The 243,793-nt window shown below is 46.0% G+C and overlaps 5 protein-coding genes and 3 long non-coding RNA genes across 9 annotated transcripts in view; 3 read left to right on the top strand and 5 right to left on the bottom strand.

Moving 5' to 3' along the window:
• Positions 1 to 601: 601 nt before the first annotated feature.
• LOC142034069 (uncharacterized) lies at positions 602 to 15,868 on the bottom strand. Its single transcript, XR_012651441.1, has 6 exons — positions 15,765 to 15,868; positions 14,033 to 14,966; positions 12,634 to 12,764; positions 11,728 to 11,844; positions 2,011 to 2,116; positions 602 to 973 (listed from the first exon to the last, which is right to left on the bottom strand). It is a non-coding gene; the product is annotated as an uncharacterized LOC142034069 (long non-coding RNA).
• A 9,104-nt stretch (positions 15,869 to 24,972) lies between these two features.
• LOC142033884 (uncharacterized) lies at positions 24,973 to 28,674 on the bottom strand. Its single transcript, XR_012651377.1, has 3 exons — positions 28,209 to 28,674; positions 27,259 to 27,372; positions 24,973 to 25,565 (listed from the first exon to the last, which is right to left on the bottom strand). It is a non-coding gene; the product is annotated as an uncharacterized LOC142033884 (long non-coding RNA).
• Positions 28,675 to 34,808: 6,134 nt separating this feature from the next.
• GTF2E1 (general transcription factor IIE subunit 1) lies at positions 34,809 to 89,534 on the bottom strand. Its single transcript, XM_075034400.1, has 5 exons — positions 89,393 to 89,534; positions 80,190 to 80,667; positions 45,463 to 45,664; positions 40,425 to 40,672; positions 34,809 to 36,563 (listed from the first exon to the last, which is right to left on the bottom strand). The coding sequence occupies exons 2-5, from the start codon at positions 80,635 to 80,637 to the stop codon at positions 36,133 to 36,135; spliced, it is 1,329 nt and encodes a 442-aa protein (XP_074890501.1). The 5' UTR covers positions 80,638 to 80,667; positions 89,393 to 89,534; the 3' UTR covers positions 34,809 to 36,132.
• Positions 89,535 to 89,612: 78 nt separating this feature from the next.
• Positions 89,613 to 103,452, top strand: RABL3 (RAB, member of RAS oncogene family like 3). Its single transcript, XM_075034402.1, has 8 exons — positions 89,613 to 89,832; positions 90,254 to 90,345; positions 91,485 to 91,614; positions 94,561 to 94,675; positions 96,235 to 96,385; positions 97,064 to 97,135; positions 98,232 to 98,270; positions 100,914 to 103,452. Exons 1-8 carry the CDS (start codon positions 89,787 to 89,789, stop codon positions 100,977 to 100,979), a joined length of 711 nt encoding a protein of 236 aa, XP_074890503.1. The 5' UTR covers positions 89,613 to 89,786; the 3' UTR covers positions 100,980 to 103,452.
• A 6,671-nt stretch (positions 103,453 to 110,123) lies between these two features.
• On the top strand, positions 110,124 to 136,766 carry HGD (homogentisate 1,2-dioxygenase). 2 transcript variants are annotated; one of them, XM_075034778.1, is made up of 15 exons: positions 110,124 to 110,243; positions 112,433 to 112,734; positions 117,270 to 117,341; positions 119,690 to 119,778; positions 121,550 to 121,655; positions 125,179 to 125,238; positions 125,704 to 125,795; positions 126,454 to 126,488; positions 127,693 to 127,772; positions 127,901 to 128,000; positions 130,305 to 130,429; positions 130,868 to 130,972; positions 132,165 to 132,291; positions 135,614 to 135,795; positions 136,411 to 136,766. In XM_075034778.1, exons 2-15 carry the CDS (start codon positions 112,720 to 112,722, stop codon positions 136,540 to 136,542), a joined length of 1,320 nt encoding a protein of 439 aa, XP_074890879.1. In that variant the 5' UTR covers positions 110,124 to 110,243; positions 112,433 to 112,719; the 3' UTR covers positions 136,543 to 136,766. The 2 variants fall into 2 exon arrangements, with proteins under 2 accessions (XP_074890879.1, XP_074890880.1); XM_075034779.1 differs by lacking the exon at positions 110,124 to 110,243 and adding an exon at positions 116,223 to 116,352 and having other exon boundaries at positions 112,292 to 112,734.
• LOC142034068 (uncharacterized) lies at positions 132,366 to 135,400 on the bottom strand. Its single transcript, XR_012651440.1, has 3 exons — positions 134,944 to 135,400; positions 134,461 to 134,584; positions 132,366 to 132,443 (listed from the first exon to the last, which is right to left on the bottom strand). It is a non-coding gene; the product is annotated as an uncharacterized LOC142034068 (long non-coding RNA).
• Positions 136,767 to 140,081: 3,315 nt separating the features above from the next.
• On the bottom strand, positions 140,082 to 142,610 carry NDUFB4 (NADH:ubiquinone oxidoreductase subunit B4). The gene is made up of 3 exons (XM_075034399.1): positions 142,349 to 142,610; positions 141,964 to 142,110; positions 140,082 to 140,238 (listed from the first exon to the last, which is right to left on the bottom strand). The coding sequence occupies exons 1-3, from the start codon at positions 142,550 to 142,552 to the stop codon at positions 140,179 to 140,181; spliced, it is 411 nt and encodes a 136-aa protein (XP_074890500.1). The 5' UTR covers positions 142,553 to 142,610; the 3' UTR covers positions 140,082 to 140,178.
• Positions 142,611 to 189,782: 47,172 nt separating this feature from the next.
• Positions 189,783 to 243,793, top strand: part of FSTL1 (follistatin like 1) — a 55,823-nt gene continuing 1,812 nt past the window's right edge. The window contains exons 1-11 of the mRNA XM_075034398.1: positions 189,783 to 189,948; positions 190,070 to 190,129; positions 230,693 to 230,797; positions 232,064 to 232,193; positions 233,344 to 233,376; positions 234,967 to 235,097; positions 237,894 to 238,012; positions 238,819 to 238,931; positions 240,139 to 240,249; positions 241,958 to 242,055; positions 242,319 to 243,793. The exon at positions 242,319 to 243,793 is cut by the window's right edge and continues 1,812 nt beyond it. Coding sequence (XP_074890499.1) covers positions 189,946 to 189,948; positions 190,070 to 190,129; positions 230,693 to 230,797; positions 232,064 to 232,193; positions 233,344 to 233,376; positions 234,967 to 235,097; positions 237,894 to 238,012; positions 238,819 to 238,931; positions 240,139 to 240,249; positions 241,958 to 242,055; positions 242,319 to 242,363 — 948 coding nt within the window. The 5' untranslated portion in view covers positions 189,783 to 189,945 and the 3' untranslated portion in view covers positions 242,364 to 243,793. The remainder of the gene's footprint in view (positions 189,949 to 190,069; positions 190,130 to 230,692; positions 230,798 to 232,063; positions 232,194 to 233,343; positions 233,377 to 234,966; positions 235,098 to 237,893; positions 238,013 to 238,818; positions 238,932 to 240,138; positions 240,250 to 241,957; positions 242,056 to 242,318) is intronic.

The raw sequence follows: 243,793 nt of genomic DNA, 5'->3' as shown, positions 1-243,793 counted from the left end.
ATGAGTGGCTCTCCGTCCTTCCCAAACGGTGAGCACAGGGGAGCCCTTAGCACAGCTGTGGGCCAGCAAACTTAGCACAGGGCCATTTTAATATTATTTATGGGAGTGGCACCAGGCCAACCACCTGAGTTTTCAATCAATCCTCCCCTTACTTTATAAACAGGAAAAAAAACCCAACCAAAATCAACCAAGACTACTGCTCTGAGTGTCTTTAAGTCATGTATGACCACTCAGTTGGGTTTTGTGTTGATGATGATAGGTCAGTCCTGGCCTGACTTAATCTGACATTACACCAGCCATCTCTCCCTTGCCTTGTGCTCCATCCCTTGTATCGCTTCGTGCGAGGTCACAAGTCTAAGTCAGATCAACACGCTGAAATTATTTGCTTTTTGGCTGTGTCAGTCTGCTGACAGATCAGCTTGTTCCCTCAGCTCACGCCGCAGTTGCACGGCTGGGACAGGGGAGATAGACAGCCCCTTTCAGCAGCCACTGGGCAAAGCGCAACAAAAAGCAGCACTGGAACCAGTCTCCCTGTCGTTAGGGTAAGGTAAAAACATTCTTGTGAAGCTGAAGCAGGCTGTGCTTTAAACCCAAGTTACTAGAGCTCAAAGCTCCAGTTTTCTATTGCATTTACATGTATTAACAGTAAAACTGCTAGTTGCCTTGTCTTTGATGGGTTTTTGCTTTTTTGCACATTCCTCTTCATCTTGTACAAAGCAGACACTGTTTAGATTCCCTTCCATAGGCACAGTTCACACAGAGGTCTGCCTGGAGACATTTTTTGAATACAAAGTGTGAGCAATCGCTTTTAACCTCTGAGATTAACAGATACACTCAGCGGTGGTACTTCTCCATCTTTAGCTCAGTTTTTACAATAAATAAATCAAAAAAGCCAAGTGCTCAGAGCAGGGTACAGTTCTTGACTTTAAGACCAGTCAGTAGGTGGGAGGTGGGAAGGATCTGCCAGTGTGACCTGGGGGATAATAGATGAGAGTATTTTGACACTGCATGTTTCTCTCATGTACTGTGCCTGCCTCCTCTCACTTTGATTATAAAGTTTAAAAAAAATCCAATTCTTCACCACCTACACACATGCTATTAAAATCATGATGTGTATTAACAAAAAAATCTCTCAGCTGCATGGGAATTTGCTGATAGTATTGCTAACGACAGAAGCCAGCTCTTCATTGTGCAGCCATCCACCATGATGCCATAAAACCAAAGCCTGCCAGGTTTTACAGTTTTAGAAATTGTTACTTTCTCATCCACTCCTCCATCTTTCCTTCTGTTTTTTATTTTGTTTTGCCTCCTCCTCCTCTCCCTGGATAAATATAAACCGCTAAGATCATGGGTAGCGGTGACAAAGCACGATGGCGAGGTGACCAAATACTCTGTTGCGGGTTCTGTTATCTTTGGGGATGAGGAGGGAAGGAGCAAGGAGGACAGCGCAGGCAGACCTGCGTTCTGGGCCCTAGCTCGAGAGTGGCTGGAATTACTGATGCTCCCTCCGTGGCAAACAGGTATGGATGTGGATTATTCTTAGGGCTAAGCTATCTTTATGAGAGTAACAAACTCCATTTAACAAGAAAGAGTTCTGAAACAAGTCCTTAGGCCCACAGTAGCTTTCAAATTTCAGGAAGCTCAGACCTAAGTTCAAACTTCTGTCCCGCTCTCCCAAGGCACCACCTAACAGCTCTGGTCATGCATTTTGACTGGCTTTAGGAGGTGATATCACAGGTTAGGGCCCCTTACCAGTCTGAAGTAGCTACGCTTTATCTGTAGAAAAGATACTGGTTTAATTTACTACTTCTTATTAACTTAGCCCCTCACTAATTTCTATTATTTTTCTCTGAAATTTCAAGATTTGCAATAGAAAATATTGGACAAGCGAAACAGAATGACAAAGCTGGTCTCTAGGAGGAGAGATTTTTTCTGGGATTCAGCCAGTGACAGCTAACGCTACTTCAGTATACTTTTTTGGGTAGAATTCAAATGCTGAGTATCACATACCTGCTTGTGCTGGCATTTAACAGCTGTAGTCCTGAATGGCTCAGTCAATGCTGGAAGGATTACTCTGTTCTTAGTAGTCCTTATTTCTCCTGCCGTCTTTGAGACGCTATGAAACAAGAATGACACGTGGATTGAAGTACAGGCTCTAGGTACATTGTAGGCAATTAATTCCCACACCAAAAGGAAATGCGTCAAAAAAACCATTAAGGTATAAATAGAAACAGAACTCACAGCTGCAAACAAAAGTAATTCTATTGCCACTGTCTTCTGAGCCCAAAGGGGACTAGAGCAAGTAATTAATGAGCTATCTCCTTGTGTCTGGGTGTTGTAGGTCCTTTTCAACAGCTACTGAATATTTCCTCTGCTTTCATTTATCTTCTCCCAGCACTTTAACACCAAATAACAATTTGCACTTAGTAATTAAGACCTGTCTTGCAAGCATAACAGACTCTCTTCTTCTGCCCAGCTGTGGGACCTGTATCACACCTCCTCTCCTCAAACGAAGCTGATCTGAGACATGTGAGGTGAGTCACTATCTAGGCCAACAGAGCTGGGACTGGAGAATTAAATACCTCCACCAGCCTTTATGGCATGCACCCACTTAAAAACAGGTGGGGCTGCAGCACAGGTCTTTTGTTTTAATGCCCATTGAACTGAGAAAGAAAGAAAAACAGCAGGAAGAGTTGTGTCTCAGAGCTACAGGAACTCTGTGGGGAATTCGGAGCGTGCCCAGAGCAAGCACAGAGCACGTGGCCGTTCTCTAGAGGGAACTAGCCCTGGCCATGGGGACTGCTCCACTTCATGGCTTGGCTTGGTAATCAGGGCAAGCGTCTCTTAGGGTGGATGGCCTTTAGCAGTGTAGGTGTAGCTATGGTAATGGGGTATTTCTCCAGTAACTATCATCAGTGAAAGAGTTAACAAGTTCCCAAGAGCCAAAGTTAACCAGAGCAGAGTTAGAATTTGTTTCTGGAGTCAACTTTGCTTTGGGCTGTTGCTGTTAGGTCTGTTTCAGAATGAGAAGCCAGTGGATTGTGTTTAGCTTGCGTTCAGAAGGTTTTTCTGCAATGACTAGTGTAACAACCCAATTTTAAAATAATTAAAGATGAAAACTTCACCATCATGTTTACAGTGTCTATCCTTACCAGTAAGCTATCCTATAAGTTAAAACTCAACTTATTTGTCCCTTGGGATTTTTTCTTTCCTCTACCATCCCATTCTGTTTCTTGGCAAATGGTAGCCCATGCTCACCTCCACCCTAATCTAAAACTGTAGTGGATATCTTGACACCGTATAGCAGCTACTGCTATATAAATGGAAGAACAGAGGCAGTTGTTGCTGCTTACTCACAGTTACAGCTATCAGGGGCCCATAGACTTTTCTCTGCCTTCTCCAATTCAGATAAATCTGTGCCTTCTGGGGTGGCTCATCACTTTTGGTTTGGTCTGCCCTCCTTCTGAGTTTGGCAACTCCTGTCTAAAAAGTTGAAAGCACATCACTGGTGCTGGTTCAGTCAGGTATCACGGATGTCACCTGCGCATCTTTGCAAATGGTGTGATTTGGTCTTTGCTGTGAAGTCACCTTACCATCACCAGGCCAGCCTTGGGAGGTGCACGGATCGTCCCAGGGCCTGGTCTGAGTCTGGAGAGCGTGGGCTTCCCAACAGTGAATTGGAGGCTTGTAGGCAGAGCTCTCTTCCCTTTCTCAATACTTCTGCATCCCTGTCCCCAGTCCAGAAAGTTATTGCATGGCTGTGGTTCGCCCTCTCTAAAGCCTGTGTGTACATTCCCTGTGCCTTTCAAAGGGCACAGTGACAGCAATAACATCTTATTAGGCAGGGGTTGTTCCCTTCATAAATAAAGCAGAAGAACACGGCGTGTGGAGCCACAAGTAAACAAAACTGTAATTCCTGAAAATGTAGAAATGGCTGATTCCATTTTCCCTCATGGAGGGAATCAAGGTCCTGTTCCTCTAAGCTCTAGAGTTAGGAGACTTACTCATATCAGCATTAAGAAAACCTTACACTGAGTGTTGGGTTGTTGTTTTTTACAAACAAAATGGACCCAGATTCGCTGATTCTTGCATTCTTTCATCTCATTTCTATCCATTTGGCTTAGGTATTTTTTGAATTGTGCTGACCAAAACGTGCTTCGATATTCTCCAGCTACGTTACTTGCTTAAAGTCCTGACACCTATTAATCCCAATATCCATTTGATATAGCATTTTGTGCATTTGTGCCAGCCACATCTAGCAATTCCCCCTTGACTATGTTCTCATTAACCCTACGACTCTTTTCTGTGATCTCTCCATTTCTCTGTACTCATGTTTATTCATCCCTTTCTTTATATTTATTGGGGTTGAACTTCAATTTATTGATTTCAGCTCATTCCTCTAGCTCGCACTTTATGTATTCTCACCCTCCGGGGTTATGTACGTGCTTTCATCTTTCTATCCTGCAGGTATGGCTGGGCTCTGCACAGTGTGTTCTCCAGTTGAGAGGGGTTGCTTGGGCATGACAGGAGACCTCCTCGCTTAGTCCTCCACCACTAACGCTTATCCTGGTTGGTTGGCTGGTTTTTACCAGGCTTTGTACAAGGCAGGTGTTATCACCAGTCTGGCACCCCACTTGATGTTCCTATAGCGGACGCTCTGTTGTCATCTCACAAAGAAATAGCTTTTCTTGTTTCCTTGTCATCCAACCTAAAGATAAGAGGGGACTCGTAGAGTACAAAGTCATGTAGGGTGCAACTGAGAGCAGAGACCAGTGGGAGATCGGGAGCTCAAACACTTGCTCCACACCTTCTCAGGAGGAATGGACCAAACTGTGTTCTTGTGTGATGTCTCCTGAGAAGATGGCTTTTTGTCCTCCTCCAGTAGCAAGGCCACAGTGAGGTTCATGAATATTCTAGTACCTCTGTGTTAGCAGATCTGATCCATGTCATCCATGCCACACCTGGTTCATGTTTTTAGCTCCTAGCAGTGATACTAACAAAGTCCTCGTGCTAAGCTGTGCAATTTTTAACCACTGGATTCCATGGCGTTTATAGACCCAAAACCAGGACACGGGGAACAAATACCTTTTACTGTAGCAATGCCAATGTACTGACCATGGCTTGTGTTTCAAACAGAGCTCCGTAATCTCTTCAGAGAGCGTCTGACATGGCATGGCATTACTTAGATTTACACCATTCTACACCTCTCCTAGTCCCCTTACTAGCTGCCTGAAGGAGTATTATAGAGAAGGCCAGGGAAAGATCTTCTCCCACGCTGGCTGAAACAAGTAAGGGTGCATGAACAGTGTCACCTCCCAGCTTGAGAGATCAGGCAGGCAAACGGCCTCGTGGACAGCAGGGAGGAGGGAAGTACGCGCCTTTGGGCAACAGCCGTCTTGGTGAATTTGGAAGAGGGTATCTGTTCACAGCTCCAACAATTTTTCCACCATCTGATGGCAAAATAAACCAAGGCTATGTGTATCACCTCTACTGGCTGCTCTAATATTAAAACATCTGCATAGCTGTGGTTTTGAGCCCCTCTGGAATATTGCAGTTTAAGATTCAAATCCTTCTTATGAAAAAGGATATGGTGTAATCCACTTTTCATTTGGTGGCTCTCATAGATTTGTAGGTTGAGAAAACATCCTTAAAACAGTCGTGTAGTTTAAAATGACTGTGTGTTGGCTGCAAAACACTCCATGGCATGACACACTTCCCTGCCTTTGGCACACACTGGAAGAGCTGGAGTTTGAGAAGTACCATGCAGATTTCAGTAATCCACATATAAAGGACATCTCAGGGAACTATACAAAAAGCTACCGTGGAGTATTTTTTGTCCACTAGGCTTGTTATCCTGTCAAAGAATATAATTAAGTTGGTTTGCCAGATGCATTATAAGCCCCAGTTGCCTGCGATTTATCACCTTATTTTGCCGTAGCTGCTTATACAACAAGTACTTTATTAATTACTCTACCTATTTGTTAGCTATTGATGTGGTGTTCTTCTTGTTTGTCCTGGTTTTGGCTGGGATAAAGTTAATTTTCTTCCTAGCAGCTGGTACAGTGCTGTATTTTGGATTTAGTATGAGAATAATGTTGATAACACACTGATATTTTAGTTGTTGCTAAGTAGCACTTATCCTAAATCAAGGATTTTTCAGTTTCCCATGCTCTGCCAGCAAGGAGGTGCACAAGAAGCTGTGAGGGAGCATGGCCAGGACAGGTGACCCGAACTAGCCAAAGGGATATTCCATACCATTGAACATCACACTCAGTACATAAAATGGAGTGAGTTGGCCGGGAGGGGTGGATGGCTACTCGGGCATCAGTCAGCAGGTGGTGAGCAATTACATCGTGCATCACTTGGTTTTTTCCTTGATTTTTTTTTTAAATTATTTTTTAAAATTTTATTTTATTATATTATTTTTCATTACTAGCATTATTATTATATTTTAGTATCTTTATTGTTAATATTACATTTTATTTTACTTTGGTTATTAAATCGTTCTTTTCTCAAAAAAACCCACCCAAGTAGCCAGACACACACTTTGGGTGAAATGCTCCCCAAATTTCTCCTAGTTGTTTTTGCCACTCACAGGAAAAAAGGTGGATCGGGCAGCCTCCCCCACCTTGCGGGTGCACTCTGTAGCCTGACCTCCTTAAAATCCTTTTCCGGAGAGACTTCTGCCAGGAGATAAGAAGGAGGGGGCTCTAGAGGTAGAGAAGATATTGTCACCTGGGACAATAGAACTCTCAATCATCATATTTTTTCAGCCTGCTTTGCCTAAGCCGGGGAAAGCCAAGTTACATGGTGCTGCTGAAAGAAGAGCAGGAGTCTTTGGAACTGGTGGGGGACAGCAAGTCTTGGAGGTAGAAGTAGCCATCCCTCTCTTCTCAGCAGCAAGTAACTTGTCTCTCCAGGGGTTTCTCCTACTTCTTCCATCCAGGCCTATCCTTTTTTCTCTCTCCTTTTCCCAAGACCCTAAAACCCAGAATAGTAAAATTCAGTTTTGCCAAAGGCACTGAAGCATTGAGCCATTCCTGAGCTATAACCTCACTGGGCAGTTCATGTTTTCCATGCTCTGAGGTAAAAGCTTCCTTTCTTAAAGAAAAAGGAAGGGTCTATTAAATACATTTCCAGGCCCAGAATGTGGAGGGTGAATAAACATCCAAAATTTATATTCTTAAAGGTCATGAATTTTAAAGACAATCTTGTGTTTTGAGACCTGATGCATGCTTTTTTATCATTGGGAGTTGGCAAAAGTATAAGCGTCTGGGGAAGCCTTAAATCCTGTTTACATTCTAAACAGAGTACATTGCTCCCATCCCGCCCCGATCACCTATAGTGGGTTTTTAAGAAGTGCCCATCAGAAACATCCCTCCTTCTGCTGATGGGGTAGCAGGAACTCCTCTAAAATTCAGCTTCACAGGTGAAATCAGGCCCTGACAGCAGGGGACACTGACGTGGAGACACTGCGAGAGGGATAAACAGCTCAGAGCTGCCCTTCATCACGCAGTGATACGGGTGGTCAAGCGTGAGACATTTTGGCAATGCGACGGGAGAGGAAGCCGGCTCCCTGCCTGCACGTAGCAGCAGCCGAGGTATTAATCCCATGCTGCTGCCAGCGCCGAGTTCTCTCGAAATGAAAATAAGGCGGTCGTAAAGGGCAGTGGAGAGGCAGGGTTAACTGTGATATCCTGCAGAAGATAATATTGAAGTGTCGGCAAGTGGTTTTGCACACCCCGGTCATTTCATCTTTGTGTTCGACACAATGGCCGGCAAGGGAGCATGGCACTTAAGGCTCAGAAGGGAGAGAAAGTAGGGGCAGAGGTGGCTAAAAGGCTTGGAAGTCAGAGAAGAGAAGGAAAAAAATTTCCGTGTTTCTCACAGAAACTTGAGCAATAATCCTGGAACACGGACACAGCTGCAGCCGGCAAAAAAGATGCAAAACCAACAACAAAATCCCCCTGGGTTTAGGAAACAGTGAGGAGCTAGACTAAAAACCAGACGCATTTCAGAATAAATTCAGTGTTTCGAAAGCAATGATGTGAAAGGCACATGAGCCACAATAATAAAATGTGATATGAGCCATTACCGTAAACAAGGAGGAATAATTGACAGGGAACTAAAACAGATCCGCAGAGCACGCATAGCCCAAGGCTCTGTAAACCTATGGCTGAACGAGAGGAAGAGGAGTGGCATGGGGATAAGTCAGAGGAAGACTAACAATAAATAAATAAATAAATAAATAAGGCAAAGGCAAAAAATAGATAAATCACACAACAGCCCTTGGTCCCTGAGACCGAAAATTCAGCTTGAGTCGCTAAATAGTCCCGTGATGGATCAGCAGAAAGAACAGTCAGCATGTAGAAATAACAGAGATGGTCTTCCCCCCCAAAATAAAGAAAAATAAATGTCTTTTGGGCTGAAGGAGAGAGTCAGGGGTCATGAAATGGTTAGCCAGTTTGTTTCATCCTTTGGACACGTGTGCTATCACAAATGCGTAGCTTAATCCGCAGGAGAAACTGGCCGGTTTGGGTGTGGAGGGGAGAAAAGCCGTGGCTGGGATCTGAGACACAGCACTACAGACAAAAGCTCTTCGGGAAATAGCCTGGTGTGCCGGTGGAGCAGCCAAGGATGCGTGATAAACAGCACAGGGTGCAGAAAGCTGCAGCTGAGCAAAGGCTCTCCAGATTATTGGGCAGGTTATTGCATCCTCCTGACACATACCATAGACACATGGTAGCATACGCTCAGACACATATGTATGCAGGTACGTATATGTTTATAGACTTCAAAAAACACCTGAGAATAACTAGAGGTGGTGTTTCTAAACCTGTGAACAGTTCAGCAGTAGAAAGACGCTCCAACGGAGAAGGGAAGCACCCTCAGTGTTGGTATTTCAGAGTTCAGCACAGTGATGCTGCACAGCCTCTTTCATGGAAACCATATCCCCAAAATGCTCAGTGAGTTAAATAATACAGGCACTGCTTTAAATAATAAATAGTAGTGTACCAAATAAGGATGTTGAGACTGCAGGAAAGGAAAACCAGGGATGTTTTCAGCAGAGATTAGAAAAAGACGGAGGGGCAGATGGGCACTTGTGACTGACCCACTAGAAGAGAAGGCCCATGAAGCTGCTAGCTGATGTTAGGTAAGGAAAAAAAACTTCTAGTGGGAAGAGGGATCAAATTTTTGCTCGGTACCCCACAGCACACAGGGAGCCAGTTACAGCAAGGGGACATAGTCACGGTCCCTGGCGTGCACGCAGACGGTTAGCAGCAATCCATGCTCACAGGCGTTAGAAAACCGAGGAAGTTTTTACAGCTGCCGTCTCTACAGCCACAGACAAGCTCACACAGCTGGATGATGGTGGTACCACTTATTCCCATCCCATTCGTATCTGTGATGTTTTCTCCCTCTGCTACTGTTACAGCACCCACTGCTGCCATTTCTCAAGCAGACTCTGCAGAGGGGACTTGCAAGCGTTTCCCTGCACCTTGCCAGCCACACAGCGTACACCTTAATTGGGACACAGAATTTTCAGTGCTGCTTCTGAATAACTAAAATGTCTTTTCATACATGCGAAGAGAAGTGTGTCATCCTTTGATCATCACTACTTTGCCAGTAACCGTCCCCTACCTAATATATCAATGGCTATTGCAATGTCATTTCCTTGTATCCAGTGAATATTAGAAGAGACGGGCAGATAAAGAACAAGAATTGAAATGAAATTCTGAAGATAAAAACAAACTCCTGCCATTACAGCATATTCATGCCGTGTCATAAGCCAAGAGAAAATGTCTGGGCTTGTGTATGTCAGTCATTCTCCTTCCCTGCCTGCAACACACTGCTTAGAGAACCAGACTAAAGGAAAGCAAAACAAAGCCATTGATGTCCACAGGAAAAAGAGCAGAAAAAAAGACTTCACGCCTCACTAAACCTTGGGATTTGACACTTATGGTGCTCGATTCTCTGAATAGGTCAATGAGAGGTAAGAGCTTTCATCACCTCAAAGAGTGCTTAGAGCTTTGTAGACTCAACCCTGTATGGCTTGACAGATATTTTGATTTGTTTTGCTGAAATATGTAGGACAGGCAGGTAGATCTCTCCTGCATGCTGTCTGTCTCTCGCTCTGTGTGCCTTAATTTTGCGGACATTTTAGAAAAACCTACCTGCCGTGGTACATCTAAGCCAGTCCACTTCACATTGTGGGAAACAGCCCCGTCAGTCTGTTCAGAGCCCCATCAAAGGTAAAAGAAGTTTCCATAGACTTCAACAGGCTTTCGGTCAGATTCTGCAGAATACACCCAACAGTGATTTTGCATTAAAAGCAGACACTTCTATATGCTAAGATTCAGCATTTGCAGAGAGGGTCAGCTACGCAAGAAAGAATGTACTCGTGGCATTTATATTTCCTTCCAATGACATACAAAGAAGCCAGGTAGTACATACATGTATTTTTTTCAAGCTACCCATTTAAGTGAGGGGAAAAAAGAGAATGAGCAAAATTGTCCTTCCCATGTCATTATAAGCCATGGTGTGATTAGGAACAGAAGTTCCATTGCTTTAACAGCAGATGTGAGAGTCTGGCACCCTTACAAAGTCAGATGACCGTCTGATGACTTGGAAGGAAAAAAAACATTTCCCTGTTAAGCAACTTCCCTGTAAGAAAAAGATGTGCCAAAGGTAGCAATTTTTATCACAGTTTGATAACCCTAAATATTCAGCTCCATTAGTGTCTTGCATACTGCAGTGTGAGCATATGTAGGTGTCTCAACATCAGCATTTTAGTTTGGATTAGGCGAGCGCTTCTGATGAGACATTTCTGGTTGTCCCCTATCTCCTGCTTTTTCTTGCAACATGGAGCAGCCGTGGCGCGCATGAGCAGATTCCTTTCACGTGCAATGGAAGCCAAAGCCACGCTCCAGAAACACTCCTAGCACGATCCAGCTGCTAACGGTGATTCAGTCCATGGCTAACGGTGATTTAGTCCATGGGTCCAAACCAGAGCTAGTCTGAACCAGCCCCCACCCCAAACACCAACTCTTTCACTCCACAGGTCTGCTCTGATGCTATTTTACTACTGGCTTATGAAAAAGTGCCATTACCTCGACTATCCCAAGTTTGCCCTTTGTGCATCTTTTTGTTTTAAAAGCAGAGAGCTGCTTATCTGCTAAGCAACAACCATTGGCACTGGCATCTTTGGCAGGGCCAAGATGATCTTCCTACCAGGAAAGTGTTTATTCTCATTTGGGAGTCCTGTGGGCATTGCTGGTCAGCCAAGTCTGTCTGTTAGTTTAAACCCCTTGACCCATCATTTCATGCTTTTCAGGTTGTTCTAGAAGTGGTCTTTTACTGAGATGAGATGCTTAAGGAGCTGGTTATGCAGATTCCGCCCTTCCCAAGGTAACTTCACAAAAATTGCAGTGCCAGAAGTAATGTGATATGACCTCGACTATCTAGCCGAGTGATTCCCGCGCAACAGATCAGATAATGAAATTCAAGTGTCTATCTACAATGTTTGCAAGCAGCTGCTTGAAAATAGCCCAGGCGGCTGTTTGAAAACAGTGCACGCAGGCAACAACCCGACGATTGCTATCGCAAGAGGTATCACAAGCATATGTAGCTACATATGCCCCGGTTCAGTGGCTGCCCCGCACACCACCGAGAAGAAGAGAGAGAAACAAAGCTTAGAGGCAGTGATGGGCACTCTGAATTACTGACCTGTGGTGCGATGCTCTTGCTGGTACTCTGCGGTCCTCTGGGAATTGAAGGGCTCATCAGCTGGGGAGCTCGTAAGGACGCACGTGCTATGGGGTGAGCTGACACCGCTGCTGCGCACTGTGGAATTAAACTGTAGTAATTAAGATGGAAAGACACCCGTTGCCCCTTTCTGAAAGGCTAGTGCTGGCCACCAGCTTTCGCAGGGGCTGCCTGCACAGAGTTTGTCTGGGCAAACAGCGGTCCAAGGTTTCAAAGAGTGGTGAATCCACTGCTCGCCTAATGAGCTGGTCTAATGGCCAGCTGCTCCCTGTTCAAAATCTTTTGTTCTTCCTACCTGGAACTTGTGTAGCATTGGTCTTAGCTATGCTATTTTACAAATCTAGCTTGGCTAGATGATAGAGGTATCTACTGCCAGAAATTGTTGCCCTTGCGTGTATTTATAGATCACAACCAAAGTCAGTTCTTGATCTTCTCTGGACTGAACTTGAAGCTCATGAAAACTACTTACTGAGCTCTTTCTCTTTGACAATTACTTGGACATCTATGAATCAGTCTTTAATCTCAACAGTGTAATACAGGCTACGCTGATTTTTTTATTGCCTTTTTTTTTTTTTTTTAAATCAGAGGGACACATGAAACTGTCAAATAGACATCTCTGATTTCCAGCGATCTATAAAGATAACTTTAATCAGATAAATATGACATCTCATTTTTATAAGAGGTTTCATTGATTGCTTTTAAGAAAATAGGTTTTGGCATTGGCTGGCATTGACTGTGCTACCATTCGTTAATGCTTTATTCGCCTCCTATATCTGCTTAGCCATAATTTTGCCTGCGACTAGCATCAGACTAATTGGCCTTGGGAAATCCAGGTCATTGCAATACCATTTTTAAGTATGGACTCACAGTTTGAAGAGGCTGGCATGCTGCTGGCTAGCTTGTGATCAGCATGGCACCAGACATGCTGTATGAGCTGCATCGGTGCTCCGTCTGTCTGTGGGAGAGACCAGACAGATATACAACCAAGTCTTCTGTACCTGCAAAGAAGCAGTGCCCAGGACATCATGATTTCTGAGGACAACTCTGGTTCATGCTGTTTAATCAACAGCGTAACTTCAGCACTTTTCTGATCCTCCCTTGTCTTTCAAGATTTTTTACAAATCACTCTCAGTGATTCAGAAAGCTCCTCAGACACTTCTTTCAGTATTCTTGGTTGCAAATGTTCTGTACTGCTCCTGTGTCTTGATATAATGGTTGCTATTTGACATCCTCTGTTGCTACCAATGAGAGGGAAAGTATTCCTTCTTTCCTGTGAAATAAGCACATCCCATTTCTTTCCAAATACAGAACATAAATATTCAACGAATATTTCTTTTTGTGTATCACAATTGGCAACTCTGCCTTCTTTAACACTGGACCTACAGGGGCTAACAAAGGGAAGAGACATTACTGAACTTGCTGACTGATGTATTTGCCAGAGAAAATGGGTGTGAAATGCCAAAAAAAAAATTTAAGTATGAAATCACAAGGTGGTTATAACCAACCAAATCACCAGGTTCTAAAGTGGTTTCTACACTACCCTCCACCCCTTGGGATCTGGGGACAAAAAGAACTACTTTAAAATTAATATCGCTATTTCCATGAAGAGGATTATTTGGTATGGAACTACAGATAGCAGGAGGATTTGATGATCCAAGAGGTCCCTTTGAATCCTATTCTCCTGTATGATAGCAAGGATTTCATTAGGTCTCAGTATACTTAAATAATGCCTTCTTGCCCTTAATCCTTAAACCCAGGATTTTTTCATTAATGTTTTATCTTCCTCCATCAGCTGTCGCTTTCCTAGCTGGTGACTTGTTTGCACAGCTATCAGACTTCCTGTTATTGACATTTGTTATATATAATAAGTTTTGTAATGATCATTATTGGTTGCCACTTTCACTTCTTGTCTTTACTAAGATGGATTTGCGACCAAAAAGCCTCTCAGGGAACGACAGGTTGTGGGTGTGGGGGAATCTAATTAGGTTTTTTTCCAGAACAATATTCTTCTACTTTTATGCTAACATTTTTCCTTGTAACAACTATTTGACTGTAGCTGACCTCTGGAAATCGTCTTTGGAAAGCACCAAATGGACTATTGCAGGCTTGGAAGTGGTCTGCCTGCACACAGCGGAGTTTGTCAGCATTTCCATGGAGGGAACCACCAGTTTCCAGCTCCCCAAGTGACTTGTTTTGACCCTTTCTAAAAGAAAAATCTATCAACCCCAGCAAGTACAAGATTGCTTCACGAGCGCTGTCTCCAAACCTGTAGCACCCAGCTCCTCTTCTTGGGATGTTGTCGTCCACCCAAGCCCCAGCTATAGGGGTGGGCTGCCAGGTCCAACAGCCCCCAGTAGCCTGGGACCCAACAGCCACCTCCCAGCCTGGAAGTGCTGGTGGAGGGCTGGGAGGTGCGGCGAGCTACGCAGACGGGTCATTTCTCACTGGGGAACATCTCCCAGGGATCTCCTCAGCAGTTTTAGGTAGAGCAGCACGGGGCTCCTCGCTGTGCAGGGGGTTTGATACGTGGCTTGCAGGGCAAGGAAGCCTGGGCACCCCTGGTGAAGAATAGACAGGCTCTAATTGAATGCCTTTTGGTTTATAACCTGCTGGCAGCTTAGCTTCAGGAGTTTCAGAAAAATCCCCTGTGCACTGAAGAAATACAACAGCTCTGGACAGGCAAAGGCATTTTTCATAGGTGACCTACAGTTAATCACTACTTTATGCTCGAACTTCAATTCTTCATTAGCAGCTGGGTCGTTGGCTATTCCTCCCTATGAAAACCACACAGGCAGCACTAGGCGCTTGAGTTAAACAAACAGGAGTAAGCACTTTTCAATTAGCGCCAAACTTTATGAAACGTGAGACTGCGACATCAGTGCGAAAGCTCCCGTGAAGCACAGGCCTGCGGCAAATACAGCCCGGGTCTGCCCGTGCTTGGCTGCAGCCCCCAAGGGCAGCGGCAGGCATGGGGTTACATGGGATGAGGCTCAGCATCTTCATTTGTTCGTCAAGCTTGCTGCTCATTTACAGTCATAAATGAAACATTCGGCTGCGGTGGCATAAATAACAGGTGACGTTTTAACAACGCTGGCAGCACGGTGCGGAAAGTCTTTTAACACGAATGAGTTATGTGAGGTCCGTGTGAGTTTTGTGAGGTTTATTCATTCTCCTCTTCTGAGGCAATCACCTGTTTGCTTCTGAAAACAAAAGTTAAAGTAAAAAACACTCACATGCATTGCAAATAGCTTCTCAGGAGGATTTCTGATGTAGCAAAATGACAGAGCTATAACTCTGAGTGAGCGAATACCAGAGGACAAAAGATGGCTATGAAGAGAAGCATCCTACATGTGTGTGTTGTGAGCAATGGGATGGGAATTGCTCCCAATAATTCAGCCTCCTAGACACGGGGACTTGGCTTTAACAACAGGCTTTGTTGTTAAGACACATTTTCTATGTTGGCATCTACCTCTAGGTGACCTGGGCTTCTCACATGCCTGGAACAGTCCATTAGAATAAAATGGAATATGTGTATATATATATATACACACACACATATATACATATACATGCATAATATAGCAAAACCTTTTCTCACTGCCAACCCCTTGCTTTTTTCTAAATGGCACAATAATTAGGTTGAGTGATTTGTCACAGAAATACACGGGAAGTCTCAGCCTGATAACAGAGGGCAAAAAACCCCATTGGTCGCAAATATAAATAGTAAAAGCAGTGAAAGTCTCTACTTTAATCCCAATCACCTAGAGAATTTTAAGCCATTTAACAATATTTAACAAGCTGTTCCAAGCCACGTGAAGACATTACCCCGCTGCCTGTCAGTAGCAGCAGCACGGCAGCATGGCGGGTGGGAGGGAGGGCTCCGCAGTCCCTCGCTTTTCCTTCGGCGCTGCTTTCTGCTTCCAAGCCAGCGTGCTCAGCAGATGCTTCTTAAAACCCACTGCGTTAGCTCCGTTACTCCCTCCCCGCCACCCACCCACCTGGCACCAGAGAAAGGATCTGCTGAACTTCCATAATCGCCAATGAAATGATCAGCCCGGAGAAAAAACGGATCCCCTGCGGCTCCCGGCTCCCTGGGTGCATCCATCCTCATGCCTTCCTCCTCCACCTGCAAGAGCCGCAGAGCATCAAAGGTTGTGCACGTATAGTCTTTAAGCTTTTATTTGATGTTATTGCTCCAGGTAGCTCTACCTCGACAACCCCCTCCTGCCTTGAGGGCTGTTGCACAGCCCCGTACCCGCTTCTCCTCCCACCCCACGATCTGCTGCCACTGTGGACATCCCACAGAAAGGGAACGGGCTGTACTCCTACGCTGGCAGGACTCCTCGTAACCAGGGTGCATCCCAGCTTTGCGCTCAACTGCTGCCTTTGCTATGGTGTGCAGAAACACTCGCATTTCAAAGGATATTCAGAGCGTGGACCTGTGGCAGTTTGGACTCATGGCTGATCTGATACCTACACCTATTTTTATTTTTAATTATTTTTAATTTAATGCCCCAACTCTTTCTTTTCTTACAGGATTCCTGCGCAAAATCCCCAGTCTGGTTACGGACATGTGTTGCCAGCAAGGAAGATGGAAACTTCTTATCCCGAGACTGGGGGCCATGATGCTGACGCTAAATTTGGGATTTCCAATTGCAGAATCAGTTTGTTTCACCCATCCTAACAATGCATCTGGAGTATCGTGTCCATTTTGGGGCTCCCCAGTAAAGAAAGATATTAACACAGTGTTCAGCGGCAGGTTGCCAAGATGGTTGGGGAACTGCAGCATATGACGTACGGGGAGAGGCTGCAAGAACTGGGTTTGTTCAGCCTTACTAGGAGAAGGTATGGGGAGATCTGACTGCAGTCTGCAATGGGAAGACACAGAGAAGATGGAACCAGACTTTTCTTGGAGATGCGCTGGAGCAGGGGAAGAGGCAACGGGCACAAGGTGGAATGTGAGAAATTCAGATGTGGGATGGGAAAAGCTTCTTTATCCTAAGGGTCATCAAAGACTGAAATGGTGCCCAGAGAAGTTAGGAAGACTCCCTTCTTGGAGATATTCAGAACTCAGCTGGACAAAGCCATAAAAAAACCTGTTTTAATTGGGCCAGCTTTGAGTGGGGGTTTGGACTAGATGGCCAAACTAGCACCTTCCCGACTTCAATCAAGTTTGTGATTCTGTGAACTTCATTTGTTGAGCTATCCTTTTTCTTCCCCTGTGTGACTTCTGCTAGCCAAGCCCAGCCCCATTTCTCTTCTCTGTTATTTGGGAAGATGTGGCTTTACCAGCACAGAGCAGGGGCTGGAAATTGTTTTCTTCCCATTGTAGTTAGCAGATCTGTGCATCTCACCGAGCCTTTGTTCTGGGATGGTATAGAGCATGGTATAGAGCATGCCTCTGCTGAACAGTCACACAATTAAACTTCATTTTCACCTGGCTCGGAACAATCAGTTGTAAAAGAGATCCAGTGAGTCTTCCTAAAGCACTGAAGAACGAGAAGTTTTATCTCAGAATATCCTGAGCCTTGAAGCCTGGAGGTGAGTGACAAAACATAACTGGAGTACAGTGAGATTCTGCTTCTAATTATTTTTGATCAGGGAAAATACTCCCATTCGCTCAGTATTCCCTCCAGGAGTCTTTGACACCCGGACAAGAATTTGGGATTAATCTCAGCAAATGCAACTCCCCAAAATCTCTTCCTAAACATCCAGGGAAATAAACATCTGTCCATTTCCAAAGGTTTGTTTTGCCCAGTAGTCATCCTTGCTGTTAATTATGGCTCGCGCAGAGCTTGACTTTTCTGTGACCGTGAACTCTCTCTAAAATGAAAAAAAACCCACTTTGATATGGAGATAATATACTTGTTATAAACCCTATCCCCTAGCATCTCTCAGAACTGGACAACTAAAGTACTAAATATATGCACTACCACTCAGAGCTGGTATTATATTGCCAGGCCTTCAGAGTTAATTATTTTTGCTTTCAAAGGAAGAAAAGTAATTTTTAAATTGGTTTAATATCAGTCTCACACCAAAGGTGTTTCTTACTGCATTTCTTCCATAAACCATCAGTAGCATTAATTAAAATGTCCTTTTTTTTTCCAGCTCCTTCTTTCACTGTGAAGACTGGATCTTTAAGTGAAATGAGTAAATAGCTGTCATCTCAGTAGTGGGTCCTTCCAGAATCAGGGTTGGAATTTGTAGGATGAGACCCACATCTTGGCTCTTGAGGAGAGGGTCATGGTGGTGTCAGAGTTACAAATGCTCAGTAACCGAGGAAAAATACTTCCCTTTATGCTGGGAAAAACCAGACCTTGTTTTAAGTCATGGTCCACAATCCCAGGAGCAGTCCAGCACTCAAAGCTACTTCACCAAGGATCTTACTAGCTCCCAAGATGACAAGACTGGAGAGGACAGAGCCTTGTATCTCCTTATTTTAAACTTAAAATATTAAACTTAAAAAATGAAAAAATATTGTCTGAGAGTGAGAGACCACTGGGACCAGCTGCTGGTCTAATCACTGGAAGAAGCTTAGGAGGGAGTGAAAACCCATGGCCAGAGGGAAGGAGACATTCCTAAATAGCTAGTTGCTTTATCAGAAATTACATCTTGCCCAACACCAGACTTCATCTGCTGATTTTTTTCACGTTTCTTTGAACACGTGTATGGTTTCTGCCCTCACAACATCCCACGGCGATTAGTTCCACAGCGCACGGGGTGTGTTGTGGAGAAAGCCCTTCCTGCTGGTCGCAGAGATGCTGCCCAATAACCCAAGAACTAGAGGCACCCAGTGAAATCACATAATCAAATGAATAATGCTTCCTCTGGGGTCTTTTATTTATTTTTTTTTTCTGGGCAACAGTCTTTTAATCTATTTAGTCTCTCCTCCTAGAGGGATCGTTCCCTATCTTCCCCTGTCTAACTCTAGGACCTGGCAGTGCTGCTGATCTCCCAGGTCTGGGTTCTCCCAACTCCATCCCTGTTCCTCAGCAAGGAAGGAGGGTGACCACAGCACACACCACTCCCCTAAAATGTCATGGTTTTGGAGGCTGAAACACGCTGGGCAGGTCCATGCATGAGAATCAGGGAAACAAGACACTGAAGTGACAGTAGTCTTGTGGGTTTTGTCACTCTATAGTGCTTATATATCCCTTCAAGGATGATATAACTTGGAGGACGGCAGCCCGTATTCCAAGATATGCACATATCCAGCTATTACAGGGTCCTCCTCTACACCTTGCTCCTCTCCAGGTAATTGCCAGACTTCTGCCTCCCTTTATGATCCCTTCTGGATTTTGTTCAGTCTTCCTGGGGCAGCACCAGGGTCAGCAGTGATTTTTCCAGAGCATCCTCTCTCCAGTGGGAGAGCTGAACTTCCCACCTTTGCTTCCCACCTCATCCTTTGTTCATTTGTGAGCATTTGGTGTAGGAGACAGTTGGATAAAGTGTGGGATATCACCAGGATTTCCCATCTTTGCACACTTGGTGACTCTTTTAAGAGCACTTAGAGTGGGAAAGCGCAGCTTCTGCCCAAGAACTTCTACTGACACTGTCTGCAATGATCCCAAGAGCTCATTAATTCTATTTATTCCAGTTTCCACTATCTGATGAGCATGGAAATCACATCCTATAAAGAAATTGGACACACTTGCCTCCTGCTGCTGCTCTAGTACTCAGGCTGTGAGTCTGTCCTACGTTGCCAAGAGCATGATCGCCGGCTCACTTCTGCTCCCCACCTCCACCTTCAGACTTTGCAGGCAGAGAGCTGCACCAAACAGAAGTGCTCTGACCACCTTCTGAGGTTGCCTATTAATCAAGCAATGAGGACAAGAAATTAAAATGTGCGTATTTCAATGCAGAAGAGCTGAACCCCTTCCCCCAGCAAGTACTAGCAACACCATACATTTTAGTATCAAATCCCAGTAAAATTACTTAGACTCAAGATGGCACATAGATTCCAGTGCTATCAAGTCACAGTTACAAAGCTGTAGTATTATGCCTGACAGCTTTGTACAAGATTTAAAATCAGGTAAACCTTGAGTTAACTTAGCTGTACATTAATATGGGAGCCAAGACAACCTCACATAAGGGCACTGTATTCCACACCTCGCCTCTCATGCACAGGAGAACATCTTAGTGGCAAGCCATGCATTTCTTTCTGGTACAAGTAATTTAATAGTCTATATATATAAATGTGTGTACACACAAACACAGGCAGACATACTCACAGCCTCACCTTCAGCTTGAGAGTGTTTTTCCTGGGATTTGTCATTCACCCAGCACTAGAGAATAAACAAAATGAGACATGGTATTTTCAATTTGATCTACTCAAAGATATCCTCTATGTGGAGGATATACAGAAAGAATTACTCCTTAAGCTTTCAAGGTTGTGGTGACTGCTGTCAATATCTAGCTTTTCCCAGCAGGGACTTCCGTGTGGCAAGTTCTCTACAAAGCTTACTTAGAAGAAAAACCCATCAGAAGCAGTGACAGCCCAGGACATCCTGCAGGTCAGGTGGAGGCGAGGCAATCGGATTTAGTCTTATGTGCACCAGAAAACAGATCAGATTGCATTTTTTAGGTTGTCCGATAGTGGAGTTCCTTACGACATGGGAAGTGAAGGGACTGGGTTTGTCAGACCTGTGTCATCCTTTCTAAGCCATCCTTCAAGTGACTGGGCTCGGAGGCGTCTAACGCATGTTTTTAGCTGCTGTTATTTCTCCTGCTTGTTTAGTTGCAAGACTACTTGTTCATCTTCAAATGATGTTTGACATCTCACTGTAAATAGTCTAGGTTATAAACATCTCAAGTGTCAAAGTCTGAGCGTATCTGCCTGCCATTCTGGTTTGCATCTCTTTCTTATTCTGCCTGTTCAGCAGCTGTGTCCTTGGTGACGACTGTGCTTGAACTTGGAGTCTGATTTAGACACAGGTTGGGTATTAACCAATTAGTAGAGGTGGCTGAAAGATGAATATTCAGGAAAAGAAGGAGCAGGACACCTGGAGGCCATGAGCACACGGCTGCTGATGAGACACAGGGCTGGGAACTGGGGCTCAGTCCCACAGCAGATGAGGTCACTTGAGGAACCAGGTACATCCTTGCTCCTATCTACTTCTGGCAGGATTTCAGAACAGTCACGTTCCTGCAAAGCATTTTCTATGACTTTTGATCAGAAGTACAGCTTAATCCAGGCAGGTGAGAGCCACTCTTCACATGGGAGATCTTTACCAGTCATCTCAGTCTGATGTTGCAGAGCCAGGCAACCTGCAGCGGGCTGAACGCTGGCCAGCAGTAAGTATCTGATCCACAGCAATAATTCAGGGACCAAAATTCTCAAAAGCACATCAATTTACATCACTATTTTATAGGATTGAAATGAAAACAGTAGTTCATCAGAAATATGTAAGGAAGTGACTCTCCATCCGATAGACATTCTTCCCATATTAAAAGAGACACAGAAGCAATTATCTTCACATGCCTTTTCCTGTGCAAGTGGATTAGTATCGTGCCTCCATCTCAGAAGATACTCATATGTGACTAGGGATTAATTAAATCACAAGACACCTGGAGGGGAAGTCAGAAGCATGTACACTTTCTACTCCAGACATTTTAAAGTGAGGAAAGAGAAATATTTTACCAGCAAGACCTTTTGGTCTTGATGGGGAAGAAGAACTGAAGACCAGCTTGGGAATTTCAGGGCAGAGAGCACAGAACAGCCCGAACCCTGAAAATGAACCTGCTTGTAATTATAGCTTCCACCTCATGCAGCTAATGGGCTCTAGTGTCCAGCAGCACTTGAAGGGCTAGTGAGAGGTTCCCACGGGTGCTGCCCGTTGTGCATGTGACCATTTAAATTCAGGTTACCTATAAATCAACAGCAGAGCCCTTTTAGTGACAAGTCTGGTGATGGCAGCAATTAGAGTGACCCTGCTTTCAGTTCCTTCCAATTCCTCACAAGTATCCAGGCTGCAGCTTTCCACCCCCTGCCACCGCAGCAAGAGGTGAGGCATTGCTGGAGGGAGGAAGGCTGGGACTGAAAAAGCACAGGCACACTGACCAAAATGATGGGATGAACTCAAGAAGACATAAGGACATAGATGCTGGGCAACCAGCAAGAGGGGAATAAATACTCGGTTACGCAAGGGGGTTGGGAGCAGGTGAAAGGTGGGGAATGGAGCTCAGGATTGCAGTAGCAAGTCTGTGGATCGAAACTCCAGGAGCTGTTAGGCACAGATGTTGCTTGGGGGGTGTTACAGCCAGGCCCTGGGCTCCTTCTAGCTCCAGCTCTTTTCTTCAGGAGGCTGTACAGGAGGCATCCAGGCACATCAACGCATCCTTCCCTGCAGAGCCACCACAGCTTTTTCTCAGTGCTGGCGTGTATTCAAGCCTCCCTCCTGTGCCAGGTAAGCTGCTTCTCTTATAAGCAGCCACCACCCTTCCTCCAGCATCTCCCAGATAGCTGAGGATGGACTGGTAGCCCCAGCTTTCTCCTTGAACCCTCTCTCTGGCTGGACTGTGTCTGGCAGCTGTGGCCCCATGTGGAGCTACCCAAACCACGGCATCGCTTTAACTCTCTTTCTCACCTGGTTGCAGGAGGACGACATGACCCCCTTGCACCAGCCAGCTGGGGACCCCCCCAACACCACGTCCAGAGAAGAGAGAAGGCTGCAGAGGCACTGGAGAAGAAAGAGCAGAAAGCACTTCTCCCTGCAAGGCAAGACGGGAAATCCAGCACCGACAGCCATGGCACAAGGTGCTGGACGACAGTCAGGCCAACACAGAGTGAAAGGAGGCTTTGGTATCTCGGTGACAGGCTGACAGCATTACGGCAGACCACCACTACTTATCCTCCCTTCCTTCATGGCTCATAGCAAAGTGGGTTGGTCCCATCTATCCGTGCAGGTTTTCCAGTATATTGACCAGGACTCCCTCTGCCAACCCTGTTCCCCAGTTGTGTCACCTGGTGCCTTTGCTTCATTTCCAGTGGATCATTGCTGAATAGAGAGCTGACCCTCCCGTCTCCCCTCCTGCAGAGAGGCTCAAGGTTGCCCCACTCTCCTCCCCCACCTCGTTCCAGCCATTTGGGCAAGGAGAGCTGTGCGGTGTCCTCCACCCCCATGCAGGAAGCCCCTGCTGCTGATCTCTCCATCGTATATGAGCTCACACGTGTCAGAGTCTCGGAGAATAAATTCACCTGGGATCAAAGCGGAAACGAAGTCCCAGTGTCCCTTGTCACCTTTCTTGAGCTTCCCCACCGTACCAGTTAGTAGCTCCCCAGTAAAACATTGCTTTAATGTAATTTCCCAATTGTTAGCGACAATTTCCCGAAGGATTAGAAACTGCAGAAAGCTTTAGTGGAATGCAAAGAAGTTAAGAGGAGGAAAAGAACCAACACCATCTTCAAGGAAAAGCTCAAGGAAAAATGAGAGAGCAAACATGTTACCGTGCATCAGCCGGAGCAGAGTAGCTGTCCATCTGCCTGCCACTACCCTCCGTAGGAAAGCAGGTATCTCAGCAAAGCTGCAAGCCCCGACAGAAAAACGGTACCAGAATCTGCATTACCGTGAGTTTGTCTGGGGGAAAAAGCACAGTTACACAGAGGTGTTGGTGCTCGGTTCATGCGAGGTGTATTCCTACCCAAGGCGGGTTGTTTGTGTGCCTGAGCCTCTAGTGCTTTTAAACCGAGCTCCAGAGCCATTTCACAACCCACATCAGCTGCGGCAACTCTGGCTGCTGCCCCTGTTCTCTTTGTTAATCAGCTTGTCTCTCTGTGGGAAATACTCCTTAACACAGATCTCTCCACTCCCCATCCCTCCTCCCGCCCCTGACTCCCACTCGCTGGAGACAGGATGGGATCCAACGGTGCTCTGCCAAGTTACAGGGGCTGCCTGACAGCCACAATGAGGGAGCACTTTATATTTCAGAGCTGTGCTCGACGATTGCCTAATTAATCCCCATCCCCCACCCCTACATCCAGTACAGCGTGAGGATGTCTCGATTTTCTTGTTCTCCCAATGTGGGATCCTGCAGCACGGCAAACTTCGGCGATTCGCTCCCAGTCAGCGTGAGAAGGGACCTGGGGAGAGGCAGCTGATGCTGAGGCCCCCACCAAAGTAAAATACAAGGGAATAAAGAAGCCATCTCATGGGCACGACTCCTTCTCGCCAGCATCCCTCTCCACCTTGCTGTGCTCGGAGGACAATTAAATTACACTGCCGCTTCCCTTTCATTGTGATCCAATTTACGGGGGAATTAATGGGGGCAGAGGAAGAGGCCACCTTTTCTTTTCCCGGCCTGCATGAAGCCAAAGCCAGGGCAACTGACAACTATAAGCCTTCTTGAAAAACGCATCGCTTGCCAGGATATCTTTATTAGAGAGGAGAAGTGGGGGAGAGGGGAAAGGGCTGCTGTAGGAATGAAAGGCAGATACAGGTGTCAGCCTTGCTTACAGCAGGGATTTTGCACCAGTAGAGCTAAACCCTTTGGTTCAAATTCCCCTGTGGAACAGCCTGCAGCAGCCCTCTCCCCCGCTGACAGTGCCAGCCTGATGGGTGTTCGAGTGTGCCACGGTGCCTGTCACCCAAGCAGGACAGAAGGTTGGTGGACACTCTCTTGGGGACACCCGTACTTGAAAATATAGTAAAATCCCAGCTTCTCACGGGTCATTTGTCCAGGCTGTGGGTTTGCTGTGCTGCAGATGGGGATATGGGACCATTTCAAGTCCAAGGTTGCGTTATGGCTTGGATGCCCTACTCTGCAAGCCCAGCCATCGCTGCTATTACCAGCTGTGGTCCACAAGCACTTTGGCAAATTTTGCACAGCGTGGAACCACAGCGATTAAACCATGGGGGCAGCGAGCTCTGCGCAGGATGCACATGAGGATGCTTTGTGAAACAATTCTCTGTGTAAAGCCAGATGGATTCCAGAGGCATCTGGTCTAATGGCACCCCTGCTACTCCAGAGCAACCCGTGTCTCTCTGTGCCACGCTGCCTCATGCCCTGGGAGCAGTGCGTGGTGGCACTGGGACAGGTCTGTAACAGGGAACTGGGGAATGCAGGAGCTGGTGGGAACAAGAGGAACAGGGAAGAAATGCTCCCAGGTCCACGCTCCCCCTCTGCAGAGCCCCCGTGGCACCTTTGCTCTCTGTTATATTCCATGTTACCGAGGTTCTTCTGCTCACCCGAGTAGCCCAGCTTTTCGATGATCTCCAGGATCTTGGAGAGCAGAAAGTTGATTGCACATATCCATCTTCCAGTGTCCAGACTGAGGAAAGAGAGAGGAGACGTGATGTCCCTGGGAAGCCATCGGTCAGGTAGTTGCATTGGCTACATCCTTCAATTTACACATCCAGTGCCTCCGGTGCTGGAATGGCATGGTAATATTTTTTGTACCTAATCCTCTTTGAAAGTTCACATATATTCAAACTGTTGAGATGTGCTTGAATCCCTCGGTTCACGTTAACTCCCTTCTGTGTGTGGGGTAGTCTCTCCAGATGGCAGATCACGTAACAGATGAGCAACTTCATTGTCATTTCTCTCCAGAGCTGGGGAAGAGCAACCCAGGTCAATGGAGAGTTTCTGAAGAAACTTCCTGCATGTGGACTTCTCTCTGACACCCGGGCAGCAGAGGTGGTGGCACAGCCAAGGACCAAAGAAAAGGGCTAATTTCCCTGCTGGGGCTCTGGGGATAAAACCAGTGCAGAGCAAAAGTAGTGGGTCAAAACCATTTTTGGAATCTGGAGACTCCAGGGCAGAAAGAAGATGGTTCCAGAAGTCAAAGCAGGTAGATCACCCACCTACAAAATTGAGAGATGGTTAGAAAAGCGCAAACAGTAGCCTGGGTGAGGAGGAAGATGACACTAAGCACCTGCCTGTATTATGTACCTTTGCACATGCTGACTGTCATAGCTGTACAAAGGCAAACCTGCTGCTCAGGAGCACAAACAGAAGGAAATGACGATTCTTAATTTCAGAAATAAAATGATGAAAGGAGGCAAGTTAGTAACGAGTTAAGAGTTACTTGCATTCAAAAGAAGCCAAGAACCTGAAATTGCATAGTGAGTGCAATGGTGGGACTGTGTGTGTTACAACCTAATGAGGAGATGGCAAAGCCTGCATGTATCTGATGAATGAATTAGCTGTTAATTCTTAATTTCCATGCCTATCTCCTTCCATCCTGTTTTCACCTGGGGCTGCCTCTTGAGCAGGCATGGAACTGCTACAGCCTTGTCAGTGGGACCAGCGGGCCGAGTTAGCTCAGGGGTCTGAGAACAGACGCTCTTTTAAGGCAGGTTTATTATCCAAATAATACCCTGCTGCTTTGTTTTAATTACTGTTGCTTGAATTATGACATTAGGTCCCACTGGCAGGGTCAGCTTTGCTGTGCTGTCGCTGTCTCCCACGGTCCCACAGCAGCTACCCAGTGCGGCTCCTTGCAGACCTGATCTTGACCTTAATCTTGGCTGCACCGCATCGACCTGGCCTCTCCCCACTGCCAATACAGCGGCAGCAGCGAGCACAGAATGGTTGTGTCTAAAAGGTAAGGAGGGATCGGTACTCCTAGTAATACTCAAGCAATCTCTAATGACAATTCGGCACCTAGTGCTTATGTAACGCAACCAGAAGGTGTTAATGGTGTTTATTAATGAAGCATGACTTCTGCTGAGGTTTTATTTAGGTGGTGATGGCATGAGGATGGTGGGAGACAGACATCCTAGCCAGTGACCCTCCAAAAGCAAGGAGAAGTGTGCTAGGAAGGGGAGAAGGAGCTGAAGAAACTAATGTCACTGACTTCAAAGATGAAAGATTCTCTTTATACTCTGAAAGTGGCTGAATAAAATGACTGGCATCGTTACTTAGCTAAATAGGATTTTCTACTTGTGTCGGATTATTTTAAACGTCAATTTGATTAGCCCGATTGCTGCTGATTTGTCCCAAAGAAGTGCATTACATTAATTTAGCCTTATATTGAGAAAATACTTTGAATTATGATACCATTTATTAACATGATTTGCTTTCTTCCAACAGATGTGTTAGCTTTGCCCACAGCGCTTGAAGCTTAGTTTTTGGAGTTGAGTTCACAGTGTTAGTTTCAGCTGTGGGAAGAGCTGCCCTCTCCATGAACATTTGCAAGCAACCCGGTCGTGAAGGAACTCCAACCATCCCACCCACTTAGTAAAAGAGAAAGCAGATGATCCCTCGTACCCAGCTGTACTACAGTCACCTGAGGTGCAGGGCTAGTTCATGCATTCTGGATAAATCCCTGAAATTATGAAAAGCACTGCTTTTCCTAATGTTTTTAAGGAGAAGGAGTTCCCAGGAGGGGAAGGAGGAGGAAAGCTTACTGCATCCTTGCTGAAAGCACCACCAAAGGTGAGATCCTATGGCCCAAGAACATAGCCAGCATTAAAACCCATTGCACTAAAGTATATGATTAATAATACGTTGTTCCACCTCCACTTCCCAGTTGCAAACAGTGTTTTTACTCACCGAAACCTTCCTGCTGAGCTCCCATCCACGCTTAGCCACCCACGGCACCAGGACAGAGATCACCCCTCATCTTCAGCCGCACATTTTGGAGCCTTCCTTCTGACAAAAGGGCACCTAGAGACCCAAATAAGCATTTTAAGGACACCCTTGCAAGATTTTATGCAGGTCATATCAACATCTGATCAAAGCATCTCTTAGGATGCTGCTGTAGCTGCAGCTCTTTGCTCATATGCCTCATGCGTGGGGCCCAGCCCTGGAGATAGTCAAGCACTGCAGCAAGTACACATAATGAAATAAAAAAACAGACTGACCTCCTCAGGCTAGAAGCAACTCGAGAAGGAACACCCTGTTGAGTCCATCTGGAATTGCTGAAGGGCATACTGGGGAAATTTCAGGACTGGCATTGGCACCAACAGGGCAAACCCAGATTATTAAATCCCATGGCCAGCTACAAGCAACCGCAGCCCTCGCTCCTTTGGCTGCCTCTCACAGCCCAGACGCGCTGGGAGCGCTCCCTCGTATCGTTAGCTTCTCGGTCCTGCCAGGTGAGGGAAACGTTTCCAAGATTTCATTTAATACCTGTATTTAATCCATTAGCTCTCCCTGCAGACCTCCTGAAGGCTGGGCTGTGATTAAGGAGGAGATAAGTGCCCTGTTTATTGCTCTCCTGATACCTCTCCACTTTCCTCTCCACTTCCACGGGCAGTTTTCACCCCACAGTCGTCCAGTGCCTCAGAAATACGTATGGGAGCCCTCTACCCTGTCCCCTCGGGATGGGCTGAAGAGGAGAGACCCCCCTCCCAGCTCCAGCAATACAGCTCTCACTCTCCTGTGCCTGCACCAGAGTAAGATGCTCCACTTGTCAAAGAGAGGGAAGCTTCGCAGGCAGTGCTGCTGGGCGGAAAAGGGAGCAGAGCTGGGAGCAAACCCCTTGCTCCAAGAATCCATACCTCCGAGCGGACATCCGTATCATCAGGAGTAGCCAGCAGGGATTCACCGAAGAGAAGTCATGCTGGACCAACTTGATAACCTTCTGTGAAGGAGTGACTGGCCTGGTAGATGAGGGGACAATAGTGGATATTGTCTGCCTGGACTTCAGGAAGGGCTTTGACACTGTCTCCCATAAGATCCTCATATTGAAGCTGATGAAGTACAGGCTGGATGTGCAGACAGTGAGGTGGACTGAAAACTGGCTGAAGGGCCAGGCCCAGGGGGTGGTTTTCAGTAGCACAAAGTCTAGTAGGAGACCAGTAACTAGCAGTGTACCCCAGGGGGAAATTCTGGGTCCAGTCTTGTTTAACATCTTCATTAGTGATCTGGATGATGGGTCAGGGTGTGCCCTCAGGACGTTTGCTGATGACACCAAACTGGGAGGAGCGGGTGGTACACCACAGGGTTGTGCTGCCATCCAGAGAGACCTTGACAGCCTGGAGAAATGGGCTGACAGGAACCTCGTGCAGTTCAGCAAGCAGAAGTGAAGTCCTGCACCTGGGGAGGAACAACCCCATACACCAATATAAGCTGGGGGCCACCCAGCTGGAAAGCAGCTTGGCAGGAAAAGATCTGAGATGTCCTGGTGAACACCGAGTTGAAGATGAGCCAGCAACGTGCCCTTGCCACAAGGAAGGCTAGTGGTATCCTGGGCTGCGTTAGGTAAAGTATTGCCAAGCAGGTTAAGGGAGGTGATCTTTCCCCTTTATTCAGCACTGGTGAAGCCACACCTGGAGTCCTGCATCCAGTTCTGGGCTCCCCAGTACAAGAGAAAGATGGACATGCTGGAGAGAGTCCCACAAAGGGCTACAAAGATGATGAAGGGACTGGAGCATCTGTCCTACGAGGAGAGGCTGAAAGAGCTGGGGCTGTTCAGCATGGAGCAGAGAAGGCTCAGGGCAGGATCTTATTAATGTATATAAATACCTGAAGGGAGGGTGTGACAAGAATGGAGCCAGGCTGTTCTCCAGTGACAGGAATAGAGGCAACGGGCACAAACTGGAACACAGAAGGCTCCTCATCTCCTCTTCATTGGTTTTGACCACCCAAACAAATGTGCTTCCACACACAGTATTCATTTGGCTCATTTTTGGTATATTAATGGCTTGACTCACACCTTTCCCCAGGGTAGACTCCATTAACATGTGAATTAGCAATCCCACAAGGAGATTAGTACATTATTATGTACTTATCATTAGTACAGTGCCAAACCAGAGGTCTTTAGTTCATGCTAGCACCTGGTCCATCGGTGCACCAAAGATACTAGTACTTGCTGCATGAGGAGCAAAAAATGCAAAGAGTTAAAAAAACCCCACACCAACATTGAAAGGGCTGAACATGTGGTGTTTTGACACCTGTCCAACTGGAAGAATCCATGTCTGCTGTCTGTGGAGATAAGCTCTTTTATTCCGGACTTCAGACAGGCTGCAATGATGTCACTGTCTAGATAACAAAATCGTCAACTATTATTTGCTGCTCTTGGCAGTAGCTCCTACCTAAACCATACAAAATTCCTTATTTGTTAACATTCCCAAAGGGAGACATGTCTCAGGAGGGCTGGGCAGCCTCCTACATGACTTGAGGTGCTTGTTTCTCATACACAAGATGTAATGGCACACTCAGATGAAACGTTCAAAGAAAGAGGTACTTTTTAATGTGACACCGAACTCATTTTTGCAACTCGTTGCTGCAAGGTACTCTTGCACCAAACCTTCCAGCACGGTGAAAGCAGGAGTCAGATCATTCAAATGGACCTGCAGGCTCCTGCTGAAGTTGATTGCTAATTTGGGACCGTCATGATGCCATTGTATAACTTCCAAGATGTTGGCACACTTAGAGAATATTACCCTTCCAAATGGGCTCTGAGGCAAGGGAATACACCAGGGTAAATGCACCATGAGCCAAGTCTCTCTTCAGCATATTGTACTTTTTTTTCTTTTGGATATGGCACCCATGTGGCCTGGGAGAGTATGCAAAAGTGAAATTTCTCTCAAGCTGCGTCATTTTCTGAAGACCATGTTTCCCTCTAACCCCATTTCCCTCTACTCTTCCCTGTTGTAATAGGGATAGTTCTAATCTCCTGACATCACCATAAAGGCTGAGAGATGTTGAAAGCACTTCTTCTTGGAAGAAAGCGTTGTATGGGAAAGGAAGAATAATTGTGACAGCGCAGGGAGAGCAGATATATCTCCCTAAAAAGATTTTACAGCCTCATTTGCATTCCAAAAAAAAAAGAGGTTTGGGTTTTTTTTTGCTAGAAGCAGCAGGGAAACATGAGAAATTCAGCATCTCAGAATATTCCCAAGGGAAAAAAAGAACAAGGGTTAAAAAAAAGATCAAATCCAGTCCTACCAAATCATATCTAGTTCAAGCAACAAAGATTGCACATAAGGGAGTGACCAGCCTGGGGCTGATGCCAATTCCCTCCCCACTGTAGGAAATTAGGCATTGCCCCCAAGCCCAGCCAAAGCCTCACTTTTGGAGAAGGCATAGACCTACCATTCATTAAACCTCTCTGCCAGGACATGGTACAGCCCGAGGCAGTCATGGCCAAGACCTGCATGGTGGACTTCAGCATGACAGTGCCACATGCCCCAAGAGTGGATGGGGCACAAGCCAGAGCTACTTGGTGGTGGTGGAGAAGGGACTGAAACTTCATTTTAAATTGACACGTGTGTGATCCCAGAGGGGTTGAGTTTATGAGAGCCCATTAGCATTGAGTGGGAGAAGAACAGCCAGCATGTTTGCAAAGAGCAGGTATGGATAATCTGACAAAAATGACCCAACCTATCATTCCCCTATCATATGGCACAGGGCTGGTTCAGACACCGCAACCTAAGCGTGCCCCGGTCAGCTGGTAGCAACCATTAAATGTTGTCTGGTATACCTGTCCCCCCATAATGTATATTAAGAGGACATATGAAATGCACGGAGTCTGCTAATAGTGCCTGGCAAAATGGGCACTGGATCAGGCAGATTTCCATTGTCGCAAGTGCAGAAAAAAGATGTTTAAGACTAGGAAGATCCCTTTACCAGGTGGAACTGAGCCAGGCTTCTCAGCTCTACGCACAATTTTAGCTCACTGCAAAATTACCACTGCTCACCCTCCTTCTTCCAGCAAGTAATGGGATGGCAGAGGCTGGCGATATGGATTCCAGGTGAAAAATAAGCAGAAGCAGAATGTCAGGACTTTAATCACATCTATATGAGATGTGATTTTTCCTCCTAGCCAGACGTACCTGTTTTTGTACACAGACATTAATGCTTGTGGAACAATATTTGATCAGCCTTAATTTTCAGGCTGGATCCCTGCCTGTTTCTCCAGCTGAGCAGCCCAAGGTTTCCTCCTGCTGCTGTGGCCAGCTCTCGGCAGGATTTGCGCATTTGTCGCTGTGTGCAGCCGGGATAAAGCACATGCAGGGTCTCTAACGCACTGCAGTGGAGCCGAGTCGCTTCCGATGCGGCTGGCTCAGCCTCCTCTCTGCCATCCCTGGCTGGTTCATTAGCATCAAACTGTTCAAAGGGATGGAAATTAAATTATATTTAGGTCAGAGACATATTTTAAGCAAAAATACCTATTATATTTAAAGCATCTTGTTCAGAGACTCTCTGTCTGCTGCTTCCAGGACAGCTGCACAAATACTCACTGTCCTTAATACATTTTTTTAATGATACAGCAGGCGCTTCCAAAATCTGATTTTTGTTTAAACATAAATTAGGTTCATTCTCTCTCTCAATCTAATTAATGCTGGTGAATAAGAAACCACCTTCTGGCTGCTCATTTAGGTATCCCAAACAGAAAAAAAGCCCAGATTTCCCTGGATAACTTTGAAAGAGAGAGAAAATAGCTCTGCCACAGTGACGGGGTTGTAGTCCCGGACAGCCCGGCGCTGCCAGTGCTCTGCTCTCTGCTAGGAGGGAGCACGCAGGCAGGCAGCTTTCCAGGAGCACCAGCAGTCAGACATCGCTTCCCACACTTTAGGCTGCCATTCCTTTTAGGCAGTGGCCTCTCCATGACTCTCTACAATCAAATCTTAAACAGCTTCAAGCATCTGGCTATGCCTCCTATCAAGACTGTATGACTGATGATCTCCTTGGACTTTATAAATATTGATCATTATTCTGGAAGCAGCTCAGCAAAAGCTGCTCTTCAGCCCCAGCTCCCGTCCTCCTGAAGGAGAAGCTGTTTTGACTCATGGTCAATACACTTTAAACTGGAGTGTATCGTGATGCTTAGGGATCCTTGGCTGTCCATGCTTAGATCAATATTCCAAAGCCTCCTGTGAACAAGCCAGGGACATGGTTACCTTGCCCAGGGCTTCCAGTGGGATAAGGCAATACCAGTCCTAGAACAGCCCAGAGAAATTTCTTGCAGCATTGCATGACACCTCCCTCCTCCAAGGGACCGTGCCCACAGCTTCACTTGTTTATGCCAACACATACCAGAGCAGAGGAACGGAGCTGCTGCTGCTTCTCCTCCACAACTCACCCAGGAAAACATACTGGACAGCCTGCTGGCTTGCCCTGCTGCTGACATGTCCTTCCACCTGCTCATAAACTTTCCATTTCCATGAAGGCTTTGTCTTGCATTTGATTCCCGAGATAATTTTCTCTCTCCTGCCATGGGGGCACGGCAGGAGACAGAGACCCAAGCACAGCTGGCTGCTTCTCCCCCCCAGGCCCTGTCAAACTTCTCCGCAGCATGCCCCGGCACTGCAGGCATCACCGAGGCAGGGCTCCTTAGATGTCTCAGGGAGGAGGTGATGCTATTTTTCCGCCCTTCCTCCAGGGGATCTTCAAATCCCTCGATTCTCACAGAGCAACAGTCTTTAATCTGAGTCTGTTTGAAGGAGGCAGCAACACAGGAGAAGAAGAGTTGGATGGAGGAAGCCCATTTTTGGGAGCTTAGTAGAAAAGATTAAAACATTCTTGTTTTCCAGCATCGATAGTGATCTTCCCCTCCATCAGCAGCTTCACTGATGTGCTCTGGCCTGCTCTGTGCTGAGCCAGGGAGGACATCCCTCTCCTGCGGTTTCCCTGACCCGCAATGGGAGCAGGGACAGAGGCAGCTCTCACCCAGCTGGAATAGGCACCCGGCGCCTCTGACCTTTGAGAAGAGGAGTGTGAGCAGCTTCAGAAATGCATTTTTCTTTCCAGCCTGAGCTGCAGCGCCCTGCCCTCAAGCGCACTCATCAGATAAAGCGCACTTTAGGCTGAAAGCAGACACAGAAACTGGTTTGAATGGGGTTAGACAGAACATTCACCCAGGAAGGCTTCAGTGCTCGACCATGCTCATGGTATTATTGAGTTAGTGCTAATGCAGCACATGTGGTCCAGCAGCCAGAGGAAATGGCTGGGGCCTTCCTCAGAATTGACGGCTTTATCCCTTACATTAGCACCAACCTGCTGGCAGTGGCTGGCTTTGCTTGCAGCAGTGGCCGTTCTTCCTCTTCTGGCATGCGTGCAGAGCCCTGCTTCAATTGCAGAAGAAAAAAAAAAGACATTACCGATTGTACGCGCTCCTGTTCATTCAAGCCGTGCTTGTCATGACAGGGCAGCAGCAGCGTATCGTTGTTCTTCAACAACAGCCCTAACCAGCTGGAACAGAGCAGAGCAGCCATCCTTTCCGAGAGCCAGAAGCTGTTAGAGAGGGCAGGAAACAATGACGGCATCTGCTCGTGTATCTTGACCTCACCAGTCCTCCCGAGGGCTGCGTGTGGTGGATGAGAGACGGAAGGCATGCCCTACCAACCACCGCACCGATTCCCTCATTTGCAGGACATGCCTTACTGAATGACAAAAATTACAACCGCCATACAAACCACAATTAAATGTGTTTATTAAGTAAAACCACTACTTTATAGATGATCATGCTGGATAGAGATGCGGTATCAGTGCTCTTATAGTAAAACCCAGTATTTCTTCACTTAAGCTTTAATAAACCTACAGCTTGCTTTTGCAGACTAAAAACTCAGTATAAACTACTGGCGAGTTACAAGCATGAGTAGTTGTACTGTATTCAGGATTAGTTCTCAGTTTCTGTCTTTGGCTACTTGTAAATCTACCTGCTCTTCTCCAGTGTTAACCTTGAATTCAACCAGATTAAATCTAGACAAAGTTGGTACAGCACTTTTTTTCTGTTAGCTGATCACTGAGTCTGACTTACCGGCTCTGTGGCTTGATATCTAGAAGCTTGATACCAGATCTTGGAAGTCTGTCAACACAAGAGTACCATTTTAACTAGCAATACAGTATCTGTGAGACCTCCACCATCCGCCTACGCTTTCCTTGAGGAAGGAGGAAAGGAATGGAAGTACTGATCAAAAAGGGCCTCCCACAGCACCAGTGTAATGAAACATCCCTCCTGGAAGTGCAGGAGATTCCAGAAGGCATTCAGGGAAGCTCTGGTGAGAAGAAACAATGTGCAGTGGGATTTCAAATAGTCCTTCCCTCAAAGGAGAGCCTCAAATTGTTTTTTTTTCTTGAATCGAGTAAATCAAAATGATAAGCAAATAACACTCCCAACTATGCACATGACAAATTGGAAGATGACAAAGGGGAGAAGTTTCTGTTTATTTATTCCTCTTTAAAATGACTTAAAAGCAAATTTAAAACACTATTTAAAAAAAGAGGGGATTCAAAATATCAAGAGGCTGAAAATAAAACCACAAAGGAGGCATTACAAGGTTAGCCGAACATAGAAAGCATAGTTAGTATAAAACAGATTTACAGTCTCAGTGAACAGCAAATTCATGCTGCCCATGTAAATGGAACAGCACGTAATACTGCCCCTACTCTCTGGAACACAGAATTCTTTTATTATTTTGTTTTATTGTAGTACTGGATAGGAAAACACAACAACTTTAAAAAACAACATTTTCAATTGGAAGAGAAAAACATTAAAAATATGAAATTGCTCTGTAGGCACTGATAAATGTTTTTCTATGGTAGAAGAGTGTGCCAAAGCAGAATTCAAAATTGCATAATTCCTCTTAAAATGATACAGCCCTGGTGTGACTGCAAATAAAACCTACCTAAGCTATTTCTCTGGAACTGCCTGAATGCAGCCCTGCCCACTATGAACAGTCTGCAACACTGGTTTGGACAGGGCTAGGCGGAAGCAACAGGCAGCAATACTGGAAAATGGAGGTATCTCCTGGTAAGTCAGAGCGCTCTGAGAGCTCAGATCCATGGAGGGCTTTCATTACACTGACAAAGAGTGACTGTGTATGCTTGCCAAGGCTTTCACTCTCTGTTTCAAGTTACACCTGACCTTGAGGTGCTGAGACCTAGCAAGGAGTGAATGGGAGCAAGAAAAGGTTGCTGCCTACAGGCCCGCTTAGAAATAGCCACTCCAGTGGTCAGTGGCTGCTGGCAGGAGGTCAGCTACAAGCCCTGCCCAAGTTTGCCATCAGCAGATGAGTGCTTCCCTCTCCTCTCCCCTCACTGAGCACTGGCAGCTGTAATGTTACTTACGCCCTCCTCTGCAGAGCACTCTGATCAGACTACGGAGCCCTTACGTCCTCTGAGGGCAGGGATGTGGACTTCACTAGGATCTGCAACAAAAACCAACTCAAAGCAATCGGGGGGAGGCAGCTGCTAGGGCCCTGCAGAAAGTTAAAGCAGTGCCTGTGCAGGGCACCCTGAAGCAGATTTTTACCTTGCAAGCTTACTCACTTCTGAGACATGTCCTCCCCTACCTGTCTTGGCACATGCAGCCTTCCAGCTCCCCCCGCTCTGGTGAGCAAAATGCCTGAGATTAGCAGTCCCAATGCCCAGTGTCCCTGCGCACAGGGGAGGAAAGATGCGCTTCAGTCTTCTGTTTTACTAGGGAGTCTCTGGCTTAAAAAGTCACTTTTTAAAAAATGCCGTGGCAGGAAGCAGTTAATCAAACATGTCCTCAAACATGCGTTGCCCCATGGCTATGTAAACCTCTTTTTCCTCTGGTGTCATCTGGGCCACCAGCTCAGGGCGCTGGCTCACTTGGCTGTACGAGTGTGGACGCCCAGCCACTGTGACAGTGGGGTCTTCTGCCACCACCTCAAACTCTTCATCCTCCTCCTCGTCCTCCAGCCCGTACGTTGAGGTGGCCGTGGCGGGAGGGCGGGGAGGGGATTCCTCCTCCGATTCGCTTGTCTCACTCTCGGAGTCACTAGCGTTGGCACCGGAGAGAGGAGCGGCACCTCCGATGGTGACTGTTGAAGCAGAAGGTGTCTTCTTCTCGTGGATAAGCAGGGCACGCATCACCTCCTCATTATCATCCAGAGCTGCCCGGCCCTCCTCACGGTCCTGGAAGGTATCCAGATCCCGGCCCCCTGCAAAGAGACACAAAGGAATGATCGTTTCCTCACAAAGAGCTGGGTGACAGCCCTGAAGGCTTTCTGAACCTGTATTAATTACTGCTACTGAGCATGCTTGGCCAAGTCACACCCGTTCTCTATACCAGCTCCTCTTCTCCTTTGAAAGACAGAGATAGTTATGGGTTTTTCTCATAACAGCAGAGCAAGTATTGACATTTCCTAGGAGCTGGGAAGCCTGGAGTCACTGTGGCTCCCAGCTGGGAGCCTCAGCCAGGAGCATATTGCAAGAGAAGACAACAAACACATGATGGGCAAGCACCTGGAAAAGACCTCCCTGGGGGGTGTCCAACTCAGGCACCCCTCAGCTGGGCCAATGCACTTTCCTTACTGTGGAGCAGAAAGCAGTCCTTGGGACCTAAATCTGGGCTTCCAGATACCCAGGCTACGCAGCCAGTGATGACACTTGTCTGAGACACAGCGAGTAGCTCGGTACTGTTTCACAGGTAAACAAGCACAGGCTGTTTCCTTTTTGTCCCTTTCTTTCCAGGTTGGATGACCACAGCCTCGAGGACTTGCCGTGATGACCAAGAGCACAGGCATTGCCAGCACAGACCATAAATACAGACCCAAAACCAGGCCCTGCCCTGCCGAGCTGCCCGTATAAGGATTAAGATGGGGAAGCAGATGAATCCTGGCATACAGCGAGTATTCGGAAACCATAAAACAACATTCAAAGTAGCCGTGTCTGGTAAACTCCCTGGACCTCTTATTTGAAGGAGACTGCAGTTTTGCAGCTAACAGACACACAGTCTGTGCTCCTCTTTCAGTAAGCTTGGCTGTACAATAACTTGGAGGGTTTGACATGACTTGGGTAGGCAGGGCATCTGCAGTTCAAGGATTCAAAAGGTAAAATTCCGTTGAAATACTGGCATTCTGCAGAAAACTTCTCCTAATCCTACATTTGGCGAGAGGACTGTCACTCCACCCAGCACCAATAAACCTACAGGCAGTAGGGAAAAAAAAAAAAAGAAAAAACACGCAGAACAAAAAATGAAATACAGAGAACCTTATGTAAAAACAAGGCCTAAAAAGTAGGACAGACTCCCTGTGGCAAACTTTCTTGCACCCAAAGATGCTGCCTACGAACAACTGCTGGAGCTTAGGTGATGGCATCCTGCCTTCATACATTAAAGCCACTTGCCTGCTTCTCCCAGACCTGGAACCTCATGGTTTCAGCAGCACATCCAGGCAGTTGGGGCCCAAGCCTTTCCCCCAGGGTCAATAATACACTGGTTACTTTTTCCAACTTGAGATGAAAAAAAATGCTGAGAAACGGGTGAACTAAGGAAGTAAGTTCTGCATTTAGCACTAAAAGCCAGGGGAGTTTGTGGTCACTCCTTTCCTATGGTAAAATAAAGGCCAAAAGACCCACCCCTAACTTTATTAGACTCATGTTTTTATTGTAAATGAAGTTGTAATGGGTGATGGCTGCAACTACTATTATTAATGCACTGGCAAAATTCTTGAAAGAAAGGAAGAATGAAGGCATTGTGTTGGCAGCCTGATGCTCAGCTTGTTGCTTGTGACTGTAGAGCATAAGAGGCTACTGGAGAGCATTTCTGTGAGATAATATCATAGCTCATCACACTGAGAACTGTGAAGCGACCACAGCCTGGGGTAGCTCCACAAAGTCTGACTTTGTGGCTCAGGAGCGGGGCTGTCTCTTGCTTGTGAGAACTGCTCCTGCCAGATCCAAGCAGTGAACCTCTCCTGTCAACAGTCCCAAGTTTCCTTCCTCCCTGTTTATGTCATCCAAGAGCTATAGAAACATGTTGCAGCGGCCACTTCAGGTTATTTCCACAAGTCCCCTCTTTGATCTCCACTAGTGGTGGAGGTTAAGTTGTGATGCCATTGTGTTGTAAGCAGATATACTCCCCCGCAGCGGCATCTGAGAAACATTTATGCTGTGTACACCAAAAGTCATCTCAAGGAGCCAATTTAAAACTACAGGTGAATGGAATGTCTAGCAGAAAAATGGGGTGAGAACTCACCATGGCTGGTGAGTAACACAACATCTGCTACAGACTTGTCGTGGTTTCAGCCCAGCTGGTAACAAAGCACCATGAAGCCGCTCACTCACTCATCCCCCCCTGGCCCCAGTGGGATGAGGAGGAGAAAATATAAAGAAATGCTCATGGGTCGAGACAAGGACAGGGAGGGATTACTTACTGCTTATGGTCACGGGCAAAAGACAGACTCAACTTGGGGAAGAAACAAAATCAATTTGATTTACTACCAATCAAATCAAAACAAGGATACCGAGAAATAAAACCAAATCTTAAAACAGCTTCCCTGCACCCCTCCCTTCTTCCTGGGCACAACTTCACTCCTGAATTCTCTACCTCCTCCTCCACAACAGCATGGGGGGGGCAGGGAATGGGGGTTGAGGTCTGTTCGTCACGCATTGTCTCTGCTGCTCCTTCCTCCTCAGGGGGAGGACTCCTCACTCGTCCCCTGCACCAGTGTGGGGTCCTCCACGGGCTGCAGGTGGGTATCTGCTCCACTGCTCACCTCCACAGGTTGCAGGGGTATCCCCTCCTCTGGCGCATCTCCTCCCCCTCCTTCTTCACTGGCCTTGCTGTCTGCATAGGTGTTTCTCTCACCTCCCACTTCCCAAACTCCACTGCAGGTTTCCCTTCTTAAATACATTATCCCAGAGGTGCTACCACTATCACTGATGGGCTCAGTGTTGGCCAGAGGCAGGTCCAACTTGGAGCCGGGGAAGCTTCCAGCAGCTTCTCACAGGAGCCTCCCTGCAGCCTCTCCCCTGCTACCAAAACCCCACCACACAAACCCAAAACAAGACTGCAGGAGGAGGTTGTTTCAATCACCTCACTTTGTTTAATCTATTTGGAAAAAGTTTTGGGATCTGTATGCTCGAAAGGTGTGACACACAAATAAGATCATTAGATATCTTCCAACCACTGCTTCACACCCATTTTCCTCACTTCTGCTATACCTCCATACTCCACTCCTCTCCTGAGCATTGCACTGATTCCAGGGTCTCATGCTTACACATGCAGTTTCCTTTTGCCATCTCTTCCTAGGGCACCAACAATTTCCTTCTATAATCCTCAAATGACTTGGAAGATTGCATCTATTGATTCACTCTTGTAAAAATCATAGAAGGTCTCTATTTTTAGTGTGTAAGCTTAAATAGCACACTTACCAAAGCAGAGTGTTTCTACTAGTGGTTACAAGATCTTGACTATTGTCTATAGACAGCCCGACCCCAACATGAATGAAATAAAAGCAAAGATAATGAGAAACAAACAGAAAGCAATAAAGACTCACCTGCCATGGTGACAGGCCTTCCTACTGTACTTCTAGAAGCTTTATTTCTGACATATTCTTCATATAAAACACATTTTGAAAAACAATTGGCAAGAAGGCAGCTGGGAGCACAAAAACACTACTGGTAGATTTGGTAGGCTTCAGAGTGACTGAATGTTAACAAATGTTATTTTTCAGCAGTGACCTATTAGGTGGGCAGCTTTCTAGATGAGACTGAAAGACCTTTGTCCAAAACCAATAAACTCTCAAGGTGGAAGATGTAACAGATAATTAACATTTTAGAAACACAAACTATTTTGTGGGTAACTCAGCTTTACTGACCTGGACTTCAATCCTGGATCTAATAAACTAGGATTTTTTTACAACTACCTACACACAGGTGCTTTGCACAGCAGAGGGGAGCAGAAAAAATCTGGAGTGTAGGGAGCAACAGCTGTACACACACAGGGGAACATATTTTTGACAGCACTCTAAGAGCATCACATAAGCAGAGCAGTACTTCTGCTCTGTCAATTTTCTTACCATCTTTGATTTCATCAGGGTCATAAGCCCCCTGCACCGTGCTCTCCCGTAGCCAAATTGGTCTCTCTCTGGCTGGCTTTCCTTCACTTGCAGACCGGTTAAGATCCTCCTGGTCCTCCATGCTGATGACAACGTTCTGGGTATACAAGTCCTCATATGATGGTCCTTTTGTAGTCCATGCTTCCCGATGGTGTCCACCTGCAATGCCAGCTGCTGTCCCTGAACCAGTACCAGCTGCACGCTCCTTGCTACATAAAAGTCAAAGAGATAAAAACACAAGCAGTCAAAACAAGCCCTTCCTCAGCCAGCATTGCAACACTTAAAACTATGATTAGTTATCTCCCATGATCTGCACTGAGAACTTGCATTCTGATCTCTAACATGTGGTGCCAGGAATTTCTACACCAGCTTGATGGTTTGGGGAACTTGGGGGTCTCTAATGGGAAACCCTACCTGAGGCCATGGCAACTTCCACAACAGATGCTGAAAAGAGAAGACAGCACTAAAGCTGCTGATGCACTCACGTAAGAACAAACATAAAATCTGAGAATACCCTGAAATAAAAATCACAGCAGAAAACCATAGTTGAACAGTAATCTGGTATTTGGAAAAGTCTCTTTTTGGCCTTTTCACAGCAACACTACGCTGCATTAAAAAAAGTACTAAAGTTTAAACAAGTCAAGATGATAGGCCCAGAGACCCAGCATGCTCAGATCTGTGAACCACTGTTAATCACAGGACTTGTGAAGGAGTTAACTCACCATGAAAAACACAGTTCAAACCTTTGCTCGAATTGTGAGCGACAACGCCTGTGGTAAGTCACATCTCCTGCGTACACAGATGTGTACTATCCACAGATACAGCCTTGGGAGGACTGGGAAGTCCAGGCAGAAGAGAAGAAAAGATGAGAGGGCACCTTCAAACCAGAGATCCAGGGCTGGGCAAAGGCCTTTGTGTGGTGATGATGTGTGGGAGGAGGCAAGACAGAACTGTCTTCATCGTGGAAAAGCTGCATAAAGAAAGGCAATGACTGATGCAAAGCGTATGACAGTCAAAGCGTAGCCCTCCTTTTGTTTTCCAAGAGAAGCTGCAGCCAGCACATTTTTCTCCAGGCTCCTTTCTAACTCAGGAGACTGATGGAGAAAAGAAACATTCCTGCTTGGATCTGGTGGAAAGAGGACATCAGGTGGAGTATTTTCTGCATAGCGATAGCAATAAGCCTAAAATACCGTCTCTGGCCTGGGCTGCTACCTATGCATTGATCAGGGAAAGCAGCTGAATGGAAACTCACTGCTTTCCAGGCAGGGAAAACCAAACGTGACTGTTCCTCTACTTCAAACTCATATTTCATCTTCTCAGAGAAACAGATCCTCTGCAGACTGCACCCACCCTCAGCCATAAAATTTCACTCATCTGACTGCCAGCGGTACCTACGGCTTTTCAGAGGTAACAGACCTGCCTGGACTCCTCCTCTCGTCCAGAGCAAATCCATCATGGAGACTCACAGCGTCCCTGCTTTGGTGCCAGCTGAGCTGACAGAAGTTGTCAGTGAGCACAGTTCAGTCGCTGCTATCTACCCGAAGACCTTTCCTCTAATTGAGATGCTTAAAATAAGGTTGCAGTTGGAGAAGACCTGAGTAATATGCAATTTTTTTAATTCAGCAAGGACTTAACCACTGCTTGATGAACTAATTCTGCTGGATTTTTAGGGGTAAACAGTGAGGGGAAACTATGCAGGCAGGTGATCATCTCTTTTCCCCAAATAAAAAATATTGGTGTGTTCAGCCGCAGTTTAGATTGAGGGCTACTCACAGCCTCCCAAAAGTGAATTTGCTGGGGTCTGTTAGTAAAATACTTCACAGCATCTGTTTTAACATGTGTCCACACACTAACCGGTTCTCTCCTGCAGCCAGCCCTGCTAGGAGAACTTCACAGCAGCCTTGAATTTTGGGAAAGAAGACTCACGCACATGTATTGCTTATATAACCTAAGGAATCACACAGAGACCTTCTTTCCAGTACGTTATTTCAAGTGTTGGTACCTTTCAGCTCTCCAAGACAGGCGTGTGTTCTGTGAAAAGCACCACTCTGCTTCCCACACAATAGAAATCTCTAACTAGCGTTTCCCTGACGATTTTATGTAATCCACTTTCCTCACAAGATACACAATGCAGCTCTCCCCCAAGCTCTCCCTCCCCACGACTGCAGCGTGACAGCTAAATACTCAGTAGTGCCAGGAACTGCCTAACAATACTTTTGCACAGAGGTCCCCGTAAGTGTGCCTAAAATGGACTTTTTCCCCTATGCGGTATCATTCAGCAGCAAAACACTTATTCCACGTCAGGAACATTTCAAAAATGAAAGTAACAACTCTAAGAGACACCTACAGTACTAATTACCTTAAGCCACCTACTGCAATGTCCCACACTTAAGTGGAACCATCTAGACACTTTCTGTCTACTTTTGGACCTCAGTGAGCTTTGCAAATGTGCCTCGATTTACTTCTTTGCGGAGCTGCATCTTCAGCGACACTGTTGGTAGGAGTGAGCAACCCTTCAAGACTACATGACCAGGGGAATACTCCTTACTGCAAGAAGAGATCTTACTGTTCAGCAACCCTGTTCCAAAATACAGGATTAAACACCATGGATCTGGCAGCAGCAAAAGGCCAGGTGCGCGAGCTGCTTTACAGGCAGCACAGAGCAGATGAAGGGAGTGCACTCTTAAATCTTTCTCTCTCTCTCTCTCAGATACAAGTTCTGCTTTTTCCTTGCCTAGGTCTAGACTTTGCATGGCCACCCTGCAGTCAGGAACTGTGGCAGCTCAGTGGCCCAGATGTGGCTACATTTGCTCAGTTACCCATTGGTTGTTTTACCCTGATGGAAATCCCTTAATGAGTGGTTAGCTGCCTTTAAAGGCGACATAAATAATCCTTGACATAGCTGAGGTATGGCCCACAGAAACCACACCGTGCAATGGGAAACAACTTGACATTTTCATCTCAATCCTGCCCAGACTATTAAGAAAAGGTCTTGCATAATGGGGACCGTGCCGTGTTTGAAATAAAGCACTTTTTCACTTCGCTGCTCTTAAGAGCTTCAACTTCACAACAGACAACCCATGGTTCTTGATAGCATGACCACAGAACATTAATTCTGTGAAGATTTTTGTTATATTAAATCATGCTATTTTGACATAAGAAAATGGAAGGGTTATTAAAATCCATCCGTTTTCAAAAACCACAGAGAAGGGCTTAGGTAAAGCAGGTTTATTTCAAAACCTGTGGGGCTAATTCATGTCCTCCCAAGATTAAGAAAATTAACAGCCTCATAGAAGGATACGAATGAAGATCTGCCTGGTTTTCCATGGCAGGTAAATGGCAGTTATGCAATATCAGTGTGGTCGCTTAGAGCTGTAACTCTCCTGAAAACATATGAAGTTGCCTGCATTGGTGCGAAGAGATAATGCAGGCACTTTGTGACCTTTTCTGTTTGTTTCAGAATCACAAAATGTCAGTTTCCTCAATGATTTCAGACACTCAAGACTCCATAAAAATGGAAGGAATAAATAACCCAGGGTTTAGCACTTTAAAAAAAATATAATCTCACAGCAGCGCTTTCATGCAATTAGCTGCTTTGAATTAATAAGAGTTAATAAATAATTAAATCATTGTATGTGCTGAAGCAAGTTGTGTTCAAGTAAGCATTTAAAAAGCCGCCTATTTATTTTGTCATTCCTTGCACAAAGTAATTAATCATTTACAATGTTTTTTAAGTATTTAAGAGTCAAGTAAGTGGGTGCTGCTATTTAATCATGGGAATGCACCAGGCTTCTGCTGTGATAATTTCCTGTGCACAGAAGGGAAAGACTGAGAAATGACTCTCTTTTTGGTGCAGTTATCCCAGTTCTACTACTCAACCTACAAAAAAGGGATTTAAAGCAAAGGCTAGTGATTCAGCTTGGGCAGAAAGGCTTCAAAGACTCCCCATATCACCAAAGACATGTTGAGTGACCTTGGAAAAGTCTCTTTCCCTCTCTATATTGCTTCTGTTTTTCTATCAGAATGATGAGGAAAATTAGCTACCTTCTTGGCTAGAAAAAGACTATGAATAGGCAAAGAATTTTTAATTATATTAATTAGAAACTGTCTAGCATGAATATATGAGGAACATTCTCTCTCAAGGTTAGCCTGAGAGAAAAAAAAAGAGTATCTTGCTTGCTCTCCCATTAACTAAAGCCAAGCACCCCAAGGCACTGTGGGAATGCTTCCCTGCATGGTACATTCCCCCCCATGTGTTTAATTAATTTTTTTTTTAAACACAGAGAAGAGCATCACATTTCACCACAGCTGACAAAACTGACAGCTCCCCACATCTTTCTGCATTATTTAAACATAATCTGTTTTTGTACAGCTAGGAATGTTCTGAAAGAAAGTGTCATTTCCCATGGGCAGGAATATTTTAAAGAGTTTTTGACTATAACATGGTCTTCTCCCAGAAAGGTGTGTAACAAGTAGGAGAAAATCAGAAGAAAAAAATACCCTTATTACAAGTAATGTCTTCGAACTAGAGCACAAAGTGTGGAATGCAGATAGCTTATTTTCAGAAGCTGGGTAGAAGCAAAAGGAATAGATGAAAGATAAGGGTTTGAGAGAAAGAAGACAGTGTAGATGGCACCCTCAGTCCTTTGCCAAACAGCTGCAGTTTGCATTTCTTAAATACTGGGGCAAGGGCTTGGTATACATACCAGCTACAGCACAGCAAGCAGCAGGTAATTCGAGTACCCCACCCCACAGAAAACTACATACAGGAGGCTGACCAGAAGAATAGTCATCTGCCTTGTTTAGTAAAAAATGGTTATGGCTCTTTGCCTCCTTATAAAACACACATTCCTTGGGGAAACCAGTCAGTTGCTTGAATAGTTGGTACTGAACAAGTAAGCCCTCAATGCAGTCAAAGGCTGCACAAGGTTTAGGAAAGCCTCACAGAGCAGAAAAATGTACTACAAGGAAACAGGGAGAAGACCAGGCGCATTCCCACCTCTGCTTCAGGGCAGGAATCTCTGTGGGTTCTGGCTCGAGGATTTCATAGGCTAAGTTAACATCTTCCGTCTCACGTAGCAGCGCATAGATGGGCTCGATCTGCTCATTAAATCTTGCCACGAGTGTCCTTGCATCCTTTTTGGGCATCGCCGATTCATCTTCTTCCACTTCAGTCTCACAGAAAGTACAGCGGAAAGTTCCTAAAATGAGAAAAGTTGCTAAGCATTGGAAAGAAAGCAACAGGCCCAGCTCTTTGTACAGCCTTTGAAACAGCAATGCTTTGCTGTTTTCTTAGCTTGATGCTAAATAGCTTTTCTCCCCGACAGTCCCTTCCCACACACAGTGTACCTGGTTATTATTTAAGCAGACAACAAAGCAAGCATTTTGATGCCATCCAGTGATAGCCAGTTGGGTACAGTTTCTTGCTCTGAAAAGCCCAGATGGGCTGCAGTACCTCTACTGAGACATCTCCTAAACTCACTCCCTCTTTCTTGCTGCACATTTTAAATGTCAGCTACGACTGGGCTGTGATAAAATGCTATACGATATATTCTTAGGAGTTCACATATCTTCTGTTTCAGGTGCTTGCACTGGTATCTCCCAGGCCAACGCAAACGGGCTAATTTCAGAATGAAATAGGGTTTAGTTTCACACTGCACCAACCAGCCTGCAGTAACTGTTAGTATAACCATTTTCACTCTGCAACTAATGCAAAAAAGATGGCTTCTCCTTCTGTTTCAGGGCCAAAACATGCAAAATAGTCATTACTGCAGAGCAGCAAATGAAAAAATTAATCCCACCTAACCCCCATATCAACTTCTTGAGATGAAGAATGGCAAGATAAGAATTGTATGAATGGCAATTAAGAATAAGCTCTTTTTACAGACCTCATCAGGATCTATAAAAACAGGTCAAACAAAGGCAACTGAAATGGTTGCATGGCAATGCAGTTACAAAAAAACCCTTCTGAACTCCTGCACAGCAGGCTTTTCAGTTTCATCACTCCATCTGCGAGTAGGACCCTTGGGGCAGTACATGCACAGTAGGACCTTACCATATGGTCCACTACGAGGGGAGCAGCACAGTGTAATGACTTATCCTTGCAAGTGCTGGACTGAGAACATATCACTGCCTCCTCATAACACTTACATCCAGAGCGACGCTCACAGGCTTCTCGATTTCTCTTGTGCCTGTGTGATTTTTTTATTTATCTGTTCTGTGACACCTATATGCATCTAGCATCATCTCCAGTGAAGAAAGGAAAAGATCTTTTTACCAATAGGGAGCCTGAGGATAGGTCATATCAGGGAAATGATAAGCTTATGTCTAAAAATCAGAATTAGAACCAGTATTGAAGCCTGCTATAACACTGACGCTATGTACAAGCACAGTTGAAAAAATGGGGTTTGCCCAGGGCATATGGGCATGATGTAAGGAGACAGGCTGGCAAGCCAGGGCTTCTGGCATCTTGCTTTGCTGCTTACACAGATTTGCTAGTCTTGTCACTTCATTTTTCAGTGTACCTCCTTCTCTGCCTGTAATACAGCAATAAAACCAGACCTAACTTCTTCACTGATGGCTGTGAGGGCTAGACAATGCTTGCACGCTTCTTGGAAAACACACAGAAGCACTGTTTATGACAGGAGGTAGATCTCTTGCCTCTCTGTAGAGATCCAGTTTTCTACATCAGCACCATCTGAAGTAGCTTTTGCTCATCATTACTTATAAACTAACGTGAATGTGTTGTATATGCAGCCTGTAATATGTACACATTTCCTGCAATAAACTCTCTCTTTATAAAGTTTGTCTATCTACATGTTAAAGCTAGAGCACCCAACAACAGCAGTATGCAAAGTAAAGGATAAGTGGATAAAGTGCTCTTCTCTCCCATCCAAGCATGAAACACTCTGCCTATTTTCTCAGGCTGTAAAAATTGCCCCTACTGATTCCAAAACTGTACGTTATATAAGCTGTCAGCCTGGCAAAAACTGAAGCCAAAGTTTGGTCTCCTCATCCCACATCTGAGGCTACTGGCGTGACACATTGGCAAACAAGTTGAATCAATTTAAAATAATTAGCACATCTCAGATCCCATAATGGACTATGTGAAAAAAACCACAGGTTAATGAGGAAAACTCCCCTCTTTTTACATCCCCCCCCCCGAAGTCCTGTTACATGTTCCTGAGACAGCTCAGACTTTTCACGCTTCCATCTGTGAACCCCATGAGTATTTGCAAAAGATTAAGATCGTAGGGAGAATGGTTCCAATTCAGAGTACCAAAAAATCAGAAAGTAAATACAGCTCTAATGAAACGGAACTCCTAAAGCTATCATGGATTTGCTGCAACTTCCACCCCTCAGGGTTCTTAATAAGCAAAAAAAGAAGTTAATAGATGAATTATGTAAAGAATCTGGGAATGAGTGAAATGACAAGCTTCCTCCATTAATATGCTGATTTTTTTTCGAGGTGATGCAGCATTTCACAAGAGGCATACGTGATTAGAGAACTGGGAAGTTGCTTTGCCACGGCAGATGGCATTTATATGTTGCAAACCTCTTTCATTAGACTTCTAAGAGGTCACAAAATGTCACCAGAGCTTTTATGACATGGTACATCACATCAGCAGTGACATGTGTTCCTTACAGATATGAATTGCATGCGACAATCATGAAGTGGAAGCCATCCAAAGGCTGAGAATGGCAATGTTCCCACTCCAACGATGTATTTCTTCCCCCAGCCCTTACACAACTGATAGTTTTCCATTCAAATATACTGCACAAACCAGAACAAGTAGATATCCTGGAGCAAACAGACATGAGGCTTTCCTGCATCTTGGGAATGCTAATGAAGAGTGCGTACATCCCCTCTTTTCCACACATGCTCAGGCACCTCTCTGGCTGCACGTAAAAAACCAGCCATCTGAAAGACATCTCCTCATCTGCTCCCAGACTCTGCAGGGCAGATACGCTGGTAATCTGGCTCCCCAAGGCATGCTAAGATTAAAGCAGCTCAAGCTCTGAAGTATAGGGCCAGAATATTTAAGAGATAATTCCTAATGACTTGATTTCACTTGAGAGAAGGAAAAGGTCAACCGCCCACACACACTGCACACATGATGTCCAAACGTACATGCTGCATCTGCTATAATTAACACATTTAACTGGGTACAGCCTCCTAAGTCTGAGCCCAGGTCCTGCTCACACCCTTCTCAAAGGGTTCAAGCCTCATCTCCAGCCCAAGCAGGTGTCTTTCTTCCACTCTGTCCTTTGGGATACTGCCTCAGACTCTCACTACTCCGACACTTACAAACTACTTAATTTTCAACCTAAACGTATTCCCATTCATTTCAAACCTACTTAGTGTTGTGCCAAAAAAACGCACCTCAGCTCAACTAGCTTCCATCTTGCTGTTAATCCTTCAGGTATATTTACAAACTGCTGTCTTACTCATCCCTCCAACTTCATTTTGCAAGCCACACATTTTTCTTTGCCTTTTAAAACTGGCCACCCATTCCTCCGACCATGCTATCAGCCTCATTGGGCACTTTCTCCAGTTTGTGCTCGTCTTTCTGTTGTAAAGGTGGAAGTATATACAAGTGTCCAGATGAGTTCTCCCAAAAGCCCAACGGCATTAGTCCTTCTCCGACAGCCATTGAGACCTTTTAAGATCATAGTGTAACAGATCATGAAAGTGCTGCCTCAATTATCACAACATCTAGCAATACTCCCAGATCTTCTTCCTCCTTTGTAGTTTTCAGCTGATGAACTCCACATTTATAGGAAGCATTTGCATTAGATGCTAGGTGCACGACACTGTACTTTATACTATAATCTTTCAGCTCCTTTTGATTCCTCCAACCTTCATCCTCATCCAATTCTTTATTCTTGACTGCGTCACAAAACATTAAGCTAATTTATTTTCAAAATCTCCCACAACTTTCTTTTAGAAGTAGCATTATTACCATTACATGGAGAGTGAGCTAAGGCACAGATGGCACAATTTCAGAAGTATCTGCTGATTTGAGCAGTACTTGATTTGAGATGCCTAAGAAATACTTTTCTGCAACTTCTGTTTCAGAAAAGCGCGTGCAGTATTTTTCATAATCTTCTTCCAGGCTCTAGAATCAGGCATCTTAATTGAGTTAGGTACAACAGCTAATGATAGTCTTTGAAAAGTTTAGCTCAGAATGACTAGTCCAACACCACACAAACTCAGCTGGCCTGGAAGATCAGATCATGTTCCTGTGGCTACTACAGCCATTTTCTTCAAGTAATTCCCTGACTCTCACACTGCATGTTTTCCCTTCTTCTGCAGCAAGCCAGACAAAAAGTACATTACATGCGGACAGCTCCTCTCTCTCACTGAGCAAAGCATGTGTTTTGGGGGGGGGGGGGGGGGGGAAAGTTATGTCACAGAGAAAAAGTTACAGGATGCATAAGCAACTTTAATTTCACCACTCCCTAACCCTGAGTACTTCATTTGAATGTTAAAAAGAGAGCATTAAGGCCCTGAGGAAAGGACAGGAGTTTCCTACCAACAGGAAGACGGACAAATGCCTCCCGCCACGTGATGTTGTGCCGACAGCCATATGGTTAATCTGCAGACCTAGAGCCCTCAGTTCCGCACTGGCCTCCGCCATTTGACTCCATGAAGAGAAGGTGACAACCTGCTAGTGCTGCAGAGGGAGCAGGACGCCTTGCCAGCTTGCTTCCTGGCAAAAAACAGGAGGATGAGAAGGGAACACCTTGGGTCCTGCTCTAGCTTCTTGAAAGAGATGTGCTTTGTGGGAACTGCTATCCTACCTGCTAGACACAAGCCCGAGGTTTCCTTCCCAGCTCTTCTCATCTGCTCCCATCCTAGTTCCTGGCTTTTCCCCACTCTGATAGTCCTATTCTCTTTGCTAGCAAGTCTTGGTCTATCTAGTCCTGCTTTCTCAGACTGGGCTTCTCAGACTGCTCTGTCCATCCTTGTTTTCCTGGGCTGCTTTTTCTAATCCCAGCCTCTCCCCACTCCTGCGCCTCTCTGTCCCATGCTCTTTGATCAGCTAATTCTGTTTCTTAATTTGAGCCCTGGTCATCAGATTAATTTCCTGTTTCAAGCCAGAGAGATGGAATATCTTTTCACAGCACAACCTGTCATTCAGAACAATGTAACACAGGCAAAAGAATATACATTTCTCCGGTCTCCTCTTACATTTTCTCATCAGTCCATTCTTCAATACAGCCAAACTGGTTTTTAATTAAATTTTCCTAAGCAATTTAAACTTAGTCGGATGCACAGAATGGGAAAAACTCAGCATAAAGTAAGCATTTGACAAAGTTTTGAACAGAACAAAAAACATTGAGCAATTCCTACGCCCGCCCTCCACAAACGATCAAAGCTCATGTAATGGAAATACTTAGCAACCTAAGTAATAGGCAGTGCTGTCAGTACAAATTATAATTAACTTCCTTTCATTTCTCATTGATTTTCAAGATTTAGAGCACTGTTTACGACAGCACCTAAAGGCATTTCTCTCCTGAATCATTAAAGACACAAATAGTAGGCCGAGTGGCTACAACAGATCAGGATCATTAGTTACCATAACATACTCCACATTAGGATACAAGGATACTTACCTACTAGAAGTAGCAACCCAAGGGGTTAAATTGAAGCAAAGAGAGTTTTAGTGACCTTAATGGACTGAGCTAGTAACAGAGCTAATTGTTAAAACAGCTGACTGTTAACTGGATTAATGATAATGCAGATTAGATTGTAGGAGCTGTTGATCTTTAGTGACTCCCTGACTTACAGAGACTTCTCAGTCCTCATTAAACTGTCCTCAGCATCTCAATGAGAAAGCAATCCAGTGTGTCTGCGTGGGAAACGCACTCCTGCCCCATGGAAAGATGAGTCTCCTGTCAATTTTATTGGGTAGCCTTCCCTGGCCCCATCTCTCTTTCTTCCCCTTAGTGGAGGCCTATAGTCCCAAGTACATTTGCATTCACATTTGACTTCCAAAACTCCAGTTGTTTTAGGCAAAAAACAGAGAAACCCATCAAAAAAATCTGTCTCCTGAACACCACAGCAATACCATTCTCTCTTGCAAGTGATTTAGTGTTTCTACACATGCATTAAAAGAGTCAATTACAGAGCACAGTGTGTTACATAAAATGTAATGCCACATCTCATCTTTCTGAGACAGGTTTCATGGTCCACTGGATCTCAAGCTCTTGAGGACACCCCACAGCCCAGGGCTCACTGCAGTACTATATCTTGAAATGTGACACAGAAAGTGTATGTTTTTATATTAGTACTGTTTGGGATAGTCCAGAGCAGACGCTGTTGTCAGAGCTTCTTAGGGTACATGAACAAACACTGGATCACGTGTAGGAAACATCAGCATTTTGGGAAGATTTGCTAACCTCGCTTCTGGAATAAACATCCAGCTTTGCCATTGAAACCCAAAATGCGTCAGGCTTCATCCCAGCAGTCTGAAAAGGCTCACTTTAAAATTTCTAACTGTAGAGAAGACAAGGTATATTGCAAGTGAGATGAGTAACATTGGTCAGAGACAGTGACAGAGCAAAGCCAGAACATGCGGGTGGTATCTGAAAACAGAGAACTGAAAAGTACATGGGATGGTGCTGCCCAGCGGAGACGGTCAGTGCAGCGGCTGTAGTTTGAAGCCGAGTACGCAGCACCCCTGTGAACGGCACTGCAACCAAACTGTGACACTCACCAGATGAGGCCTGAGCAGATGTGCATGTGGACTGCTAAATACAGCATCTTGCTCCCAAAACTGACAGCTCTCTTCGTAGCAGGCTAAGAAAGTACAGCATCTCCTCTATTCCTCTCTGCCTTTCCTGAAGAGGTACTACTACCAGGTACATACAATTAGGATTATAGGCAGGAAAGATAGCAACAACCAATACTAAAGGCTGCCTGATACATCCTATTATCAGATCCTAGACTGAAATTTGCTAAAACATTTTTTATATCACAATTCTGCCTCAGATGAGTGAGGAAGCATGTGGAGTGCACGTTTATAAAATGTCAAGCACAGCAGTTCAGCTAGAAATGGGGATAGGAACAAATAATGTAACTAATACTGTTATCTGAAGTGAGATTTTAATCTCTTTATGAATTTTTCTGCAATATCTGAATTCTTAAGAAAGTTGAGTTATCTACTGTTTACAAATGGGATCACGACCCCAAAATGAAGGAAAAAAAATTCCTTTTAACTTTATATGCCCCAAATCTAGATCCAGTTTCTCCCAGATCTGTACATATTCTAGCATAAATCCTGCTGAGTCAATAGCTGTGAGATCGATACTTCTCAGTATCAGACCATAAGGTTTTAAGACAGGTTTCTGTGAATTAGAGAACGAGCAAGGATCGTTCACCTACAAACAGCTTGTTTTCACTGACCTGTTCAATATGAAATCAGTCTGTATGGTGCAGGCAGGAGGATAAAATCCAGGTCCTCGGGACAGCACTCAACTGCCTAGCCCAGATGTGTAACAGGTTTGGGAAGAAGCCTCATATATTTCTACCCTCCGAATCAGCCTTCAAAAAAGGTTTATTCTATGAATTCAGTAAGTGGAAAACCCACTATTTGACCATTCAATTCAACACCATTTTGTAACATATGCACACCAAGACATAGCTCTGACTTTGAGTACCTGATTTTGAGCCTTAATAATGCTTCTTAAACATTTTTGTTGTTTAATATAGAGTCACAGTACTGAATTGCCCACCAGGTATTAAACAGAGAGTAAACATTTCACTTGGGATTAATGTCAATCAGTTTCTTTTCAAAGCTTCTATTATTGCAATATAGATGTAGCAGACACAGCATTTAAGGGCGCTTATGGAGTAGCACTATTTCTGATTCAGATGAGGTAATTCTGCCAGAAATGTGTTCAAGAGGGTTCAAAACAGCAACTCACCAACATACGAAAAATGACCAAAACAATTTGTTTAAAAAATAAAAACAAGATGGCAACTTACAACAACAACAAAAAAGATAAAGGCATACTCTTAAATGCACAGCAGGATTAGCAAAAGATGGAAGAAATATATTTTATAATTGCCATTAACCAGTGTCTCACTATAATCAGAAGAAAATTTCACTTAGCCAGTGCATATGTTCATGTATTATTTATTCTCCCTGAGAGCAGTGTGTAAATGTATAAAAATTGAGGGACTGGCAGTCCTGGAAACAGAAGGTCTCTCTGTTAAGCTGCAGAGCGGATTTTACTCAGGCAATCACATTATCCTAGGCATAATTGGGAAAAATGGTGGTGCTGGAATGTTATTACAGATGGCCAAGAATAGTGTCCAGCACTTGTTCTGGACCCTCTCAGCACAAAATGAACCCTGCTGTTAACAATAAAAGTAGGAATTGCTGAAATAAGACACCCTTGGCAACACCTTTGAATACATAAGGACAGTGTTTTTCTTCCCTGAAAATCTCAAGCATTTGGGGACAGTGAAACAGAACACTTCAGAGGCTTGTTCCAGACCCCCCCTGTTTCAGGCAATGGCAAACATGAAATACTTCCCATGCCTGAGATCCGTTTGTTAAACCACACCAGCACTTCCTATTTTCTGGAAGAGATCTATTCTTCCATGTTCACTGTCACTACCGAATCCATTTAGTAACATACAACAGATTCCCCGAGGAGAAAGATTTACAACTCTGGCACACCTACTATGCTACTTGTAGTCAAAAAGGGCTTCAAATTCAATAGATGGTGGCTCAGAAATGCCAATAACTGAAGGCCTTTACTTTCAAATTCTCTTCAGAGCTAATGTGTAGCAAGAAAAATTCCCTACTGCATGAGCTTCCTCCACAAAGCTACTAGGGCCGCCAACAGAGAATAATACAGATTAACAAAAAAATTTAAAAATATCATTTTCTACTCATTATAATAAACTCCAGTTAAAAAGAAGAGTACCCAAGGGAACACGCCATGGATGCTAAGACTTTGCATTTTGTGCAAATCTGCTCATGTACACACAAGAAAATCTATTTAAGAACAAAGAGCAAGAATGAAATCCTTAAGCCATTGTCCCAAGGCAGTATTTGAAAGGCTAACGGGGCCAATGTCAGAAGCAGGCGTTTCCATACCAGTGCTTCAAGCAGTGGTGAGCTTTGGGATGGCAGCAGCTGGCAACGGCAGGAAAGAGGAAGCAAGGCAGCAAGCTCCACGCCAGCGCATTGTTTCCAGCCTTATTTTCAATGGCATCACACGAAGGGCCAACACCAAGAGGACAGGCTGCTCTTCAGTCTAACTTTTCCCTTTTTGTTTTCCGAGAGGTTTTAGAGGCCCTTCACAACAAACACAGCAGGTTTTTCAGATGCTGGTTACTTAAAACAAAAATAGTCTATTATCAGAACAAACATCATGTCACTCTCCTTCCTGATCAACGTCTGGAATAGCTCATGGGCAACACTTGCCAGCTATTTACTGGTGTAAGAGATCACACTCCTAGCCTGCAGCTTTTGAAAGGTTCCCCAGCACTGCAAAAATATACAATAGTATGTGATAAGAATGGGTATTGCCCTCCAATTGACTTTTTGCGATTCACTTTTTGCTGCGAATACGAAGGATGATGCAGGCTAGCATCTTCTACTCAACTAACTTGTATTCTCAGCTATACAAAGGGTAACAGATCCCCTTCTAAGACTTGTGCACATGCCCTTTGCCTGGAATTCCCACCTTTTAACTGCTGCCTTACACAGTATTTTTATAAATCTATTGAATCTTTTTATATTTCTCACATTTTATCACATGAAGCCTCACTTGTTACCAGCCATCCAGAAAACTTGAATATCCATGTATTCTTTTTCGTACGTTTAGATATTCTTCTGGATAGTCATACCACCCCCTGTTCTCTTTTCTTCTTAATGCTATGCCTTTTAAAAACTCCTTCACACATAAGTTCTTACTTCTTCACTCTCAAAGGAAATATCTTTCCCCCCTTCCTTGTGGCATGCCCAAATGAGACACTGCAAACCCATCCAAGTAATGCTGCATGAAGGGCCACCTCTCACGGCTGGGAAAAGATTACAGCCGAGCCAGATCCCACCCGCGGGACCCCCTGCACCTAACGTGGTGCTCAGCGCTGCGTCCAGAGCCGGCAAAAGGGAGCGAAGAGAAGTCAAGTGCGGTGGCAAAGCTTCCTCCAAAGACGGTGCGCTCAGTGCCTGACCACTCTCCTTCCCTCTGTCCGCACGGAGCCATTAGTGACGGGAGCGGCACTGAAAGCTTGGGCAGCACTTCGTGGCTGAGGCAGTGGCTGGCAGGAAGGGCCCCATTTTCTCATTAAGTAGAAAAGAGAGAGCAAATGGAAAGAGAGGCTCTCCGGGACTGAGCTGAGCTCCAAACTGTGGGAAGGTGCCAGAATTGCCGTGGAGAGAAAAAAGTTGGCAGTTTCTAAGTGGCAGAGTCGCACATATGCCAGGAGGTAACCTGGAACAGAAAGGGAAGCTAACACACACTAGGCCTACAAAAACATTGGACAAAGAAATTGGGGAGGGGAATAACAGGGCACCAGGCGAAACGTGCAGGAGAACCTGCTGAGGCTGCTCAAATCTCTGCCCATGATACTGGGCAGGATCTCTTGTGAAGCTGGGACTGAGGTCTGGGTAGCTCTCTCCCACACTGCCTCAGTGAAAGAAGCAACCGGGGGGGTGGTGTGTGTGTGTGTTTATTTTTTACCTTCCCAGAGAACAACCTTATCTATCCCTTTTCTTTTGATCCGTGCAGTGGGAACCACACGGGCCTATGTAGGTGAGAGGGACCAAAATGACAGCATGGCCTAAGGAGACAGTCACAAGTGCCACAGGCACATGTTAAAAAACAAGATATCTGCCTAACCACCCTTCAAAGACCAAATTCCCAGCACTCTCACCTCTACTACCTGCTTGGAAAGGAGGTGTTGTTTTCAATTACTGCTCTTTTTAAAGGAAAAATATCTTCTACAGCTAAGGGCAATTTTTGCCTTCTTCACTGCAGTCTCTCATCACAGGTTTCATTGTAAAACTGAGTAACACTCACCGATGGAGCCAGGCACCTCCGCACTGCAGGGTTTGTATATAACCCCATCTTACCAGCATCCAACCACTTAAAAAGATTTAAAGAGCAAGCCATCCCATGTGCACATAACTTTCCTTAAACTGTCTTCTCACTCCAACAACTTGCATACCAAAAGAAGCAGTTTGGAAGGGCAAGGACAAGGAGATAAACTGCTTCCCGAGATTATTTCACTTACTTAAAAAATAAGACAGGACATTTCAGGTGCTAGAGATGCAAAATACTAAGAGTCTGACCTTCCTGCAGTGGCACACAGGAGAACTGATCAGAAACAAAGCCAGCGAGACTAGTTTTCCAGTTCAGCCTGACCTATGCATAAGAAGAAATAAGCCAGTAAAGTAATTTATTTGTATTCTCATCATTTGCAATACCAGCAAGAGAAAAGGACTTGTTAGTATCAGGTATATTTTAACAATGTTCCTGACCTAAAGATTACTGCTGTTGCAGATAACCCGCTAGCGATTTGCCATCTCGCTCATGGAACTGTTAAAGAGAGATATTGATGAAGCTTACAGTAATGCCAGATAAAGCTCTAAAAAGCCTCCCTGACATCTGAAAATTTTGCGAGTCCAGAGGGACCACCTCTCTTTATGTCATTCTATCTTATTTCTGCTTTAAGTTAATTTCTTCTTACTGCTAACATCTCAAATTAGATCACCTGAAAAATAAGAGCTGAAGGAGCGTCCACTTACTGTTACATAGGGACAGAGCCCTCAGATTATTTTTGCGTAAGGAAATACCTTGTTAACAACCTAAAACAGCACTACCATTTAAAAAGAAAATATAAAAGAAAAGAAGAGTGGTTAAAAAAAGTGAAGAAATAGCAGATTTCATCCCACCTTTTGTATTTGAGAATGCATGTTTGTAGAAAATGTGCTATTTAAGGCAGACTGTATGGACCTAACAGTCTTAGATAAAAAGTATTTAATGTATCACCTGAAACGTCTTCCGAAACAAAACCCTAAGTTTTCCATAAAGTACGCCCCAACAAAATGTATCTTTGGACATCAGACTGGATGTACACTGAAAGGAGACGCCATGACAGATAGCCTGGAAAATAGAAGCTGAAGACACAAAATGAGAAATCTAGTTTAACAAATGTCACTAGGCTAACAAAATAGACTGACAGGTTATCTAAGTGGACTAAGTGATTGAAATTCACTGTTGATTTCAATTAAAACACATTAACCAAAAATGCACTTCCTATTTTATTTCTTAGATCAAACAAAACATGCTAATTCTTACATTGTTTCATTAACCTCTTTAGTCAAACAGAAAAAAACCCCAACCCAACAAACCAAAAGGTAGCACGGAAAAACAACCCTTCAGACTGCTAAAGCATCAAAACTCTGGAGCTGTACCTCTGATACTGCCTTTCAGCTCAATGGGTTGAGTCAGCTTTCGCCTAGCCTGTTTTATGAGTGTATAGAGAATTAACGTTTGTGAAGTGTTTTGAGCACAGCAAGTGTCAAGTCCTTTCCTCTGACACAGACCACAAATCCAAACCAGGCACATCCACAGATAATGTTTCATACTATCCATCTAGATAGTGCTCATAAAGGTCCTATAAACATCTTGTATGTTTTTATTTCTGATGGTCTACAATTCCACTGAGACAAAAGCAAGAAGAAAGTGACCAAGTTTTCCCAGTTGCTTTTTAGGAGGTAGGCATACCTACAGATATATAAAAGAGTGTGAATACATTAAAAAAAATCCAACCCCCTAATAAACATTCCTGTTTTTCTTTTTATATAGTCTTTTCTCCACCAGAAACTTCTCATTTCTTCAAAACCAAGCGCTTCTCCAGTAACTCATTTGACAGAGCTGCTTCCCTGCTCTTCCTTCCCTTTTCCCAGGGGGAGCAGTGGCTGCACCGATCATGTGCCACAACAGCTCCTGATTAATTCTGATAGACAACCAGCAGTTAGCTGGCACATCATCATCGTCGCCCTAGGATGAACAATAATCTGCCTCGCCATCTGCTCCCAAATTTATTTTTAACCAGTCATCGCTCTCTCCACTGCGGCGAGCATGGCAGGAACGGCACCCTTCCCCCTGAGGCGTTGTGCTGGAGGCAGTGGCAGGGGGTGAGGGGGAAACGTCCAGTCGCATGGCCGCGAGCATGACGGTGGATACGAAACAGATGGATAAATGCAGGATCAAAGGAAAGAAAAATTGCTGCTTCTCCATTGGGGCATGCCTGTTCTGCTCCAGCAGTCAGGGAGTGCCCTGCTGTTTTTCAGTTCTTCGGGCAGGTTTGGTGATGTTAAATGGTTCAAGGTGGTAGGAGAAGTAGGGGGAGGTGACGAATGTTGACCGTTTACTGATGGGAATATGCATTCCTGCACTTACTGAGGCCCGTGCAATATTTCAACATAAAAGCTTTTTTGACCACTTCGGTTCACCTCTGAAAGTTAAAACTATACAACATTCACAGACAGACACTGCCCCAACTGAGCTGTGCTGTTGCGCCAGTTAGTCTCAACCTATGACATCCCTTGTGTAGCATGGACTTGATTTATTAACTTCATTTGAAGAAGAGCACTGAGATGTTACATCAGCACGGGAAGCTAGCTGGGAGCCATGGGAAGGACATGAGCACAGCCTTGACAAAGTCATAAGGCAGCGAGGAGATTCATTTTGTAACTGCATGGCCCTGCTCGCTGCCTGGATGCTCACCTTCAGGTGCAGTAGGCGCAGCAGTACCATCCAGAAGATGACAATTCCAGCGTCTCTGTGGCTATGCCACTGCTGAGAACTGCCGCTGTCACCAGCAAACTACTGCAGGTGGACGATGCTGTATTTGGAAACTGATGTCATGCTGTAACACAGACTTAGAAACAAATCACGTGGAGCCCAAAGTTTTGTACAGCTGGTGAAATGAACTATACGTCTTTGAAATACTGTCAGCAAGATCTAATGATTGGCCCACAGAAAAGAAGGAACTTTTAAAAGCAGCCTCTGGGATATGAACACGAATTGTCAAACTCTCAAAAGAACAAACACAGAGGACAAAAAGAGAAGCTCTGAGGGATGTAAAAAAGAGTAGAAACATAAGGGGACCTTAGCAGGTCTCCAGTCCAGCCTCCTGCTCAAACCAGGGCAATCAGACCTGGCTGCTCATGACTTTATTCAGTCATGTCTTAAAACCTTCTAAGGGTGGAAACTGCACAACCTCTCTGGGCAACCCACTGCACTTGCTTGACCATCCTCATGATGAAAAGCTCTTTTATCAGATTGGAATCTCTCATTTTGATTTATACCCATCACCTCTTGTCCTCCTACCAGGCACCACTGTGAAGATCCTGGCTTTGTCTTCCTGGTGACCTCTCGTAAGTGCTAAAAGACAGCTATTAGATGCAACGCAGTCTGATGCTGGACTGTCCCACAAAACATCCTCATAAGCAAACCAGGGAGCAAGGCTAAAGGTGAATTAACAATAAGGAGGACACACAACTGAAAAATATTCTCAGTGAGTAGGTATCAATAATTTAGTATCAGCTGGGACAGTCCTATGAAGTGAGGCCCTGATGACAGTTAATATTTTCTAGTGACTGGCAGATAACTCACAGAGTTTAGAGGGCAGAAGGGGTTATAAATGCTTTGGGAGACAGGAGTACAATTCCAAATGGAGAAATGCTTGAAAAAGTATTATGAAATTCAGTAGAGACAGGTAGAAAATACTGCATTTGAGTTGCTTTGTTTTGTTTTTTTAAATAAAAAAAAAGGAGCGGGAGGGCAGAAGGGGATAATTGTTTGTGCAGCACACTGCTAAAAACTCAGGTTTATAACAGAGGACAAAACCAGGAACCAACAGTGTTGTACTGCAAAAAAAAAATTAAAAGAAATCCCAGCTGCTACATATATTAATAACTATGTCGTGCAAAACATCAGACAATAGTATGTTATCCTGCTTTATTCTGCACTATGCCTATCTCTGCTGATAAACCAGGTACAGCTTCAGATCCCATACTTGAAGATGGGGACCAACTGTAACAATTCCAAAGGACCAAAATGACACAGCTTAACATGTTTCATTAGGGAAAATTTGGAAAGACTTGTTTAGTTTCAAGAAGGTAGTGGTAAGGAACAGCAAATTTTGGATATTTAGTATGTTACAGTAATGAAAACAGTGACAAACTGTTCTTCAGTTTCACACATACACACTAAAGATTACTCACAGCTTTAATTTGGGGTAAAAAAAACCCTTTAGGTTAGGGTATTAAGAAAAACTGAGTATAAGCAGCACTGGAATATGCTAGCCACAGAGGTTAAATTTATCCTGCTTCAGAACAGGATGATGGGCTCTCTCTTCTAGCCCTGCACTGTATCTGAAAATAGCCTTCAGCATATTCTGAAATGCAGATATTTTTTATTGTATACTCTTTCCCTACTTTGTACCTACTTTTCAAAGCAGAAACAAACGTAACATTTTTAAAGCCGCAAACAAAATTGACAAATGAGTACGAAAAATTCAAACAGAACTTCCCTCCCACCACTGCGGGCTGTTTAATAAATAAGATTGCTAACAACAGCTTTCCTTGGAAAATTTGACTGTGCATCATCATTCTGGTTCACAAACAAATGCTTTATCTCTTGTTTTAGGCTTTCTTTGGTACACTTTAATCAACAGATTGCCAATTTAGGCTATCTTTTCCCCACTATGCTTATGCTGAAAGCCATCAAGCCAGGGTCACAGTAATTGAAGGGTACCAAGCTGCACGCAACCGCTGGAGCCCTGTACTCCCTACTGAAACTAACCCATCAGGGGTATGAAAAGAGTTTCCAGAAAGAACTGGTTCAATATGCAAACTCTATGCAACAGTGGGCATACAGGCAGAAAACCTCACCCTTTTAGAAGGTACAGGAATCACTGCAAAATGATCAGGTCAACTGCCTTTTTGCAAGCATAGCAGTCATTTGAGAGCTGCGAGATAGACCTTTCCCTTGCTGCAGGAACAAGGCAGGCTGCCCCATCTGAACGGTTGCGGAGTGAAGTGATCCTCACCAGGAGGCTACTGCACAGAGTCAGTAACCCACGAACAGCTCGCCCGAGTAGCTGCAGGTCTGTGCTGTGCCTCGCACTTGGCCTTCAGGCCTGTGCTGCACATATACCCTGGCTACAGGATAAACTTGGCCCATTAATTGTACCAGAGGACTCTAAGGCAGCTCTCACTCCGGCAATCACATCACCACATCTTTATCTTGAAGGGAAGCAATATGCTCTCATGCAAACTTTCTTTTGCTCGACAGCAGAAATTATTAATAACATTTTCTTCTAAAACTTCTGTAAGAACGCTGAAGACCATCATGCCAGCAAACCTCTCCATGGATGGGGTTCTGCACATTGTGCCGTGCCCCAACCGGAGGTCTGTCTGATGCTGCACAACATGGGATTCCCAGCATCGGAAGGGATGCAAGATTATCCATTCTCCCTTTCCTTCTTTTTAGTTCCAATAAATGATATTTTAATCAATATCTCATAGAGTCTGAGTGCCTTTCTTACTGGGACCACAGCAAACACTTGTACCAGCGCCTTACACATGACTTACACAGACCATCTGCTAACCTGTTTAAGTGAAAGTCACAGCAGTCTTTTTTACTTTAACACAATATTTCACGTCTGACTCAGCACTGAGCATCTCATGATGCTCTTGTCCTGTTTTCCCAAACTCCAACACATGCAGGCTGAAAGAAGAGTATAAAATTGCAGGTTGATTCCTATGAGAAATTCTTGATCCTCACATTCTTTTCTACTGCTCCTAGCAGGCTCACTTACAAGGTATGCGGTAAGGCATACATTCACCTTTTGGGAGACTCAATAGAGTGAACTTGCTGATTTGAAAGTGGGCTGGAAGAGAGTTTAATCCAGCTTGAATTCATTTAAGAGATCACCACCAAAAAACCCAAACCACTAACATTCTTGATCTTTTGCACTTTTAAGCAGTTTCAGGGATGAATACAAAAATTTACAGATGAGGAATGTTACCAAAAGCTACCTTCACACTCAAAACACTGTCCAGAACCCAAGCCAAAGATTTGCTATAGGTGGTTTTAACAAATCAAAATAAAGCACAGTAGGATAACAATGACTAGCATAAAAACTATTTTAAGATCAAGTGACAGAGTTTGTTCTTATAAATAAAAACTTTTTTTAATTAATAGTTTTCTTAATGAAAACTAAATCCTATTATTTTTGTAGGACAGTCCAATGTCTCTCCTGGATGGGACTGTTCCATAAAAAAAAAAACAAAAAAAAAACCACAGGAGTTTAACATACACCAGACAATATATGAGCTTAATTTTAACACGTGCCAGCTAATAGATCTTCCAGAGTCACAGGATGAAACTGGCATTCATATGGTGCACATAACAGCTAGAGAGAGCTCTTCCCACTGGACTTCAGACACTTAAAACCAGACATGAACATAGGGGCTAGTAGTCCGCAGGGCTCCCTCCCTTCACTGGCAGCAGAGAGAAAGAAGCTTTGTTACAGACCACTTCTGCCTCAGCTGTCCATGTCTGGTCTGTAAATGCTTGAAGTTAGGAAAGATTAATACCTTGTCTAGTATCAATGCCCATGCTTGGTAGGAACCTCTCTCTCCCTCTCTCCCATTTATCGAGTTGTATTACTGGAACATTTTCTAAGGTTCTGCAAATACATTTTTAAACAAAACCAGTGCTGAGGCTATTTTTGGCGTCCTTCCAAAGTCTTCAGAAGAGTAAAGAAGTTAGCTGCATCAGTTTCCTGAACTGCATTTTATTTTTATTTTAGCAGTATTAACGAATGAAGAGTGCCAGCCTACATTTGATATTTTCCAGAACAGGCAGATGAAAGATTTTACAGTTTCAAACTGTGACTGGAGAAAGAAAATAACAACATCCCAGCCTTTCAGGTTTTCTCTGAAGATAAGAGTTTGGAAGTCTGAACTCAGAGTCTCTTCCTAGGTTTGTCACCAAGTTATTTCCAATTAGGAACACATCATATACATATCCATGCAGCTCATGTTTACATAGAATATAACTTTGCAAGACCTCACTGTAACACTATCAGTTATTGCCATTAGAGAAGGACATTACTGACACAATTATTAGTTCTTTTTAAAAAATTAACTTTGCTGCCAATAACTGCCAGCATATTTCAGTATTACACACAAAAATACAATTTAGTGCAAGTGTACGCTGTTGGATACAGCGAACAAGGCAGTAAACTCATTTGCAGAAAAACAATACATTGCATTTCTTTTGAGAAGAAAGGGTGCTTACATATTGCGTCAGATGCATATATCTACAGAAGAAATAAAGTTGCAAATCTATCTTAACATTGCTAATTTACTGATGTTGGAGTATCAGTTGTTCACTCTTCTTCCAATCAAAGCCATAAAGCTCCAGTACTTTTCTGTTTAGATCCTTCATGTCCATCACTGCAGTAACTTCTAGAGTCCGATGTCAATAAATTTTCTTCTCTACTCTGCCTTGCCTCCTGGAATGTATACATTTTTGAAAAATCTAACAGAAACAGTATTCCAAGTACTTCTCTATTCTTGTATTAAATATACTTTTTTACAGAGCAAGTTTCCATCAAAAATTTCTCTTCCCACTCAGATCAAGTGTCTTTCCTTATTTACACAATCTAAGATCCTCTCTATCACTTTTGTATCAGCTTTCCTTTTAACAAAAACCTCTGACTTTCCTAAATATTTTCAGATTAATTTTGCCTCACTCACAACAATCTAGGGAATGAAGCAATTTGTTCTGGTTCCATTTGAACACATAGGGACCAAGGGATGTTTTGCCTTAGAGCTATGACTAAATGAGGCGAACAGAGAATAAAAACAAAAGCAAAACCCCAAACCACATAACCTCGCTCTGCTGGCACCTGCACTGATCACTCGCTGCACTAAGAAAAGCAGAGCTTTTAACGGGAAGTGGGCACAAAAGCCATCACTTGTTATCACTGCAATCCCACATCAGAACACTCTCAATTCTCCTTGGGCCCAAGATGAAGAACTACAAAGTTAGCGGCATCCTCTTCTGTGTGCTGCAAGGACTACCTTTCAGCTAGTTCATCATGTAAAAGTCACAGCCATCCCCATTTAATCTGTTCATTGTCTGCCTCACGCACATCCAAAGAGATTCACAAAAACACTTCGATACATGTCAAAAGATGCAAGAGAAATCTCTCTCCATTTCACAACAAAGTATTCAGTACTTATAAAGGATTTACTTCAGGGTCAAGGAAAGCCAGACAAAAGATTTCAGTAGAAGCAAGAAACACGCAGATTTTTGACAAAAGCGGTCAGCAAGAGATCAAGGTACTTCATTAAAATCCACACAAGTCTTCTAAAGAGCACAAACCACTGCTTTTTCAAATTTATAAACAAATCCAGAGTCTGATTTAACCCTTAAACAATAAAATGATAATGCTCTGGATTAAAAAAAAAAAAAAAAAAAAAGAAAAGAAAGAAAATTCCAAGACAAAGCTCCTGACATTGAGCAAGGGACTGGAAGTTATTTTTGGAAGGAAATTTGATGCTCCAGATCATTGTCTCCAGGCTTTTTTGATTGCACACCAAATCAGTAAAAAAATCTTTTGAGCATGCACCCTCAATATAAGGACATTTACTTATAAATTACCTACATGTACTACTGTAATAATGTTATATACATTATAAAACATACACAAAAATAGATATAGGATGAAATAAAGATTAAAAACTACTTTACAAGTGTTTTTTTTATTAATGTTACAAAAAATATTTTCTTCATACACCCCAATGGATTGTTTTGCATGCACCCCACTGTGGAGAGTGCTGCAGATGGCCTTTTCTCCTCCTTCCTACTCCCAAGGATATTATCTACTCTCTTGCAGCCCAGTAAGGAACACCAGCGTCGTGGTTTAACCAGTTGCCAAAACCAGGACAAGCAGTTACCTTGTGCTAATGCAGAGAAAAACAACTAAGACAGCAGCAAGCCCTGCAACTGGCATTCAGGATTTGGGGAAGGGTGGAGGGTGGCTGAGACTCACAGCTCATTTTGTTAGGGACTACACTTCATAACCCACTCAAGGAAAACTGGATGTTGGTGGAGGCCAAAGCACAGAAGAGAATTTACTTGTATGGAGTAAACTGAGCAGGAATATGAGTTATTACAGAAAAAAAGAAAAGTAAGTCCAATCTTAAGTTTTGGAGAAGCTCAAGAATAATGGGAAAACCAGGAAGCAATCTATTTTGATTGGGGGAAGGGAGGATGTTCAACTTTGTTTTGTATGCTCATCAGACAACTAACGAAACATAGTCCAGATAAATTAATGAGAAAATGATTGCATAACTGGTGGAGAACAACACTTTTATAAAAAAATCATGGTTCACTGTCAGCCCTAGAGGGCATTCAAGGGTCTATTCTGGTTCACTTCTATTTCATACTTTCTACTAAAGATTTTGATTGTAGAATTGTATATGCATATGCAATGTACTAATGAAACAAAATTGGAAAAGGCAGCAAACCCATGGTAGAAGACACAATTGGAATGAAAAACTGTCTTTATAAACTACAGAAATTGTCAGCAGTCTACAAGATGATGTTTACTACAGTCCAAAGCATCACACTTTTTCTATTTTTCACCCATACCAGCACTTTACCTTCTGCACTGCCTACAGAAGGCCATTGTGAGCCTTATAAAGGCACCTTTGGTTTGGCAGAATAGGCATGAAAACAGTATGTCATATCAGTGTCCATACACTGCAACATTGGCACACTTACAAGGACCTACACAGACAAGATCAGAGCGTCTATGCTTCAGACTATACCACTAGGGATATTCTGAAACAAGATAACTTCTGAGTAAGATACCAATTCCAAGCTTTAGCTGCTATAAACTGAAAAGAAAAAGCATATCACAAAATATATTAAAGGATTTTGCATCACAGCTGACAGCAGTTCCTAAATGAAGAGCCATCACAAGTTGAGGAATCAATGTTTTGACACTGAGTAATTGTATAGCATACCTGTAAGCAAACACTGCCATTACATTAAAAAAGTGACTTTATATAACTTTCAAGGAGAAGGAAAAAAAAATATCAGCAACTGCATATTTGATTTTTTTTGTTGCACAAATTCTGATACAGGCAGTGATCTGAGAAGAAAAAAACCTACGTCAATGAATTCTCAGACGCAGATTTCCAAAACCGATTTCCTGTCTCTCAGCATTCAGAAGCTTACATGGTCTTAATGCTCCTTTCAAAACTGATTATAAACAAACATACGGACATTAATTGCAAATCTCTCAGCTCTCACAGGGAGTTTCAAATAGAAGGCCCGCCGTGCTGTTTACTTGCTTTTGCTTTCCCTCTCCTTAAGTACACACTCATGCTTGGTACCACAAATGCTTCTATCAGAGCAAGCGGAATTGGCACAACTCCAAGGTAAATTGCCATCTTGCTGTTAGAAATGCATTGTGCACAGATTTAACTTGCATTTTACCAGATTTAAGTGAGCCAATAAATTAAAATTCAAATAAAAAAGGGTTAAGAGAAACAAGCTCTTACTCCTTTTCTTCCCAGGTGGAAGAGCAGCAGTGCACCAGTGAACTTGAATTTGTGATATAACTCATCACCTATACTTTGAAAAGGGAGGAGCAAGGTATAAAAGACTCATTTTTATCAAAGATAACAAAGTCTCTTTAAATCCAAGAGAAGAGAGAAAGACAGAAGAACCTCAGATATTTGTAAACACTTGTTTATAATTTGTCTTCTACTTAAATATAAAGATGAAATTTTGGAACAGAGACTCATTGGTATTTCTGAGGCATCAGTCCTACTCATGTGGGATACAGAGGCTCAGAGTTGCACAGAATGGGAGACCTGCAAAAAATACCTGGTAAGCAGTATTCTGCTTCCAAAGCCGTCAGTCTAACCAGACAAATGAAGCAATTGTGAAGAAAAGGTGTTACACATTTCCCATTTTTAAGATGGAGAACCTAAGTAGTAAGTCAAAGCCATATGAGGATGCAGTAGAAGGGGGATCTCTGGAGCTCAGGTCCAGTACATCAACCTGCAAGTTTCTGCTGTGACATCTAAATGACACAGTCACCCAAGGAACATTTAGGAGGATCCAAAAGTTGCATCCTGATGCGGGCATGGGTCAAGCTCAGGCTTAGCCACATCTTCTCCGGCTCCACAACTGAAGCTGTTTGTCCCTGCACTGGACTGTAACCACTGCAGTCTTGACAACACACAAGGCAGCAAATCCTTAACACTCCAATTCCTGAATGTGTACTACACTACAGATTCAGATTATGATTAGGATTACACTTTGGAAGCAAATATTAAACTGCTGAGGAGCACAGCAGCCTTCATTGCTTGAAAGCAGCAAGTTCCTGTCTGCTTTACAAGTTACTGCTTTTCTGGGTCATTAACTTCCAGCTCCAGGCAGACTGAGATGAAACACCAAAGCATGTACCAGTGGCAAGACCCTTGGCCGAGAGGAAGGAATACAGGTAGGACTGAGGAACTCATTCCTCAGCAAAAACATTCCAGTCTGGACACCCAATGTTCAGTTATCACATAAAAATATTTGGGTGATAAGCAGCTCAACTGTGTGTTGAGCATGTGCAGATCTCCTCGAGTTAAATACTTTAAAATCCCAAAAAGGATCAAGTCAAGCGCAGAACCAGCCCAAAGTGTTAGCTGATACCACATACAGCAGGTGAGGATTATTTTCTCTTCCTTCATCAGCTTCTCTGACATTTTTAAGATTTTACATCAATATTTTTATACACACATACACACCAGCCAATTTAATTACAACTGTTACTGACTTCTCATATGAAAAAAACCGTGGGGGTGGGTTTGATTGTTTTTCAAATTGATGTGGTCTGGTCTCAACAATAATTATATATTCCTGGGATCTTGTTTACAAAGCAGGGAGAACCACTGAGACTGCCACCCCTCCATTTCAGCTTGAGTGAAGCATCACAAATCACCTAATCCTTTGTCTTTTATGGTCATGTTGCATCCTTGTCCTCCACTCACTGCAAGATCCTACATCTGCTTCTTTTTAGGCTTGAGGGTAGACAAGCAAACCCCTTTTTAATCAGTTTCACCAGCTCAGTGCAATTATTATGGAAATTAAAAAGCAGGTCTCTCCTCTCAACTCCAGTGAGTTACATTCAGAAGTCCCTAATCTTCTCTTTGCAACTTAAAACTACAGTATTCAAGTACTCCCATAATCACAGACGTTAAAGTTTATATACTCAGGTCATGCAGTAAAACTGCTAAATGCATTTATTTACTTGTCACTAAGATTGTTTTCAGAAGCAGAGTAGTTTAACCCTTTTTCTCAGCCTGAACTCAGTAAACTCGATCATACTGTTTCAGACTAACAGCAAAGGTAATCCAGAAAAGACAGCCTGCCTCTGCTCCACCTGTAAGCACAACCAAACAACTTTTATGAGCCACAGTGAAGTCCCCACAAACAAGCAGGAGAGTAAGAATAAAACTATTAAACACCCCAGGAGGAAGAAAATTTTTTACTGCAAATAGGGAAAGTTCTTCCACGATGCAATTTTAGACTGGCATTATCAGAGCGATTTTGTATTATTGAGCTTTCTCCTGTTCTGCCAAAGCAGCTGCCTATTTCCTTCCTAAACCCAGATTTCCTTTAATCATTGAAGACAGGATGCTGTGTTCTGACGAAATGCCTTTCCTTGCCATCCCTGGTGGAGGGAATTAAAAGCCTTGCCAATCCTTTTGAAATGCAAATCTTCACCAAGTAGGTTTTATGCCTCTTGTTATTGTTGCCTCTCCCTGAAGAGCACATGTTAGGTGGAACAGTGAACAGTGGACTCTCTATTTATTTTCTAAAATGAATATTGTCTTGCTCTGCAATCCCCTAATCTCTAAATTTTCGTTTTCCTCTTTCCTCCTCCCCAAATCTCACATTTTTCAAGTAAAAAAGCTTGTCACCTCTAGATGGCAAAAAAGCTTGTTACCTCTAGATGGCAAAAAAGCTTGATCCTCCAGCAGCAAAATCATTAATTCTCTTATCTGCATAGCCAATATGGCTCAATAGAATTTCTTTCTTCAAATATTAACTATTTCTGTTACCTGTTGAGACCTTAACAGTATAAACATTCAGCCCAAATGCTTCTTTTTGTGTTATTAACAGAAAAATTCTTCCTCTGCCCCTTTTTGGAGACCATGGGCAGGGGAATAGCATTTTAATTAAAAAGGAGGAGTACTATTAGAATGAGTAAGAAGCACACAGACCAATAATCTAATACATGACAGGAAAAAAGAAGATACTGAACCTGAGCCTCCCAGGGAGCAAGGAAGTGCCAATATGAAGACTCTTAGCATAGTTTTGTTCTTTTGGTTCAATTTCAGCCCACAGTTGTGGGGGACAATACAGAAAGATAATTACTTCCAAAAATGAAAATTAAGTTTTGTGCAACAGGACAAAGTTCTTCAGAAAAAATCTTCTACACTGCAAAATATTCTCCTGAAGTCAGTGATAAGGGCTATACTGAATCACTAGAAGGGTTAAAGCAAGACTGGAAAATACAGTGAAAATACATATTTATGAGCAACTCTATAGTGATGGTAGTGGAGTTCAGAGGGTTTTTTTCCTCTATTTTAGGAGCAGAAATTAAGAATTTTACACTATTTGACAATGATACATTAGTATCTGTAAGAACTTACAGACTCTAACATCAAGCTGTCACGAAATTCAGACAGAAATTTTAATGTTCATAGCTGATAACTGATTAGCAGCATGCTTAACAATACAAATCTTACCTTATTTTTGGCTTTATTTTGTAATGGGACTCAAGAAAAAAAAGAAAAAGCAAGCAATGAATATATCACCTACATGCATTCCCAGTTGCACCTATTCATCAGAAACCATGGTTAGCAAGAAACAGAATGAGCACTATTGCCTGTGGAACATTTTTGTCCCTTCAAATATTTTAAATACAAATCTGTTCAACACTGGCATATTACTGTGGGTTCTCCATTTCAGTTGTGCAAGTTTTAGATATACACCAGGCTGTCTGCACTTCTGATTAAAGCAAGCAATGACAACCAATATACAGTCTGTGGGCAAGGAAGGACTCTTTAGAAGAATTTGAATTGGTGTTCCTCCTGCTGTCTTCTTTCAAGAGTTGCTTTGCCACAAGCATGTGTATCAGATGACGTTTAAATAGAACCACCAAAGTATAGATCCCATGAGTTGGCTACCTCGTAGGCTGTGTGTCCAGGTTCAGAAAGAGTATTTCTGACACAATATCCCAATTCGCACACCTCACCTTTTTGAAATGTGCAATAGCTTCAGACATTGTGGAAGATCAAGCTCTCTTGTAGCTCAACAGAATGCTAACGGAAGCAAAGAACATTTGCTTTGCTTCCTAACTTTGTAATCCACTCAAACCTCTTGGCCCAAATCCACCCAAATGCTGTGCCTACATTTCTCCAACTACATTACTGACATAACCTTTGTTTACAACACTGATGTGCACGCAGCTTCACAGCAGTCGGCCACTCTTTTGGAAAACCAGCTGTCAAATTTCTTGCCCCAAAATGTCACACAAGATAGAAGGAACCAACAACTTTCTATTAAAATGAACTTGAATATTGCTCTGGATTTGAGATTACTGTTGGTAATCTCAAACCCATCTACCATGTTTAAGAACCAGACTGAATCTAGCAGGGACACAAATAGTTCTTATTCTTGTAAATGAACGAAAGCAGATTTTGTGCGCTGGCTGGGCATGTGTGGATGGCAACTGCAAAAAGTGTATGTTTGGCATGTAGGGGGATGGCATTACTGCCAGCTCTCAAGCATTTCCATTAGGGCACCTGCTGCAGTTTCACTTGGCATGCTCCTGCAAGCCACTTCATCCTCACAATACTCAGCTATTGTGAAAACTGGCTAGCAGAAACCATCCTCATTGGACCCCTGCAGCACAATTGATCAGCTCACTACAGAAACCCCATGTTTTTCACTCATTCATACAATTGATATTTCTTGGTAAGCTGGGAAACCAGTCTGAACTGACATGATAACAGAAAGAACAGCTTGAATGTTGCCAGAGGGGAAGTTGTTAATTTTTCAGACAATGTAACAGATTAGTGGAAAGGATATTTGTCCAAACTCACAGATCAAGGTTCAAATGTACACCTCTTGAGTACAGAATTAAGTGGCAACAGGGACCAACTTTGACCTTTTCAACACATGACAATGCATTCACATCTCTAAAGTGTGAAAAGCTAAATGCAAAAAAAACCCCCAAAACCCCAAATTATAAAACAAAACAAATCAAAACCCCATACAACCCAAAACCAACCCACCAAAAAATACCAAAACAAAAATGCACACCCCACCCCCAAAACCAACCACCCACACCAACCTAAAAGCACTTTACCAGACTGGGAATGTGTATTACTCTGATCTCAATTTGAAAAACAAAAAGACACTAGCTTTTTCTGGCCAAGGACCCAGTGCAGCTATACAAAGACAGTCCAGGAGCCCAGTCAGCAGTTCAAAATATGTTTCTCCAGAGCACTGTATGGGATACAAGCTAATAAGCTCTGCCAGGGATCCACATCACGTTACCAGTGAAGAATAAGGCATGCAAGGTGCTCTACAGGCATAGCAGTGCTGTAACTCAGTTGTGAAATAGCAACTTGATCACAGCTTGCAATGTATAGGTGGAATTGCCTATATGTATTTATTTCTTGGGCATAGTTTAGGTAGCAAACTCCAGAAAATTCAAAAGATATCAACTGAATTTGCTTCTGCATTTCACAACATTAGTCTACATTTCATGCCATGGTTTCCGCTTCCTGTTGACCTGGGTTTGCAATTACAGAAGGGGAGCAATTTAACATTTAATGTCTTAAATAGAAGAAAAAAAAAAAAAAAAAAGAAGCACCTTCATAACCACTTTGTATTACCTAGAGGAACACTGAGTTGCTCATTCATCTCGGCGTGCAGACCATTTTTAGCCCAACTAAATTAAAAATACTGTAACAGAATTTTTGAACATTCAAAGACATTTCTCTTGAAAAGGTAAATTAAACATTCAAAAAGTGGACTGCATGAGACACACATCAAATTATTGATCGTTCAGAAGCGCCGGATGATTTAATACATATTCAATATAAAATTGTAAAAGAAGAGAGGAATCCTTTCCTCTCCTCAGTAAGAGCTATTTCTGCTCCAGCTCATATGCATGACCTCAACAGCTCTGACCTCAGCAGCTCTGAGCTGACAGAGTTCTTCCCTCTGTCCTACTGTGGATAAATTGATCCAGACAGTAAGCAGAGAAAGACGCAACTGGACAGAGGGAATATCCAAAGGAAGCTCATTAGGAATTAAAGAACTTTTTTTTTTTTTTAAACTTCAACCAAGAAGACTACGCTAAAATACCTACTGAGCCAACATACTATATCCTCAAATTGTATCCAACAGCAGAGAGACTGCAACACAAGTAACAGGATTCTCAGTGAGCTCCTGATCCAACTTACAGATACCCATACCTAAAAGGATGACACGCTTTGCAGATGGTATTACCAAGGATGCAATTTCAAAAGAACAGCAAGTTACCAGAGTAAAAGATAGGAATGCTACAGTCCAGCTTTCATCACTGCAAATGGCTTAGCAATATTCACAGATTTTAGAGAGATCTTGCTGTTATCTATTTCAATTTGCAAAGCCAAGAGAAAAGTGAAAAGTGATAACCTTTACTTGAAGGGCAATTATTTCTTGCACTTCTAATAATAAAATGTCCTTTGCAGACAAAAAAAAATTGGTATCAATACTGTAAGTCAGGGCATGTGTTTATCAGATACTGTTTTTAATCTAAGAGACACAGCACACCAGCCAGAGGTCAATGTGGAAAACAGGGAAGTGACCAGCCAGCACTCTACAGGCAACAGCTTTTCTGAATCCTCCAGTCTGATGTTCTGCATAGCACAGGCTAACACTACCTTCACCTGCTTCTCCACCAAGCTGAGAGATCTGTGGTTAGACTAGATAGTTATCTTCCAGACAGGGTGTCCAACCCGCAGGGAAAGAGTTCAAGTTAGAGATGAAACCTACACATCCCTTTCAAGTCATTCTAAAGAGTATTCTTACTTTTAGAAAAACATGCATTAACTCTGATATGTTTTTCTCAATTTTCTCTTCCCTGTGGCTCCAGGCCTTATCAAGCTGAAGCAGAGTAAAGCTGACAGATACACTCTTGGAGCTTTTGCCAGAAATTTGAATAGAAACAGAGAAACTAAGCAGAGCATGGGCAGTTTCCTTCTGTTGGTGTTTGCCAAAAGCTCTCAGTGGCAGCACAGACAAACAAAATGAACAAAATGCGCCTGTAAAGTCAAGAAAAATCACACTGATGGGTTTACATACACTTGGAAAGCTAACAACAATTAAAAAAAACAAAAACAACTTCACAGAATTTGAAGTTGTTCAAAACAGAATTGCTCTGAATCCTTCCTTTTTCAAGGGAAGTTTCTGGTATGCCAATTTACAAAAAGACTTTTAAAGTCCTGATTTTGGCTGGTAAAAAGCTGCAAATTGTTGTAGTGGTAATATCATATAGCACGTGCATGGCAGTACATGGTAGACAAAGCTATCCAGAATGCTTGTTCTGAAAATCATTGAACTCAAAGGACAAGAATCAACACCATAAAGATCAAACAGGATTGACTACATAGTGTGAATATGTAGAATAAATAGCTTTAAGTGGTTTTTTTTTCCCCCTAATGGCTGGAAGGGACAGAACACAAAAAGAGATGTACCAGAAATGGACACAAGAGCTCCACAAGAACAGGCAAAAAACAGGGAGAAGGGGAAGCATAAGAAAAAATTAACAAAATAGACAGGACAGGCTCAAAAGTAATTTGAATCAGATAAGGAAGATTTTGAAGCTAGTGTAGAACTTGCCTGAGGAAGTGGAAATTCAAAACAAGAAGAGAAGAAGACAGATGTGTTCCGAATAGCTCACTGAGGATGAAGTGAAAAGCTGAGCACTCAGAAGAAAAGGCAGTAGCTCTACAAGTCAACACATAAGACCAAAGCAAAAATCAAAGACTAGTCACATTTCTGATCTCAGTAACAGGGCCCAAACCATACAAACGCTCAGCTGCATACAGGCTGCCTGAATGTGATATAAGGTGCCTTGTGACAAGTACAGAAAACCAGTCTCTGAACATATTATGTGCAATTCTGTTATGAAGTACAAAAATGACATGAGAGGCTGACAGTTAAAACGAGTTAAAATGAAATTCAAGGTGTTGTCTTCCCTTCTATAAAACTGATATTGCCACCTTCAATCTGTTCTTCCCAAATTAAATTTCATATCAGCACACAAAATAAGAAAGGGATCCAGGTACACAGTATGTTACTATTACAGTGCATCTTCAGGAACAGTAAGATAGCTATATCCAAAATCATTCATCAAACCAAGAGCAAACTGTGGGAGGGCAAAGAGTAGACAAGTAATTAGCTGCTATGATTTCCAATAACAACAAAAGACTCCAGTGATTACAACAGCAATTAAGAACATCCCAACAGCATCATCTTCCTGATTCACGTTACCCACTTATCTTTCATCCTTTTCCTTCCACTATTATTCTTGTCTTATCTAACTGAATGTTACGGTGAGGACAATGTGTAGATGTACATAAGAGAGAGACCAACTGTAATTACAGTTTACTGTTAACATCAAGATTTTTCTTCACAGTAACAGAAGGGAAAGAAACACAAGACTGGATAAAAATTATATTGCAAAGGTAGAAGAGAACAGAGGAAAAACTACTTCATCTAGCCTTATATTTTCCTTCTAACGTCAAATTCACCTGCTATGCTGTTAAGTATCCTGATACGGTTCGACATTTAGAATACCTAAGGAAATCCAGGGCTGAATAATAGTGTGATGCACTGCGGGATCTCATTTCTGTCACTCCTTCACTTCAACTCCACTCTCCCTTTTGCAGTTTCTAGTCACATACTTCCTTTCAAATTGACCTTGAATTTGACAGTCAACTCCAACGCTACACTAGATTTACAAATATGATTAGGGTATGAGAACAGGATACATCAGAGAGACCTTCCCCAGCCAGATCCAATTAATCACGCTACAGAACACATATCCATGAACATAATTTCCAGTTTTGTGACATTCAATAAATTAATCAACCCAAACCTGTATGTATAGAGAAAAGAAGACAGCTCCCTCTACTGGGTGAGACAATGCAGCTCCTCCTCTCCTTCCCCCCAAACTCTGCAGAACCGACTTGTGCATATTTAATTCTCCAAGAATTTTTTTTTTTTTTTAAATCCAATCCACAAGATGGTATCGAGTTGTTTTGGCTGCTCTGCAATATCAGGAATTGGCCTACAGAAACCAAATTTCTGTAGTTTCTACACTGAAAAGCACAGAGAAGAAAATTCTTCCCACAGGCCCGTGTAAGAGCCTGATGAAGTAACGTTCTATCTCTAGGTGAAACACTTGAAAACCCGTTTGTCAGTGTTCACTGTCAGCCCAGGTCTGGGAATAGATGGATTTCAGCAGTGTTATTCACTGTATGCATTTAAGAGCTGGCTTTTCTTACTGCTATTCAGTTGAACTTTCTTGTACATCCCTGCCTCAAGACATAGTCCTTACCTTGTTTACGGGAATGGCTGCAGCTTTCCACCTACATGAGGCTTCATCACAACGGCAGCTGCATGCAATTGCTCACATGCAGAACAGAAAGTGATGAAAAATCAGAGCACAGGTAGACAGCAGACAATGGCACAAGTGAAAGGCAATGATCTATATTTCAAGTGCTTATATTAGGATCTTCTAGGAAAACTACAATCTTCTTCCTTTCTCAGTCATCCCATCTGAAACACAAGGCTAGAAGTAACACCTTTCATTCATATTGCATTACTGTTTTTCTTTCTGTAGATCTCGAAACACTCACAAAAGTGGGTAAGCACTGTCTGCTCAGCGTAACAACCCAGCCTTCACCAATTCCCGTCAAAGGCACTGCCAGGTCAATAGGCAAACTGCAAATCTGAGACCTCTTGAATCAAAAAGTTCTTCTTCAGTTTGCTAAAAATTTTCACAGCAAACTTTAGCAAAATAAAAAAAAAAAACCAGTGTCCAGGCTGTTTGCCTCTAAAAGCAGAAGTTACTGATACTGCTTCTTTGGAGGCAACAATAAAAACTGCCACTGAGGAGAAAATGTAATATCTGAAGATCTGTTCAAGCTCTTCGTTTAGAGCATAGGGGACTAAAACTCATGACCTGGGCACACCGTGGTTAGAGCTGGCAGGCACTCACTGGTCAACCAAGTGACTCCACCAACACAACATGTTTCTTTTCTTCTCACTTTTCAAAAGATCACTTTACGAGTTGAAGCAGCAGCAAAACCCTAGGGTTTTTTTGTCACCTTGACCTTCACCACCTGACAGTTTGTTTAACATTGCACAATTCCTGTCCTTGAACTTCCTATGAGTACCAGACAACCTTTGTTCAACCTTTGACAGCATAGTAAGTTTTTGGAGCTTTTTTGGGTTGAGATGTTTAATGGCAGAAAAAGGTATGGAGAAAAATCATACAATACTTTTAAAAACAGAGCTATCACACTCTCAAAGTAACACTTATACCATTTTAAATCTACATTTAAAATTACCTTAGTGACAAACTTGCTACTCTGTTCAAAAATATTTTTCCAAATAAATTTGATGAACAGCAACCAAAGCACATCTATACCTATGTGCCCTGAAAACATATCCTTGTTACTATCACTTATTTTCTTTCAGCAGACACATTTCCACCTTCCAAAAACATCAATAATCACATCTTTGGATGAAAAATAACCACCTCAGTTTATTTCAAAATTATTCACAAATGGAGTAGAGCACAGAGCTGAAAAAGCCCTACTTTCATTCTACAACAATTGCTCAGAGTTTGCATTTGAGTTTTAACTAGGGAAGAGGAAAGTGAAGCAGAAGTAAACATAAGACATTTAAATCATACCCAGCTCTGACTGACAAGGACAAAAAGACAAGAAGCAGATAGTGAAACAGGTTGTCTTCTAATGACAGGTCGCAGCTTGCTCTAGTCTAGCGCAGAGAATGCCTTCCATGCTCTGCTTGCTCCATGGACTAACAAACTTTGGCCCCACAGGCCTTTTAATTCAGAAAATGTTATCAACATGGTTGCAGTACAGGAGTAACTCAGGTAAACCGTGACTGAAATTCATGTGGTTTTCAGCTACTCTTCAGTTGTACTGTCATGAGTTTCAATGCATGGCAGAGGTTTATGTATAGCCCTGATATAGGCTTAAAGACATGCTTGGAAAAGGATGGCTATTCACTATCTAGTAAACCTTGTTCCTCTACATGCCTTGTCTTCATAAGCTCCCTTCTGTGAGAGACCCAAAGGTGTCTCAGTTCTTTTCTAATACGGAATTCCAAAGGAGCAGGAAACATACGCAGACAACACAATCCACTGCAATATAAAGCAGCCATTCTCACTGAAAAAAAACAAACAAAATTGCCCACTTATTTTCCTGGAATGGAAACAAGCAGCTATCTCATGGTTTGGAGACAGTATGAGCCCTTCTTAAACAGTAACTGGAGAGCCATATCCAAACTGGTTTTCATGTAAGAGCTCTTGAGAAACAACAGTATTATCACACACTACCTAGACGAAGCTATCATTGACTTAAAAGTTATATAAGAAGAAACAGAATATACATAAATTCTAAACAGGTATGTTCTTATTGAAAGTAAGTTAAGGTAAACTGGCTGTCTTGTTATTTGCATTAGCACTGACAGAAACCAACTGCTGGGGATGGCTGAGAAAACAGCACTCAACCTTTCTTTCCATCAGCAAAACTGCAAAACACTCTGTGTGCCAGTGAATGATTTTGCACTGTGAAGGCAGCCAGCGCCTGTACTGCAGAAAAACCCTCGGTTGACCTCATCAGTTCCTGGAGCACAGGCCTTGCTGTCAAAGCTGAATCCCAGCATTGTCGTCTTCTGCATCTCCTCGACAGCCAGTTCTTTGCTCTTGGAACTCGCTGCCCACACAGGCTGGGAGGATTCACCTGCAAAGTGTTACAGGTCCCCTTGGGATGACTGTCTCGCACTCCCAACTATGTTTGTTCTCTGCACAGGTTCGCTGCTCTCTGCTTAATGAAGCAAACTGCAAAAGTGCTATTGCCCTTCAGCCCAACACCCACAACTGTAGCTGCCACAGATGACCATTACTGTGGAGAGCATGTGCAGTTTCTGTACTCGGTGGTGAGCACAGAAAATCTGTGCTGGCACTGCTGGTTTTGGTGCTCCGGGAGGGAAAAACTTCTACTCGGAGAGCTGCACTGAATTACAGCAACAATCGTTATTTGACTTAGTGGATTCTGCTTCTCTAGTACTAAATATTATTTTCACAGTTGTTCATGTAAAAGGAGCTTCACAGCTCTTGATCTTTGGAGGTAGGAAAGAGGGAAAATGACAGGCTGAACGTTTGTTGGGTGTTTGCCCTTCTCCAAAGCAGATTAGACATCTGATGTAACCCTAGATTAAAAGCTTCAAGACCACTAAACAATGAGTTTTTACAGTTTCTCACTATGATAACTGACACAAAGCACCACAATCCAATGTTTCTGAGAGCTCTCCTGACTTTTGGTCTTTTATTTTTCTGGAAAAAGCAAGATCAGGACAAATATTTCAAAGGAAAGAATTAAAAAGTAAAGAAACTAATTTAGAAGGTGGAAGCCAAACACCCAAACCCTACTCCCTGCCTTCCCCCCAAAATAATCCTAGTTTACACTAGCAAAATAGGATCTTATCGGGGCAGGTGTTTTTCCCTTTCTTCCCTGGCACAGAAGACACAAAGTATTTGGACTGCCCCTGTAGACAATGACACCCAGAAAAGATTCTTATTTCATATGCATGAGAGATATGCACCTCCACTGAAACCGAGACACACACTTGAATAAGAATCTTGTTTACTCCCAACCACATAAAGTCTGTAATTAATTTTTTTTAACTTTCATGATACTGCTTTACACTGGGGAAGCAAGGCTGTGCAGTGTAATGAACTGGCTAGGAGAAAATTAAACAGTAACAACTCACTCCTTGCATGACCATCTCTACATTACAGATTTTTTATATACCAAAGTCAACTATATATATGCCCTCTCCGCAAACTACCAGTAAGTCATAAAATATACAGGCAAGACCAGGTTATACTGAAAAGCCACCAGCTTCCAAAAAGGACAGACTGTCTTACTCACCCTTTAATCTGATTGTGATAAGACCTCAATTTCTCTATTGCTTGTCACTCAAAACATTTGTACAAACATTTTACGAACATTGCTATTTGTCTGTACTGACTGCGTAAGAACTACTGCATCCACTACCAAAACAACTACCAGTGGGGCAGCAAGATATGACTGTTCGGTCACAGCAAGGATTTACAGTACTTTTGTATTTTATTCAAGTATTTACCACCTGCAGAAACAGAGTGCCCGATATCTCTGGCCAGGCTCAAAAGAATTAGCCCAAGATGTTTCCTTAAAGTCCAGCACTTATATGATGAAGAAGAGGGCAACAGCATTCTGTTACCTGTACTCTTACCTGTCCTGGGGTCAAACAGCTGGTTGGCCTCCAAGTCTGTGAAAGTGCTGAAGCAAATGGGGCATTTAAAAGAGGCGCGATTGGTGGAGTCTCTTTCATCTGTCTCAATCCTCCTCCTCATGTGGTCCAGCTTGTACTTCACCACATTAACCAGAAGGCGGTAGTTGATGAAGTAGTAGTTGTGACGGGTGGTTTTGCCATCTGGAGCCGTCTCTACCCTCATCCTGCATTTGATAAACTTGTCACCCTTGAGGGTGTTGAGGACAGCCCGCAACTGCTTCCTATCAAACTTAAGGAGCTCTAACATGTCCTCTTCCTTCACACAGGGGTTCCTGATGAGAATGTCCAGAGCCAAAGCATGTTCAATGCCATAAAAGCCACGTACCACATATTTGGCAAGGCGTTTGAGAGCAGCTGGGACCTCAGTGAGGACGTCTGGGTCAGTCATAGCAGGTTCAGATCTGAAGCTTCATGTATACTGCAATGAAAAAAAAAGGCAGAAGGATTCTTAGCTAGTCTTCTGACTTCAGAAGTTTTATCTCACTTAGAGCTAAGAAAATGATGGTGTATTTTCCATTTCTCTTTCCCAAGCTCTCTACCGTCTCCTTGGGGTGTTAATAATGCCAATGTTACAGAAGTAGAATTAGGAAATGGTACCTCTCATTCATAACAAAACAACAGAAAACTTAAAAAAAAAATCACAAAGAAATTGGTACCATAACATACGTCAGATTTCATTTCTACTCACTCACAGCCAAGAGAGCTGGTATAAGCAAGCTGTCTTGAAGCTGAGCTCCAGGAGACAGCTTCATGATCAACTGAGAATTGTAGCTTGGGAGAAGCAGAAAAAGGCTACAGCAAGAAAGGTCCTAAGACAGCCCAAGAGAGTGAAGAAGTCTTATGGCCTCAGTTGATGTCATCTGATCACATTATAAGTAGCCCTGCCTGCTTCTACTCCTCAGACATCCCTGGGCAGAGATATTATGAGGACAGCTTGCTAGTACAGACTGGTATGCATTCAAGCAAAAGCTCCCAGCTGCACAATGAGAACAGATAGACTTTTTCCTTACTTTCTCATAAATAGACTCTAGGCAACCATCTGCAACATGAAAACTGTTAGCACTACCAACTACATCACAGACTACTTCAGTCTTGATCTTGGATGAGCAAATAGGTCCTTCCAAAGGACTGATCCTTCATTTAAAGTGTCTCACATTCAGGCCTTAGAAGCCCCTCGATAATACAGCACAATAAATAAAGTAAAACACAAGACTAAGTGAACATGAAGAGACAATGTGTTTGAAAAGAAATAAGTATTCCACGAAGTATGTTTTGAGCTACTTATCACAACTTACCGTGCTGTCTGTGACAAGACAATAATTTCTTAAGAAATACTGTACTTTCACTTCGTTTTTCTTTATCTTAACTTCAAATGGCACAAATGGTCATTAAAATTACATGCTTCTGTGACATACACGGGATGATATATAGGATCATACCATGCAAGGAATTTCTCATATTGCCACCCCCACCACAGACATAGCCAAAAATCAAAACTCATCAGACAACTAACAGCAGTGACCCTTCTGAAGCAGCCAGTTTTGTCTAGTGGAGAGAAAAAGGGAAACAACTCCATACAGCACAGAGTATAGGTTTACTATCATTTCACGGGGTGGTTTTGCGCATCTTCCCTCCACTCTTTCAAGTCTACACATCTGTAGGCTGTAACAAAATTCCCCTCCACTCCTAATGCACTTGGATTTCCATGTATGAAAGGTTCAAAATAAGCATGAAGCATTATTATAGGTGTTTTTGAAATACTCATTCAGGGGGTTGTACTTCCAGTTAACTTCAAATACAACTTTGAATAGTCTTTTTCAACATGAGACTTTGATGCTGGTTTAGGATATGAATAACCATTTCTTAAAAAAAAGGTTCCTTCAAGTGAAGAAAAACCCCACACCTTAAGTTCTGTTTGTTCGTCATTGCTAAGCAATTTTTATCTGTGAACTAATACCATAAATAGTAAAACTCTGCCAATCTCAATTTTCATTTCCATTAGATGTTTCACACACTGTATACATACCTTCCCAGCATTCAAGTATCAAATAAAGGAAAGAGGAGAGTGACAACAGAAGAAAGGATCTGGATGGGTATCCTATTTTCTTCATTGCTATAATAAAACCTGTAATATCCTTTTTGACAAACACCATTACAGAACTTTTCTATACTCCCTACACTAAGACATCCCCCTGATATCACCAAGCTCTACATGTAATCAAGCAGCTGACGACTCACTTCAATCAGCTAAGACTACTCAAAAATCTGTGATCATTTATCACAGTAGCCTGCTTGGATTTTTTTTTTTTTTTTGGTATTAGCAACACTACCCTCTCAAAGAACTTCAAGCAACATTACCCATTGAAGCTTTACTTCTCTCCAACCCCTACTCTTCTGCAACCGAGTAGGTACACTCCCCTTAAGGGTTATGGCCAGTGCAACTGCAAAGCAATTAGGCTGTAGATTCTGTAGCTTAACAGTAAGTAAATTAAGATTGTCCTGTCTTTTCTGCCTTTTAGGTAAGGAAAAAAAACCCACTTTCATTCTTTTCTTTTAAAACACTTCCCTGCCTGAGCTTTTCTTTTTCTCTAACTTAGGGCCAAATGGTATTCACAGTGCTGAAATTGAAATGAACAACATCTGTTGACTGCTGGTGTGCACGCTAAGAATAGCTCACAAAACAATGCTTGAATGTCCAGCTCCAGCTTCCCTTCAAGGAAATTAAATTAAAATATGTTTATCACAGCATGAATTAGCCGTGAAACAAGTACTTCTAGAGTCAGTTAGCCTTCTTTTGCATGCCAGATACATAATGACTTATTCTCACACAAAGGACAGTTTTATAGAGCTTTGCATTAAAGGTAAAAGCATTAAAGGATGCCCCATCATGAGTTAGCCATGCAGTATTTTTGAATCTCTAAGTCAAATCCAATCTTAATACCATCACAGGACATTGTCCCTGAAAATCAATTTTGTTCGTTGGTATTTTTACAGTCTTTCAGTCACTTAAAGATAAATCTTGCTTTTGACTGAATCTGTCAGCAACATACTGATACTATAAAACAATGTCAGTGCAGAAGCTGGCCAGAAACCTTTACATATTCAAATTGATTAACGCTTATTCAGAGTTTAAGCACAGTATAACATTAATGTAAAGGTCAATTTTAAATAAAACCTGGCAGCCCAGAAGAGATTTAAAAAGTAAAATCTTTAAAAAATTGAAAGGTTTTTAGGTGCTGATCTCAAGAACAAATCAACAAACAAAACTTCTCTCCTCAACAATTCAATGTCCCCTAAAAATTCCTTGAAAAAAAAAAAACTTGGCAACACAACTTGCAGTGGGCACAGTGACCTTCAGAACATCAGTTGCAACAAAAAAAAGGAGAAAAGTGTTTTTAAATAAGCACATCTCACTCTGGATACCTCATCTGAGAGCTGATGGAAAGCATTTTCTCTGCAAGAATCTCATTGAGAAGACAGCTGCAGACTTCCACAGCCGCTTGCAAAACAGATTTAAGGTACCATTTCCTGAATAATGCACTTAAACAGCTTAAACTGAGACCTACAAGGGACCAATAAATAAAACCACCTCTAAGAGCATATACTTTTCCCTTGGTTTTCAGCAATAGTTAGAGATTTAGTAACGTTTCTTCTTGTCAATCACTAGAAAATATTTTTTTTCCATCTAGTGGAACCAGGAGTTTTTGCACAATTATTTAGTCTCCTCTACTGAGGATTTTTAGTGATGTCCAAATTTTCTATATCCTCAGGTAATGGTGGGCATCTTGAGTGTTAACACTGGTTTTCTTCCAGACGTGGATATATGGAAATACAAGCATTCTGAAAACACCACAAACCATTCTTTCCCATTAATATCCGCTTCAAAAAAATTGATTAACAAGGATTTAATTGTAAATCCTGCAGAAGACAGCCTTTGGGCAAGACAGCCAATTGACTAGTGACAGATTAAAAAAAAAAAAAAAAAAAAAAAAAAAAAAGCCAGCCAGCCACCAAAGAACACCTTCGTCAAGTTTTGCTATGTGAAGGTCAACAATGCTGAGCACAACTAACTTAGCTCTTAAAACGAGCATGGGCACATGTTCAGCAAAAAACAGTTTTTATACTACATTGAGGCCCAATGCCAATAAAGGCTCGAACAAGATCTGTATGGTCGGATGAAGGACCTATTTTGCAACACCATTCTCGATAATCACGTTCTCATGTAAGTTAGGTGATATGGAACAAAGCCGTGAGAGAGAGCATGTATCACTGCCAGAACTGACCAGGCCAGGGTCTAACAAGTTGTTTCTCTAGGAGAAACTGGCATCTGGCCACCCTGCCATGAAGAATCCCAGGCTACAGCATATGAGCTCCAAATCCTTACTACCTTTCACCAGGCAAGACAGACAGTGAACCAGCTCACAAATGGTAATCCAGCACCACGAGAATATAATTTTAAAATTCAGAAGCATGGGACTTTACCATTGCATCCTTGAGCAGTGATTTCACCTTCAATTGAAGCAGTAAGTCAAACCTGAATTAATTACATGTGCAAAGAAAAGAAATACGGTAACATCTCCTAACAAGGTTTTAATGGACGTGCATCTGTTTCATAATAATGTCTGTACTGACCTTAATAATGTATGAACATCAAGGGACATTGTCAGGGAAAAAACAAAAGAAAATCAATGGCCAAGATAAACCACTACGCAGTAAACACCTACAGCACCAATAATAAAGCACACTGGACAGGATGATATTCAGAAACACCCAAATGAAAAATTTCAAAATTTAAACATGGGCTTTATTAAGAGAGAATTGGGGAATTGTTCTGGGTAATTACGTGAATACAGTTCAGTATTATGGGTATAGCAGGAACATTTAGGGTTGACATCCTATGTTATCACAGTAGGACAGCAACCCTAAATAGACAATTGGTTTTAAAAACAAAATCTCTCTAAATGTCAGAATAAATATTGACATGGCTATAAAAGACAACACAGAGAAGAAAGACCTAAAGTTACACTATACAACCAGTTTTGCTGGGTTAAGAAAAATCAGGGTACAGTCTGCAAAATGGAAGTCGTACCTCAGGTTGAGTAAAATGCCTGAGGCGTAGGTCTTGAGCGTAACTAGAGATGTCAGAAAGGAAATCAAGATGAGAGCAAGTGACCGCAAAAAACCATTCACTATGATGGGATGAAAGGCTATACAGAAGCCAGAAACTCAACTGAGCAAACATCTCCACTGATCAGGACTTTCCTGATTCAACATCAAAAGTAACTGAACACTTCTTCTCCATGTACAAAGATTTCAAGAATTCTTTTGTGAACTTTAACAGGAATTGTGCTAAGGATGTTGGATCTGTTCTTTCTGCTTTTCCTGACTAAAGCTGAGACAAAAGATGACAAGTGCTAAAACTGGCAATACCTAGAAGCCACAACGTAGAAGAAACAAGAGCTAAAAGTTATGAAAACATGTCAGCCAGTAAACTAACCTGAATTTTTATCCAATACTGCAAATGAACATCACCTTGTTTTAACCTGTAACTTTGAGGCTTATATTGATTCCACTAGTAACTTTACCTTAAAAAAATTTAATTAAGTCTCACTGTTCATACATTCGACAAGGCAAACATTTTTAAAAGTGGGATATTGAAAAAGGAAGCAGACTACTCTTCAGACTCATTTGTGTATGCAAACCCTTTGTAACACCCCAGATCTCTTTCGGAGGAAAACTTGGAGATGCAATGTTGGCTGGGAACCTAGGTCTATCAGACATACTGTTCACACTTGGAAAGGTGCTTCCTGTTTTTCCCCACATCTAATTTAAATTGTTAGTGCTCTTTTTCACTAAATCTTTGAGACCAGGTTTTGCTGGTTTGTTTGGAAAACGCTTCTGTAGGCTTCTGCCATAAGATTTAAAAAAAAAGACACAAAAAAAAATTGCTTGCTTGCTTACACCACTGATACAGTTTCTTCAGGAAAAATCTAAATCAGATAAGAAGAGAGTCCCTCACCTATGAATGCGGCAAAGTACAACAGGCTTCCTGGAGCCAGTGTATACCACATCCCGCTCCAGCAGTCCCTTGCAAACACCAGATCCTAGTTTTGTAGTCTCTCACTCTAATAAAATTTAAAATTCTGTCTTCTAGAAGATGGTGAGGTTAAGCTGAGAGGAGCGATTCTGTATCTTCCTGAGTACGGGGAGGAAAGGCACAAATTTCAGAACTACGGTGGGAAAACATGCCATCAAGATTTTAAATGTCTGTACAATGTAACCTCAGCTGCTACTCGTCCTTTCCAGAAAATGGAAAATGGCACAGAAGCTTCCAGTTTCAAGTCTGCTTTTTTTCACCTTTTTTTTTTTTTTTCCACCCACATCAGTTGCAAACTCAAAGTCTTCCGGCATTTTACCAAAAGCTTACTGAATTCTACTCCCTGGAGACTTCAGGAACACCGCTGCTCAGCGTTCCTCCTGTACTACATCTTGATGAGAAATCGTGTATTTTCATTGCAAGACCTTACCTGAAGTATTAAAAGAGAAAAGAACAATCTGCTTTCACTCAAATCCTACCTTCTTGTTGGCATTCCATAAACTGAAACCAGAATGTCACAAGCATCAAAAGGTTTTCTTCTCTTAAGGTGAGGAGTTGTGCTGTGACTGCACACAGAAAGGCTGAAGGGTCTAGCTGAAATTAGGACATTTTCACAAGTAAAAATATATGAAACTCCACATGATAAGGCCACAAGGCCTAACTGTGCAAGGCAGAAACTGAATGACGCAGGCTCAGGATGTAATTCTCAATCACATTTGTAAGCTAAACCTCACATAACAATAGCAAGATGTCAGTAAGTTAAAGGACTACCTATGTGCACGTATACAAACAGATGTAATGCTCAGAAGTCCTTCAAATACACATTAGCATTAACTAACTGTTTACAGTTGTAGCTGTAGACAAAAATGAAGCGCGCTATTTACTGAAGGCCAATCTTGGTGGCTAAAATAGTGAAGGTACAAGTTTCCTATTACAGATTAAGTCAAATGATACCCTCCCATAAAGAAGTCTTTCTCTTCCTTCCCAGCCTTCAGCCACAACCCCCGCTGATTCTGCACCAATTCTTCCAGTTGCCTGTTCATGCAGCAAGGTGAATCAAGCTGATTAAAAGTAAAAAACTAACATGAAGGCTTAAGGTATTTTAGAGGGAGGGCCAGGGGGAAAAGTTAAAGAACTAAATCATTTACGCTACCAGACTAGAGCCTACGCAAAGCAGAGAGAAGAAAGCATGGCTAAGGATGTAGAACAGCGAGCTTTCCCCAAGTGGTGGCAAAGATGTTAAATTGACTCAACTGTAATGTGAAGCTGCTAGAACATTTTAACCACGGACATCAAAAATTCTTACAATTTGAACATATAGCAACAGAAGTACCTCCATTATTTTGGAGACTTCTCAGCATTGGCCCTCATATAAAGAAGTGGTAAGGTTTGGGATTTTTTTTTTTTTTTTAAGGGAAAAAGTAAGACTGTTTCTCACAACTATCAAGCCAAAGAAGCCATGACTACACTCAAGTACAGTGGGCTTAACCCTGGCATTCCTTGTTAAGTTTCTGACAGGAAGAGAGCAGTAACTGTTTTTCACATTCTGGATTCAATGAGACCTGGAACACCACACTTCTCATCATGATACATAACGTGAGAGATATTGCCTGACTTTCAGGAATTCCAGAAAGAATTAAGACAAAGATTTACAAATTATTAGGTTCAGAAAAGATTTAGTTCATCAGGATATACCAAAGAAGTGTATATACTGTGGATGTAAGCAATAAAAAAACAGAGAAACTAAATAACAAGATACTAGGTTAGCTTTAATTCGTGTAGTTTCTTGTTTGCAAGAATTCCCTACAGCATCCTGTGTGAAAGGGAGCTGTAAATAGTATCTTAAAGGAGGTGGAAGGTAGGAATGAAACTCCCATCATCTCTCATTGCTACCAGAAGGGTATTTGCTCCTCTCCTGAGCATGTGGCTCTGCCCTCTCCCATGCCAGCTCTGGCACTCACAAGACCTGCCTGTGCACCAATTTACATCACTAAAAGGCAGAAAAATACCTCCCCTCCCCCTTTTACTGGGTTTTTCAACAGTTTAATCAGTTGAACCAGCTAGTGGAAAAGTCCAATGAGCAACTGAACCAGCAGACATGACTGGATGCCAGCGCAGGAGATGAGAGAAAAAACTACCTTTCATGGCTGAAAAATACTAAACCACCTATATTTCATGAAAATGCACCTTAACTATGCACTGCTGAACACCCTTTTCAGAATGCTGATCTTCCTTATTCATTCTGAGTCACTTGTAATGATACAAGTTTGACAGTTGGACCCACTTAGCAGTTCAGTGCCATTATGAGATGTGACGTTCATCTGCTTCTCAGGGAACCAGCAAGCTCCTGAAGCCAGAAGAAAACTAACGCACAAAAAGAAAGTATGTTGCTGATCCAGCAAACTGAATGGTTTCACTGTATGGGCTCAACCAATGGTCAAACCTGGCAAAAAGAAATGAGCTAATTTGTTACAGTGTCAGTTACTCCTCAGACTCCCATAATCTTGCAGCTTCCTCTAAATTACAAATTGCACAGACTTCCTGGACTATAGTAGACTAAGCTTTAACACCACGTGAAGCAGAGAACCCCTTCCTATTCCCTACCCGCTTTTATGTGTTGGGCTTTAAACATCTGACTGTGTAGGCTCCCGTAGGACGAGAAACTTGAGGGGCTCAGCGGTATCTCCTGAAAAAAAACCAAATCAAACAAGAAACCCCCCACAAACACCACCCAAGGAGAGGCAGGCGGTGGTTCGGAACCAAAGGCGAAGCAGGGGCCCAGGGCAGCGGCCCAGCGGCACAACGTGAGGGGACCACGGGCCCCGGCGGCGTGCTCGGCCCCTCAGCGGCACCCAAAACACCTGAGGGAACGGAGAAACCGGGCCGGGGGAACCTCGGGCCGCGGGTAACCCACCGCGGCGGGGCCCCCCGGGAAGCGGAGCGGGAGAGGGGACTCCGGGCCGCTTATCCCCAGCGGCACCGCGGGAGTCCTCGCCCGGGACGACGACGACGACGACAGCGGCCGTTCCCCGGGGCCGGCACTGACCTGCCGCCGCTTCCAGCTCTCCCCGGCTCCGGGCGGCTCTTCCGGCCGTTACCGTGAGGGCGCGTCAGAGCCGCGCGCGCCCCCGTGACGTCAGCAGGGCGCCGGGCGCCTCGCCCAACGGCCCTCCTGCCGCGCACGCGCGGGACCACCTCACCGCCCGTGCCCCGGCAAACGTCCCGCTTCCTGACTGAACGGCGAGCGACAGGGAAACGAGCCAATCGCGTCCTGATAGAGCCCGCCGGCGTTCCCGCCCTCACATGAGTTCAACCCATCGTAGCGCCGGCCAGCAGCCAATAGGCTGAGGGAAGGGGAGGGGGAGGGAAGGGGCGTGCGCTGCGATTGGCGGCGCCGGGAGAAGGAGGTGGTCTCCGGGGTCGTTGCTAGGTAGAGTAAGATGGCGGCTTTGGACAGGGTCAAGGTGCTGGTGTTGGGCGACTCCGGTGAGTGTCCCTCCCCCCGCCCCTTACGCGCGCGCACAGTGAGGGCGGGGGGCGTCGCACCCCCCCCACCCCCCCGTAGGTGCCGGACGGCGCATGCGCGCCGCGCCGCTCCGCTCCCTCCCCCGCCCACCCCGCCCGCCGCCTGACTGGAAACCGCCCGGCGGGAGCCCCGGTTCTCCCGGCCGGGCCGGCCGGGGGCCCTGCCCGCCTCCCGTCGCGTCCCCTGGGGCAGGGAGTGCGGGTGGCAGCCGGTGGTCCTCGGGGCTTTGCCCCCCGGCCGTTGGGCGCTGACGAGTGGCCGTTCCCCGGTACTGCTGGGACCATCCGCGTTTAGTTAGTGCTTCTGCCCGTCAGCTGTTGGGCCTTTTTTACCTGCCCTTGCGTGATCTCTCAGGAGTTGTCGCTCTGTGTGCGCTTACAGGTGTCGGAAAGTCTTCGCTTGTTCACCTCCTGTGCCAAAACCAGGTGTTGGGAAACCCGTCCTGGACAGTGGGCTGCTCGGTGGATGTTCGAGTAGGTGACGTGCCCGACCTCTGGTAGCCCTTGCTTAAGCTGTAAGGGAAGAGAAGGGCCTTGACTTTTTTTTTTTTTTTTTCATTTTCATTACTTACCACCCCAGAAGGAGGTGTGTTTCTAGGTTTTGTTTTGCTAAGGTCTTAAACTTTTGAAGCAAAGAGTATTAAATGTGAGCTAGGCGCTCGTGTGAGCAAGTTTTGACCTTCCAAGGTTGTCAAAAACAGACAAGATATTTGTCATTTGTAGCGCCTCTCCTTACCGCAGTGGCCAGTGGTGTGTTACAAGTCATAGAGTGGACAGTTTGAGTCAGAAGGCACGGAATTTAAACAAGAAACAGTTAATGCACAGCTAAATTGCCAGCCAAATTTATTGAGGAAAAACAAGTTGCTTATTTAATTTGAGGGTACTGACCGTGACCATACAGTTGCTTCTCCTGTCTGCTCACTGCAGGACCTACTATCAGAGGAATGAGGATATTCATCTAGCAGTTTTTTGGCCCATCCTACAATCCTCATGGGATAGTGATAAGCGCTTTTTTCCTTCATCACTCTTTGCTGCATTCTGCTTGAAATGCGCTGCTGTAGGTTAGGAATATATTTCCAAAATTTGGTGAGAGAAACATGGCAGTCCTGTTTGACTGTGGAGCAAAACTACCTAGCAGATCCAGGGGCAAAAATTATTGATTGATTAGTTCAGTTGAGAAGTCAGTGAGAATTTGGAGAGGAAAGAGATGTGGTCAGTTGGAATCCGATGTGGTCACCTGTGTTAGTATTCTTGCAGTACTACCGTGTGGGTTTTAACAACTGTAAGAAGTCGTGACCTTACTTTTTCACCTGCTTTAGCAATGTGCTATTTCTAAGCACATCATGAGGCATTAGGTTTGTTAATACTGAGGTGGAGAGGATACTCCCTGCTGACTCACCAAGCTCCATTTCATATAAGAGCTGTGGTATCGAGTGGCCACTTCTTGACTCATTCCAACTCTTCTACTTGAGAGATTTGAAATGGTGTCAACATGAGAATTCACAAATTTCTATCCAAGTACAGTAATTCTTTCAGCTGAATGTATAAGTGTTGTGTGGATTAACTCCTGTGAGCTGGTGCTGTGGTTATGTATGATGTGAATTTTTCATCAGATCCATGACTACAAAGAAGGGACACCAGAAGAGAAGACCTACTACATTGAACTGTGGGATGTTGGAGGTTCAGTGGGTAGTGCCACTAGTGTAAAAAGCACACGAGCGGTATTTTATAACTTGCTGAATGGTAAGTTTGCTTGGTGTAAATCTGGTTTTGGTCTAAATCTGGTTTTATCACTGTTTCTGTTATAAGCTGTCTCTTGGTTCTGGGGCAGGATTCCTTTAAGTCTGGTTGAGGGCTACATTGTTCTCTTTTCTGATTCCAGTACATTTATACAGGAAAAAATCTGATACCATTTGTAGGCAGAATTTTATGGATTCAGCTTTGAACTGAAAAGCTATTTTAGGCAAACCTGTGCAAGATGGGCTTCATCAGCTTTTCACTTCAGTCTTGTGCAGCTGGCACAGCAGGGAGTCTTTGAAGTTGCAGTGGTGTCTCTTCCAGCTACACTTGCAGACATAAAGGTTGCCTTCACCTTTCCAGGCCTGATATACATGCAAAAATATGATATATATTTTCTTGTCTGTTCAGTTCCAAAACCTACAGCAGGGAAATAAATATTTGAATTTACATGAGCTTTGATAGTTATGCCCTATCCTGGGAGACTTGAACTGTTCTCCCATAAAATTGCAATATGTTGATAACCATCTTGCCTCTACTCATTTAATTTGCCAGACTATTTTTAAGAATTGAATCTTGCAACTTGCTGTATATAGGAAGTGTGTTTTCCCTTCTGCTGAGATACTGACTTAAAGGCCTAGTAGTTTACCTGTACCAGTAATAAGAGCAAATAAGAGGTTATAAGCTTAACAGTGCAGTATTTCAGTTGTTACTTTTTGGCATCCAAGGATAGTTCACTAAAAATACATGTATACCAGATTAACAACTGCTTCTGAAAATCTGTCTCAAATGTTCTGTTTGATTCTCTTTTCTTGTTCCCAGTCATTGAGGGCCTTTCAATAATGTGTTAAGCCATACAATAAACATTTTTGCTCTGTGATTATTTAACTAGTTATTTCTTCCTCCTTTCCCAGGAGGAAAACTGTGTGTAGGTACCTCTTGCTTATATCATTAACCAGACCTCTGTAAATAAGGTTTGAGCTGAGTTGTGCCCTCAAAGCAAGCCTCTTTGATACATGAAAAAAATGGATTTCTTTTTGACACCAAATCCGCAGTATGCCAGCAAGTGTGGGTCAGACTTGGAAATATCCTAGTACAGCCCATTAGGAGATGAAATCTTGAATTTATGTGTCTGAACTACAATTGATGGTGTTATTAAAATAGAGTTATTTATCTCCACTGCCTGAAAGGTATTATTAGGCAGCTTGCATATGAAAACTGTTGACTTTAGTAGTTAGCCTTGGCTCTGGTTTCTTTCATTAGATTAATTCCTTCATTAGAGCTTGTCTCACAAATTGCCTCTGTTTGACCTGATTTAAGAAGAGAAAATGAATGTGTTCCTTCTGCCTGACTGCTTGTGCTTCCTGGGCTTGCAGTGGTCTGAAAACCTGAGATCAAAAGACAGTTAATGTTTGGTTGTGGCAGCATCTGTGCAGGCTGTGAGGGAGACCTGGCTGTTGACAAAGTTAGGTATGGTTCGCTTTTGGTTTGACCGCAGATCTTCTGCTTTGGGCACCCTGCATCTGGCGTACAGACTGTGATAGTCTGGGATAGTGACTAGGCAGTAACGCTGTGGCTTGCAGACCTTAATGGGGGAGGAACACTTCCTTGAGTAGTCATTGGTCCTGCCTGCTCTTTTTTGATGTTGACACAGTCTTTTTCTGCTGGTGCAACTAACTGTGTAGGTTTTCAGTGAAGCAGATAAGGGAGCCGACCAATCAAAAATATAACTGAGAAAGAGTGTCTGGAGGTGGAGAGTGTTTCTTACAGATTATGCAGCAGTGCCTCTGAAATCTGTTGCTGTAGGGCGAGTTACGTTGTATCAGGCTTTTTCTCCCTACCCTGGGGGTGGACAGCAGCAAGTTGCCTTTTTATGCTGTTACTGAGATTAAATGCTTTGAGATAGGGCTGTGGTTGCGATATGCTGGGAACTCTCATAGGAGAGTCTGTGCACAGTCATGTAAGGTAGTGGAAAATGTTTGTGGGAATGTGGTTTGTTTGTAGTGTGTACAGTGGCTGGCACCTTTGGGAGTTAAGGTGAAAGATTAAATTAATAAGTTTTGTCTACCTGTAGGCTGTGAAGTGTGTTGAGAACAAATCCTGATGAAGATAAGGGATATAATTCCATTGTGTCCTTGAATTCATGACGGTTTGAAGTCTGGAGGAAGTGGGAACATTCCACAGGTTGCAGAAGGTGTGAATAAATAGAAGAAATTTGCTAGCAGGAGTTGGTAATTGAGTTAGGAACTGTGGTTATCAGAAGTGGGTGTCTTAATAGCACAGCTAGGAAATTTGGCTGGCTGTTTTTCTGTCTCAGAATTTACATTTTGAAGGATCATGGTAATGAAAAATGCTAGAAGCTTAATCTTAAATACATGAAATCTTATTAATTCATGTTTCTACCAACCATTTGGTGGACTGTGAAATTTATCAGAGTCTGTTTCCCCTTTAGATATGTCCCCAAGTATGTAGCATTAGTTCTTGAAAATGTAGGAAAGCAATAGTGCTCTCTAAACTCTTTGAAACAAAGAAATAGCCTTTAGACTTCTTAGATGCTGTGACAAAAAGATAGTTATGTTTACCAATTAGGTAAAACAGAGAAAGGCTAAATTCTCTGCTGCAGTAATACAAAGCTTCAGCATCATTAGGACTAGACAGAGCAGAATCAGCGAATGCCTGCAAGCCTCTTGCAGATTAAACCTTGAGGTGGCTGTTCGTTTCCTCCTTTCATCAGAGTTTTCTCTTAGCGCTTATCCAATTCCTGATAAGCAGCTTTAAAAAACCTGTTGCATCCTGATATTTTCAGCTTTACTCATTCACTGTAACTGAACCGCTTATACATCCCTTTCTTCATTCTCAGATATCTGGGAACCTGCAGATGTCATTTTGGTAAGATAAGGAAAAAAATATATATCATTAAATAGCATCTTGCTGCCTTCTCTTTCACTTTAGGGATAATTTTAGTGCATGACTTAACCAACAAGAAATCGTCCCAGAATTTGTATCGCTGGTCTTTGGAAGCACTCAACAGAGATGTCGCTCCAACAGGAGTTCTTGTGACAAATGGGTGAGTGAAAAACATACATGCAGGGTTAAGATGCAGTAATTCCAAGCTGTTATGGAAGTCTCTAAGACTACTTGAAGACACATGAAATTAGATGTGGCTCGACTTTTAAGAAAGAAAGAAAAAAATGGGGGATTTCAAAGAAAATCACTGTTGTTTTTGTTTTACACTGCCAGTCAGGCCGTTCTGCCAGTAGATTCCCAAGCTGTATGGCAGAGACTTTGCTTTAAAGGAAAAGATGTTTACTGTGTCCTTCATTTGTTTGAGGCCTCTGTAAGAGTGGGTCCAGTCCCTGATACCTGAAGACTTGTGTGTCTGTACTGACATGTGCAAAGCCCTTGTACAGGAAGTATCATGGGATGGCATGTCTCTGTTCCAAAAGGCTTTCCCTCCATGCACCAAGACTGAGGAAGTTCACTTCATTATTTGGTGTTTTGGGTGATGGGGGAATTATTTCAGGAATGTGGCTAAAAAAGAGCTTAGAAAACTCTGCTTAAACAGCATGTTCATAATTAGCTTTCCAACATCTTGTCAAGTATTTCCTCCTCTACCTCCGTGCTCTGGTTATACATGTAGTCAAGGAGGTTTTAAAATCATTGATAAACCTCACACATGAGCAGGGAAGCAATAATAAGGGCTAGCTTTTTGTGGGAAGAATATCAATTGTTTATATGCCTGTGCTGATGCACAGATGTTTCGGTAGAAATATGGGAGAAGAAGAGGGTTTGCATTGTATAAACTGCAAATTTCTCCAGTTTTTCCACATACAGGTTCTTCACGTAGTTTTTATTTTCAAAAGCTTAACTTCCATCAGGGCCGGATGCTCAGCCACTAGCAATTGCTTGGTCAAGTTGTTGCTGTTGGTTGTAAAATTACTTTCTAGAAAGCTTGGTTTAGGTAAAGATGAAAGACAAGCGATTATCCTAGCTGAGGAGAATGATTTGAGCTTGGATTTGTGATGACATTTAATTGCAATATTATTTGTTTTATAAAGGCTCTCTTTGGTCGTTGTTCATATCTGAATCAAAGCTTGTTGGAATTCAGCTTATGGTGGCTACCTTTCTTGAATGTAGAAGAATTAGCAACTTGACACCACACAATTGTTACTGCAACTCTCTTTGATCTGACGTGGGAAGGGGTAGTGTTTCACAGTTGCAATTTATTTCATTATCCCTCCTTAAAAAGTGTATGTATGTAGGAACTTTAGATGTTCAGAGATGCCAGCTCCCTGATCTGTCTCTGGTCGCTGCATACGCTTGGTAGAGTACTGGAATTCCTATTTCTTTCCTGCTTGTGTTAGCATTTTTTCTGCGGTTCATCTATGCTGAGAAGAAATCCAGCTCAAGTGGTTTCTTTCCTCTTTCCTTTCAATTCCTGTGAGGTGACTTAGGTGCAGAAGCCCTTCCTTAATTTACAGATACAGCACATTCTAAATTAGATAAATAGTGACCCTTAATAAATAAATGACCATTATTTGAAAGGAACAGGGGAACTGATGGTGCCCCTGTGCCCACTTATATGACCATTGCTTCATTCAGAATTGTATTTGTTTTCCTCATCAGTGACTATGACCGTGAACAGTTTGCTGATAACCAGATTCCACTGCTGGTAATAGGAACTAAGCTGGATCAGATCCCAGAAGCTAAGCGGAATGAAGTTTTGACCAGAACAGCTTTCTTGGCTGAGGATTTCAATGCTGAAGAGATAAATTTGGTTGGTATCCTTGTCACCAGTGTTGTTTTATATGGGAGCAAGTCCCAATTTTTAGTAAGTAAAGATGTTGTGACAAAACCTGGGCTTTTGGAGATTTTCTCAGTAATGCTGGAGTCATGCACATTTTGATTGGCCACCCCCTCCTTGCTTGATGAATCGATCATCTTTGTTTCACTATAGGGAGATATAGGCGATGTTAGATAAGGTCACCAAAGCTTAGAATTGATGGTTGGGAGTTAAGTTTTCTCTTCCCTGTTCTTAGTTCTGACACAGACTATCTTTGAATGAAACATCAAGATCACTTTATTTTTAGAGAGAGAGAGAGAATATGTATATGTATAAAAATATGCGTACTGTGTGAATGCTTGTATGTACATACATGCACGCACTATCTCATGTGTAGCCTGTACAAATTATTAGCTGACTGTATAGCCGGTGGCAGAAGGAAGATGTGGAGTGCATAGGGATGTACTTAGAATTCTCCAATTGATTCACAGAACAGAAGTTGGCCTTTTCTCTCAAATGACTGTGGAGCAGAAATCAGCAGATACACTGTGTTTTCCCTAGCTGATTGCATGTGCGTGTGTCAGGGGAATGGGTATGCTGATTTCTGTGTGTATGGCTTCCTTGCATTGATTTCCTTGTGCTTGGTTTGTCGTTGTCTTGTGTGTGTTCTAGGATTGCACCAATCCTCGTTACCTGGCTGCAGGTTCATCCAATGCTGTCAAACTAAGCAGGTTTTTTGATAAGGTAAGTCAAGTCATTTAAATTATGTTTTATTGTTCTATGTATTGAATGCTGTCTGTGATTTGAACATGGAACAACGGTTAGCTGCTCCTTTCACATTCCACTTTTTGACTTGGTTCAAACCAGGTGTGGGGAGGCCAAAAGTTGGTCTGCTCTTGGAAACCTCCAGAAAATAGCTGATCTGCTGGAAAATTTGATTCTTGATCTGCACAGAGCAATGAAAAAGAACTCACAAGTGTGCAAAGACACTCTGCATATGCTTTTGGAGTCCTTTGGCAGGCCAGAGGGTTTGCAGTGTACTAAGGTAGTAATGTGGGGAATTACAAGACTGTGGTTAGCTCTGTTGATCCTTGTTAAAGCAAACTTCAGGCATTAAGAAATTTGGCGTATTACTCTCCCTTCCTGCAAAAGACAGCATCAAGGCCTGTTGTGAAAATGACAGAAGAGATGCTCTGGTTTAAGTGTACCTTCAAGAAAGATACCGTAGTGGAGCAGATCATCTCCTGTAACAGATCATGCTTTAGAGAAAATTTGGCCTGCATTTTCTTTGGTGGAGGCTGTACATTTTACAGGGTGATACAAATCACTTTTTGATTCTTAGATTGATGGTTCTGCCTCCATAGGTATCCTTCAGCACAGACAGTGTGTGCATCGTTCTCAGACAGCAAGTCAGGCTACCTCTTCTCAAGCATCACCTATGCCCAGGGGCTACTCAGAACCACTGGAGTTGTTATGCACCTGCAGAATGAGCTTTTTCTAGTGCTCAGATCCGCTGCACCTGCAGAGAGGGGTGGGAATAACTGACTCTGATGCAGTGAGGAGACACCCAAACCATCACCTCCATTACTAGAGAGGGCTGACTAAATTAGGTGTGTAGAAGTTGAGGATAACACAGCTTTACTAAGGATGGCTGGAGGTGGCAACTCCTTCTATGTGTAATAGAGCATTGCACTTAAAGCAATAGGCCTGGAGCTGGGGACATGGGTTCAGACTTTGTCCCAGTTAGCCGTGAGTTTCAGTGCTCATATGTGAAATGTTGATTGGAATCTGAGGTTATGCATATGCTGTGCCAGCTAAGGTCATTCTCTGTTCTTCCCAGGTCATAGAGAAGAGATACTTCTTAAGAGATGGCAATCAGGTTTGTCATTTTTTCCTCCTTTTTCGCTTTGTTTCTCCCTGTGTAATGTGAACTGCTGACAGAGTCCTCTATAAAACATGGGTTTCATGTGACCTAAATGATAATCTGTGCTGGTAGTTGAGTTTTTAAATCTGTGGGAGCACAGCTGTTTTGGATAGACAGAAAAACGGCTGACTCTTGTCGGCTGAAGTATTTGTCTGTAATGTGATTGGCAGTGAAATAATTTAAGTATGCTAACATAGTAGAAGTTGTAAGAGTGAGGTAAGATGGGCAAATATGATCTGTTCCAGGTCTGTCAGCTTCAGGCTGCTTGGTTGCAGATTTAGGCCAGAGATGCTGTCCTGAAGGTCAAAGAAAAGGCTTTTTTTGCACAGCTGGAGCTAGCATTTTATGTTTTGTACAGGTATTTTTCATAGAACCAGTGGAGCCACAAGGAAAATGGCAGTATGATACCAGCTTGTAATTCATTCTGAAATGGCTGAATTAACTGTTTTCAGTACAGTTGGTGAAGAACTAGCAAAATGACTTTCGTGGTTTGGGCAGGCCACTTAAACTTTTTGTGCCCCCCCCACCTTCCCATGTCTAGTCCACCATGCAAGGAGTAGTGAGGTTCCATTTATCATATCTGTGAGGTGCTTGCAAATTACCGTGAATAGCACCACTGAAATACAATTGAATGTATCATTAGATGTAGCTATGCTGAAAGCCCCTTAGGGAGAGTGGGGAAAAAATAGTCACAAATTACAAAATGCTTACTTTCTTTGAGCATTTTTTTATGCCTTTTAAAAATAAATTTGCTTTTTCCTGTTTCAGTTCTGCATGATGCCTTTTTTTCCTCCTCTCTCCCCTCCTCCCCACATTGTAGTGAAAAGAAGTCTCCCTTTCATGGGGATAATAGCTCAATGCAGAATTCTGCATGTGTGCTGGTTGTCTTTGATGCATGATGTAAGATTTTTATTTTTCTTATTTGATCATTTTTAGTGGCTAGCCAGGGATTAACTTTATATTCCTTATGGCCACATGCCAAAGATTACAGCCTTCTGATGACTACTTTCATCTGCCTCACTGAAAACAGCTCAAAAGCTTAAAACAAATCCTAAGTAGTGGACAGTCATCTTTAAAGATACGAAATCCAAATTTGGAACTAGAGATTTCATTATAACCTTTTAACATTATTATTTCAAATAATCTACATAATGTAAATCTTACAAATGTGTTTGTGGGTTTTCTACAATAGGTCTCTTCGATCACTCGTGTTTTGAGGTATTTCCATTATAGACTTCTTCAGGATTAAAAGAATGATAAGTTTCAAATTGTTTGTAGCTATAACTTCGATCATATCTCAGATAAATAAATAATTGTTACTCTTAATTAGTGACTTTGATATAAAAAATGCTAAAGCAGATAATTTTTTTACCTATGGTGTCCTGCTACTTTTTAGTTATAATGATTGCATTTTTCCTTTTTGAATTCCCAAAGCAGTTTTTATGAGATGAACCTTTGTGCAAAATCTGCCTGATTTTTCCCTTAGAGATGATTGCTTTTCAGAGATGAAAAAAACAATTCCTGAATGAGTACCTTGCATATCTGCTTGAGTTTTGGGCGTGAAAACCCTAACTAAATTTAAATTGTGGGCTTTTTAGTGGACTTTTATTTTGGGTAGTTGCTTTAACTTTCTCAGTTTACCAATGAAGTATGTAACCTAAACAATCCACGTTGTATTGTAAATGACATTTTCGTCCCATACCATCCATACATGCCCATGTTCTCCTGGTGTGGAGTCCTTGGTTGACACCTTCCATTTTAATACACTGTATTTCCTATGAGAGTGTGGAATTGTTTTGGGAGGATGTGTTTACTGGGTCTGCTGTTTCTGCTTATGTGTGGTTAGATATCTGAAAGTTACTCTGGACTGTAATCAAATTGTTTTATGATGCCAATAGGGCAGACATCTTAAACAGTATTAGAAAGCAGTGCATCTCTTTCTTCTGGGGGATTCACGGGTGCATTGGACTGCAAATCTGTTTGAAATACCATTAAGCCAGGGAAGCTTCTGATGGTTTCAAGTAGATTTTCTTTGTAAGCACTCATTGTCACAGTGTAAGCAGTATCTACAGATTGGCTGCAAAAGCAGGAGTGCTAATCCTTTGCATTGTTGCAGCCATTTCTATTCTGGTGGTTTTCTTAAAGCTTTCGGCAATTGATAAAACTGTACTTTCAACTGCCAGTGAAGTGCTGCTGTGTCAGGTTAGAAGGCATAAAGTCTCAACAGCTCTTTAATAGGACTTGGTATTACTATTTTATAGTATTATGTATGCATTTGAATCTGGGGGGAAATATGGACTTTGAAATCTGTAATTAACTGGTTTAGGATCTGCCCAAGAAATTAAGACTTTCATTGTAACCCTTGCCAAAAAGCCTTAAGGAGCTGCATCGAAAAAATGAGTCATACTCAAGTTTTGCAGCTTGTTTAACTAATGGTGCTCTTCTAGCAGTAAGCTGAAGCATTTTAGTCCTGATGCTGGAGATGGTGTGGAAGAGGAAGGTGTTGTTGCAGTTGGCTTGGTAACAAGCACTCAAATGTGGGCTAGAGGGGGAGCTCAGGCTGATTCTGACATGATGACTTATCTTTCCTGTCTCTAGATTCCTGGCTTCTCTGAAAGGAAAAGGTTTGGAGGAGGAACACTGAAGAGCCTTCATTATGATTGAACACTGACAAAGTGGAAGATGACTCCTCTGAGTTTCTAGTGACATTCCCATTCTGACTGGATGCTTAAAGACAACAATGCTTACATCAAGCAGAGTAAAATGATATTACAGCCAGGTAGACTGCTGAAACTACTTTTGCTTGAAGAGACTTGAGGAAGAATTCCAAAAATCTTACCTGAAGCCTAGAGTGTTTCTTAGGATTGCAGGCCTTCTGGATATATGGGAACATTTGGGGAAAGCGTGCAATAAATTGAATGCCTCTCGCACTGCTGTGGGAAACTTTATTGTACACAGCACGCATATGTGACATTTTTGTCTCCATTTTGGAAAACTTATGGACAGTCTTTGCAATGAATTACATTCATCTTACCTCTAAAGGAAAGATGACACTGAATGGGCTTCTCATTTACAGTAAAATGAACAAAGCAAGTGAGCAAAATGTAAGGATGGGTAAGGAATGGTCTGGAAAATAATAGAATGGCTTCATTAAATGTATGGTGTTGTCTCAGCTGGAACACACTGTTCAGCCTTATTCAAAAGGATAAAAGAAATAGGCAAGAGATGAAAAAAGATTTGAAGCCTTAAAAAGAAAATCATGAGTAGAAAACAAGTGGTATTAAGTCTGCTGCTTAAATTAAAATTGTTTACTTTGGAGAGGACAAAGTGAATCAGGTACTCCTGTTTATTTTTTCATAATTGAGTGTGGTCTTGTTCTTAAACTAAAAGGCAGTGAATTGAAAGCTGATGGAAAAGTGTTTTTCTACAATGCTTATTTGGAACAAATGTGACATGGTCTTACTGAGCCTGAGGGCTTAGCGGATTCAGAAAACATGAAATGCAAGAACATCCTCTGAATTAGAATGGATAGAAATTTAAAAGGGATATAAAGCCCTGTAAAAAGTAGGAACTGAGCATGATTAGAAGGGAATTCTATGATAGGGATGTTTCCTTTTCTATTTAGTACTAAGGATAAAGGAGATTTGACCTGGTCTAATCTACTGTGCAAACTGTTGTCTTCCTAAATAGCCCAAGCTTTGCATGGTTTCTCACCCCCCCCAGAATTATATGGAGTGGTAACAGCCAGATTTAAGCCAGTTTTTTCTTTCCTCTTCTTCCTCACAGTGACCTCTAATGGTTAAGCCTCTGGCAAAGGCTAACTAAGAGCTGGAGTTAGATATAAATACAGATTAATAATAAATGGGGATAGAAGAAAGTAAAATGCTGGTGTGAAATTGACAGTGAGCAGCGTTCTGCAGTCTCTGCATTACATCTGCCTGCAGCTCTTCTCTAGCAGCTCCTTGGAAATAAATGGAAAACTGCCTATTGCCACTAATCAGGTCCTGTCTTAGGGTAACCAGATCTGGGCTCCCTCAGCTCCCTTAGGGACCGGCAAGACTTAAACAGAACCTGGGTGGGAGACAAGCGAGCTGGGACTATGTCTTCCTTCACCCTATGACTTCTTTAGGAGAACTGGTAGCATTGCAGAGTAAGGGAGGCCATTTAGTTTAAGATGCTGCATGAAGCAACAGTTGCACAGGTCTTTGATTTGGATGAAGCAACTTTCCAAAACAGCCCCCTTCAATTAATCAAAAAAGGAACATTACTCAGCATGCTGTAAGGTGGCCTAAGGCCTGATTGCAGCTTACCTGTATTTGTGTGTTTCGTTCCTCAGGCTCCACAAAAAAGAAACAAAGTCTTTGTATGAGAAATCTTGTGAAGGTCAGTTCTTGCTCCAGGAAGGAGGAGAGAATGCCTAAGTCCTGTGCATCAGTGGGACTGAAGGTTATGACAATCAGGATTCAGGAGCAAATTAGAAAGAGGTACTGTTGTGGTAGGAGGGAGAGAAGATAAAGGGAATAGTACTAAGGAAAAGTAGAGCCTGTGGGCAAGTGGTAGAAGGTTAGCAGATTGAGAGGGAAGTGTGGTTGAGGCTGTGGCTCCTGCTCCAGGCTCAGCTAAGTCTGCCTGAGCTCATTCATCCAGCTGTGAGCCACAAAACTCCTCCCAGGATATCTCCATCCACTCTTGAACTGACCTGTGTTGGTCTACAAGTGACTTCATGGTCAGTCTTGCTGTCCTATCTGCAAAATGAAGGAGGCTTCCCTGGAGGCATGGTTCTGATGTATCTGTTTATCAAATTGTAGTGTCTTCAGTACATCGGGAATTAAAGAGTTCACCCTTTTTTATTTTAGTCTAGATGTTTAACTTGAAGAAAACAAGGACCTGAGTTGTTCCAAGCTGTTTCTGTTGTCACAATATTTATTCTGATATCACCACCCTTAACTTTGTCCTGTCATAAACAAATCATTTAACTTCAGTTGTTAGTTTTAATGCACTGAAATCCTTTAGATAGCTGTCATTTGGTTATTCTAAAAGGTAAAGGCTGTTTCTGTGCTGTCTCCATCAATAGCCCTGAAAAGTGATTGCAGACCCATATCACCATGATTGCAGTGTTTTAGCATTTGTGGTCGCAGTTTAGAATAGATTGCTTTGTAAAACACCTGTGTGGTTTTTTTCCATGTATTTTTACCCACTTCTCACCTTTCTTCAGGGCCAAGTTAAGGATATTGGCATACTCTAGTTATGTTTAAATATAATCCTGAAATTTCATGGGTTTCCCATGCTTGGGTTTTGGATAATTGCACTATCCCCGTTTTGTGGTTTTTACATTTACATGACTGACACACACTGCAGCTCCCTTGAAATAGCTCCATATGATTTTTGTTTGGAGTGGTAGCTTCTGTTTTCCTAAATGTAATGCAGAGGCAGAATGGACTGATAATTATACATTGGACAAACCATGGGAATTGGCAGAAGTTGTTGCAGGCACCGTTAGCCTGCTGTGTTGGTGTAGTGTGGGATTAGGTGCATCTTTCTCTTTATTTTAATCGGAGGTAATGGCTCCATACACAGTGGCCACCAGTTTAGCACTGTACTTGGGTTATACCCATATTGTTGTGTGTAGAGCAAGAATATCTCACACCTGCTGTGGTGTATATCAAATGTCAGGATCCAGGAGGCAATGTGGAATGACTATCCCAGTTATTCTTTTTATTGACTTTACCCTTACTCACTGCCCCATCCCTTCCATGTTTCTGCTTTACTTCTATCTTAAAAAACTTAAAGATCAGTTTTAAATTGTCACTTAAAAAAAAGCTGTATTGATCTTTCCCCCAAATATTCATTGTCCAGCCAAACCCTTTTTGGTTTTTGTATCACAGGCTTGAGTGTAGTGGTTATCTTACACCTGAGTTGTTGGATTCTATGATACTACATTATCTTAGCTATTTTAATACAAATAGGTCTCCAGCCCAGATTAGGTATCTTATTTGTTTAGATCTCAGCAGGTAACCACAATTAGGCATAGTTTTTCCTTTTTAGGACAAGGTGATGTGTAATGGAGTTGTGTATGTTGATGACATTACATTTATTTTTAAACGAAGTGCTAGCTTCTTGTCAGAACCAGGAGTATGGGAGCAGCCGGAGTTAGTTGCATTGCTGTTTGCACCTCACCTGTTTTCAGCTGCCCAGAAAAGGTTCAGCTCCAAGCTTGGGGCTGTGATATCAGACAACTTCTTTGTGTCACACGTTGATCCTCCTTCTATGTGTTTCACCTTTCTTTTCTCTTTCTTTTCCCCATGCCCTCTATGATCCTTCTGTCTTGCCTTTGTCCACCCATACCCCCAATTCTCTGTTCCTCCAGCTGCCTTTCTCCCAACTTCTATCCCTCTTTCACTCCCCACTTCCCATGTCCCACCTGTCTGACCCCTCTGTGTCACTGGGGGTGACAAAGACCCCTCTCTTTGTGCCCCCTGCTCCGCCCTCTGGTTCCCCCTTTCTTCCCGTTTTCCTCTCTGTTTCTCTCTGCCGTGCTTTGTCTCTCTTGCTGTACCACTTGATTTCTCTCTTTGTCTCTCTGTTTGCCTCTCTGCCTGTCTCTGTCTCTCTGTTTTCCTACATCTCTCCTTCTCCTTCTGTCTGTTTCTCTTGTGTCTGTCACAGGCACATGTGTTTCACATCAAAGCACTCACACTCCATTCCTTTAAACTGGAGCTACTCAATCTCTCAGTTTTACGTCCCAGGCAGAAATGTGTACCAGATGCTGTGTACCAGAGGGGTCAGCAAAGGTGGCTCATGCAGGTACATGGGTTAGACTTCCCAGGCGCACACAGGTGAAATGTATAGCTAATAAACAATGAGCCTCTTCTCTTCCCAAGGGGCTCAGCAGAGCTTTCTGGTTTATTTATGACCAGTCTGATGAGTGAGGGGATAGTCAGAAGCATGAGTATATCCTAAATATGGGAAGATGCCCCAAATCTGCCCCTCTTGATTTCCATGCAGAAAAGTAGGAAATCGTATGTACAGTAGCCTTAAATTCTTGGGTATACATTTTTGTTCTTGTAGCAACAGGTTTGCCTGCTCTGTGCAGCAATCTTTAGCGAAGGTCCCACTGGCTTTAAGCATGTGAAACCTATCCAGTACTGGGGTTTTGGGTGCAACCTTAATACAAATTTTCATTATTGATAATATTTGCAGAGGCAGCTGCAATATGCTTCATTTATCACAAATGAGGTATGAACTGCTGTGTCGTAGCCTGCAGTCAATAGATTTTTCAGTGAGGTATAGTGAAGTCGAGGCTTGAATCCTCATTTCTCAGTTGATAGGCGACAGACTTTACTGATCAAAAAACTACTTCTGCTTTTCAGGAAAGGGAGCTTAATCCTTCTATTTCTTTTGTTAGTCAGCTCTTCCCATTAGAAGTCATGTTCCTGTCTCACTTTCCTTACAAAGATGCTGTTTACTTTGATTTCTTTTGTAGGGTTGAGCAAGTCTGTGGCTTAGTACACTAGTTTTCTTTGACAAAAAGCCATTATCATTATTGATGAACCTGTCACTGGCTGGCAAGTTACCAGAAACTGCTTAGAGGTAAAGCTTTCCTTAGCGTGTGCTTCGCTGCAGCACTGTACGTTAGGTCCTCAGACAGACACAGCTTTTGGAAAAAATACCATGTAGGTGTCAGGTGGAAGAGGGGAAGAATAAAATCACTCCCAATTAATTTCAAGTGTCCAGTCAACGGCAAAGCTCTCCTACCTAGTGAGGGCCTGACATGTAGCCAAAAGTATTGTTCTTAGTATTATCCACTTGTGCTACTGTGGGTTTATTCTAACATCTGATCAGTAAATGGGGAAAATATGTCTCTTTATGGTACATGAGAACCCAATGAAGAAGTTAAGAAGTTTTCATCACTAACCATGGGTATATGAGCAGTGTAAGGGCTTTCCAATTGTGCAGGCAAAGCTGCAATAAACCATGATTCTCAGGACCTGAGTCTAAACGGATCTAGAAATTAGATGTACTTCCCTAACAGTGAGAGTGATGATGCCCGAAACAGTTAATGGAAAAAAGCAGATTTGTCATTGTTTGGGGTTTTTCAGGGTAGAATTAGTAGCTACCTGAAAGATGTGCTTTAGTACAGCTTTGAGGAAAAGTCCCCCAGCATGTGTGTAAGGAAGTTGGTTTAGATGATCAGAGCTATCTGTGACAGTGAAGAGACTGTGAAATCTAGCTTTGGCAGTTCAGCTGCTTAGCCAACCCCTGCTGCAAATACTGTTAAGTGCAGAAATGCGTTTTCTTTTTCCTGCTTTGGCATTGTATCACTGAGATACAGCTTGTTGTGCCCCTTGGGCTTATCAATGCACAGAAACTCTGGTTCCATACCTATTGAAATTGCACTGGGAAGTTCCTTCTCAGCATGCCACCATGGGCTTCTGTCAAAAAAATGTCGAATACAAGGCAGTCTTGTAAATAAGACCACACACTCCTTCTTGACTAGATCAACCAAATGAAAGTCTGGGCTGTGTGGGCAATCCAACTTGAAGTTCAGTCCTTTTTTTGACTGGGAGGAGCATGAAGTGAAACAGTGTGTGATTAACCCATGCACATCTATGTTCCCTTTGACCTGAAAGTTAACGTTTACAAAGTGGAAATATACTGCTGGCTTTGGGTTAAAGATTTATTAAAGTACAAGGAGGCCCAGTAGCTTTGAAGGCTAGGACTATGTTCTGAGTTTTTATCTTGCTGTCTGATGCCATCCTCTCTTACAGCTTGTTCTGCTGTGGCTTACGTGGGCTTGACGGGCTGTCCTATCCTTGATGAATAAAAGGTCAGATCACAAAATTCAGTGATAGTCCAAAATTAGCACCCTCTTTAGCTGTTGTACCAGAGTGGGGAAGGACAGAACAGGGCAAGGTGACTAAATTTTGTCCTGACTCCTACGAGTGGTTCTTCTAGCCTGAAGGCAGAAGCCTCACAGCAAGGTGAGCAGGTGGCTTCTCCAGCCTCTATTCATGCAGCATCTGTTTTTTGGCGACAAGGAGTGTGTGCACTCCGCTGAAGACAACTTTTTATGATCTTTCCTGCACAAATAAATGATAATAATTAACCTGTCTGGCATCTGCTGCTGAATGGTCCCAGAAAAATGACAAGGACATATTTCATAAGAGCCACTCTACAAAAAAGTACATGTTATTAAAAAGAGCCTTTTTTGCCGCAAAGCTGTTGGCAGTGATAAAAAAGTATAAAAAATATTGCTTTATTTTCTCATATTATGATAAAAGGTTCAAAAAAGAGATTAAATCCCCTGGTACTAAGTAGTACGCTAGCAGATAAACAGTCGGCTGCTCTAGAGAGCTCCTGGCCCATTTGGCAGTGCATAAAGGGTTAACAAACAGAAAAGGCATGCAAATTGGGGAAGCTGAGATCACAGGGACAGGAGTGAATGAATACATTAATAAATATGTACATCAATGAATGCATTTTAGCTGGACAAAGATAGGCAGGAGGAGAGATTGGTCCTTTTAGAAACGAGATACATCACTGTGAAAAGCAATGGGCCATTGCAACGGCACATCCACAGCTGCATCAGAAAGGATCTGTCTCTCTTGGTTGCCTCTTATATATGCTGCGTGTGGGACAGAAGAGCTTTACTTTTGGGACTGGACAACCACTCGCTACAAGAAGTTATGGTGAGCCGTGATCCAGTGATGTACTCATCGCAGCAGCACTGCGATGGACAAGCTATGGTCCGTTCTGGGAAGCGCTGTGCTAAGCATTGAGTAGGAATTTATGAAGGTGTCAGCCCTGCTCTGGAAAGTGTATACCCTAATACACAAATATTAATGTAAAGGGATAGGGAAGAATATACAGCCTTGCCTCTGCCACATGGCATGAAATATACATTGCGTAGGAAAATGCTAACGGAGAGCATGGGGAAGCAAAGGGACTACTGTCCTGTGTCTCTCCCTTCCTTTTCTCCCAGGGACCCAGGTCATTCACCCACCCAGTGCCCCACTGCCTGAACTTGCAAGTGATTTTAGGAGGAAACAAAAGACCTTTTAATGCATGTGCTATGAATTTGAATTATTTGAGTCCTCTTTGTCTGTTGGATCAAATATAAGCTGCTTCATCTTCTATTTGAAAGGCTTTTTCCATTCTCCTCCTCATCTTTCATTCACCACTCAGATGTTGAAGACTAGCTGTTAAATTTTTAAGCAAGCCCCTTGGTACTTTCTCTCATTCTGCCTGTCTGACTTAGATGAGCTCCTTGCACATCTCCATCATGATGCCTGTGAGAACAGTTCACATCTCATAAGCTGCTGGTATGCAGGTACCGTTGCATATACATCGTGTGGTAGCAAATACAGTTGCATTGATGTCTTACGCTTTTTTATGTATCATCTCTTGGGTCTTATTATGTATTTCAGCTGGAATCTCCTTGGAGTAAAGGCTGTGTAAAACCATGCACCGGACAGTTGTCATAAACCCAGAAAGACAGCTGAGAAGACACTGAATGCTTTTAATGCTCATTCTTCCACGCTTAATTCATTGTGTTTATGAATCATGTTTATGTGATAACAAATCATTGTGTTTCTGAATCATATTTACGTGATAATGAAGACAGTTGCTAAAATATTAATGAAGTACATCTATACTTAATGTTTCAGAAGATCTATATTTAAAAGCTGCTGCAACTAACTAAAGAGGTTGTTTAAGCTAAATGACAGAATCACTGAGGTTGGAAGTGACCTCTGGAGATCATCTAGTCCAACCCCCCTGCTCAAGCAAGGTCAGCTGGAGCCAGTTGCCCAGGCCTATATCCAGGTGGGTTTTGAATATCTTCACAGCTGGAGAATACACGTCTCTGGGCAACCTGTTCCAGTGTTTGACCACCACTTAATATTCACATTTAAGGGCAAAAAGGAAAGCCCACAGAACTACAAGCCAGTCAGCTGAGAAGAGATGCTCCATCCCTCCAAGGGATGCTCCATCACTTCAAGGCAAGTAATCCTGGAAACCATTTCCAGACACATAAAGGACATGAAGATGATTGGGAGTAGTCAGCATGGATTTATGATTTCCCTCTTAAATGGGATGGGCTAGGTCAGAAACACCACAGAAGTGTTAAGAAATCTGTATTTCACATAATTTGGAGGTCAATCAAGTGTCAGTTCAACAGTATCTCATTAAATAATGTTTTTCCCTGTATGGAATGGAAAAGCAAGGTTAGGCAGCCTAATAAGCTTTAAAACATTTACATGGCCATCAGATGAGTAAAGTGATAATACTTTGTCCTTTCTTAGGAAACAAGAACAAGCAGGACGTAGGTCTATCCATAATTAAAAAGCAACACCTTTATTTTTGCCTGTCCCACAAGAAGAAAACAAGGAGAACGGGGCCTGTAAAGAGGTGTGAGCAAGGTGAAATGTAGGTTCTCAAAGGGGAATGGAAGCGAAAATGTGATGTTATCTCTCCTGCTGTGTGGCTCAGCAGGGGGGGATCTTGGAAACCCCTGAAACTTTGCAAGTTAGGTTTGCAAAACTGTAATCAGACGTGTAATTCTTCACTGTCAGAAAACAAGTGAGGTGAACTCTTTACTCTTAAATATTATCTGGTAGGAAGGGAGTCTCAAGGGTAGGTGGCAGGTGCTAGGTACTTTATTTCTTTGGCAATGATGAATCACTGCTAAGGGTGAACTAACATATTTGCAATCACTGCCTTGAGCTGGAGAATTCCTCACTGTTGCTGTGGTTTTTTTATGGCAAAGCTGGAAGAGGCCAGGGTATGGACAGAGCCTTCCTGGGCAAATGGGAAGATGGCAAGCAGTAATGGAGACCTAAAGAAGATGTATAACTTGAAGATTACTCAGTCTATATTCTTCTAGAGCCTAACACAAGGGAGTCCAGATCTACGGTTCAAGACTTTCAGGTACTGCTGTAATATAATGATGGAAGTTCCCAGTTGTACTCATCTTCAGCCCACCCACATTGTAACGGGGCTAAATTTTGTTCTGTTTTAGAGAAAACATTACCTAATGTTGTACAGCCAGGTTAGCTGAGTCTGTTCCTGGTGACTATGCAGTAAAACCATTAGCGTCATGAAACCAGAGGAGCCCAGTTCAGCCCCTGAACTGTCCCTGAGCTGGGAGAGTTGGAGGCAGTGGGTCAAGGTGGCTCTCAAGCAGGCAAAAAGTCCCAGTAGAGTTTAGGAAAGGATGGGACACTTGTGTTCTTAAGTCATCTCTCCACAGCACTCTTGCTTGTTGGTTGTGGGGCACTAGCTCCAGGCAGTGCCACCAGTAAATAAGTCTTGCTGCTTTCCGGACAAGTCTTCAACTGCAACACTCTTATTTCCATTTCCAAGTAATTCCCCCCACACACACACCCCACATCTCCAGGGCTGTACCCGTGTTTGCTTCGTTGCTGTTTGCTCAGTGTTTGTCACATGCGAAACGGTATGTAAAAATGATGACAGAACTGGCTCAAAACCGCTTAGTTGTGTAGATAAGGAAATCTCAAAATGTCTTAGTCATGTAGGTAAGGAAATGAAGAAACAAAGAAGCAGGTGAGGTGGTGTGGTCTCCCATGGCTGTGGTGCTCCTGCTCTAGGGAGACAAATGGCGTAGGGGAAGAGGAGACCCTGTGTCTGGTTTTGGGGCTCCCAACACAGGAAAAATCAACTGCAGCAGGTTCAGCAGTGGCCAACCTCGCTAGTTTGGGGCTGGAGCCCACATCCTGCAAGGGATGGGGCTTGTTCAGCCTGGAGAAGAGGTGGCTTTGAGGAAACCAGACAGCAGCTTCCAATACCTATGGAAAGCTTACTAAGAAGATGGAGCCTGGCTTCTCACAGCTGTGTATGGTGGGAGGGTGAGAGACAACTGCCATCAGCTAAAACAAGAGAAGTTCAAGCTGCATATAAGGAAAAGTTTTTTGACCGTGAAGGCAATCAAGCAGTGGAACAAATTGCCCAGTGAGGCTGTGCAGTCTCCATCCTTGAAAGTCTTCAAGACAAGACCGGATAAAGTCCTGAGCAGCGTGGTCTGATCTCAGAGCTGACTCCACTTGGAGCTGAAGGTTGCACTAGTGACATTCTGAAGTCCTTTCTAACCTGAATTATCTTATGACCCTGTGATCCTAAGACCAGAGGGGACAGCCAAGGAAAACTAGCTCTCCCTCTCCTCTATCCATAACCACCAACTCTTCATACACCCCATCTTCTCCCTTGTAGCAGCCAGCCTATTTTGCCAGACCTTAAAAAGTGGCACCTCTCGGTGGCTCTAGTATCTAACTCAGGGCAGTGTGAAGAGGTGCCAGTTTTTAGAGAAGACAAAATGATTAAGACCTGTCCCTCTTGCAGCCCGAGCTCTCGCTGGCTGCTGTGGGGACAACACGAGCTCCTAAAACTGCTTGGGGGGCGGGAGGGGGAAGGCTTCCAGGATGTTCTAGGAGAGAAGGAAGCATTAACTCCAGGGTCACTTTTGAATTTCAGTGTGTGCCTCCTAGAGATTTCCTCCTGACAGGACTTATAGTAAAGCAGGTTACAGCAAGGGAAAAAAAACATTGCTGCTTGCTTTGTTTGGTTTTGGGTGTTGTTTTTTTTTGAGGAGGATTGATGAGAATTCAAAGTAAAAAAAATCAAATAAAATAAATTGATTTTTTTTTCTGCAACTTCTGGAAATGCAGAGCTACTTTCATTAGTATTCTGTAGCTAAATGCTTGCTGCCACTCCCTCCTCAGCAACAGCTTTCTTGAAAACATTAATATTTCAGAATTTATAAGTTTCCTTCACTAGCTCTAATCACAGGAATACAAAATCCTCCCCTACTTTTGGCCCCAAAATGCCATGTAATGTTGCCGCATGGTGTTTCACAAATATCACTACCTTCACCAAGACGGGGATGTGATCCTTTCTATCCCCAGTGTAACACAGCTCAGAAGCATAATGAACAAGTATTTGTTACACATTTAGAGGGTTGTATATGAAAATTGCTAGAGGTATAATTTATGAAAGAAGCTTATAAAACAGTTGCAGAAATGGCTTTTCTTTGTTCTTAAACACCTTGTTCTTTTTTTTTTTTCCCCCATGTGGGAACTACGACACCTTTTTTAACATCTAAGGAGGAAAAGGAGCAGTAAGGGAACCCAGTCCCCCTCACCCCCTGTTTATTATCTTCAAGTTGATTCTGGGGTTGGTTCTGCGGAGAAGGGCCGGCATTTGGTTAAACACAGACTGGACTGAGCAAACAGATTGAAAACTCCCTTGGACTTTCTCACTTCCAGCACTGTCAGCCTGCCACCAGCCCGGCTCGGTCGACCAGCTAGCAGGCTTTGCTTGGCACACTGCTTCGGCCAGATACCTGCTTGGGGTTTGTGTGTGCTCCAAGAGGAGAAGGACCAGAAGGAGGATGACAGGCTTGCAGGTAAGGGGTTCGGGTGCCTGCGACCCACCAGTGCTGGCTGCGGACACCCCTTCTCATCTGACACCAATTCTTTGGCATCTGGTTCATTTTAATGTCCCCCTCTTTTACATTTCAAGGTGTGTTTTTAAAGCTCTCTCTTGGGATAAAGGATTTTGCTGCATTTTGTCTATAAAGAGGCTTTTCTCTCTCTCTTCTCCTCCTTTGGAAATCCTTCTTGGTCAGGCTGTCCCAGCACAGGACCTCTTCATTGCAGGATTTGTCCTTCCCCTGCCCTCTGCCCACACCCCTCCTCCTGCCCTGCCTGCCAGGGGGGTGTTTCCCCCTCAGCCTATGAAATCTGGCTGGCAACATCTGCCCAGATGTTGCAACCCTGGCCACCATCTTCCCTGGCAGCTCTGGGGAGCAGCAGCTCCATTTTGGGGCAGTTTCCCAGTACCCCTCACAGGGCACACCAGCCCTGGAGCATCCCCAGCACTTTTGGAGCAGAGGGTTGGCGAGACATCAGGGAGATGGCAGCTCCTGCTGGGGATATTGGCCCTGCGGCACCGTGGCGGTACCGGGGCTGAGCTCTGGTTTGGGTGCTTCGGTTTTACCCTGCAAGGAGGCTGTGGAGCCCCGTGCAGAGGGGGAAAGACCTGCTCTGCTCATTGCCCCAGATGCTCATGTCATCGTTTCTGCGGGTTTGTGTTAGACGCTCTGGTGTTGAACTGGACTGAGCTGACAGAAAGTGCCGTGACTTTTGTCCAGAGATTAATGTTGTTTTCCTGTGTCCTGCAGCAGGAGCTGATTGAGAAATGTATTATGCAGCGTTTGAAGAAGGGCCTTAATTATTTTGCAGTCTATGTGTTCAAACTTCAAATGTGTTTTTCCCATGCCTGCTGTCTAATCCAGTGAACAAAAGGTTATGGTTTATAGGTCAGAGCATGACACCCATTGCGAGCACTCTGCTTTGCATCCCAGTTATTCCAATCAATGAGCTTTGCTGAATTTTTTATGCTGTGCTGGGCTTTTATCTCTCCCATTTTACTGAAAAACAACAAAACAAAAAACAAAGTGGAGTCAGATGAATTCCTAAGATCCTGTTTGCATAAAAAGCTACAGGATCTCCAACAAAATAACAACAGTAATTAAAAGCAGAAGTGAAAACAAAGGGCCAGAGAGAACTTCTTGTTTTACCCAGAAACCACCAGCCCAATTACCAAAATAGTTCCCATCAACCTGCCCGACCTGGAGTTACTCCCAACGTGGCTAGGAACCATGGAGCCCAGGCAGGGACCTTGAGGGAGGTCATTTTGGACTAAAAACCCGTTGCCATGCCATGGAGAAGAAGGGTTCGTTTCCCTCTGTCCAGATTTTTTTTGTCCAGGAAGGATGCTCCTGTGTGGGTGCCGGATGGACAGAAAGGGGTCATTTCTCCTGGCTCGGGGCCACCCTGTGCGATGCAAACTGAGGGGTGGGAGGTGGGCTCTGACGGTCGGCAGGGAGAAGGGCCTTGATGTGTGTGGCCCATGTGCTGTTGCTCCTGATGGACCTGCATCGGCAGGGTCCTCATGTGGTGCTCCAGAGTCCTGGAGCACGACGCCTCCGATGCACGGGGGGAGCTGGGGTGGCACAGCTATTTTTGGCAGCCCAAGTAGTGTTTGACACTGACCCCTAAGGGCATGGAGAGGAGAGAAACCTCTCTGAGGTCTGCTACAGGGAAAGACAAAAAAACCCCGAGTGAATGAGAAAAGCCACACTGAACATCCAGGCAAAGCCTTGGGGTCACACTCAGGGTGATAAATCACCGGTAGGATGACATTTCCCCTCCCGCGGCTGCAGTCCTGCCAATGTCTTTCAGTGCTCCATGCAGTTACCTGAGGATTAATTTTTTTTTTCCTTGGCCAGGAAGAATTGATTTGACCAAGCGATGATGCAGCAGCTTCTGCCCCCACTCTCAGGGCAGCAGGGCGATGCCACCCTCTCCCAAACACTGCTTCTGCCCCGACTCAGCTCCCCTGCCCCAGACCTTCTGCCTCGCTGAGCGATGCCCAGCAGTTCTGCGGTGATACGCAGCCGAGGAAGGCAGTGGCTCTCCATCCATCCCGGTGGGAATCTGCCTGCATTGCTGTGCTTGGGAGCCAGCTGCCTGCTCGGGGCTGGCGAGGTGCCGTGCGGCACCAATGTGGGCATGGAGCAGCTGCTGGCACGAGATGCTTGCTGCTGAGTTGGTTTTTCCTTCCTCTGTCCCAGCAAGCAGAAGCAAAGAGGCTTTTTGGGGGATGTGGATGGGCAAGCTAGCTGTGCAGGTCACCGGATTTTTAGCCTGAAGGACTGAGGATGGATTTCTCACAGCAAAACCTCTGTGCCTCCTTCCCGCTCACCCCAGCACAGTGGCAGGGGGCTGCCGGGGAGCACACGTTGCTTACCAGATCCACAAACCCACTAAAGAACCACAAACCAGCTCTCCACCAGCTTAATCCAGCATTTTGCAGATGATGCTCAGCAAAGCAGCCTGCAGGTTGCATTAACCCTCTCCTCGCTGTGCTAACGGCAGAGCCTGCTGGGCCTTGCTGGCTATACCTCCAGAAAATCAGCATGCCCCCCTCCTCCTCCTCTTCCCCCTTTCCTCCCCTTTTCATCAAGGTTGCCCCGCAGGCAAATGCTCCCACCACCTTTAAGTTAGTTGCTGGTAGAGGAGGATGCAGTGCAGAGGTCTCAGTTAATTCTGGAACTGCTGCAGTCCCATCAGATATTGCTGCATTTCCGTTTAAAAGAAGGGAGGGGGAAAAAAAAAAAAGAAAGAAAAAAAAAAAGAGGAAAGAAATGCTCCAGTACAATACATTTGCCAAGGCTGCTTAGGTGACCTGCTGCTTTGCATATCAATATGCTTCTTGCAGAACCCAGTGGAGAGCAAAGTCCTAGCGATGTACATTCGTTCGTTTGTAAGGAGGAGAAAAACATCTTCCCTGAACCGACAGAAACCGAGATGTTTTCAGGTTCAGGCTCAGCAGGGCTTCCAGCCAGCCTGGCTCTCCCTGGGAAGGGACTTTTCTTACAGGTCGCTGAAAGGTGCCAGAGGAAAGCACATGGTTTGTCAGGAGGTTTCAGGTTTGCTGTCTGAGTGTCTGCTACACTGGGAAATTTCATGGCAGGGGCTGCAAATTGCACAAGGCTGAGAAGCCCTGGGGGAAATAATCCAGGCGCTATAATAATATAATAAACCAGGTATAGGGGGTTTATCACGCCACCTTCATGTCAAAGCTCTGCCTTCCGGGGTGCCTGCCCCTTGCTGGGGTTTTCTCAGTGCCGGATCCCCGAGGCAGCTGCTGGGGTGCAGCAGCGTGGCAGTGCCACGGCCACCCCCTCGCAGCAAGGGTGCATCTGTCACCCAAAAGTTGGCACTCCCGGGCTTTACCAATCCAGCGCCGCTGCGTGAAGGCAGACGAGTAGCCCAGCTACTCTTGCAGTTGATAGAGGGGAGCATTAATATTTAACTCTCTCCCCAGGCCATGGAGCTGAACCATTGATTGCTGCCAAAACATCTCTGCGTTCACGCAGAGTTCAACAGAGTCGCTTCGTGCGTTTCCGTAGGATCTGAAGGGGCTGTGTTTACATTTCTGTCAGTGCAAAACTAAGGTCTTTGTTATACCTGCTTCCCTTTGTTCTACCTGCTTCCCTTGTGTGTCTCAGGTTTGCTGTGGGGCTTTTCTCGGTGCCGCAAAGCCGGGAGCTGCATCCCCCGGGGTCTTGTGGCTTTTAGCCACGCTCAGACCGCAGCAGCTGTGGGCAGGGCAGGTATGGGAGGGCATGCAGGTCTGTCCCATCCCTGGGTCTCTCGGGTATACATCGCCCTAGAAAACCAGTTTATCACCCCGTAATGGATTAATCCTTCCTTTACTACCATGGTGGACAGTTCATGCCCAACTGGGCAATACTTATTTAGGACAAATCAGTGACACAGTTTAAGTCCCAGCCGAGTTTCCCTTCCTCCCTCATCCCAACTACGTCCTGACCTTTTTCTTGATGGTCATGGGGATATACCACAAGAACCTGCCAACCAAACGGCTCCCAATTTCAATCCCTGAGCATTTGAGGACTCAGTGCGTGAATTTGCAAGGCAGTCTGCAGATTTTGGAACATCCACGATTCAAGCAAAGTCAGATTTAACTTGGACGGCACTAGCACGCCTCCATAGTGTTGGTGCGCAGTTCTTCCTATACATCACCCTGTTGTTCTTGAGCCTGACTACATATGTGATATTTGGCTTATTTCTCAAGTGCCTTCATGGTGCAGAATGTGGCCAAAATAGACACGCAGATTTAGCAGAAGAGCAAATCCTGTCTGTGGTTCCCAGTCCACCATGCAGTTAGCTAATGAAGCGAACCCAGGAGCTGTGAAAATGGTCTGTGGCAATACACAAGTAGATCACTTGAGAAGGTCTTGATGCATACAAAGAGGCTGGGAAAATGCATGGGGAAGTCATGGATGGGTTGTTTGGAGCAGTTTTGGTGGTGTTTTGAAAATGCTGATGAGCTGTGTGGTTTATTTTATAGTACATGTCGGGATTTGGAAATGAACATGTTTCCGAGGATCCACGCTGTCCAGGAGCTTTACCGGAGGGACAGGTACTGAGTTTTTTTAAAGTGCTTTATTAAAATGACATGGAATAGAGTGAATATCAGTTCCCTGGGCTTCTTTCAGTCTTAACATATTTCCTTTCTCTCTGCCACCACAAAAGTCTCCAGAAACCCTTATGCAGGACTGGAATAATAATAAGATGCTGGCAAAAATCAGAATTAAAGATTTCCATTCATACTTTCTGTTTTTATGTTACCATGAGCTTCCATGCTTCACCTTGGGGGTTAAGACTTGCCTAAATTACCTCTGCTCAACAGCAGGTTTTTTTCCAAAAGGAGTCTGCAATACAAGTGGCTCAGCCGCACTGAGAAAGAAGCCATCAGCTCTGGAATAAACTAGAGCAGAAGTTTGAAGCTTGACAGAGAGACATGCTCATGCAGGAGAGGCTGCTTTCAGAATTTCTGTAGGAACAGGAGAGCACCTTCTTTGTAGGGAGGGGGCATGAATGTCTATAGTAATAAACCAACAGCTTCATTCTTAAAAGTAAGTAACTTCTGAACATGTTTGATGAAAATAAATTATGTTGGGTCATTCTGTTTTAAAGAAAGGAATCACAACCCATGTGATGCTAGCCACTTGGTCCGCAGAGGCAAGAACGAAACCCTGAAGAATGAAAGCTTGCTCATCTCCTTTGCGCTGGTCTCCTTTACACCAGCACACCTTTTGAGGCTGACTGATCCTCCCTTGGATCTCCCGTAATCCCTTGGATGGGGATGGCAGCATCTTATCCTCAGTCAGTGACATCCTTTGGTGCTCCTCTTTGTCCTCTGTGCAAAGAGGCCAGCAGAATTAAGGCCAAATGGGGAGTTTCACCCTTTGCTTTTCCTGAGTTTTCTGGATCTCCCCACTTCCGATGTTTTACATGTTGTGTGCCGGTGTGGATAGTAACACACAACACAAGGGTACGTTAAATGCCTATATATGTCCCCTAGGTCTGCATTGCAGCCTATGGTGTGCCCACAAGAAAGACAAACTGCTGTGCTGGATCAGAATGATGGCTCAGCTGGTGCAGTGTCTTGTTTCTGAGACTGGCTATAGCAGATGGGTGGAGAAAAAAATGTAAGAAAGAGGCACCTTAAAACTGGGAGATCGATAGCAGTGGCTGCTGGTCTGAACAGGCAGAGGGCTGTGGTGGATGTGCTCCTTGTGATTTCCCAGAGCAGCACTGCTTTCCAGAGGAGGAGGACCCCTCCAACTCCTGGCTCAGGTACTCTCATCTGGACAGAGTTTGGACTTGGTGTCAAAAGAGTTAACAGAAAAATCTGAAAATGAGTTAGACAAAAAAAAAAATCTCCAGTCCCAGGGGTGGATCCTTTCTCCTCTGCAGTATTTATAAGACTGGCATCTGCAGTAGTGCTGGCTAAGATAAAAATGACAAGGGCTATTGATCCCCCTGCTTCACTGCATACCTATACCGACAAGACGGAGTTTGAGGGCTGGAAGCTACGTGTGTTACGAGAGCTTTACCTCTTCCTTCTGCCTACCTGTCAGGGCAGTGTTTGATACCGTATGGATGGCTGATCCGCCCAGCCGCAGCAGGATGACAGGATGCTAAACTAGACCTTGCAGGAGGGCGATGGGATAGCAAATGGTGTATGACTGTCCCACCGGGGTATTTCCTGCAGTTCTTGGATGCCTTTGCTTCTTGCTGATCTCAAACAAATAGATGCTGGCCTACTTAGATCAAAATGTTTAGTTTCTGTTCTCTGAAAAGGAGGAATGTGTCCTTCAGTTATGAACTCACAAGGGCTTCTAAACCTGTGCTGGTCATACTCCCGGCTCTGCAAAGGGGAAAGTGCCCCCGTTGTACTCCAAAGGAGGACTGTCACTGTGCAGAAGCCCTGTGGAAAAGCAAAGGCTCCCACGCAGGTCACTCCCGCTCTGGGGCAGCAGACAGCACTGGGGCAACCCCTCTGAACGCTTGGTCTCAAAAAAATTTGTGCATGAGAATGGTCTGCTTTGCAGTCTGTAAGTGTTGGGAATATTCCCCTTTTCCCTGACGCTCCTGTTGCCGACCCTACCCATCCCTGCCCCTCGCAGCTTGCTCTAGCAGCGGCCGTGTTGCCTCAATGGCTGTGCCGACTCCTTAGGGTGCTTGCGTGGCTTCTCGCATGTGGAAATGGGCTTTGGGGTCTGGCTGGTACCCGCAGGGCACCCAGCCACACGGGAGCAAGAAGATAATGACTACCAGGGCTGGTGCACAGACTCGGGAGCACGGTCCACCCCACGGCATCGGAGTGTCCGGGCGCCCACTGTGGTGCTTTGCCGGTGGCTCCGGAGCTAAATCCCGTGACGCTGGGTCTCACTCCTTATTTTTCCTTCTCCTCCCATTCAGAACAACCCGCAAGTCTGCCCATACGGCCTGTATGCTGAACAGCTCTCGGGCTCTGCCTTCACCTGTCCCCGGCCCACCAACAAGCGAAGGTACCGTGACCCCCGGCAGCGGGCAGGTGATGTGGGGTGTTTGGGGCGAGAGCATCGGGGAGCAATGGGGAGGCTGCTTCTGTGCCACCAGCGCTTTCTGCGAGCCCAGGCAGGTGTAAAACCTCCCCTGTGCACTGGGAAAGGGGCAAGGGCAGAAAACCACCCGAGAGGGAGAGGAAAGGCTTCGGTGGGGCCAGTGGGTTACGAAAATGCTGAGAAAGGGGGTGTCGGGATGGGAAAGCAAGCGGTTTTCTGAGCGAGGCAAGGAAGGGGAGGGGATGTCCACGGGGGCTAGATGGTCCTGAGTGGGTTGTGTGGGCTGTGCGAAACAACCTCGGGGTCTCAGCCCTGGTGCTACTGCGAAAACATCACCACTGCAACTGGCACTGGGAAGCACCTGATGGACACTGTCAAAACCAAGCCTCTGAGCAGGAGTCTTTAATTCTCATAAGGGATGCTCCTGCACGCTGGCCGGGGCCGGTGAGGTGCTAGCTCAGGCTCTACCTGTTTTGGGGCTGGCCAGGGGCTCAGACCAGTACCAGGCACCCAGCACACTGCTTAGCACCCCGTGTTCCCAGCAGTGCTGGGGACAGCTTGTTCCAGCCGGCAACAAACATCCCGGAGCTCTGTCCTGGTCATTGTGCTGTGGCCATGACCAGATTGCAGACGATGGGTTTCTCATTTTGCTTCTCCCACAGCGGCTTTTCTGTCTCTTCTGTTGTTCGTTCAAATGAAAGGCAAATGCATCATCTGAGCTGCCTAGCAGAGCTCTGCTCTCCGGGCTGGTGCCAGCTCGCGGCGTGCGTGGGAAAGGGATGAATCATTGTTTGCCGCACGAAGATGTCCTTGATGGAAATTTTCCAGCTCTCAAGGGAGAGCTCCCTCCTCCCCTCTCCCACCCACCCAACCTGCAACCACCGCTGTTAACACATCAAAGGCATTGGCAGCCCTGTCTAGCTCAGGCTTTCCTGATTACCTCTGCTCTCCCCCCTGATTAAAAGCCCAGCTTCGGGCTTGGCTGCACCCGGGCACGGTGTGTGGATGCCGGCCGTGGCTGCCGGAGCGGTGGGGCGGCAGGGGCTGCAGCCGCAGCAGGCAGCGAGGAAGGAGAGCGATGGTCCCAAGGCAGTGATGGAGGCATGGGGGACCTCCTACAGTAGTCATCCCACATAAAACTCTGGTCTTCACTGCATGGGCTCGCTGGTGGTCCTCTGGGCATGGCCAGCTAGGCATAGGATGCTACTTTCAGTAATCCATCCAAATTCAGATACCGGCTGCGACCTTCTGTCTCCTGAAAGCTCCTTTGTACTTTCAGTTAGATACCATGCTCGTCCCTGTCTTGTCTGAGCTGCTTTGTAGCTGTGTTTAAATAGGCTTTTTTCCACCTCAGAGATTGCTGTATTTCAGCCACAGATAAAGCTGTATCTTTTTTTTTATATATATATGTGTGTGTGAATGTAAACATATGTAATTATATGTAAACACACATATAGACATTTACCTATATGTACCTGCACATATTTGTATTTAGAGCCTATAATAAAAAGCCACCTCTCTGGAAGTCTCTGTCTGTGAGCTGGTGTTTGGTATTTAATACACCTTCTCCAGAATTCTCTGGCTGTGAGCTGGTGTTTGATATTTAATATGCCTTTTGGTCCAGTTGCCACCAGTGTAAATGTTATTCATGCCTTTAGGAGCTCAGTCAGCCAGCAGCCACCCAGAGGGTTTAACCTCTTCCCCAGGCTAATCCAGGTCTTTTCCTTCTTTGCAGCTGGCTGTATCGGATCCTACCTTCAGTCTGCCACAAACCCTTCAAACTTCTCAAGGAGGGCCACCTGACACACAGCTGGGATGAAATTGAGCCTGACCCCAACCAGGTAACTGTGCTGGAGAGACCCCTGGTCCTGCCAGGAGGACAGTCAAATATTAAGCTAACCAGGCCTGCAAAGGCGCTGAGCTGCAAGAGGTCTGAGGAGAGCCGTAGGGAGTTGATGGTCTGGCCAACACAGGAGCTGGGACACCCGTTGTTCCTCACCTACAGATCATCCAAGGAAGGACAGCCCTCGATGCGATTCGTGTTGCTTCCCACCTTGACAGATGCGTGTGCTGCTTCCCAGCACGGCTGCAGTGTCACAGGGTTTGATCCGTGCTGTCTAGCATCTCCTGTTGGCCACCTCTCAGGCTGCTCTCTCTTCCTCTTCAGCATCCCCCATGAAAGGCTCATCATGCCCCAGCCTGGCAGGCAGAGCAGCAGCGTCTCTGCCATCCATCCCCTCCTTCCCTGCGCTTTCGGAGAGACTGCTGGCTGCCAGCCTGTTTCTCTGCAGCCCTCGTGGGAAATCAGGCTTCATTCTGGAGAGTCACATGGAGACATGGCATTTGTCTTCCTCTGTTACAGCCTTGCCATCATCTTTAATCATGATTTCTTCCCTGCCAGCCCCAGAACATTTGGCTTTGCTAATCTGACTCCCTCCTCCTGCTGATGTTCTCCCCACAACATCATCTCATGGTCATCGGTTTTTACACCTCTCAGGTTTTGCCCTTTGATGCATCATCATTAGCTAATTTCCAGCCTCCCGGCAGCCTCACCATTTGTTTAAATACGTTCCCAGTTCTGCTGGAATATGTTTTGCAGCCGCTGACCAAGCAGCAGTGACAGGCTCGGATTTACGTGCCTTTGGTGCTCCTTCCCAGATGAAGCTCCAGTGACTTCTGTTACCACCTCATCCATCCCCGATGCCCTTTCGCAGCCCTCATCTACCATTACGGTTATTTATGATTACGGTAATTCCAAGATGCCCAGCTCTCAAGCATCTCAAGCCATTTACATGTAGTACATCTTTTACCTAAGGGAACAGCAACGAAGCTCCCGCCCGCTCTCTCTCACCGCTTTCAGTGGCAATCATCAAACCCAGAGGGGTTATTTCCTAGCAGTAAGTGGGAGCATCTTCCTGCTTTCCTTCTCATCCTCTCTGAAGCAGAGCCAGAGACCAGGTTCAGTTTGTTGGACAAGCCTGACTCTTCCCGCGGTGCTTTGTGTTTTGCCCAGCTCACTTAAGGAGCCTTCCCAATCGTCATCCATCTAAAAGGGTGGCCATATGGAGGCACCTTATGCAAAGCCCATTGAAGTCAATGGGAAAAAATATCCTTTAACGTTGCCTGAAGACAATGGCAGAGTTATAAAAGGCACAGGGGACAAAACAGAAAGGGGGCGAAGGTGGTGAAAAAATACGGGGTGGCATCTGTGCAAGAAATGCTGAAACAGAAGAAAGCTCTCCAGCCTGGAACAGAGATGACCAAGGGAAGCTATGATTGAGAGGCAGGGAGAAAATGAATACCAATAACAAATGTCATGTTAAAAAAAAAAAAGCATAAACTGTGGAACTTCTTGCCAGAGGATGCAGGTGGATTCAAAAAGTGCCTGGACAAACCTTGGGGAGGTAAAACCTATAAAGTAATAGTGAGCCCAGAGGCACTGTATCTCAGGAGGCTTAAGGATCGTGCAGCAGGGAAACGACACTAAAAGCTTCCCCATTTTAAGCACCTGGTGCTGGCTGCTGCTGGCTGGCTTGGACTGCTCTTCTTGCTCAGGGTGCTCATTCTTCTCTTCTTGCATCGGTGAAACCCGAATGCGGCAGAGACGCGCCAGGCGAACGGTGCACAGCACCGGGCAGTGGCTCTGCAGTTTGCAGGAGTTTTGGAGGAGAGGGGCCAGGCACCATTTTCAGTTGCGATCCATGGGCTGGGTGACAAAGCGATTTCCCACTCTCTTTGTCCCACAGGAATGACAACTGTGGAGGTGTCCACGGGAACCAAAGTAAAAATGAAGCTGTTATACAGGAGCTGCGCTATACTTATTACTTCATCTGTAGACTTGCTGTCATCTTCCATATTCCTCAACGAGAAAATTTGCTTCCCTTTAGACCATCTTTATACCTGACATTTATTTCTCTTCTGCCTGTTCTCCCTCCCTCTCTTTCTCCCCTCCCTGGTCTTCAGGGTCTTCTCCCTTTGTCGCTCCGCGTGTCCTTTCTGTCAGTATTTCTCAGTGGTTTCTCACAACTGGGTCCCAATTCCCAACCCTGAAGGCTTAAAACACTCCTTAGAGGAACAGTTCATGTTGAGATGCCACCACTGGCCTTCACAGCTGCCACGAAATGAACAGCAGCTGGGATGGTCCCACTGCTGGGGGTGGTAGAAGGCTCTGGAGCACCTTCTGACCATGCTTTGCATTGGCTCTGGTTCATGTCTGGAAGGCTGCCTTGGAAACCAAAGGAAAACATGCTTTAAAGAAGTCCGAAAGCAAACCCTGAAGTTCAGCACTATCTTACTGGCTCATCTGTGAGGTGTCAATACCTGCTGGCGTGTGCATTTGGTGTCTCCAACCAGAATACGCAGCTTCTCCAGCCGCTGGCACCCACATTTTGATTTGAGTTTGGAAAACTTCTGTGAGGCTTGGGGGAGTTTAACATCTCTGTATCCCTTTCAAATTTAGCTGAAATTTCACATAGTTCAAAATTTGGGGGAGCGGCAGGCACAGTCACAGAGTCCCATAATTTTTGTTTTTCCAGGGCACCAGCCTAAAAACATGTTAAGAACCGCCAGATCAGGTAGCTAAAAGCAAGAAAATGTTCTCGTGAATGCCCAGAGTCACAGGTACTTTCATCTGGGGTAAAGCGTATTGATGCAGGGTATATATCTGGCAGCTGGCCACATCAACATCCTCCTAATTTGGGGTGTTTGGGTTGGTCTGCACTGAACCCCTCCTAATGAGGGGCTCTCAGCCGCAGCACCTCGTTCCCAAGAGCTGCAAAGATCCTTAATATGATATTAGCGGTAATAAATACTTCAGACTCCTCTGGCACCTTCTGCCTGAGGATCTCAAGAGGCTTTGCAAGAAGTAATTAGTGCTGCTCGCAGCTCCCACTCACACAGGTAGAGATATTTCTGCTTTGGATATGGGGAAAATGAGGTGGCACAAACAGGAGTGTTATACTTGGGTCATGGAGAGAGTGAATCATCCAGTGCAGTGGAGGACAGGACGGTGACAATTTGGCTGTGGAAAACCGACTCATCTGAATTTCTTTGCTCTCAACAGTGTTGTTACTAACAGAGGAAGAGGCAGCATTTTAAAAGTTTTTTTTTTTAACCTTGGCACTATACAGGCCTGCCAATTATTTTACAAAATTGTGATTAGAAAGGAAAAACAAGCTCCATAAATTGAAAGAAACCTGTAAACCAAATCAAGCAAGGCAAAGAGGAAAGAGAAAACTACCTCAGCTAGCAGAGAGCAGGGAAGCAGGGGACACACACACACAAATTCGAATTTCTTTCGAATTGCCACCGTTAGCATTATAATCACTGGCATTGCTTTCTTGCTTTTTGTTTCCCAAATTCTAGCTACGATGGAAACCTTTCGAGATCCCAAAAGACTCTCAGAACAAGCTGGACTTTGTGAGCGTAAGTCAGGGGGCCAGGGCATCCTCTGTCTCTGCTCTGCCTTGGGGGGTAGTGGGGCACAGGGGATGCTCAGCATTGGGCTAACAGCAGTGGTTTGACACCAGTGGGCTTGCAGAGCATCCGTGGGAGGGCAGAGGATCCCAGATTTCAACCAGCTGACAGTGGACTTGCTTTTCCTTGTTACCTTTCAAGGAGCTCTTCCAAAAAAAAAGCCCCAACCCTCCAGCTGTCCCCAGTCCCTGGGCTGGAAAACACCAGCTTACACGGATTTTTTAGAAACCCTTAATATATTAAAGAAAAGCCAACACGTTTGGCAAAAGGCCGTATGTGGAAAGGCTGGTAGCGGTAGGGGAAGCAGGGAGAGGGGGTGAGCCCCAGCAAGGGAGTGGGATGAAGGGAGGAAAGGGGGCTGGCCCCTGCCCCGCTGCCTGCCGCTCGCTCCCGATGCTTTGGGTTTGCCCGCAGGGATTGCACACCTTGTGCGGCGCCGGCGAGCCCAGAGGACGCAATGGTATCGCCATCCATATTTTCGTCTGCAACGCCTCCATGCTCAACAGGTCAGTGACCGCTACGCCGGAGGCTCGGGCTGCCCCAGGCTGGCTGCCTGCACGTGTAATTTAAGCCGCTGGGTTTAAGTCCGGCTGCTCCCAATGTCACTGTTTCTATGTCCCTGTGTGCCTGTGTGCACGGGCAAAAGTGTTCACGGCATCCACGGCGGGTGTTTGCAGAGCAGGTTGTGCTCCGTGGCCAAGCACTGGAGGAGTTGGTGGGGGAGCCACCGAGAGAAGGAGGGAGCTGGGCATGGGGATGCAGCAAGAAGGGATGTGTTGGAGCCAGTTGCTCTCGTCCCAGGGACCAGAGCTGCTCCTCGGAGGTCGGCACTCTGATGGGCATTGCTACCCCCTGCAGCAGCTCATGGGGACGTCAGTCCCACTCCCTGGTTTACAAACCCATGATGCACCCATGGCCACAAAGGCAGGGACCTGGCAGAGGTTGGAGGACGTTTTGCCTCCGGACCGGGCACATTAAACCTTCCTGCCTCCTTTGCCTGGGCCCAGCTATGACATTCGCTGACCTGCAAATGGTATTTCTGGGGAGAGGGGAGACCTCTGCCACGTCAATCTCCCAGCTCAAAACTCCCCAGCTGTGGTCGTGGTGGGTGCAAGTGCCTGGGCCTTACAGCACCTTGACCTGCCTGTTCTCCTTTTTCTTTAGATGCCTTTATAATTCAGATGGCGACTTCCTGATCGGTGAGTTGATGCTTTGGCTTTTCCTTTCGCCCACCAGCTTCTACCTGGGTTGCCACCTGCCTGCCTCTTTGTTCTTCTAGAGCCTTGGACCCTACAGCCAACATTTGGAGGAGAGGGTTGGCTTCACCCTCAGGCCATCCAGATTTGGTGATCTGGCACCAGCTGGGCTGTTGGTCAGGTTGCACCGCTCCTGTGCAGCTCGGAGAGAGCACATCTGTGCCAAACCTCAACTTTGCTTTTTGAGCAGTGACCCAGCTTCCTTGGCGTGGTGTTCAGGGATCATTTCCCAGTGCTCCCCACACTGGTATTAGGCACACCACAGGCAGAGGTTTTCTGGAAAATTTAAACCTCAGGATTTCTGAACAGCTTACAGCTAGATGCCTTCATCGCTTCAGTCCAAGAGTATTTGGCACGGCAGCTTAGCTCCCGCACTCCGCCAGCCTCAGGCAACGAGACTGCCATGATGAGTGTTGAGGTTGGCACATAAAGTGCATACATGCAGAAAAATATTCTGAGCGGTATCAGAAGTCTGATATTTGCTTGTATCTTTCTTGACCAAGGGACAGAAATGCCTTCAGGTCACCAGCAGAAACATTTCTCCCATCAAATAGCTATTAAATTGCTCTCGCTCACCTCCCTTGCTACCGTGAAGTAAAAGTGCCAGGGCAGGTTTTGTAAATCTGCTAGTTCTTCAAGTCAAAATGTGAGCTTTCCTGCGCCAGGACAGTCATGGAAAGCAATGCAGACGTTAGTGAAGCATTGCTTCTACCCTCAGGAAGCAGGGAGAGTTAGTTACTCCCAGACATCTCACACTGCCACAGTCATGACAAGGACGGGTACACGCACCATTTTATGTGAAGATCATGAGACAGGCAGGTATGACCCCAAATACATCACGTCCCATTTATTTGGACTGTTGGCACAAACCCTACGTCAAGGGACCGCAAGGTGACGGATGGCCTAACCTCATCACAGGTACCTGCTGTGATGTGGGGGCCGTGGGGCTGGTCTGGAAGCTCTCCCTCCAGTGCCGGCATCTCTGCTGCAAGCCTCTGCGTGGGAGCAGGAGCCTGGTCCCACTGGGAAGCAGGGTCAGAAAGGGCCCATTGCTTTTCCTTGGAGCCTGGGTGCTCGGGGGGGGGGACAGAGAAGGTGGCAATCACCACATTGTTTCAGCTCTTCTGCCTGCATTTTGTTTCCACAGTGCCCCAGCAAGGGAAACTGCTCATCACAACCGAGTTTGGGAAGATGCTAGTGGAGCCCAATGAAATCTGTGTCATCCAGGTAAGGGCTGACTGCACATGCCTGTGGCTCGGAGCCCAATGTTGGAGCAAGCCAGCTCCTGCATTCAGCTGTTTGTCGTTTGTCAGCAAAGGCCTGGGATGATTCTAGTATCTTCCTTTATTTTCCAGCAAGGGATGCGTTTCAGTGTGGAGGTGTTTGGAGAGACCAGAGGCTACATCCTGGAGGTGTACGGGGCACACTTTGAGCTGCCTGACCTGGGACCCATCGGTAACAATCTCCCATCAGACCTACAGTGAATTTCATAGGGACAGGCATGAATTGCAAGCCCCAGTCCATCCTTTTATATCCTATGTAATGCATCTTCCCATGCACACACTCCTTTACAAAGATGCTTTCCATCCCAACACTGTTATTCGCCAGCAGAGCAAGCATCCCCCTGAAAAAAACGTGACAGCCCAGTTGTCCTGAGATTCCCCTGGCACTGAAGGGACCATTTCTCTCCCACCCCCTTTTCCAGTTTCTCCCTTCCCTTCTGGTCTGGTAGTGGGCATCGGCTGGCTCTGAACCTGTTCCTACCAAAAGAAACTCAAAAGGCCATCATCACTCATGCCTCTTACTTACAGATAAGCCATAAACTGGAGTGATAGGAGAGAATTTACCCGGTAAAAGGAAAGGCAGATTTCAGATATACTTGAAGCCCCATTTTAGATTTAATCAAGTGGTATTTTCCCCCCCACCTCCATTAACAGGGGCACCTTAGAGGTCTAGAGCCTAGAGTGCCTTAGTGTCAGAAGCTGTTCCCCTTGCGGAATTAAAAATCAATAAAATGAGCAGCACAGGACTCAGATCAGCAATACATTTGCATCTCCATGTTGTGCTGCCAGGGCAGATCTGCTTTCACTGAGCATAGGTCTACCTCTCATAAATCACAGATCCTCTCTGCCAGCTGCCTCCTGGTCTGTGCAATGTCACGGATCGTGAAGGCACAGCCTCTTGCTGTCGTGACAAAGAGACTGTGAGGTTGCACGGCATCTGAAGCCCTGCTGTCCCCACTGTCATTTTCCTAGCCAGCTTTCTGGAGGTGCTCACCTCAGTTTATTTCACCTTTGTTGTCCCTGGAGCACTCGCCTCCAAACTTTTCTTGCTGAGAAAAACACCTCCTGGTTACTGCTACTAAGATTGTCTCAGGGAAGGGAAGTGAAAATTCCCTTGTAACAGCTAAAACCGGTGTTTTGGGGTTGATTTTTTTTTTCATTTTAGGTTGCTGCCCCCCCCCCTCCCCCGACTGCTCTTGTTTTATAGCTCTCAGTGAGATCTAAAAGGCTGGTCATGCTTGAAGTAAACTGACTAGGTAGTATCAATCAGTAAGAAGCTTGGCGTGGCCCATCGGCATTCAGATGGCCTTTGGAAACCTCTCACAGATGTAGTGAAACTGAAGCCAGTCGTTCCTGCAGCGGGGAACCAGACCAGTCTTCAGCCATTTAATGGGACCCCATTTGATGTGTGACGTGCACTGCACATGTCTTTCCACATCGAGCCTACAGTGATTTTTCAGCAGCTTTCCTTTCAGCCAGCTGAAGTTACCTGCCTTCACCCACTTCTCCAGTCCTGTGCCTGCTCCACTTGATTATTGATAATGTTGCCCCAGCCTGTTTGTAACAAGTCTTCCCATTAGCTAGTTTTCAGACACTGTTGGGCTGGGGTGGGTTTTTTTCACTCTCCAGGAGGCAGGAATCTATTATAACATTTACTTTCTGGAGAAAAAGAAAATGAGTGCACTTGCCTGTAAACCTTTTCAGGAGATGGTAATTATATGAGCTCCTCTTCTCACCACCTACCCGCCTTCCCCTCAGAGACCAAGATCCTTTGTATTTCAGTCTTTCTTTATTCTAACTTCACTTTTCACTTGAAAAAATGACAGCTGGAGAAAAGCACTGACTGTTAAACCTTAGCAGCAGGTAGTAATGTCTGCATTTTTATCCAAGAAATTCAAAACCACTTCGTAACAATAGTACTAATGAGAAGAAGAATACTTCAGCACCCATATGGTGCTTTACACTTTGAAAATGCACTCCTCACGCTAACCAACCCCTCAGTATGCCCAGACCCTGTAGCTATCACTAGCCCTTATTTTATTACTATTTTTGCAAGCATTCAGAAATGTATTTGGCCCCCTTATGACATGCCTTGTAACTTCTGCATGGCTAAGTGTCCAACCAGCAGGATGTCCAGGAACAGAAAGCAATTCACCCTCTATTTTTTGCTTAATTCCTAGTTGTTGCATGCCTTTAATTGAGGATGACATACTAATCTTTTTCAGATGGGAGCTGAGGGAGACCTGTCTTAGTCACATAAGGGGAGCATGGACTTAAATGCTAGGATGTATTACAATTACCTGCTCGTAGGAGCACAAGAAGTGAGTGACTATTTCAGCTTCCGTCGTGGGCCAAGAAGCAGCAAGGTCACTCAAAATGCAAAAAGGCACCCACGAAGCCAGGAAATTGCACCAGCCTCTCACTTTGCTTGCCGCTTGCCCAAAGAGGATCTGGCATCTCTCTCTCTCTTCCGCAGGAGCCAACGGCTTGGCCAACCCGCGTGACTTCTTGGTGCCCGTCGCGTGGTACGAGGACCGCCAAGTGCCGGGGGGCTACACGGTGATCAGCAAGTACCAGGGCAAGCTGTTTGCAGCCCAGCAGGTGAGGATACCCCAGGAGAACAGGTAACACTGAAGCGCAGCGACTGCCGGTGCGTGGTTTGGGATCTGCAACCCAATCCATGTAGTCTCAGGAGGTCCCGCTGAGTTAAGTAGAGCAGGACTGAGCCCTTGCCTTGTTCTGGCAAGGCAGGCTGGAAAAAAGTGTTTGTGAAGACTTAGTTAGGCCCAAGACTCACAGATGGTCTTTGCCTCGCTGCTTCCAATTGTTTATAGTGACAGATTAGAAAAGTGGAAATGCCGAGGAAAACCACATCCTCGCAATGTCGGGCTGTGCCTAAAGGGCTTTGTGCTCCAGGCTGCTGGTGTACTTCTCACCAGCACTAAACCCATTTTTAATTTGAGAAAGAGCAGTGCCCTGTGTATGTGCAGCAAGTTGGAAGGTTGTGTATGGTAACCCTCTGTCTCTTTGCTCTGGTAGGATTTCTCCCCCTTCAATGTTGTAGCCTGGCACGGGAACTACACACCATACAAATACCATCTGGAAAAATTCATGGTCATTAATTCTGTTGCTTTTGACCACGCGGTAAGTTCTGGAGCTGGGCAAGGCAGAGCAATGCTGCGTGGATACTGTACCATCCAAACTCACCCTGAGCTCCAGGGGCTCAGCGCCTGCTAAAAAATATGTTGTGCTCTAAGAAACAGTGTGAAATCTCTTGCGCCGCTTTCCCTGGGCCCAAACCAAGCTCTTGCAGAGAAAGACAACCTCCTTTGTGGTACAAAGACATGACTGGAGGTTGATCAGCTTCTTAGCTTTATGCAGCTTAGCATAGAATTTCTGCACCCTGGAGGAGAGCTGAATACTGAAGCCAACACACCCTGTGCAACTCAGCAAAAAGACTTCTGCTTCAAATTCTTGCCTTGATTTATTTCTTGCAATTGCACAGACTCCTTCCCCTGATTCCTCTGAGCCCAGCACTGAAATTTGTTTGAAAAGCTGGGAGCTTTCACTGCAATAATTTCTAGATCTTATGGAAAATAACTAAAGCCAAAAGTAATGTGAGCAGCTCTTCTAAAAAGGAAACCAGCCCAGTGGGAGAGGTGCCCGCAGTGATGCCATCTCTTGGTGCTGCTTCCGCAAGTGGGTGTGCAAGGAGACTGGAGCATTTCTAGTGAGACAACCAACAGAATGTATTGTTTAAACTCCAGGAAAACCTGCCAGGAGAAGGATGGTTTTGGGATCAAAGCCCAGAAAATTACTTTACTGGACTACAGACTTTAAAAATCCTTGAAGCAAGCCACAGTTTCTCTGCACTTTGTTCTCCTTGTTTGTAAACTAACAGGGCCGTGAGGCTAGATGCCTCCAGCAGGACGTTCCTGTCCTCTGTGACCAGCTACGGAAGAGGTATGGTTTAGTGGTAGGAGGAGTGCTGGACACTGCTCCTGGAATTACAGTCCCCCATCTTGCGGGGCTGTCCCTCCCGTGTATCTGCACCATCAGCTCCGAGGGCATCGTGGCCAGGGCGGGGAAGGCTCTCCAAAGCTGCTCGAAGGAAGAACCATCCAGTCCCATCTCTTGTCCCCCATGTCCAACATAGGGTGGAGATGCTGGGTGCTGTCATACAGGGTCACAAATCTCACCCACACCACCAGGTGCAGGTGGTAGAAGTGTTTTGGCAAGGGAGAGGCTGTATCAGTCAGGTTTTCTGGTAGGATGACCCGAGCAGACATCTCAGAGCCTTGCTCTGCTTCATGCATTTTGCTTTGCTTTTTTTCAGGATCCTTCTATCTTCACTGTCCTGACAGCCAAGTCAGCCCGTCCTGGAGTGGCACTCGCTGACTTTGTCATATTCCCCCCGCGATGGGGGGTAGCTGACAACACCTTCCGGCCACCATACTACCACCGTACGTCTGCTCTTTGTTGGTTGTGCTTGAGTACAGGACCACAGGAAAAAACCAAGTCTCCATTTAATTGAGAGCACACACAGGGAAGAAGCAGTCTGATTTGTTGCCCTTGGCACAGTTAGAGTCAGCTTCTTGGAGTCAGTCAGTCCTCCCTGGAAAATGAACAAACCCAAAGATGTTCCTATTTAGAGCATTTCAGGGAAACTCAGAAGTGATGGGTTGGTTGTGTCTGCATAGATGGATGTGTCTGTACTCAAGGGGCTCACGTGGAGACCAAGTGCATATTGAACTTAGCATTGCACAAATGCGTCAGAAATTGTCCTGTCACCCAGCCATGAATTGCTTAATATCTCTAATTAGAGTACATAGATAAAGAACAGGATAAAGGAAAATATGGTCTCACAAGTGGTGAGAAGCACAGAGGGATGTAGAGCTGCCCAAGGCTACTCGTAGGGTGAGATCAGAGTTACAGTAGAGTGAATTGGCTCTCCTGAGCCCTTCTTCACCGCCTGCACAGTAATGGAGGTACCTCTGGCATTTAAGAAGCCAGAGATCAGGAACTGGGCTCCTTCTCAGGTGGAGAGTTGATTGATGTTTTGGGGATTTGGTTGCCATCACCGGAGCTGGTTTCCTCTTGGCAGTTTTTTGGTTTCGTCTTGGCAGAGCGTGGCCACATGTTGCATTGACAGGATGCTAGAAATCCAGTTCCCTGGATGGCACTCCCCTTCCAGGCTGGGATGAGGCACCCTGGTCCGGGAGACGGAGGGGGAACGCTTTGCCCATCCCGCACACCTTCTGTCGACAGCTAATAGGCCCCATCTCAGAAGCTGTCAAGGTCACGCTATGGTGTCACTTTGAAGTGCTGAGAGGCTTTCTGCACACTTACAAACCACAGTTTAACAGCCACCTTCTCCTTCTACTTAGATGTATTTCCAAGCATCTTGTGGGCTGCCCGAATTAGTGGCACTTGCAAGCACAGTAGGCAGCTGTGCAGCCATCTGAGTAAATCCCACAGGCAAAGTCCTGCCCTGTCAGTATGCTTTCATTTGCAGTAATGAATGTGACATGGAAACATGTCTCCTGACCGGTTGGGATAGTGCCAAGTCACTTTTATTAGACGCTAAGAGGTGAGCCACACTGCCGGTTAACTACGATTAAGTTGCTGCTCATCAGCAGAGCTGTGCTGACTTTCCACGGATGCCTTGCGAGCCGTAACAAACATGAAGTTGTTCAACCTTTCTTGGTCTGTGGTAAAAGACAGCTGAAATAACTCTCATTCTCTTGGCCATGTTGTGATCCAAGAGTACCCATGCAGACAGCTACCACAGCTACTCACTTGACCACAGTACCTCGCCTTGAGCACTAAATTCATGACGAGCAGGTTGGTTGTCTACTCTATCCCAGCCATGGAGGGGCAGAGCTTCAGTGGGTAAGGCAGACATCGCAACAGTCAATTATCAAGACACTGCGCACGTTAGTTCCCTCTGAAATTAGTGCCATGATGAGAATTTTGTACCATTAAGAGAGGCATAACAGGACAGAGCGACTCTGGGGTAGGAGTAGCACAAGTTCAGTGCTGCTGAACTCTCCTCTCTCCAAATATTTTATGGGGCCTATTTTGTTTGCCAGCAATCCCCTGTTGCCTCCTCTTCTCAGGTCCAATGGAAAGCCTGTGTTCAGAGAATTTTGGTGCACTCAGACTCACGGTTTTCATCTTGCATTAGCTTTCCCCAAGTATAAATAGAGCAATGTTGGTCCAAAAATATTCCTCCTAGACACCATAACAATTTCACATACAGAGGTGGCTGTGCAGCTCATAAATACTGACCTCTCTTGGTCACCTTTCCATATATTTGGAGGCTGTGAATTACTCCTACAGTTTTTGGACCACAGGTTGAAAAATGTCTGATGCAGTTTTTATATTGTGAGCATATATGGCCTCTGTGTCTGCGAGAGTACTTGTGTGATTCTCATTATTATGGGCCCTAATACCTAATGGCACTAAGGGATTTTAACTTCACAACATCCTGCTTGTAGAAGACAACACTATTTTATCGATAGGGAATGGAGGCACACCTAAGTTGTTCAGGGGTCATGTGGGAAATCTGCAAATGAGTAAGAAACTGGACTCAGCTCATATCTTAAGTCCCAGCCTGGTTTCCTACTCACCTGCCCATTCTTCCTAAGTGATATTATGAGTCCTGTTGCAGACACGTTGGCAATCCAGCTCTTAGGGTCTGTACAGCAGTCTGAACGCGCCAAGCACAGTACATGAACGGGTTCAATGAAAAGCCTGTAACAGTCCAGTCTTACATGAGATGCTGACAACTGGGGATGAAAATTAATGAATGCTTGCATGCATATATAGGCCAACTCTGCTTTGAGCTAAATTAGTTTTGTTGTTAAACATTTCAGACCCTGGATTGTACTTAACAAAGACCGAACTAGTGGTTAAAAAGGGCTATATATAACATAGCTACAGAAGCGTGTCCTGCTTTTGCAAAAACTGACTGCTAAGCAGGGAGTTGCTATATTGTTTAGTCACATCAGGTCTACTAAAGCTGAAAGCTTGGGACAGCAGCTGTTAAAGTACTTCCTTTACAGGGAGCATAACTCAGCGAGTACTGAAGGATTAGATATAGCCATCCTTACCTAAGTTAGTGGTATATTACTCCATTGGTTTCAGAGGGTCTACTCAAAAGTATTCTTCCTCAGGGAAGGACAGAATTTGGCTCCTTGTCTTTAGGCATATAGTGGCTCTCGAGAAATAAGTATATAATGCATGAATCAAAAGCATTAAGTACTGAAGCGCCTGGCTGGACTGGAGGTGGTGGAAGAACATAGAACAAAATTATTTCATGCTCATAACCTGGGATGGCAGACCTGGATCTCTCACCAGAGCATTGGCCAGGCATTTTGTGCCTGTAACACAGGGATGATTATACAGAACTTCCTTTCCAGTGCTTTAAGATCTCTAATCGAAATCTGTAAATATCAGGTTACACCATGCGGTCCATATGCAGGTGTAGTACTTACACAGCTCAAGGTGGTAGAAAAAGCACAGGTCTACCAACATCAATGCACTTCATTAGGGAGCTCTGTTTCCGAATCCAGGTAATTAAGAGTGGAATAAAACCTGTACAGCTTTGCAAGCATTGCCTGTAGGAACCCCAACGTCCTCTCATGCAATACCCTGCTTAGGAACCTCCACTCCACCGACTGCCCGGCCCAGCTTAGCTCGTGGGTTTCAAGGAGCTCACAGCCCAGCTGTGATTTCTCCCCATCACACTGCGTTGCAGCCTCTTCTCTCTGCCTTCTCCAGGGAACTGCATGAGTGAGTTCATGGGGCTCATCAAAGGCCACTACGAAGCAAAGGAGGAAGGCTTCCAGCCTGGAGGGGCCAGCTTGCACAGCATGATGACTCCTCACGGGCCAGATGCCGACTGTTTTGAGAAGGCGAGCAAAGCCAAGCTGGAGCCTGAGCGGGTCGCAAAAGGGACCATGGTAAGGAGCCAAGGGAGCTAGTAAGATTTTGAATACAGCATGGTATAGTGCCGCCGTGCCACTCTCAAAGTACAGCCTGGCTTCTCGCTGGTAAGTTGGAAAAGTACTCGGACCACACTGCTGCAGTATTCACCTCCCTTACCGATCAGCAGTGTTCAACTCCCAGGAGCTCCCCTGGAGACATGTGATGCCGGGCAGCTTTGATCATCTGCCCACATAAATTGTTGCCTGAGCAGGAAGCTGGGAATTTTCATGCTGATTAATTTAATTTTTGTTTTAGCCTATGGACAAAGAATCGAAACCCCTGCCTGTCCTCCTTTCTCCACCCCCTAAAATCTAATGATGATCATCAACAGACCTTGAACTAGAGCTTTTGGAACAACCTGGCTTTTCTGGGCACGCAGGGAGTCCAAAGTCAGTCCTGAGACCTGGTTAATGTCAGCATTGCAACATCAGCTCTGAAGAGCTTTCTCCCCCCGGGTCGATCAGACTGGAGGCAGAATTTGGCAGCACCGGACCATGCATACAACTCCCATTTGTGGTAGAGCAGAGGCCCCTTGCCTGGATTTAAACTCTCACTCTTTTGCCCTAACCCACCTTCCCTCTTCCCAACAGGCCTTCATGTTCGAATCGTCCCTCAGTCTCGCCGTCACCAAATGGGGCCTCCAGACCTCCAACCGCCTAGACAAAAACTACTACAAGTGCTGGGAACCTCTGAAAAGCCATTTCAACCCTAACTGCAAGTAAAGAGAAGTATTTGTTGCTTGCAATACATGGGTGAAGGCAAGGAAATTCAGCATACCTACGTGTGGTGGCACAGTCGACTCGGGCAACGCAGAGTGCTCCAGCACAGAATGGCATTTCCAGCAGCCACCGAGCCACGAAAATTATCATCCCTATATAACTTGGAAAATGCAGTAAAAAACCACCATTATTCTTAACTTTCAAGTATCCAATTAAAGCTTTTCTGGTGACACACTGAAGTACTTGTGCGGCCCCCACCACATGTAGTTGGTGTGAATGCCGTACCTTGTGTGGACACGAGGTGACAGCCAGTCCCTGTTCCCAGGGCCTCCTAAAAATACAACCCAGTGCGGTGTGTCTTTCACAGGGAGAAACTAGGGATCAACAAAGCATTTTTTGCTGTCTGTAAAGGAAGAGATTTACAAACAGAGCTGAAGGCTCTCCCAGACCTAAAGCCTCCTATTAGAGCAGGCCACTTCAACCTGCTGATCTGTGGAGGGTTGCCAAGGAAAGACTTGATTGTCAGAAAAGTAGATCGCAAATTAGAAGAGGTTGGAGAATCCAAAGCGCTTCACTGCTAAGTGAGGGAAACTTTCCGTTCCAACCCCACGCTCTGGCCATCCTTCAACATCGACTTGTTTGTCAGCACTTGACAAATTCTCTTCCTAGTTAAGTGGTAAATTGCAGCGTAGCAAATGCAAAAGTGCTTGTCTGGCCAGTCCAGGCACTTGTTCCTGGGAGGGTATCTGGAAGAAAGCTCAAGTGCAGACAACATCGCGGGGGAATCTCAGAATTCATTGGCGTATGCAAGCCTCACCCCTGGGTGGTGAGTTCCACAGGGTGGGGGCAGAAAGCAAAGCCCAAGTAGTCGGAACCAGGAGCACAGCCCCAGCACCCCAAACCTCAGGCCTGCACTTTATTAGCACGTACCCACATGAAACAGCTACTAAGCTCGGTGTCATCAGGATCTATGTTTCTTACTTCCCAAGAGAAACAATCCTCAATTTTTCCAAAAAAAGAAGGAAATGTAGAGCTGTGATACCTAACTTCAGTCAGTTACATCCATCATCGGTTTTGGATCTGCACCAGATCCTTGGGGAAAAAAAAGCATCAGCTTTGAGCAAGGTATTACATTATAAAATCTACAGGGAGATGTTTACTCTAAAATAGCCAGCTCAGAAAAGGACGTTCAGGAGAATCAATTTGCCAGAGAAGCTGATTTAATCAGACTGATCCAGGGATAAATGAGGTCTGGAAGTTTCACAGGCAGAGGGGAAGAGCTTGTTTTCTGTTTGGGACCCAAATTATCATCCAGTGACCTGCAGACTTGAGTTTCTCTTGCTATAGACTCATCACTGAAGCAGACATAAGTGGTAACACATCAGTCAAGGGTAAAATTCCACGAGGCACATTCACTCTCCTGTCTTCACCCTACATTTCTGAAGGAGAACTCCCCTTTCCTTCCTCTACGCACCCAGCACCACTGCCTCAAACCACCAACCCCACCTCCAGCACCATAGCACCTTCGTTCCTTGCAAGAAAACAGCTTGGAGACTTCTGCATATAACAAGACAGATAAGTAGGGCAGCCTTTCCCCAAGCACCACGCTCAAATCTGCAGGGACGTAGCATCAGATACTCCCGTCTGCAAAGGAAAGGGCTGTGGCAGGTGCCGCGAGCGACAATCCGAGGCTGGCCTGGAAGACTCAAGGCACTGCGCTCCTCCACAGCCCATCCCGAACCATTTGCTCCACTGGCCTGAAACAAATACAGCTGCAAGGGAGAATTTACATATGTGGCAAGTCAAGTTCCAATTAGCTGAGGAAATGGGTCCTGGGAGATCAAATTAGTTTGTGGCAGCAGGAAGATAGTTAATTTAGCATGCTCAGACAAGCAATTATTTCTTTCCCTAAATACCACTTTCTCCATGCATTGATGCCTCTCTGCACTGACCCACAGCCATATCTTGTAATATCATTAGTGACAGTCTTTTAGAAGCTGTTCTGCAGAGAAAATCATCTGGGTTTTCTTTAGTTAAGCTAGCAGAAGAACAAGCCGCAGAGACAGGTGCAAGAGGGTTGCGGGGAGCACATATGGGATTGCAAAAGCAGGCCATGGCCTTGCATAGCTGCTGCACAGCATTAGTGCCAGCCTCCCCAGAGCCTGAACGTTTCATGACCCAGACAAGAAAGGGAAGAGGCACAATGGAAAACATTAAAAAAAAACCCAAAACCTAACAAACCCACAAACATTTTAAAATAAATAATCAGGAAACACATTTTTACTGTGACCGAGTACTAGCACAGGTTGCCCGGAGAGGTTGTGGGGTCTCTATCCTGGGAGATACTGAAAAGCCATGTGGACATGGTCCTGGACAACCTGCTCTAGGTGGCCCTGCTTGAGCAGGGGGTTGAGACCAGATGACCCCCCCAGAGGTCCATTTCGACCTTAACTGTTCTGTGATGATATGAAAAACTCATCAACTCACTCTGATGGAGAGGGACTGCAAATGGCCCACATTTACATCCTAATCATGCAAGAAAAGGGACCTAGTATAGCTGCTTTCCCAACAGGCAGAGGGAAGTTTTCAACTTTTGGATCATGGAGCTTTTGGCATTGACCTCAACATTTGGGAAGAAACCGCTCCTGTATTATGTCTGAACAATGAGGGTTGTTTGGATCACCATGGCACCTACAGGCCATGTAAAAATTCAAGTCAGAATTAACAATCTTTTCCTTGCACTCACATTTCAGTACTTTGGCAGTATCAAATTCCTGAGCCCCCTGTAGCAGTTGATCTGAGCAGAAAAGACTTGTATTCTTAGAATAAGCAGAGAAGGCATCTTTGCAGGCACACAGTTCAGTTATGCTTGGGTTTCCTTTTTTTTTTTTTTTTTTTTTTTAAAATCATGGCCCATTTGCAGGGGTGAAATGGAATTCTCTTATACTGTAAGTGAGTCAGTGTCAAAAATAAAAAACCTTTTCTTCTTACTTGTCTCCCACTCACAGGAATCACAGAATTAGTGGAAATGGAAACACTAGTCACGTATAGCATGACAATATTCAGCTCACTATTTTCAAGTCCAGTACAGTAATTTTATCCAGAAGTTTATTGCAATAAAAAAATGCATGGTTTAAGCTTGTATTTTATTAGGAAAGAGAAAAATTAACTCAACTTATTGAGAGCAGTCAGGCAGGCTCCTAAAGTTATTAAAAAATGTATCACAGAACTTGCCTATTATCCAATTAAGGAAAACCACATAGTCAAACTGACACCAGGAAGAAATACCTAGTAGGCAAGCAGTAGTTCTTTAGGAAACTGCTTTGGGCTTGCTTAACATTTTAGCCTGCTACTAATTTTAAACTTCAACCTGTGCTGCTCTGACAGCAGCAACTTCCATGGCTTAAAAGGAGCCTCTGTATGTAGACCAAAGGAGTACACGAGGTTGAGTTCAGGACACCCTCTCCGTATCTAGCTGTGTTAGATATAAAGATCCTGCGTTTGTACACTTCCCATAATTGTTAAAGAAGCAAGACAACCAACAAGCTATAAAGATTTATTCTTATGAAGGAGAAACATCAGCACACAATACATCTTATTTTATTTATATCCCATGAACAGCGCTGCAATTCTAGGAACTTAAAATACACTGAATGGTCGCTCGTATTTACCTTCTTGGATAAGCTTCTCTTTACGATCCTGTGGAAGAAAGAGAATATTCATCATTACCCTATTAGAGAAGAAGTTTCAACCAGCCTGGGATAAGAGAAAAGCAGTTCTATTATTTCAGCATGGACTATAGGAAGATAGCACCACTTATATCTTAAGGGTCTTTTCCAACCTAAATGATGCTATAAGCACAAACTCTGGTAACAGCTGTTGCGGTTAAAAAGTAAAAAAACCCAAGATATTTAGCTTCACCTACCAGCTAGAGAAGACGTGCTCAGATTGACCTCTCTGCATGCCTAGCCACTCTAACAGACCAGCAGGGACCGATTCCTGTGATGTATTTTTCACCAAACTAGTTGCATCACAGTTAATTTATACATTTTAGTTTCTACCTCCTCATTCTGGCTGAATAATCCAGTTTAGAGATCTAATTATGGAGAAACTTCTTCATAACTTGCCTAAATGTGCCCAGGTTCACTTTCAGCCCATTTGTATCTCACTCTGCAGTCATGTACCTTTCTGGCAGGTATTGTTGCAGTACAGACACTGCAGATATTACCCAGATTCCTTCTGCTGGATAAAACCAGAAGACTTGCTTAAGACTTAGCAATTTATGTCTTTCTTTCCTAGACACACAACAAACCCTCCTCAGAGAAAAAAGTATAATAGCTGTTGTGCTTTATATACTACCAGAAAACCAAGAAAAATCCCCATCAGTAAAGAAGGTGGAATAAAGGAAAACAAATTGTCCTGGAGACTACATTAAAGACTTCAGCTTAAATATTCCCAGGCAGGTACGTCTAGATTTCACTCACACAGGTTTATTTTCAAGCACTGACATGCTAAGCCACACTTGGTGGCTAAGCCCAAGTGTGACTTCATGTAGAAAACAAAACCAGCATGACAAAATACTGCAGAGATGCTGAAGTCTCAAAAACATTTATATCAACATGCTCAGCATGTTTCCTAAACCCTGTATTTTCGATTCACTCTAGCGAACCACATGCCCTACAAATATTCTATTAATTTTAATTGATGTTCGTGCTTCTCAGTTTATGACTTGATCTAAAAATGTTACTTTTGTGCAGAAGAGGGAAATAAAAGTGTTTTACAATAGCCACAAATTCACTAGTAAAAACAGCCACTGTCTGCCAGTCACCTAGCATTTTCTTATGTATATATATAGCTGAATTTTTTCAGAATGATCTACCATCGCTCAGATTCTGACGCCCACATTTCAGGAGTTAGAACAGAAGCAAGATAAACCTTCCAAAACCTTAAACATCCAGCTGAGATCAGGCACTGCCATCAGCATAAGTGCTCCTCCCCGTTTGCTTCATGAGGTTAGAGAAACGGTCAAGCAGTTCACAGAGACATTGCTAGGTCTGTCACCCATAAGCTCCCTGTTTATTTAGTTTAGAAAGGGCAGTTACTGCATGTCAACCACTAAAAATAGGAGTCTCTTATGATTAATTTACACTGTCAGTGCTAGAGAGCTTTATTATAGCCAAATATCCTGATCTTCTGTGACTAGCCATACCCAAGGGTACAATACAGGGCTCTTGGCACAACAGGACTTTGCAACCAGTTGCGAGGCTTTGAGATAGCAGGCTCAGTATCGGCCTTCCTTCCCTCATTACTTTAATTGTATTAATCATCCTTAGGTGCAAGAGGATCCCACCAATTAAGTCTCCGGGCAGATCTACATTTTACAATGTGGTTTCCACCGACGTTCATCGTTGTCAAGTGACTTACCCTGTCAGCTTTGAAGGCAACAATCCAGAAGACGAGGGGGCCTATCGCAAAAAGAGCTCCTAGAAAGGACGTCTTAGGCGTCGGGCGGAAAGTAGGGTAGACGTTCTGCGTCCTAGCATAGGCCCAGCGGACCAAGGCAGGATTTTCCTGGGATGGAAAGAAAACCACAGTGAAGCCCCAGGGGCCCTGCAACGGGCACTTCACTCAGCGCGGCCCCAGGAGCCCCCGGCTCCGGGCTGGGGCCTAGCAAGCCGCAGGCCGGCAAGGCCGCCAAGGTCGCAAGAACCCAGGCCCGGGCCCCGCTCCGGGACACCGGGTGAGGCGGACAAACCACCCCACCCCCCCCCCTTCACCCCGCCCGGCCAGGCCGGCCCTCTCCACTCACGATGATGGCCGGCGGGTTGGGATTGTTAAGCTGCAGCTGATACTGCCGCTTGAGCCGGGCGCGGATAGCCAAGCGCTCGGCATCGGCAGCGCGCTTCTCCGGCGACGAGTCGTAAGTGTTGGGGTCGAGCTCGGCCGGTAAAGAGACGAAGCGGTTGGGCCGGTACGCCTCAGAGGCGGGGGGAGGAGGAGGCCCCGCCGCCATCTTGCGGAGCCCGGCGCCGCGCAGCCTCCCGCTGCCAGCGAGGAGGCGGAGCCCCGCCTTCCCCCCGCCCCGCCCCTCTCTCCTCGCCCCGCCCCTCTCCTCGCCTCATCCGCGCGGCCGCCGCTAGCGCCCCCTGGCGGCCCGCGCTGGCTCCGCCGCCTCAAGCTGCGCCGCGATCGGCGGGAACGGCGAGTCCGTTGTCGTCCGTGTGTTTCCCCCCCCCCCCGGCTCCCCTCACTGACCCGGGGTTGAGGGGGGGGCTGACGCTTAGCAGAGGGGCGGTCACGTCAAGGGAAGGCTGGTCCCTTGTTATCAACAGTCCCGGCAGGTTCAATGGCCTCACGCCTTCCCCTCGGGGAAAGAAAAGGACCTCCGGGGGGAGCTGAGGTGTGAGGGAGGCTGTGCCGTTCCTCGAGTTCGTTGCCTGCCCAGGGGATAACGGGGCCACCGCTCTCTTTCGCAGCCTTCCACCACGCACGTTTAAACAAAATGTTCAATCTTACATTAGTAACCTGTCGCGGGTGGGCTGGAAGTTGCAAAATCCCGCCGTTATTGACTTACAGCGAGCAATCGCCTCTTTGGTTCTTTAACCGAGGCTGGGCTGGTTGGATAAGCCGCCAGATAACCTTCAGGATTGTCCTGTGGTGACTCACCGCCCTGATAAACTATATTGACGGGTTCACCCTCTGCTGATGAACGGAGGCGAAAAAAGCAAGCTCTGGCCTGAAGGTTTTGACTTCAGGAAGTTTCTGTCTTGTCAGTATTAAAAGCTTTGTTCTCCAGAGATGCATTTTTGCAGGCCAGTTGTCTTTCCGGAAACAAACTTGCCAGTAAACAAGTTTTCTGCTGGTTTTTCTTCTTTCGGTACACAAAGCAATAATAAGCAGTTACGCTGATTGGAACCAAGTAAGTTAATGGCTGTGTATATGTATTTATGGCCTCATTTACACTGGGGTAACTCTACAGACTCGTGTAATGTTGAATGAGGGATTACAGTTTGCTCCTAAACACACACAGAATAGTATTGCTGACTTTATTTAAGATGCTGTGCTTTGGCACTGCAATAATAGAGCAGAAGCTCTGCCTCACATCATATGATTTCACTCTTCTTTTAACTAAGCACTTGAAAAACAGATAATCTCCTTTTGGCCCGAGCAGCTAACGAGGAGTTGGGACTTTGCAACTTGCTTCTGGCAGAGTGGAATACAACTTGGATATTCCTGCAGTTTGTGCACCTTGAGCACACTCACACAGTAGAAGATGCTTTTCCCTCTCTCACGCACAAGCCTGCAGTCCTCTCAGAAACTCTCTCCTGGTGTTTCTCCAGCTTTTCCACCCTCATTTTCTTCACAAACATGCAGCTGCAAATCCAAGTGAAAACCAAGCTGCTTAATTTGCAGTTAGGTCTCAAGGAAGGACTTACACGCCCTGTTGCTTTGTTTCCCAGGGCGTTCAGCTTGGGACAGTGGCTCCTGTTGCATGGAATGATTTACTCCCTTTACACTCCCATTTCATGACCATCGGATTTAGTGAGCTCTGTGTCTCCAGCTCCACGATTGTCTCTCTCCATAACTGGCATGTGGAGAGCTACTCTAGCAGCACGGTACATATACCAGCAGCACTGCCATGTGGCACTCCTGTGGTACTTTCATCTTTGAGGGTTCTCAAAGACTTGGCAGCCTGCGTTTCCCTGCCCATGCATGGCCTGCTTCTTTAAGAGCTGTTCCTCCCTGCTTTCCCTTATTTCTTAATAAATGACACATGCAGCCTTGAAACAGAGAGATTCCTGGCAGGAACAGGGGTGCAAGTTGGATTAGCATACTGGGAAGGGATAGCTGCTCTGTGGGAAATGGTGGGTGTTTCCCCCCTCTTTGCTGCATCACAGAGTGGAACAGAAAACTCCTGTCCCTGCAGATCTCCCAAAGGACTTCGAAACAGCCAGATGCTTTTCCCCCAATCTACCTGCTCCTGAGGTCTGTCTGTAATGGTGTGGGACAGTTCCTGTGGGCAGAAGCAAAGATGGTCTTGTGGTGAAGTCACTTGGCAAAGGCAGGAGGTTCAGCTCCCAGCCCCGTTGCAGACTCTTTGTGATCTTATCTGTGCAGGTCCAAGTCGTGCCTTCTCCCTCTCCCCTGAGCTCACAGCTGTGAGTGTGCATGCTTGGCATGCAAACAGTGTTGAAGTTAATTCTACTGGGAGAAAAACAGAAGGTGCAAAGCTACATTTCCATTAACAATGTAATGTACTGTATTAGAAAATCGAGCAGTGAGCTGCTATGCTGAAAACACCTTTGCATTTCATCTCTAATCACTAACTCATCCTCCCTCCCCAAGGATCAAGTTCCCCACAGGGAGTCTTTTCTGACAGAGTCACTTGTTTCATGGGGTAAGAAAATAACTAAATCCCTTCCAGAGAAGCATATTCTCTGACACTCGAGCCTGTGCATTGCAATTTGTTGTTTTCTCTCCTCCAGAGGTGATTTTGTGCATTTTCTTCATTTCATAACAGCCATGACTCTAACTTTAAAACACCATCCTTCAGCAAAAGCCCAAGACACCAAGAGTGTCTAAACCTTGCATAAAGCAATGCAGGACAAAGACAGAAATACTGCAGTCAAAGCACTTGACTGAAATCAGTGATTGGTTTTTTTCCTGCTGACAGGAACTGCTGCACAGAGTGAGAAATGCTGCGGTGACAAACTGGACTCCTGTGCAGACCTCCTGCGTCATCTGCTCCTTCTGGGCCACCCTACGGCAGACTCTGAACACAGCCTGACTGCTGCTGCAAACCACCTTTGAAACAAAAGATTTTGCGAGAATGAACGAGATCTTGTTTTTGCCAGCCAGATCATGAAGCTCGTTTGACTCTTCTCCTGACTGCTAGTGTTGATGTAAGACAAGCAGCAGGAATATTAAACAGGCACTAATGAGCATGGGGCCACTCTCAGTAGGGCAATATAGGCTTGAACTAGAATATGCTGGTCATAAAACCACGCCCTTGTGGGCTCAAACACCAAGACTTAAAAGGTAAGAGCCCAAGTGTTTTTCTTCTTTTTAATCAGGACTGATGATTATTGAATGTTTGAGGTTGGCAGCATTGAATCAAACTGACAATTCTCATATGAAAATGCCTTCGAAGTTTGCATCATCTGTTTTCTTCGTGATCAGCAGTAACCAGAATGGAAAGAACCAGTCAAGAAAATTAATCTTTGTCCAGAACCCTGTGGAGGGTTGACCTTGACTGGTTGCCAGACGCCCACCCAGCTGCTCTCTCACTCCTCTTCCTCAAAAGGACTGGGGGAGAAAATGACATGGAAAAGCTCATGTGTCAAGATAAGTACAATTATTAAGAAAAGCAAAAGCTGCATACAGAAGCAAAGCAAAAAAAGGAATTCATTCACTACTCCCATCAGCAGGCAGATGCCAACTACTTTTTGGGAAGCAGGGCCTCAGTATGCATAGTGGTCCCTTAGGAAGACAAAGGACACCACCACAAATGTCCTCCCATCATCCTTCTTTCCGTCAGCTTTTATTTCTGAGCATGACATCATATGGTATGGGATATCCCTTTGGTTGTTTGGGTCAGCTGTCCCAGTTACTTCCCCTCCCAACCCCTTGCCCAGCCTCTTGCCCATCTCTGTTAAAATTGGTGATGGGGTGTTGGAGAGAAAGCCTTGACTCTCTGCAGGCACTGCTCAGCAGTAACGAAAACATTGGTGTGTTACCAATGCTATTTTAGCCACAGATGCAAGGCACAGCACCATATGGGCTGCTGTGAAGAAGGTTAACTCCATCCCAGTCAGACCCAGTACAAAACCATCTTGAACACTGTCCTACACATGGCTGAATTTCCGAGAGTGTTCTCATCCAAATTAGTCTGAAATCAGGCACACTTCTATGACAGACTCTTCAGCTGAGGCTGCAAATAACTTCCACCTTGAGTTTAAAGTAACCCAAGATACTGACCTTCAGTTTAGACCAGTGTGATTTTGTAGGTGACTTTTCAGTCACGCTCCAAAATATACACAGACTGGATTTGTTCAACTGTATGCACAAAGTCACATCTTTTCAGAGTGGCCAGGCTAAGTGACTCTGTGCTTCAACTGAATGAAAGAAAAATTAACCTAAATCACAGACCTGTCTACCTATCTCCGAGGTGATCGTGCATGATTCTTTCAGAAGAGACAGGTTAAATGTGCTGTCATCTTGAAAAATACTTGTGTCTGTCAAACTTGTGCTGAGTGCTTGTGGTTGCCCTGTTTGCATCAGTTGTCAGGCTGGGTCAACATGTTGCTGGGCTCCGTTTTGAATTCTCACTGACCTTTTGCAAAGAAAGCAAGCTGGAAAACGGGGAAGAAGCTGACAAGATCACTCATATCACAAGAAGGTTCTTGAACAGAGGTCCCTTACTTGTAATGCCTACCTGTAATGGGCAAGAAGGATCATTGGCTCCTGTTCCTGTTCCATACAAGTAAATGAATACTGATGTGTGTGCTGCTGACCTTCTTCTGAGGGGAATCGGTATCAGGCATGCATCTGCATGGATACATCCATGGTAAAAAGCATAGTAGATACAGAAGGGGAGCAGTGTAAAGGTATTAGGACACAGCATAGTGTATCTGAGCTCAGAACCAGTGTGTCTAATTGCAGCATATAGCTATGTTAATAAATTGTCCAGATAAATGTGATTTCTTCTGCATTAAGAACTGAAGTCCCCAGTACCTTTATCTTACAGCTGTTCAAAGGAAGCCTGGCATGCAAAGGAAGGAGTTAACATGGTTAGGGGGATTATGAATAGTTCAATCGTTATTACAGCCAACAGGCCACCCATAAATGTGTATCAAATGTTGAGCTCAGCAGGAGTTAGTTACAAAACTAGGACACTTAATTAGTCATAAAGTGCCAGGAATAATGAGAGGCGGCATTAAACAAACCATTTCTGCCTCTCCTGGGTTTGTCCAGAGACAGTGACAAGAAGCCCTCTGCTGTTTCAGCTTTTCCTGCTGAAATAAAATTTTTGACTCACACTGAATTATAGCTGTTGCTGAGCTGCTCGAGCCAGGGAGCTGGTGCTTCCTGGGAGGCTCTGGTGGGAGAAGGAGAAGCTGGCAGTGAGCATCTCTCCTCTGGTCCTTTGCAGGGCATCGACTGTAGCATTTCATAATATAATTTTCTTAGCTCTCCCTCAGCTTCCAGCTCCTCACAGGAGACTTTATTAATAGTCATGTAATGTTGAAGAGTGGGAGAGGAAGAGGTCTTAGAATGAAGTATGGTGGCAATTGGAAAGCTGAATGTCTGAGGGTAAGTCCTGTTATTGGCTAAGTGTTAGAAGTGCTTAACCAGCCAAGGGGTAACGCTATTCCTAGGCTTTCCCTCATGATGGTGGTCAGGAACCAGAGTACACCAGCAGCAGTACACCAGAGTACATGGGCTGTCATTGCCCTGACCAGCCTCCTCTGGACCCTCCATCACCCGGTGGCCCAGGAGCAACGTTGAAGCTCGGTTCCTTGGCCTTAGCTCTTGCCTGAGCTGTGTCAAGTGTCTGTTGTGTCTAGCCTTGGACTGCAGTGGCTTGAGATCCCAGCTTGACCTCAGGACTTGCTTGTCACTTTGGCCTTGCCTGGACATCACTGGACTGTGGCTGATCATGGTTATTGCCACTGGACCTGCCCTGATCACTTTGTTTGGCTCCCACCTTGCCTTCCCTGTGGAGCAGCCCAGTCTTGCCATCCCTGGACCGCACTGTCACTCATGGAGCAGTGCTCAACCTCATGCCTGTAGGGAGTGTATGTGGCACCAAGGGTGCACTCATACTGACGCCAGTAAAAATTAAAAAAGCGATTGCTAACAAGAGTCAGTGAGAGGAAACTCAAGTGTTGCAGGGAATGTCTCACGCAGGGTGAGGGGAGGCATCTTTTCTGGCCTGCTGCTCCTGACACAGATCACTGCCAGCAGCTTACGTTTCTTTTTTCCCTATTTCTCCCCAGGTGTTTTGCTCTGCCCACAAAAGAAAGGATGGATCTGCCTTGTTCAGTTTGAGTATCAGAGAAGTAGCCGTGAGTCCTCCTACACTAAAACATGTCTGAGAGGCTGTGAGCCATCCCCTGGAGATCCTGTCTTTCCCTGTGGGCTGTGGAAAGAGTCTACTTTAGCCCAGATACTTCCCAGCCCCCAGAGTATGCAACGTGTGACAGAGTGCCCCAGCTTGTGTAGCTCAGGGCCAAATGTTACACAGCCTTTATTGTACCTGGAGGATGGTCCTGCAACTTCTGCCCAAACCCACAGGTGAAACCCTGGACTTGCTGAGAGCAAAGGAGAGCCCTACAAAAAATGGCTCTGGCCCACAAAGCCGTCACATTCCCTCCAGTGCCTTACTTGAAGTTACCTCATAGGTTTAGCTGGATTTCCTTTCATAAACAAAATCAGTGTGGGGAAAAGGCTACTGTGTGATGATCCAACCAAGAGGGGCCAGTGAGACTTTATTCCCCAACAGATATGGCCACTCCTGCTCCTCAAGGCAGAAATACAGTCCCCCAAGTGTTGGTTTGGTGTCAGGGACTTTGCGTGTCCTGGTGGGGTCCACTCACGAACACTATCTTGGAGGAAGCCTCACTTTGTGGGATCATCCAGTCCAAAATTTCTCCACAGCCTGCATTTCATTTTTAACTAGAAAAAGAGTGGGACTTTATAGACAATAACTCTTTAAGAAGTCACAAATTTCTCCTTTGTACAGGAAGACACTCAAGCTCTGTGTGGGGAAAAAACCCCAGCCTGAAATCTGTGGTAGATCAGCCTTGAAGGAGAGGCGGCTCTGTTGTACAGCTACATAGAAAAAGATACTCACTTTATTTTGCTTTATATATTTTGTTAGAAGTCTGGAGCTTAAATTTTAAAGCAAATCTTTGAGAACACACTGTGAAGCAGACCGTCAGTATGAATAAAATATGTTAGCAGGGACATGTTGAATTTAGTGTGACTGTTTGGCAATCTCTGTATCGCAGTGGGGAAGTACTTAGTTGTGGCAATGCAGAGTGGTTTTTTTTTGCTCAAGTGAAAGACAGAATACAAATGAGGCTGTTGCTGCAGAATGCCAGCTAGTGGGAAAGATATACGATGTCCAGCCTGGGTATTTCAATGTTAAAAAAAAAATGATGGCAATACTAAAACTTTAAACTTCTGACCTAGAGAGATACAATGGCAGAGCAGTGCTTTCCTTGGGCTCTTGTTATCATTGTATAAATCAGGAACATTAACTAAAAGAGAAATATACCTTAGCATTGCAGAACCCTGTATCCATCAGGTTTCATCTGCCTTGTTGGGGAGACTGGGTAAGGCAGCTGCCAAGATTAAAAATTGCCTCCTAAATTAATGTCTCCGTACTTCTCTAGATAACCTCTTAGCAGAGAGTTTTGCTCTTTGGATAAACCACTTCTGTTTGCAGTGGCATGTCCCCCTAATCCAGCCAGTGTAATTGTGATTTGCAACCCCTAAAGGAAAGATTTCTACCTCCGGTGTGATCCCTGCAGGGCCCTTTAGACACAGTGGTTTCCCTGCTCTCCTACTGCCCCTCACTCCATCCCCTTACACGCATCTGCTTCCCCCCTACCCACCTGCAGATGTTTTTGTCCTACCCAACCCTCTCCTCCCACACTCGCACCACTGCTGAGCAGCTCTTTACTCCTTGAACCTACTTCAAATTCCTCTGCCTCCTTCATTTGCTGCTCAGTCTTTTCCCTGCTCTCTCCTGGCCATATCTCACTCACTTTCTTCCAAGCATCTTCACAAGAAGATCCAGTCATGGTGGCAGCCACTTGCAAAATGCTTAGCAGATGGCAACTGTCAGCCTTGTAGGTACTCTGTTCCCTGCTTCCTCTCGTCCTCTCTGTGTCAAGCAGCCTGTAGACAGCACATTGGGAGCAGGGGCATCCATGTTCTTCCTACTTTGCTTTCATTTACTTTGGAGTCTTCCTGCAGCCTGAAGCCAAGGGAAGTGCAAGCAGCCATCATACTGCTTGCTGGCTCTCCTCAGCATATGAGGGCTAATCAGACTCAGTTTCTGCAACCAGTCTTTTAGTTTTACAGACCAGTGTCACGGTGAAGGCTATGGAGAAGGACCCATCCATCTCTGTACAAATGCCTTGCATGGTTAATCCTTTCTTCGTGTGTCATTGTACCGTCAGGAGTGAGTTTGTCTCTGCTCGGGCACAGGCACAGTATCCCCACCTTCTGTTGCTGTGTCTTGCTGCAACCTGCTCCAGGGAGGCAGCTCTCTCTTGCTCATGACACAGTCCACCAGTCACTGCAGTGGACGGAGCTGCCCACAGCACATGGTCACAAACTGAATGAGTCCAAGGGAAATGGCAAAGCCTAATGCTGTTATGTCTGTATCAGTCCTTCACAGCTGGCTGGGATGCCTCTTCTGTCGGACCCATTAATAGGGAGGTTGCATTTCTCCATAATTTCCCTGGGGACTGAACACATCCCATCAGCTGAAGGAACAAGGGCAGTGACTCACCCCGCAACCTGCCTAATTCTTTCCAGGATAGTCCTTCCCACCAAGGACTAATATCTGGGATATACCTACAGGAAAAGCTAATATTCCAAAATCTGTTTGTCTCAAATCCAAATGAAAATTTGAAATATGTTAAATCACTCACTCTGCACAACAGTCACCAAAGCCAAAGTGCTTTTTCTTTACAGTTGTATAACTCCTCCGCAGCACAAAACAAGATCCTATTTCCCATCACTTTGCTTTGCTCTGTGGGACTACATGAACTCTTTGACCATTCCTTGTTTTACTTCACTGTGCAAAGAGCTTGGACAAAGCAGGGAAACTGAGCCCTGAATCTTAAAAATCTCCTGCTTATTTTTTAAGACTAGTGAAATTACAAAGCTGAAACCTTTGGTTTCCTAGTTCTTAGACATAGTTTTTGCAGATGGGTCATGGGGGTGAGATCTGCTCCTGACGGCAATGCTGCCCTTTTGTCAGGCAATGATGGAAAAGGTCTTTCTGGCCTGCAGAGCAGTCTCAGAGCAGAGTTACCTCTGTCTGCACCCTCCCACCTCTGACAGCAGTCAAGCAAATTGCTTCAGTTGACAGCTTATGGATTTTTGTCATATTTTCTCACAGCACAACCTCTTCCAAGTACCAGCATCTCTATCTTGTCTGAGTGTACCTATATTGCATCTGACACCAGCTTTATCAAACGTCGGGTAAACCTGTCCAGCGGCTACATCTAGATTTGTGAAAAGATTTGGGACAAATTCTTCTGATTTCCTGATCATGTAGCATACTGCTCATACAAACTTCTTAGATGCCCTGTGCATGATGCACAGATACACAACTGCAAGATGTGACACTGGCTGTGGTGAGAGGTCTCTTCCCTGGAATCTCTTGGAGGGAGAAGCTGTCACAGGACATTATCTCGATCTTGTTCAGAAGCAAAGGTGCAAAAGTGTTTCTTGATCCTAGAGTCTAGACAGCCACAGCTTTGGTCAGTACTGAGTTTAAGCAGTTTCCTACAGAGGATACTGGCCTTTATCCGTTGACCTAAGGAGACCTTGGGGCACTGCATGCAGCCCAGCTTCCTCCAGGGGGATGTCCCTAGCAGTTTAGGGCTGATGATGTTGTTAGCATTGGCTTGTCCTTGCCTGATACCTTGTTCCTGGAGAAAATGAAAAGTCAGGCATTGGGTGAGATCTCCCTTGGTCAGAACATCAGTTGATCAGAGCATAGATATTTTGAGGTGACTTCTTCTGGCAAAGGTTTACTTTGTTGTTTGAGAGTTGCTTGTTGTTTGTGCTCTGTGGCAGTGAAAGACCAAGATGTGATGAGGAAAAGGTGGTCATTAGTCCAGGGATGGGAGCAGTGAATCACCACCTCCACAGCTGGAATTGCCCTTGCGACACTGCTTGACACGCTCCTGCTTTTATGGCCTGACCCTGTCTCAGTAATTGAGGTCTTTGCATCAGCTTCAGGACTTCTGGAGAAATCATCAGTCTTTCCTAGCAGCGAGAGGTAGTGCTGAAAGCATAGTGGCTTAATGATGATGGTGATAAAAATACCAATAAAAATAGTCTGACAAAATTTCCCCCAACAACCACTTTCACAGTTTTTCTGTTTTGATGCAACATTTCTGTTTTGTTTGGCAGAAACAGAAGCACCCTCTCTCCTTTCTATTAAAAAATATTTTTGTTTGTTTATTTTTCACCCCCTTTTCTCCTCCTTATACCAGTTGCTAAGGAAAACAGAGGAGTAAACAAGAGGGAAAAGTGAAAGGGATAAAGGAGAAGAAAACAATTCAGGTTTTGTTATTTTGAATACATTTTTTCAATCAAAACCAGAATATCATAATGATAAAAACATGAGAAAACTCCTTCTAGCAAAAGCTGTTGGTTCTTCATGCTTCCTCAAATCAATTCCTGCTGCACTGTGTCCCCCTGAGTGTGGCAAAGGCAGACTAGCATGAGGCATCCAGAAAATGTTGGCTCCTGACAACATCCTTGGTTCAGTTTTAGAACTGCAGAAAAGCAATGGTAAACAGTAAATCCTATTTATTTTCTTAACAATTACCCATAACTGCTGCTTCACTTTACAAAGTAACTTCAGGTTGCTCCTTTCTGCACCAGTGATCAAAGCCTCCTGAGACTCTACATAGGTTGCTCTGGTAGGTGTGCTGCAGTCTGGCCAGGTTCGCTGGACCATGATTGAGTCCTGCTCCGAGAGGATTATTATTGATGTGAAACTTCAGCTGCCTTTCCTGAGATGAAATCAGTGAAGCTCTGCAGAAAGCAAAAGGTGAACAGCAGTGACACAGCAAAACTGTTTCCTGGAAAAGATCTTTTCTACAAGGGTTCACACTGCCCTGCAGAGACTAAAAGAATCAAAACAAGCTCTTTACTCCTGTAGGTGGTATCAGACATCTTGTAGCAAAACTATTGTTCTTTATTAAGCTTTAGAATACTTTTCCATTAAGTAGTCAACAATTACTCACAGCTGAATGGAGAAGGGGGTTTGAGCAATGCAGTCCCAAACTAGTAAAATAGTGGAAGGGTTCAAAAAGAAGGGGATCTCTGATCAAATTCAAAACTTAATACATGTTTTAAAGATGTGTCTTGACTGCAGCAATAAAAGCAATAAGGATCAATAGAAATTCTGCCCAGTATGCTGGGTTTCAGCCCAAAGAAAAAATCCTAGTGGGAAAAAATGAAGGTTTATAATAGAAGCACTGACCAGACTGGAGCTGTGATCAGTAATGCTTCTTCTACACCTTCATTCTTAACCCTGAGCTGCGCTCTGTGGGTGAAAATAGCTGCTGCCAAATACTAATTACTTTAAAGAAGCTGCAGTGCCATCGCTTCCAGAGGAACTTCCTATTGTGTCTGTGTACAGAGTTAAAATAAGCATCTGGTTCAGAAAATAATATTGGGGTTGCAATAGAGCTTTTCCAGCTGCTGTTTAACTTTCCCAAAGAAAACAACGTAGGGGAAAAATGAAAATGCAAGAGGCTTACTTACACAGAGCCCTCTCTTCACTGTAGGCAACACTGAATACATAAGATCTTGAGCTGAGCTGAGACAGAGCTCTGGGAATCCACCCAGAGGGGTCCCTGGCAGAAGGCTTTTGGGGCTGTGAGTAACAAAGGGAGGCTGCCATCTCATCAGGAGTGCAGTGAAACTGAGGACTCTTCACCAAAAAGGACAAGCTGGTGGCTGGCCCTGCAAAAAGCACAAAGGAAGAAGGACAAAAGCAATGTCCCTCTGCTTGGTCCGGTAGCCAATGACTGTCATAAAGATGTAATGCATGGGAGGCCTGGAAAGAGAAGAAAATACACTGCCAGGCCCCAGTCTTGGTGGATTATTAAGTGTCAAAACACCTTGCCATCTGATGATGGGATCAAAACTCATTCTTAGGGCTGCTTTGAGAGGCCCATGAACAATACGCCACGCTACAAAAGGGTGAGTAGGAGCTCTGTACCATTTCTTCAAAGCAGAAGAGCTCTCGATGGGGCAGGGCTGTGCAGCCCTGCTGCCTGCTGGGGAATGCCAAGAGGCTTTGTACATGGTGAGGGATTTACCATCAACCTGCACGATGGCCTTTGCCCATGATGTGCAGTCCAACCCATGGCCCCTGTTGCCATTATCAGTGGGACAGTCAGTTTCGGAGATGTCTGTTGTTCTTACCCATTAAACCAATGTGACTGATGAGCATTTACAGTGATGACTGTCCATGTCCTTTGTGGGAAGTGCTCATTTATCCCTCACCACTACCAGCTGCAGCCTAGTGGGTTGTGCCTAACAGCAAGCAGTGGGATGCCTGATTTTGCTCTTGGATCTCCTTGCTGACCTTGGGAAATGTCTCCCTCTGCCTACTTCAGTTTTCCTGCCTGTACAGTGCCAATAATATTTTTTTTACATTTTTGTTGATGGTTTGGGCAGTTACAAGTGCACCACATCCCGTATGCTGGAACTTTGTAATGGACATTGCGTGTTCAGTTTTCCAAGGAACTCAGGAGTATGTCTGGAGTGTCATGGTTGCTACATAATCATCCTGAGGCTTGATCCTACTGTTGCAAGGGATGCACAGGCCAATGTCTAAGAGCTTAAGCAAAAATTTATCCATGGGAAGCTCAATAAAGAATCCCCTCTGATCACTGCAAAAGGACCATTAAAGCAGATCCTCCCAGGCTAAAAGGCTGGGTAGAGAGAGAATTCATATTCTGAGTTGTGTAGGTGCTTAGTGCATGAGGTCAGGAGACAGTCCAGCTTTTTCTGAGTTCCTGATTCAGAAGTTTTGCCCAGGGATGTTTCAGATTATTCACATCACCTAATATTTGGAAATACATATAGAGCCATTTATAGCACCAGACATTTTCATCCAAGATTAATGCAGTGGGACTGCAGTGCTGCCAGAACAAAGTCCCTCAGTACCATCTATATCGTGCCTTTGGCAGAGAAGACTAAAAGGCATTTGGCAACTGGAGGAAATAGGTTTAAAAGGGGACAGAGCGAATGGTTTTAGTTGCCTCATGTTGGGCAGGACATACCGAAAGAAATCAAGGGTCACATCACAGGGTTTTTTACCATGATGATGATGATGATGGGTTCTCATTGCTACTGCTTCGAGTGGTGGGACTACAGCTCCCAGGCTGGAGATTGAACATGGAGTAGTAGAAGTAGCTGTACCACATCACAGGCATCTGCCCACCATGTCCTTGGAGACCTGCCTTGGGCTTTTGCAGTGTTTCTGCAGCCCACAGTTTTAGTGATCAAATTTCCTGTGTCCTTTGGGATGAACTCCACCAATCTCCTGGGAAGGCATCCCTCAGTCATGTTGTGCTCCTCTTCACTGGTGATAATTGCCTTTCCCTTGCTGAGTCTTCAGGGCTGGCTGCCTGGCAGCTCCGCAGCCTTGGAGGCATCTGGTGCAATTAGAGAGACAACTTGTCGGGGAGAGGGGATGAAAACAAATGTTTAAGACATCCATTAAAGACCTGCTGATGCCTGATGGTGAGCCTTCATGAAATGCTGATTTGTATACATTTCTGCTTATATAAAGCGGGTCCTTTCAGTCTCCTGGTGTTTTTAGCAGCTTGATCATTCGCATGGGAATACAATCTTGGTTGCTTGGGAAATCTGTATGTCCTAAGTCACTGCTTGCAGACTCCTGATCTTTTCCAGCACAACAGGCTCTGATACCTAGCACTTGGACATAGCAGTATCCTAGAGCGGCTTTTATTTTTGCTTTTACTACTGAATTGCTAAATTCCAATTCATGCCCATTGTATCTGCTATCTGCAAAAAATGAAAATAATGTTTATTCCTTGTTATTAAATGACTGCTTTGGTAAGATCATGTTTGCCTATTTTGCATGGGCGTTTGCTCACATAGATGGAAAATTACAGTTATTTGTAACTCCATACATATTTGTATCCAAACAATTGTATACATCGTGATCAAAATTAGTAGTAATTAAGGATAAAAAAGGTCTCAGTTCAGCAAACTAAAACAAAAAGTTTCACTAATTCAGTTTTTCTTTCTTCTCACTTCTAATGTTTAAAAACAAAGTTTCATTATTCTAATCAGCAAGCCAGAAAACCGATGATGCTACTGTTGGAGACCAGTCATATGTGTCTTATCAGGAACACCGAACAATTTGCCAACACCTCACAACCTGAAATGCATTTGCATAAATTCTTGGATGAACACTCATCAGTGAGAAATACATCTGGGAAATTAGTTCTGGGTCCTCATACAGCATCAAAACACCCATGTGGGTTTGGAAATCCATTTGTTAGAGAAAAGGTGGACAGCTTTGCTGCAAGCTAAAATTTTTTGCTTCCCAATGGCTGTTGGAAAGCTTCACTGTAAACTGAGTAGGACTGAGCCTCAGGCTAGTGCAAATTACCATGCATGCAGCATTTCTTCTTTGTTTTACTGTCAGTTTTCCTGAATTCACCTTATTCTGACTTCCCAAAGGCATCACTAACATCCTATATTTTAGCCTATATTTTATTTATGGTAAAAAAAAAGGAATAAGAAAAAAATGGTTCAAATTCATGGTTGCTCCGGTTGGATTTCTATTGTCACCTCAAAGCAGAGGATATGCTGGATGTCACACTGTGCTGGCAGTGGCTGCTGAAGGAGAAATAAAATAAAATGTGTTGTTTACCAAATGGTCTTTGCAGGAAAAGGTCACTGTCCTATTATTCTCTGCCCTGCACGCCACGGTTCTGAAATGGCCATGAAGGAGGAATGAGCATCTGGTTCAGTACCCAGCTTGCTTCCCACAAGGTCAAGAGCTGCAGCGAGCCTCACCTACCCATGCCCTCATCTTTGCCTGACGGTGGGGTGTTTGTCCGGGGAGATGAGACAGAGGGTTATGACTTCAAGCAGAAAATTAGCTGCAAAGTGCCTGATGCTGTCTTCTAAGTACAAGCCCATTTCCAAGAGCTCTGGGCAACAAAGAGGGAGATCCACTGCCGGGGACTCTTTATAACTCATCCTGCTATAATAAGGTTTTTCAGACATAGGGTGGCATCTCTCCTTTGCCTCAGAAAGGGACAGTCCCTGATGTTGAGAACAGGGCAGTACAGGCTTGCACAGCTTGTCCTGTGGTGCTGGGAAACATCACTGACACTGAGGCAGGGCTCTGATTAGCGCACAACCCATGGGGTCCACGTAGGATCGAGCCATATCGGATGCTCTGCCCAGCCACGCAAAATGACAGCCGGCTGCCTTCTCTTTCTCCTCGGCAAAAGTTCTTAGGTACTTTCTTCTTCTCTGACAGGGCTTGAGGTCCAGCCAAGAGGCTGAAAAGCAGGTATAGGGGGACGTGGGAGAAAAAGGACATCAAACTTCACCAGCAGGCAACCCCCCTGCTCTTGCTGGCTGATGCTTCCCCTGGCAGAGAAGGGAGCCGTGCCCTCTGGTGGCAGAACAGGGGAGAAATAAATTTTAAACCTTTCCAAATCGCCAGTCCGAGGGCACCAAGGCAGGATCTGTACACCCTGACCCCGGCCAAAATATTTGGCCTCTGTTCAGGTTCGTACTGCCCTTGAAATTCAAGCGACTCCCACATGCGGTGGGCTGCCCTGCTGCCCTCAGGGTTTCCTTGCTGCAGCCTGAGGCTCGCCTGTCCTGGGCACGCCGTCCTCCAGCCAGGATGGCAGATTTCGGAGGAGTCCTCCAGCGACACATTGGGAAAGTGCTCTGCTTTCTAGCTGAGCTATTGCAGCTGCAGGGTACACAGCCAGGGTTATCGGCATTTGAGCACTTCGATATCGGCTCTGTCCCTCAGAGGCATGTCAAAAGCAAGCAGAAGAGTTTTGCTGCTTGTAGGGAGAGCCCAGACCAAATGGATTTTAGTAAGAACACCTGTGATTAGGGTGAGTGAGCTGTTTATCAAGCTGTGAAGCTTTTGTTTCCTATGCATGGTGTCTTTATGCTTCCAGAGCAATCTTCTGCACAGTGGCTGCATTGTTCTTGGCATTGGTGGTACCCATCCCACGTGGGACTGTGGCTTCGCACCTTCTGGGTGCTCTCCTTTCACCCTCACTTGCTTCTTTGGGTGTAAACTGCAAGTCACTGAAGAATGAGTTTCTTACGGTTGCTTTGCACATAAAGGAATGTGGCAAAAAAATCATATGTGAGCTACAGCGTCTGAATGTTACTTGAGCAACTGACCATCCCCTTCCATCATGCAGCCTGGCACAGCACAGGCAGGAGCCACCGCTGTTGCATCCGCTTCTGCTGACGTGACCTCGCAACCTAAGTTTGGAGATTCTCGGTTTGCAGGCTGCTTGAATCCGAATGAAATGATGTTGTTAATCCTAGGCATGCAGAGCCTCCAGAAAGACTCTTCATTCCTATTAGCTTTGCCACTAGAGGAGGTCAGCAGCACCCTTTCTGCTGCAAAGCCTTGGCTGCTGAGCGCTGCCCTCCTGCATCTTTCTTTGCACTGGCAGTTGCGTGCAGACCACGCAGGGTCATGCCAGGAGCCAGTGAGATTAGGGAGGGTGACCTGGGGAGTTAGGAAAGAATATAGAGAGGGAAGTAATTCCTGAGCATCAGGTCCCTGAATCTGTTTCCTCATCAGTACAGTGGTACATTATCACTAGCTGTAGTTGAATACACTAGACCTGCTGACTTTAAAAGGACTTTGCAAGTGAAAACTCCACCCAGTCTCCCCCTTTCCACTTCATCCTCAGTATTTCAGCGGTATGCAGCAATTGAGCAAGGACAGATTTCATCACATGGGTCCTCTGTATCTTGGTTTTGATTTTCTACTCAAGCAAGCCCAGGGTTTGGTGCTTGGCGTAACTCTTGTTACTGATGCTGGAGGGACATGGAACCTGTTCATAGATATCTGAAATGGTTTGTGCATCACCATGGTTGCAAAGGTATCTCTTCAAGTGGAACTGTCTGTGCTTGGATATTATCTTTCGGTGGTTATTAGGATGTTCTGTTGTGGAGAGCTCAAGAGAGCTTAGGCATGTGTATAGCAGTCTTTGAAATAATTAAAACAGCTCGTGCGAGAAGACTATATGGTCAATCACACCTAAAATTAATTGCCAGGGAAGGCTGGTGCAATAGTCTGTTAGCAGAGAAATTATTTCTCTAGCTCCATGCATAGCAGGCTGCTCAGTTCACTAAACCCAGTGGACTTGGGAAGATTGGTTTCAAATTACAAAATAGTAGATTGAGATTTATTTTGAAAGGTGTCCCACAAATAGGAACAGAGTGCACAAACGTGGGCTTTTTATTTCTTCACAAAATAAGTTAAGAGCCTAAAACTGTTGGCTTGTTATTTTAATATTTTTCCTGCTTAATTTTTGCTTCCAATGGGAATGCAAAGACTAAAATTGCATTAACTTTCTCGAGGTTTTGCTGAAGCTTCAGTAGTGAAATAGGGATGTTGTCAGATCTGAACTGAAAGGCTAGAAAACATACCTCTTCCCCTAATTGTTTGCTGTATGAGCTACACTTTTTCAGCATAAAGCAAACAAAAATAATTTTAACAGATTAATATCAACAGAAATTACTTCTCAATTAAAATTTGCGCTCACTAGTATATTATCTTTGTGATAATAGTGCTATTTTTTCTGTTGCCTATAGAAAGTTCAAGAAAACAAAAAGTAGGGAATCCAGAATTCTTAATGTAAGCAATCAGCAGAACAACAAAAAATAATTGTTGTTTGTAAGAGGACTTTCAGCTTCTCTTTTTGCACAAGAAGCAAAAGCTATTCTTGCCATTTGGAAGCAATGTTTAAAGATTCTGAATTACTAGAAAGGAATACTTTCAGTTTCCATTCTATTCTTCAGTTTTGCTTGGGACTGTATTTTTGTCACATGCACTCAGTATGTTAATCCCTTCAATTATTTATGTATTTCATGGTAGATTTAAAGCCAGCCTTTTCCACCTAAATACACATCTGGCCTATGTAGTTTCAACTTGCAAAGGGATTTTTTTATAACTAGATATTAAAATACTGTCTTGGTTCACCACTCCCCATAGAATCATAGCAACAATGCAGTAGCAAAACATATGGAAAGTCTGTGTCTCCTTGCAGCTGATGGGGAAACAGGATTTTGTAAAAGATGCTCCTCTTTTATGCAGTGGAGGACCGGAGGCAGCAGCCTGCTGCTGGCAGGTTTTTTTCTGTCTGAGAGGTAACATGGCTGATGGTTCTGATATCTTATAATTAATTTACTTATAATGCCTGCTTTAGCCACACAAAACCACCCCTTATCGTGCCAAACTAGTCACTCATGCGCAATCTGTTGTATATGAGGCATTAGAAGGTGGGTTAATGAACAGGGAAGACTCCTGTATTTCCTATAGTGTGCTATAGACTATAGGCTCCTATAGGCTCCTATATTTCATTGTGTCCACATTACACCCAGATGGCAAGAACAAAACGCAAAAGTCGTCATCTCAGTCAGGTTTAAATCCATGTTATTTAGCTGGTGTTGCACTGTTGTGTCATCTTCTCACTCTCAAAGAACACCCTTGGCTTTTGAAAGAAACTTCACATTTCTTTCTGGCCATTTTCACCTGCTTTAGCTGCGAAAAGGCAAAGATTAGACTGGAAACACCACGTTCCATCCCTTGCCCTGCTGTAAATTCCCTTTGTGGTCCTTGGCAAATTGTTTGCTCTTGCTGTGACTCGGTTGTTGATCTGTAATAAAGAAACAGCATATTACTAACCAGTCTGCTGGCATGTGGGGAGCGAAAGTACGTGGCTCAATTACTATAGCAATAAGACCCTGAATTCTGGTGTGTATTTTCATGCGCACAGTTCTGGACATCCAGAGCAGTCCTCGGTGGTCTGCAAAGCCCTGCGCAGCCTCTGCTGCTACCTGTCGCATCTCCCCCGGCCTCATCTCACCCCTCTGTCTTGGCAGATGTGTCTGCGGTGTGGCCAGCTGTGTTTGAAGCACATCGTGCCCTGCAAGGGCAAGGTAGCCAGGGTCTGGCCAAGCTCTTGCTGCCCAGTTTGTGCAGGACAGGATGGGATGGGGTGGAGGAGATGGCAGGGAATTATTTCGGTCTGTGGGAGAAAAAGAAGGGCTTTCTCAGTTTATTGTTGTTTTTAGCAAAAAGCTTGAGAGAGAACAGGAGGAAGTCTAAGGAGAAGAAAGTAACAAAGAAATGTACTAAAGAAGGTTTATTTTTAAAGCAAGGCTAGGCTGCCCCACACACCTAGGCATTGATTACCCATTGCACCCCGTGCTGCAGTGGGGATGCCCCCAGGCTTCTGCAAGAGAGGCTGGCCACAGAAAGTCACCACCAGGCTTGAATGTGAGTTTAATATTACCACCCCAGGGAGGGCAACTGTCTTGGCTCCTCTGCGACTTGCATCCTGAACATTTCCCTTCTCCTATTCATGCCGGCTCCAGCTCAGGGACCTCGTGGGAGCCGGCAGCCATCTGTTTGGAATGTCACATCCACGCAGGCAGGCAGGCTTGTCTGTAGGGGTAAAGCAACTCTACTTGCAAGGGCTCCCTTTTGCAGTGTAACAGGATGATGAGGAGAGGTGTACAATGCCTAAAGAGCCCCGCTTGCAAGTGCCTCCATTTCCCAGGCTGCTTGGCTGGAGGAAAAGTAAAAGATGCGTCTGCTCTGCTGGTGTGAGTCTCAGCAGTACCAGTATGTTCCCACCTCACATCTGCCTCTGCGCTGGAGTGGTGGACTTAGCAGAGGCGAGGGACAAAGTGCATCAGCGGAGGTCGGTGAAGGAGCCTGCAAAAGGTCTGCTTCTCCAATGCCTCTCCATGAGCAGCCCTTCACCTCCCTGAGAGGAGTGCTGCTCCCCAGGATGGCAGAAGCACTTCTTTTGTTTCAGCAGCCTGCACTGACTGGGAGGGAAAAGATAAAATTTGAAGGAAAAAGAAATGGTTTTGGAGCCATTCTTTATTTCATATGTGCAAGCCTGCTTTTCCAGGCTTAAACAATCCCTTTGTTCACAAGCCTGGGACATTTCCCTTGGCCAGGAGGGAGCTGAGACACTTCAATTTGCAGCTAGTGCTTGGCATACGGTTTTGCTGTTGCACACAGAAGAATGAATGAAATGAGCTTTGGGCTTCCAGGAGATCTCATGGCATCACAGCCAGGGATATTTATCATGCCTTCCTGTGCTAAGCAATCCTGGTTGGCACACACAGAGCCCTATGTTTTAGGTTTTAAGACAAGTTAGTTTTCTTTTAAATATGTGGCAAGAAAAAAAATATGTTTATTGTTACAGCCTGCTTTCAGGAGCATGGTTTGCCCTTGGCTGATTGCACTGGACTATCATTCAGTCAGAGCCCCTGCAGAAGGGCACAAGGTTTGGCCAGCTGTGTTAGCAGAGGCTTCGTCTATCCTAGTAAATCTAAACATCTGTACGGCTTAATGGTTAGCGTGCTCCCTGGCCATGTTTTGGCCTGTGCCAACCAGCTCCAGCCTAGAAAAGGCCTGGACACTGTTTGAGTAAGAGCTTGTGAAAGAACAGTTCCCATTTATTTCTTTACGAACTGATTAACCCTGAGTCTGGTCTCAGTTTCTGTTCTCATCAAAGCCCCCTGGACAGGTCTGGGATAAAGCCCCAGATTCACTTTTAAGGCTCTGAAGCATGTATTGCATGAATATAGGTAGCACCTTTCCTGGCGTTTGGCAGCATCTCTACGTCTATGGACACAGCAGCAGGCAAGAGGGGTTTGGACACAGCCATCCTGTTTTGGTGGAGAATTTAGGTGGCTGACATGACTTGTGCCATGCCCCTCAGCCCTCGGACCTCTCATCCTGTTTTATTTAATAACTTAGCTGCAACCAGACATGGACTGGGCCATCGCTTGGCTAGAGCAGTGGTGAGGACAACAGCTCCAAGGCAGTCCTGCTGCTGCCAGAGGCACAACCCTCCTACGCACGGAGGGATGGAGGTGGCCTTTGGTCACCAACACAGGGGCAATGCTGAGGCCAATGCAGGAGACTCGTCTGCCTGCCACGCAGCAGCTTTCAGCAAGTCTCATTTCACTCCGTAGTGCCAGGCTGGCAACTTTGGTGATGATTTTTGCAAGATACTTCTTTTTCATTTCCCGTTTGGCATCCCCAGTGCAGATGTAAGTCTTCATGAACCAGACTCTGCGTGGCCTGAACAGAGATAAGTTTACACAGGTGACATTTCAACACAAACAAAATCTGCAGGAGATTATAGGTTTAACATTCACCCTGAAGGCAACAGGGGCTGCTGAACCTCTCAATGAGAAAAAGCAAAAAAAGGGGTAAATGGAGAAGGTCAGGTTAAGAAAACCAATTCTGCTTCACCCAACTAGAAAAATTAAGCTGGGCAAGCCTGCGAGGATGGCAGAGGGTTTGAGCATAGCAAATGTTCTTGCTGCTGACTTGCCCCAGCTCACTTACACCCTTAATAAATAGCACAGCCTGGAGAAGAGGCTGGTGCCAAGGAGCAGAGGCAGGTTCCATAGTCAGTAGCGTTCCAGCCCCAGGGCTGAAGTCGAATGTCTCTGGCTGCGGTAGGAAGGCAGGCAGGAGGAGAACCAGGGGTGAACTGCTGCTGTAAGATGGCTCTCTCTTTCTCCTGCTGCTGTCTTTTTTGGACTCACTGTTGGTTGAGCAGAGCTGACGTTTGTTCTGGTCCCATCTGCTCTTCACAGAGCTCTCAGTAGCAAATCCAGCTATGGCAGCCTGATATTGCTTCACAAAATTAGCCCTCAAAAGTCTCTGGGACAGCTGCTGAAAGGACAGTCCCACGTCAAAGAGTGGAACAAAGCTGCCAAGACATGGGGTGGGATTGCTACACATCCATGACACATGGACACATTGTCCATAGGCTTCCTTGACACAGAGCAGATACAGTCAGCTCTCTGCTCCCTAAAGAAACCCATAGCAGGGGTTATGTCCTCTGGGCAGCATCCAGCCCGACAGGATCCTGGTTCTCAATTGGGTTTCTGAGATATTGGTGGCATATAACCAGAACTTCCTTTATCTCTGTCTTTTATGAAAGAAGGTGTTTCAAAGACTCCTTGCCACCTACCACAGGCATTACTGGTTTCTCCGGTCACACCCTGCCCATGGCATGGTCCAGTGGTCTGATCTCCACCTGCACAATAGAAACACAGATGCACGTAGCTTTGCCATGAGTTTCAAGGTTGTAGCCCCAACCACAATATTATCTCTCTTGACTCCAGCTGTTCCAGGCTGTCAGGATCAGATGTGGCATCCTCCATAGGAGCATGGCAGTCTGCCCATTCATACCTCCAGCTGCCTCCTCAATCAAGCTAAGCATTGTCTTAAAACATGGGTGCCCCAAGACAGCTATTATCTGCCTGTTACTTCAGCAAGCTCTTGAAGAGCTGTTTTGTTTTCATTTTACAAGGGTACCTATACCAATCTGCTCCTGGTATGAGCCTTTGGGGATTTCAGTGCACAACCTGAGTTCCTTTCCTTCTGGATGCCTTTAGAGATAAAAAAAGTCTCCGTTCTTAGTCATATTTTGCCTTTTTATTTTGTAGCTGGATGTTGGCTCATCTTCCTTTTTGTTGAAATCGTCCCTACAATGAAAATGCTTTATTCTGCTTAATGCCCACATGTCTTCCAATACACCTCCTAAAGTCTTACAGTTTCTGTGAGAGTGACATCCATTGCAGATGATGCTTTCAGATGAGAGACAAACACTCCTCTGTTATTCAAAGTATCTGTTGGTAAGCCAGCCTGTTTTCCTAGTTAGGAATAAGTAACTACCATTCCCAGAGTTACTGGTGGGCAGACATTTTACTCTTCAACATAAAACTAGACAAAATAGTTCATCAAATATTTGCTATCTCTCTGCCACAACCTACTGCAAGAACACCCCATCTCCACCTACTAGATCCTCTCTAAGCATCTTTTATAAGTATTCCTCCAGATCCTCCAAGCTAGGGATGAGGGCTGAATTTAAGCAAGCAGCCCATGTCATCTCACAAAAAAAAGCCTTTGCTCTTGAGCTGGTTTGGATGTACAGCAAGCTGGCCAGCCTTCACAGCCTATGTACTTTTCAGATAGCTATTTGGCTTCCATCAGCTATCAAATGAATGTATTGAAACAGATGAGATTGTCCCAGACTTACACAGGTAGGAATGAAAACATCTTGCCTGGGATTTTCAGATGACTAAAGTGACTGTGTTTTCAGATCAATCGGCCAGAGAGTGACAGGTGCAGTGGAGAGAAGGCAAATTTCATACTGGGATGTCACTACACAAATCAACCGAACTCAGATTATAAGAGCAAAGCAATAGAAAGGAGTTTGGGAAGGGGGAGAAAGGGTAAGTCATCTCTTTGGTCTGTCCACAGGCTTTTATTAATGTGGTATTCAACAGAAGTGCTATTCACCACCTCCCTTCGCAGTGTGCTTTGCACAAAACCTTAAGGAAAAATTGCTTTGGCTCTGTCAACATGAAATTTGCTGCTACTTTTGCTCATCTAATGGCACTGAGCACTCCAGGTTTCTTGCCCCATGTCTGTCTAGTCCCACTGCACATACTGGCTGTCTGGGTCCTCAGTTCCCTGTCAAGACCCAAAGGGAGACCTGCGCAGGTACCCGTGGTGATACAGAGACGTAGGTGAGAGTAGATGAGCCTCCTGCTATCGTGGCCCTGCTATGGAAAAAGCTACTCAGTGGAAGAACAGGAGGCCACAAGCCAGTAGCAAAAGCGTGGTAGCCCTTGTCCGCTAGACGGGGCCTCCGAGCGCTGGAAACTTTTCTCACTGCAGCCTTTGAATGCCACCTCCCTCTAGTTGTACCAGCCTTGCTCCCTTCTGGGGCAGAATTTGGTCAGCAGGAGTGCTTTGGCCCGTACAGGTTATGCTGTTTCCCCAAAAAAGAGCACAGTTCTCTGGTCGAAAGGATTTTCTGGCCAGCATAATCACATTTACACAAAGGCTTTTGCCAGCTTTGCTATATTGGTCGGGGGTAGAGAGCTGGCTGAGGGTAAATGACACTCTTAGAGATAGAGCTTTGCCAGAAAAACTTTTAGTGTGGCTTAGTCTTAACAGCTGCCGTTCTGGTGCTATATCTCTGGTTATTTTTAGTTTGCCTTTGCCATAGACAGACCCGTACCTTTCTCATGAATAATGTGAAATTTGCCAAGTTCAGAGTGCACGTTTTAATTAACTCAGTGTTTGCTCAAAAGAAAATTACATTGCTGCACTTTCATTTGATAATGCAAGTAATACTCGCTGAGTGTTCACTCCTGACCTGCAAGCCTTCATATTTAAAACAAGCTGGGTAGGTGGTGGGGGAAGAAAGGCATTTTTTGGCAAGGAAACTGCTGCCCTCAGGCTATTAATGCATCTTAATCCTGAACAGAAAATGAAATCACTTTGGGCAGGTGCCAAGCAATACAATGACTTTCCTCTGATTTCAGGGAGTTCTTCTTGAACAGCCTTTCCCACATGAAGTAAGAGCCATATTCCTAGGGCTTTGTTCTGCTCTCACTTTACACCCATTTTATACCCCTACCAAGGCAGCGTCCCAGCAGAGTTTTCCCAGATTAACAAAAGAAAAGCAGACCTCATTGGTGCTGTTATTTATTATTTGTATTATGGCTCAGGGCCCGGATTTACTGTTGCTGACACTGGACTTCATGCCTGCGGAGCCAGAGGGCACATTTTTTTCTTCTGATTGTGCTTTTGAGCATAATTACCTCTAAACTGCATCGTTTGCTGGTCCCCTGATAGTGTTACTCAGAAAGAAAGATGTCTGAACCTCTCCCTGCAAGGCAGAAGACCTGTGATAGTCATTAGGCTGCTCAAAGAAGCCAAATAGCATCTCCTTGTCGGTGATTTGTTCTGGGGTGCTGTGCATGGTCCTGTTTAGCTACCCTGATGCTGCAGTGCTGACAAAAGGGGCTGTCCCACTTCTCTTCTCCTGCTCCCCTGGGGGCTTCTGGCCACCTCTTATGCCCCCACATGGACCTGGCACGAGAGGCTGTGGGGTGAAATCAGATCAGCTCACTTATTCGGCTGGAAATTAACCCAGGAAAATGTCCACGGGGTGAGTGTGCTGGTCTGAGTGGCTGTCCAACCGTGCAATGATGGGGTGGGTTGTAGGAGCAGGATGGCTTCAGTTGCTAGCAACCCACACTTAAATGTCCTTCGAGTAGTAGTTGGTAAGACGTTGGGTCCCTCATTGATGTGGGCAGAAATGCAGCATCGTGTGAGAGGGGAGCAGGAGGTGAGGGGAAGGAGCAGAGGGGAGCAGAGCAGGGGCACGGGGGATTTCTGGAAAGAAAGCAAAAGGGGTGGGCTGGAGCTGAACACTTTGTGGGCAGTGGGGACTGGTGAGGAACTCGGGGCAAACAGGAGACAAAGCGAGCTCAGAGGGAAAGGACTGGAAGGGGGCAAAGCACAAATAGGGGGGTGTGGTGGGGGAAAAGTGCAAAAGAAGGCATCTAGAGTGTAACAAAGTGTGAACAGAGGGATGTGGTGGGGAACTGATGCTAAAGCTCCCAGACCCGATCCTGACCCTGACTTGTTAACTCTCATCCCCAGCTGCCCCTGCTGCTCCCTGCCACAGAGTGAACAAAGCTGGAATGGAGGAGAGCTCGGATGGGTGCTCCTGAAGAGGGGGGAGCACAAACGGGGGGTGTCTGCAAGGGCAGAGGGTGAGACCAGGGTCCTGGGGGGAGGAGAGTGTGACCAGGGGGCTGGAGTGAAACAGTGCACGTGCAGAAGCTCTCCAAAGAAAAACATTTCTGCACAACCACAAATTATCCAGGAAAAAAAAACCCAAACAAAAACTGGGCAGGATGAGCCCGGCAGTGAGTGGATGGCGGAGGCTATAAGGAAAACTGCTTTGACAGGCAGGAATGGTGCGCTGAAGGAGAAGGTTTTAACAGGGTTGAAACAGAAAGGGCCACAAAGAAAACTGGTGATGAAGAGCTGTTTGGCACTGGAACAGAGGGGGCTTAGAGAGCAAAGGCATCTAGAAGAAGAACGTGGTGTGGTGGTACCTCATAAAATGGAGAGCCAAGGACAGCAGAGTGCCATAGGCATCGCTGAGAGAGGAGGGAGGAAGTGGAAGGCCTGAGCTGCATCCAGCAATTAAAGCGAAGCACGCAGCAGAGGTACGTCAGCAGGACATCGGTGCTGTGCAATGCACTGCGCAAAGCAACAAGCAGACCTGGCTCTCGGGAGTCCAGGTGAGAGCTTGTCATTTCAGCAGATGGAAAGCTACCTGGTCCTACCCACACGTGTGACTGCAGAGCACCTCTGAGAACAGCAATCCAGCAGCAGTGACACTGCACTCTTCCTGACATAGCACAGAGCAGGAGAAAAGTGGTGAGGCATCTCTAATTCTGGTAACAGGGCCTAGGAGACATGCTGGTGACATTGGATCTTCTCATGGGGACACAGGCCAGCTGCCACCCTGGGATGGAGTAAAGAAGAAGCACAGCCCGAGCCACCCCATGAACACCACCGTGAAACTGGCAGGATAGAGAGACCTGCATTTGGCACAGCAGGGAAATGCAGTGCTTCACGCAGGTGTACATCAACGTGTCAAACATCTCCAGTTCTGTGCTATAGAAATGCCAAAAAACCAGTCCTGGGACCAAAAGTCTTCACTCCCTGAAATCTGATAAAAAATCTTAAAGTCTGCCTTGCAGTAGAGAAAATTAAACACTTTCCTGGATTTTGAAGGCATGGGACAGGGTGGCAAACAGATCTCATGAGCAGCTTGTCAGGCCCCTGAGTGCACCTTCTCCCTTCTAGGATTTTGACTGGCAGCTTCAGACCAGCTGGCTCGTCAGAGCTGCTGGGGAAAAAGGAGCTGGAAGAAGCTTACATGGAGGATCCCCTGCATAGTTCTGCTGAGACAATTTTGTGGGGGCTCCCCTCTCCTTAGCCCAGGACCTGCTTTTAAGTCAAGGCTCTCACGCTTGGCCCCCACCTGAGCACCAGCAGTTCAGGCTGGGACAAGAAAGCACAATATTAATGACTTTAAGAAGACAGCATTTCAAGTGGCTGCCTCTTAAAATATTGCCTATCCTGGCAATATGCCCCAAAAGATTCATGAAATAACACAAAGATGGTGAAGAGCTGGAGTCACTCTTGATGACATTCTTACGCATGACAGACCCAGAGAAAAACACAACAAAAAAACCTAATAGCATTACCTACAAGAAGCAGAGAGTGCAGCCTAAAATTGAGTCACAGCAAAATGCAAATCCACGCAGAGAAACTGAATTATTTTGTCCATGCTGCAGAAAGAGGAGGCATCAGATTTGATTCAAAATAAAGAAAGCAGCTAATGAACAGCAACTTCCCTCTAGAATTCAGCAACGACACAAGGAATATTGACATACCTATCAAGATTTATGCCATGAGCAGCATAAATGCACAGCTTATGAACTGGGGAAGGGTATAAATGAGGGAGTCTAAGAAGGGGTAGTGGCGAGGAAACCTTGAACAAAACCTCCAAAGCTGTTGCTTTGAAATCAGGCTAAACCAGCAAAAGCAAGGAAAATACCACATCAGACAGTTAAAGTAGTAGGAAAGAGCTCTGGTAGCATATGGATGAACTGAAGCCAATGCTGCAAAACTATATTCCTAGAAAAGCACTTGTTTGCCATTGTCTGGATGTCAGTTTTGTCTGGCACACTCTGGACCACAGGCTAACATTGCAAGTGATTTATGGTCCCCTAGGAGATGTTCTTCACAAGTCTCACGCTCCTGTATCACTGAGTTATTAGCACACAATTCTAAAACTAGAAAGATTCAAATTGAAGGGGAAAAAATAATCAGTGGAAGATAAGTTCTTCTAGCATAACTTCTTTCTTGACGTTTCTTACAGAATAGGAGAAAAAGAGGAGGAAGAGTTTAAAGAAGGGATCCATAGTGATAGTCCAACACTTAATAGTGTCTACAAATAAGTTATCAGAAATACCAAGAGAAGCAGAGTGTGGGATATGTTGGATTTTAAAAAGAAGCAAAGAGAGCAGAGTGACCTGCACAAGAATAACAAGCTCCCTTGGCTATCGCAGACTTTTGAAATGAGAAAAACATTTTCTGCAGAGAAAAGACTAAGGCTGAAAGGTAAGGAGAAACAGTGATTCCTAGCAAAATGGATACAGAGGACCTGAAAAAAGATGGGTAAAGGGCATTTTGCTATAGTGCTTTATAAAAATAAAATAAAAGAAAACATAATTTTTTGACATGTTGTGAAAGCACAGGTAGAAGGAAATATTGGACATTGTTACTCAAACAGAAAGAGTACTGCAAGAGATGAATCATGGTTTGTGTTATTGGCAGCAGCTGACAATTGATGCACTCAGTAGAAGAGATACCACAGCCTACTTATCGCAAATCTTTGTTAAAAGATAGGTTTTGTTTAGCTACACCATTAGATAACAAATTTTCCAGCACTGTGTCGAATCCCATGAAGGCAATATTCACTCAGTATACAATGATGCCTGCAGTTCTTCAGATAAAGACGGTGGGGTGAGATGGTTCGGGAGAAGTCCCTGGGACAGTCAAGTGCTGTCTGTGTGATTAATGCATCGTGTGTGGAGACCACGAGGAGTTGGGAGCCAGCTATCAACGGAGACGTGCACAGAGTTGTTGTACCGTTAATACTTGTTATTATCTACAATTTCTGAGCTGGCCTTACAAATGTCATCACCAGCAGGGAGGCCATTTATGCCACAAGGGATGTGCTCACTAAGTGACACAGTAGAGTTCAAATGCAATGGCAAGCTCTTCCTTTTCTGTCCACTACCTCCTCCAGCTGCCCCTTATTTGAATCAAATGGCAGCATATGTCATGCTCTGAGCTTTTTTCCATTTGTAGATGGGGTGTAAAGATGGGCAGGGGAATTTTAAGAGAGACTCAGCAAGTGATTCTGGGTTGTTTCCTCTTGTGTACATGTGTATGTATGGAGACGAACTGAGCCACAGGGTGGGAGGGAGGCTTGAAATATTGACTTAATTCAAGGCTGATCACTGTTTGCTGAGGGCAGTTGCAGCTAAGATAGTGCGAGACTTTGGATGTTTGACATGGTATCAAAAGTGTCAGAGGCTGGCTCCCGCAATTTAGGGACATGGTTTAGTGGGACTTGGCAGTGATAGGTTTATGGCTGGACTTGATGATCTTAAAGGCCTTTTCCAACCTAAATGATTCTATGATTCTATGAATTTTGACATTCATTAATTTGAAGAAGAAACCTGTGGTTTCAGACCAAAAAATTGAAAATGTGACCCAGCTAGAACCAAAGGCTAGAAGACAAAAGAAAAACTTTGCCAAGTCCTCTGTTTCCCTGAAAGCCCAACACAAAGCCCCCAAATTTCCCACACCTCCACGAGGGGACAAGCGCTGAAGCAAGAATGGCTCTTCATCTGTGACAGGTGCCAGAAGAAAGAGGTAAGGGTTTTATCTTCCCTTTGAATACCAAATGATATTTTGCATTCGTCCCAGCTGTGATCTAATTTTCAGCCCATCTCAGTAGAAATGCAACAATTTTGCAAGGGGAGGGAGATGGCCAGCAGGACAGTGCAATCTTGGTCTTCAGCCTCAGCATGCAGGTAGGAGAAAAGAGAGCTTATTTTAAAGGTGGGCTAACCAACATCACATCCAATATGCGTTTGCAAAAGACAAGTCAGTCGTGGCCATCCCAAAGTGCCAGGCTCACTAAAAATATCAGCACCTCATGGGGTTTTTGTTGTTTTCAAAGGTCTGTAATTTGAGCATTTTAGGACATTGAGGAATGTAAGCTGTTCAGTGAGATTAAGGAATTCCTTTGTGAAACTTGTGTTGCTTTCAGTCCTGCTGCACTGTCTTTGAAGGGTTTAGCCAACAGGAGTCTACAGGCTGACCTCCCAGAGAGCGGGGTTACTTAACTGGGAGGGCTCAGATATCTCAGGTACTAATTTTAGAGGACCAAGTTGGTGGGCAAGAGGGTCCACATCCCCAGAACGAGTGTCACACAAGGGGGATGAGTCTGGGAATATGCACTTAGCACCCCAGGTTATAAACCGTGAAGTGACTCTCTTCAGCTCTGTCTGGCAAGAATAGTTGTGAGACCCAGTGACCATGCCGTGTAGCACTGGTCCAGGATGTAGCACAAACTAGCGACAAGAGGAACAAATGCTCTATATTTACTTTCTCCGAATCAAGGTGCTTTCATCAAGTACAAGTTAAATGCTTAGGACAGCAGGAGCTGAGTGAAATTTTGTGGCTTTGAGTTACAGGACTTACCCAACTGTAGCCATATGCCAGTCTCCCACCCTGGCCAAACCTCAGCTGTAAAACTCTGTCTGTTTAAGCAAATCTCAGTCCTGCTGTTTGTAAGGTCCTACAGTTGCATGTATTCAGAGTCAGAGAACAACGTGGATGGGAGGAAGCCTGTGGAGGTCACTAATCCAACGTCCCACTCCCAGCAGGGCTAATTCTAAAGTTAGATAAGGTTGTTCAGGGCCAGATGAGTCCTAAAATCTCCAAGGGAGGAGATTCCCCAGTCTCTCTAGGCACCTATTCCAGTGCTGAACCACTCTGCCCTGCCAAAAAATCCACCAGGATTTTTTTTTTTTTTGTTAAATCTAGTTGGAATTTCCGTCGTTCCAAGCTACGTCCATTGTCTCTCAGCCTTTCAACCTGGACCTCTGTGAAGAGTCTGACTCTCTCATAACCCTCCCTTTAGTCAAAGACAGCAAGTAGGCCCCCCACAACCTTCTCTTCTCCAGGATGAACAAACCCAGGTCCCTCCAATTCTCCTTATACTTTATGTGCTCCAGATCCCTGGGACCCATTCACTATATCAATATCACCCATGCCCTGGGAAGACCAGAACTGGAAACAGTGCTCCAGATGCAGCCTCATGAGTGTTGAATAAAGGGAAATAATCTCTTCCCTTGGCTTGCTCTCTTGCTTCTGCAGTCCTGTATGCATTTGGCGTACATGGCTGCTGAGGTACAATTCTGAGTCTTGTTCAACTAGTAGTCTTCTGGGAGCCTAAGGCTTTTTTCTGCAAAACTGTTTTCTAGACAGTCAGCAGCCAGCCTGCACTGAGAATGGGGGTTTTGCAAGCAGCACAAAACTTTGCATTTGTCATTGTTGAACTTCATGATGTTTCTGCCAGCCCACTTCTCCAGCTTATTTAGGTCCTTCTGAATGGCAGTGATGCCCTCCAGCATATGCACCACTTCTTAGAGTTTGATATCATCTGTGACCTCTTTAAGTTGTTCTCTGCCTCCTTTTCCTCCTGTAGATGAGGATGTTAAATGGCATTGGTCCCAGTATTGACTCCCTGAGGAATGTTACTCGTAACTGGCTTCCTATTAGACTTTGAAATGTTGACCTCTACACTTTGAGCTCACCAGTCCAGCCTGTTTTTCACTCACTCTGTAGTTCACTCATCCAGTCCATACTACCCTGTGTTGGCTACAAGGATACTACGGGCCAATGTTCTAGTAATCCAACACTTCATTTTGGTGGGGGAGAAATATGCATGCACTTAGACATCAGCCATCAAAGAGTTTTCCTGTATCACATTTGGCCACGTCTTCCCTGCTGGCAATAGATCAGCTGGACCAAAGCTCTCTGGAAAGTGGTAGAGCGGGACACAGGGCCAGGACTTGCACATGGCAGTAAAACTGTCAGGGAGTTATGGCAAGTGGCCAGAACCACAAGCTGTGCTATGCCAGTCACAGATGGGAAGTGGAAATTTGTGACATTTTGTACTTCAACCCAAAATCTGAACAGATTTTCATGAGACCACATTAAAAAAAAAAAAGAAAAAAAGTTGTCTTTCTCTCCCTGACTTATGTACCCTGCCAAATCTCACAGTCTTGCCGCAACACTGCAAGTATTGCAAGAAAAATGAAAGTCATGAAAGGGTGGGGGAGGAGCTTTTTAATTGTATCTTAAGGAATGTGTCAGACTGTTGAGATTTAGGAATGTGAACTCCTCTGTAAAATCAAAGGAATTGGGATCCACATTTTTCAGCCAGGGTCCACTGGTTATTTCCACCAGTTAGAGCAACCACTTAGCTGTAGCCCCAAAAGACTGGTATTTGTGCTGATAAGTCCAAACACAGTTTCCTGAGCGGTCTGATACAGTCAGTCGAGGAACCAAAAAAAAAAAACCATTAAGGCAATGGCTTCTCTCTCTCATCTAAAGTTCTTGCTTCAGCTCCCTGAATTTCTACTCCTTTCTGGAATGGTTGGAAAAACAAGCTGCACTGTTAAAACTATTCTTTTCCCAAGCCCCTTTTCAGAAAGCAAGGATGCTATTTCTGTAAGAACTTAAAAGGAAATACATGTCTGAGACAGAGAGCAAGAATGGAAAATTTCAGTACAAACAAACGGTGAATGTTTGGCAGCCAGGAGCTGACAGGGTTTTGTAATACACTGTAAGAGAGGGGTTGTCTTGTTGGCTCTACCAACAGTCAGATTTCTAAGGAAGAAAAAAAAAAGTGCCTCTTGGAATGTATTTTCTTTTGCAGAAAATGCTCCAAAAGACTGTTACGGTGAAGAAGTAGCAGTTATTTTTTCAGATGGAGTCCAGTATGTTCCCAAAAAATGTCTGTCCCCTCCTTCATTTCCTTTCCCTTGTCCCAGCCTTGGCCGAACTCTTTAGCCACAACTTTTTTCTCCCTCCTGCTGTACTCAGCCTTTCCAGCTCCAGCCCACTTCCTTCTGCCTTTATTTTACTGAGATCAGCCTTGCCAGCAGCGTGGAAAGGGAAACAAATGGCTTTAGCTTGTGTTTTCTGCACTCTGAAGGGCTGTGAAATGATGGGGAGCTGTGGTGCAACCTTACCTGTCTGTCAGGAAGGTCAGTTATGTTAAGTACAGTCATTAGGAATGCAAGACTGCAGCCATCAGGTTTCACAGCCTTTCCCATCTCCCATCAGAAAATGACCCGAGGATGTACATTTCTCCACACATAGATAATCTATTGCTTTTCCCAAGGGTAAAAAGCTGGCTGTCTTAAGAGGGCTTTGCTTTATTATGTTTCCATACACAAACACTAAAATAAGGCATTTCCACTACAGAGCAGTACTTTTGTTTGAAAGGTAATCAACCATGAGAAGGTAAAATGGAGCTGAGACTGAGAAGGAACACAATGTCCATATCTCCCTGTCACCACATCAGCTGAAGGCCACCGAGATGGCCTGCGTGCTTTCCCCACACTGGGTGGCTGCATGGGTTCCAGCTCTGATCTTCATAGGTTTGGGTGAGGGCAGCAGCATGAGTTTCTTCACAGTGTGTTTGCCCATTTGATTCCCAGCTGGAGGTGGGGAGACTGTTATTTCTGTGCTCTTCTGATGCCTTCACCAGTTGCCCAAGCAGCTTGGAGAAGGAAAGGCATTTACCTGCAATGCAGAACAGAGTGGCGAGGACCAGATGGGAAGAAAAGGAATTGAATTGTGACAGGCATCCTGGGGCTGAAACAGGGAGAAGGCAGTGACTGTGGGTGGCAAAGGAGGACCAGGGATATGTAGGACAGGAACGGTAGGATCTGGACTACTGGGGGAGATCAGACTGGGAGTGGGGAGACACAGCCAGAAGCAGCTGAGGTGGAGGGGCTGTGGTGAGCCTGAGGAAAGAGACTGGGAGGTGGGTGACTGGACAAGGAGCTGGAGGAGGGAGACTGGGAAATGGATATTTCCAGCGGGAGATGGATATTTGGGGGAATGCCAGGGAGAAGAGGAAGGAGGCAGAGCCTCAAAGCTGAAGGTAGGCAAGTGCTTTGGGGGCCAAATGAAGAAAGCAAGCAGGGAGCGATTCTGTGGAGTGGAAGCAGTGACCGGTGAAAAAGGGGGACTGGGATGTGAAACCAGCCCCGGGTACAGGAAAGACAGGACCAAGGTAGAAATGAAGGAACCGGGCTGTGAAGATAGGGCTGGGTCACACCGTCACCTCTGTTCCCCGCAGCCCTGCTCCTCCGCACGGGCAGCATCCTTTCCTCCTGCTGGTCCATTTACAGAGGTTGTCACTTACTCCCCGTCAGTAAAGGCTGCAGCCCCGCTGTTGTTCTCGGTGGGTGTCTGTCTGAGACCACAGCATGGAGTTTTGCTGTTGTTGCTGTTGGTTTGGGGTTTTTTTTACTTTCTTGTTCTGGAAGGTGGGACAGATGAGCGTCTTGCCAAGATGAAATGCCTTGAATCACCAGGACATGGAAGGATATTTCAGATTGTCCCTTGCATTGCAGTGAAAGCCCAAGTGACCCCCTCACATTAGTTGCCATTCAGGAGCTCCGTACGTGGCCCCTGCCAGCCCCCGTGCTGTCACTTCAGCTAGGACACCCCTGCTCCCCACCTCCCTCCCTCTTCCCTCCCCTTTTTCGTGGGCTTTTGGGAGACAGACTCATCTTCTTCCCTGAACGGTGGTACATCAGGAGACATCTGTGTGTGCTTGCTGTGTGGTCTAACCACGGGCTGCTCCCCAGCCAAGCCGTACCTGCAGCGATTGCAGTGTGCCCTCTGCTGTCTTGCTATCCGTCTCGTCCGGAGTTTCTGAGATGGACAGAAGCTGAGCCTCTGCCCAGAAGCAAAAGCATCTGTGACCCCTCTGCCCTTGTACCCCCTCAGCAATGTGTTGTCAGAGGCATCCTCCCAAAATGAGGGAGGTAGTTCCTAGCTCGGAGCTGCCGTGGAAGGTGCTCTGCAAACAGCTTTGCAAAGGCTGTGCCTCCAGGCTACGCCTTACGGAGTTCGGTGGGTATCAGCGTGGCTCTCCTGCATTATCCACTGTGCAACCTGAAAGGACAGTAAGACCCCAACACTGAACTTTTGTACACAGACCAGGGATTAAGACATTGAAATATTACAGAAACACAATTTTTTTAAAAGAAAAAGAACCCATGCAGGTGGGTCGTGTGTGATCTAGTTCTGTTAACTACCCTCTTACTTCACTAGGTATCGCCCTCCCACTGAAGGACAGATAAAACTTTTTGTAATTCTTTCCTTTCCATGGCTTTTACCGCCTGTCCTGTCTTTGCACTCTCTGATGCATCCCTCCAGATCTGAATTCTCCCAGTTTATCAGCCTCAGTTCTGTCATGTCTTTTTTTCAAACATCAGTACTTCCTTTTGTCTTTCCCCTTTTTTTTCCTATTCCCTGTTCTTGCTTCTTGGTTGCAATAGCTGGTATCTCTCCTTGGGCGTCCCATATCTCTCCTTAAACGTGTGTGAACTGACAAATGATCTATCACCTCCTTACCAGAGTGTCTCATCTATTCAGAACAGATTTCACTCGGGCAGCGTTTCTTGGCAGCCAAGGAAAAATCACCATTGCTTTGGGGAAAATGTCTGATCTTTGCTCTGACTGAACAATGTAACTAAGTTGTTTTTAATTTTGTTTACCTTACCATTGCCCTATAATGTTTGCAAGAAAAGAAAGAACAAGATAAACAAGATATGGCCCCTGAAGGGGAGAGAGTATCAGCTTGATGAAGCAGTACACCATTAGTCTTAGCTAAATTTGCCAGGTTTTCCTACAGTTGCTGTATCTGCCTTCAAAAAGAAAAAAAAAAGAGGCTTTAACCAACCTTATGCCTGATCAGAGCAAGAGAACAGGAGCAGGAGGTGGCTCTGTGCAGTCAAATGCTTATTTACCCACTATTAATGAAAGAAATGCAAGTGGAGGAATTTGTAGAAAAGAATTAACATAGTTAGCTATTCATTTTCAGGCAGCATTTTAGGTTACTTTTTAGGTTTGTAGCAAGTTTACACTATTAATGCCTGAATACAATACTATGTAATGACCAAAACTCCTAATTTGGAGCCATAGCCTAAATTCAGGCTAAGTCCCCATGTTGGGTAGACTGTAGTAGCATCAGAGTCCCCAGCAGTGACTCAGCTTGTCTGTGACCAAGATCCAACCAGGTCCAGGAAGTTTCTCAGATCAGTCAACAGCTCCATTTCAGATCACTGATCTCCTACATATGGAGACTCCTACAGATGTTGAGGAACTCCCATGTCTGGGGACATAGGAGGGGGTGAGGATAAGTTCAGGGAGGACAGGAGAATACTAAAGGCTTCACTGGAACAGTGGTGCAGCACTGGAACAGGTGCCCAAAGAGGCGATGGAGTCCCCATCTGCAGAGATTTTCATGATTTGGCTAGACAGAGGCATGGTCAACCAAATGCATGTTGGTGATGATAGTCTTGCTTCAGGTAGGAGGCTGAACTATGTGACCACTGGGGTCCCTTCCAAGCCAGGACTGCCCAAATCCCCACAGAGGTCCAGCCTGGCAGAGGTGCTCAGATCACATCCCCTTCACTTTAATGGTCAGTTCAGCTCTGCAATCAGCTGCCAAAGAAGCAGTTGCTCTCCATCTTTCACCATCCAGCCAGGTGGTTGAAGCATTTACTCAGAGTTGGTGAGACATGCTGCTAGGCTTAGGGTGGCGAAAAGGGAGAGATGAGGAATTTTCCAGCACTTTTGTTGAAATAATGGGGCTTGCCAGTGAGAATAAGTCAAACTCATCAAGGCAGTTGAAACGAGGTCTGGTCCAGGAGGTAGGGGTTATGAGCTCTGATCCTGGAAACCAGGCCTGCCTATGCCTTTTGCTTCCCAGAATAGCCTGATAAAATACAAAATATAGCATTGGGAATAGCATACCGCTGCCCAGACCTCCCCTGTGCTAGGACAGCCCTTGTTCATGGAGCAACAGAGCCCCATGCCTTCCTGGAGAGGGTGCTGATGGAGGAATCCTGGCAAATCTTCCTGCAGCAATATAAGATGTGGTTGTGAGTGTCTGTTTTACATCTCTGCTGTAGCTTTTTTCAGTTCCTAGAGCTGAGTTGGCTGGAAGGGCCCCTAAGTATGTGCTGTAGGGAACCTAATTTCATTTGTGGATGGTTCCCGTCTAGTGGCTCTTTAACCTTCTTGCAAACATGAAATAAGGCATTGCAGACTTTCCTTCTCAAGGCAGATGATATCGTGATGTTTGGAGAAACTTCATCAGAAGACTCCAAGGACCAGAATGGCAAAGTTATGTGAAGATGCAGAAAGGGACTTCATGGGTTCTTCAGATGGGCCCTCCCAGCTTGGTGACCTTCTCTGCAGCTGAGCTTGACAGGACAGCGAGTCTACAGAGCTGAGCCTGATGCCATTCCAGTAGCTGGTTTCTGTTTCCAGGAAGGGAGTTGCTTGGGTCTGTGCAGTAAGTAGGTGGTCCAGCTCCAAGCTCCATACATGTGGTTCCCCCCAGCAGAGAACAATGCTTTGAGGGGAGGAAAGAGGAATCCAAAGAGAAAGCCTCACTCGAGTTTTCCTTCCCTTCCTCCAACACCCTTTGGTAGTTTTCTACAGCAGGGGCAATTTGATCCCCAGACATGGGGATCTCACAAAATATGAGCAGGTTCAAGAGTGCAACACAAAGGCCCTTTTTGCTGTATGCTGCAGAGTTAATCATCAGTCACAGTTGTCTACCACCAGACTCTATAGCCAATTCCACACAGTGTGATTATACCTCATCAAAGTTAATTTACCAAGCTGTTTAAACGGCTGTACAGTAGAGTGAGCCTCCTCCCACCACTAGCATCTTTTTCGGTTGCTCCCCTGCTGAGGATGCTTCAGGCTGGGTGGTCCCAGCAACACCCCAGCAGCATTTTTCAGTCTTGTCAGCAGCCTGGAATAGGGTCCTTTCTTCTGAGCTTTTGGCTTCATTTCCCAGCCCAAGTTACAGGAGTCCTGTGGAAAATGATTTGGAGGACAAGAGGCAGCTCTGATAATGGGAAACGTCTGTGAGGGATTGGAACATTGGCTTGTAATCCCCGGACGAAACTGCCTCATTCAGAAAAAGGGAGGGGGGAAAGCAGGCAGAACAAAGCTCTTATTTCATTTCATGAAACGAACACGTGATGTTTTCTCTGGAATGCCTCGCTGACAAACAGGCCCAAATTTTCCAGGGACCGTGGCTTTTATTTAGGCTCAGACAAGGCCATAAATGGCTGAAAAGTATGTAAATTCACAGCTTATGTTAATTTGTCATTTCCAGTCTCGACACTAACTCAGAGCCAGGCCATTGCCAGGTTTGCATTTCCTGGGGAGTGGGATGGTAGGAGAGGCTGCTGACACCCCCACCCCAGTGCTTCTGGCCAGATCTTGTGTCCATCATGTACAGCCTTGCATGGGAACAGAGTTACAAAGCGTGGCTCATCCAGACCTGCCTGTGTCACCTGTCTGTCGAGCTTCTCCCACCAGACTGGGATAGGTACCCACAGGAGCCAAAACTGCCAAGCCAGATGTTTTGTCTGGAGCAGAGGACCTTATACCTTGCTAAATGGAGATAGATGCAAGCTTGTGAAAGGTACTGGAGGTCTGGGTTCAGATTTTATTCAGCATTTTGGGCTCTACCAGAGCTGTTCCTAGACGGTTGCACCTCTTGCTGTGGGAACTCACGGACCTAGACATTTAAACGGAGTCAAAGGTTCAAATCCAGTGAACAGACTCCATTTCTAAAGGTGGGATGCTCTAGTGTTAAAGTTAATGAACTTGTGAGTGTTGGTTGTCCAGCTGGGATTTGAGAAGGAGATGCCACACTTCCACCGCGAATCTGTCCCCTCCCTCAGCCTCCCAGTTCTGGGCGGGCCCCTCCGAATCTGCGCCGTTCAGCTCAGAACCTACCTGTCCCCCTTTCCAAGACCTCTGATGGTGCTTTCATCCTTTCATTTCGCTCATGGCTTGCTTTGCTTATCTCTTCCAGTCTGTTGTTCTGCCAGAAGAGTGTCTCTCACCTCCTCGCCTTGCCACCTAAGGTAGTTCAGGGTCCCTGCCGCACTGCACTGGCCCAGAGTAGTGAGCACGACATCCCAGCTCGCCCGCCCCGCTCTTCCAGTTTCCATTCTCCTGGGACAGCTTGTCCAGTTTGCAATCACAGCTTCTTATCCACTTTGCCTCCTGTCACTAACATTTCCAACTCAAAAGCTTTCTCTCACACAGGTTGAAAGCAGTGACCTTTTCCTATGGATTGGCTTTGTTTATAGCTATTTATCCTCTTCTCACACGTAAAAGGTCTGGCATAAATCCTGACCTGCTGGGGCAGCTTGACTGCAGCAATTAAAGGCCAACATGTTCAAATATGGATGTCTAAGGTCAGACACTTTCTCTGTACTTACAATCTAATGCAACAGCCTGATTTGCAGGTGCTCAGCCTCTGTGGTGGAGCTGAGGGTGCTTAGCATCTTCTAGGGAATGATAGCTCTGGTTGAAGACAGGCATTGCACCTCTGTATGGAGGAAAACTAAACTCCCTTGCTTTCCACTGCCTAGCCCAAGGCTGGGAGGGGAATATATGATTTCATAGCATTGCTAAGCAATGACAAGAGCTAGTCTCTAGGGTGAGCTGTGTTTACTAACACGTTGCACGTTTTCTTGCTTAACAGCACAGTTTCTCATTTTATGAGTCCCTGAGCTAATGTTTGTGTCCTAGATCAGCTGTCCAAACTTGCATTGCTAACTCCCAAGCTTTCTCATACAGACCACCAGAACAGACATCCCAAATTCGTGTACTGAACATTGCAACAGTCTATAGTTAAGTAGGGCTGTGCGGACCTCTCCTCCTGGTCTCACAGACCCCTGGTGACTCACAGAGCTGCTGTTCCACACCCAGCCCCTACTCACCCAGGCACGACTCACACAACTCAAACACATTTTGGGCAGCAAAATTTCTGAACGCCTTCTAGCAAGCATCCCGGGATCTGCCAAGGGCTGGGACAAATAGCTGAGTGTGTCTGAGCGTGTTCTATGCTAGTCGGTTGCCCATCCTTGGAGGATGAGAAATAGCTAGCAAAGTTATTTGGAGTGTGGGTGGGAGAACCCAGGAACTTCTGTCCTCTGAACCGTACAACTGACCTGCACAGCCTGTGAGAGGTTTTTGTAGATATATAATGTAAGGGTAAGGAATGGGTAGCTATGGGAAATGAGTTTGAGATGCAACTCTGACAGTCCTGTAACAGTGTTAAGAGCCAGGATCTGCTGCAGCAATTGTTTGAATGGATTGGTGGCATCTTGAGGTGCACTCAGTTTCCATCATCACACAGCCGTGGACAGATTATGCAGATTAGGAGACATACCCAGACAGAGCTGCTCTGCAGAGGGTCACCTCAGAGGTTTCCGAGCTCCCATCTGTCATAGATGGATTGCATGGTGCTGAGGCACACAAAAGCCTCTACGCAAAATCCCACCACATCTCACCAGGCTCATTAGCTCTGTGTCCACACCTTCCCTTCCCAAAAAGGGGCTGGCTCCACATACCCTGGCATCTCCTGTGAATGCTCATATTAATCCAGGTGCAACCCAGCCCTCTTGCCTCAGCTGCAGGAGATCTGGCAGACTTTCATTGCCAGCTTCCTTAGTTTGAAGAAGCTGATTTCCCCAACCAATCTGCTCCCACCAGCAGACACTTTTTCAACACGCTCTGAAGCATCTTCCTCCAGGGGCTCTGCCCAGCGCCGGAACAACTCTTCAGCTTTGGCTGCAAGCAGTGCTTGAGGGGGGGGTTCAAATGCTGCAGGGAGGGGAGGAGGGCACAGCTGAGAGAGCGTGGGAAGGGGGCTCATCAACACATCCCCCTGAAATGCCCTCTGGCTCTTCTGGCACTTGGCGCTCTGACTTGGTAGTCAAGAGCTGTGGGTCCCACAGCCAAGCCACAAGTGATGACCTCTGGTTGGTGAAGAGAGAGCGCCTGTGTTCGCACGCCTCCGGGAAATTTTCCTGGATATTTCATTCAAATGTTAAGCTTGCCCCTGCGTGACAGCAGCGATTGAGAGGTGAGACAAGTGAGTGGCATGTGGAACACTTGTGTTTTGTTGCGATATAATTGATAGATTATAATGGCCTGTGCCTGAGCTCAAGACATCCTGGGTTGATTTCCCACTACATTCATGAGCGCAAACCCCCTACTGTTTCAGCTAATGGAGAAAGTGCTCTTAATTGTGTGAATCGGGATTTGCCAGTGGCGGACAATCGCTTGCTCCACAGCAATAGCGTGTTGGGGATGGGGTGCCTGGGCTCATTGCATGGAGCATGGCAGAGCCAGGTACATCTTTGTAGCTGAATGATGCAGGAAAAGTAGCTGAAATTTCATCCTGCCACAGAACAGTCCTGGGTTTGACTCTACGCTCCGCCAGAAGTGACCTTAGCAACTTCTCAGTGAATGTGTCTGCAAAATGAGGGAGATAATGGGGAAGGAAGTGGAAAGCAGTGATGATTGCCTCCTCACTTCTGGAGAATAATGTCATATTTAACAGTATGTGCTGTGAAGTACATATGACATTAGCAGGTATGGAGGCAAGTCAGGACTCTGCCTTGAAGTGTATCTCAATGGCAGTACATACCCGCATGCTGGTTTGTGATGTAGCATTACACACTAGGAAATCCATCTTAGGAATCATACGGGCTCATCCAGCTGCCTGTATGATGGACAACTCACCTTACCTTGATACCAGTCCCAAGGCTTATTTTGCCAGACACCTGCAGGTGCCTGTTGCATTGTCAGACCTCTCTCTGAGGGGCTTTCTGGGGTCAAACTCAAACCCAACAAGTTGTGGCAGTAGCAGGTAGGCTAGGACCCCACAAAATAACTGTGGGTACAGATGTCTTGCTAGTGACTGCCTCATTTGGATGGAATAAGGTTCTTGCTTGTCTAAGAAGATAAGCCACATCTCCTTCTGCACCAGGGTAGATGTGCCAGGCAGCCTCTATGAACCAATCTCTGTGACCAGCCAGCACCTACACAATAGTGGAGGCACACATCTGGCGGCTGGGATAGCTCTTATTCCACATGAGGGTGAAGGGCAGCCTCGTACGTGCCAGTAGGGGCCATGGGACTGCCTGGGAACCCTCTTTCCTTCGTGCCAGCTGTTGCTCCAGGTGTGTGAGCCATGCTCCTTGTAAGGAAGCACAGTAATTCTGACAGAACAAAGCTAATGGATTTGTAAGCTCTGAGCTGTTCGGCCATGGGCTAGTAGCATCCTACGGGGGTCTCAGGGGATGGTACCAACCTGCTTCTGGCTGGGTAGGACTTCTCTTTTAGTGCTTTTAGCTTGAAGGCTGTAGGAAACTTACAGGACTGAACAAGTTCAGTGGATAATTCAGGCTGGAAGGGACCTCGGGAAGTCTCTAGTCTATCCTCCTGCTCCAAAGAGGGTCTCTTCTCCAGGCTGAACAAACCCCGTGCCCTCAGCCTCTTTACAAAGGGCATGTGCAATCACAGAGTCAAAAGCAGGAGTATTCCACTTACCTGTGCTGCGTCATGGCCTGGCAGCAGCTGGAGTGAACTGGCACAAGGAACACGCTGAGACAGAAGCATGTTACGCTATTCAGGATAGAGGGACTGTTTCCACACTGAGGTTTTGAGACAGATTTTCCTTTCTTGCACCATGACTTGGATCTGAGTGTAGTCCGAGTCCCATAGACTCGGACTACAATGGCAGTGGCAAATGCAAAGTGGATACGGTTACACAGGCTGGACGCAGGCGCAGTTCTGTGCCCACTCCTGGTGGTTTACCTGGGTTATCACACCTGGGTGCTGGGGCTGGATGAAGTCCATGAGGAAATGATGCCTTGGGAACTTGTCTTAGGTTAGAAAAACTCACCTTGAATAAGGGATCCCAAGGGTAAAGTTTAAGGGCCAGGTTGTCAAAGGTATCTAGGCATTTTACTGCTCTAGCTAATGGAATATCCAAAAGCCCATCAAATCCATTAACCATTAGAGAATGCACTTTATACAAACCACATAGCCTGCTAGTGCCAGACTTGTGTGCCTTTTCGCTAGCAATGTCCCCGGTAAAACCTGCAAAATAAAGATATCTGCTGGGGAGGGGTGGGGAAGGGGGAAGGTACAGCACTTTACTACATCAGGTCTGAAATAGAGCTTTAAGCAATCATGATTAGTACAAATGCTGCATCTGGAGCAGGAGCAAGGAATGGGGGAACCACAGTGAGAAAGAAAATTACGAGAGCAAAGAAATGAAGCAAAAAGCAAAGCTAGAAGAATAGAAAAAAACAGCTGTATTTAACAAAGTGCAGGCTGGAAGGTGACCGAACTACAGGAAAGTGATATGGATGTGAGAAATAACTGTGCTGTAAAAAAAGGAGATTTAACTTACCTGCATGTCATGGGTGTATCCTCATATCACGGTTAACCACACTTACCTCTTCCCTGAGTTTGAATTTTGGTGATAAAAGTGTCTCCCTGAGTTACTGTGCCTGAACCAGAGAAGCCTTAGACCTGAGTTAGTTCACCCAGCTGGGGTACGTATGCCAGAGGCCCATCCTATTTGAGCTTAAGAGTTTGGGTGGTGTGCTGCAGCTCAGAAGCTGGGACAATGAGAGTTATCCAGCACCTTCCCAAAATTCAGGGTAGGAAGCTGTCTTCTTTCTTAGGCACCATTCATTCCTACCAACCCACTACTCCCCGCTCACAGGCTGAGAGCAAGGTCCCGGTAAAGCTCCTCGGGGGGGACAGAACGGGGCACGCTCTGGGGGTGATGTGAAGTCAGGAGTGCCATGTCAGGGAGAAGTTTGCTGCAGGCCTCAATTCTCACCCACGGCGGTGAGGCATCCGCGTGATCCACGCGTGACAGCCCCGGGGACCCTCACACCGACCTTGCGGTCAACCTCGCGTTCATTCGGGTCTGATGCCCACACCTCCGTGGCTGTAACCCCGCTCGAGGCTTCCCCCTCGCATTTGGCAGCCCTGGCCTGTTTTTGCTGGGAAAACCCAGGTGTCCCTCAGCCCTTTTTCAGGCGCCGGTGCAGACCCATACGCTGGTCCGCCAGGAGTCACTGCTCACGTAGCTCAAGACGACGCGGATGCCTCTGTTCCCACACGAGCTGAGCCTTCTCAGCTACAACCTTAACACATTTGCCATTCAGAAATGATACCCTGCTTCCTAATTCCACCGAATAATGTTGCTGCAAATTTCCTAGTCTTCAGCAGGATAGGTTATTGCCCTGTCACAAGGGCCACTTGCCGAATGACTTGGTTTCTTGAATTGTCACCTAAAACGCAGTGCTGGCAGGGTGGTGATGCTGCAAGCACAACCCCGACCCTTAAGGTTGATGCTTCGTATGGCAGGGGGGAAAGGAGGAGACGTGAAGGATGTGGGTGGTGGATAGGAGTGAGGTAATGTGGAGAGGGTGATATCATGGTATAGCCACAAGGGCTGGGTGAGGGCTTAAGAAGTAATTTATTGGCACGTATTTAGCCCCGTTTCCCTAGGAAATGAGGCTTACACAATCACTTTGGGTGTATGTGTGTGCACATGCTGTAATAAGGGAGAGGCTGCGGCTTCAGAGTAACCCTCATGAGACACCAGAGAGTCCAGGGGAGTGATGTTGACAGTGCCCCGAGAATGGAGAAAGCTTCAGTTGGAGCCTGCGCTTTATTAAACACAGGGGAATGTATCCACCCATGAGATGTACGCTTGCATGAGTCCAGGCTTCTTTTGCTCTGCTTCTCAGGCAACGGCTTGTTACTGAATTCTGGTTGCGTGGCCACTTGGGCATATATGTGTGTGTATGTCAAAATTTGCGATCCCATATGTATAACAAAATGTTTGTTTTAGAAGTACCAGTGACTGGAAAGTAGGCGTCAGCAGAAATGAAATACTGATGTATGTAATAGAATAACATCTTCTCTGTAGAGCAATGATTCCCAATTTCTTTGGCCCACCAGAGCATTGCAACCTTCAAAATTTCAGGCAAGCATCGTTCACCCTTATAATGAAGCTTTTAGCTGAAAGCGTTTTTATGGTACTACTTCGGTTGTGTAGCCAGCAATGATGAATTACCATATCCATTATGGCCACAGCTTGAAACCACAACTGCAAATGCATTTGCTTTCCTCTTATTCTAGTGCTTCTGATTCAAGCTCCCTGTTATGTGTCCATCACGAAAGAGCAAACATTCCCGGCAGATTTATTTCTTATGCACTCAGATAGTACAAACTGCTCCTTTGCAGTTTACACTTTTAAATGGTGAAAGTTTGGAATAAAAGTGAACAGTTTGTCAGATATCGTGTATTTGGTTATAAAATGTGTACCTCTGTACACAGCGTTAAGGCTCTGGTGTCTGTGCTGAGATTGTTTTGTGCTGCCTGTGACAGAAGAGATAACACACCTTTTCCCTGCCTTGATAAGTTAGTTTCCTGACACAGCAGACATCCGCGCTCCCAGAGACAACTGCGGCTCTATCACTGTCATCGTCTTTCCAGCAAAGGGCTAAGGACTGTTCCCCCCCGCAGTCTACCAGAGATGCTCAGGCCTCATCTGCACACCAAAGTTTTATCTGATTTAGGGGGGTAGCTGTACAAATGCCTCTCTCCCCTCATGGGTGCCTGTCCGCCTGTGGTAATGCTCTCTGATGCTTGCATGAGAGATGCTTTTTGGTTTTCACCTCTACCTATTTTCACATGATAAAAACTAACTTAAAGAAATATGCTTTCGTGTACCTGAATGCCAATGCACGAATAGAGGATTTAATCCTTTACCTTGTGTTTCGTATTCAGTCCATTCATTACACAGAAAAAAGCCCCATGCTCACGGTGACCTACATAATCCAGCACAGTGGCTAATCACACTTACATGAGGTGACTGCCTATGGTATCAGGGAGGGAACGCGGGAGCTGGGAGACCCCTGCCAGTGCTCTGTTCCCAAGAATGGTATGAGTCATTTTTACCCCCTGGAAATAGAGAGCCTCCTTGTGTAGCACTGCTTGCACAGAGCAGGGCATGAAGAGGCCAGAAATTGATGAATCTTTTAAAATGTATTTATCATTTGCCACTTGTTTTTTTTTCTTATCATGGCACTCGCATCAGGGTGACTCAGGGTGAGCCTGATCCTGTGATGCTTCTGCAAACTAGAGGCCAGCTGAGTTCAGCCATAACTCTGCCTGTGCTGTGTCATGAGGCAAGGCAATCAATGACTCCAAAACAAAGAGGTACGCTGTGAAAGGTGAGTTTTAAAAAACAAAAAAGACAATGAAAACTACATCGCTCAGCATCAGCAGTGAAATAATTAGACATCTCTTCAGGATAGATTTATGGGCTAGTACCACTCACAGACAGAAGCAGAACTTGCTGGGGAGGATGCTTTATAAATGCAAAATTAGTAACAGTAGTCCTAAAAACAAAACAGAGTGAGGAAGCAGAGCCTGAAGAAGCACAGAAAAATGGCACAGCTGCCGTGAACAGACCAGATGTGGGCTGATCTAGGATAACTCTTCCCCAGAGTTTTCTCCTTCCAGCAGGATGCGGGAATAATCTTAGGTCTTGGTGAACGATGAGGGGACACACGCCAGCATCTCCCATGGTGCCTGCCTGCACTGAGGGCACAGCAGAAAGCAGGGCGAGAAGATAGGCAGCTTATGGGCATGCTTGGCTACTGAGCGAGATGGTATTTCAAAGCCAGCGGTGTCATTTTTGGTTACAACCAACCTCAAAACTCGAGGAAAAGCCCTTTGACAACTGGTGTCATGGTGTTGCTTGCTGTTAAGAGAGATTTCTGTATGCGCCCAGGACAATCAGACTCTTTGTGTTGTCAGATCCTGCCTTCTAGCTACCGGAGGCTTCTGAAATTCAGAGATGAAGAGATTAGACGAGAGGATCACAGGTATTTATACACAAATGAGCACCGCCAGGTATTTCAGGGGGGATTTCAGGCCCCCTGTGCCTGGCACAACACCCTGCCTGCCTGTTCCGCTCAGCCAACGCCATTTGGACCCTAACACCAACGGCCTTAAACCCTTATTTTTGAACCTCCTTGCATCCCGACACGAACGGCACCTGTAGCCGTGACCGGCATTTCCACGCAGCCTCATGGCTGGAGCACGGCGGCAGCGGGTTTCCACACCACCCCGCCTGCGGAGAAGCCACCTCGTGCCTCAGTTTCCCCCTTTTTTTGCCACAGTGTGTCTGTGGGGGGGATCCCCCCGGACCCTTCTCCTGCCCGGCCGAGGGTGTGAGGCCGGGCGGTGTGAGGTAACAACCCCCGACCCCCGCTCCTCGGGTCCTCTGCTGGGCCCGGGGACCCCGAGCCGAGTCTCCTGAACGCCCCTCAGCCTTCAAAAACCCCCGAGGTTCCCCCCCCCACCCCGACCCCAGCGGGGCGCTGAGGGCTCCGGCGTCAAGCCCGGAGGCACCGCCGAGGGGCGGTTGTGGTGGTCCGGGAGGGGGCCGGCCCCTCACGGCGGGCCGGGGAAGAGCCGGCCCCCGGGGCGGAGGTGGGCGGCTGGGGGTCGGGCCGAGGGGTGGAGCCGCGGGCTGGCGGGTCGGGGTGAAGGGGTGTGTGTGTGTGTGTGTGAGGGGGGGGAAAAAAAACCTTCCCCTTCCCTTCGCGAACGAGCCGGAGCCGGGAAAGGAGCCTCCACAAACTCCTCCTGCCCCGCCGCTACCGCCAGCCGCCCGCAGCATGGTGAGGAGAGGCGGGGGGGGGGTGGTGGGTGGTTGGTTTGCCGGGCGGGAAGTTTGGCGGCCCCGGCTCCGTTCGCCCCGAGCTCACCGCCTTCCCCTTCCCTCCGCTCTTTCTCTTGCAGATCTGGAAAACTCTCCCGCTGCTCTGCGCCCTGCTGGCCGTCGCCCGCCTGAGAGCTGAGGTAGGAACGGGGGCCCCCGGCGGCCAGGCGCGGGGGTTGGCCGGGAAGCGGTGGGGGTGGTGGGGGGGGGGATCCCATTTTGGCGTTTTTCCACAGCGTCCCTTGTCGTCCCGTCCCCTCTTTCTCCTCGCCGGGACGGGGGAAAGTAGCAACCGGGGCCGGAGGGAAGTTGGGGGATCGCCGGACCCCTCCGTGTGAGGAGAAGCGGAGGGGGGGGGCGGCTGCTTCCCCGCCCGGGCCCGGGCCGGAGCCCCCCCTCAGCCTGCCGGCAGGCTGGGCTCCCCCTCCCCTCCCTCTCGCTCTTTCTTTCTTTCTCTTTTTATTTTTTTCCCCTTTTTTTTTTTACTGCAATGACATTGAAAGCCCCCAACTCGCAACCCACCCCCCCCCCCCCCCCTCCCGCCCCAGCTCTGTTGACAGAAAATAAACGGTGCCTGAATTCCCGGTTGCGGCAGCCTCCGTAAAAGTGAGGTCAGAAACAAAATATTTGATAATTACGGCAGGGGGAAATGTGGAAGTGATTTGAGGAAAATGAACTCAAGCTGGGCTGGGGAGGGAGGCCGAGCCCGCTTTCGGAGGGAAGCGGTCCCGCTCGGGGGGCGGGAGGCAGCTCGTCCTCCCCGCCTGCATTTTTTCTCCCTACATATTTCTCCCAGATGGCGAGACCCACCCTAGAGCATCGCAGTTTGGCTCTGCACAAAAAAAAAAAAAAAAAAAAAATAAAAAGAAAAATGCATAAACACGTCCGATTTCCTACAGACGGTTCCGTCTTTTTCCGCCTCCCACCCGTGGACCACGCTGCCCGGGTGATGGCAAGGAGGGGGGTTTAGGGTGAAGCCCGTCGCTGTTGCTCTGTCCCCCAAAGCAAAGCTCTTCGGCGAACTCCCCGCAACTGCCAGCCGCTCGCTGAAGGGACGAACAATGCAAACGCTGGGACACGAGGAGCGGAGGTGAGACAGGGCGGTTGCGAGCCGACACTGTCAAGCTACAGCTCTGGTCGCAGCTATCGTGAAAACCAAGGGGAGCGGGACTGAGCTGTAGTATGGGCTAGCGTTTCACATCTGCCTGTACACGATAATATTGTAATACGCTTTCTTCCCAAGGCGTGACAATCTTATGTAGTCAGCATTTCCATGCATCCTCTCCAACGCTGTCCTGAAAAAGCCAGGTCAGTTTTATTCATTTTCTTAGGAACCCTAAATAAACCTTAACCAGTTCCGGTCAATGTACAGCAAAACCTCTGTAGGGAGGAAATGCACAGCAGTGCATCCGTAAGATGAGTGATAATAACAGCTAAATAGTGATGGCACTGGTCTGAGTAAAGCCTCCTGGAGTCAGTAAGCCAGAGAAACATAGCCAAGATGTGTTTGGCCCTTGATTTTTGATTTCACTGGTGCCGCTAACGTTATGTTAACAGTCAAAGTGCTAAATCCTGCTTTTTGCCTAATGTGCTCTAATTTGGAGTACCTGGGTGGCTTCCCAAGTATTAAATACTGTCATGTCTCTGTGCCTCATCTGCAGACTGAAAGTAAGAAAAATGTACAGCTGTCATGTTCAAAACTTGGTTTTAAAGGCCAGTTCATGCTTGAGTGGATAAATGAATGATTTGACTGTTTTCAGGGGTAACGGTCCAGGTGTCAAACCAGCCAACGTTTTGGTTTGATTCCAGTCTAAGTTCAGCAAAACTTGAGAGTGATGACTGAGGTTTGGGTCTGCTTTCAGGGAAAATTGACACCTCGGACAACTTTTGGTTTGGGGTTCAGTTTGATTCCTCGTTGCTGGTAGGTGCCGAGTGATGAACATCTGTTCACCCTCTGGGGTATCTAGACCTTCTCATTTTCTAGGGAGTGGGCTGTGCTTGAAGGTGAGCTGCTTGCAATTCAGAGACAGCTTTGACGGTTGCCCCCTTCTAAATGTTTCTTATTACCACTCTGCTGCATCACTGGCATTTCATAAGATTAGTGTGGCATTTTCCTGTGTGGTTTTCCCTATTCCAGATTTTGGGAGTGATAACCTCTCTATTTCTTCAGTTTCTGCTGCAGTTTGCACTTTGTGCCTTTCAGCATGTTCAGAATATTAACACTGAGCCTTAAGCTTCTAATCATTTTGTCGGCAAAACTATATCTGAACTGTACTGGGGTTTTTGTACAACACTCATTTCTACAACATTGTTAGGTGCATAATTAGAATCTTGAAAGAAAGAAAGAAAGAAAGAAATTGCTTCAGTAAATGTTCCTGGCATGACTTTGTGCAGACTGGAAAATCTGAGACGTGCCAAAACTTGGGAGCTTTTCTTGGCCCGGTTCAGTAATAGTCACAAGAGCAATAGACGGTGAACTGTACTCCTCGGATAGAAGCCAGCCACCAGCTTCAGACAGCCCTTTTTATCTCTTTCTTCCTGGGTCAGACTCTCAATAAGGCGGCCGTTCGCTCGTATTAATGGGGATGCTGCAGAGGTGAAGCTGCTTGTGTTCTCAGCTGGGGCTTTCTGAAGCAGATGGAGTGATTTTTGGGAAGCATCCATCGTGATAGAGGAAAAGGGAGAGGCTCGAAATGTCTGATGAATGTATTAAAAGTTAGTCAGTTGTTCATATCCTGCTGGAGTAAGTTACCTAGTTAATGCTGGAGAGGAGTCCAGTCGCTGTTTGACTGTGTCCGTGAGGTCTGAAGGGTGGTGGGCAGGAGGGCTACCACTGGTGGTACCACTGTAATTATACCAGCACTGTTACATGTCCCACCAGGGTACTTACCTCAAAGTAAGCGTGAGGGTTTTTCTTTTTTCATTTTGGCATAAACCTGATTCAGAATCATCAAGAAAGTTATTTTCACCATGAATTTTAGATGTTTTGCTGTGTGCTGTGGACAGAAGTCCTATCCTGAATCCAGCCTTGCCAAGAGGAGAAGTCACTGCCCTGGCCTGCTCCCTGCTCCTTGCCAGAAAACTGGCAAGGAGCAGATTAATCTCTGGGACCTGGAGCTGTTCTCCTGAACCATCCTTAACCCATTTCTGGCCAAATGAGCCACCCTTCGGGAAGAATTGTGTAAACAGTTTAATCTGACTTGTCTCATTTTGGCTAAAAAGGGCTAGAGGAGGAGGGCTAGAGGCTTTCTTGTTGCGAGGAGGTCTACTGACAGATCTGAGGGGGCTATAACCCCCAAGCAACACAGCAATGACAAGCATCTGGAGGCAGATCTAGAACCTTTTCTAACAGCACAGTGTTTGCAGTGCCTACATCTGTTGTAACCCTGGGATTAATTTTTTTCACCCCACCTCCTCTTCCCTCAGTGTAATTTTTCCATGTGAAAAGCTGAAAAGGGATGTTACGGGGGAGAGAAAAGACAAAGGTTTTGGCTAAGTTCTGTTTGCTTAACTCACCTGAGTGCTTCCTCTCGATCTGACTTGACTGCTTTTGCACGTAGGGAGGGCAACGCTCGACCCCTTCCAAGACCTGTGCCCCTTTTGCCAGCAGAGTGCTCGTGTGCCCCAGGGAAGATGGAGCTGGGAGTTCAGCTGGTCTTCCTAAAGCCTGGTGTACTTCCTCCCATTGGGCTGTTCACACAGTCTGGCCAGCATCGTCAGCTTGCTTTGGTTAAACTTTTCCCACATTTCCGCAATGGTGAAAACTAAAAACTGCTGTCTTAAGTGAAACTGAATAAATTAAAGTTGAGATCCTGATGTAATTGCATAGCGGTATTTGGCCCTGAAGCCATCATTTTAAGAAGGGTGCATTTGCCTTTGAAATTTAGTGATAGAGACTTTGTGGGTAGTTCAGTCCTCTTCTTGCTGATATTTTGTCCATGGCAGCGGAAAGAACAGACACCGTGGTGCCAATCATGTGGGTAACTCGGGCTGTTTTTGATATGCACTGGCTTTGTGCAATAAAACCCAGCAGTCACATGTAACCCACTAATGTAATAAAACTACCTTCCCAGATCTAGTCGAGCAGGCACATCTTCAGTCTTCAGTGGAAGGAAAAATTGCATCCATTTTTCTCCTTGAGCTGATTTTGGAGTGATAGGCGTCTTCCTCCTTGAAATCCTGCCCTTGAGCGCCAGACCAGGCGTTGCTGGAGCTGCGCCTCAAGGCAATAAGCATATTTTAAATGGGGAGGCAGGGAAAAAAATGATTCTACCCTGGGCGCGCAGCAAAGGCTTATCTGTGCAAAGCCGGTTTCTTAAGGCGCGTGCTGTGCCGTCGGGCAGCTGCTGTGCTGCGGATGGTCCCAGGGATCAGAGTCTGGGAGACAAACCAAGTGGTTCTGTCTGAGGCACCTCGTGTTGTGCTGAAGTTGCTGGCCAAATGCCCCATGTATGAGTGTTTAAACAACCTCCCCAGCTGTTTTGAAGGGACCATAACCTCTGAGCAGCAGCGTGCATGGCGCAAGCTTTGAAGCAGAAGTGATGTCGCATAGCACGTACGTGTGCGTGGCACCCTGATGCTGCTTCTCGCCTGGAGCTGCTGTCAGATCCGAGCTGCTTTGTGCAAATGTGCTGTAGCTGAGTGAATGACTTTATCTGCCAGCGTGCAAATTCCTTGCCGGTAATTAACAGGGGGCTGCTGCTGGGGCCTGCCTGGGAGGCAGCTCTGCTCCCAGCACAGGAGGAGAGGACTGGCTGAGAGTCTCCTGTTGCATTTTCCAGCTGCTGTTATTGGTACAGCTGCTTACCCATCAGGAGGCACCAGGGCACCTTTGATCTTTCTTGTGTGGTGTTACATGAGCTGGGGAATGTTTCTCTTTGTACAGAAGAGAGTTTGTCACAAATCTCAGCCAGATGTGTCTTTCTGGGCTCATGAGACTCCTGTTAACTAGGCTGTGTTTTTGCCACATATCCTGTGAGCTAGATGAGATTGGTTCCCAGAAATGCGTTATTTAGCTGGGTTGCATCTATCTTTGCAGGGGGGTTGGCTTCTCCTGTACTATGATATCTAAGCTAATCTGTGAATAACCAGCATTTCGTTGGAGAGATTTATCCCTCACAGCGTTGCCTCTGAGTTTAGCAAAAGAAAAAAGCAGACTGCTGTTACGCTGTGAAGCATAATTCCTTCCAGAGCTGTGTCTGGGTGGCAGACACTGGGTTATATACTCCTTGACTTTCCCAGAGGCTGTCGATTTTGCCACAGCTAGGGTACTAAGTTAGATGTGAGCTAGTTAGAGCAAGCGCTCATTTGCTCTCGACTATGGGGCTCTGATTGCAATTCCTAGGCCTTGCAGCAGTAAATAAACGAATGGCAGATAAGCAGGCCTGGAGGCTTCGGTGCTATATTGAAAGCGTGGATAACTATAGCACGAGCAGCGACTGCATGGCATTTTCTTACTACTTGCTCTCAAGTGTGCTCCAGTTCTGATCTGAAGACACCAGCCAGCAGTCATGAGTGACTATGTCCCTTCTCTGACATGCAAACCAGCTACCCAGAAGTGAAGTTCATGTAAGTTCCTGTGAAATTTTATTACCTGCTCTATGCCTTAGCTCTCTCACTTATTACACTGTACCTCTCTGTTTTGACATTGGGCTTGTGGTTGCTTGGAGCAGTGGATTAGATGTAGGCTGCCTGTGAGAAACGATGAAGAAAATCAAACTCATGATCCAGTCTGCATATGTGGAATTTCTTGAGACACCTGCACCTTGTTTGGAGCGCGTCAAGGGGTCCATAACCTGGAAACAGTTTGGAGGCTCCTCTTGAACCAACACATTTGGAAAAAATAAGGGGTTTGGGGATGATCATTGGGGAAGGATTTGGCGTCTCATTAGCTCAGCTTTAGGTGGATCTCACATTTCCACTGTTTGACAGCTAAGCAAATATTTGGTGGAAGAAACTAAACTCTGCTTGAAGACAGGAATCTGGGTTTTGTCCCACTGGGGAGAGGGTGCTAGTTCTCCCATGCTTCTGAGGAGAATACCCAATGCACCAGGAAAACCAGGAGCTTGAAAGACTTGTTAGAACCCATCTCGGTCATCTCCGTAGGCACATTGCAGGATGGCTCTCTGTACAGCATTTCCCGTGGCTGTACCCTGTCAACAGCTGTCCCAGAGATGGACCTCTAACCACTTTCTCTGAATACTGTAACGCTATGTAATGGACCCCATAGCAACCAGCCTGTCTTCTTGTTCCTTCTGCTTTAGCCTTCCCTCATTTCATTCTGCAGCTCTGTTACACAGCATATGAATTTGTTTTTTTCTTTTTCGTCTTGATTGTATCTCTGTAGAGGGCCTTGCAATGCAAAGAACAGCAAACCAGCTTGAAGGAACAATGGAGAGAAACAGATAAAAACACCAAGGCAAAGCAGCCGAGTTTCATTGGTAGGAGAGGATTTGCACACCTTATGCTCCAAGCATAGGACTGTTTGGATGGCTGTTTGTCACCCACTGCTGGTTGTCCCTAGCCAGTACATGTTCCTCCTTATTCCATCCCTGCTTCTCACCCAGAGTCCCGAGACAGGATCAAGAGGCCTTGGGAATTTGGACGCTGGTGGAGCTTTCCATGCTTAATCAGCTTTTTCCCCCACAATGAAAGTTTTCAAGAAATGGTGATAGCTCATAGTTTGTCTATAGCCAGAGACAACTTCTTTGTTTATCTGTGAGGAGACCTAGAGAGGTAGTGGAAGGACTTGCTGCAGATGTACCTGTGGCAGGAGTAAGACTCAAGCCTGAAACAGCCTTTTCAAGTCTTCCAAGTCAGGGGAGGGGAGAAGAGGATGTTACAGTCTTGGATAAGAAGGAAGCAAGAGTGGGGTGACAGGCATGGGCTGGCAAAGGTACCTGCCGCTGATGGAGAGATGTACTGGTGAACCTTGTCCTAACTCAGGAGTCTGTGGGCTAGGTGTGCCTCCTGCCATCAGGAACGCTGCCCGTGGCCACTCTTTCCTCGTCACCCCGCTGCCGGGGCGAGGCATTTTGGGGCTTGAGCGTCGGAGGGACAGAACAAGGAGTTTCTGTCCATCCACCAGGACGGACGGAAGAGGGAGCGTTCGGCAGGCGCTGGCCAGTTGCCAGGTTGGCCTCCAGTGCCGCGCTGTCCGGGGATGGTTTTGACGGCAGAGTCTGTTGCCGTTTTTTTCTGACAATGAATCGATCTGGAGGACGGTGCCTGGTGGGGGGGCCCCTCTGCGCTAGAGCAGCCCCTGCCATTTAAGTGCTGGTAATTGTAGCCTGAAGCCAAGAGCTTTCCTTCTGCATGACGTAACTCTTTGCATATGTACTCGTTGCTGCTCTGGGACTTTCTTTCCCCTCCTGCGTTTTGGCCACTTTTTCGTGTTTATGTTTGAGGAAGCTTAAGTATGAGGGATTGGAATTGTTGTCTCGTTTCCTATATGTAGGAGGAAGCGATTTCCTCGGGGAACGTTTGCTACGTCTGGATCGTTTCGTTGTCTGGGTGAGTAAAATTCCTCAGGGATAACCGAAAAGGTTGTGACCCAGCTCTGCTCTGCAGCTCACGCATTCAAACCCAGGGCTCTGGAAGATTAAGGTGGCAGGGGACCAAGCATTCACGTCGAAGGCATCGCCTTCAACTTGGCAGAAAAGCTGCGGTATTCTTGTCTGAGGACAGCGTGTTTGCTCCGTGTGATGCAAGCTCTGGGGTATTCCAGCCCCAAGACGATGAATGCCACATGAGTAGTATCGGCCTAATCTTCTTCAGTCGGCCCTCCCCTTCTCCAGTTGCCATGCGGATGAATGACGGAGAAGTCGGGTTGCAACAGAGGCTCTGTTTCTCATGGAGCTCCATTTCTCATGTCCCCAGGACTGGGGCCCGGACTCATTGGTAGCGGATGATGTGTAAGGGTAGGGAGTAGGGTAAGGAGGGAGTACTTTTTAAATTTTTTTAATTTTAACTGCCTGTTTTATACCCAGTCTGCAGTTAAAGAGCGAGCCTGGGCTTGCTCATGCACTGAGCTTTGCTCAGCAAGCGGCGTATTGCCCCTTCCCAGTGACCAGGGCTGGGCCGGTGGCCCGTGCTATCCGTGGCAAGGAGCATTCCCCGTACTTGACCTGCTGCGAGGTTGGGGCCGCAGTGTGGCCGGTGGCACACATCGGTGGCTGCTCCCAGTGCCTCCTTGGCCACATCGGCTGCTGAGCTACGGATGGGTCGGTGTGACCAGCCCTGCCTAGCTGAAAAGAGCACTTTCAGGAGGGTGAGAGGCACGTCCTCAGGCCTTTGTTCACCTGAGAAGTGTATGTGGGAAGATGCGCACACACTTGCAGGATGGTTCCCCGCAGCCCATGCGTTTCGCCAAGCTTTTCAGAGGGGCTAGTGACAAATGTGATAATGCTTTTCGAGGTCATTCAAAGCATCCCCCTTTAGAAAAACAGACTGTTTCTTCTACAAGGTATTGCTGCGTGCCCTGGGATTAGTAGCTGCTTGTACAAACCGTAGCCATTAGTGTCTCGTCAAATCCAGTTTTATACATCCCCGATAAGTGATGCCCCCTTCCTGTTCTGTGAAAAATGATACCATGCTCTGGAGTATCTCAAAGTCAGTAAGTTTATCTTCATGGTCCTCTTCTATGAGCAAGTAGACTGTTAATCTTTTTATTCTGTCCCAACGGTCCTTATTACGCCCCTGTGTTCAATGATAATCAGTGCCTCCCCTGTGCGGTGATCTCCACCTTGTACACATAGCCGGTTTTTGGGGTCCTTCAGCTCTGTGCTTAGCCCACCTCTTTTAATCTCCTTGTAGTTCCCTTCCTCCTGTCAAAGCAGAACGTTTTTCCCTGGCTGCCTAAAGAAATGGAGCTTTATGTGATCTTACTCTCTGTTGGTACCTTTGAATCTCCTCAAAAAACTTTTAAACCCAACAGCCAGTTTCAGCCATGTTTAGCGAAGTATTTTAATTTCCTACAAGATACTGTGTTCCTCTAAGTTTTGTAAAAATAGACACAGTGCAGTAGTTACTGCCCTACCTGAGGGAAAAGCTCCAGCTTGAGATCAGCTTTTACTACAGACCAGGGAAGCGTTTTGTGAGTATTCCCCTTTGATCATAGTTCATACCTTTGTAGCCACCAGATGTGATCAGCCTGGAGACAGGAATCTGTGGGAAGCAGCTTGTAGAAGAGCTTGTTGTTCCTTGGCTTTGCACTTCATGGTTTGTCCTCCCCTCTTTGGTGCTCGGAGCTGCGTGCAGTCCCCCAGGAGAGTGTCATGGAAGAAACTGAGCCAAAGCATGGTTAATCACGGGGCACAAAACATGGTTTGTTACACCTTGTGTGTACGTACACGTGTGCACACAGAGCCACCTTACTCAGCTCTGTTACGGAGTAACTTGCTGCTAACTCCTGCCACCCAGACCTGGGATGGGGGAGTGGAGGAGAATGCAGCAAAATTTGCAATTCATGTGGAATATTTGGGAATTTCAGATCCTACCGGGTGAGTGTTGAATCTCGCTGTGGTATATGAATTGCCTGAGACCGCATGGTGTCAGTACAGTGCCTGGGCCACTCCTAACTTTGTGCACGTGAAAATCGAAAGAGATGGGAGAACAGCTGGGCGTTAATACCTCCTCACAAATCACTGCCAAGCTCTTCTGCAGTGCAGCAGCACACATCCAGACGCTGGGGTGAGTTAGGCCATCCTGGCTGCAGATGCAAGGTCAACAGTAAACCAGCATTAAATAGACACAACTGTTGGTTTTGTTTTTGGGGTTTTTTTTTTCCCAGGTTTGTATTTATTTGCTGTGGGGTTTTGGCAGCGTGGAGGGACTAAAGGGGAATCCGAGTGTATGTGGTTCAAACAACTTCATAGCCTGTAGGCATCAAGAAAATGCAAACAGACTCTTCTCTCCAGACCTATTTGTTCTCACTCTTAGCATCATGCCATGATTTGTATGTAGGCTTTGGGCAAGGCACCTAATTCCTCTAAGCTGCAGTGTTCACATCTGTAAAAAAAGGATAATGATATGCTATGCCTTTTGGAACGGTTTATGAAGCTGAATGCATTCCTGTTAAGAAGAGTTAAAAGCTCTCATGTAGAAGGTGCAGCAGGCACTGCAGAGGGTCATTATCCTTATCAATAACAATAGTGAGGAAAACAGAGATAAAATGTGGACCAGAATTGCTGTGTGATACAGCAATTTCTTGCCAGGTAGTAAAGATGTGCAAAAAGGGCTTGTAGGGGCCGCATTTAAGATGTGAGCTGATGGCCCACAGATGGGAAGAAAGAGATGGTTGGATGTTTTTATGGAGCCAGAGAGGGAGAGGAAGGGCATAAGGTAGGAGAGCTGGAGTGTCTCACAGGGGTGATTGCATTTCTGGAGGGTTTGCTCTCTGAGGGGAGCAGCAAGCATCGCTCCAGCTGTTTGTAGCTCAGAGGAGACAAACTGGAGATGTGCTGTATGGGGAGCACTTGACATTGTGGCAATGTAGATTTCCCTGTGAGCTATATGTTGTAGTTAAGTAGAGAATCTTATACGGGGCATAGTCGCTTGCTTTCCCTGACAGGTCTGCCAAAGGTTGATAAGGGAGAGAAGATGGGTTGGCAATTTCCATTGGTTGTCATGGTAACTAATGGAAATTACTTTTTTTCGTCTGTCTGTCATATATGACGATGTTTGTTGAAACAACTAGGAAACATTCTCTCAATGTTTTTGGGTTTTTTTGGGGTTTTTTTGGGTTTTGTTGGTTTTTTTTACATTTTAACTGCTGACTTCTGGTGTTAAGTAGTACATTGTTACCAGAAGTCTTCTAGAGAGTTTATACAGAGTTTTTGAGTGCAGTAAAATATGTACTGGGGATGAGCATCTGCAGTAGGCAGCTGCTGGGCAGTTTGGTGTGCTGAGCCTCTTCCCACCCCAAGACCTTCTGCAAGGTGCCCACGTGAATGTTTTCTCACCAAGAGGCCTAAAAGTAGGTGCCCAAGATCACAGGTAGCCTATTTCCCATGTAAATAGTAAGCAGATGATTAGCTACTCTGAAGAAGTTCAAGCTGGATGAAAGGGGGATGGTAATGCCAATTTATCAGCCAGTGAACTGTCAGGCTTACTGATGTAGTGACGGCAAAGAGCTTGAAGCATTTCAGATTAGAAATGTGGGTGAAACACAAGGCATTATTATTACTATTTCATGTAAACATTAGCATGTCTTGTCACTAAAAATATGGCTGTCTACCAATGCCAGTGACACTAAAAGGCACAATTTTCCACATGGATTAGTAGATGGCGAGGCCAGAAAGAGCTATTGTGCTTTACTTCTTCTGCCCCCTTGCATAATACAGCCCATACATCCAGCTCTTTGATTAATTCCATTTGCTCTGAACTCTAAAGCGTGTCTTAAAAACATCTAGTCTTGATTAAGTAATTACCACAAATGGAAAATACCACTGTGTTTGGTATGTTGCTGCAGTGGTTAATTACCCACATGCTGTTACACCTCATTTCTGGCTTGCATTTGTCTAGTTTTGATCTCCGAATGCTGAATCTTGAGTTTAATCTGCTAAACAGAAGAGGCCTTTAGTACGGCGCATCTATTCCCCACCATTGTAACTGTGGTCTGCAATAAGGACCGCTCCCAGTCTTGTCTTTGGCAAACTAAACAGTCTGAGCTCCTCAAGCCGTCCCCTGGTAAGGTATGTCTCTTAATCCCTTGCTCAGTACTGGGTCTGCACGCGTTGCATCCCCTTTCCCAGTCTGTTAGCACTCCCTCGCCACGTGATGACAGCACACCTCCATGTGCTGTTACTGGGAATCCGTACAGCCTTGGGCGATATAGGTGGTAAAAAGAAGAAAGACAAAAACAATATGAGCCCTAATTTATTATTAGGGAGTTATATGTTAACCCACACACCATCAGGAAACATAGCTGGCGAGGTTTTTATAACAGGAGTCTTCCCACAGTACGCAAATGTGCTGCTGTTGTTACCAACTAAAGCCTTGGGTTTGAGTTTCCTATAATACATGCTTAAGTTAAAGCTCAATATTCAGAGGCTTCTCGACCCTCTTGACCCCACAGGTGAGATTTGCCTGGGTTGGGGGCCAGGGGGCTGCGTGCTCAGCCCTGCAAGTGGGCAAAGGGCTGTGTCGCAGCACGGTGGCTAGCTGGAGCCTGTCCTTTGGCAGGCACCTTCAGCTGAGCCCCGCTAGAGCTTGTACCCTCCCCGACCAGTGCCCCAAACACGGTGTCTCTGCCGTCACAGGGCCCTTTTCACCAGACTGGTCGGCTGCCAGGCTCACGGGCTCCCAGGGCAGGGAGAGCAGCTAACGGTCTGCTAATGCGGTAGGCACGGTAGTGAGGAAATCTGTGATCTCTTGCGTGCCTACACTTAAAGTATCTAAACTGAGCAGTGATAGTTTGCAGAACTGGGGCCTGAGAGCTGTTAAAGGCTGCGCTACTGACATCGGTGAGCATGTTTCCGTGCTCTGTGAGGTCCCATGTGTACACCAGTACACGCTGCTGTTGCTCTGATTTATATTCCTTTTCTCACGGCCGAGTCTGGTGGATGAACTAGGCTTTGACGGGAGGGAGAGCTCTCGCTGATGTTAGAGGCTGGGTCTGTCGGGTCTATCTCTAGGTGGGACTTGGTTTGTTTTACACGCAGGCATCAGTCCTGGGACTGAGGGGGGCATGAAGAGCACGCAGGCTGCCCCCCCTCTCGACAACTCAAGCCGTCGCCCGCAAGTCTGACCCACGTTGGATAGAGCTAGAGAGGTGCAGGCAGAGCCAGATTTCTTGCTGTTCACTCCACCCTTCTCAAACGATCCATTTCTAACCAAATAACAATACAGGAATTTCTTCCAAGAGCAAATCTTGCTTGCTTGCTGTCCCAGGGGCAAGGACTCTCTTCTGAGATGTGTTTGTACAGAGCTTGGCACAGACTGGGCTGGATCTTGACTTGGACCTTGGGAAGCTTCTGTACTAAAAATGCATAATAAAGATTTAGGGGTTATTAAAATACCCCTTTTTTGTTTCTTTTTCCATTTCCAACTTTGTCTTTAAATATGCGTGTCTGGGGGTTTTCCCTCCTCTCAGAGAAAGAAGAAAGCTCTCTGCATTTCTTGTTCTCGGGTCCCTTCCAGTTCATACCTCGGGAAGACCGAGTGGGCTAGGCTGTAGGTCTGTGCTTTCACAGCTTGAAGGCATCTTCCTGCAAGGCAGCCGTAACTGGGTAGCAGAGTCATTCAAATAAAGAAAGCTTGTGCACTTTTTCTGTGGGCAAGCTAGTTGGAAGTCCTTTTTTTTTGGTCACTGATGAAAGGTGAGAAGGGGTGGCTCCCTCTCTTGAGGTGACGTTTTCACCCCGTGTTCTGCCGCGAGCTCAAAACCCATTTTTTAATAAAAGTCTGGCAAGAGGCAAGAAAGCCCTGTGTTCCTCGGGGCTGTGACTTTTTTGAACTTGGAGCCAAACTTCCTTGCAGCCTATGTCTAAAGGAGCAGTGTCGCAGCGGGTGCGAGCTGCTCTGTCCATGAGCTGCCATGGAGAAAGGTGAATGCCTCTCCTGCCGCTTTCCCTGCCTGCACCTTCTTCTTCCTCTGCCCCTGCGTAGCTGAAAACTGAACTCTGCCCCAAAAAGCTCTGGTTGATGGGCGGGGGGGTGGTAAGTAGCTTTTCATTTTTTGTCTTTGCACAGGCGTGAGAGAAAACGTGGGAAAGCAGAGCGTGGGGATGGGAAAGGAGGTGCCCTCCCTCTCTGCCCCATCCCGTGCTGCTGACCACAGCTCCCAGGATAGAGGCCCCTTTGCTGGCTGCTCTGGTTTTTTGGACGCAGGAGAGCATTAACGCTTTCTCAGAGAAGCTATGGTCTGTCCCCGTCGTTCCTCTCGTACAAAACCTGCGGCAGTCGCTGTGCGTCGCCGGGACGGAGGAGCATGGCCAGGCGAGCTTCTCTCCTCCAGCGCCCACCCTGCCGGGGGGGAACATGGTGGGCTCAGGGGAACGGGCTTGGGAAGATTTCGGCAGCGTTGAGGACGGAGCCTGGCCGGCGGGCGCTGGGGTCCGGCAGGGGATGCGAGGAGCGCGGCCGGCGTGACCTGGAACTGTGCCGCAGCTTGTGCTGGAAGCGTCCCAGGGATCGCTCGCCCATCCCTGCCGCGCTTCTCCGCAGTCGGCGGAGCGAGAGGCTGCCAGAGCCCTTGGCGGGGGCTGCAGCAGGGCCTGGCGAGACCTCTCCTTCACGGCCTCCAGCAGCGTTCGGCAGCAGGGGGGTGATTTCCATCTCTGCCAGGGGTGTCTGCCCATGGGGTGCTTTCCTGGCCAGGGATGAGGGGAGTTGTCAAGCGCTCATTTATTGCAGAGACAGACTCCAGAGGGCACTCGGTGATGTACTCGAGGACACAGGGTGCCACAACTGAAGGATGGATGCTTCTGCATCCTTCGGCTTAATTCTGCGTGAGGGGGGCTTTTGCCCTTGCTCGCACTCATGCAGTGCATGGGCAGGGTAGTGTCGTGGACCGATGGCAGTTGTTGGCGGAGGGATGGGGATGTTACCTGGATGCTTACCTGGCAGGAATTGTAAGTCCCAGTTTTGCTTCCCACAGACTTCCTATGTGGTACTGGAAAAGCTGCTGAAACCCAGGGCGTTGAAGACAGATGATGCAGCTAAGGTTTATGGAGAGCAAGGGAGTTCGTCTCTTAAATGGTGATACTAGTCTGGGCCCAAGTACTTTAAGGATGCTTTGGTAGAACCCCTGGTCCTCCATCTGTGGGTGAGATTCCTAAAGGAGAGCTTTCCACCTCATGGCTGCGTTAGGTGATAATTTGGTGCAGTTCATGCCTGTCCTCAGGAAGCAGCTATCTGATACAGCAGCTGAAGAACATGCGTACAGCTATCTCTACTTTCAGACCTAGAGCTGTTTGTTTAGCCAGCTGGTGTTCACACAGTAAGTACCAGGAGTCCCAAATTTGTTCCTTTCGGCCTCTGTCCCATCCAGCAGCATTATACATTCCCAAGAGGTTGTTAAAAGCATTAGGATGTCTCAGGGAGGAGTGCCCGTATTTGCATCATTATTTTTGATAGGATTTAGCTGTTAAAAGCCAGGCACACCACGTACTGCTGGCTGCTGTCCCAGTATTAGTGTAGTCTGATTTCTCTGCAGTTGCATGGTTTCCGACAGGGAAGGGGGGAGGGGGAAATTACAATGTCTTGGCTGAGATGAAGATACAAAACTCAGGTTGAGATGGGGAAACACAGTGAAGTCCAGGCATGGATCATGCAGAAGTAAAGCACGTGTCTCATGGACTGTTGCTTAGTGTGTCTGACATATGAGAAAAGGAAGAAATGACAGTTTTTAATGGGACATTGATGTGACTGAAGGAACAGGGTCCCCATGGCAGGGCTGTGCTGACATCCTGGTGTTTTGGAGGATATGAGGCTCATGAAAGTCAATTGTGTTTTGCTGTAACAAAGGACTTGGAGGATTAAACTTGCGCAACTGATGTGCTTCGTGACCATGAACCCTTTGGCTGAAATTGCCATCACGCAGCAGGGATGACTGGACAGGTCACAAAACGTATCCTGAATTGCTTATGGCACAGTGTGCGTTGACAGCTGGACTTGGGTCAGCTTTACTATCGTGATGAAGTAGTAAGCCGCAACACGTCAGGAACTGCTTCGCAACCAGCTTGGATACCTTTGCTGTAGAGCGAGTATTCAGTCCTAGAGGGGAGAAGGAAGCAGCCACAAGCAGTGTCCTTTGTAGACGCTTGATTTTCATCTGCACCCTGGACTTGATGTTGCTGACTGCAACATTACAGGCTTGTATAAGTGATCACTGCTGGGACTAGGCTGTGTTTATGTGCAGGTTTTGCGGAGGCAAGGGTACCAAGCGCAGAAGCAAGTAATACTTGCATGGGTAAGGGTTTTGTGGTTCACACAGTAAGTGAGAATCAGCGTCAAGGCCCCATGAGTAACAAGTTCTTACAGATCAGCACAGATGTGCTAGATGCTCATGTTCACTGTAAGATAAGTAGTCTCTCTTTGGTCAGGGCTGTTTTCTTCTGCCTGGCACACTGAAGTGACTCAGGTCTTCTAAGTGCTGGAGCGCTTAGAATGCAAGGAGGGACATACAGCCAGCAGCTGGATTTGCGTAGGCTGTGATAAGATGTTAGATATTGTCATTCCAGTAAAACTTCCATTGCAGGCTAAGATTATTTACCTTACCTTGCTTTTGCTGTAGGCTAAAGGAGCACATGCATACCATTCCTTCAGCTTGGTGAGATAACTTTCTAGATAACTGTCTGGTATTTTACGTGTATATCTGACCTGAAGTGTCTACACCCTCACAGGGTCTGGGTGTTTGACAGGGAAGGACTGTGGCAGGCTTTGCAAGCTTTATCCTAGGAGGGCTGTTAGTCCTGAAACAAGGAGCTTTTTGGTGCTTCTTTGGGTAGCAGGGGTTTTTTGATTTTTTATTTGTTTGTTTGTTGGGTTTTTTTAAAATTTATTTCAAACTGAGCTAACCCAGATTATTGGGGAGCTGAAAAGTCAGGTTTGTTTTCTTTGAAAAACAAACCAAGAGGTTTTACTCAAGAGCTGAAGTTCAGTGTTGTGTTACTGAACCTTTCCTTGCGCAATACTGGACTTCGAATAATTGCAAAACCTCAAGGTGGCCTGCAGCACCCTACATCTGTTTATTGTGGCTCAATATATTGTTATAATATCACATGCTACTTCTGTAGTCTTGTGGAGTGAAACAGATGATGTTATATTTATTTCCGACAGCCTGCATGTTTATACAGGTAGCATCTAGTACAGCTTTGTTCAGCAAGGCAAGTGTGACATCCAGTACATGAGAATAACGTCTACGCATACACAATGATATGTACTTAAGCAATTTGTTCTCAGTATTCAAAAAGCTACCACTGATTTCCTGGTGTGCTTAAGTCAAAGCCAGCTCTAGAAACACATTTTGATAAACGCTTTGGGTGTGTGAATTTCCTGGGGTTTCTTAAATCTTTGTTGAAAAAGAAAACCTATTGTCCCTTCTGAGTTTCCTACCTTAATTTCTTTTGAAACATGCCATGTTACCACTGAAATCTCTCCTCTGTGTGGGAGAAGAGGGTCTGCTTACATTAGGAATTGTAAAAATAGACTGCTTATACATTCAGGCGATGTCATTCCTGGAGCCGAGCCCTGGAGAGGGGAGGGCAGTGTCAGAAGTGCAGGCCTTAAGGTCAGGAGAGCTCTCGGCTTCCTTATACCTGGTTCTAGCTGGAGGTGATGGAGCATGCTCCTCCTCTTACAGAGAGCTCTGGGCTAGCGGGGGCATGAGCAGGGGTGATAACTCCTGCAGACCTGGCTTTATCTTTTGCACCTACAGCTCCCTTCCCCCGGGGTGAGCAGTAGCTAGCCAAACCAGCCTTTCCAAAGGCAAAGGATGCAGAAGAGGGGCACTGCAGCAATTTCTGTAGAATAAACATCTTTCATAAGTTCTTTAGCCCCTTTATTTGTCTGTTTTCTTTCAAGTCTCTTCTAAGCCTTTTGAAGCGAGGGAGACATTTTGTTCTGTTCTTGTCTGCTCTTCCCCTCCTTGGATATACAGCCACGAGTCTGTGATCTTACTGAAAACCAATGATCGTCAGCAGTTCAGTCTAATATACTGGGCTGCAAAGTGTAGTGGCTGAGGCACAAGCATGTATTTCTTTCTGCTGACTTTATTAGAGAAGCAATAAATTCTGGCTGGCCGACAAGGTGGACAGCCAAGGCTGGCAGACAGCTGCGCAAGCTAATGTCTTAAACTGCTGCGTTGGATCTGCCAGAGGCTGCCTTCTGAAACCCTTAGTCTGCCTCAGTTTTTTGTCTATCGGAGTTCATTTTTTTTCCCCCCCCTCTGAAAGCGATGGCAAAAATCCACTTGTCTTCACTGGGTGCTGCGGGAGAACCTACTGTCCTGCAGGAGTATCTCCTCTCACCTCCCCAGTGCAGTCCTGGCTGCAAAAGAGCCACTTAACTAAGCACATGGACTTTGCTAATAGTGCAGAAGAAGCTGGGGCTGTCCTGTGCTTAACTGAAACTGCAAAAATAGTGTGACCTTCTTTTCAGTTACTTGCCACATTCATTAAATGGGAAATTTTCTCTGTCGAATACCAAAATTGTTTATACTGCATTAAGCGAGGGAAATTTGCCAAATATTTTATGCTTGTTTGACTTAAAATACGTCCAAGCTCAGTGTGCTTCCCCTGTCTTTGATTTAATTTTGACATAAAGCATGTAAAACACCAAGTTTCGGCCTGCCACAGATCTCTCTGTGGCGTCTATACAGTTCCACAAACAAGGGGATTTGTAGAGAAATGTTAACTCAGCCATTTTTACATCATTGCTAGCAAAGGGAGAACATGGCCACTGCCCTCACTTTGCGGAGCCGAGTGCCCCAGATCAGAGAGGATATTTCTGGGCAATGTTAGGCTGGTGCTGTGGGCTGGGTTTCCAGCGAGGCTGAAGGCTTTTGTTTCCCTTCCGTGCGTTTCCAGCATCTGTGAACATCAGGCTGTTTGAGGGAACATTCAGTCCTAGCAGAAGAACCAGAGCAGATGGGATGATTTTCTCTTCAAGAGAGGAGGTTAGAGGGAGGCATGCAGGAGTAGATACAAAAGGTAAATAGGAGAATGTCAGTCTTCTGTAGCATGGTTCCCAGGAGGCTGGGAAGCCAACCTCAGATGATCAGTGGGGTCACCTCCGATTCAAGGAGGAATGGCAGATATGGGAACCCCAGTGGTTGAAAGCATTGGTAGCGTTGTGTTTGCAAGTTGCATCACAGATAGTCCCTCTGATTAGAAAGGCCTAGCAAAAATTCCTGATGTCTGGCTTCTTGCTGTTATATGGGAAAACAGATCCGCACAAAAAAATGTAATCATTAAATGAGCAAGCAAAAAAACCCCGTGGAAATAATCTGTCCTTAAGCCAACTGAGCTGGCTTTGGTAATTGGAGATCTGTTGTCTATGCAGAGATCTTGGCTTCTACTGCCACTATAAACTTTCAGGTTTCTGGGACATTTCCCAAGGTCTGGCACAATCATGTTCGCTGCTCAGGGAGGAATGGCTGCTGTGCAGGTACTGTTTACGTCTGCGTGAGCCACTGCCCTGTCATTTACCTTGCTCCACCACCTTTGTTTTGCCTTGGATGCCCCCCATCCCGTGTTCCCGAGCTCCAGGGCGTAAATCCGCTGAGCTGCAGCTCCAGCTGCCGTGCAAAGTTCATTTCTGTTGGGAGATACGTGCTGCTTGGGTGGCTGCTCCTTGTGTGATCAGGGCAAATGGCACTTGGAGGCAGTGCCTTGTGTTGGTGAGACCCGGCTGCCTAGAAGGACCCTGTCCCTTCTAGGAGTGAGTACTGGGGAGGGGGGGTTGGACTGTTCTGCTGTGGGGGAGAGAGAGACCTGGGACCCGTAGCGCTGAGCTCTGGCTGCAGTTGGTTTGGCATTCCTCAATGTTGTTTGCCTCTGTGGTGCAGAGCATTTGTAATTATATTTTTGCCGTCTGCTGCATCATCTATCTCAGCCCATTAGAGCATTTGCTGGTTAATTACTTAAGCTGCCATCAAACTTCTGTAAGGTAGGCTGTCACTACATCTCTCTCGCCGCAGACAAAAACAAGCAAATGAAGCCATCACCTCAGGTGGTCTTCATGCTCTATCTAGAGATGTGGTGGCAACCGTTGACTCCATAGTGCTAAGAGCACAGGGCTATACTTCTCTTTTGAGAAAATATAAAGAAAAAAACAGCCGAAGGTCAGAGATGAAGTGCAAGCTGCCCATGTGCTTGGCTCTTAGATCCGCAGCACTCACTTACTGAGTGACCAGGAAGGATAGTGGTTTCATCATGGAACGGCAGTAGCTCAGACACCTTCACAGGTAAAAGGTTTGTAGTACCTGCACATTCAGACTGGTTCTGGTACTCATTCAGGCTCTGAGCTGGATCCCACCATGCAGCTGGCTTGGTGAGGGAACATAAAACACACACTGGGACCTGCTGCCACAGGATCCAGGTCCCACATTGGCCTCTAGCTCCAGGGGATGGTCATGTCCTACCTGACCTGCCCTCTTCTCTCTAGTCTCAGTCATGTCCTGAGCCTGCCTCTTCTATGCAAAACATCTGCTGATTCAGTTCTCCACCCTTGTACTATTTGTCCTAAATTACTGTTTTCTTCTGGCATCAGCCCTCCTGGCTCTAATGACTGATGACCTGCAAGGGAGATGTCATCCCCTGCCTTTCATTTCATTGCTCCATGCTGTAGCCCAAGCAGCAGCTGCCTGTGAAATCCTGCAATCCCAGAAGAGAGCTTGTTTGGTCATCATGTTCAGTTAGTGTTTGGGCAACGTAATCAGGATCTGTGAGCTGTAAGGGGAAGGATTTTTCTTAACTTCTGAAGTTTCAGAAGTAATCAGCCACTAGAAGGGTCACTGACTGTGTGTAAACTGGTGATTTCCACAAACACACACACGTTTGCTACAGTCTGACAGAGGTGGATAGTTCCGCACAAGCAAGAGGCACCAGGGTGACTCTCCCACCAAATTCTGGCTGAGGCACTGAGGACTGTTCTGAGCACAACAACTTTACCAATTCCTCGAACACGGACAAAACAACTTAATCTTGTTCTGAGAAACCACTGACCTTTTTCTGTTGACACTTTAAAAAGGAAAAGTCAGCCTGAGGCAAACACCTGGCGTGGAAAATTTCAACCTGAGCAGTTCAGTGCTGGCAAAGTTCTCAGCAACAGAAAAGATGGTTTCATAAGGGGAAGTGTCAGGCTGCTTTTAAGCATTTTGGTGCTACCCGTTCCACCCATAACATGGGGTGACACCTTGACTTCTGTGAATCAGCTGGCTTGACTGCTCTCCATCCCTCAGAAGACCTTCAGAAGAGGTTAGGCCATGAAGTACAAACCCAAGTGAAGTTGGAGGTGGATCAGAGCTGCTGTTTCAGATACAGAGCTCGGCGTGCCTTGGTCTTTTCCAGCTGCAAAGATGTCTTGCAAATACCAGATGCGTGGAAAATAATGCCTTTGTCTTGGCTGTTACTAGATTTCCCATCGTGGTGCTTGACTCTTTGCAGGTTGTGGCTGCGGTTCTGCCATGGCTTTGGCAATGTCTGCATTAATAAATCAAACATACACAGGGTTGTTTGCTGACTGTGAGGCCAAGTGAGACAGAATGGCCCACATCTATGCTTTTAAACTGTCTTATCTCCTGATTAGGGTGGCTGCGTGTGAATTACTTCTTGGTTACCAGGGTCTGTGCTAACCCCTAAACCGTGTCTGAGAACTTGCAGACCACACCAGTGGCCCTGGTCCTGCTTCGACAGCACAGACATTTGAGCTCGGGTGCCAGGGATTTTCCTGCTAGTGTCTGGCCCTCTTGAATTTCGCAGGGTAAGTGCAGGCTCTGAGCCTCGGGACTTTATGCTCATCCCAGAACCACCCAGTTTTCCCTTTCTGCCTGGTGTTCAGGAGGGGGTTGCTCTCAGTCAGCTGTTTGTGGCTTCTCCTGCTGCCTGGGGGTATTCCTGTCAATGGCTGAACTTCAAGCAGCTTTGCTGGGATTAGCCTAGACACAGAGGATTACTGAAATATCTGTGATATCTGTTATGAATTCACTCCATTTAGTACTCTAAACTCTTTCTCCTTACTCCTGGATTAGTAGTCTTAGCTATTGCTAATGAGTTTGTTAGAAACACCAGTATGGAGATGAGCTGACACTGATGGATTGACATAGTTTGCATGCCACGGAAGAGTCTTCAGAAGGTTACGATTTCTAGTTATGGGTGACACAACTGCAAGTAGCGTAGAAGCAAAAGCTTGTGTAACTCATGTTATCTGGCGTACAGGTTGTGTCACTGCTACAAAATCTCTTTATTTCTGAGCAGTTGAGATCTATGCAGTAAAATACATCTCCCATGAAAGCTGCTCTTGTCCTCCTATCTCTCCATGTAAAATTCCTTCACCAAAAGCTTCAAGGACAATGCTGCATTGCTCAGACGTTTAATACTGTAGAATTTGTCTTGGGAAATAATATAATTGTATTTTTTTTTTAACAAAGCCATTATACTGTCAAAAGCTTAACTTTCTTTTGCATTAGCCGACAGCCAGCAGGGATTGCTGGGAAAAGTAAGTGCTTAGCTTAACCTGAATTTTTTACTAGCAAGAAAAATGGAATGAAAACAAAATGAATTTATAATGAAATGGATTTATTTCTGGGCTTTCCTATTGTGCTGTTGTTTGCTTTCTTTGAGGGCATTTAGAGCTGATTAGCAGCCCTGGAGACAGAAGTCCATTATTTACCCAAAGAGCAACCAAGAGTGGGAAGACAACAATGCAGCCTCCCTCCCTCCCTTTCTCTCCACCCCATCCTCTGCATCCCTCCTGCATTCCCAAAATGAGCCTTAAGTTTGTCCTGAAGGGATCGTTCTTCATCTGGGAGAGGACAACTAAGTCTGTGTGGTCTGCTGCCTTCTGTTGGAGATGCCAGCGGAGGCAGAGGATTTGCTGGAAGCCTCCAGCTCCTCAGGGTCAGGTCCCTGTGCTGGGAAGGAGCGCGGGACACCTTCCCAGTCTGCCGGAGGCAAAGGGCTGGTGTGGGTGTCTGAACCCATCTGCACTTAACCAGCCTTCTGGGAAACGGGGTCACGAGGACTGATTGAGGAATGAGGAGGAGGAGGAGGAACGTGTGGTCCCACTGAAGAGATTTTGCAAAAGGCTGCACAAAAAGAATTGTTTCTTTCCATGGGAGTTAAAGCTAGGGGAACAAAGTGGGAGAACCAGATGTGAGCTGCTCTGTGGCAGCATCCCTACCCTCCTGCTCCTCCCTTTCTCCCAGGAATTGCTCCTGAGCCCCCCCACACGCTCCATCAGTGGGGACGCGGGTGCTTAGATACATGAAGAGATCCCAAGCCTCCATGGCAATTGTTGCCTGTAGCATGGTGTTTTTAATTGCAGGATACGTAGCCCTGGTTTATAGGAGAGGGTTTACAATGTGGGGAAAATGCTGCTTTTTGTCTTTCAGCTGCCCATTGAGATAACAGCATGGCTAATAATGGATATCAGCTCCAAAACAGTAGGGGACTTAGTTCTGGAGGGGGCTGCTCCCTCTCTGAAATACAATAAAGCTGCCTCACGTTACGGGCTGTGGTTCTGTTTGTTCCTAGACTAATGCAATCAAGAGCAAAGTCCTTCTACTTTCTGTCTCCATCCCTAATCTTGCATGTCACGTCTTGTTGTACAGAGGATTCTTTTTCCCTGGAAGGAACAGGAATTTGGCGGTCATGACTTATTGTCCTGATTATAATCTTGGCTAAGCTTGCACTGTAGCAAAAATATTAAATTCAGTTTTGAAACTTTTCTTTGCTCTCTTCTGGCCGTAAAATGGTGCTAAAGTGCATATTTTCATCCCTGCTTTGGTCTGTCCCCCAGATTTCCACTGTAATTGAAGATTTTTGGATCCCATGCTTCTTTAAAAGTGTTGTTGATAACAATCGAAACAGAGATTACTTTTATAAAAGAGCATCATTTATTAAGACAGACATCTGTTATTGCTATATATTTTGCTCCCTTATGCTGGGCAGGACAAGGGAATGAAATGCCAGGGAAGGAAATGTGCTGTTTAAGTTAAAGTATAGAATTCGTATGCTTTAAGTTGAGTTAAAGCATAGAATTTATTCATACGCCAGTATGAATAAATAGGTATGAATTGGCCATGAATATAGTCAGTCTTGACATTAGGGGAAGGCTCATAACTGTAAGAGGGTTTTGAGACCGGGCTTTCAATGGGTGTGGGACAGGCAAAAAATAACATCCTTTAATCAGTATCATGTAAATGGAGTTGTACGCAGAGGAGACACTGGCAGCATGGAGATGGACTTGGTGACTCAAGAGGTGCCTCCCAGCCCTGTGTGCTTCCTACATGTGTGTGATCCCATGGGAGCTTTGCAGTGCCGCTCAAAGGCAAGTGTTGGTGATGGAGAGTGTTGCTGAAGGGCAGTAGGACCAGTGTGTTGGGAAAGAGGACAAGGAGAGTCGTCTGGACAGGCAGGGAGTGGGGAGCCGGAGCTCGGCGGCAAGGCAGGACACGATCAGACCTGTCTCTGTGGCTTGTGTTTCACCAGCGAGTCCTGCCACTTGGGTCTTGGAAAGATCTTTTCTCAGTCTCTCTCAGAGACTCCTGAACAACAAACAAGATTAAAGCTTTTATTTCTGACGTCTTTGAGAGAATGCGGGCATGATGTCCAAGTGATTGCTGTTAAAAAAGAAAGGAGGTCCAGTTTAAGTTTCCTTTTGACCAAAAGAGCCCAAACCCAAAGCATTAGAAAGGATTCAAAGACCGTGACTGCCCAAACACCTTGAGAAAACTGAACGCTCCACCAGTACAAAGTTACAGGAGTAGAAATCAATCAGGGCAGGGGGGAAAGCAGTCTTCAGTTTGACAACACAGAGCAATAAGAGCTGCCAGCAGCTGGAGGAAGTTCAGCGCTAACAAACAGAAGGTCTGGCACTCAAGAGAGAAATTAAACAGCCAGTGGACAGCAGGAAGGGTGGTGTAGCAGAGACACCCCAGAAGACTGAGTTTATTACCAGGAGCATCTTTGCTGGAAACACTATGCTGCAGTTGTGGTGTGAAGAGAACGCAACAAATTTCCCCTCTGGGCTGTTGCCTTTGCTCCTGCTTGGGGCTCCCTCGTCCAAGACAAGGCTTGGGTGGGAAGGATGGTGCCAAGGGGGCCTGAGGCTCAGCAGCGCTGGGATGCAGGGACAGAGCTGTGCCAGCCACAGCTCCAACAGCAGCCATGAGTTGTGTTGGTGATCAGGCGGGTGGCACAAAGCCACCTTTTCTTGCACTGGGATTTCTATGAGGTGGTGCGGAAGGAGGCTGTTTGACTGCCTGGGTGGTGTGAAACAAAAATGAGAATTGTCTTGGGGAGGTATGGGGAAAAGGACCCGTCTAAAGAGCACACCCAAAAAGAGCCACTTCTTTACTCCGTCTTCCTTTACTGACTATAATCTGTTTTGTGTGCATATGACAGTGGTGTAGTTTATACACTCGTAGAGAAAGCGCATGCAATTAATTCAGCGCACATCTGAATCATGACAGTCGTGGGAAATAGGGGAGCACTTGCCTCAAACTGTATGATACACACAAACTGCAAGGACATTGCTTCTCAGAGTATTCACAACAGGAACAGGCCAGCCCCAGGAACAGGAGCTCCCTTGCGCAAAGAAACAGGCACAGTGGCCAGCTAAGGGAGTCCCACGTTTTTTTAAGCGTACCCCGAGTCTGTTGGGATGCCCCTGGTTTGCTGGCACGAAGCAACGAGGGCATCAAGATCCTCCCAAGATGGGGAGTCTCACCTCTCATTTCAGTGAGGCTGAGATTTTTCCCTTTGGATCTAGCTGGTTTGGTCGTTTCTCTTCCACGCTCTCTGGTGGTTGGTTTTTGGTTTGGTTTTTTTTTTTTTCTTTTTTTTTTTTTCTTTAGCGGGAAAGTGTTTATAATTCCTTGTCTTGGTGTGTGAGGGTGTGAGGGCTGCAGCCGCCAGCCAGGCTCTGAGCTTACTCTGCCAGCAGCCCATGCTACAGGCCGGTGTGATCCTCGAGAGCCGCCTTCGGCTCTCCTGAGCTGTGCCAGCTTCACCCTGCCGGAGGGAAGGGGTGGGTTTGGAGGGGTGCAGGGAGGCCCCTTCTCTTGCTGATTGTGAGGTTTAGGGCTGAGGTGCTGCACCGGTGCCAGAATTTAAGTGAGAACTGCTGGTGGGGACAGTATGTTGGGCTGAAATCCCGCCAGACCACTGGCAGACTCTCTCTTTAACACCGCGATGGGGCTGAGCTGCACACCGAGACCGCAAGCAAGCTTCCTTCAGTGTTTGGGGTTGGGAATTTGGTTTGGCTTGTGCTGGAGCTGGGCAGAGGAATTGGGGTGCATACAGATGTCTGTACTGCAGCCCCCCAAGCTCCTGCTGGCCTCTCCCGTGTTGCACAAATCCTGAAGTTTCTCCTCAAGACCTCAAGTACTCTTTGGGTTTCCTCCCCGCAGCACACGGTTTCCCAGCATATTCCATGTGCTTGGTCTGTGACGTTTTCTGGGAGCCGTGGGGACAAAAGAGATGAAAACCACATGTTGTTACTAAGCAGTTTTGCGTCCCGATAGCATCATGCCCTCTACATTTTGCACCGTGTCTCCTTAAGGCCGTCGTAGCCCTTAGGGGGGAAGCAGGGGAGCTGCTGGGGTGGTTGGGGGCCCTGGGGGGTCACTTGCTGGCCCCAAAGCAGAGGGGTTTGTGCCGGGACCTTGCAGTATACCTGGCAAGCACGGGTTTGCCAGCCGGCAGAGTGGCAGCCCTTTCTCCAGGCTGGGAGGCAGCTCCTCTTCCCTGGCAGTGCGCCTGCAGCTGCTTCGAGGAAAGCCTGTGAGCCAGGAATGCGTAAGGATGCCAGCGTCTGTGCGCGCTCATGGCCTTTCATCTCTGAAACGCGGCCCGGCCAGGCCACAGGGCAGAAAGCAAAACATCCTGGGAAGAGCTCAAGAAGTGTTAGAGAATAGTTCGTGCTTTTGGAGGTGATTCAAGCAGTGATCCCTCTTCTAGGAATGCGGGCTGCGGGAGGCGTGGAGAGCCTCCGGGTCACTAGCAGGGCTCGGAGCCCTCTCCTTCTAGCCCAGGGCAGTACCGAAGTTCATAGCAAGTTCCTAACACCTCGTTCTTGTCTCCAGAGCAGCGAGAAAAGAGACACGGGCAAGCGCTTGGGTCATCGTCATTGTATCTGGCTGGCGCTGGTTGCCTGCCCTTATTGGTTTGGGGCCAGATAGGCTACTGAAGTTCAAAAGCCCTGTTTTTAAGTGACTGCAGTGGTGTGCTCAGGTCCTCTACGTCTCTGCAAGTTGCATCACCTCTGGGTGCATGTATAGGCAATGACAACAAGTCTCTTGAAATCACCCATCAGGGAACGAGAGCTGGGAAGAGGACCCAGGCACCCGCTCCGCAGCCGCAGGCAGTGCCGTGTTGTCTCTGCATGAGTCCTGGGCACGCTCTGCTTCTCTCTGTGTGGGTATCAGCCTGCTTTTTGAGCTTCTGCTTGCAAACCTCCTGACACCCATTAGCTTACCAGCTGGGTTTGGCTGGTGCCAGCCCAGGGAATTCTACTCTCCTCTGCTGAGAACTGCCAGTGCTCCCTGCGTGTCTCAGCCAGGAGGCAAGCGTAGGATGCTCGGGGTCTGAGGGATGGGAAGCGATGGGACGGGACTGAGTGGTTGAGATGGGACCAGAGAAGAGCAGGGATGGAGAATGGTGTTTGCAGCCCTGGTGTGATTTGGACTGGCAGCTGCCTTGTTAAATAAGTGCTGTTTGCTTTGCTGGAGTGACTCAGAGAAGATGCTTGCCCTGAAGCAACATCTATCTGGGTTATCATAACCACCAAATGGAGCTGTAGCCTTATTTTTCTGTTTGTTTGTTTTTTAAAGTCAAGCCATGGGAGTCAGCATCAACAGTCTTCCCAACTAGACAGGAAAAAATTCCATGATTGCAGAGAGGGGGAGAGAGATGTCTGCAACAGTTCTTTGTTATTTCCAGACATGGTCGTGAAGAGCCAGATGGAAGGAGATGAAAGAATGAGAAGAATAGGTTGCTTTAGACACCAAATAACGATGTTTTAGGAATAAAGCCATGGGAATAATTTTATTTTTTTTCTAATTCCCTAGTGGAATCAGAGAGTCAAACCAAAAATTTTATTTCAGGTCAGCTGAAATTCATTTGTTATTCTTAATAGAAAAAAAGGACTGACCAAAGAAAAAGTTGCTAAGCTTATCAAAACACGTTTTTATTTTGTTCTCTTTGACCTTTTAGTTTACATACAACACTGCGTGACATATATTTCAAAATAAGAAAAGGAAGATAGTTCACTTCATTTTAGAAATAATTTTGGAATCAAAGCTGTTCCCTGAACTAGGCACAAATTTCCAAATAGTTTTGGTCAACCTCAAACTGCGTTTTCTAGTGAATTAGCTTTCTGTCTGAAAAATGTTACCCAGCCTTATTTAGGAATTATAGGAAATCAATAATCACTTCTCTTGTTTCTTAATCACAGAGTTGTCTTTGGGCTGTACGTGCTGGCGAGTCTGTGCTGTCAGCCTGGCACAGAGGCCATGGGGTGGTAAGGGGAGCTCTGCTCCAGGAGAAGTGCGGGTGATCGAGTCTGCTTCCCTGAGACTACACGCGTGGGTGTGAGGTGTGCCACTTCTAATGAGCACAGCAGAGGTTATTCACTACTCAGTTACGTTTACCCTTCATTTTATATACTGCTCCACTGCTGTGAGAGGGAACATAGTTGTAACAGGTATATCGTGAGAGCAACAGCTTGTAAGCTAACGGGTTGGGGGGGGATGTGTCGAGGAAATACCATCCGTCTTCCTTACTGATAGCCCACACAGCATAGTTTATCTCCTGTTACCCTTTTGTTTAAGCTGGGTTAAATCAGGAATGAGATGGGGGACCCGCAAGGACACACAGATGTAAGCACAATCAGTTTGCCTAAGAAAAAGCCTCGGTGTTTGGCCAAGCATCTTGAGCGAGAGCAGGTTCAGCACGAGCTGCAGGGAGCAGTGCAGGGGCAAAGGGACTGCGGGTGGCTGGGGCACTGCTAGCGCGGGGCGATACCTATCCTTGGGGCATCCATGGGAAGGCTGGAAACCCTCGGAATTTTTCTTATTTCCTCCCAGCTGTGGCAGTTACCATAGTGACTGGATTTTGCAGCATATTTCATAGTGATGCAACCAATTTTCTCATGGCCTTCTCGCCTTATCAGAGCTTCCTCTTGGCTGTCTCAGTAAAGAGGTCAGCCATTAAGCGCAAGTCACGGAGACTTACAGCGCTTTCCCTATTGCAGGGGAAGCCTCTTCAGGGTAGGTGTGAAACGGTGTTAGCTCTGCACAGGGACGGTTTCAGGTGCTGGTGCCTGGGCTGGAGGCTTTCTGGGGGATAACAGGGGCAGCAGGAGTTGAAAAGAAGTAGCTGGTCATAACTCAGGGGTCACAGTTCCCCTTGTGCTGGGTCCTGGATGGCCCAACACTGCTACTCTCTGGTCCCAGTGTGGGGCTGTGGGGTGACTGCCCTTGCCATTTAATTGCATTTGCTTGTTGCTGATGTGATGTTTGAGAGCAGAGAAAAACACATGCACATCTCTCCATGTAGTTTGTGTGCTTGCGCAGCTCTCCCCATGTTCCTCTTGCAGCAAGGATTTTCACTTAGTTTTTACAGCAGTGTTTTTCCTCTCCTCTTTCCAATACTAATGAGTAGGCGCGCACACCCTTCTGCCAGTTGTTAGGTCTTCAGGAGTAAAAGCTGAGGTTATGAGAACCTAGAAAGCTTTCTTTGCATCTGCCCACCTCCTGAAATCCTAGTTTGCATTTTGAAGGTTGTAGTATGACAGAGCTTTGGCAGACTTGCCTTCAGCTCCCTCTGGCTACAGGGACACAGTTTAACCCTTGATGGAGCTGTGCCTTTTTGACAGATGTACCACTGATAAGCAGACTCCAGGTTAGTTCCCCAGACTTCCCAAACTTCTCCCCCTTGCAGGTTTGTTTTACCTCGCTTCTATTTTCAGATTTTCCCATTAGTCTGATAACAATTCCTGACTATTTGGTTTCAGAAAGGGGATGCTCTGTCAATACCATGGGCCAAGAAAAGTTGTCGAGACAAAATAATGCCCAATAATGGGGTTTATTCTGACCCTTCATCACTGTTCCCACTGTGTAAAGGGGATCTCATGACTTTTCATATAGTAAAGAAGCTTCAAAGGAGAGGAATGACTGTGACAGCACTGTCCCCTGGGGATTCACTCTTGCAGAGCCATCTCCAGCAGAGCCATTGGGTGGAGCAGCCCTGAAGCTGCTCTGCATTAACAAGGAGCCGAGCAAGTGCTTGACCAAGTCTAGAAGATGGGAAGCACAAAACCGGCTTATGTCCAATTCTGTTCTCACTCTCCCTCCCACACTGAGGCTGACTCAGTGCTTCCCTCCAATCACATAGTGATTTCCATTGCTTTTCTGCGATGTGCTGCGGTAGAAGGCGGGTGAAGAAGGACCAACACGCAGAGCTGGGAAGAGGGATCGCCAAATCCATTGCATTAGTGATGGGAACAAAACTACTGAGGTCTCTTGCACAAGAAGCCAGAGGCTGCTGGTAAACCTCAGCATTTCCTGCATTCTATGTTCCTCTTGTGTATCCAGTTACTGGAAGAGGTGAGGAGATGCCATAGGGTTGTAAATCCTAACTTGCCTCCAACTGCTTAGCTCGCTCTTCCCTTCGCTCCTTTGGAGCCAGGTGATGGCTGAGAAATGTGCCAGATTTGGATCCCATTCAGAAATAAATCATCCCAGCTGGCTGGAAAAAGAGGCAACAAAACTTACTGGGAGGACCAGTAAAATCTGCAGGACTTCTGAGTGTGGGAAATTAGGGGGACAGAGGATGGAAAAAGAGGAACTGGCATGACGCAGAAAGAGTGTGGGTCACCACAGATTTAGGGGTTGAAAGGGAACTTTTGAGACTGTATATGGCACAAACCACCTCAGATTGGGTAATGGCGGGGGGGGAGCTGCTGAGCAAGTGCACCCCAAAATGGGGCAGATGATCTGAGGGCTCTGGTGCTGGGCTCTGTGGACTTGGACTTCTTGCGTCCTGCAAAGGGAAGGAGCATGCCTTTGGGAAAATGCCAGTTGGCATAGAAACCTTCCTTTTACCGCTGAGCCTGGGTGTGCTTGGAGAAGGAGAGAGGTGATGTTGTCTGTGTTTAATTGCTAGGAGGAGTCTGTGCTCCACAGCTTTGCTCCGGTCTGGAGGCCAGGGACAGTCCTCCACCTCTGCCTGCCCTGAGAAGGAACTCCTCTCATCCTCCTCCTCATCCTCCTCCTTCACATCCTCCTGTGGGCAAGGGCTTCCTCTGACCACTCCTAAGGTGCTGTGACTTGTCTCCTGTGCTACCCGCGTACAGGACGGCCCCCTCCTCTTGAAAGTCAGTAGTCAATGCTGGTATTGTTTTTATTATTTTTTTAAATTATATTTATTTTAAACAAAGCAGGATGGAGAATTGTGGTTCCCAGAAGCCCAGCCATGGCAAAACAGAGCCTGGCCCAGGGCACTCAGGGTCTGGGAAGGAGAGTCATGCCCCAATGAGGAGTATGACTTGTGTATCAGACTGTGAAGTGGTCCTGGCTCCAGACCAGGGAGCAAAGGGAACTGAGCTGCTGTCTTCTGGTAGTTCTTGAGCAAATCCCCTCCCTTGGGCCTTTCTTTTTCAGTCTGTCACATGAGGAGTATGATACCAATCTCATCCCACAAGTCCTGTGGGACTAACTTCAGACAGGACCTTTCATGTGCACCAAGATCCTTCCCTGTGCACAAGGGTTATTTTCTTATCCAAACACGATGTGATTAACTGGATTCCTCCCCCTGAGAACTGCGGTGCAGCAGCACCTCCTCTCCTCCCGTGGGACTGACTCTGCCCTGCTCGCAGCTGAAGCCTCTCCAGCTGGCTTGGCGTGCACAAATCAGTCTCTGATCTCCTGCCTCCGTGCCTCGCCGGCAGCCAGTGCTAGCAAGAAAGTTCCTGGTGGCTGCAGAGGAGCTGGCAGTTTCACCGTGTGATGCGGCAGGAGGGAATCCAGCCCCTTCTTCCAGAAGCGCTGCAGGGATGGGTGGAGGGAAGAGTGTTAAGAGAGAGTGCAGTCTGGAGCCGTTACGTTTTTGAGGGTGTGAGTGCGAGGGGAGTTTTAGGGTGAGCGGCAGAGTGAGGCTGCAGCGGGGAGAGCACTGCCAGACGCAAGCTCCCTTCCTTCTAGCAGCCATTTTCCAGACTTGTTTGCAGTAGAGATTTCCTCTTCCCCAGACTCTCATGTCATTGTTCCCCTTATGGGGCCTCACCGGTCATTGCCTTGTGGTGGAAAATATGAGGTTGTGGGGGCCAGAGCACAGACATTCCTTCCAGCTTAAAAGGGAAAACAGAGTCCTCACGCAGTGGAGTCCCCGAGAGAGGTGTGCCTGGCTCCATAACTGTTAGCATCGCACTGTAAGAGAAATCAGCTGTTTGGCAGCTGCCTTTCTCCTCTTGATTAGGTTGTGGGGAGAAAAGCCTCCTTCCTCCCAATTCCTGCTTCCCTTTCCTTGCAGGCACCAGCTCCTGCCTGCTCGCTGTGGGTCACGAGAAAGCCACGGCTGGTGTGTTGGGCTGCAGTCCCTGTCAGGGGGCCAGGCCATATACCCACTGGGGTCAGTGGGGAGGTAGAACTCTCTGTATCCACCCCGCCAGTCTCTGCAAGGCAATACTACCACAGCAGTCTTTTTTGTGGCAGTAGTAGCATCAGATGCCTTCATCTCCCTGACAGAGCCACGGACAAATACCCACAACCAGGCTGCCATGGGCAATGTTGTTTTTCTATGGCCTCATGCAGACGTTACCGACCTGATGGGCTCCTCTCATCGCAGAGGTCAGTTAGAGCCTCACCACTCTCCTGCTCAACACTCTGATATGATGGACACGGCTGGTTCATGGATCACGGACTGAGCAGCCAGCAAGGCAGGAATGGTTACCCACAAATGGGTGAGGTATGGGTTTTGCAGAGAGGGAGCCTCCTGTGACCTCCCAGAGGTGCAGGTCCCTTCCTCTCTTGCCTGCTTGTCTCTGCATCCAGGTTTTCTGGGAACATTCCCTGATTCCCAGCATGGGCAGAGACGTATAGTCTGGCTTGTTTCCCATTAGCAAAAGTCAGCTGCCATTAAATATTCATCTATTAAGTATTCAAAAGCCTTTAAAGGGTTGCATTTTGTTGTGCGATGTACTTAGTGAGCCAGTCCTGGATGTTGGCTCAGAATAGGAAGAGATACAGGGAAAGATTTGGGAGGGGGGGTGGTGACTGGGGACTGGATTGGGGCATGTGCTCCTCCGTAGCCGGCATCCCGCAGGGAGTGCGGCAGCTCCCAGCGCTGTGTCCGGAGGGCTGTTCGCAGCCCTGGATTGCAGCTGGCTGAAATACTTCAGTAGTGGAAGCTCCCAGGGATGGATGAAAGCAGAAAAGAGATGGGGTCTGTCCTCCAACGCGAGGAAAACGTTGGGGAGGGAGGACGAGGGTCAGTGTGGGGGAAGGCTAAGGGGGGCTGGAGTCACGGCGGGGGTCTGGGGTGAGGACCTGCCCCCAGGGCTGTGAGCAGTAGTGGTGCTGAGACAAGAGGCTGAGCCAGAGAGGTGTTTCATGGGGCTCTGCAAAGGAATTGCAGCCTGATTCCCTAAGGAAGCAAAGCTATGTCAGCAGGCTGTCTGTGCCCGCCTGTCTCTCGCCTCCAGTGAGTCTTGAATCTATCAGCCTGTTTCCGCCACAGCTGATAAAGCGGTGGAGGCCTCCGAGATAATGGGATCCAGCTGGTTTTTTGACTCTAGGTGACTGGCTTAATGAGAGGGGCCTGCAAAGACATCCCCCCCTCCTCCTCCCCAGGAAGGAGTCCATACGCTGCCCTGTAACTAACTGACAGACAGGCCGTGCAGAGAGCTGTTGGAAACTGGGCTTCATTAGTTCTACTGCTCGCAGGACGGCTTTAGGATTTGGGGGAGGAGGAATCCTGAAGTTTTAATGGTGTATCCAGTGTAGACCTCATGCTGACACCCTTCAAATAGGATATTGTTAACGCTGTCAAATGTGTCTGGTCGCAGTGCCTTGGGGAATCCAGCACTGGTCCAGACTTTGCCTCACAAACATATTTTCTTTGCCTTTTTAACTAACTAGCTTGGGGACAGCCTGTTTTCGGGCCTTCTGAGCTGCCAGTCAACACCTTTGCTGGTCTGAGGCACAGGACATGTACTATGTGCCTCCCAGAGGCAAGGGAGAGGGAGCTCCTGGGGGGGGATGGCTCCAGAGGGTGCCAGTTTGGGACTGGGTAACACCAGACCTGAGGAAGGGTGCAGCTGGGTCCTGGTGTGACCCTGCACCAGTGGGTACAGCAAGCTCTGATGGCAGGGTTCCTTCCAGAGTAGAGGATAAGGATCATTCCGCAGCCCACTGTGCCCTCCTAATAGTGGCGATGTCCTGGGAGGTAGGTTTTTATCAGAGAGCCAGACTGGGAATCAGATGTGGTTCAATCCCCCCACACTGGGCTTATCTCCGTCTTATCTTTGACAACTGAGAATCAAACCTTCCAAGTCAGACTTAAGGGTAATTTGCGTGGGGTTTCTTCCAGAGTCTGCAGATGTCCTGAGGCAATAGCCCTAGGGAAGAGAAATTGCAATGTTTGCCTGACCTATCTATTTATGGCAAACCCATCGTCAGGGGTGCCTACTCCTTTCATGCTAATCTGCTCAGTTTACGCTGCTGCCAAATTTCCGCCCCGTCACACCAGCGCGTTAGAGGATCCAGGGAGCTGCCACAGGAATTAGGTCAGGTTTGCGGGGAGGGACGAGCGCTTTGCTTGTTAGTCACAAACGAGAACAACAGGACAAATGTGCTGCCAGAGCCAGCGGCACAAATGGCGGGAGGTGACAGGCTGCCTGCCCATGCGTGCCCTCCAGCGAAACGTGCGTGCTGCCGAAAGAGCCGTTTTGCCTGGAAGCACGCTTGGATAATGGGATGAAATGCACAAGCCAAATGCTTTCTCAGTGCCATCGCTGTACAGGAGTTGCTAAGTTTTCCTGATCCCCCCCCACCCCGAGCTGCCCTGTTGCCCAGCCCTCTCTTTGGATATCACAGCACAACACAGTGCTTCTCCCTCCCAGCCCCATGATGGGAGAAAGGAGGTTTGGGAATCGGGAGACGTGGCTTCTCGTATTAGCTTTCTGCATTGTTGACCTAGCACCTCGTGTCTCCAAATCTTTCTGCAATGAGGAGAAAACATTGCCAAGACAACAGCTGAACGAAGTGCTAGGTTTTGTGGCTGGATGTTGAGTTGGTTTAGAAATTGTGCAGGCAGCGCTGTTTACAGGTGGCACCTTGGCACGTTCAGAGACCCCTTATATCCCTACTCCTGTGTCAGTCATGGCAGGGAACAGGCAAAAGGGATGTGGATGGGAAGACACAGGGAGGACTGGCTGAAATACGTAGCTGCAAAGCTGCATGGAGGGAGTCTATTGCGAGTTGTACTGGTTATCTTTGAAAACTTTCTCCCAGCTTTTGCTGCTGCCTTCCCTGAGGCATGAGAATCTGTGCAAGCCTCACAGTCCCAGGTATCCTTTTGGTGCCCTTCGGTTTTGCCTTATCTGTGTAGTACTCAAGTTTGTATAATACATGGGATTGCCTCCCAGAGGAGCTTTCAGTGCTACAGCTCTAGAGCACTTTGATTTCCTTGTACATCAGGCAGGGCAAAAATGCAAAGCCTTGATTTTACAGCAAACAGCACAGAGCATTATGTGAGAGGTCAAGTCATTTTATGGATTGCCACAAACTGATGCCAAAAGAGGAAAAAGACCTAGAGTCGCTACTGATAGCAGAAAAGCTTTTTAGTCATGTCAGTAGGAGCAGGACGGCAGGTAGTATTTCTCCAGTGCAGCATGGGCTTCTGAGAAAAAGACTTTTGAGATCTCTAAGAGGAGATTTTGTATGGAAGGATGTGCAGAAAACAAAAAGCAATCTGAAGGGTTGTTTTCAAGCACATTAACTCCCCACCTCGCAGCAGGGCGGTCTCCCTGCTCGTTTCCCAGAGCGTGCATAATGGCAGAAATCCCTGCTGCTCCCTTCGGGCAGTGGGGCACTGTGGACGTGCAGCTGCTTGTACAGCTCTTCTCTGCAGGTGTAAGCTTGTTCTTCCTTACAGAGGTGTTTTGTCGCTGAACTGTTAATGGCTTCAGCTTTCACTGGTTGGTTGGGAAAGTCCCCATTTCCACCAAGTGACACCAGGCAGTGGTGGCTCAGTAGGAGCCAAGGGAGGGAGCAGCCAAAGGAGAGCCACAGCGAGCAGCTCCCTTGCAAAGCCAAGGAACTACGATGCCTCTTTTCCTTCGTGCGTGCAGTCACATATATCTTGCTGCAGACACCGCAGTGTTTTCATGCAGTCCCACCAGCATGGAGCAGGCACGGCAGCTCGCGGGACCTCGGGACCCCATGCAGACCCAGACATGTCACCGCGTGTCGGCGTCTTGAGCCATGCTTGGTCCCGGACATACAGACGCAGGCAGGAGCTCAGAAATGTTCCCAACATCTGTGCTTACACTGTGTTGGGGGTCCGACTCCTCAGCGCCGGTTGCTGCTAGATAGGAGAAACAGCCCCTTCCCGCTGCCTAATTTTAGCTTTCCACCTTGAGGCCCTTCATTGCCGGTTGCCATGGTAATCCCTCAGCATCAGCGCTGCCGCAGGCTTTCTCGCCCGCGGATACCTTGGAAATGTCTCTTTTTCCTCCTTGTTCCCCAGGAAGCAACAGCTGAGGCAGAAGCAGTGCGTGTGGCTCGCTGCGCTGTCAGTTCAGGTCTTCTGCTTGGCACTTGCCCGTTCTCATGCAAGAACCCTTCATCCATGCGTTTACACTTCCTGGCCCCCCAAAAGCAGTGTGCGTTCCTGTCCCCATTCGGTCTGGGCTATGCGTATGTGACGCTGCCCGGCCACCCCGAGTTTCTGGCCTGTGAGCCATGGTGAGCAGCTTTCTCCGTGGTCTTTGCTCAAGAACATGTTTGGGGAGGTCGTTGCCTCTGTGGAGGCCGTGGGGTAAAGAATCAGGAGTGCCCCTGTGCCGTGGCAGACACTCCGGTATCCACGCGCTCCTGCCCTGGCTTTGTGCTCGCTGCTTTTACACCTTCCTGCTTGCTCTCCGGGCAGCAGAGGAGTAATTAAAAGCATTGCCCAAACAGAGAGAGCTTGGGCATCTTACCCAAGGCAGAAGAGAGGAACTGCCTTGTCACGGCTTGCAGTGTAAATGCCACCGTGCAGCAATTAATAATGAGTCTCTGCCCTTTCCCTTCCGCCTGCCTGAGCGCGCTGTGCACAGGGACAAGTGACACTTCCCAAGCCCACAGTGACAGAAAAGGCAATGACAGCTCACAGGGAGGAAGCAGTGTAAAAACCATGATGCCAGTCCCCGAATCCTGAAATTAATTTAAGGGCAATGACACTGAAACACTGTGGAGTCTTTTCAGTGTGTGACCTTGCATTTAAACTTTTGCAGTTCATGTTTTCAAGCTTTTACATGGTACGTGCGAGGATGAGCTCTTTAATATTGAAGTGGCAGCTGCCATCCACGCTTACTCGCATGACTCCAGCAGATGGAGCTTTATAAAGAGCAAGCATGACACGGTCCAAGGTAAGATCAGAATATCTCTCACAAGAAACTAGTTCAGCTAGTAGCACCTGGGAGGTTGCCAGAGAACCAGGAGTGAAGATTATAAAGCCTCATTCACAGACCCCCACCGTACTCATCCATTCATCCACTGCCATCTCCGTTACATTCCCAGTTCCGCACAGGAGACTCGAGCATTTGCCGGGAAGGTGGCTGGGAGCAGCTAGAAAGAGCTCCCACCCTGCGGTATGCCGTGAACCACCTTAGAGCTGTGTGTACCAAGCGGTAGCAGTGGCAACTGCTAACTTCATCTGTGTGCAGGCTGGCGGAGGAAAATGTTTCTGGCTCTTGCAGGAGGCGAAGGCAGGATCTGCAGCAGCAGCTGCTGTCGCCTGGCAGAAGAGCACACCTCGACCTGCAAAGCAGCAGCAATGGGTCAGGTTGCAGATGCCGGGTAGGGTACATGTAGAGCAGTAGAGGTGATGTCTGGTAAAAGAAGGAGGTGAGGGTCTCGGGGATTTTGGAAGGGGCGCATACGAGTGGAAGGGGCTATGGTTTGTGGGTTGTAGTTGGAGAAAGTATGGTTTGTGGGGCGAGCGTTATGAGAGTGAAGGGCACAGGGAGCTGAGTTACTGCTCTGGGAACTGGGGTGGACGCTGAGAGCTGCTTTTACTAAGGTGGAGCCAGCACCCAGCCTGGTAACTCCTGCCACGGCTGCTGCTGCTGGGAGGGAGGATGAGCATGCTGAGTCTGAGAAACCCTGTGCCAGAGTGAGAGGGCAGGCAGGCAGAGCAGCTCGATTCTTTTCTTTCTCTGGCAAACCCCCGGGGTGGAGACAGCCGTGCCGGGACGTGGCAACCAGCTCCGACCCGCTGCCAGCCTAGGACAGCTTAAAACAACAAAAAGCAGCAACTGGCAAACCATATTGCTTTGATTAATAAGAAAAATCAGAGAAACGTGGCCCTCTAGCCTGGCAGGAGGCTGTTCTGGCGGTGTCACCCTGCCAGCATTCCCACCCCAGGTCCCAGTGGGAGAGCTGCGGGATGGCTCCTGGGCTCTGGCAGTACGGGGAGGGAGCTGTGGCCAGGATGGCCGTGTCACAGGCCTGGTTTCCAGCAAACTGTCCAGGGGAGAAGAGTCTTGCATCCCAAGCTCGGTCCCTGCGGACACCTGCCGAGGCCGGCTGTGGCTGTAGCAGTGCTGTAATTTTCAGACCAGGAGGCAAGAGCCAGGTTTGGCATCGGTGGGCACAGCTGGGAGCTTGCTGCTGGTTGTCCTGCCTGGCCATGGGTAAGGAAAGGCAGAGTACTGCCATCTATTGCCAGGCACCTGGATTACAGACCTTGGTGGGTGGCAGTTCAAAGCCGTGTCTAGCTCTTTTTTGTTTTTTATGGTCTTTGGCTCAGTGAAGGGATGGGCATGTTGTTCCAAACCCTTTAAATGGATCAGCACTTAGGTATCTACAGTGCATTTTAGGTGTGTGAGTGCCCTAGTTAGACTCCAGCCTGGGACAATTTGTTTTTTCTTTATGCTTTTTGCAAAATGAGTTATTCTTCCTTTCCTGCCCTAAGTTGTGTGAGGTCACTTTGTGCGGTGAAGCGCTTATGTTGCTCCATCCCACCCCAGAAGCGCCTAGATCATTTACCCCAGCCTTCCACCAGAAGACAACTAAAGAGAGGTGGATGCGGCAGAAGGGGCAGAGTGTCTTTCATAGCTCAGAAATTATACGTGAAAGGAGGACGAAAGAGCAATGGGAGGACAGTCTCTTGACTGTCTTCATGGGGCGAGCAGGTCTGGGACACTGCACGTTTCTGAGCTAAGACTGGTGTGTCTGAATACTATATTTTTATTTTACAGGATAAGCAGCAAGATAGGAACATTTGCAGAGAGTAAAAAAGGTGTTTGTCATTATGTGAACCTGGAGGGCATCCTGTAGTGCTTTGAAAAGACCTTCTTGGGCTTGATGACTGTGCAGTAGGCCGGCAGACAAAATATTCTGAAGACCAGGGCAAGGTCATTCAGGAAATGATCTGACTGTCACTGTGGGCTGCTCAGTAAAGACAGCAACTCACTGTGAAACTGTGGTTTAAAAGCAAAACAAAAACCCCCAAATTAGGATAAAGAAGCAATAGGAGAAAAAAATGTGCTCAGCATTTGTTATTAAATGTATCAATAATGCTTGCTCCTCAGGCAACTTCTGCTCCTTTTTGATCACCTACTTTCAAAAGTATATAATGGAGGTACAAAGATACCACAAATGAGCAGAGGTTAAGAATAATACTCGGATGAGAAGGTAAAAAAACGCTTTGTATATTAGACAGAAGAGTCACAGCAGATGTGATTGACCTATCCCACTGGTTATTTTACATTCCTCAATATTCTGTCTCTGATACAAAACTGTTGAGGAAGCCAGTTGGCTAGCCTGAACCAGATACTTAACGTACAGGTGGAAAATGTTAGATGAAATGAGAGTCACAAAGGAAATTAATGACAAAGCAGGGAATTAAACCAGGGTGTCCCAACTCTGAACCCCTGGAACTGTCTTCTCTTTTAAAAGCCTAAGGAAAAAAGGGATTAAACTGATAAAAGTAAATGCTGGTTTTATTGAAAACATGATTAACCTGTGGAAATCTTCCCTGCTAAATGTCACCAGCTTGGGAACGCAATGGGACTCAAAAAAAAGGATTTGACAGTTACGTGAACAACAAGAATACTTCTGATGACTTTGGCTAGGAGAAAACTTTAAAGTGTATAAATTGTGCTGCAGGGCATAAGTCAACTGCTGGCTGTCAGGGACCAGAAGAAATTTTCTCAGAGAAGGTTGCTGTATAATTATCTATGACAGTGTTTCTTCCTTTGAAGTGTTTAATCTTGACCAGTGGAGGCAAGATAATGGGCCATGTAGTGTTGTGAAGTTTTTTTTTGTGACAGGGGCATTATCTGGTGCCCAATGGCAATTTTTTCTGCCTGTTTGGTATCACACCTTTCTCCAGGGTTATGTTCACCTTCTTCTTAAATGTTTCAAGCAAAGACGTTTCTGCTCCCTACCCTCCATGAAAAAAATTTTGAAGATGGATTACACTGCAAGGACCAAGGCAGTCCTTGGCATGAGCGAATTATTCTTGCCATTCATGCTAGACTTTCTCTTGCTCATGTTTGCTCCAGTTGTCCTAGGTGATTGTCCAGGAATGACCGCAAGGAAACCCTCTCTTGCTGGGGCTGTAGCCCTAGCTCTTGTGTCTGTTCCTGGTTATTGTCTGACCTGTCCATCTATTGCAGTCATGTCTCTCTTGTTTTATAATCTGTTCCTTACCACCTTGGTGCTCTTTGGTCCAGTCTACAAGTTAAATGTGTTATTTTTTAAAGCTGTTTTGCTGCTCTTCCTGGTAACTTGATGTATTTTGTGTTTCTTTCTTTGTATCTTGCAGGAAGAGCCAAGGAGCAAATCCAAGATCTGTGCCAATGTTTTCTGTGGAGCTGGGCGGGAGTGTGCAGTGACTGAGAAGGGAGAGCCAACCTGCCTCTGCATTGAGGTATGAGGGCAGCACAGGTTCTGCATCAGGGACGGGTGTCACCACCATCACCCCCCGGCTGGGTTTTGGTCACTGGAAGGATCTCATGACGGGATGAGGCTATGGCTGTTTTGGAGCAGCTGCAAATTCACACTGGCTCTTCAAACAGGAGGGCCTTTCCCAGTGTGGTGTGGGGGAAGAGCCCTGTAGGGTAGATATTGTCTGGGGCTTGCAGCTGTGCTGCTCACACAACTGCCTAGGGTCTTCACACTCACAGGAGACTTGGCTGGAGGTCTTTTGTTGGGAAAGCCCAGTAGGGTATTGATATGCAGCTAGCTTTGGAGGGCACTCTAGGGAGCGGTCTGCAAGCTCCAAGAAAGCCTGCCCTCACTGGCATCTTGTTTGAGGAGGTTACAAGCACCCTACTAAAAATCAGCTTTTGTACAATGGAAATAATTGTGGTAGAGTGCTGTGAGGATGAATAGCTCCATCCAGCAGGGAGCCAGAGATGATTAGAAGAGGCTTTCCCAGCTGTAGAGACACACTGTCTCCCTGCTCTGCTCTGCCCTGCTTTCAAACCATTCCTGCCTGGCTCCTGGGAATGGGCATGTGGCTCTTTGTTCCCACTTCCCTCAGAGCCTGCAGCTCTGACGTGGCCAGCCTGGGGACTGGAGAGTGAAATGCCCCGTTAACAGAAAGAGAGTCTGTCACTCTGGGTAGGCTTGGCCAGACTGAAAGGGATGGGAGAAGGAAGCCCACAGCCTGAACAGTGGCACCGGTGAACTCTGCCTCTGCTGTAGGCTGTGCTGTTTGCTCATGGCTGATGGCTGATTCTGCATTTGGTTACAGAAAGGTGGAGCAGAGTCTACAAAAAGATGCAACAGAGCTGAGCAAGCAGAGATGCACAGAACAGATTCACAGAAACACCTCCAGGCAGGCATGTCCATGGCACATAGAACAGCAGTTGCAGGATTACGCTCAGTATTTATGCTGGGCACTGATTTTCTCTGCTGGGCTCTGCTTTCGGGAAGGCTCCTGTTGTGGTGGTGGTGGTGGTGACAGAGGCTGGGATAAAGCAAAGCCTTTGAACCCACACCCACAGACTTCTCTGTGCAGGTTTTTCCGGGGTGATGATGGGTGGGTTCAGCCTGTTCCAAACACCTTTTGGGCCAAGGAGGCTGTGCCAAGGGCTTCTGTTGAGTTGGGCTGATGCTGGGACTCACCTGCCTCCTTCTAGCTGTCCCGAAGAGGCAGGTAAAATGCTGTCTTCTCTGGCTTCTCTCACAGCAATGCAAACCTCACAAGAGGCCTGTGTGCGGTAGCAATGGCAAGACGTACCTGAACCACTGTGAGTTGCACCGTGATGCCTGCCTCACTGGCTCCAAGATCCAGGTGGATTACGATGGCCACTGTAAAGGTAACCCCGGCGATGAGGGCCAGCTACGCTGTAAGAGAGGGAGAGTTGGAAGCCGAGCATGATAACAAGGCAAGGCAGAGGCTTCACCAGCCAGGACCTTGTCCCACAGTAGCTGAGCGGGATAAACAGGGCAAGCCTGGGAACGGCAGCCAGGTTCAACCAAGAGTCCAGATCACCAGGCAAGTTTGTGGTGATGAAGTAGGCCTGAAGTCAAGCCACAAAATGACGTCTGGTGACGGTAACCAGAATCGGGCACAGGCCAGTAATTGCCAGACAAGTCTGTAGTGATGCGGTCTATAGCAGGTCTGAGATCAAGGTGGGAAGACAGTCACCAGGTCAGGGCCTAGATCAACAGGGTCTATGGCAGGTATGGGAATGGTTGCGACAGAGCTGGAGGCAGGCATACCTACAACGTAATCCCAGCCAAGGACTAGGGGCCGAGACATCAGCTGAAACGGAGCCCCTGGGCTCATGGGTAGGGAGTGTGGATGGAGGCCCTCATTTGTGTACTCAGAACCCTGACACCTTGGCTGTGGTGGGATCTTGGAGCTATTGTCTCCCTGGGATGCTGGATGAGGGCACTCGGGACAGCAGGGCAACTTCTTGCTCCTGCCTGCCTCTCTCTGAGCTCGTGGATTCAGCCAGGCAGGTGTCTCAGTCTACCTGCTGAGGAAAGGTCAGACTCTCAGGATAAACCCCCAAAGCCCATACTGCCATCCATGTTCATGAGGGACCTCAAGAACTTCAGGAGCAAGGATTTTGTCTCAATGGTAGGGCTGTTTAACTCACCCCCACACCAGCCGCACAGTAAAAAAACCTGTTTCCTTATGTTCAGACAGAATTTCATGTGTATAAATATGTGCCCACTGCCTCTTGCCCTGTCACTGGACACCACGGTGAAGAGTCTGGCTCAGTCTTCTTCATTCCCTCCCATCAGATTTATAAACATTGATGAGATTGCCCCTGAGCCTTCTCTTCTTCAGGCTAAACAGTCCTCAGTCTCCCCTCGGGGCAACAGATGTTCCAGGCCCTTGTGTTTCTGAAGACTCCCAGGTTCCTCTGCTCTTGCCCAAGTGACACCCAGGGTGGGAAGAGGTTCATATTGCTTCATGTTGCATCAGAAATGTCCTCTTCTGTCTTTCATTAACAGAAAAGAAGTCTGAGAATCCAGCTGCAAGTCCAGGTGAGTCCGTCTCCTTGCATGGCTGGGGCCTCTGTATGCATTTGGGAAAAGAGATGGGGAGGAAGGTCTGCTGGGGGAGTTGCACAGCTCTGTGTCAAAGTCATACCTCTGCACTGGCTGTAGCAGAGCCTGAGTTGATACATCAGCTGAAATGTGGTTGCCCAGCTCTTTACTCCTGGGTAACCTTTCAGAGCTCATACATCTCCTGGGCTCTTCACTGTGCTGGGATGTCTCAGGGACTCTGAGCACGTACAAGGTGCAATGAAACCCAGTTTGCCCCTAGGGACACGAGCTGTGTTCATCACAGCCTGAGGGAAGAGACGCGCTTTTGCAGACTTCCTTGGGGATCTAAGACACGATAACTGTGGAGCTATGTCCCTAACTCCACGAGCACTCTTTTGAAAGGAGACTTTGCTTCAGGAGTGATTAACCGACGGGTGCAGGGCAGAGAGACAGCACTATATAACGAAGGGCATTGTCTGGGGAGTCAGGAGGTGTAGCTGAACCACCTCTCCCATCAGCCAACAAGTGTCTTTGATTCCCTGTGCCTGGTTTCTCCCCTTATGCATTGCCTCGTGTACTTGGACTGGATTTTGGGGCCATGGCCTGTGCTTCATCAGGGGACCCTTTTCCCATCCATGGCCTCTGACTGCTGGAGCTGTATAATCATCAACTTCAGCTTCCCAGGACAGATGAGAGGAAACCCTCGTACAGGCTTAAGGGAAAGGACCGTGTCAGGGCATGGCCACCACCTCAAAGCAGTTTCAGGGAAGTTCAACATTAAACATGCAGAATCCCTACGGGTTTTTATTTCATCTGTCTGTCCGGTTGTGATTGTGGTCACTGGATTTGGAAGGAGATCCTTGGTGTGTGTAGGCAAAACAAATGCACACCGACTCCCCTTCTGGCTTGATTGACCTCTGTCTGGGTGGGTGTGATGACTCACAGAAGCCAGAACATCTAGGCTTTCAGTTCTGCTTCTAAATACGTTGTTCAGTATTAGCACACAAGGTGATACCCACCTAGAGAAACCTGTGACTATGGAGAGCACTGTGAACAAGCCCAGCTTAACCCCCTCTTGTTTCTAATCAGAGTGGGCAAGTCGAAATCTCCTGAGATAGTAGGCTCTAAAATTCAAGTCTTGGGGACAGCGGCTTGCTCAGTTTAGTCTTTGCCCTTGCAGAGGATGGAAGTTTTGGTACTTGACATCGGGAAGCCTGGGGACACTGTCCAGGGCCAGTCAGTCACCTTCCTCCCTCAATCTGGAGACTCTTCACACCAAGACCAGTCAGGCCCGGGTTGTTATTCCGCAAGCTTTGAGGACTGGAAGGCAGAAGGTGTTTGGCAGGGGTGTCATTTTCTGGCTTTGCCACACGGTGTCACCCACAGCCCATCTGCCGTTTAGCACATGGCACCTCTGCTTTGATCTGGCCCTGGAGCATCTCCAAGGACCAAGGACAGAGGGGCCTGCAACCTGCCATCAGGGCTGGCGTGCTGGGTTTTATTTCCAGTCGTTTCTCTGTGTTCTCCCTGCCAACTTCATTTCTCTCATCCTTGCTTTTTCTTCCGCTACACCTTCTCCCATGACAGTCGTCTGCTATCAGTCGGACAGGGACGAACTTCGTCGCCGTGTCATCCAGTGGCTGGAAGCTGAGATTATCCCAGACGGCTGGTTTTCCAAGGGCAGCAACTACAGCGAGGTCCTGGACAAGTATTTCAAGGCAAGTAGAGCAGTGCCTGCCTCAGAGGCCAGAGAACATTTCTTGCCCTGTCACTGCAAAGCAGCTGCCATGTCTCCAGCCAGGAGGCTCCAGTGTGTGATGGGCCTGTGAAGCAGGGGGCCAGAAAGCTCTGGTATGTCCTACAGTATGATGTGTTACAGGCCGCCTGCAGCAGCTGCTGACAGAGCCACTGACATGGCTATGGGACAGCCCAGACCTGGAGCATCCCTGTGGATCTGACCTGCCCTGGGAAAAAGGAGGAGGGCAGGCCAGGTGTGCCTGTGGCAGGGGAGAGGAGAACTGATCTCAGGGCACGAAAGATAGCCAGAGGAGAAAAGATGGGTGAAAGTGCTGGAAATGGAAGTAGAAGGAGCAGGAAGCCGGGGCAGGGGCTGCTGATTCTTTGTTCCAGACGGTCCCAAGGCCATGTTGAGGTGAGGATAGGGGACACTTGGGGGCTTCAAGCAGAATATTTGCTTGCAAGGAGTAAGTATGACCTAGTTGTGGCCAAGAGCTGGCAGTTCCCTAGTGCTCTGCAGAGAGAAAGGAGCCAGCCGTGTGTGTCAGGCCCTGCAATAATCCCGTTCGTCTTCCCTCCTCCCTGTCAATCTGTCCCTCAGCCCATCCCCACCTCCTTTTGTAACCAGCAGATCACACGCTTCTCCCATGCTCCTGCCACATGCACTGCTTCGTCCCTCCCCCTCACGCCCAGCTCCTGATAAAGACTTCAAAGCATTCAGGATGGAGCTGGAGGAGCAGGTGGGGAAAGGGGGAGAGTGTTTAAATCATAAGCTGTCGACAGCAAGAGATTAATGGTGCCTGACAGGAGTTAGCGCTGCAAGCAAATTTGCCATGGCAATGGCACCCCCTGGTGAGACAGAGGAGCTGGTCCCTGCGCTCCAGAGAGCATCTTCGCCTTTGTAGCCATTAATGCTGCTCCTTCTGTGGAAACCCACTTGTGGCCTACTGCCTCAGGCACCCCTGCTGGCACCCGAAAGCTGCAGTGTCCTGCAGAGTGGAGCTGCTCAGTCCCTCCTCCTGCAAACATGCTGTCCCCAGCCGCCTTCATGGAGAGCCTCCCCAGACCATGGGCTTCACTGAAACACATGAGCCAGCCATGGGCTTTCTCCACCGCCACGGCACAGCCCAGTCACCCCTGCCAGCCCCACGCCTGTTGGGGCGCTGGTGAAATACCGTGGCCGCAGCTCAGAGGCAGACAGCTTCATGTTCTCTTTACTGTCCCCCTTTTTCTGGAGCACTGATCTCAGGCACAAGTGGGTGAAAGTTTCCATGACAAAGCCGTACCTTTTCTCAGACCAAAGAGGGAATTTCCTTCTCTGTCAGGTGGTAATCCACCATATCAACAATCCTTAAAGCTTTGAAATACTTTTAAAGCAGAATTCAGAGCTTGGGACAAATCCAAGCAAAGCAAACTAAATTGGGTTCAAACACACACTAATGTGTGTCACCAGTGAGGGTCCACTGTCACTGGAGGAATTCTGCTGTGCCCAGTCCCGGCGGTCCGCATGCCTGCCCTGCAAATGGCCTGATTCCTGCCCTGCAGGTAATAAACACTGGAGACAAAGATGACATGAAGCTTTTCCCTTTTCTCCTTGATGGGGAGGTTTGTAGATGTGTCATTAAGCTGTTTCCCTCCTGGAAGCCTGACTTGTGTGCTCACTGGGATGTGGGTTGTACATCAGGCAGGCCATGACCTTGAAGGACATTATTTCAAGAGGAGTGAGGCTGGTAGTGGGAAGCTGCTCTGTTTTGGAGGGTCTCTGGGGGAACATGTAAATGCAGACCATAGCATTGAAAGGCAAGAAAACTAACTGAACTGAGTCTGGGTCATTAAGGGAATGGTGGCCACTTTCACAAGAAATAGCGGGACAAGAGGTTTCAAAGTCTAGTAGAAGTTGAAACATGTTAGTGGAGCAGTTATATGCAGGCTACAGCACACAGAGTAATTTTCCTAGCCCTACAGGTTTCTCCTGAACCACATAGAGGTAAAAACAGGCAGTGTCTCTTCCAGCATTCCTGGAAGCACGCGCAAGGAGACACAGTGACCTGCCCCAAGTCACACAGCAAGAATTAGCCAGCAGCAGTCTGTGTGCAGAATTCATTTTCCCCTCACTGCAATGCAGCTGTCTCTGAGGGGGCCCAGCAGTTCCTGCTGAGTGCCCAGCGCTGTGATATGACATCTCCAAACAGGAGAGCAAAATGCAATTACTTCTTTGGGAGTACAGCCAGGATTCGGGGCTAAAAATTCTGCTTTTCAGTGCCAGGAGTCCTGTCAAGACCTTAAGAAGTTGGTGGCAATGTGTTGTGCTGTTGCATTAAATTGTTCCTTCTTTGGGATCAGCAGAAAATTGCTTCCTGTGATTTTTCCCTTTTGTCACTGTCACAGTCTAGGCGCAGCTTTGGATTTGCACATATTGGAAAGCTGACACCTCCTTGAATGCAACTGGTCTGCTTTAAGGCAGGAGGTATATAAGAAGGCTAAGAGCTGGCTGGAACAAAGAGAAGAAATGGGGTTAGAGCCATAAATCAAGCAGCAGGAGGTGAATGAGAGGCAGTGTAGCTTATCAGTGAGAACAAGGCTAGGATCGTGTCTCCCAGTTTTGATGCTAGTTGAATATGTTGCTGCTTTTCTCTGAGCCGCTGTCCTTCGTGCAAAACAGGGATGATGCAACCTGTTTCACTGAAGCTTCAAACATGCTAAGTACATATGGAAGGGGGAGAAGGAAGGGGTACCCTGAACCGATAAATCAGACCCTCTCACATCTTCCCCTATAGAGCTTTGACGATGGTGATTCTCGCTTGGACTCCACTGAATTCCTGAAGTTTGTGGAGCAGAATGAGACTGCTGTCAACATCACCACCTACATGGACCAGGAGACCAACAAGCTGCTCAGGTGGGCAGTGGACAGGATGCCAGAAGGAGGGCCCGGGGGCCAGATGTGGTGGAAGGGGGCATGAAAATCCACTCATGGAAAATATCAGTTAGGGCTTGCACTGACAAAGATAACTGAAGTGGCTTCTCAATTAATTAATTAATTAATCTCACTTAATTAATAGGTGTGAATATGAGCAGAACGAGCAGTCCCACCCTTACCCTTCACATTAGCCGTGTATTCCAACCTTCTTTTGCTTTATATCTTATACGTGTGCAGCCAGAAGGTGAGTTGGGTGACAGAAAATTTGTCATCTTTTTTATTTCCTAATAAATCAGCTTTCCAGTGGACTCTACTCACCTTTTGCCTGATAGCTAGATCCACTGCAAGTAAGATGGTGGGAAAACACAGCTCATGGGCAGCCTGCAGTTAAAGCTGGTGCAAGCATCACATGAAAACGTAGTTTGAGAGGTTTACCTTTTTCTGCGTGTCTGCCACTGTGTGAAACAATGAGGAGAACAGGCTGCTTGTGGTTAGCTGTGCTTGCATCTCTACCTGTGTGACAGCATGTAGATGTCAACAGGGTCCTATTCCTGCAGTTCCGAATATCCCCCCACTTCCTGGCCCTTTGCCAGACAGGGAGTATTTTGTGACTCTTTTTCTTTTGTCTGTATCCATTGAGGTTTCTGCACAGAAGCCATTTCTGCCAGGCATCTCAGAACCTTACGAGTTATTACTGGTTTTACTCATCTGTGCTCTGAAGCCAATAGAGCAGGGACCAGCCTAGTATAGCCCCGTACAGAACATGCCACTGTGTTTCCTTTCAGGGGACTCTGCGTAGATGCCCTCATCGAGCTGTCAGATGAAAATGCTGACTGGAAGCTCAGCTTCAGTGAATTTCTCAAGTGCCTCAGCCCATCCTTCAACCCACCAGAGAAAAGTAGGAACTCCTTGCTTGTATTGGGGAACCAGAGGGGTCCTGGGAAGGGAGGAAAGAAAAGAGACCAGCTTTGGGCCAGACATCGGATGCTGTAACTCCACTCCCAGAGATAATGTTGATATACGCTACCTCCCATCTGACAGCACCTCTTGTCCCTGCATTGTCAGAAGTACTGCTTTTTCTGTCCCAGAGCTCCCACAGCTCTTGTGATGAAAAACATTTGGATCTGAGAAGCAAGGGCGTAGGTTAAATGGATATGGTATGCTTGGAAGGTCAAGGCATGTATTTAGCAGTGCGGAGATAAATCATGTGAGGAGTTCATGTCTGGATAACTTAGGAAAGTCAGACCAGACCAAAGTCCTGCTACGCTCTGCCTTTCACACAGACCCTCCCTGATGAACATCTCAAAGTTCACTATCCTTCCAAATCCTGCTTAGTGCTACAGTTCACGTGGAAGCAGCTTAGTGTTCTGCTGACCAGGCGTGCCTAGCTATTCATCTAATTGTCTCCGCAGGGGGTGCTGGTCCAAAGGTGCCAGATTTACATCCCACTGTGGTGGCACCAAGGAGCAGACAGAGGCTATGCTTCGTAGGGAATATTAAGGTGAACTCTCTGTTGCCTGTTTCAGTGGGAAGCGAGGGATGCTGCACCTCCCCTGGAAAACACGATCAGCTGGTTTTCACTTAACACCATACAGGCCCTTGAATGCTCTGGAGGCCTCGACTTAAACATACAATAGAGCTTTGAGGAGAAATGTGAGCTGAAATGAGAAACCTTTTTTTTTTTCCTTTCTTTCTTAGGGCTACAGCAAACACACAAATCATTTCCCCAACTTCTCCCCACCCGGAACAGCAATTGTTTCAGAGTAACCAAAACTTTCACTTTGGGGGTTCTCTTCTATGTATAACAGATTAGGAAATACAAACAAATCCAATATTGAGATTTCATTTGGTATTGAGAAATTGAAATGTGTTCTTCTGAGGAAGCAATATGAAGTGTTTGACTTTCTCAAATTATGTTTTGGCTGAGTTCACACACCAAATTCAGCATGAATGTTTTAGTCATTATGAAACTTCTGGTGGTTAGGGGAAGGAAGGCCTCCCCCAAAACTGTGTACCTCTTCTCTCTCTCAAGGCTTCTCCAAAATATGTTGTCTTTAGTCTGCTCGCTATCTCACAACCACTGCCCTTGTTTTGTGCCTCTTTAGAGTGTGCCCTGGAAGATGAAACCTATGAGGATGGAGCAGAGACCCAGGTGGAGTGTAACCGCTGCGTCTGTGCCTGTGGGAACTGGGTGTGCACTGCAATGACATGCGAGGGTCCGTATGCTCTCCAGACAATTACTGTACTTGGTTTTGTACAAAAAGGGGTTTTGCTTTTTATCTTTCGAGGGCACCAGCTATCCAGATTTCTTCTCTCTCCAACTTTTCCTCAGCTTCTCTATGGGTGGCTTCTGCATCACCCTCCCCGTGCTCCATGTTGGCCAAACCCAAGCTGGTTCTGTTCTAGAGGCCAGAAAGTGTGTAACTGGGTTGGGGGCAATGTTCCCGGGGTTTGTAGTTTGGATTGGTGTCATGAAAATTCAGCACCAAATCTTCCAGGCCAGAGCTACTCTGCATCCAGCTGGCTTGGGGCATGCACAGGCCAAACAGGTCACTGTCTGCAACCATACATGTAGGTGTAAGCAAGTCAGCTTTCCTGTATGTGTGTCAGTATCCTCACTGTATCTGTGTTTATGGTATCTGTAAAGTAGGAGCTAGGGTCCTGTCTTGCCCCACAGGGGAGATAGGAGACTTCATCCAGTAACGCCAAGAAAGCACGTTAGCTTCTTGCCATAAAAACTGTAGAAGAAAATAATGATGATGGAGATGAAGGGAGGTGGTTTTCATAGTAAGGCAGGCTTGTTAGTCTGTCTGTTCTGCCTTTGGAAGGCCTTTCTTCAACTTTCACAGCCACGTTACAATTGTGAGAAGTTCCGGTGGGGTTGTGAACATCGGCTCTCCGTTTTGCCTTCTCACAGACGGTCCAGGGCCAGTGCAAAGCCAGCTTTCCCCTGCCTTGGGAAATGTATGAGTCCTTTTCAAGGAGCCATGTCCACTCTCCCAGCACTGCGCTGCATTTTACTGGCCTTCTTCCCTAGAAACCAGGCCTTTGCTTGAGCTTTGTTTTCAGTGCTGTGCAGGAGCTGTCAGCACTACGTTAGTTCAGATCGATAGCCAGTAGTTTGGGCAGAGGAGAGAGGGGAATGGCAAGAGGTACGTACAGAGTTTTTTACATTTATCTGGCCTTCTGCAGCAGAGGTTTTGGGATCACCTCAGACCAGACTTGGCTGTGGCAGCTGAAACTCACCTCAGAAAAGATAACTGTAATACTGATAGAGCTGCCAGAGGAGCTGTGAGTAGGTCTCAGAGGTTAAGCAACCAAGTGAGAGGCTCTTTTTGTTGCCTCCCCAGAAACAACCTTCAAAGTTGCTATGCAACACCCAGTCTTGCTGTCTACTTTTTTCCCTGCATCCATGGCAGAAGCATGCAATGGGACAATTCCTTGACTTTCTGCCCATGTCTGAGCAGCAGAGGGGTTAGAGGCTATTGTTAGAGGGATAATGAAACCAAAGACTCAGATCAGATACATCAGCAAGCTGCATCTCCACTGAGCTAAATTACCTCATTAGGCGTCAGTTATTGTATTTGGATAGCACTGAGCTTCTATTTGTTCCCTACAAGAGGCCAAGACGTTTGAACTAATTATAGGTGCTTCTTTTAAATAATATGCAGCCTCTGCCATGTGGTTTTATTTATCACATGGGAGGGAGAGATGGGGACAGACTGGATACCCAGGTTCTGAAGTCCCAGGCAGCCACAAGGCCAATTCTCTTTCTAGGAAGCCAACCCATACCTTCCTCCAGCAAAGTCTTCCTAAGCTTGAGGTGTGCTGTGGCCGACCTGCCTCTTTTTGTTCTACGTGGTTCAGCCTCTGAAATTTGCATCCCTTATTTGCGATAACACTGAACTCCCTTTCTGTTTGCAGGGAAGAATGAGAAGGTGCCTGCTCAGAGACAGCGACCTGATCAAGACTTGACTGAGGAGGAGCTAGCTAGATACGTTCAGGAACTGCAGAAGCATCAGGTTAGCTTGAGGCTGGGAAGGTCTGCTTGCAGTAAGCGTCTCCTTGCTTAGAAGGGTTCCCTCTGCTTCTGTCACTTGGAGACTTCTGGTGGAAGGGGGAGCACAGTAAAGGGGGATCTCTGTTGCCTGTGGGGACAAATACAGGTGTGAGGCTTTGAGGTGTAAGCCAGTGTCGGCGCTGCTTGTGGATGAACCAAAGCTTTCAGGGCACTGCCAGCTCCTGCGTCAGTGCGGAGCTTCACTGTTGTACTCTCTTTCTCCAGGAGACGGCCGAGAAGACCAAGAGAATGAGCACCAAGGAGATGTAAGGGGCCTCCACACCGGAGGAGCCCAGGAGGATGGGCCCAACCTGCCACCCTGTCCTCCAGTGCTGATCTCAGTATGCACAAGTGTCTGCTACAGTTGCCCAGTCACAGATATTTACATTGTATAGCGATGGGTTATTTGTTTTGTAATACACAGAGAATGGGGCCAGGAAAGGGGAGCAGAGCCCACCTGTTCAGGGAGCTTTACTGCTGGGGCCTTGGAAGGCTGGGAGGGACTTAGAGCAGCCTCTGGGACCCTTTCCCAGAGCAGACAGCTGCTCCCTCCAAGAGCTAACAGGGTTTTCTTGTTCCCCTGGATCTGGGGAAAGGACGGAGGTCAGTGCTGGATAGAAAAGGGGGTCTTCAATCAATACAATTGTCAGCACCGGCCTTGGCTGCAGAAATACAGGCCCGGCAGTTTTGTGGCTGAGCACGTGTGCTGCAGGGCATCATTAGCCAAGGACCTTGCCCTGCTTACCCTCCCCTTTGGTTCAAGCTCCTCAAAGCTGGTCAGCCTGGTGTGACACCTGGAAGTCGTGGTGCCATGCTGCTGGCATGAGTCCAGCACGTTCCTCCTTGCTTTCCACCGGACTGTCCCCAGCAGCTCCTCCAGTACATTGTGGGCTCCAACACAACATGGTTCCTTTTGACCTCATCTCACTCTTACTCTCCCTGCCCCCTCCTTAGAGGTGCTAGCATATTCTTTTCTTATCACATTCACATGCTGACTCCCCCTCTTGTTTTGGTGGTTTTTTTTATTACTTTATTTCCTATGGTAGTAATTCAGCTTTTGTATGTTTCGTAGCTCTAGATCTTCCAAGAAAACCCAGCCTGTGGGTTTTTGTTATTGACAGTGCTGTAATGCCCATGCACAGTTTGTATCGCACTGCGCTCGGCCACCGCAATCACCACAAGCAATTTGTGAGCCCTGCGCTACAGGGTATTTCTCAACTGGGGATAGCAGTGTCCCTCATGGGAAGAAGAGACAGGGCTGGATGTAATTGGTTTCACCAGGCACGGATTGACACTGCAGCTCTCTAGCTCTTGCTCCCTTAGCTAGCGTTGACCATGTGCTCAAAGTCCGTGCTCATGCCTCTCTAAATTTCCCAGAGGGGAGTGCCAAGTAGTCCAGAGACAGAGGCACCAGGCAATCCCATTAGCAGGGTATCTTAAAAGGCTTAACTACGTAAAAAACTGTTTAGTTGGAGTCAGGGCTGTTAGCCATCATCTTGGGCTTTCCATCTCCCTCTGGGGTAAGGCAGCAGCATTATTCTTTGATTCCAGGTCTGAGTTTGGAGTCAGGGCTGGAAGCCTCATTACTGACACATTTCATGATGTCTTTGATCAGACTGTCTTTTACCAACCACGCATCCCTTCACGGGTCATTTTTGTCTGACCCCTTTCTCAGAGCATTGGTCCTAGATATAAATGAA

The sequence above is a fragment of the Buteo buteo genome, chromosome 8 (assembly GCF_964188355.1).
Source record: "Buteo buteo chromosome 8, bButBut1.hap1.1, whole genome shotgun sequence".
Classification (NCBI taxonomy): Eukaryota; Metazoa; Chordata; class Aves; order Accipitriformes; family Accipitridae; genus Buteo; species Buteo buteo.
The sequence above is the reverse complement of the archived record's forward strand: the minus strand, read 5'-3'. Positions and strand labels throughout refer to the sequence as shown.

Coding starts and splice junctions, on each gene's coding strand:
- GTF2E1 (XM_075034400.1), bottom strand. CDS start 80,637: ATGACTGACCCAGACGTCCTCACTGAGGTCCCAGCTGCTCTCAAACGC. Junction 40,673..45,462: donor ATTCCTGCCCTGAAGCAGAG/GTGGGAATGCGC, acceptor ACTTTTATGTAG/CAAGGAGCGTGCAGCTGGTA. Junction 36,564..40,424: donor CCCTGATGAAATCAAAGATG/GTAAGAAAATTG, acceptor GTCTCTTTGCAG/GGGGCCGGGATCTGGATACC.
- RABL3 (XM_075034402.1), top strand. CDS start 89,787: ATGGCGGCTTTGGACAGGGTCAAGGTGCTGGTGTTGGGCGACTCCG. Junction 94,676..96,234: donor GGAGTTCTTGTGACAAATGG/GTGAGTGAAAAA, acceptor TTTCCTCATCAG/TGACTATGACCGTGAACAGT. Junction 96,386..97,063: donor ATGCTGAAGAGATAAATTTG/GTTGGTATCCTT, acceptor TGTGTGTTCTAG/GATTGCACCAATCCTCGTTA.
- HGD (XM_075034778.1), top strand. Junction 121,656..125,178: donor TTGAGCCTGACCCCAACCAG/GTAACTGTGCTG, acceptor CCCAAATTCTAG/CTACGATGGAAACCTTTCGA. Junction 130,973..132,164: donor CTGTTGCTTTTGACCACGCG/GTAAGTTCTGGA, acceptor GCTTTTTTTCAG/GATCCTTCTATCTTCACTGT.
- NDUFB4 (XM_075034399.1), bottom strand. CDS start 142,552: ATGGCGGCGGGGCCTCCTCCTCCCCCCGCCTCTGAGGCGTACCGGCCC. Junction 142,111..142,348: donor CCAACCCGCCGGCCATCATC/GTGAGTGGAGAG, acceptor TTTCCATCCCAG/GAAAATCCTGCCTTGGTCCG. Junction 140,239..141,963: donor TTGCCTTCAAAGCTGACAGG/GTAAGTCACTTG, acceptor TTTCTTCCACAG/GATCGTAAAGAGAAGCTTAT.